Source organism: Bos mutus, chromosome 28, assembly GCF_027580195.1.
Source record: "Bos mutus isolate GX-2022 chromosome 28, NWIPB_WYAK_1.1, whole genome shotgun sequence".
In the NCBI taxonomy this organism is placed as follows: Eukaryota; Metazoa; Chordata; class Mammalia; order Artiodactyla; family Bovidae; genus Bos; species Bos mutus.
In genome coordinates, this window is record NC_091644.1 from 10,664,920 (window position 1) to 10,948,219 (window position 283,300).

Here is a 283,300-nt window from a genome sequence, read left to right on the forward strand (position 1 = left end):
GTGCCTGGCCTCAGGCTTTGTGAAATGATGGGCAGGGCAGGTGGGTGTCATTGCAGCCAAGCAGTGAGCAGAGAGGGGACCCAGTCCAGAAGAGTGGGCGAGGAAGAGAATAAACCCCCCAAAGAGGGCATCTCCCCCTGCAGCCCAGGGAGGGCTGCGCTCTCGGTACAGGTCTGAGGACTCGGAGTCCGTCCATCTCAGTGGCCCTGTGCCCTGTCGTGCTGGCTTCCAGATCAGTCCTGTCTCCCACAGCTGGGTGACCCTGAGCAGTTCCCCTGGCCTCTCTGAGCCGTGGCTTCCATGGGGATGTTGTGTGGATAAGTCAGCCCAGTGAACGCAAGGCCCTTTACACAGCTTGGCAGCTGGGCGGCGGGTAGGGGGCCAGCACTGTGGATCGCTTGCTCCCACTGTCTGTGGCTCAGGCCAGAGATCACACAGGGTGTCCACGGGGACACCAGGCCTCCAACCCAGGAACCTGGTTCTCTTGTTCACTCTCTGAGCGACCCCATCCTGGGCCTGAGGAGTCAGGGCTACCATTCGATTTTCTGCCCTTATGTGTCGTGTGCACGTGCCCATATATTTGTTTTGCTTTGTTTTCTGTGGAAAAAAAAACAAATCCAAGGCAAGCACAGCCTGCATTTCGACATCTCCTGGAGCTGTGGAAACCAGTAATTCCCCTGGACAGGAAGGATTTCCGGTTAGACTTAATATCCACGTCCAGAAGCAGCTGGCAGCCAAGAGTAGAGAGAGCGGAGTCCACAGTAGAAAGGGGCGTCAGTGGACCCAGATGGGAGGGCCCAGCTCTGACCCACCCCTGCCTCTCTCCCTGTGGCGTCCTCCACCACCCTCACACCCCTAGTTGAGGCCTTCAGAGAAAAGGGCTCACTTGAGGCCACTTGGGGGGCAGAGCAGGATTTGAACCTTGAGATCTCACCTCCTGGTGCAATGTTTCAGAGGCAGAGCCGGGGCTCTGCCTGGAGCAGCGTGCTGTGCTCACAGCTGCAGAGGTGGGCGAGGAGGGCTCCAGGGCAGAGGTGGTTTGGGGAGCGGGCAGCTCCAGCCCGTGAAGGCCTTGGTGTAAGACACCAGACACAGGGAAGGGAAACCAGCCAGTTCCCCAGCATTGAGTTGGTTGGGGAGAATATGAGCTCAACCACCCCCTCACCACCACCTCAGCACCAAAGGCCTTGGGGGCTCAGGGGACCCTCGTGGGGCCCAGATAAGGCTCCTAGCACCACCCTCTTCTTGAAACACACGCGTGGAGCCCCCGTGTCCTTATCTATGAGCTGGGGCACGCGGGACCGACCACAGGCTGCAGAGGGTGCTCTGTGCCGAGTATACCTCCTCTCACTGGCTCCCGCTGCCATGTGGCTTCTGCCCTGGGCTCTGGCCACAGGCACACATCTCTCCTGTCGCTCGGGGCTCATATGTGCTCCTAACAGTCAAGGCAGGAGCCAGGGCAGAGAACACTATGGCAGGTGGGGAAACTGAGGCCTAGGGATGGCCCCGATGCCCCATACTGGCAGACGGGTCCTTCCATCTCCACGCCGTGTGCTTTTTCTGATTCCAGCCAGAGACTCCAAGTGCCTTTCCACCAGCCTGCTCAGGCCTTCAGCAAATGACTAGGGGTGAGCCAGGGCTGGGCCCCGTGATGACCTGGGTGGGGAGTCAGGTCCTGCCTACTCCCAGACAGCTGGACCCCAGCTGCCCACAACCTAAGGTCGGGCATCCAAAGGCCACCTCAGCTGCTCCCTGGCCTGCCTCCCACATGGTGTTGGGAGGGGAGACAGGGCAAGAGAAGCTGACATGGAGGTGGTGATGACTGGGGAAGCGCTCCCGCAGCCGGAGGCAGGCTTTTGGGTGTTCTTGGAACTCTGGCTGGAGCCAGGAACAGCCTGTCCTTGGGCACAAAGGCCCCTCCTCACACCTCTCCACACTTCTGCAGAATGGTTAGAGGCTTGGGTTCGTGGTTCCCCATCTCTCTCACACACACACACATTTACATACCTCTTTGCACTTGCTTGCACTAACACATATCCACACACGGACACACGTGCACTCACACACTCTCAGACACATTTACACACACATACCACAAACATGCATGGCTGCAGCCCGTTGGGAGTACTGAGGGGGTAGGGAGCCCCGAGGGCAGCCCCTCTCCCTGACTCCTGTTAGCCAAGGGTCACTTTTAGAGAGAAAGAAACTCCCGCCCAGAGGGCCATGGACTTCATGTGACTCTGCCACCTTCCCCACAGGCTGTACCTCCCTGCCATGAGCCAGGGGTCTCTGGAACCATCCAGTGGGTGAGAGAAGTCAAGCCCCAAACAGGGGTCCAACACACTGACCACAGCCTGTCCTCGGATCGAGAACAGTGGGGCGAAGTCTCAGCTTGCCAGGCGTGATGAGGGCCCTGTGAAAAGTGGGTCGTGTGAAAAGTGGCCTGTGATGAGGGTTGTGCAAAAAGTGACCTCATCTGTTAGACACGCGTGTTGAAGGTGAAGCGAGGCGGTGCCCAGGCTTTGGCTTTGTTCTCAAACAATCTAGAATATAGACGGGGGTTGCTGAAGCGAGACTGACAAAATGGTGAGCCTGTCCTAGTGAGGGTCCGGGACCCTGGAGACCCACTGCCCTGCACTCTCTGTTTCATGTTCCACTCCTGGGCGGGAGATGAGCTCAGGGGAGCTGGACCAAGGAGGTGCGCGGGCATCGTGGGGGCAGGGCCTCCACACCTGTCCCTGGCCTCATTCAGCACCATCCCCCCCACAGCCTGTGTAGCCGCAGCGCTGGTGTGACCTGGCTCACCCCGGGGTTAAGTGTGGAATGAATGAGTGAGGTCTGCCCAACATCCAGTGCCAGCTGCTGGGCTGCGTGATCGGCACGTGCATCTCAGTCTCAGTCTTTGCGACAACTCTGTGAGCTGGGTGCTACAATGAGCCCCGTTCACAGAAGAAGAAGCCAAGGTCCAGAGAGGTTGACGACTTGTCCAAGATCATACGGCTGATGACAGCAGAACCTCTGCCTGTGCCCCTTCCCAGACCCCCTTCCCATCTCTCAGCACCAGGGGTATGTCAGGGCCAGGGTTTAGTCCCTGCCTCTGGCAGCTGTGCCACCACCCAAGACAGCCAGGCATGGGGCCGGCCTGCCTCAGCCCCCAGGTCTCTGGGCCCCTCACACCTGCCCGGCCGAGCCTGTCAGCCTTCCTGTGGTAGTCTGGAGCCAATAACCAGCTAGTGCAGCTGCTGCAGTGGTTACTGCAAACCTGGGCAGAAGCTAGAACTGAAGCCAAGCCACTCAACACAGAACACAAACCCCCAGGAGGTCTCCACTCCCTTCCAACCCTCTTGAAAACCTCCCTGGGGGCCTCTTTCCCAGTTGCAAGGGAGCCCTGCTGCTACCTCCACTACCTCCAGGAGAGCCAGGCCAGCACCTGTGCCTTCTCTCCTTGCACGATCACCCATTCTGGCCCTCCCCTACCCCCTCTCCTCAGCCCTCCCACCACTGGAACCCTGTCTTCATGCCCATTCCCCATCCACATGCTCCCTCTTGGTCCTGGAAGTGAAGGTCCACGCCAAGCCCTCCATGCTGGGAGCTGAGTAGCATCCTCCTCTCCTACCTACTCAACACCCACCCTCTCCTCTGGTCACCCCCAGAGGTCAGGGCCCAGCCCCCGCCGCCCCTCTGCACCCAGCTACTGCAGCCTGTGGGGCAATTTGGGATCCAATCCTGCCTTGTATGTCCGGGATTGTGGTACCTGCTGTGACCTCCATTTCAGCACCCCCTCAGTTCATCCTGGCAAGGACTCTGGGGTCAAACGGACTAGATGCAGAACTGCAGCTTCACTATTCATCAGCTGTCGTCGTGAGCCGAGCCTCCCCCACCCCAAACCCCAGGTTCCTCTCTTGTAAAATGGAAATGAGACTGCCTGTCCCCCAGCTGTCCCCCAGCTGAGGGTCATTGTCATGATTAAACACCTGGGACGTGCTTGAGCGTTTTTTAGCTACTGCGCCAGTCATGGAGGGGTGACAGACCCCTGGGCCTGTGCTGCCCTTGAAATGCCATCCTCCCCCCACTCCTCATAATTCCCTCTCTGTCTTTTGCCTCCTATTACACCTCTCAGCACCTTGAGCCAGGCCTTCTGAAAATTGTATACCAACCAGGCGGCAGATGAGGCTTTGCCCCAGGACAGGATGTGAGTCTGTCTGGTCCTTGGACTGTAGACCCTCCCCACACCCTCCCCAGACACCCACACCCTGTTCCCCTCTGACTGGGCTTCTGCCTGAGTTTCCCTCTTGCGCTGCAGCAAGTGACTTTGCCGAGCACATAACTAGTCTTCCTCTCTCTGGAAACCTGACCCATCCCGACCCCACAGTGGAGACTGCTTCAAACAGTTTGGCCCAGATCTCTCTCCCCCAATATCCCTGGCAGCTCAAAATTCGCCCTCTTTCCTCTTGCAGGAATCTGCTGGTCCCCTGGTGCCTCCTGGTGGTTAAGTCTGAGAACTGCGGCTCCCTGCAGGCTGCAAGCCTTCACAGGGGGACTAAAGGGGATTTATCTTTTTGCTCTCAAACCCAGATGAGTCCTGATCACTCCAGCACAGTACTACCCAGGCCTCATGCAACTTTGCTTGAGTAAAACTGTCAAGTGGTAATATATGAGTTTTCCTTCTTGATTATAAAAATAATACATACACAATGTGAAATGGAAAGAATACAAAAATAGGAAGATGTGAAAATTCTTAGCAGCCCAATTTCCTCCAGAGACACCACTGTCGAGTTTGGCCCTAACCTTCCCTAGACTTTTTGCTTGTAAAAATATTTGTATCTGTAATGTACACACACACACACACATACACACACACACACACACACACACACACACTGGGTTATACTCGACATGCTGTTCCATAACTTGCCTTGTTCTCATCATCACCATTCCCTGCTAGCACAGAAATCTGTTTCGTTTGACTAACAGCTGATTGCACTCTTTTATTAGGTAATGTATTTATCAACTCCCTATTGAACAACATGGGTGTTCTTGTTTTTAAAAGTCAATTTTTTTTTTCTTAATTACCTTTCTGTTTGGTACAGTAGGAGGATCTAGGGTCAGGACTTTTATCTAAAATAAATAAAGAGCTCTTACAACTCAATGATAAAAAGACAAATAATCCAACTTAAAAACCAACAAATATCTGAATAGACATTTCTTCAAAGAAGATGTCCAAAGGGTCCATAAACCCATGAGAAGATGCTCAACCTCATTCGTCATTGGGGTATGAAAATCAAAACCTAAGTGAAATACTACTTTGACATCAAGACTCAGAAAGATGAATAATAAGAAGCGCTGGTGAGGCCATGGAGAAATCAAAACGCTTATGCATTGCTTGTGAGAATATAAAATTTTCTAGCCACTCTAGAAAACAGTTTGATGTTCCTCAAAATCTTAAACATGAAGTTGCCATTAAGGCTAGCAATTCTTACACATATGTAAGAATTACATGTGTGTAATTCTTACACAATATTATTTACAGGTAATCTGTGATAAATCAAGCTACATACTCTAAATCCTAGAGAAACCACTGAAAATACGAAATGAAGAACTAAGTCTAATCCGTCAATAGTGGAGGTAGAATGAAATCATTTGGGAGGAAAAACTCAATGCAAAAGAAGGCAAGGAGGGGACAAAAACCAGATGGGACAAAGATAAAATAAATAGAAAGGAGGTCAATTTATATATTGATAAGTTGAATATAAGTGGCCTAAACTTTTAATTGAATGGCAGAGTTTGTCAGATTGGATAAGAAAGCAATGCCACCACTTACAAGTTCCTTGTCTTTTAACTCGAAATCTTCCTTTCAATACCCTGTTTGTGACACAGTGACCATTGTTTCTTGCCACCTGAAATTATATTAGCCTTTATTAGTAGAGGGGCTCCCCTGGTGGCTCAGACATTAAAGAATCTGCCTGCAATGCAAGAGACCCGGGTTCTATCCTGGGTCGGGAAGATATCCTAGAGAAGGAAATGGCAACTCATTCCAGTATTCTTGCCTGGAGAATCTCATGGGACTGAGGAGCCTGGAGGGCTACAGTCCATAGGGTGGGAAAGAGTAGAACATGACTGAGCAACACACACACACACACACACACACACACACACACACACACACACACACACACACTACCAGCAGAGGGCACTAGAGAGACACTTTGTTAGGTAAACCCATGTGTGGTTAACAATTTTTCATATTAAACTTTCCGTGTTAGAATCACTGTGTTGTTTCTATATTCTGTCTGGATCCTGACCAATGCATTGACACTGGCCGTGATCCTAGGAGATAACCCTACAAAGATGGTATTTAGACATTTGTTTCGCTGTGCCCTTGGGCTTGAAGGCATGGCTGAACAATAGGAAGTGGAATGATGGTGATGCATGGCATGCAGTGACACCACAGTGCTGTCACCTGCGGTTAAGTGACGAGAGAAGCACATGCCTCGGGAAGCCGGCTGCACACATGACGGTCATGGCAGTATCCATGACCATAAGGACGACACTGTGGGGAGAGTTATTTTGAGCACGCTTGATTGTTTACCAAAAGAAAATGACAAACATGTCCTTTAATTCTCGGCTTATGTTAATGTCTGAGAACCAGAAAGCTTCCATGACAACTCGAAAACATCTTTCATTTCTTATACAAATGGACTGACATCACTCAAACAAAAGTTTAACTGTGTAATCAGTTGAATTACAGTATCGTTTGAATTCACAGTCTCGCTAAGGCTTTCATGTGAAGGGCATCAGTGGAAAGGAACCGGATCCTGAAGTTTGTGATGGGGACATCTGTTTGGGCCCAAATGAAACTAACAACTTGAACCCTCCAGCCACTCCATTCCTCCCTTGCCTGTGCAAGTAGCCCACTCTTCTGAGTCTGAGAACAGACTTCACCATGGATGGGTGCTTTGAAAGGTAATACCCAAGACCAACCAAGACTTCCATCACCAGGTCAAATCTCAGCATTTTCCAGAGGGACAGGACTTCAGAGAAACAGCGTGCACACCCAAAGAATTCTGAGACTTTACATCACATATTTTTAAGCAGATTTATTGTGATATTGTTCACATGTCATACAATTCATCCACCTGAAGTGTATAATTCAATGTTTTTTCCAGTATATTCGCAGATATATGGAGCCATCAGAACACTCAGCATGGAACCAAGACTTTCTCTATTCAACCTATTCCAGTGGACCTCAGATACAGATCTGACTTGTGGCCTCCAGAAGCTGTTCACTGAGAAATTTTCTCCTCTCTGGGCCCACCCAAGCCACCAGTCCCCACAAAGCTTGGCTGAACAGGCTGACCTACCCATCACCCAAGAGTGTCCACCTGGAAACTCAAGCGAAGCATCTTTCACAGGCGGAGGGTCTTATCCCAGCTTCCCGGAACACGCAGTGAATAACGTATCACAAGTCAGCCGTGACTCTAGTGGTCTGGTGGCCTCCCTTTTCAGTCTTGCCCCCTCTCGCCTACACTCAAATTCTCAAACCTTAGTTGAATTGTTATCTGAAAATTCAGAGACCTAGATTCCACCCTCAGAGACTGGTATTCCACAGGTCTCAGCCATGGCCTGGGAATCTGCATGCGTTCCCAGCACCGCATGATTCCTAGGAGAAGCATCACTTTAGACCTTACCAGACCTTGGGAGCACTGACTGACATTCCTTTTCATGGAGCAACATTCTATAAAGCCCAGCAGTGTGTTAAATTCTCCCACATCCTTATACTTGCTACTCGAAAGAAGTCAGACACAAAAAGCAAATCTTGTAGGATTCCGTTTCCACCAAGTTCTAGAACAGGTAAAATGTATCCACAGAGACAGAATCACTGGGTTCCTGGGAGCAGGCACAGAGGTAGCTTTCTGGAGAGATGGAAGCTTTCCATCTCTTCATGGAGATATGTTCTTTAATTTAATTTGGTGGCGATTACTCAGTGTATGAATTTGTCAAGTCATTGATCTGTACATTTAAAATGTGTGAATTTTACTGCAGGTAAATTATACCTCAATGAAGTCATTTTTTTTTAGATTTTATAATTTTTTTTAGTTTTTAAATTATGAAAGCATTATAACATATTTACAGGACACTTGGAGACTACAAAGTTACATATAGTTCCACTATATATTACAATATTTTTAAGTAGATAAATTAAGACTTTTTTAGTTGGAGTTTCAATATAAAACTCTCAAAAATTAATAGAATAAATAGAAAGTAGGAGGAAATAGTAGACCTGAAAAGCACTATGAACCAATTCAACATAAGTAAGATTTATACAATTTTCACACAACAGCAGAATACTAATTCTATTCAAGTTCCCATAGACTATAAGCCAGGAGGCACTGGAACATATCCAGGGATGTAAAACAAGGTACAAAAATTTCATGGTTTGAAGGTTCAATGAAGTCAGTTTGAAAAGCTCTCCTGTGTTGTCTCAGAAAACTGCTATTTCAGGTATTTAAACACGTTGTGTTTACATGACATCTGCATATGAGTCCATCTGTGCGAGCACGTGTATGACTCACCGTTTCTTTCATGCATTCGGCGCTGTGCGTCAGCAACAAGTCAGTATCCTAATTTGTCTGTTGCGTAGGCTCTGCTTTGTATAGTAAGACCAATTCGGGCCCTCGTGCAAGAGTTCTAGGAAAAGAAATATAGGGAATAGTCCCACCTTTGGGAAATCTGTTTTTAGGAAATTCCTGAATACTTTGTTCCCCTCCACCACACCAGACTCCTCTGCATGGGAGGCACGCACACGCACACACACACACACACACACACACACACACACACGCTTCCTCCTCGTCAAAAGGGAAATGCTCTGTGAACTGAACACACGCCCCACAGGCTCTGTGACCCTGCGAGTCCTCAGAAGTCATCAGGGGTCCAGTGGTCACACCTCAAGGAGATGGCCCTCACACTTGTCAACAGCACCACTGCCTCCTCCCAGAATCCCCAGAGGTCAAGAGGAAACCACAGGGACCAAAATCATGGCTTTGACCTAAGAAATTCAAAGAGCTCTGAATGTGTGTGATCTGAAGACAAAGGAGTCTGTGGAAACGCCTCCCACGGAGAGCCCTCTGGTCTGTCAGGTCCAGGATTCTAGCCCCTGCTCTGCCAACTGACTCCGGAAGTCACCTTGGCAACCATGACCACTCTGGCAGCCTCAGTTTACCCAACTGTAAAACGCTGGATGGACTGACCAATAACCGTTATTGATACTTGGCTCAAGACCCCACACTTCAAATGAAATCCCTTTTAGAAAACATAAGAGGGTATCTATGGTTGAAAGACCACCTGATGTGAAGAGCCCCCTCATGGGATAAGACCCTGATGCTGGGAAAGATTGAGGGCAGGAGGAGAAGGGGTTGACAGAGGATGAAATGGTTGGATGGTATCACCAACTCAATGGATGTGAGTTTGAGTAAACTCCAGGAGATAGTGAAGGACAGGGAAGCTTGGCGTGCTGCAGTCCATGGGGTTGCAGAGTCGGACACAACTTAGCAACTGAACAATTGAAGGGAGGTTCAGGGGCCCGTGCTCATGTCAGAAGACGCTTCAAGGCTCTTTGAGAGCTGTTTGAGAACTACTAGGTGAGCCGAGTTCCCAACCCACGTAGCTGAACTGACTTCATAGAAACTCTCCATGACGCTAATGACCCAAATCCTCTACTTATTTTTTGCTTTTAGTTGCTAAGTCATGCCCACCAGGCTCCTCTGTCCATGCAATTATCCTAGCAAGAATACTGGAATGGGTTGCCATTTCCTTCTGCAGAGGATTTTCCCAGCCCAGGAATTGAACCCAAGTCTCCTGCATTGCCAGGAGGATTATTTGCCGCTGAGCCACTATAGAAAGTCCAGCCACAGTGAGCTGAGAATGACTACAAGGACCTGAGACCACACACCATCACACTCAGGGAACTCCAAGGTGAGGTAATGCCAATCATCTTGTGATTCTTCTATTATTCAGACTGTCCTCCCTTGGCTGTTTAAGGAAGTTCTTACTCTCCTCCCACCCCTCAATCTGCCCTCCATGTGAATTTAGAAATACCTGTCATTTAACTCCAAATTTAAATGGCACAGAGGGAAATAAAGTCCACATCTAGTCTGACATAATCAGAGCTCCTTCTTTTCTAAGACCCAGACACACCAGAAATGGCGCCCTTGCCCCTCCAGACCACATGCCAGGGCCCGTGCTGTGCACTTTCCACAGATCATGTTCAACCTTCACCACCTGTGTGCTGGGCACTGTTATCCCATTATTCTGCTGAGCAAAACTGAGGCTCAGTCAGCCAGAGGCACACCAGGGCTCTCAGGTGGGCTGTGGGTGCTGACAGTCTGAGCCTGTTTCCTCTCCTGTTGAACAGGATGACAAGAATGCCCTCAGAGGTTGCTGGTGGACGCAAGTTCACGTAAAGGCCCTGCTCAGAGCACGGAGTGACGGCAGTTAACAATAAACGCTGGCTCCAGACACTTGTGTTATAGACAGTGCTTGCTAAAGGCATGGACACCAGACAGTCTTTTATAGAAAATAGGATTTATTTTCACATTTAAGGTGAACATAAAGAAATTTTCCAAAAGTATATTGTGTACATAATCAATAGCTTTAATTTATTAAACACACAAGAAAAACAAATCAAAGCCCACCAGGAAAATACACTTTGACTTCCTTCCAGAGCACATAGCACTTACAGGTTATTGCTATTTTCAACCTGGGAATTCACATTGACAAGGCACAGCTTGCAGTGGGTCTGTCCCCCGGTTCAGCTGCTTCCACCCCCACGGGCTCTCCCCAAATACAAGAGCAGCAGACCAACGGGATTCACAGTGGCTGGGATTAAAGGCCTCGGCTGCGGGACCATCACAAAGGCCTGGAGTGTGCTCCAAAGGCCAAGCTCTGTAGGTCTGTGGCCTGTGCCACCAACTCAGGTCACACCACAGCCTGGAGTAGTTAGTGTCACAGCTTCAGCTCCAGGGAGTCTAGTGAAATTATTCCGATCAGAAAGACAATATTAAACAGATATGACAGCCCTTTACAGCAACTGGCTTTCCCCTGTGGTCAAAGAAAAGGCAGAAACCGCCTTCAAAGCTAACCCATCATCTGTGCCCGAGGCGCAGGTGAACTTGAGCCGGGTGGTCACAGGCGATGCCTACAAGGAGCGGTGATACTGTGTCCACGATGCGTGTCCAGGAACGGGGCGCTGGGGAAGGGAGGACACTGGGGAAGCTGCCCGGTGGGCCCTGTGGGGTCTGACATTCCTGAGAGGCCTCCTGGAAGCACACAGGGTCAGCTCAACTGGCCGCAGTCTGTGATGACGATCTTCTTGGACGTCTTCCCACTCTTGGAGCCGAAAGATTCTATTTTCTTCACGACGTCCATGCCCTCTTTCACATGGCCAAACACAACATGTTTGCCATCCAGCCTGGGAGGAGAGGTGAGCCAGGTAAGCAGAAATGAGAGTGCTGCAATGTCGCCCGGGGTCACAGCCCCTAGGCCATGGAACTATTTACTGCAAACAGCAGTTCTGAAAGGAGCTCAGACCGAAAAGCTGGCCCAGCCCCTCACAGGTCCCGTGTGGAGCCTTGCTGAGCCCCCAGCACGCACCAGAGCGTGGCTCCCTCCCAGGCTGTGTTCTGCCTCACCTGCTGTGTGACCTTAGGCCAGGCCACTCAACCTGAATCCTGGGAACCTCACCTACAAAGGGTGAATTGTTCTCATCCTGCACAGGGAGATGATGGGATATTGAACTATTCTGAAGAAATAAGTCTGTGTAAAATGGAATCATTTTAAGTTTTGTTTTTTTTTTGATGTGGACCATTTTTGAAGTCTTTATTGAATTTGTTACAATATTGTTTCTGGGGTTTATGTATGTTTTTTGTGGTTTTTTTTGGACACGAGGCATGTGGGATATGAACTCCCTGACCAGGGATCAAACCTGTACCCCCTGCATCAGAAGGTGGACTCTTAACCACTGGAGCACCAGGGAAGGCCCTTATAGAACTGCCTTAACAGTCAGGAATTCTGGGGTGAGAGCCAAGATGATATGTATGGTGAACCTACTCGAGTCCCAAGCAGCTCTCAGTCTGAGAGAGTCCCGAAAATCTAAAAGGCAGCTCAGTTCAGGGCCACCAACCAAGACTGGTTACCCTTTGGGATCCACTAAGGGTTTTCATGGAAGGAGGGGAGTCAGGGCCAGCAATAACCTGCCCACTCCAACATCCGTGTCCCTTCTGGCTCAGAGGCTACAGACCACTAGTATCCACCACCACCTGGGTCTCCCTAAAGTCCTGGGAAATGGGCTTTATTAAGTCTTAGCTCCAGGCCAGCTGTTGTCCCCTCACCCTGCTGAGACGCCTCAGGGTGAGGACACAGGGGACTCTGAGTAGAGAAAACTGATTAGGTAGTGGGAAACTGACCTGGGACGACATCCCTAAAATACAAGGGCAATGGGAAAGAGGGTCCGGGGGCGCTGGTGGCTGCCACAGGCTGGTGCTAACGCCTGATGAGAAATCCGGTGTGATATCCAAATGCTGTCTACTGCAGCATTTTCCAAGGTGCAGCCCAGGGTTAAATAAGCTGGGAAATGGCAGGTTAAACCAAGTGAGCAAGCTTCTGCCACAGGCCATCCTGAGGCCTGATAAGTTCTGCAGCATCTCCCCAATGCATTTGGTAAAAGAATTCTTTCCTGTGTGTACGTGTGTTGCGCATGTGCATGCTCAGAGCACTGAGAAATTCCAGCTACAGCAACAATGGGAAACCTGATAAAAGACAGAGTTGCAAAATAGCCCAAATTCTTCCTCAACCCTTTCGGGGACTTTCTCCTCTTACACACTCAGCCGGGTGAGGGCTACTGCCCCAGAGCAGAGAGTTTGGCCTCAGACTATCCTCCCCCTCCAGCTCAAGGCCACCCCTGCTACCAGAGGGCCTGGACCAGGAGCCAGCAACTCACCAGTCTGTCTTTATGGTGCAAATGAAGAACTGGGAGCCGTTGGTGTTGGGGCCCGCGTTGGCCATGGACAGGACGCCTGCAGAAACAAGTGGGGTGACCAGGCTGCCCAGGAGGCATCTCACCTGGGAGCTGTTCCAGCATGGATGACGCAAAGCACAGGAAGGATACTTGAGGCTGAAGATACTTGGGGCTCAGAAGAGAGAGCCAAGCCCAGAGCACACAGCCACCCAGGGCCTGTCCGCCTTGATGACACAGGAGGGAAGGGCCTCCTGGGAGCTCTCAGTGATAGAGCAGGGGCGGGACCTCCAGTCCTGAACTCTAGCTTTTTCCACATCGCACGTTGGGTCCTAAAGGTAACACAAAGCTAGGGCTTTGCTTAACAGCTCTCAAAGAACGGTGGTCAAAGAAAGGTTTGTTTTTGAAACTGAGCGCTCAGGATGAAAAAGCCTCTGAGACAATCCAACAAGCCCACCCTTCACACTGAAGGAAGGAACGTGTGCCCTGGATGTGGAGCCATCAGGTTGCAGCCTCCAGGCCTGCTGGGGTGGCAGCACCAGGCTCACAGCTCAGGGCACATACCCAGGTGGGGACTGACAGCCTTACTCACCTGGCCCCTCGTGCTTCAGTTTGAAGTTCTCGTCAGGGAATCGGCTTCCATAGATGGACTTTCCCCCTGTGCCGTTGTGGTTGGTGAAGTCACCGGCCTGCGAACACGGAGCGCTGGCTGAGTGTCGCCACTAGAGCTGGCAGAGGGGTGCCATTCCCATGCTGCGACACAGCCCCCAGCCCACACAGAGCCCACCCAGCGGGGAGCCCTCAGGCAAAGGGGTCAGAAAATACCCGATGATAGAAGGGTTAATATAATGCTAAGGAGCATAAGCAGCAACAAAATAAAGATTTCATACTTTCTGCCCCAATAACTACCCTGGTTTCCGAATGATTCATTTTTGTCTGAGTGAGATTTTAAATGATCCTTAAAAATTCTAGGTCATTTGGAGCTGCTTCTTAAGTGACCTAGAATTTTCTACCCACAACTCTTGGAGGGTAAACAAGGAGGAGGCCAGGAGTCCCTGCTCCCCAGTGTGGTCTGTGGGTAGCTGGCACAGAGCCAGGTCCCTCCACTGAGCCCCCGTTCCTGTCCCAGCATCTCCTTTTCACCCGGCCCAGGACAAAGTCCACCCAGGGCCAGTGGTCTTCCTCAAAGCTTGCCCGAGGCTGCCACAAGGAGCCACAAACAGAAGAGCCCAGGGTCTGCCAGCCCAGCCCCCAGCCACCATCATATTGCTGTTTTCCTGAGATGACCTCCTCGGGTGAGAGGGATGACCTGACCAGCTCTGCTTTTGAAGCATTCACAAATGCCAATAAGGTGTCCCCAGAGAGGACTGGGCCTCCCGGTGCCCGGTCCCACCATCCCGTGCTTCCAAGAGCCCGCCAGCTTTGGAGTCTCTGCCCTTGCCTGCTGTGGTGAGAGGAAGACCCTAGCCCAGCTTGGACATCCACTTCAGCTCCTGCTCAGTCTACAGCCTCAGGCAGAGCTGGGGGCCTCTGCAGCTGAGAGCCATGGGCTGTGGCCAGGCCTGTCCCACAACCACAACCCCCGCCAATCGCTGCATTCCTCATGTCCAACATGTCAGCAGGCCCAGCCCCAAGCCATGCCACTCACCATGATGTGACGACAGCCACCAGGTCAGGGCAGAGGGAACTGGGGGGCAGAAATCCCAGCTGACAGGACTTCAAAGAGGTCATGACAGCCATGCCCCTGCCTCTAGGCCTGCTGGCCTCAGACATAAGCCCCTGTCTTAGCAGGGTCTGACCTAACACAGGACAACCCTTAGCGTGGCTCAGGCCCTGGCACCAGCGGAAATTCTCACCTGCCACACCTACCCACAACACTTCTAACACAGCAAAGCTAATGCTTCTGAAAAGAGGCTGAACACATGACTAAAGAGCAAATGCATTTAACCGAGAAAGGCGCCCTAGGCTGGAGAGAGGCTCCAAGTCTGGACCTGTGTGTTCTTGTCTGTGCCTGGCCTCCCTCCTCCCCTTCCTCCTTATCTCCTATGCCGAGTGCTCGGTGGGACACACTGGGGGCTGTGGGCAGAGACCGAATACGCTATTACTCCAAAGCCCCCAGCACATCCACACCCCGATGCCATTCTCCCTCTGCCGCTCCACTCTCGCGGTGCTGCCAGGCAGGGCCGACCTGCTGCTTATCCTGTTGCTTAGCTCCTGGGGCAGGGAAGGCACTATGGCTGCCAGGACAAGCTCCAGACTCTCAGAAGGAGAGGACAGGCTGAGCGAATGGCCGCAGCTGCCCTCCTTCCAGTACTCTCCAGGCACAAGCACACTGGCTAATCCCCGTGACATTCTCCAAGGTCGCCCCATCAGTATGCTACTTACAGAAGAAGAAGTCGAGGCAGGAAGAGGCCCACCATACCTGGCACATGAAGGACGGAATCACTCTGTGGAAAGTGGATCCTTTGTACCCGAAGCCCTTCTCCCCGGTACACAGGGCTCTGAAGTTCTCTGGGTGGGGTTGGGTGGGTGGTGAAGGAAAAAAGCAGGTCAGCAGGGCCAGGCCTCAGTGCAGGGGCCACAGCTGGTTCTAGCCGGCACCCTCTCTACCCACCCACCCCCGGACATGGGAAGATCCCTACCCGGGGTCTCTGCTGACGGTGTGATCTGGGCCAAGTGGTCCTGTGCCCTGACCTCAGCATCTGAGCACTGCGGCAGGAGTAGCACCAGGCCAGTGGGGCAGGGAGTCCAGGTAAGTCCAGCCTCCACCAAGAGGCTCAGAGGCTGCACCAAGGTCCCCAGCAGCTGAGCACATGTGGTGGTGTACTCCAATCTGGCCACAGGTCTCCGCCCTGACTCCTCTCACCATCCCACCCACCTCACCATGCCCCTCTCTCTTCCACGTGGCCCAGACTCAGAAGACCCCGGTCCCCGTCTTACCTGCTGTCTTTGGGACGACATCTGCCTTCAGCTGCGGGGAAAGGAGAGGGAAGACAGGCTCAGTCCAGAGGCAGGTGAAGGAAGGACCCAACCCCCTACACGGTCCAGGAGCGAGGGAAAGCACCATTCCTGTCATTCTCAATCCTCCGTGGGAAGCCACCTAAGCAATCATTTCTGCCAGATGCTTCCTGAATTGCAGGTTGGGAGGGGCAGCCTCGATTTCCCAATCTGTCAGAAGAGATGACAACACCACCCTGGCCTTCTTCTGGGGGCAGAACTGACAGAGCTGCTTCAGCTGGGCCCAAAGCATCAGAGACGCAGAGAGGGTGGCCCCTGGGGGGAGCCAGTCCAAGCTTCCCAGTGGGCAGGTGGGAAACTGAGGCTCAGAGAGAGGCAGGAGGGTGGGGGAAAGGGAAGGCTGGAGCTCCATCCAAGCCTGCCTCTTGCCTCCCAGTTGCAAGAGCCACCCTAGTGTCTAACCTTTAAAATAAACGGGTGCTCTCCATTTTCCAGAACAGGAAACCGAAATTTAACTAAGACCCCTTTGTTCAAAATGGGCTTGAAGGCTACACCCAAGCTTCCCCTCTGTTATTTTCTGGACTATGTAGGTCTCTTTGTTCTTCAAAAAGGCCCAAAGAGCTGGGGCAGGCACTGTGTCACCTTGGGAGGGTGACTGGGGTTGGAGTTGGGGCAAAGAGCTCTGAGCACAATGCCCTGACCCCAAGAGGTCTATGCCACGTCTGTCTGGTGGCTGGAGCCTGCGGCCAGACCAGCGCGAACTGCTGGGAGAGGAGGCGGCCCAAAACCACCTTAGCTCTCGGGACAGCCGGATAGCAGGGGGCGGGGCTGAGGCCGGCTCCGCCTTCTGCAAGGGCCAACACGTGAGCTCCCCGCCGGCCCGCCGCCCCGACCCCCGAGCCCCTGACAGCCACCTCGAAGCTCGGGCCTAGGCGCCCACCCGGTGAAGTCTCGGAGCCCCTCCGCGGCCGGCCAGCGGGGCGGACCCTCCTAGCCTACGATCTGACCTTGAGCTTTCTCCTCCACACGCGCCTTCCCTCCCGCCTCCACTAGTTCAAAGATCCGAAGGGGAGGCCTGGAGAGACCAGTCCGATGCCCCTTCTTAAGAGATGGGGAAACTGAGGCCCAGAGCCCGGGGGCAGGAAGCAAGGTCACCCAGCGAGCCAGACACAGCGCCGGCCTGCGGTCCAAGGCTCTTCCGGGACCGTCCCCCACGCCCAGTCCAGAGCGGTCCGGTTCGGTGGTCTCACCTCCAGCACCACGCGGCCGAGTGGCTGCCCGTCAGCGCCCACGTCCAGGTACACTAGCGGGTTCCCGGAGGAAGAGGACGAGCCGTGGGAGCCGCTGCCGCTGCTGCAAGCGCGAACCGCGGGGAGGCGCAGGTGCGCTGAGCGCGGGCCGGAGAGCAGGCCGAGCAGGCGGGGTCCGCAGCGGAGCGCTAGCATCATGGGCGCGCGGGTCCGAGCTAGAGATCAACCGGCGAACGGAGAGGACGGAAGAGAGGGTCACTAGTGCCCAGTGGGCAGAGTCAGCAGCTGCCGCGCACCGCCGCCTTTATTGGCCCAGCCGGCCTCGCGGCCCCGCCTCCATCCCGCCTCCTCCAACCTGTTCGCGGGCTCCCCCTGCTGGTCCCAGATGGCAGCGCACCCCGGCTGGTGGGGCGGTGGGGCGTGAAGTCTGAACACACCCCAACCAGGGCTGGAAACCTGAGGGACAGACGCGACTTTGCCAAGGGAGGCCGGTTCTATTTTGTGAGGGTCCCAATAGATGAAAATAAGGGGTAAATGCTAAAACGTGGTTAACTCCAAAATAGGAGCCTCCATATGTTTTTCTTTGAATATAACAGAAGTCTGCCTTTGAGGCTTTTGTGTTCACTGTCCCTCGCCCTATCATAGGCCCTGCAAATGGACAGACAGACCAAGAGAGACTGTGGCAACTGAGAGTCAGACAAAGAAAGTTGGAATCGAGAGGTGGAATTAGAATGAGAGGTGACAGGAGGAGACAGGCAGACTCCTCCCATTGTGAACACAGGGCTCCTTGTCCAAGCCTGGGCTTGTCTCCAGATGCTTCCAGAAACCAGTCCCTCTTCCAGACTCAGCCTGGGCCTGTCATGCTCTTACCAGACCCCCAGCCCTCCGCCAGGACTGGGTCTGACTCCCCCTCCCTGACGCCCAGATAGTCCTGAATGCCAGCAACCAGAACAGATGGCTGCTAGCTCCCCTCCTGCCCCCAATCCTGCCCCCAAAACTGCATCTGCAGGTAACAGCACAGGGGCCAGTCCAAGGAAAAGCGAGAAGGCAGGATGGGAAGGGGAACTGAGAGCGAGGAACCACAGTGAGGGGGAATCTACCCCACATGCTGAGGTGGGCTTCACAGAAGCCTACGGGCATGAGAGGCCCACAGGAAATGAGTGACGGGCAGGGGACTTGAGAGAGCATCTGAGCCAACATCTGCAATTCCCAAGATGTATGACTGAGGTTGGGAGAGAGGAAGGCACTGCCCAGAGGTCAGCGAACCGGGAAGTCCCCTGCCGCCAGCCAGGGCCAGTCCTCCCAGACCTCTCTGCAGAATAGTGTGTGATTCTAATTTCTCCCCTTCTTGTTTTCCAGGTCTGTTCCAAGAATAAAAGGAACAAGAGTAAGGGGGTTGGTCAGCTATTAAGTGCTGTGCCATGAGCATCAGCGGTGGACAGAGCGTGGATGGTCTTTGCTCAGACAGTGGTGGGCCTCGGCTGCAGGGGCTCAGAGTTCTGAGTGGGCAGAGAAGAGGGTGGGATCTGTGCCTTGGAGTCAGATGAACTTAAACTCTAAATTGACCTGCCCCAGACCCTGAAATGACTCCTGGGAAGAGGTCAGTCAGCAAAATGCTGACCTAAGGCAATTCATGAGGGCAGAGCAGAGGGTCCTAGCCGCATGGGAGTGCTGGCTTGGCCTTTTTCTGGAAGTCCACAGTCCTCTTCTCTATTTCTGCCCCAGGAGGAGCCTGGTCACTCAGTGATATTCCGGCTACATCCTGGAGCCCAGATGCTCTCCAGGTCCCAGTCCAGGACAGGGCCTCACTCTATCCTGAGGAATAGCGTCTCCTCTTTTGTGATTGTGCCTTGAAGTAGAATAGGCTTGCTTAGGAAGCCAGCTTGCTCTCTGCCCTATGTGGGCCCTCAGCACGTCTCCCACATCCTCCCCTATATCAGTGCATTCTGCAGATTCCAAAGAGGAAGAGAAGAATCACCTTACATGTCAGTTCCAGGCCCTGGGCTCATATAGCTCGCAGCTAACCAAGTGTGTTCTCAGTCCCCCATTGTCTCTCAAGCTGGCTCCTGGAGGGACTCTGTCTCAGTGGAGCATGAGAGTCCAGTGCCAGGGGAGAGTTGCCCTCATTTGTGTAACGTCCCTAATTTCCAAAGCCCTTGCCTAGCCCTCACCGCAGCCTGAGAAGCAGTTCCATTGCCTAGATGGGGAAGCAAGGCCCAAAGTGTTAGGCGAGGAGTTGCCTAAGGACAGAGCTGGAAGGAGTCTGACCCCGAAATCAGGGTTTGCATTTGTCGTGATTATCAAGGAGCTGGTAGTTGGGACAGAGTGGGGAGGGAAACAGAGACCAACCTTGGACAGATGACACAGCAAGAGAGAAACTAAGGAGTTAGCCAGGGGGCCGTGGAACTCAGGGGACAAGGAAGATGGTTTCTGTCTGGGGGGTCAGCCTGGAGACAACTGCATTTGAGGGACAGAGACAAAAAGATGCAGAGAGGAGATTCCAGAGGGGGAATGAGCCAAGGCCAGCCCAGACCTGGGAGAGGTCAGGGCACCTTCAAGGAAAGGCTCCAGTATTAACCATGAGCTGAAAGCCTGGCAGGGGATGAGGCGTGGCGGTCACGGAGAATCCTGAAGGCCAGGCTGAGGTCTCACGTTGTTGAATAGCACTGGGAAACCACGGATGGTGCAATACTTCATTCCACTGTGTTATACCTTCTATCCTCTTTGGAAAATCAAACATCATCACTGCCTCTTGCCTGAGCCAGAGAAAATTGCACCTGCTCCACAGGCTCAGCTGTGAAATCATTTCTTCCTGTGCTGACCTCAGTCGGCATCAGGAGCAGGGACTGTCCCTGGCCTGAGCCATGGACTGAAACATGCCCAATCCCCACCCAGGTGAGACGGGGTAGGTGTCACACTCACCTGGCTCTGAGGTTATTTATAAACTCTGTGTCATCCTTAGAAACAGCAGTTGCTCTCTGCTCAGCCCAAGTGGCTTCTTATCCAGGGTGTTAATGGTTTTCATCACTCAGGGATCCTGTAAAGCCATCTGTAGGCCTCACAGAGCCAAAGAGCTGTCAGATTATGCTGACATCTGGGGTTGCAAGCTCAGATACCTGTGGGGGCCGGGCAGTGACACCTCAGGGTGAGGCATGCTGGGCAAGGCTATAGGGAGAAAGTGGAGGCAGCACTGTGTCCTGTGTCCAAACAGCACCGTTAAAGGGCAGCTCCTACCCCAGCCGGTCAATTATTGTATGTATACAATGGGTCCAGTGTAGTCAGGTCTCATTTTTCAATAAAAACTGAAAACTTTGGGTTTTATGGAAATCTCCCAACTCATATATTGGCAACTCATTTTAAAATAAAATTAAACCCTAAATAAGCCCTAAACAGCATATTCACACCCTGGCTGGGGCCTCTGGCCCTGTAGTTTGCAAGCTCTGATCTCTACTGTGTAGATGAGAGACCTGAAGTTCAGAGAGGGAAAGGAACTTGCCTCTGGTCACACAGCCTCGAAGTACTGGGACTGTGGTCAAACCCCTCTCTTCACACTTACCGGGGCTCTTTCTGCAAGATTCACTCAGCAGACATGTTTTCAGGGCTCCTACTAAATGCAGGGTCTGAGCTTTACCCTCAAGATACAGAATAGCTCCTGTTTCTTCTAGGTGGTCTGTGAGGTTACTAATGTCTGCGTCACAGAACTGTTCATATTAGGGAGCTGGTGAGGGGCATTGAGCATGAGGGCCTCTGTGAATGAATGAATGAATGAATGCACACCGCCTGACCTAGGCCAGCTGAGGACTCGGTCAAGGTGGGAAGGCTGGCTTTGAGTGAATGATGTGGTGCCCTATGGATGTGTACCCTAAGGTGCACTCCTGTGAGTGGATTTTTTTATGGGTGGATTTAAAAACATATATATTTATTATTTTTATTTGGATTTGCTGGGCCTTAGTCAGAGTATGTGGGATCTAGTTCTTCAACCAGGGATCAAACCTGGGCCCCTACATTGGGAGGGTGGAGTCTTAGCCACGGGACCACCAGCGAAGTCCCTGATAGATGGGTTTTTTTTATGGGTAGATTTTTACTACTGCTGACCCAAGACTCCCTTTAATAATGTAAGAACACCATCATCACACCAACTGATGTGTAATATTTGGAGGCTTGCTTAAGTATATTCATCAGACCGTGTGTCTTTTGATCCACAACATAACTTGTGAGGTCAGCTGGGCTGGAATGTTATCTCACCTAGTAGAGGAGGGAACTAGAGCTGTAAATAGCAAAGTGGCAGACAGCCTAAGGCTATACTGAGGAGCCAGCCCTTGAGCCAGGGTCACTGAGTTTGGGCTCTTTTCACTCTATAAAATGGTTATGTGGCTAAGACTCCATGCTTCCAATGCAGGGGGCCTGGGTTCAATCCCTGGTTAGGGAACTAGATCTCACATGCTGCAGGTAAGACCAGGGCGGCCAGGTAAATAAACCAATACAAAGTTATGATGGCATCTTTCCCTGATCCCACCCCCAGTGAGTCAGGCGGGCTCTAAGATGATCCCCAGTGATGCCCAGTAGTCACAGCCTGGCGTTGCCCCCATCTTGGATGTGGGCTGGACATAACAACTTCCTCCTAGTGAACAGAATAGGGCAAAAGTGGTGGGGTGCCTCTTCCAAGATTAGGCAACAAGGAGACTGTGCTTCCCGCCTTGGGCTCGCTCTCTCTGTCTCTCCTCAGCCGCTGCCCTTTAACACACTCAGGCAGCCCGTGGAGGCCCCGGTGGTGAGGAACCCAAACTGGCCAGCCACTGCAGGAGAGACTTAGACATGCATCTTCTGCAGGCAGCCAGCAGCCATGTGAGCCAGCTTGGAAGTGGATCCTGCAGGTCCCGTAGAGCCTTGGGGTGACTGCCGCCCAGCTGGCGCCTTGACCACCACCTCCTGAGAGACCTTGAGCCAGGAGACCCAGCTAAACCATGCCCGGACATCTGACCCACAGGAACCCTGAGACAATAAGATGCTTGTTCCTTTAAGCTCCTCAGTGTTGGGTCACGTGTTATGCAGCACAGATAACTAATAGATAGATGAAACCTGTAGCCAGGGCCCTTTAAAACCCAGCTCCTATCCCATTGCTCCACACACAGCTCCACTCTGACCTGCCATCTCAGCAGGCTTGTGTCTTCACCCACTCTTGGCAGAGACCTCAGGGCCGAGTTGGCGACAACTGGCCCTGAGAGATGGTCTGATGGGTCTTGGTGACCATGTGGGCTGGGCTGCTATTGTTGTCTCATTCCCCTGAAGGAGAGAATACGTGGAGCCTGAGAGAGAGGGGAAGGTGTGAGGAAGCCATTGGCAAGAGGGCCTGAGCTAGGGATTAGCCATGGCATTCCAGTGGCCTCAGAGAAAGGACAGTACTTCTTAATAACTTGGTGCAGGGCTTTGCACTAAGCACTTTCTAGACATCACCCCATCCTCAGGAGGAACCTGCTAACTGGGGGATTAACTCTGTTTACAGATGAAGGAATGGGTGTCCAGAGAGGGTAAGCAATTTCTCCAAGGTCCCTCAAGTGTCAAGTGGAGACTGGCATTCTTCCCCATTCTCCTTGGCTATGTGTCTTCCTTCAGGAACTGGTGGGTTCCAAGTGGCACCTCTTAGGTGGATCATACCAGATAGCATCCCTTTCTTACAGCCTTTCTTCCGGCTAGCCTGACACTGCTTGGCGGTTTTGATCTGCCATCCCATCTATCCTTGTGATAACTCCACAAGGGAGAGGCTCCTGTCTGCACACGGTGAGGACAGCTCCAAGCCAGTGACTTACCCAAGCCGCACAGATACCAGGTGGCTGAGCAGGACTTGCCCAGGCCTGGCTGGCTCCAAAGCTTGCATTGCCCCCGCTCTGGCTGGGTCTTCTTGCCCTAGAGAATCTACCATTGGTTTTCAGCCCTGCTGGAGATGGTGTCCACTTGCACAGGTGAGCGATGTATAAACACACATATACTGTTATTCACACAGAGTCAACAGGAAAAGGAGCCCGCAGCAGGACTCAAGAGCTTCCCAAGCCAGCTCAGGTCAGCCATCGTGCACACCCACTCCCACCTGTGTTGGCTAGCCCTGGTTGGTATTGTTATCCTAAGGATAACAATATCCTAAGGACAGGATTTGCCACATTCCCTAAAAGTGGGACTCGAGCCTCTGCCAAGACTAAGGGGCTGCTTGGGCCAACCTCATCTGAGCTCTGAGCTCTACTCTGCGGCTGCCAGGAGGCAAAGAGCCTGCACTTCCGCATCCTCATCCCTGCTTTTGGTTTGTTTGTTTCTCCTGTTGACCTGTGTGATTTTCTTGAATCTATTGGCTTTACCCTCAGTCTCTACTTATTAACATTTGTATCTCTTCATCTTCCAGTTGAAGAAATTCCCTTCGAATTAACATTACCTACCCTCTACATAATCAAGATTGCCTACCAATGATGGCAAGTTTTGTTTTTACTTCCAATTAAAATAAGCACTATAGTCTTAGATGCTTGATAACAGTAAGAATACTTATCATTTACTGCACACTCAATATAATTGCACATGGTAAGAATTTACATTCTTTCTTCCTATTTTGGCTGAGCCATGTGGCTTGTGGGATCTTAGTTCCTTGACCAGGGATTGAACCTGGGCCTTTGACAGGGAGAGCATGAAGTCCTAACCACTGGACTGCCAAGGAATGCCCTATATTACTTCTTAATCCTCCACGGCCCTTAGGAACAGGTACTAGTGTTAACTGATCTTTATAAAGCAGTTATAAAGAGCTCCTCTTTGGAGGTCTCCAAAACTAACAGAGGTTATATAAGCTGTCTGACGTTACAGTGTCTTCCTCACTTTAAGTGGCTAAGCCTGTATTTGACTTGACTTGGCCTAATCTCAGAATTAATCTCCATTGTCCTTGAATTTTAGTACAAAAGGTTAGCAGATAGTAGTTAGACTGGAAGAGGCCTCAACTTATATAACAAAGATTTCAGATGTTAGATGAGCTTGGAAAATTGATTGACTCTCAGGCTGTGTTCCTAAGACTGCATGTCAGTATCACAGGGCTGTCCCTGGCCTAGGTTCAATCCCTGGCTGGGGAACTAAGATCCCACAAGTCATGTGGCATGGCCAAAAAAGAAAGAAAGAAAGAAAGAAAGTACATGAGCAATTCAACAGTTCATTATAAAATAGGCTTAGTGTTAGATGATTTTCCTCAACTGTAGTCCAATGTAAGTGATCTACTTATGTTTAAAGTAGGCTAGGTTAAGCTATGATGCTTGGTAGGTTATGTGTATTAAATGCATTTTTGACTCAGGATTTTCAACTTGAGATGTGTTTATGGGGATGTAACCCTATTACAAGTTGAGTCTGACCCTCTGAAAGTTGTTGTGAGGTCTGTTGAGATGCTGCAAGTCAAGCCCTTGACACCATGCCTGGCACAAAGAAAGGGTGGAAATGACTTTCTTTTCAGCCTGGATCTGCCTCTCAATCATCCCAGCCATAGAGCCCACAAGGGGCTGACTTCAGGGGGTATCTGTCACCCCTAAGCTCTGAGCAAACAATGAACAGAAGGGCCACCCTTGGGCTCTCTTTGCCTATTGAGGGATCAGAGAGGCCAGTCCAGTCACCCCTGAGCCAGACCTGGCAGAGTCACCGTGAGGGCTGGGCTCAGCAAAGAGGTGGGGGAGGGAGAGAGAGGAGTCTGCGTGGGGGCAGGTGTGTGTCTGGGGAGGGTCCTATGGCCAAGGCTCGGGGGTTGCTCAGCCTCCTGTCCTCGATTCTTGTTTCAGTCTCATCAGGCACTGTGGTTGGACTTACTGTCTGATCCTTCTCCAGCCCCACAGGCCACTCTCTAGGACGCCTTGTTTGCTGAAGCCCCCCTGTCCCTTGTGGCACCGGCCTGGTCTGCTCAGCTGTTCCTCTCCCCAGGGCTGTCCCCACAAGCCATCTCCTTTGACAAAGGGCCAGTGTTGTTGGGAGGGCAGGTGCTATGCAGTCAGGATGGCAGCCAGGCCCGCATGGATTCTGGGCGGTCAGATCACAGAGGAGTGACCAAGGCCGGGCTGGTTGGGGCCAAGGCCAACAGGCTCTTCTTTGTTTTTATTGGTTTTGAGCCACTTCCCCAGAAAGAGGTCAGGGAGGGAGCCAGTCCGATGCTTGGCTTGGGGAGATGATATATATTTGCCAAGTCAGTGGCCAGAGGTTAGATGAAGGCCCCCAGGAAGGGTACAGTTTCTCCACCCTCCTCACTACTGGCCCAAGTCCCCAGTGCAACTTGAGACCAGCAGCAGAGAGCTGGAAGCCACTCCTTTCAGTCAGGAAGGAGACCACCCTTCTACATGACAGCTTGTACCCCCAGCCCCTGTCCCCATTTCCTTCTTGGTCAGCTCCATCAGATGGTTGAACTCCTGCTTGGGTCCACTGCCTACCTCTCTGCTGCCAGGTTAGGCCACCTGCTGGTCCCACAGGGCCAGCCTTCAAATACCCATGCTGGCTAGTCAGCCCTGGTGAAGGTGTCTCCTTCTGACCACCCCCACCCCCCAACAGGGGAACACTTCTCTGAGTACAAGCTGGTCACAAGCAGGATTTAAGCCAACGGTGGGCCAGGGCTGTTGACCATCTCACGCCTTATCAATAAAGACCAAGTACCTGAAATGTGAGAGGTGAGAATCACCTCTGCTATTTGTAGCTCGTATTTGTAGGAACAGGACTATCTACAGATATTAGAAGGGGTCACAGAACAAAGACAAATCAATGGGAGTTTCAGAGAGGAATGAATGAAAGCTACAGATTTTAGGACGGTAGGAGGATAAGCAGGAACCTGTCAAGGACTTCATGTGGGTTGTATTTTCCCACCAGATCATAAGCTCCTTGGGGGTCTTGTTCATCTCTAACTCCATCACCATCCCATCCTGTAACTACGTGTCATCACTCAGCTCATGGTGATGGCAAATGTGGGCAAGATAGATGGATGGATAGATGGATGGATAGGGGCGTGAGCAGGTGGGTGGATGGATAGGTGGGTGGACAAACTGATAAACAGCTGGCTTCAGAGACAGGGTTGGGTGAGTAATAACTGTCTGAATCCTGCCCTGGGAGGAGGCCAGAATGGAAGCTGCATGACCCTTGCCAGCACAAAACCCGGGCTTCTCAGCGATTTCTTAGAGGATGTAAAAAGCATCAAACACAAGAGAAGAGACGGATAGCTTAGACTTCACTAACAGTAGTAACTTCTGTTCAACAAAAGGCATCATTAAGAACATGCAGTAAAGAAGTGAAGCCATATCTATGTGAGATGATGGACATTCACTAAACTTACCGTGGTCATCATTTCATGATGTAGGCAAGTCACGTCATTATGCTGTACACCTTGAACTTACACAGTGCTCCTATGTCTCTTACACTGCAATAAAACAGGAAGGAAAAAAAAAACAGAATTCAAAAAGAAGTAAAGAAGTGAAGCCATGAACTGGGAGAAGATATTCACAATGCATACATCTGACAAAAGTTCATATCCAGTAACATTAAGAACTCCTATAAATCAATGCAAAAAGGCAAACAGGCCTAAAACAGTGGTCAAAAGACTTGACTAGGTATTTCACACACAAAAAAGCATATCCACATAACCCATAAGCATATGAAAAGCTTATCATAAGTTATTATCATAAGTCATTGCTACTGCTAAGTCACTTCAGTTGTGTCCGACTCTGCGCGACCCCATAGACGGCAGCCCACCAGGCTCCCCCATCCCTGGGATTCTCCAGGCAAGAACACTGGAGTGGGTTGCCATTTCCTTCTCCAATGCATGCAAGTGAAAAGTGAAAGTGAAGCGCTCCGTCGTGTCCAACTCTTAGCGACCCCATGGACTGCAGCCCACCAGGCTCCTCCATCCATGGGATTTTCCAGGCAAGAGTACTGGAGTGGGGTGCCATTGGAGAAAGCAAATGTTTTAACCATCCATCATAAAGGAAATCAGTCCTGAATATTCATTGGAAGGACTGATGCTGAAGCTGAAACTCCAATACTTTGGCCACCTGATGAGAAGAACTGGCTCATTTGAAAAGATTCTGATGCTGGGCAAGATTGAAGGCAGAAGGAGAAGGGGACGACAGAGGATGAGATGGTTGGATGGCGTCACCGACTCAATGGACATAAGTTTGAGTAAACTCTGGGAGTTGATGATGGACAGGGAAGCCTGGCGTGCTGCAGTCCACAGGGTTGCAGAGAGGCAGACATGACTGAGTGACTGAACTGAACTGAAATGTTTTAAAGCCCTAGTGAGATAGCAGTATATAGCCATTTGGATGGCTAGAATTAAAAGAGTGAGGATGTGGCATAGCTAGAACTTTCATGCATTGTTATTGGGAATGTAAATGGGTTCAATCATTTCAGGAAACTGTTTGGCAATTATCTACTAAAGTTAAAAATATGCTAACCTATGACTCAACATTCAGAAAACTAAGATCATGGCATCTGGTCCCATCACTTCATGGGAAATAGATGGGGAAACAATAGAAACAGTGTCAGACTTTATTTTTTTGAGCTCCAAAATCACTGCAGATGGTGACTGCAGCCACGAAATTAAAAGATGCTTATTCCTTGGAAGGAAAGTTATGACCAACCTAGATAGCATATTCAAAAGCAGAGACATTACTTTGCCAACAAAGGTCCGTCTAGTCAAGGCTATGGTTTTTCCAGTGGTCGTGTATGGATGTGAGAGTTGGACTGTGAAGAAAGCTGAGCACCAAAGAATGGATGCTTTTGAACTGTGGTATTGGAGAAGACTCTTGAGAGTCTCTTGGACTGCAAGGAGATCCAACCAGTCCATTCTGAAGGAGATCAGCCCTGGGATTTCTTTGGAAGGAATGATGCTAAAGCTGAAACTCCAGTACTTTGGCCACCTCATGCGAAGAGTTGACTTATTGGAAAAGACTCTGATGCTGGGAGGGATTGGGAGCAGGAGGAGAAGGGGACGACAGAGGATGAGATGGCTGGATGGCATCACTGACTCGATGGACATGAGTCTGAGTGAACTCCGGGAGTTGGTGATGGACAGGGAGGCCTGGTGTGCTACGATTCATGGGGTCACAAAGAGCCGGACACGACTGAGCGACTGAACTGAACTGAACTGAACCTATGACTCAAGAAAAATTCCACTTCTAGACATATATTCAAGAGAAATGAGAATGTCCATCTGTATTGAACATTCATAAGAGCTTCAAACTCGGAACAACCCCAATGCCCATTAACAGTGAAATAGATACCCACACTGTGGTACATCCATACAATGGAGTACCACCCAGCAATAAAAAAGAGCCAACTACTGATACATACTGCTTCATGGGTGAATCTCACAGACATATTGAGCAAAAAAGAGAAAAAAAGCCAGAGTGTGTACTGGATGATTCCATCTTTAAGAAGTACAAGAGAAGGTAAAACTCATCTAAAGTCAGAGAAATCAGCAGTTACTTTTGGGGTCAGGTGAGTGAGAAGGTGGTACAAGGAGCCTTCTGGAATTCTGGAAATGTTCTATATCTTGATCTGGGTGTGGTAGCTATGTGTGTACAATTCGTCGAACTCTACACTGATAACATGTGCAGTCACTATATTATTATGGTATACCTCAATAATGGGCTTCCCTGGTAACTCAGATGGTAAAGAACCTGCCTGCAATGCAGGAGATCTGGCTTCGATCCTCGGGTTGGGAAGATACCCTGGAGAAGGGAATGGCTATCTACTCCAGTATTCTTTCCTGGAGAATTCCATGGACAGAGGAGCCTGGCAGGCTACAGTCCATGGGGTTGCAAAGAGTTGGAAATGATTGAGCAACTAACACACTTTCTATATCTCAATAAAACATGTACCCAAGTTTAAAAAATGTATCGAAGTTTCCTTTGTTCAGGAATAATTCAGTGCACCAATAATTCAGTGGACGTGGGGAAAGGGAGAAACCAAGAGGAAACCCCATCATGGCCCTTCAGAGATGCTCAGTTCTTGGGACTCAGTGGAAAGCATCTCGAGGAACTTTTTGACCAGTGATTGAGTCCTTGCTGAGGCCGATGACAGGGAGAGAACACGCTTAAGGGAAGTTCAAGGGTGGGGTATATGATGACAGAGTGACGCATGACAGGGACTTTCCTGCCAGCTCCACCCCAGGCCCCGGTGTGCTTCATCTGCTGAGGCCTACAGAGGGAGCTGGCTGAGCTTTTATGCTTCCCTGCCCTTCTGTGCCATGTTCTGAGGGGAAGGGTAACCCCTCACCAGCTTCCCATCCACCTCTCTGGGAGGGAAGGGTCTGTGTTGGCCACTGTACCAGCAACTGCCCACCCAGCTGAGGTCAGAGTCGCGTGGGAGGAGGCGGGAGAAAAGCAGGCCTTGGGCTCCTCCTCTGCCCTCCCAGACCTTGGTTGTCTCCTTGGTTACACGGGGAGGGTGGGCTACCCCTCCCAGGTGGCTTTTACTGGAAGTTCTAGTGGTTCCCTGGGTGCCCCAAACCACCATGAGTCGAGCTGGCCCACCCAGCCTGTAGTCTCCTCCCTACAGCATAGCAAGCACGTCTGGAAAGCCCCAGGGCCCCACTCCGCTGATCTCAGGGCCCAAGTTATCTGGGCTTCTTCTGCCATAAGTCATGGAGCATCACAAGATGGTGACACAGGTGACAGCTGGAAGTCCCAGGGATGGAGTGGGGACAGGCTGGTGACTAAAGCACCAGAGGTGCAGAGAAAGGGGCCCACGAGTCACACCCGCCTCCTCCCCACTGCCCGCCTCCTGTCAATCAGGAATGCCTCTCCACCTCTTTAGCATCCCTTGTGCCCATTCTGCCACTCCTGCCCCAGCTTAGAGACTGGAGAATGCCTCTCCCTGTGCTCCAGCCTGAGCCCCTCTGTCAGACTTCCTCAATGCTTCCAGGAGGTGCTTCCCACCCCACCTCCAACTTTATTCGAGTGTAATTTACCTTCAATAAGATGCACCAATCTGAAGAGTAGAGTTTGAAGAGTTTTGACAAATGTTTATCTTTATGCAACCAACACCCCAATCAAGGTATAGAATGTTTCCATCATCCTGGGACATTCCCTTATATTCCCTTTCAATCAGCCACCCCGCACCCAAAACAATCTGTGTTCTGGTGAGTTTTGCAAGTTCTTGAAATTCACATACAATGGAATTTCATAGTAATTAATTATACACAACACATTCCTTTACATCTGGCTTCTTTTATACAGCATAACGCTTTACCAGCATCCATCTTATTCATTTATTTATTTGACTGCGTCGGGTCTTGGCTGCCGCACGTGGGGTCTTTGTTGTGGTGTGTGGATCCCACATTGCGCTGCACGGGGCCTAGTTGCCATGTGTCTTGGGGGATCTCCGTTCCCTGACCAGGGACTGACCTGCATCCCTGCGTTGGAAGGCGGATTCCTAACCACTGCACCACCAGCGTAGTCCCTACCCTCATCCATCTTTGGGACCCGCTGGAGATGTTTCCATTTTTGAACATAACTCAATTTGCTTATCCATTCTCCTGTTGATGAACAGCTAGGCTGTTTCCAGTTTTTGTCCACACCAAAACTTGTAGAATTCTTCATAATAGTAAAAAACAAACAAACAAACAAACAAAAAACAACTGGAAACAGCCTAGCCTACAAGTTGAATTGCTGGGATATACCGAGTATATATATATATATATATACACATATATACATATCTTTGTGCAAAATTGCTTTTCCAAAGTGGTTCTATCATTACAAGCTCCCACCAGTAATGTATGAGTATTTTGGTCAAGTCATAACCATTCCAGCATTTGATGTGGTTAATCTTGTTAATTTTAGCCATCAGAAAATCTTTTTAAAAGCCACATCTTAACAACCCAAATATACATCAACTAATGAATGGATAAAAAAAGTGGTAAATCCATACAGTGGAATATTACTTGTCAACAACAACAACAACAATCAAGCAGAAATACATGCTGCAACACAAATGAACCTTGAAAACATTATATTGACTGAAAGGAGCCAGTCACAAATGACCACAGATTGTATTCCAGTTATATGAAACGTCTAGAACTGGCAGATCTATGGAGACAGAAAGTGAATTAAAGCTTACCTAGGGCTGAGGGGCTGGGAGGGCTGAGGGATGATAACTAATGGGCATGGGTTATCTTTTGGGGGTAATGAAATGTTCTGAAATCGATTGTGGTGATTCACAACTCTGTGGATACATTAAAAGCCATTGAGTTGCACACTTTAAATGGGTGAATTGTGTGGTCTGTGAATTGTATCTCCATAAAGCTGTTTACAAAACCCACCACATTTGATTAGCTAGCTACCCCCTGCAGCGCCCCGGTGTCCTCAAGGTAAAGACCCAGATTCTCAGGCCCAGATTCACCCACATCCTCTGGCTCTTCCCCAGGCGCAGTGGACATTCTGCCGTTTCCAGATGCCCCGTCTCCTGTCATGCCTCTGAGCCTGTGGACATACTTGTCTTCCTAATCCTTGTTCCACCTCATTCTGACTCACTCTTTATGGTCCAGCTCACCTGACAGCCTTCTCTCACCTTTCTTCTGATTGCTCATTTGTTCGTTCATTCATTCGTTTATTCATCAAGTAATTATTAGGCTCCCACTGTATACCAGGCTATAGTCTAGGCACTGTGGATACGCCAGCAACAAAACAGACAACATCCCTCACAGAGATTGCGTGACTGTCTCGTGAACAGTATCAACTGAGCACTTAGTAAATGTGAAGCCTCATACCCCAGCCCCTGTCCTGCCAGCCTCTGCTGCTTTCTATTCGGACACTAACCCTTCTGGACTTTCACAAGTTGATGGTAGGACTTGTGGTCCTCCAAAATTGAAGGCTCTGTGGGGTCAAGACACAGGACTGGCTCTCCTGGGCATCAGAGCAAGGCTGCCGCTTTTTCCATGGGCACCTCCTTCCACATCTTATAGAACCCTGGCTTAGCCCTGCTCCCATCTACCTGGTCACTACCCTTCTTGAGCAAGACAGGAGTTGTGATGAGATGAGAAGGTAGGATGCCCACTGCCCAGATGGGTCACTGAGGTCCTGAGAGGAGAATGGGTGAACGTTTGAGGTCACACAGCTTGTGGGACTGACAGGAAGCCGGGTTCTCTCTCTCTCTCTGCTCTGGGCAGGTTCCTTGTGTCCTGGCCAGCTCTGAAGGCTGAGGATGGATGTCCCCCAAACCAGAAAGTGATTCCAGGCCCAGCCAGGACCATTGCTCCCAAGGCTGGTGTGGTGGGCATGTCTCAGGCTGGAGCAGCACGTGGCAGGACTACCATATGGCAGCCATGTGTCTCCCGAGCCTCCTTTGCCCTCGGCCTGGCTCAGGTGAGTCACACACCTGAGCATGCAGCTGTCCTCTGGGCAGCCTCTCCCCAGGGAGTACAGTTTACAAGGGCAGCCACAGGAGCAGGGCTGAGAGCACACGTCCTCAATGACTGGTTAATACTCAGGTGTCCTTCTCATGATGACATTGCTTCTGAGGCCTCGCAGACACGTGGTTCCTCCTTGCTTTTGTTCATTCAGGTCTGCTCTGGCGGCAGCAGGGCGGAGCTGGGTCTTCAGCAGGCAGTTCAGGGTACCTGAGGCCTCCCCAGAATCCTCATCCGTGGGTCTTTTTAGCTCATTTCTCCTTGCTTGCTGGGGTCAGGGCCCCTAGGGCAGGGGGATCACTGCCTGGGGTTGTGTCCCTGTTCCTCTTTCTCCTGCTGCACCACGAGGCAGGGGAACTCCCATTATGTCCATCACCCAGTGCTTCCTGGGACTCGTTCCTCTTTGGGCACCAAGCTGCGGGACTGGAGGTCTCTTTCCAGCCGCCTCTGGCACTTGGAGGAAGAGGCTCACAGGACATGCTCCTGCTTCTCCGCTGCACACCACCAGGGGGCAGCTCAGAGGCCGCAGTGGGGGCGAAGCTGCCTCCTCCGCACCCTTGGCCCCTAGCTGCAGCCCTCACCTTTCCCCGAGTGTGGAGCAGCTGTGAAGGTGCTAAAGGGGTTGAGTGATCATTTCAAAGTCTCAGGATGTTGAGGGTAGGGATCAGGCTCTGCGCCCTTCCTGGCGTTAGTGGTGTCCTCATGTACCAGAGCGGTAACCCCACAGGCCTCTGAAAAGCTGCCCACATACACCCTCTGCCTCTTTCTCCATATCCTCTCTCTCTCTCTCTTTCCCTTTCTCTTGCGACACCCCATCTTTCCCCAGAGCCATGACAACACCTGGGCCCTAGTCCTCGGGCTATGATGGAGCCCAGCGGTCCTGGGAGGACTGGCCCTGGGAGTGACAGGGGAGGATGGCGAGGGTTTCTCTCCATCCCTCCGTGCCTTGAGCTTGGGCTCTTCTCATATAAGCACCAATCCAGCGCATCCTGCATGGCATATGTGAATTTGCTTCACGCTGATGGTTTGGTGACCTATGGTTGCATGACAAACCAGCCTGAAGCAGCAGCTTCAGTCAGTAACAATCGCTGATTCGGCTTACGGACCTGGAAGCTGACTGGACCCAGCCGTTGCTGACAGTCCTCCCTTGGGTTGTTCTGGGCCAGATACTGGCTAGGCTGGGGTTATCTTGAAGTCTTCCTCACTCTCGTGTCTGGTGCTCAGGCTGAAACACTTAGGCAGGACTGGAGACAGCTAGGGCTCCGGGGGCATCCCTCACTTTCTCTGTGGTCCCTCCTTGTGGTCTTTCCAGACTGTGGCTTCAGAGAGATGGACTTCTTCATGGTGGCTGAGGACCCCCAGATCTCTAACAGATATCCATGTTTCTCCATCTTATATAACTTGACTTTTTTCCTGACAGTAACCTTAATGTTCTTGAATGTTTGGAGAGTTCCCACTCCATCCTGCTATGAACTGCATAGCAACACGTCTTCTGTTAACTTGACAATGACAATGAAGGGCACCTGGTCCAAATCACTTCACTTTAATTCCTGGGTTTCCTCCTGGATCACAGAACTGATGGGGAGACATCTCCATTTGAAGACAGACATACACACACACCTCTTTGTCATGTCAGGCCTCCCACAGTTTTTCCCCTTCTTAACAACACTCTCACGTCCCTTGGAGGGAATCTTTTTCCCTCTACATCTTCTGAGTTTATAAATCAATGTATCCAGGTGCCTGAGCCCTACAGTGTAAACCAGAAGTCCGCAAACTTTTTCCTAAAGGGACAGATAATATATTCTTTATGTTTTGTGGGCCAAGAGGCAAAATTGAGACTATGATATAGGTACTTATATATGACTTGAATTATGGTAAAGCATGAGGATGCAGAGAAGACATCAGATTAAATAGCTATTTAGGGGGCTTCCCTGGTGGTCCAGTGGTTGGGAATCTGCCTGCTGGGGCAGAGGACATGGCTTCGAGGCCTGGTCAGGGAACAGGGATCTCACTTGCCACGGTTACTTACACTCTGTGATTACCTGCATGCTGCTACTACTGAAGCCCGAGTGCCCTAGAGGCCATGCTTGGCAACAGGAGAAACTGTTGTGGTGAGAAGTCCTGCATGGCAACTGGAGAGCAGTCCCCACTTGTGCCGCTAGGGAAAGCCCACACGCAGCAACAAAGACAGAGCAGCCAAAATGTTAGAGACAGAGATTTAGGAAGTCAAGTCATCAAAACTTGGTTGTTAAGATCGTGAGAGGGATGGGGAAATTGCAGATGAGGCCAAAGGGCACAAGAGCAACATCCAGAGAACTGAGGCGTGCTGCGTTAGGTGGGGTTCTCCAGAAGCAGACCTGAGATTGAGATCCGTGTGACAGTGATTTGTTGAGGGACTGCTATTCAGAACAACCTGTACGACTGGGAGGGGTGGAGCAGGGAGAGGCTAGCGTTGGCCTGATCACAGAGCAAGGGCTTTGGAGCATAAACTATACTACATGACATCTTCCTTAAGGCAGAGGGCCAGAATTTTAGACTCTGTTCTAGCCATTGCTTGTGGGCTGCCCCTTTGGGGTATAAGTTCCCAGATAAGACAGTTCTTGACACCTCAGGGCCATTCTCTAGAGAAAAGGCAGCTGTGGGCTAAGAGCCCACACTCACGGTAGGTCTGGGCTTTGGCCCTGCAGAGGGATGTGGGCAGAAAAGAGCAGTGTTTCCTATAGTCCTTGCACTGCTCAGACCCACCTGCTTCTCACATTAAGCTGATCTTGTCTGCCTATTGACAGACCAGAGTCATTATTGGTTTGGGTTGTAACCAAAGGATAGTATCCACCCTCACAGGGTGTCATCTCCAATCTGATACCTCAGCTGCATCTTGACGAGGCCGTTCTACCATCTCTCAGGTCCGCAGCCTCTGTGTAGTGTAGAACCTAGGATCATGGAGTCATGGCCACACCATCTTTTCTGTAACTCAGACCTCTAGTCTGCAATGATCTTGTATGAGAACCCACATCAGTGAATTAGACACTCTGTGAGCCCTCAGATAGGGCTTCCCTGGTGGTTCAGACATTAAAGAATCCGCTTGCAGTGCAGGAGACCTGGGTTCGATCCCTGGATTGGGAAGATTCCCCTAGAGAGGGGAATAGCAACCCACTCCAGTATTCTGCCTGGAGAATCCAATGGACAGAGGAGCCTGGCGGGCTACAGTCCATGGGGTCACAAAGAGTCAGACACGGCTGAGCGACTAAGCACGAGTCCTCAGATAAGGGTGCTGGCCTCAGGCCCTATAGGACAGAGAGGCAACCCCTTACCCAGAAGATGTATCAATTTGAGTCAAGGTGAATCACCCCCCCACCTCTCTGATAGAAAGGGTCCTATGTAGTAAACTGGCACCAAGTGGCTTGTTGACCTCCTTGTGGAATGTTGTTGTATCAGGGGCTCAGCTTTGGTCTTCATGGCTAACAAGTTGGACTTTCAGCAGTGGCAGTAGCTAGATCAGCCCTGATGACAGGGAGCCTCTGCTGTTGGGCTCACACGTAACTTGATCTCTATCTCCCTGACACTCTGTTCTCCATGACACTTGCTGGAAGCCCATATTATGCAAAACACTAGATAGAGAGCAAGGGATGGGGACAGATTCTGGCTGATCAACTGGTGGAGTCACCCTGCCTCCTTGGTTGTTCGGTGCCTCTTCTGTACTGGACGCTCCCTGGCATCTGATAAAATGTGCTCTGTGGATCCTCATGTTTTCCCGTCTCATAGGTCTAACCACATACCTCTTTACCAGTCCTCCCATCTCAGGTAGGCCACTCTTGCTCTTTCCAGTCCATTATTACTCTTTCCAGTGCATGGTCAGGACACTTCAGGAGCACTGAAGACCCAGAAGAGGGGACTGTCATGGAATCCAAGACAAGGGAGTTTCAAAGCAGAAGCGGCAATTATCAAAGGTAGCCGTGAGGTCCAGTCTCCAAAAGGGGAGCAGACTTGAGAAAACAAGGGGTTGTAGGTGAGCTTGTGAGAGAAGTTTCAGAGAAGAATATCAGAGACTTTGGCTGCATGGTGTCAAGGATGATGAGCGATCAAGGGAAGATCGAGAAGTCTGCATGAGAAGGAGCAGAGAGGCTGGACAGTCAAGGGTAAGGGTGAGGCTGTTAGACCCAGAGCCTTAAGCTCCAGGCCTGTGGAAGGGAGTGGGGGAGGGTCGGGGAAGGGGCTGAAGTCCTTCCCAGAAGAGATGGAGGTGACAGTTTCAGAGGCTGAGGAGGGACTGGTCCTGACTGGGAAGGAACACCACATCCTCTGGGCCTGGGCGGAAAAAGATAACTCTGGGGGAGGATGAACACAGGTTAGTGGGTGGGGGAAAGTTAGTGGGGGTCTATATAAGAGTGGGGTAGCTTGCTAAGCAAGGTGGGCATGGTGTAGCAGGAGGCAGGAGCTGAAGAAGAGAGAAATTGGTGGGCAGGTAGGAGTTCCTGCCCTGAGGTCTCAGTGAAGCAGGAGATGCTAATTTGTCCTTGAAGCCACAAGCGGGGCTGAATAACTTGCCCTACCAGCACTCTATGGCCTTATGTGGAGGGACAGTCATTTAATAGAGGGTGGGGGCTCTGTAGGGTGGGTTGGGAAGAATGGAAACCCAAGAGGACCCATGGGCTGAAGGACATGCTGAAGATGTGTGAGGGGAGAGAGGAAGCAGAGGGGAGAGAGCGGTATGGCAGGAGGCTGAGTTCCAGGCTGCTCTGAGCGAGGCCCTTCCTGGGATTTTCCCATTGGCTTCTCTCACTCTAGGCCCACAGAAGGAAGTAGTCAGTCAGGAGGAGTTAGAGGGGTGGGGTGGGCGAGTCTCCATGCAGCCTTGCTAGGAGGTCACCTGACTCTATTAAGCTGTATCCCTGGCTTCAGGCTCTGAAGCTAGAACAGCAGGAAGGTTTGCTTTTTATCTTAAAGTTAGGGGAGCATACTGCCCTGCCTCTCCCTCCCCACCCCCTGCCCACTTCCTGCCTGTAAGGCAATGGCATTTAAACTTTTTGTTTTTAACCACAACCCACAAGTAAGAATTAATTTTACAACATGATTCAGCAGACACAGACACACAATTGCAACACAAGTTTCATGATACAATCGGCACCCTCACTTTGTAAGGGTGCTCTTTGTGTTTTCCATTTCATTCTCATCTATTTCTTTAAAAAGTGCTTGTCACAACCCACCAAAATGATTTCAAGAGCCACTGACAGGGCCATGGGAAAGCTCTGCTCCTGGGCAGTGGGGAACTGGGGGCCCCTTTGGGAAGCTGTTGTTGATGCTACTCATCCCTCTTCCAGGAGTGTCGGTTCTCAGAGAAAACGCCTCTTGCCAGCAGAAGGCAGTGGCCACAGGATTCCAGGTTTAATGTAAACTCTCCTTCTGCCCTTCCCTTCCATCTCCCTCCAAGAAGAGAAGCTGGCCACCCTGGAGAAGTCCTGGAGGCAGGGGACTTCCTGGCCCCCAGTTCTCCACGGGCAGTTCTGTGGCTGATGACACCCTGCACACATCCTCCTGGCTCACTCTGGCACACACACACCTGCTCACATGCAGATCTGTGCTCTCTCCTGACACACATCCCCCCCACACTCACCTGCTCATGTGCAGATATGTGCTCTCTCCTGACACACATCCCCCCCTCCCCCCACACACATAGGCTCCAGGGGATATACTTCGGGGTGCCTCCCAGATTTCACTTCCTTCTTTGGACCCGGTCTCACACTGTCTCTGTGGAGGGAAAGCCACAACAGTCAAATTCTAGTCTGTCCTATTCTCTGAGTCCAGAGCTGAGAGAAGAGGGGAGCTCTTCTGATGCTGGGCTGAGAATCAGATTCACTTCCCTGAAGTTCAGGAGGAGACACAGGAAGGGAAATCAGTTGTGTGTCTGAGGCTGTAAGGACAGTTAATAGAAACAGGACCTGGGCAGCGATTGTAGCAAAGAAGCCTATGTAAGTTGCAATCATGGGCAAGAGAAGACTCAAAGTCCCCCTTAAAGGGGAAGGGGCCGAGGGTGCTGAGAAGTGGGATGGCCAGAAAGAGGTGGTCAGAGGGATAGCAGCTGTGTTAATGTGATGAGATTCCTGTTTCTAAGCCCAGAGAATCCACCAGGGGCTTGCTATTAGAGCCCAGACAGCACTGCATAGCCTTTGAGTCACAAAGGGCCTGAGGCCCAGCACTCCATACAGGGCCTGGCACCATTCAGGGTCCTTTCCTGCCTGCCAGGCCATCCCTTCACCAGGACCAGGGATGCTGGAGACCTGGAGGTGAGACCACTGGGCGCTGCACATTCATATGGACTAGGTTCCAGGTTCTCTGCAGGGACCCTTGTATCAGGGGCTCCTCCGACTTAACACCTGTCTGCATAGTTTTGTTTGTTTTGTTTTGCAGGGTGATCGGGCAGGGGTGGCGGTTGATAAAGCAAAACCAGCAAACACCCAAACCACTCCCTACCATTCACAAAATCGCTAGTTCGCCAAACCTTCGTTTTTGTCCATTTATTTAGAAAAAAAATTAACATGGGCAAATGAGATACCTCAGTGTTACAACAGAGTATAGAAATGTCTAGCAATAGTCAAATAATTTGATCTTTAAATACAAAATAACCACATGAACACCTAATATACAGGTTTCATCTGAATACATATTTATTAGATAAATATTAGAGGCTGTCACATCATCTAACTACATACAGTTTTGCAAGACTAGAAATCACAATTAGTTTTCTGACCAGTTTAAAGTATGAAATGATTGCATTGTACAGAGATGTACAAAGACGATGACGTCGCTGTGGGGGTTACTTCAGGCTGCACGGTGGGTGTGTGTTCATGTGTGTGTGTCAATCACCTGCGATCATGATATCAAAAATTATACAAAGGATGAATTTGGTTACAATTTTCTTCTGAAATCCCCGTTTCTTTTCATTATTTCCATAGCACCCTAAAAACACACAGGTGGTGGGACTAGTACACTGAAGCTAAATAGTACATGTAGGTAAAATAAAAACAAAAACGGAACAAAAAAATTCCTTTCCACACAGAGTCAGAGTATATTACATGATGAGACAGATGCGGAGAGACCTCACAGACGCTAACAGACAGGATCTAGTTTTTTTTTCCCACATTAAGATGGAGTTCCAAGCCTTTTTGTTTTGTTCCGTAAAATAAGAACAATACACATTCCGAGGGAAATGAATGCATCTGTTAACATGTCTCTATTTCTCATTTACATATGTACACATGTCCCTTGAGTGGCTGCTGCCTGCGTCGCCCTGTCTGGTTGGGTGAGGCCGAGGGAGCAGGCGTGGAGCTCTCTGGGGGCTCAGGGCTTCCATTAGGGAGAAAGTATTAGTTCCTTAAAAAATAAAAATGGCTACAGGAATATGATCCGTGGGTAAAGCTTCAAACCAAGAAGACGGGGTGATTGCTTGTACTTGGGCCTTCCTGCCTGCCTGCTGGCGCCCTGTCCATTCCGTGGAGTGGAGGCAGCAGCGTGCCTGTGGCCTGGGTGGATGCTTGTCATGGAGACGTGGCTTGCTGAGGCATCGTTTTTGCTGAGGTTACGTATGGCTCCAAGTAGTCATCCAAAAGGGTCAGGGAAGCATCTCCCCGGAGTTCAGAACCGCTCTTGCTTGGGGAAGCCGTCGTCACCTGAATGTGTCACCAACTAGGGCTTGTTCCAGCCCCGGACACCTTGATGCCTACCCCCCTACCCCTACCCCACCAACCCGGCTCCAAAATCGCTCTGGAAGAGTGTGTGCCCAGAGTGCAGGATGCAGGCACCGCAGGTCTGGAAAGCTCTCTGCTGAACTTGCTGGTGGAGGCTTGCTTGAGAGGGGACCCAGGAAATCCACCTCAGGGTGCTGAGCCCACGGCTTACTCAGAGACGGATGAGGGAGGTGCCCAGAGCCTGGGTTGTGGGCAGTAGATAGACCCTCTGTGCTAGAAAGCTGTGGGTAAGTTGGTGAGCAGAGTGGGGACACCCTGATAACAAGAACACACCCAGGCCTTTTCGAGACAGTCTTGCAAGGCAGGAAGCGGGAAATTCTAAGGAAGGCATCTATAGGTCTGTCTGGGGTGGGGCATCCCCAGATGGCCTGACACAGCTGGGGCTAAGGGTCACTGGTCGGAGATGGCCGCACGTGTCCCCACCAGCCAACTGGGGATGGCTCCCAACAGCGGGTGGCCTGGTCTTCGTCTAACTCACGGTACAGCCACCCATGCTTTTCATCCCTTCATCTGTACAAATGGCCCTGGTTGCTTTTTTGTTTTTGTTTGTTGTTTTTTTTTTTTAAAAAAGGGACTCGGTCTTTGTCGTTGAGTCAAGGTATTTTAAAAACACCAGCAAAGGCTATAACCAGGTCATGAAAATGTTGAATATTATCAAAGACAATACTAAAATATTCACAAAGATATTTACAAAAGCAATTCTTAAAATAATTGATTTGCATACGGAACACCACGCTGTTTGAAAAAACCTCAACAACGGGACAAAGGAAAGGGGTGGGGGAGGGACGATGGCAGCTTTCCTACAGAAAACTTTGTGCCGGGCCACCTGGTTCAGTGACCGGAAGTCAACAGCTGGGGCCAACGTTCCGGTCAAATCCAGAGGAGTGCTGGGTGTCCCCCGGCCAACAGAGGGGGAGACAGAGACTGAAAACACAGACAGTGAACGGGGGAGCGAGTGAAGGTCCCGGGCAGCAGCAGGGGAGGGGCACGACAAATTTACAGAGGTGACCCAAGCGACCCAACCGCCCAACATCACAGCCCACGTGGCTCGGGGAGCACAGGGGAGCCTGGAACAAAACGGACGCACAGAAAGCTACCCGGGGCACTGTGAGAGCGAGCGGTTGGCGGGATGGAGCAAAGCACGGAGGGTAGACCAGAGGCTGCTTCTGCTGGAGCAGGAGTGTGGGGTGAGCTTGCAAGAGCAGAGGGACACGAAGCGAGGGAGAGGCTGGCGGCCAAGAGCTGGGGCTGAGACAGCCACAGAAACACCATGCGATGCTTGATCCCGGCACACACGGCGATGGGCTGGGCTGGAGCCCGGGGCAGCCTGGAGCACAGACCAGACAGGCAGAGGAGCCGGAGAGGGAGCGATGCCCGGGGTTCCTGCTGCTGAGCCCTTGCATGCCCTGCCTTTCCACCACCAACCCTGCCGTCCGGGCGGACACGGGCACTGGGACAGAGGGACATGGGCATCCCACGTAACAGTCTCAGAGGGGCTGGGGCGGGGGAGCAGAGGAAGGAAGCAGAACACATGGGGAGAAATGGTTCACTTGCTGTCCAAGTCCAATGTTCCTCTTCTCCAAGTGACTTCGTAGCTTTGTTGCGGTCGTTTAAAAAAAAGGAGAGGCTTGGAGCAAAACTGTAAGTTGCTGATTCTATTGGACTCCAACTTTGACTGGTGGCCCCCCCTCCCTCCAACTAAGGGCACAATAATTTCAGCTGGGTTCCTTCTCTGCACCCCCGTCCCCCCAAGGCTGGACCCTGGCCTGAGTCAGTGGTTCTAGGGCCATCCTGGCTTTGAGAGGCCCTGACTCCCTTTTTCCACCCATCCCCGAGCAAGAGGGTGAATGGCTCTCCCTCTCCCAAACACAGAATCTTGTCTTTTTTCTCTGCTTCTGAGACTGTTCATAGGGTATCCTGGCTTAAGAGGTCTGGGGTCAAAGCGATAACCTTGGCCCCTGAGAGTTCTCTTGCCCAGAGGTTTGTGCTTTTCTGTGGGTGGTGGTGGTGGTGGTGGTGGTGGGCAGGCCGTTCTCACTGCTGCCGACCGCCGCTGCTCCTCCAAGGCTTGGGGCCGCCAGGGTCTGGGGGGCTCTCTCTCAGGGTCACAGTCACTTGGAGATGGCTCTGGGCCAGGAAGCAGGGAAGCTGGGTTACAGTTTACAAACTGGAAGAATCTGGGGGGCACTGGAGGGTCGTCTGGAAGCCGCCATCAGCGTGTGCCCCCTCCCTGGGCTGTTGCCCCATCTCGAGGGTCATCCTCAGGGCCTGCTCTGGGCGTGGGCTCCAGACCCGCACCGCCTTCACAGCGCACCCTCCTGCCCCTTGGCTCTGAAGGCCGCAGAAGGGGCGGTCCGAGGGCTCGGGCTCCCAGCGGGGAAGTGTGTGGGGCAGACGGGGAAGGAGGCCGAGTGGGGAGGGGTGGCCCCGATGCAGGGGTGGGCTTCAGTTGTTCTCAAAGAGAGACAGGAGGTCATCGTTACTATTGCTCGGCAGGTCAGGGGGATCCAGATACGAGAGGAGCTCGTCAGGGTTTGTGAGTTCTGGAAGGAGCTGGAAGAGAAGTACAGAAGCCCAGTTGAGGTGTCGGCCGAGGGCTGGGCCAGCCCAAGGCGAGGAAGGCAGGGCACCCCCCGGCCTGTTCACTTGCCCTCGACCTGCCTCCTGGGGTCCTGGCCCAAACAGGGGAAACTCAGTGCTCATGGTCCCCAGATGCACCCAGGCCACCATGCTGGTCTGGGGCACACCGTGCTCACTTCAAGTCTGGACGGTGGGGCCCTCAGTCCACCAGCTGGGAGGCTCCTCAATGAACAGAGTAATCCTCATACTTGCCACAGCAACTGGGGGTCCCTTGGGCCTCCCAGGAAAACCAAGTGGCTTTGCACGTAAGGCTGGGTGATCTCTTTGGATCCCACCACCCCACACCTCACCCAAGAACTCCTGGCTCCTTGCTGAGCCCGTGGCTGGCTGGCAGACCAACACTACCCTCTCCTGCGAGGTCCTTGGAATCTTCTGATTTCACAGGGGAACCCTCATCAATCTACAAGCACCTTCCCTGGCCTGGTCTGGGGAGGAGAGTCAGACAAGAACTCAAGATGGCCAAAAAGCCGAGTGAGCCCCATCCACTACAGAGATCAAGGGTGACTCCTGCTGGGGCTGGGGCCTGAGGGAAAGGAGTGATGGAGGAGAGGGCGGGCCTCCTGTCTGTGATTCTAGAGTCTAGGGATGAGGGATGGGAGGGGCAAGTGCTGTGTCCCTCTCCCTGCAGCCCTGCCCAGCTACCCAGCACCCATCACCCAGTGTCCCCCCGCCCCACCTTCCAGATCATTCAGTTCTCAACGTGGGGGGGTGAGAGGGTGGTGATCCCTAAATCTCAGCTTCCCACTCCCACCTCAGTCACCACCACCCGCAGTGTGACCCGGGGCCTCTCACAGTGAGCGATGGAGCGAGCAGAAGCACAGGGCATGGGCGACACACAGACTAGAAACTGCAGACAGACATACACCAGCGACAGACGGACAGACCCTGTCCCTCCAGCCCCGCCCGTGCCGCGGGGCCAGAAAGTGTGGCAGACGCGGAGATGGCAAGCCGATGTGGGGGAAGGGGAAGGGGGGTACGGGTGGGGACCCTCTCGGGCTGCCTCCAGGACCAGCCCAGAGGGACTCTACAGGGGCCTGGGCGAGGCGGGGCAGGGCTGGCCTGTGGGACTGTGGCCAAGGGGACGGGGGGCGGGGCCAGCAGCGAGGGGGAGGGGGCTGGCCGCTGTGGGGTTCCCTGGTCCTGGAGCCAGGGGAGGCAGGTTGGCGGGGCCCACCCTCCGGCCGCCCACCCCTCCTCACAGCTAGGCCTCCTCCACCCCGGGCCTCGGGCCCTCAACACCCGCCCCTGCTCTCGGACAGGTCCCGGCGCCAGGCCTAGCCCCAGGCCAAGGCATGTGGCGACCCCAACTTACATCCAGCGAAGGCTCCGGCATGTCAGATGCTCCCTGCGCTCCGGCCTGACCCTCTAAGGCTGAGGAGGGGTTAAAGGTCAGGTCGCTGTGTGGATGGTTGCCGGGAGCGGCCTGTGGCGGTTGCCGGGGAGGCTGGGAAGGAGGAGGAGGAGCCCCACTGTGATGTAATGGAGGCCCTGACTGGCTGCTGGGGTGTGGGACGTGCAAACCTTGTTGTATGGAGGGATGGGGCTGGTCAGAACTGCCAGCGTGTGGCATCTGTGGAGGAGGAGAGAGCAGGAAAAAGAGAGGTGAGGTGACAAGATACAGCGACGAGACGCCTGGAGAAATGAAAACCAAACCAAACCAGGAAAATAACAAACCCCCAAAACAAAGCCACCCCTCTACAAAGCTGAATGCTTTTTTTTTTTTTTCCCCTCTGCAGAGAAACAAACAAACAAAAATCCTCCCCCCGAAACCGCCTGTCAGGGAGGCTGAGGCCACGTGGGGCCAGGAGAGAGGCGGCCAAGGGCTCTGAGATGAGCGGAGACACTGAGACCTCGGGGTCCAGGCAGGCCCCTGGGAGCCCCTCTGCCTCCCTGGCCCGGACACCAGCACAATGAACAACAGCAAGGGCAGGATGGAGAAGCGAAATGGGCACGTGTCCAGGGGGCAGGGAGGTGGGCAGGAGCGCTGCTGGCGGCGTGCTGCAGGCCCGCGCTGGGCTGGCGAAGAGCAGACATGGACGACAGCATGGGGCAGGCGTGCAGCTCGGGGTGGGGGTCTGCGCCCCGACGTGGGCCCTGGGCTGGGGGTGATGCTGGGCGCACAGGCTCCGGTGCGAGCTCTGCCTGCTGCCCCAGGTAGGGTGTAATTGAGCCCATGGAAAACGAGCAGACCCGGGGCTTCCGAATCCTGCCTGCTGGCCGCCCACCGGGGCATCCACAACATGCTTCTCTCATAGACAACCTAAGGACCCACCCCCCGCCCCACGTGCACAGGGGCTGTGGGCGGGCAGGGACACAGGCGTGAGTGAGTGAGAGTTACACTTCCCCTGTTGGTCTGTTTGCTGCCTCAAGCAGTCCTGCCTGCAGAGCTCAGATTCTCAGAGTGAAAGGCTGAGTCCAGGTCCTGGCCCCGTCTCCGGCATTCCCCAAGCGACGGCCCCAACGCCCGTCACACTCTGCTAGTGCAGGGAGCTCCCTGATGGGCCAGGCTGCTTGCTCACTTGGAATGGGCAGCCAGGTGGCCACTTGTCTCTGTGGTCTTTCATTACCCTCCTCCCCACCCCGTCTTCTGGGCCACACAGAAATATTGACACTTCCTTCGTGGGTTTGCAAACAGCAGCCACACCGTCCCGATCTCCAGAGAACCAAGTTCCTCTTCCTGTTTCTCCTAAAAGTTGTTTTCCGGGCCTTGCTGTGGGCCGGCCTCTGCCCACAGTTCAGGTGGCCCCCTGCAAGCACTGCCCCTACAGCCCGGAGCCCTGAGAACAGGCGATGTCCACATGACCTTAAGGCTGGTGACCCTGGGGGAACATGTGTGGGATGCAGACGAAGAAGGACCAGGAGGGGCTGGAGGGACGGCCACCACGGCTGTCAGTGTGAGGCCAGCCTGTGACTCCTCCCCACGCCTGCGGTGCTCCACAGTGACTGCTCTGGGAAGCGGGGGGCAGGAGGGGGCTCCACACACCTGGAGCAGCCCAGCCCTAGACAGACAGTCCCCTGGATCTGCTGACACAGCTGCCCTGTTTGGCCCTGACATCTTGCTGGAATTATCTCGGAGCCTGGAGGGGCGGGTGCTCTCTGGTGCTGCCGACACACCCATCAACCTCCCACTTGGCACAGGAGAGCCCTTGGGTGAACGAGCGCCTGCTTGGGGCCCTCCCACCGTGCACTGTGAATCCTTCTGGCCTCGCGCTCAGCCGGGCGAGGCTGCTCTGCTTGGGCAGGTGTGGGGGGTTGGTCGCCTTGTGATTGCACCCCATCACCTTGTGCATCTGTACTTCTGGGTCTAGTCACCATCTAACACAAGCCCAGAAACGGGCGACGATGGTGCATATTTGAGAAGCATCCTGGGGGGCTGTGGAGTCAACTCACAGGCTTAGGTCCCTCTGCAAAGACCCCAGGCAGCAGAACTGACAAGGTAGGAGAGAGTCTTGTTGGACAGAGGAAGGAAACACTGCCCCCGTTGCCATGTTCGAGTGTTGGGAATTGTGAGGACTCAGAAGGTGCCATGTGAATATGGGGTCAGGGGGTGATCTGGGTGACTCCTGGGCATGGAATGCTGAGATCCTGGGGAGCAGGGCTAGGGAAGGGGGCCAGGAGAAAGGCTCCCAGAAATCAGAAGCCCCACAGGGCAAAAAGTAACTTACAAAAACATGGCCAAAGGCCTGTGAAAGCAGCTGTTTCTGATGTGGCATTCTGGGTTCCTGTGGGCAAGCTGCTACAGCGCCCCTTACTCAGAGTCCTGGTTAATAGTCGGTCTGGCTGAGAATTAGTGTCTCTGGTGTACAGGACAATCTCCTGGCCCAGTGGCAGAGCCAATTCCATGTCAAGTGTGGGGAACACAGTACAATCCAGAAGCCCCTTCCTTCGAGGCCACACCGTGGAGCATGGAGAGCCTGGAGAGGTGCCTTTGGGTACAGGCCCAACCCCACCGCTGGGCGCTGACGAGACCCCCTGGCCCCTTCCCTCTGGCAACTGTGACCCAGGACCTACTGACAGGCCCTCCGTGACTGCCCCTTAGCTAAGATGAGAGACACAAAGAATAACGGAGGCCTCAGTCTTCAGTGCCTGGGCCTCAGCTCTCCCAAAACACCAACTGTGTTTCCTCCATCCAGGCACCACCAGAACTTCTGCTCCATGAGCACGGGGCCTGCGTCTGTCTTGCTTGCAACTGATACAAGGCACAGCTGGGAGGTCAGGCTCAGAGAATGCCCACTAGACCAAGTGGGATCATCTATCGCCGCCTAGATGAGGACCTGGGGGGTGGTCAGACCTCCCACCACTGCTGTTGGGGCCACAGGAAGAGAAGGGACAGCACAGGGCACCTCACCCAAAGGAGCTTTCTCAGCAATAGAGTGTGTGTTAATATGTGAAACAGGATGAGAAGTGAATCCTCTTGGGATAAGTAGATGTCCTCACTTTTCTTTTTGAAGAAGGAGGTAATCAGACTCTCAGGGAGTAAAGTGATTGGGTTTGGGACAAAATTCTAGATGGCTGGATGGAGCTATGATAAGTCAGTGTAAGTGTGTGTAAGAGGGGACGGCATGTCTGTGTGTGTGCGTGTGCATGTGTAAGATGTGTGCCATGTGTACGGCAGTGTGTGGGCCTGCGTGCGGGGTGTGTGTAGGCATCCGCACGTGTGCATGTATATGCAGTATGTATGTGCAGGTAAGAGCCTGAAGTTTCCCCCATCTGAGAACCTGATGTCCTGGGTGAAACAGCCAAATCCAGGGATGCTGTTGAGCCATGACCCAGCCTCAGTTAGGCCCCCCACTCCCTCCTGAGTCCCCAGACTCAACTCTCCACCCTCTCCTTTGCCTGGGAGGGAACCAGGCAAACATCAGAAAGGTCCAGGGGAGCCCTCTGTCCCAAACAGCCCCACACCGGGGCTGGGGGCACCGGGGAGGTGGAGGGTCAAGGGCGAGGAACAGGTACTCACAGTCTCCTGCATGGGGTGACTGAGGGGCTTCTCGAGGGTGGCCATGTTGTTGGGCATGTCCGGGGGGTGGGAGAGCTGGGGGGGCCCATGCATGAAGTCGTTCATGGACGTCCCGCCGGGGTTCCCGTGGGGGAAGTCAAAGTTGCCATGGCCTTGGTAGTTGTTTCCTGGAGATGGAACCAGATGGGGAGGGGTGTCATCCAGAGGGAAAATGCCCCCCCACCCCCTGCCCAGGGAATCAGAGTGTGGAAACGAAGAACCCAGGCCTAACCCCCTGCAGGGCTAGGGTCGGCTCTGGCAGCTCAGACCTCCAGGCTGTATGGTGGGGCCCAGGGTGCCCTTCTCCTGTGGTCCTTCGCACCCCCAGGTGTCTGCTGGTTTACAGCTACAAGCAGGGCCAGCGTAGGGGGACGGGGTGGGTGGGACTCCTGTTGGCAGAGGGTCCTAGAATGAGGCCCAAGTCTGAACTCTCTACAGGATCTGCTGAGCTAGCCCCCAGACCTGCTCCCCTGCAGCCACCACATGCCTTCCCTTCATCACTGGTACGACCCAGGCCCAGAGCAGGTGGCCAGAATCTGCCCAGTAAAAAAGGAAGCCATGTTAGATTTGAGAGTCCACCCTGAGAAGTCAGCTATCTGGCCCCCAAGCCGCTGCTCCCTTCACCGTGTGCTGGTGGCGAGAGCTCAGAGGATCAGCACGCTGGAAAGCTGGGCCCCTCAGTACGCTGCGGGACTCTGGCTAGGTAGGCTAACCTCTCTGGGAATCTGATCACTCTGGAGCCCCGGGGACCTGAGGGCAGGGATTCCGTGGGGTGCTGCCATCCCCAGCCTTCTGGGGGGCAGGGAGGGTGCTCTCTGGGAACCGAGGGCAGTGCAGTGCAGCTGGGTCTGGGTGGCAGAGACAGTGAGGGACAGTGACGGTGACCTCGGCGGCTGAAGGCTGGTGCTCCAGGCTCCTGGACTCTTGTCTCTCAGAGGGTGGCAGAGTCACAGGGACAGGGCCAATATGCAGACCATCGGAAGGAACACAGGGGGCCTGGGGAAGGGCCAGAACTCAAGGGGCAGGTGGTGGCAGCGTCTCAAGCAAAGGAGCTCGGAAGCCCCTGAGATCGGCAGCTGCCGGCCCGGGAGCTCCAGGAGTCAGGAGAGGAGGCTGAGCAGGGTGGGGTGCGAGGGGCAGGAGGCTGGCTCACGGGGCAGCATCTCATGCATGCCTTCCCAACTGGGTACCAACCCGCAGGGCTGGACGGAACCAAGCAGTGGGACGGAGAGGGAAGGATGGCACTGCACCCAAGGCCAGCGGTGCGGTGTTTCCGGGGGCAAGTTACCTCTGCCTCTTCACACTACAGCTTCCTTGCACCTGCCACCATCACCCCAGAAATCCTGGGCCCCTGCCGTGGCTTCTCCCTCCCTCCTCATCGGCCGTCACCCACCTTGGCTGCTGTAGTCGTTGGAGTTGGTGCTCCCAGGCGGAGGCGGGAGTGGATAGGGGGACGGGCCGGGGCCCAGGGCGGCGATCATCTCCATGACATTGGGCATGATCATCTGGCTGGGACTCATGGTCTTGAACCTCTTGGAGGGGATGCCATCAGGGTCATCTTTAATGTGTAGGTCCGACTTGATGGGCACTGGCCGCCAGCTGCACGTGGGGTCGATGGTGACCTCTTCAAACTCGGAGCTGGGGGAACAAAGGGGCAGAGCTGGGGTCCTGGGTACCAGGTTGTAGACACAAGAGCCTCCAGCTTGAACAGACTTTGTGATGCTCTCATCCAGGCTCCCTCTGCCCCCATGCCCATCACACTCTGCCTACAACAGAGGTATGGGAGACTTTTACATCGTTGGAGAGAAGGGGAGACTGAGGCTAGGAAAAGCAAGTGGCTGTGCAGCTGGCCCCAAAGCCTGTACTCCCGGCATGGCCACCACTGCAGGCATTGTCAGCTTCCTGCTCTGACTGAGCGTAGTCCTTTCTGGAAAGTTCATTTGCCCCTAGGTAAACAAGTCCTTAAATTTGCAGAGAGGTGAGGAATGTGGGAAAATGGTCTGCCGGCCCAGTGGGGGATAAATTATCAGGGGCAACCATGTATGCTCACCTCATACCATCAGGGCCCGCATTCTTGCTGCCCCCCCCACCCCTTCCCCACATGGAGAGGCCTACTTACTGTTGGATGGCATTCAGGATGCCCCACATGTACTGATCCACTTCCAGGCCCTCCAGCAGAGCGGTTTTACTGGAAAAGAAGAGAGGCAGGGCTTGGGTTTGGCTCCTGAATCCTAAGGCGTGGAGACATAGCCCGCTCCTCCCCACTGTGTCCAAGAGACTCGGCGCCTGCCTCTGGTTACTACTGGGGCACCAACAGGAGAGGGCAGCTTTGCAACAGCTTGGTACAAGGGGACTATGCACTGCCCCTGTAATCTGAGCCCCTCTGCTATGCATTTAGGGCAGGTGGGAGGTGGCTGGATCCCATAGAACAGGCCCAGAACTCCTCCCACAGCCAGGTGACTGTGCTTATGCTGAGGCAGGTGTCACTTACTTGCACACAGGACACCTCCAGGTCCCTCTCTCGCAGTTCAGCTGCAGGTATGACTCCAAATCAAAGCACTGCAGAGGCCGAGAGACAAAGACAGATGAGCCCAGGGCCCTCAGAAACCACTTACATGCAACCCGAACTGCCTCTGGGACCCTCATGAAGATGTCCCACCAGGGAGGGAGACAGGTGATGGAGAGACCCAGGGCTGGGGGGCTGGGTGGAGTGATAATCTTGCCTATTTTCTGCTGTGCATACAGCCTATGGGCCACACCAAGTCCCTGCAACGCTGTGCCCGGCCCTCCTCATACCAGCCCTGTGCACCAGATGACCCATAGCCTCCGAGCAGCTTTCCCCTGCAGCCGCCCCTCACCAATCCTGCCCCTCTCACTGGCCGAGCCCACGCAGGGAGGACACACCCCATCTGGTTCATCAGCATGTATGAAACAAATTAGACAACCAGACGTCCCCTGCCCCCGTTTTCCCAAGGAAAGAGCTTTTGATGGAGGGGGGCTCCTGACCCACTATGAAGCCCTTGGGGCCTGTTGTGAGAGGGTGAGGGCTGAGGGTGTGGCTGGCCTGGCCCCAGGGTAGCTCCCACCCAATGCGTCTCACCCTCTAGGGCTGCCTGTGTTTAGCCACCCAAACTGTGACCAGGCACTCAACCCACGGCCACTTCCTGAGCACGTGCTCAGGGCAAGGCCTCAAGACGAGCCGGGCAGAGATGCCCCTGCTCTCAGGCTCACATCAGCCATAGGCCAAAAGGGCAGTATTTCCAGCTGGCTTTTGACATCTGCCAGGGCTGGGACTGTCTAAATCCAGTTCTGGAGCCCTCTGGGGCTCCAGAAGAGGTCTCTTTAATTCTTTCTCGCTCCTTCTGAGAGAGGAAACAAAAAGAAGTGAGTGGCTACCTCTCCCATTTATAGACATCATGACGATTGTCATTATCTGTCAGATCCAAAGAGTTCTGTAAGTTGGACAAGGAAACTGTCCCCATGGCCCAGAGGAGGTACTGAGGCTTCGAGGGGAAGAATGAATTGCTATGATGGTGCATAACCAATGAAGCCTGAATTCCAAGTCCCCAGCACTTTCATTTTGGGGGTGGGGGCTCCATCCTCTTATTTCTAACCTTGTTACTACTTCATCTTCTGTACTGTTCACGTCTCTTGGTGCATAGGGAAGAAGCAGGTCCCACCAGTGAGGTTTACATCCATCCTAACTGCTCAATAGAACCTCCTGCTGCTGCTGCTGCTAAGTCACTTCAGTCGTGTCTGACTCTGTGTGACCCCATAGACGGCAGCCAACTAGGCTCCCCAGTTCCTGGGATTCTCCAGGCAAGAACACTGGAGTGGGTTGCCATTTCCTTCTCCAATGCATGAAAGTGAAAACTCAAAGTGAAGTCGCTCAGTCCTGTCTGACCCTCAGCGACCCCATGGACTGCAGCCTTCTAGGCTCCTCCGTCCATGGGATTTTCCAGGCAAGAGTACTGGAGTGGGGTGCCATTGCCTTCTCCGAAAACCTCATGAGACTTCCTCAAATCCAGAGAAGTTAAGTCCTGACACTTCAACAGCTCGTTGACGATTCACAAACCAGATGGACCTAGCTCTGAGTACACAGAGAAGTTGCTTGAAGGATAAATGATGTCAGGAATGAGTGAGTGAGATCAGCTGCTAATGGCCATGGCATCCTTCCAGGGTTGGAGACAGCCCTGCTGCCTGCGCCTGCCCCATCACCATCCCAGCCAGGTTGCAGGAGGCTCCTCCCAGGACCGCTCACCTGGACATGCTTGCAATCATGGCCTCGAGCAGGCAGCTGGATGCGCCGGAACGTGATGGGGCACTTCAGAGACACCTTGATGGCTGTCTGCTCCACGCCATCCTCCCCATTGAGGGTCGTGTTGCCTGATGAGGCCGCCACACTGCTGAAATTCCGCTTGACTGTAGGGTGGAGGCAGAAGTGGATAAGAAGGGCAAGGCTGTCCTGTACTTCCCCCACTCCCTCAAGTGGCTGATGCACACCCTGGTTCTCCCTAACACTGGGAGGTCTCAAAAACTGGTGCAGGGCACCTTGGCCTGGGTGAAAGCGAGATCGGCACGCTGGGGGCCCGGGGATGCCCAATACTCTGGAATGACACTCTTCGGGTGAAAAGTGTGAAGTGTCCCTGGAGGTGCCATGTCGTCAGCCCCCCAGTCTCTGCAGTTCATGCCCTGTGTCTTCAGTAGGAAGGCAGGACTTTCTGCAAAACCTGCAAAAACAGTCTGGCACTTCACTGATTTTCTGGGTCAGTGGGAGAGCCCCACAGGCACTTCTGCACTTAGTTCTCCGAGTGTGGAAATGGCCTGGCAGGATTCTAGGGCTCAGCATACGAAGAAGCACATTTGAAGAGGGTGTAGGAATACTTCCCACTGCCTGCATGGTGCCCCCGACCCCAAGTGTCTGCACCTGGGACTCGGAGCCAAGTCCCTCCCTCTCAAGTTAGGCCTGGGCTGTTGAGGTAAGAAGTCCAGTCTGCAACTGACCTCTGTGCTTCCCCCACAATGAAGAACCCTCTTCTCCAGTTCCTCCCATCCTTCCAGGTGATCACCTCCAGGGAGCCTGTCCGGACTACCTACACCACGGTATCTTGGTTTAATCTGCCTCATCTCCTGTGATAACAGCACCGTGTACTCATCTGATTGTCCCCACAGCCCGAGGAGGGGCACTGGAGGGGAAGGCGGAGGGGCTGGTGCTGGGGACCCTCAGGGCCCAGTGGTGTCAGGCTTGAGGGACAGTGCATGCGGAGAGACTGGGGTCTGGTTCCAGCCCTGAGCCCCCACTCACTTTTCGTGATACAGTGCTCCGCAGGCAGGAGTCGCTTCTTGAGCAGGCCTTGCAGCACGGAGCGCACAGAGGGCCGGTGGACCAGCTGCAGCACAAAGAGGTGGGACTGCCAAGAAAAAGCAGAGACTCGGACCCTGCCATGTGGCCCCCATGCCCACTCACTGTGTGCCAGAGGCTAAACACAGCAAAGGGCCCCACATCCACAGTGATGCCCTGCTAGGAGAGGGTCCCTGGGACCTGGGAGAGCCCTAAAGGACCAGGATGTGTCTTGGGACCTGTGATCTGGGGACCTAGAGAGGGGTCACTCCCCAGGGACAGTGGGTCTCCACCAAAGCTGACTCTGATGCTCAAATAGCAACCCCCAGCCCCCGCCCCCACCAAAGGAAGTCACAGGACACAAGGCATCAGGATTGGAGCCAAACACTTCCTACCCTTGCACCCTGCTGTTCGCCATCATGCCTACTCCACCCTTCCCACCAGAGGATGCTGTCTTCACTCCTCCAGGAAGCCTTCCAGGACTGTCCACTCCAACAAGCCCCCACAAGCTCCTCACTCTGACAGCATCCCTAGTCCTGTGACCCCTATCTCTGGGTGGTCTTGAAGCCCCAACCCTCATGAGGGCTGGATCAGAGCTCTTTCTCCTCCAGGGGAGGCCAGCAGGCACGGGCAGGTAAACTGCAATTCCCAAGCAAGCCCTGAGTACCAGACCCTGATCCTGGGGGAGAGAAGCATGGCTCAGACGTGGTCCCAGATCAGTGAGTCACAGGTCAGGAGACACACACACACACACACACACACACACAGAGTTCTGAGCTAGCACTGCTGGGTGATCAAGGGAGGGTAGTTAACTCCAGACTTGGTGGAGTTGGGTCTGAGGGAAAAAGATGATTAGAATATAAAAATTTCTTGCAAACGAGGCATGAATGCAGCCTAGCTTTGAGGGAGACACAGAACTTCCCCAGTGGAAGAAGGTGGTGGGCATGGGGGCAGGTGGTGTCCAAGAGCTCCGGGAGGAAGTGGTGCAAGGCTGTAGTGCAAGAGGGGAGAAGGCCAGAGCATGATGGCCTGAATTTCATCCCACAGTCCCGGGGGGTGGGGGGCAAGGACAATGGCACATTTCTGGGGTACTTCTAAAAGATCACTCCTGGAGCTGTGGGGAGGGGGACCCCAGGCCATGGCTGACCCCACGGGGCGCTGAGGGTCCCCCACCCCCCACCCCCGGCACACTCACGCAGCAGCAGGCGGTAACGGTGATCTGGATGGTGTTGCGGCCTGGCTGGCACACGTGCTTGAGGTGCAGCGGCTTGTGGGATGTCTTGTTGTCCCCGCGCTCGATGGTGAGGGGCGTGGCGTTCACGCTGACCTGCACTGAGGCCGGCCAGTTGGTGTTCATCTGCCGGTCCTCATGGTGGTAGCACTTGAACTGCAGCTCCAGGTCAGACCTGGGGGTGGGGCTGAGGCTCAGGGCGGCTCTGCTAGGGGGCTGCCCGGGGCTTCCAGGATGCCTGGCGGGGCCACACACCTCGGCCTCATCACAGCCCCCGTCAAGTCGCCCAGGACTCTGTCTTCAGCCATAAAGTCTCCTCTGACCGCCTCCTCTCTTCTCTCTCACCCTGGACATTCCCACTGCCCAGGCCCCCCAACCCCATCAAAACCCATTGCAACAACCCCAGTTCCCCCAGGACTCCCACACACTGTTTAACCATAGCCCCACGGCTCTGGCCACTGTCTCCCAGCCCCCTGCACGTAAGGACAGAGACAGAAAGGACACTAACTCAACGAGACCAGCTGGAAGACTGATTATGTTCTAGGCTCCTGTGGAAGAAGCATCCCAGGCCAGGGCCGTGTCTGGTTCAGTCCCCGCATTCCCCTCCATGGTGGGCCCCAAGGACACAGCCCTGAAAGAATCCCCACAAACCCAGCAGGGACCACACATGCGTGAAAGGCGAGCAGGGGCAGTAGCCAGGGCACAGGAGGTCTCGGGTGAGGGTATGCACGGGTAAGGAGGGGTGGGTGAGCAAGGCCCCTGCACGGGCGTCTCTCCTGCCTGAGTGTGCTCCCGAGCCCTTATGCTCACCCTGGCTGTCTCAGGCCTGCTCTGCAGCCCGATCAGCCTGATCAAGGCAATGGGCCAGCTGCGTGTGCACAGCTGTGTGTACACAGGTGTGTGTGTACAGGCAGCCGCTCAGCTCAGACACATCTCATGCCCTCAAGGTGCTCAGCGGGCAGCTGAGTCCTGGCAGAGAAGGGACCGAGGGTGGAGACACCAATGGGTTCTGGTGTCTAAGAGGTCTGAGCCCAACTCCCAGTTCTGCTTCTTGCTCCCTGTGCGGACTCACCCAAGCTAACCACTTCCCTGGCCTCAGTTTCCTCACTGTCAATGGGGCAAGCAATGCCCGCTCATAAGATCAAAGGAGATCAGGTATAGGAGGCTCAGAACACAGAGCCCGGGCTAGCAGGGGGCCTCTAGACCTGACGCTCCAGTGCTGGATGTTTGAGCAGCAGCCCCGTCCAGTGGCCAGCTGCTCGCCTGGTTCAGGAAGGACCCAGCCCTGCTCCGGCACCTGTCTATATTCCTGGCTCTGGCCCCATGAGCCACGGTCAGGGGCCAGCTTAGAGTCCCTGCTGGAATATCCTGCTTCTCAGCCTTTAGGTCTCAGCTAGCCACCGTTTCCACTGGGAACTTGCCCTTGAGCACTTGCTGAGGGCCGGGCTGAGTGACAGCTGACCCCCACGCTCGGGCCCCGAGGCCAGGGCAGCTCTGTCTGCCTCCAGGCACCTGCAGGTTTCCTGTGACAACCCCAAGGCCTTGCACGCAGCAGGGCCCAGTCAGCGATGCTGAACGGGTGACGGTGTCCAACAGATGCTGCTACCACCTCTCCCAGGCGAGGCCGCCTCCCCCTGGCGTGGGCCGTGCCGCACGCTTACACTCACCTCCACATCAGCGTCTGGTGGACCGTGGGCCGCAGGTGAAAGACGTGGTTGCTGACAGCCAGGTTGTGCTCCAGGCGGAAGGGCTCCAGCACCACGCCGTCCCGCACGGGGAACGTGAGCCGCAGCTCGTCATTGTGGTTGGCTGCACAGGGGAGGAGCCGGTGAGCCGCATCGCCCTGGCCGCCGTGGCACCTGACATGCGCCCTAGGCTGCATGCCCCGCGTGTGTGTGTGAACAGGGCCACAGCAGCCGGGCACACCAGACAGCTCCTGGCATCTTCCGGTTCACTGGACCCCATCCTGAGCATCCCTGCATCCCAAGTCCCACGTATCCTGTTCTTGTCCCACCTGCGGTCTGCCCTGGAAGCCCTGAAGACTTCTCCCAGTCCTTTTGCACAGCTGAGAGCCACTTTGCCTCCCAGCCTCCCACTGCTCAGGCAGGGGGAAGGAGGTCTGCTCTCACACCCTCCACTCTTCACACGCCCAGCCCACACAGGCCAGCAGCCAGACTTCCAAGTCCCCTGACTCCTGGTGTACTCTGAGGGAAGGGGAGTCGGGGCATGTGGAGGTGTCTGGACAGAGGAAGGGAGGACGTGAAGGAGAGGGCGGGCGCTCACCTGGGGGCGGCGGCAGAGCGCTCATATTTGGCTTTATGTCAGGCGGGAAGGGTGGCTTAACGTCTTGGCTGGGCGACAGGTATGGGGGGATGCTGCTTCCGGGGGTCATGGGGGGCGTGGGGTTCCCTGGAACAGGTGAGTGGGGGTAGTTTGCCACAGGAACTGGCCTGGGAGGCTGGAAGGAAAGAGAGACCATAGATAGGTTACGGGTTTAAGAAATAAGGAAGGAGGAGCCCTGCCTCTGGACACAGACCCCGCCCACCCTAGCATCCCAGGGCTGCGGCCCTGGCTCCCCCAAGGGGAGAGACACCCCCCCGCCCCGCAGGGAAACCCCTTCCTCCACTCTGGGCGCACTCAGGCCTCTGCTCCCATAGGAAGACAGGTGGGTCTGGAAGGGCATCACCACCCTTCACTTGGGTCACGACATCGAAAGACTGTAGGGTCCCCAGCCCATTTGACCAGCGAGGACACAGGCTCAGGGCGATGGAGGACTTGCCTAATATAGTCTGGGGAGAAGAAGAAAGCTAGAAACAGTTCCAGGTCTCCTGCTGCCCACAGCATTTTTGTAGGCCACGTCCTTCATCCCCCTCCCACCACACTGGGGTCCCTGGATGGAGTCAGGCGCGAAGCATCTCCAAGAGCCCCTTCCCTTAGTCTCTTAGTCCCCACATCACTTTTTTCCAGGGCTGGTCAGTTCCACACTCATTCCCATCCCACCCATCTGAACTGTGGATTCTCCAAGCATCTCTGTGGCTTGGAGCAGATGGGCCTACTAATGTCCAGAAAGACTGGGGCAGAAACAGTGAGGCCCCCTCTAACAGTGCATATGGGTTATAATTCCCGAGATGGAGACTGAAACATACCCTATTGACGTTCCCTTGGCTGTAGTTGCTGTAGCTGCTTCCAGAGAAGGTGTTATTTTGTCCATTAAACTGCTCTGGCTGGTAAAGCAAGATAAACAAAGCCATGAATGGAAGGCAGAAAATCTACCAGAAACCCTCTCTCCCTCCTGAAATGAAAATCTTCCAGAAGGACAGCGGATGGTGAAGAGGCCCACCCAGTGCTGGGGTGGGGGGCCGGGTGGGGGCAGAGCAGCTCACTGCCGTGGTCAATGTTTTGCCTCTCTCTACCCATCGCTACCAATTTAGCGAGTTTCTAGAAATAGCAACACCTAACGTGCTGAAGTTGGGGTAAAAATAGTAAGCCCGCGTAAGCCAAGTGGTGGGTGGTCATGTAAGTTGGCATGATTCATGAGCAAATAGGTGTAAATTATTTCCAGAGTCTTCCTCGCTCCTGAGAATGTACTTTACAGTAATCCCAAAGAAGGAAAGAGTTACGTGCATGAAAATATTATAGTACTATTTCAAAAGTGAAACCGCAGAAAAATCCCCACACGTCCAACAGAAAGGATAAAATGCCGTATGGTTCTCAGTAGAATGTTAGGTAGCCATTAAAAGTGACAACCACTGGGACTATAGCAATAAGTAACACACTGTGTCAAGTGAGAGAAACAGGTTCAAAATTACAACCGTAATAAGAACCATATAACATTGTTGGTGCCCATGTGCATAGAATAATCGAATGTAAATATATTTGAGCGGGTGCTTTTTCTTAAAAAAAAATATATTTCCTTCATTGTTATTATCTTACATGCACTATAAATAGTAAAAGGAGAAGGAAAACCATCGTCTGAGCCCCGTGAGAACAGGAACCAAGAAAAGCCAGTCTGTCATTTTGGTCACCACATGCATAGCTCGGAGCATACGAGGTCACATCCAGAAATCTCCGCCTGCCCCCTGGTGACCTCAGGGGGTGCCCGGGGCCAGGATGACGCAGGTGGGGGAAGGGAGCTGAGCTGGTGAGGAGGGAAGGGGCCCGTAGGGCAGTGGGACTCACCTTATAATACTGCCCCATGTTGACCGTGGGGGGCGGGTACTGCCCAGTGCTCGGCTGGCTGGGCATCCGCTGCCCGGGGTAGTTGGGAGACGTGAGCGGCCGCGGGGGGTTGGGGGTAGGGTACTGGCCTGGCTGGGTGGGGAACTGGCTGTTTGGTCCGTATTGCTGGTTTCCATAGTTAGGCTGTGGTGGCAGAGAAAGGAGCAGGGAAAGGTCATCAGTGTCTGGAAGCCAAGCTGCCCACCGATGCTGGGGCCGCCTCCTCTCCTCTCCTCTGCCCCTGATGGCTGCTACCCACAAAACATCCACCCCGCCTGCAAAGAGGAACAGCTCAACCAGATGATGCCTGGGACCCCTTTCTGCTCTGACATGCAGGGACGTAACAGCTGGCCTGTCTTCTCAAGGGCCTCCCCTAGAAGCTGTCTTTCGGGAAGCCCCACGGCCCCGGGTACTTCCAGAGCCTCTTGTTCACACCATCAGGAGGGCACTTGATTCCAAAGTCCCCTTTGGGTTTCTCCTGGTGCTTGGTTTGTGACAGACAACAGGAGGCAGATCTGTAAAGGTGAGCCCCTGAATCTGGGAGGCTCTGTCCCCCTACCCCACACTGAGTAGAACACACTTATGTTGAGTTCTGGGTCGTCCATGCAGAGGTTGGGAGAACCAGGCTGGTGAAGGGACAAGACAACCCCTCGTGGGGAAGGCAACCGTTCCTGGGAGGGGCAGGATCACTGTCCTGGGAGAGCCACTCCCCACCCTCCAGTTGCCTCCTCATTCGTAAGATCAGGTGACCCTGGGGCACCCCACGTCATTCCATCCTGCAGAGTTGGTGCTGCTTCCCTGTCTGTTGAAACTCCTTGTCTATTTGCTGTCTCTACTGCCCTCTCGGCTCAGAGGTGCAGGAGATGGCTATGTCCCAGTGTCTGGCAGCGAATAGGCCAGCAATTAATACTTGCTCAATACATGAAAGAAGGGCAGAGAGTAAGCAGCGGAGGAGAGCCAGCTTTGCATCAGCAGTAAAGAACTCGGTGCAGCTCTCATTACTGCCATGCGGCAGCTGCTCTGTGTTATGGTGGGATTTCTGTCACATCACTGCAGGACAGGAACTGGAAGCTGAGACTGTCCACCAGCAGAGTCCTGTGTGGGACCAGGGGACTGCCCCCAGCCCCTGCCCCAGGGTTCCAACAGCCTGAGAGGTTCTATGAGAGTGTATGTACTTAGAGATTCCAAGACAGGCTAAAGCTGTGTAGGCTGTGGCCCCTGGTGTCACAGCCCAGTATCAGGAACTGTGTAGCTGGGTAGCATCAGCAGTTCACAGGAGATGACTTAGTAAAGATAGAGAGCCTTTGGTGTGCCCTGCTGTGGCAGGCAAGAGGTGGGGAGCCAACAACCTACAGAAGCAGGGCTGACACCAGGCTGATGCTGGGTATTCTGCTGCCTCTTCTGGGGTCACCTCCTTGGGTGCCTGCAGTCCCGAGGCTGGACCTACAGATGCACTCCCAGCCCAGCCAGTGGGGACGCTGGGCTTCTGAGCACAGAGGGGGCTGAGAAGGCCCTGAACTCGTATGGGGACTGTATGGGAGTGAGATGCACAGGTCAAGGGCCCCTCCCATCCCCAAGGACAGCCAGGGCCTCAGGAGCTGCCATCCTTCTCCGGCTTCTCCCTGAGCTGGGGCCACCCTGGAGAAGGTCTGGGCTTGACCTTGTTTGACCCTGACCTCTCCTGTCTTGGACCCAGGGCACCTCCATCAGTGGCCAAGCCATCTTCTAGACCAAGGGAGCGGTGGATGCCGAGGGGAAGCACACAGACCTTCGATGAACTCGAGGTCTTTGGGCTCTAACCGCATGGTCAGCCCAAGCAGGAGGCACAGTTCTGAGAGGGGGAGGAGCCAATCTGAGGAGATGTGCAAGAAGACACTGGGAGATGCTTGGGATGGGCTCTATCCAGGTGAGGAATCAAGGTGGGCCTCCCGAGAAGCATCTGTGTCTTCTGCAGGTGAACTAAACCTTTACCTAGGTACCCACATAGGCCACTCACTGCCAACCTATTTTCTGAGTGCTCTCTGAAGGCCCTGTGATGCCTGCTCCAGGAAGTTCTTCTTCAGACCTCACACTGAGTTCCAAACACCCCATCGTGCATCATTCCTTTGTGGCTTCCGGCTTAGACCTCATCCTTCCGGCTGAAGTCCTGGCTCCTGGAGGACAGGAGGTGTGGGTTTGCTTCCCTTGGTCTTCCCCAATCCTGTGGCTGAGCGGGCCGGATAGCCTGATAGGCAGCCTCGCCCCTGGCAGAGCCCCAGGAACATGCTGCCTGCCTTTCAGTCACTTCTCTGAGATGCAGGGCCTTCAGATCACCACAGGGTTTTGTCTCCTCTCTCTCTCGGGTGAGATGCCCTCACGTGGGTGTGAGGAATGTGGACCCAAGATCTTAGTTCCTTAGCCTAAGTCGCCCAGCTACTGTCTGCGCTAAGACAGAAGAGAGTCCTAAGGGCGCTCACTGCTTGCTAAGTGCCTGCTCATGCCAGCCCCAGGGCGAGGAGCTCCAGGTACATCCCCTCATTCAAGACTTCCAGGCAGCCCCATGACACGGGCTGGATGGTCATGAAAGAAATAAATGGAGATTCCAGGAGAAGACATGGCTTGCTCAAGGTCTTCTCGATGGGACATGCCAGTGCTGACCTTGAACTCAGAAGCACCCGGCTCCTAAGACTCTGCCTTTTGGTTCAGGCTTCCTGAGGGTCAGTCCACGCCCTTTTCAAGGTACTGCCCACAGCACCCGTGTCTTCAAGTCCCAGGTCCTCCCCACTACCCACGCTGCCCGCCATCTGCCTGCTGCCAAACTCACCTCTCCAGGGTATGGCCTCTTTATGCTCTGAATGGGAAGGGACTGGGGCCGGGGGCCCGGGTACGTCTGCTGGGGCATCCGCTGCCCGTGTGTGCCAAAGGGGCTGATGCCGGGCGGCCGGGGCTGGTTCATGCCCATGGGAGGGCCGCTCATCCCCGAGGGTGTCATGCCAGCCGCCATGCTTGCGGGGTTCATGCTGCCCCCCATGGAGGCAGGCCCCCGAGGCCCGGGCTGGTTCATGAATTGGCTGTTATACGCCTGGGTGGGACCCATCTGGAAAGAGGAACAGACCTTCAACGGGAGAAGAAGAAAAAAAAAAAGAATAAAATGCCACATGCATTGAAAGTGCAGGGAAGGAGGGGTGGGGGAAGTGGGGGCTCAGGACTGGAGCTGGGGCTCTTTCCTGTGCGGCTGCAGCTGGAGACCAGGCTCCAAAGGACCACCGGCCGCCTGGGCTCACGGCTGCCCTCTGCAGGCCGCACAGGGAAGATGCAGCCCGAGGGGGGTTAAAGGGTGGGGCGCAGTCACTCCAATGCACAGGCGGCATTTCCAGGGAGGCAGGCAGGGAACAGGGAAGGGGGTGCAGGGGTGGGGAGGGGCATGGGAGGATGGAGGTGGATGAGGATGGAGGCAAGAGCCCCTTTCCTGGAAGCCCTGGCCCCGCACTTGTTTCTCAGCCAATAGATACACACCCTCTATCCATCAAGTCTGAGGTGGACTCAGCTCTGCCTATCTCTGCCCACCTGCCCTGCTGTCCCCAAACTTAAATCCCCAACCTCCACACCCATCCTGCATTTCTGTGAGGGCTCCCCGTCTCCTCACACCCCATCCCATCCTTCTGAAGGTCAGAGCTGGGACCTGGGCAAAATCCACAAACGAGACAACTAGCGGAGCCCCAGTCTTCAGAGGACATCAGGGCACAGACTGGCATCGAGGCTGCTTTAGACACAGCCTGCTCTTGGGTTAAGTGGGGGCCAGACTGCAATATGGAGCATCTTTCCCCATACAGAGACATACAGGTAACACGCAAAACCAACACAAGCTCCCAAACACCCCCACCACACTCATTCACACTGACACACCCACACCTCAACACATAACCCCTCCCTGTGCTTCTAGGAAAACCTAAATGCACCCTGACGCCATCCGCTCCTCCCAGCACACAGACACGGACGGCCCAACTCCGATCCCCGGGGCCGTCTGCTGAGTGGGCCAGGACTAGTGTGGCCCTTACCGGTCCATACTGGTTTATATCCTTATTCTGTGTTTCTTGCAAGGCTGCCACGGTGGCCGTAGCTGTGGCTGTGGCCGTGGCTGCTGCCGCCGCCACTGCAGCTGCTGCAGCGGCAGCTGCTGGCTGAGTGAAGTCAGCGGGTGGCCTGGTGTGTGGAGGGACACCCATGCCTGCAGGGGCATTTGGACCCCCAGGGTAACTGTGAGGGAGAAAAGAAGGGTGAGTTAGATGTTGCCTGAGCCTAAAGATGAACCCACGACCAGCCTTGGGTGGGGAGAGAGAGGTTGGGCCATTCCAGGCCCTCCTGCCCACAGCTCATGGAGCAGGGAGGTCTAGACTCACAGCCCAGCAGGGCCAGGGGCCTCCTGTGGGTTGTCAGTCCCTCAGCCATTTGGCAACCACCAAGTTGCTGTGTGCCTGGAGCCCCCTCTAGGTCCTAGTGGGTGCTGGCTCCTACACCCTAGGTCATGGCACTCTCGGCCACCGCAGTGAGCCCATTTCCTGGAGGAGGACATCGAGTCTCAGAGAACCTGAGCCACTGGCCCATGGCCCCCAGCAGGGGTGGCAGGATGGGGATGCAGCTATGTTTCACCAGGAAGCCCCACTGTACCTGGAAGGGCTGCAGTCAGCCCTGGGGACCTGGGGGGGTGAGTCCACAGGGCAATCCTGGACAGGGCAGGATGGACAGTGAGGGGAGGACTGGGGCCTCTGCCCCACCCCACGTCCCCGGAGTGCTTCCTGCGGTTCCTTGCTGTCTCCCTCCCTTACTCCTGAGCCGCGGGACTCCAGTCCCTGCACACTTCCGCCTCCACAAGCAGCACGGCAGAGCGGACCCTCCTGCACCCCAGCTCTCTCGGTGTCTCCCAACTTGTAAAGGTGCGACGCAGAGCAGCATCATTGGGGGAATGAGAAGGTTGTCCTTCAACCCCAAGGGCTGATGGCCCTCAGAACGCCACCCAGCTGCGCCGCATGGGACCTGCAGGCTGGCCCTGCTCACCTGGCCCCGAAGCCCCCGCTGCCGGGGTAGTTGGGCCGGCCGTACATGCTCTGCTGGATGTAGGGCTGAGTGGGGCCAGCCTTGGCTGAGAACTGCTGCTGCTGCCCAGCGAATTGTGGGGAGTTGAGGCCGGGGTTGCTGGTGGTCATGCCCGACGCCATGGGGTTGCCGCCTGGATTCATGGGGTTGTTGGCATTGGCCATAGGGTTCCCAAGGACCTGTGGGCAGAGAGAGCGGCTGTCACCCACGTGGGTACCCCAAATGGTGTAGGAAGGGAAAATGAGAAATGGCAGGGGGTGGGGGAAGCATCAAAACACAGGGAGGACAACAGAGAAAGAGGAGGGGGAGGAAAAGGGCAGGGGGCTTTTCAATTTCCTCTGGGCATGAACTGCTGGCGCAGTACACAGTATTAGAAGCGGGTAACCCAGCCCGGAAGCGGGCTTTGTAGATAAGAACGTCAGCCCAGGGTGGAACAAGGTGAGGCTGGCCTGCACATGCTCCAGGTGGGAAAGCCCTGGACTTCTCAGTCTTCCCGTCCTACAAAGCAGCCTGGATGCCCAAGGGTCAGGCCCCACGGAGGCCCTGCTCTGCTGCTCTGTGAGGGCCAAGGGAAGCCCAACCCTCTAGCTCTGGAGGGTAGCAGGGCCCTGGACAAGGGGCTCCCTGTGGCCCAAGACTGCAGATAAAGGGCGCTGGTTCTCTACAGGGTGGCAAGTGGCCCTGAGCCATTCATGTGGCCAGGCGGCGGGAAGGAAGGCGTGGAGCAAAGAGGAAGGAACAAGAGCGGGAGGCACGGCAGACGAGGGATGTGGGGTGCAGTCTGTCACGAGTTTTAGGCTCAATCTTTCGCTGAAATCTAACCCAGGCCATCCAGGGTCAAAGACTCCAGGTGTTGGGACCCTAAGGTCAATAACCTCCAGGAAGTTCTCCTGTTAATCCAATCTAAGTAAATGTGAGCCAGGAAAGAACCCTTTGCTCTCTGTCGGGTGAAAGCCATTGCCCCAGCAAGGCCCTAGAGCTGGGGCAGGGCATAGGGCCAGGTGCCATCCTCCTGGGGCAGGTGTGGGCCCATCCTGGGTAGAGCCGTGTCCACAGCTGGGTGTGCCCTGACAGCCGGTCTTTCCAGCAGGGGACGAGCCTGGGAGAGCCAGCAGGGCTAGCATGGCAAGGTGACCGTGATGGATGGTCCCACCTGGAAGGGGCTGTGGCTGGGGGGGATGACAGGCTCTTACCTGGCTCTGGGATGTGTTGGTCACTCCCCAAACCGTGGTGACCACGGAGAGGGAGCCGGGAGGCTGGTTGGTGTTCTGCTGCCAAGGGACAGAGTCATAGGGGAATGACCCATCACTGCAGAGAGAGACAGAGGAGGGGCCTCAGGGGTGTTGCAGACACAGGCTCAGAGGGAGGCAGGCCCCATCACCCCACCATGCTCTGTGGCTCCTGGCCACTCTCCATTCTGGACCCCCTGAGCCTGGCACGGTGGCCTGTTGTGTAACAGTGACCAGCTCTCCCGGCATCACTGCGGAGGTGCCACCCCCCTGGCTGTCTGTCTCCTGTGAGACCAAGTCCACAGGTCATGCTATGGAAGAAGGGACCTGCAGCTCAGTTTAAGCTTTGCCTTCGACCACAAGCAGCTCTAAGAAGTTCTCCAGAAAGAGCCCTGGTTCCTTGGCACCAACTTCCCCTCAAAACTACCCATCCCTTCTCAGAAAGGGCTTCCCTGGTAGCTCAGATGATAAAGAATCTGCCTGCAACGCAGGAGACCCAGGTTTGATCCCTGGGTCAGGAAGATTCTCTAGGGGAGGAAATGGCAACCCACTCCAGTATTTTTGCCTGGGAAATCCCATGGACAGAGGAGCCTGGCAGGCTACAATCCATGGGGTCACAAAGAGTCGGACACAACTGAGCAGCTAACTTGCACTTCTCAGAAAAGGTCAGCAGGGCCCCGGTCTGAGTCTTGGCTCTTCCCTCCTCCTAAGCCCTCATGGTGAGTTGGCCGCCCTGCTCAGCTGACTTGGCCTTTGGAAGGAGGGTCCTCAAGTTGCTTTTTCTTCCCAGATGACAGGTACTGGCCTCTCTGCTGTGCTTCCTCCCTTGCTCCCACCCAAACTCTCATGCACATCCCACCAAACTAATCTCCCTCGGACACCTGAGACACAATCAAAGACCTTCAGTGGTTCCAGTGTTCACAAAGTCCCCACTCACACTGCAGAACAGTTTACCCCACTGACTAATCCCACCGTACCCTGCTTGCCACCTTGGCTCTCACTTCTCCAGGAGCCGACCCCCACCCCAGCCACTCCCCCACCTCCCCAGTCTCCTCTCTAGTACCAGCAGTACCCACCTTGCTCAATGACATCTCCCCAGGAGGCCCCAGTCATCAGAAGCAAGACCCCATGCCCGGCCCGTCACATCAGAAGTGCTCAGTAATAGCTTTCTATTAGTTGCCATGGCACAGATGGAGAGTGAAGTCCAGCAGACCCCAGGGAGGGGAGCCGGGGCACAAGCTTGAGAAGGACCCGCCAGGGTCCCAGTCCCCGGGAGTGCTGGGCTGGGGCAGCCTATGCCCTGCAGCCCGTCCTTCGCTGACTTTTCTAGCACCTCTCACAGAGAGAAAATCTCAGAAGTGGCCCCAGAAAGAGAAGAAGCACCGAGCACCCATGTCTGTGCTACCACCTCTGCCCACGGCATTCCGACTGGGCTGAGGTCGGCAAGGCAGCAGGGGAAGCGGGTTCTGGAGGAGCGTGGCTTGCTAGGAAAGCACCTCATGCCTCTGACTTGCACCTTCATCACAGGAAGTCAGCAGAAGACCAACGCGCTCACTCACGCCTGGAGACACCTGAACCCTAGCAGAGCAGCCAGCTTAGGCCCTGGAGGTCAGACGTCCAGGAAAAGGCACAGGCCTGCAGGACAGACGGGCAGAGGGCCCCGGGTTTGAGGGAGTGGGGGGTCTGAGCCTCGTGTACTGCTCCTTGCCGGGCAGGGCTCTCGGTCACGTTGGTCAAGTCAGGTCAGACTGAAGGGAGGTGTCACTGACTGCCCATGCTTGCTCCTCCCTTGCCCCTGGCTTCCTTCCTGTCTCTGTTCAGAAGTCACCTCACTGGAGCTGCTGCCCTGACCTCCTGGGGAACAGCAACTCCGCCCCTGTTCCCTTTTCCTCTCACTCTCGTCTGTTTTATTTGGTACCCTGGGTACAAGTCCTGCCCCTCCCTGGTTCGGGGACCCAGTGCGAACTTCCAAGGCTATCTGTACTCAGTCTCCTCATCTGTTAAATGGGCGTAAGAACAACACCTACCCCCACTCCCATTCTATTCGGTCTTCAAACTGCAGGTCATGACACATGATGTGTGGTGTGACATTGAACCAGCATGAGGGGGAAAACGGAGGGAATAAAATAGGAAGCTATCCAGTGTGAGCACAGAGTAAGGAGGAATATCACCCTTCGAACTGACTTCCTGGTGTTACACATGAGCACACACGCACCCTGGATCATGGGGTAAATCTGCGCGTTGCTGAAATTCTCAGGTGTGTGTGTTAATTTGCTTCAGTCACGTCTGACTCTCTGCGACCCTGGGGGCCACAGCCCTCCAGGCTCCTCTGTCCATGGGATTCTCCAGACAAGATTACTAGAGTGGGTTGCCATGCCTTCCTCCAGGGAATCTTTCTGACCCAGGGATGGAATTCAGCCTCTTATGTCTCCTGCATTAGCAGGCGGGTTCTTTACCACTAGCACCACTTGGGAGCCCGCTGGTCTCAGGCAGGTAAGTCCGAACACAAGCCTCCGCGGCCTAAGTCTGATGATGTGGCTCTAAGAGGAGACTGCAAACAAAAAGTCTTTCTTAACTGGAAAGTGACACTAAGTGACTTCAGCATTACTCATGATTTCTGAGAGGAAAACAGTGGGCCTAGAACTGGGGGGTGAGGAGCTCTCCTCAGGGAACCAGTCCGTCTGCCTGCCTTCTCCCTCTGCAGCCCAGATGTGATGTGGGTCAGCGGAAAGGAAGTGAGGCCCAGATGCACAGGCCAAAGGTGACCGACAGCTCACACTCTCTACACCTGGGGGTGCTGCTGGGGGGCCTGAGAGCCTGGGCAGGATGGAGAAGCACAGGAGAATAAGCAGAGCCTGCTCCTCGGCACAGCTGGGCTGGAAGCAGCCCTGCCCTCCCAGGAGGTCGCTGGGGATCCCAGCGTAGCACCCAGTCCCAGGGCTGCCGTTCCAGTCTCACAGGGAGGCCGCACAGGCTACAGTTTTAAACAACAAAGAGGAGACCCCTGGATACCCTGCCTCCTGTGGAGCCCTTACCCTACATGCGCCTGGACTAAACTAAATGGAGCAGAGCCCAGGCCGAAGTCCGTCCTCTCTCCCCAGAATTCCTGCCCCACAAACTCCCACCAGCCCTCCAGGCTGAATCTGCTTGTGGCCGAGGTTCTTACCCAGCAGTCAGGAAGCAGGGCCCCTGGGAGCTCCGCACGAGCCACCAGCTGCTGCCTCACCACCTCAAGCGGGGAGGCCCCGGCTCAGCGGGATACAGGCCTGTGAACAAGCTCCCAACTGCCCTGCAGCTTGTGGGTGGGCCTTGTGGGCGGAGACCGGCTCCTTCCTGTTTTGTCCCCTCCACCCCAGGCTTAGTGAGAAGCAAACTTAACCCGGGTTCCCAAAGTGGGCATCCCACTGTCTGGCTGGAGGGTTCACCCCAGAGCCCAGATGCAGACCCAGTGTGTGTGGGGACATGTATGTGTGTGTGCACACAGAGGGGCCCCGCTGGCATGTGCGTGCGTGGAGGAGGAGACGGGCACCCGCATGTAGGGGTGGTCTCGGGGACTTGCTCGCCCCCACTCGCACCTGCTGCAGAAGCAGAAGTGGCAGGCGCACCGACACGGCTGTGACTCATCTCCTGGGGAGACGGCGCCCGCTGGCGCGGGGGAGCTGCTCGCCCCCACAGGCCCATGGTGGCAGTCAGCCCTGCCGACGACGCCTCTGCCCAGACTCAGACACTGCTGTCGGGGGAGGGGAGGAGGCCCGCTTGGCTCCCGGGGCCCCAGCATGAAGGTCAAGCCAGGCTCCTGGGTCCAACCAGGGTGGGAGGGGCTCAGGGCAATGAAGAGGAGGGTCTGGGGGTGCCCTGAGGCCGTGTCCCTCCTCCGCAAGCACTATTTCACCAGTATGTGTGCTCAGCCCGGGTTGGAGGTCCCTGGCATTTCAGAGCCGCTCTCCTCCTGTCCACAGCTGATCTCAGTTCAGAGGGAGGCCCCCCAGGATCTGAGAACCCACTCTAAGTAGTCCTGCCCAGCTCTGCACACCTCCAATCCGGCATGGCCTGGTCTCAGGCCATAAGCCACAGTCCTGACCAGCCAAACCTGCCCCACCTGCAGAGGCACCGACGCCAGAAGCCCTAGTAACCTCAGCAGCGTTCTACCTGCCGAGCAGCTCCCAACCTAGCGCAGCCACTCCCCTGCCCCTGGGCCTCCAGGTGTAGGCCTGGGGTGCTCCATCCTTGCCTTGAAACGTGTCACTCACCTTTAGTCTCTTCCTCCAAAGGCCGCCTCTAGCAGGAAGCCCTCACCACATCCACGGACCTGAGCTCCACTTGCTCCTCATATGCTTGGGGCCCGAGTACCTCCCTGCCCTTTTCCTTCTGCCCCAGGAGCCCTGAGTTCTCCGGCTACCTGCGCCTGGCATGGTGTCTTCACACACCTGCAGGGCTCAGGAAGCCTCTACTAACCAAAATGCCAAAGAGAAACACCACCCCTCTGTGCCAGCCCCCAGAGCGATGTCTGAGGATCAATGAATGCATTCTCTCATTCAGCCCAACTGCTGACCACCTACAGTGCGCTTGTGACCCCATGGGCACTGCCACTCAGGAAGGGAGAGGCCCTACCCTCCAGGGAGGGGGACAGAGGAAAGCTAATGAAGTGGCTACCCTCTCACGATGCCTCCGTGTCCACTGAGGCCACCCCTCACCACGCCCAGGGATAAGAATAGCCCCTCTCTCAGAGGCGGTCATGAGGATTTAGTGAGCTCACATGGGTAAGGCAAGGCCTAGCACACCTCCTGCAGCCTGAAATTACTGCCTGCTAGTATCGTTATTATGATTCACTGAAAGGCTTTTACATGCAAGGAACTGTGTGAAGGGACTTTCATCCAAGAACTCATGTGATCCCTTGAAGTGGGCTCAGCAGATGCCTCTCATAGGATCTGAGGCTCCCAGTCTCACAGGGCTAATTGAGGGCAAGGCGGACAGTGGGTCTGGCCAATGCTAAAGGAAATCAACCCTGAATATTCATCGGAAAGACTGATGCTGAAGCTTCAATACTTTGGCTACCTGATGCAAAGAACTGACTCACTGGAAAAGACCCTGATGCTGGGAAAGATTGAAGGCAGGAGGAGAAGGCGACGACAGAGGATGAGATGGTTGGATGGCATCACTGACTCGATAGATGTGAGATTGAGCAAACTCCAGGAGATGGTGAAGGACAGGTAAGCCTGGGGTGCTACCGTTCATCGGTGGCAAAGAGTTGGATCCGATTTAACTGAACACCAACATGGAGCTCAGAGTCCAGTAAGGTGGCACTTCCCTTTACAAAGATGGCAATGATGCAAGCAAGCACACATTACAAAGGCAATCCAGAAGTCCATGAGAACTCCAAGAAGGGGCAGAGCTTCCCAAAAATTCCTGGGGAAGTTGTCTTTCAGAAGCCACCCAGTGAGGGCATACAGGGGACATAAAGTTATGCTTCAAAGACTGGCTGCAGACGAAACCCAAACAGTGTCCCAGGAAAAAACACTTTAATACATCACATCACTAGCTTTGGCCTCGACTGAGTGTATTGGCAGATATTCAAGGGCTCTGACTAAACTTTTTTTAGCTAATGTTCAAATGGCAGAGGGAGGCCTCTCAGCCCAGTGGTTAACTAGGCTCTGAGCTTAAGATTCTTTGAGGTCAAACCTTGACTATGGTTGGCCACTGATGATTCCTGTGACCTGAGAAATGTTACTTAAGTCAGCCTCAATGTTCTCATCTGTAAAGTGGGACTAATACTCTCTTAGGATGAAACATGCAAATACAGGTAACGTTTAGCCCACTGCCTCGCAGTCAGTTGCTGCTCAGCGGTACCTAGACCTTTCTCTCCATTTCTCCAGCTCAAATGGGATCAAAGTACTCAGATGTATTTGATGATACAATGATGGCGCTTAGAAGTTTTGCAAATAGGCTATCAATGGGAGGGGGTGTTATTATCATTCCTGCCTGCTGAACCTGTGTTCCAAGCCTCCAAGGCCTTCCTCAGGGTGCCTCTGCCTTTCTCGAGCTAGCAAACTCCTATCCATACTTTGAAGCCCAGCCTGGATGTTCCCTTCTGTGACTCTCCAATGCAGAACACCAACGGCATTTTCCCCTATTCCTTCAGCACTTTTTTTTTTTTTTAAATATATTTTACAAAAAGCTCTTCACACTGCAGTTACAGCAGACAGTTTATCTGTCTGTTTGCCAGCCCCACGGGCACTGACCAATGTTTGCTAAATTTGAGAAAATGAGTAAAGAGGGAACTATGACCGTCAGTTCTTGGGCACCTCCTGTGAAAGTATCTACACAGACATTCAAGGAGGGAAGAAGAAGGGAGGGCTGAGTTATTTCTTCCCTTGCACTTCTAACAGCCACTTTATTTGGAGGAAATAACAAATTCCTATTAAGGGTATTGTCAGACCCTAATTCATTTCCCTGATCTGGCTATATCGGTCCCATTTCTGCGCAAGGCTGTAACATTACCACTAATGAAACACCAAGCCAGTGAGGAGCTGAAGCTCCCACCCTCTTTAATTTAGGGGAACCATTAACAGCGCTCTCCATCATCACAATTACTGGGGACCACTTCCTTCCCTCCCTGCGGTGAAACTCGGAGAGGAACTTGTGCAGCTAACTGCGTACTAGAGGGTTTTAAATTTTTTCCAGAGGAAGGAGGAAAGGAAAAGATCCTTGCATCTTGGCAGTCTGAAACTGATGAAGCAGGATTTATAGATCCTCCAACCTCCCTTTCATTGCTTCTTTTTTCCTGGGGGTAAGAGGGGGATCTATAACAAACTGAGCTTTTGGTGTGGCTGTGCAAAAAAAGAGCTAAAAATGAAAGCGGTGAAGGCGGTGTGATGGTACCAAGGAGAGACAAGCACCGGGGTCAGCTTTACTAGATCCCTTCTTTGTTAGCTGGCCGTGAATGAGGACATTTGAGTCTGGTGGCACCCGGCTGAGGGTTCAGAGAATAAAGACTAGTCCGTGGAGCGACCTGTGCCCAGGCATGGTGACAAGCGTGTTGTTAAGTCCTGTGCGGTGGTTGTTCCATTTTTACACATGAGGAAACTGAGGCAGAGAGAGAGGTTACAGAACAGCCCAAAGTGACCCACCTAGGAGACAGCAGGGCTGAAACTAGAGGCCCAGCAGCTTGGCTCCAGGGCGTGTATGCCACCTGCTGCACAGACAGCAGCCCTGGGCCTGCCCAGGGCCAAGGGGAGCCCCAAGGCCCCTCTCAGGAAACCCCTCCGGGAGCTGCAAACCCCTCACCTGGAAGAGGAAGGGTGGCACCCCTTGGTCTTGGAGGCTTCCCCAGCTCTGGTGGACTTTGATTGTAATCAAATTAAGAGTGTAAACAAGATTTATTAGGCTTTCAGTTACCTTCATGACACTGATTTGCATAAGGACAATGTGTTAATCACAATGGCTTTTTAAGTCACTCATTAAAAATCTAGAAGAAGGCAGAAATCTTTGCAGGCATCATGTCTGGGTCACCGCAGGGACTATTAAGGGATCCTGCTGCCTGGCCCCCCAGGCCTGAGGCCCCAGCTGCCCTGGACTGACCTTTCCAGGGTCCCTTCTATGCAGCAGTCTGTGGGCGTCTGGAAAGTGGAAGGACAGCCGGTCGACAGTTCAGTGGTCAGGACCAGACAGGGACGAACCCACAGTGCTCCACAAACCACTGAGCTCCAGCCAGACATGTGGGTACCCAGGATTCCTCCCAACTGCCGACATGCTCAGAAGCTGGTTCCAGAGGTTAGAGGCACAGGCTCCGACTCACAGAGTGATGCTGCAGTGCCGACCTCCATGGCCTGTAATGGATGTGACCGTGATGCCTGAACTACAGATATACAGCAGTCACAGCCTCCCCACCCAACAGCCTGGGACTTCGAGCATCTTGGCTCCCTCACCCTTCCCTGTTTGCTTGTCCTCAGAGAATTCAGACAAGGACCCTGAGTCTTGGAACAGCCACATACCTCCAAATACCGAATCATGAACATGCAGGGTCCCTAAGCTCACCCCCACCCAAAGTTTCCTTAATGAAAGGCAGAAAGGAGGTTCCTCCCTCTAAGTCACCTGACACAGCTGTGGAGGAGGGCAGGCATAGAGTTTCCTTCTGTAACAGTACCTGTCTTTCTCTTCCACTTCCTTTCCTTCTCGTTTGGGAAATTACAGGAGGGACTTAGAAGGTGAGGCACCCCAGTGGAGTTTCTCTAAAAATGAGAGACTCACCACCTGGAGGAAATTCACGAAGTTATAGGCAGAGAGCAGCCACTCTCCAGTCACAGGCCACAACGTGCCCTCGGAACAGCTCTGGCCTGAAGGGACATGGGTTGGACCTTGTTCAACAGATGACACTTCTTTCTGGTCTCAACTGCCCCACTATAAGTTGGGAAATGGGGCGAGGTGTGGATCAGGATTGGGTTAATGACTAGAAACCATGTCACTGGTCTTGAATGGCCAGCGGGGAGGAGGGTGAAGGGCAGAGCGCTGTGTGTGGTTCACTGCTCTGTCCCTTCCTGGCTGTGCATTCTTGGGGAAGTCGCTGTCCCACTCTGGGGTTTCCCTCCCAGTTCTGCCACAGGAGGGAAGGATATTGCCCAGAATGCCCATTGCCTTGCTGTGCTGCTATTCATCAACACTTAGCAAGTCTACCCGCAGGCAGAGCTCTCCCTTCTCTCAGAGGCCACTGCTTTGCCCTCTCTAGCACCCCATGGGCATGCACAGGAGGCTGAAGCGGGGGTGGTAGCAGAGCACTGGGTGCCAGACAGACAGTGGCTCTTCAGTCACAGCATTTCTTTAAAAAGCCAGTTCGAATTCTGGAATGCCATCCAAGTCCTTCAAGGTCAAGGTCCACCTCCTCTGGGCAGCCTCTTGACTGTGTCAGCCTGGCCACCTTCCTCCTGCTGCTGCTGCTGCTAAGTCACTTCAGTCGTGTCCGACTCTGTGCGACCCCAGAGAAGGCAGCCCACCAGGCTCCCCCGTCCCTGGGATTCTCCAGGCAAGAACACTGGAGTGGGTTGCCATTTCCTTCTCCAATGCATGAAAGTGATAAGTGCAAATGAAGTCGCTCAGTCGTGTACAACTCTTTTCGACCCCATGGACTGCAGCCTACCAGGCTCCTCCACCCATGGGATTTTCCAGGCAAGAATACTGGAGTGGGGTGCCATTGCCTTCTCCACCTTCCTCCTAGAGAACCCCAAAGCCAACCTGTCACCAAACCCTAGCTTTGCCTTGATCTGCCAGCTCGCAATTTTGCCTCACCAAGTCTTTCTTCCCCAACCAGCAAGAGTCAGCTCCTGGAGCAGAGACCCCCTTCATCTATGTGTTTAACCCCAGGACCAGGCAGTCTCATGCTTTCAGCTCAACTCAGCAAAGACCTGGCCAAAGGCTGGCTGTGGTCATGGCCAGGCAGGTCTGTGGCAGGTCTCCAGAGGAGCAGGCCTGCCATCAGCAGCAGCAGCTTTACTGAAATGGCTCAGAGGAGGGGTGGCTGAGAAGGATGTGAGATGTGGGATGACGAGACGCAGGACGATTCTGGCAGGACAGGGAGTTAAGGAGCCAGAAGGTAACAAGGGTAAATGCAAAGGGTGTGGCTTGGATTGCAGCGCCTGTGCTCAGTGGCTGGCAGCACTCAGCCGGAGAAGACCTGTGGCTTCTAGCCAGGCCGGGGTCAAGCAGGCGAAGGTGGATGAAGGAGGGTTTGGCCTCAAGAGTGGTGGGTCTCAACCACAGGTGGTATCTCTGTCCTTTAGACGTGTGAAAGTCCTTTAGCAATGCCTGGGGTGGGGTCACATAGGAACTGAGTGGGCAGGAGCCAAGACGTGACCTGCCCCACAAAGTCCTGCACCATTAAAAACTACCCTGGCCCAAAAGGCCAGTAGTTTCCCAGAAACACCCACAGAAGGGGGCTGCTCTAAGCGACTGGGCTGTCAGACTGACGGTGCGATGAGGCAGTGACCCTGAGAGGGGGTGAGGGGCTAGGTGGTGAAAAGCACTTCGCAGTGAGGCAGGGAACCAACCCCCATCCTGCCCGAGCAGGTGCTGGACCCGAGGAGCTCTAAGCGCCCCTTCTGGCTCCAAGAATCAATTGCCTCTAATTCGATTTATGAGCATGGCCAGTACCCGACTTCCCGGCAGAGCCTCTATGGTGTGACCCAGGTCTCCTGCAGCGCACTCTGGGCTGCAGGTGCCGCGGTCAGGCCTGGTAATGAGTGTGGAGTGCCGACTGCAAATGCCCCTCCCTGTGGTCAGCAGGGACTCACACTGGGAGAGCAGACCGCACAGCAGGCCCCGCTGTTCCAGGGTCAGCCTGCAGAGCGCTCTGAGAGAACAGCCCTGCTCAGCGAGGGACCTGCGAGATAATTAACTAGGACACGGGCCGGTCCTGACCATGTGCTCCCTCTGGGGTTGGTGGAGGGCAGACTGGCCGGTTCCTCAGTGCCTGCTGCCTCTGGCAGGCCCAGTATCACCTGTGACGCTGGGTTTCCATAGCCCTGCCCCTATGTTGAAGGTCCAGCCTCCCTTGACTCCTGCCTGGGTGGCCTTCAGCCCAGTGACCTTCCTGAATCCCTTCCAGACCTGCCTGTGATTCTGCTCAGGAAAGAGGGAAGGCTCTGGATTTAGGGATACTAATTTTCTACCGAAAGTCTAGAACCTAAAGAAGAGACAGCTCTCCACTGAAGGGATCAAGCAGTCAGGCTGGATAAGATGGCACTTTCAACTTCTGTTTTGATGGTGGACAAATAGCACTCACCCATGAGGATTTAAAATACGACACCCGGATTTTAGAAAATGTACTGCCCTCCTGACTATTCAGGGGCCCCACCCCGGTTCTCTGACCTGGGGACATGTCCAAGGAGACCTGGGGGCCCGAGGGGTGGCTGTCCAGCACCCACGCAAGCGGCGCCTGGCCCCAGCCCGGGTGGCGCACGCCCACTCACCTGTGCGACAGAGTGGGTTTCATGGAGCTCATGGAGTTGAGGGGGGGCTGCATGGGGAGTTTCCCGGGGGGGTCGCTCTGGCGGCTCTTCTGATGTCGGAGCAGCAGCAGGCGGCCGAGCTCCTCGCACCAGGAGGACAGCAGGGCTGCAAGGAAGGACAGGATGGTCAGCGAGCTCGTGACTGGCCACCGCGCCTTGCCGCGCCTGGCCCACCTCGCCCACCCAGGCTGGGCGCTCCCCACGCAGGGTTTGCCCCCAGCTTGACACAAGTATTCTAGCCCTCTCAGTATTCTTGCCTGTATAGTGGGATAAACATCGGAAGGAAAGAGGACCGAAAAGCTGCTATTGCTGAAGGAGAAGATCAGAGGAGGGCAGAGTGTAACGGCAAAGCGGGGAGAGTCAAGACGACGGAGAGGACTGCAGAGGCAGGGCCAAGGTGAGGCCGGAGGCCAGGCACAGATCGGCGTGTGCCCAAGTTAGGGACTGCTGGTTGCCCCCACGCATCTCAGTGAGGCCCACACCCTTGGACTCTGGATAGTCAGCTCAACATGGCTTCCTCTCCATGAGTGGGACCCCAAAATCACAAGGTTTAAACAAAATCTGGATCCTTCCTAGAACCTGTTGCTGTTTCCAGGAGTGTTTGCAGAGTTCTCCTTTCCCCCAAAGTGCCCGGAAGAACACAGGTACACCCACCTTCCAGGCAAACCCGTGATGGGTCCCTGTGCTACTGGGCACAGATGCTGGAAAGGACAAAGCATTTCCAGGGCACAGGGTGGCCCAGGGGTGGGGCAGGGGCCGAGCCAGAGTCTGCCGGGGGCACCAAAGGCAGGAGCACAGGAGAACGCTTCACATCCAGGCTTGGGGAGGCCTCAGAAACTAGGAAACGCTACCAGAATAAGCTAGGTGTTGGGGGATGAAAGAACAATTCTACTTCATCCTGAACTGTGCCAGTGAGGCCACCAGAGGCCAGAAGCACCCTCAAGGTCAGTGTTTCTGGCCAGTCCAAAAGCTGAGGTTTGGGGAAGGAGTCAGAAATCAGGAAGGCTGGGTTGTCAGCACCTCGCTGCATGATCCTAAGGAACACACAGACCCTCTCGGGCCTCGGTTTGCTGGCAGGGAAAAAGGAGTCATGACTGACGCCCTGTCTTTCCTCCAGGGCTGTGGTCAGGGGCAGAAGGGGACACTGTGGAGACTGTGGCCACAAAATGGGTTCATCACAGCCCAGCCAATGCTCTGCTCCTGCCGTCAGTAATCAGTCACACTAATTACTGTTCTGAGGAGTTCTAAGGAGTCGACCCCGTCAAGGAGTCAGGAGCCTTCTGAAGCAGGACAGGACGCACAGCCCCCTAGCCCATCTCCAGGGTCTGCCATCTGAGCACTGTGCAACATGCTTGTGTGTCCTTTTCTTGAACCCATCCCCTGTGATCCACGGTATCAGCTGTTCTCCCCATTCTACAGATCAGCAGACTGAGGCTCAGGCAGAGGAAGTCACCCGCTCACAGCAACCACTGAGGGAGGGGCAGACACTCAGATGGTGCCCCTCCTGTGTATCCTGGTGGGTGCAGCCCAAGGCTGAACCAGAGTGTGGGGGAGAAGATGAAACTCTTCAAAAGGCCCAAACTGGGGCTTCCCTGGTGGTCCAGTGGTTAAAAGCCCCACCTGCCACTGCAGAGGATGTGGGTCTGATCCCTGGTGGGGGAACTAAGATCCCACATGTCACAGGACAACTAAGACCCAACATAGCCAAATAAATTAAAGAAAAAAAAGGGGGGGGGCCCAAACCAGGCAGCCACGGTCTCCAGCGCCCTGACTCAATGAGAAACTCCTCCTGCTTCTTCTGAGTCACACCTTTTACCGTGTTCAGCGGGTGATGGGGGAAGAAGCATAGATACACACGGCCCTGGAGAGACGGCACAGGGCTGCCAGTTCAAACCACCCAGATCTTGGATAGGCTCCCCTAGTAGCCCAAGGCCCGGAGAGGCAGGCTGGGCCCCTGGCCCAGGGAGGCTGTATCAGGAGTGTAGAGAGTGGGGCCTGGCATCTTGAGGGGCAGCAGGCTCTTTCCTGCCCCTCACCGGGTGGGCAGGGGCCAGGAGGCAGCTTTTAGGACCAGCAGGAGAACACTGTCCATCCAGCCGTGCTGAGTGCTGGCTAGGAGGGAGGTGCTCACGCTCCCAGGGGCCCGCTGGGGACGGAAGGGCGAAGGAAGGGTGGTGGTTCTTGTGGGGATGGGGTGGGGTGGTGAGGGGTCCTGCCGGCATCACTGAGTATGTTTGCCTGGCCTGTGTGGTGGGCAAAGATGCTCAAAGAGGCAAGAGAGGCTGACATACAATCTGTGCCCTTCCCAACTGGGCACCTGTTTCCCCCCCTCCAGGAGAGGGGATCAGTGGCCGAGCTGTGTGTAAGAGCTGCATCCTGCCCCCTCTGGGGGCCTCACCATGCCACCACCTGCTCAGGGAGGAGGGTGCCAGAGAGGAGAGGCCCCCACCCTGGCTTTTGTCTGCCCAGAAACCACGGCAAAACGCCCCCGATGCGGGTGCCCAGCAAACATCTGCCACAGCTGGAGCGGGAAGCGGCCTATTCATCGAGGCTGGAACAAACAGAAATGAATTTCCAGATTGCTCCATTCTTCTCCCAGGCCCCTAGTTACCGCTTCTTGTGCGGGGGGGCACCGGGCATCTGGAACCTCATTTGCACGCCAAGCACGAGGCCCAGCGGATCACAGCGATGGAGGGGCCGCTCGGCTGCCAGCACAAAGGATGGCCGCAGATGGTGCCGCCTGCTGCCTGCCCTGCCCACGCTGCCCCTCCTGGCCCGTGCTCCTCCTGGGGGCCACCGAGCCATGGGAGGGGCTGGGGCACCTCGGGGGGCCTTCGGAGCTTTCCTCCAATGTCACAAGCCACTCCCCCATTTGGTCAAGGACGGCCCTTGTCTTCCTATTGCTAGCAGAGTGGTTTTCCGTAGAATAAAGGGAATGGTGTAGAGGGGCCTGGGATGCTGTGAGCAGATGTGATGTGGGTATTAGGCGGCCCCGACACAACACAGATGCCAGGACAGCCACATTCCTACAACCAAGAGGGAAAGGACCGGGAGCGAGGCAGGCACCACCCGTCACCCCCTCGGCCTGAGCGGCCAGCTGGCAGAGGCCACGCGGGCAGATGCAGACTGGAGAGACACAGGGTAGGCTCTCATCATGGTGCAAGCCAACACAAGCCGTTCCGAGGCAAATGCTGGTTAGTGATAACACGTGGGGATTTGCAGCCACAAAACCAGAGACTCAGGAGGACAGACAGACAGAGACAGGCAGGGGATTATACAAGGACAGACAGACAGCCTGGCAGGGTGAATGTCTGGGTGTGCGTCTGTGGGTAGGCCTGGATCTGGGCTGTCTGTACACGGCTGAGTTGAGCATGCCTCTCTGATGAGGTGATACCAATGTCTACAATACTCCCAGGACAGGGGAGGAGAGGGGACAATGGTGAGCAGGCTGTGGACGTGATGACTAAGTGTCCTGGCTCTGGGGTTCCACAGACCCGGCTTGAACTGTGCCCTGACGCTCTCTAGCTGGGAGATTTCACAGTGGCTGCTTTACTGCTTGGAGCTCAGTTTCCCCATCTGTGAAATGGATTTTTATAGGAGCCGCCCACCTCAGAGAGTGGATGTAAGCTGTAAATCAGTGCTGTTAGTCAACCAAAAGAGAGGGAGGGTCGGCGGAACATCCGAGCAGAAGCCAAAAGAGAAGCAGGGTTGGCGGAGGCCCAAATGACCCGTAACTCACAGCAGCCCCAGGAAAACCACCGCTCGATCGCGCGCCCACCTCTCCCTTCACATGGCACCTGGGTAGCTGGTGAGGTACGGACCCCACGATCATCCCAGCTCGCTCTCTACCGCCCATGTGAGACCTTGAGCAAGTCACCTACGTTCCCGTGCCTCAGCTCCCTCATTTCTAAACGGTGGTCGCGGTAATTCTACTCCCTGTCTCACAAACCAGCTGTCAGGATGCTGGTCAGGTGCTGAGTTACCACCATGCAGTGAAGGAACAGCATCGGGCACAGCGTAGGTGCTCTACGTATGTTTGCTACAAAGATGATCAGTATTATTGACCTTGGTAGGTAGATAAGCAACCAACAGGATAGGCTTTGGTGTCTCTGTCCACCTCTGACCATACAGCAGCAGCCCCAAGGGGTCAGTGGAAGAGAAAGGGGATTCCAGCCGGGGAGAACACAGACAGGTTGCCCTCTCAGAACTCCCACTGCCTGCATGTGCCTCTACCGCTTACCCGGCAAGCCACAAGGGGCACTAGGGTTCCATGGGCTTAAACAACCAAGTCATCTGCCAGCAGCACGTGTCTTACAGTCGAGGCCACAGCACGGCGTGACGGGTGCTGTGTTTTCCTTTCCCAGTGGTACATCAAACAGTGGTGTGTGTGACAAAGGGGGCTGGCTGTCTCCTATTCCTGGGACCCAGGAGATGTGTCTAGGGGCCCCTGCACCAGAGGGTGCTATGGTGAGGTGGCACAGACATCTACGGAAGAGAAGTGGAAATGAATGTGGGGTCTGAGAATCACACAGGACACAGGAAGCAGATCTGAGGAAGGGCACTGGGGGAGAGCCCAGTTCCTGATATTTGCTCCCCAAGAGCTCCCTGGCTCCTGCCCCTACAGCTGGCAGCCACCACAGTGTCCCTTAGAGACCAGTAAAAGGAAACCAGATGTAGAAATGAGGGGAGGTCTGGCGTGAAGCTCTGGGGCATCTTAGTCCAGGCCTGTCCGAGATGTGGCCCGCCTGGAATCAGTGACAGGCCCTGTGTTTGCCTCTGACTGCAGCTCCCGGCAGAAGAGATGCCCAGGCTGGGCTGGTCCAATGAACTAGTGTGGGGCTGCCAGTCTTGAGAGAGGCGGCAGAAGGAAGGGGCTGCGTGGCTGGATCTGAGAACCGTCGGGGCCCCAGGTAGGGAGGGTGGATCTGTAATCTCCAGACCAGCAGAGTAATCGGCAGACAATGAGTCACTCGCGGGTGGAGGGGAGGCAGAGGCTGGGGTCTGGGAGTCAGAGCATCAAAGGGGCAGATGAGCTTGCCTAGGCACATGCGAAAAAACTGCCCCTTGCCAGGCAGGGCTTGGGCTTAAAAAGGAGCCAGAAACCACAGGCACTCGTGTGGCCACACACACACACACACACACACACACAGACACATACACACACACAGACACACACACAAAAGGCGTTTGTTCCCTATGAAGGCAAGCAGAGGGATATTAAGACAGTGAGAGGCCAGGATATTCAGTCCTGGTGAGGTCTGGGAATGGGGAAGGGATGGGAGCAGCTGTGGGGGGATGCAGGGAGGATGAAAGGCCGTCTGGGGAGGAGGGTGCAGAGACCTGGATGTGCGGGCCAAGCAGGAGAATTATCAAATGTGCTGCAGCCTGGGGAAGCTACATGCAAAATGAAACAAAGGCGTATTAAGTATCAAAGAGCATCTTAGCGGCTAAAAGGCTGCTGGAGAACAGACGAGCTCTGAGTGTGTGAGTGTGTGAGAAGGAGGGCTTCTGAGACTCAAGGATGAGGCAGGGCTCAGGGTGCCCAGGAGGCATATCTGCCAGGCAGCAGCCCCTCAAATCGTGCTTTTGGAGGGGGCTGGAGAGGAAGAGTCAGAGTGTGGCAGAAAGGGCCCCTGGGAATATGCAAACGGAGTTCACTGTGCAATGAAATACACTAATGATACATTTTCAAAACGTTTCCATACATTAGCTTACTACATCCACACAAGACCCTCTGAAATGGCAGCAGGAGCTCAGTGGTCCCTCTCCCAGCAGGGAAGACTGGCCATGGGCCGTGCCTGGTGAGTCAGGGCAGAAGAACCAGTCCTCCATGCTGGGCTCCTCCCTACCTCTCCTCCTTTCCTCCCTGCCACAACTGAGATCCACTTGAATTCCCCAGGATCACCTCAAGCCACCTCGGGAAGATGGGCACGCCACCCCGCCCCACCCTTGGGTCACTGCAGCCTGATTATCTTTGCAGTCTGCCGCCTCTGCTTCTTGCCTGTTCCAATCACCTTCTGCAGCATCGTCCTTTCTCTCCCGAATGATGACAAGTGCGTTCTATCATTAATCTCAGTCTCCAGTCCCGCCTCCTGCCAACCCACACGCTACAAGGCGGCCGGAGGAATTTTTCCACAAATGTATGCTGTTCACCTCTTTCCAGTCTGTGTCCCCAGAGGCTGCATAGGGCCTGGGAGACAGCAGAGGCCCAGAAAACATGCTGATTTCACTGAGAGTCAGGCTACCTGGGGAAAGTTGGGGAGCAGGGTGTTCTACAGTGAGAGCGTGAACCCCAAGGGCCAGGATAGGATTCCAGGGGTTTGCTTCTGCAACCCTGGCCCCCAGCACAGGCTACGAAGCCAACACACCACTAACAGATTAAAATGTACTGCATCTACATTACCCAGTGTGCAGAAGACAGGCGAGACAGTCAGACACTGGACACACTGCATCTGAGACCCAGTCGATCAGGCTCATACACGTGACCTGGCATCCTATAGCTTTTCAGCCTGCCAGCAGCTCCCCATTCCTCAGGGTCAGGGACCCAGTTCCAGGAGCACCAGCCCTGAATGCAATCTGATTCACCATGTGTCCGGGTTGCTGCTGTCGTCAAACAAAACCTACCACCAAGTCAAGTGACACCTGATTGTGACATGCACACCCCATCAGCCGACCACGCCCAAATAGGGAACGAAAGGTAAGCAGATGACAGAAACAACACCCTTTCGTTAATGCAGAAGAGCCAGCTGTGGGCACTGTGTTCATGTTGATGTGTCCGTCACACCCAGGATGACAAAGGGACTTCCTAGAGCATCTCACCCCAGGCTCCCTGGAGATGCTGCTGCTGCTCCTCCTTCTGCCTCCTAGACGCAGGCCACACCCTCCTACCCTCTGACCTTCTTTTATCTCCCAAAACATGGGGTCCTGCCTGGGGCCACTGCCCAAGGAAGCTTGGGAGGGTGAAAACCAGCGAGGACTCCTGCCTGTGCCGGGGGACCAGGGTTCTTCTACTCTGCAGATCCGGGCAGGGAAAAGGAAGCACAGTGAGAGCCCAAGAGGGATGGGTGAAGGGGGCTGCTGAGATGATGATGACGGCCTGGCCTCTCCATCTCATCTGTAAACTGGGGAGTCAATAAGAGGAAGCTCTCCTCACAGGCCTGGTGTGAGGAGCCCTAAGATGAAGGAAGGGCCTGAGATTTAAACCACATGCGCAAGATGGCAAGTCTTCTGCTAGAGTCTCAGCTGCAAACTGGAAGCTGTGAAGTGCTCTCTCTTGCTTTTAGAAGGCAGAGTGGCTAAGAGCACAGACTCCAGCCAGCCTTCTGGGTTCAAATCCCAGCTCAGCCACTTAGCAGTTGCGCGACCGTGGGCAAGTTACTTAACCTCTCTGTGCTCTTGTTCCCCTTTTGGTAAAGTGGGGATAATAAATAACACCTATCTCCGAAGCCATCATGAGGATTAAACAAGCTGATACATATAAAATGCTAGCGTGATGCTGAGCGCGCTTCCCCAGTGGCTCAGTGGTAAAGAATCCACCTGCAACGCAGGAGCCACAGGAGACGAGGGTTCATCCCTGGGTTGGGAAGATCCCCTGGAGGAGGGTGTGGCAACCCATTCCAGTACTGTTGCCTGGAGAATCCCATGGACAGAGGAGCCTGGCGGGCTACAGTCTATAGGGTTGCAAAGATTTGGACACGGCTGAAGCAACTTATGACACATGCACGCACATGATGCTGAGCATATAGGAAGGACTGTAAGAATAAACTGTTACTGTTTCTGTTATTAAGAGGTTTCTCTGTTTCCCCATCTACATACTGTAGCTCAAATAAAATACAATTTCTTTCACCCATCTCCAGGAGGAGCACAGAGAAGGCTTATATGCCCTGGACCCAGTCTTACACCACTTTCCGCACACTGGGTGTGCTCTGGGTGGTGCTGTTCCTTGGCACCCAGTGGGAACCACGTCGTGTTTTTCCCTGCCAGACACTCTGAATTCGGCAGACCAGGGCCCCCATGGAATTACGTCCCAGCAGCCACACACTCTGACTCAGCTGAGGCCATGCAGTGCAGGGGGCTAATCTGGGTGGGCTCCTGCCTGCAAAGTGCCTGGGCGGCAGGCAGACCCTCGCCCCTCCTCAGTCCCTATGTCCCTGTGTGTCCAGCAAGAGGCGGGATGGGAGCCAAGTTCAGGATTCCTGCTCTGATCCGTGACCCCTGAGAAGAAAGCTGTCCCTGGAATTGTCCGCCTGTCCTCCTCTGTGGGCGCACCATCGCTGGATGCCCCAGAAATAGAGAAAGGGCCTCCTCCCTGCTGTCCCTGGAATTGTCTGCCTGTCCTCCTCTGTGGGCGCACCACCGCTGGGTGCCCCCTGCCTGTCCTCCTCTGTGGGCGCACCACCGCTGGGTGCCCCCTGCCTGTCCTCCTCTGTGGGCACACCACCGCTGGGTGCCCCCGCCTGTCCTCCTCTGTGGGCGCACCATCACTGGGTGCCCCCTGCCTGTCCTCCTCTGTGGGCGCACCACCGCTGGGTGCCCCAGAAATAGACAAAGGGCCTCCTCCCTGCCAGTTCTCTTGGATCATCTCCTCCCAGGAAGCGGCACCGGATACATGTGACCACAGAACGTCAGGGCGGAGGGCCGCGACTCAGGGCTGGGTGCTGTGGCTGTCTGATCCAGCGGGCAGCTGGGGCCACGTGTGTATCTGTGAAATGGGGCGAGAGCACCGCACTACGGATGGGGAGGACCTAATGGGATCACGGAGTGGCATACGAACAGGCCTCTTGCTTTCCCAGCCGACTGGTGCCCTCTGCCTCACTGCAGCCTCACGATGCCCAGCGAGCAGCTGGCCAAGGATGAGGCTGTCCGTGTTTTATGGGGCAGAAATTGAGGCCCAAGAGGTGATCCAAGCAGCGCCTCCACTGCTGGTCTTGGATGCTTTCCCTTTCACCCCCACAAGTCAGTGATGTCACCTATCTGAGAGAAGGTACATCCTCCGGAGATGCCTCCCACCCACCTCCCCCTCCCAAGATTCGGCACCACCCCAGTGCACTGTCCCTGGTCTGCTACCAGCGTCCTGTGTGACCTCGGGTAACTTCCTTCCCTCTCTGGGCCTTATGTAAAAGAAAGGTGAGAACCTGTGCTTTCTACAATCTGTTCCCCATGAAGCAGCCCTGTCCCCAGAGGACCCCTCCTAATCCCCTCCTCTTGGTCCTGCAAATGCCAGTGTACAACAGGATCCAGGTGTGACAGGGCCCAGGGACGTGGGTGGGCGGGCAGGACTCAACCTCAGCAACTGGGACTACTGACAGGTGAGAACCTCCCCGTGGTTACAGGAAATGTCATTCCCTGGGGGCTTGTAGGTTGAACTTGGGTGACCCTGACAGCTGACCCCTAGAACATAAAACCAGAGATGTTTTCCTTGAGGGAAAACCCTGCTCTCCTGCAAAATGGCTGCATCATCACGCTGGCACCAGCAGCACACTGTCCCGAGTTTCAACTGCTTCTGGCATTTCTAGATCATTCCCATACTTTGCGGCCAGCTCTGTCATCTCCCATCACTGTGGGAAAGAAAGTCAAAACAAGAAAGGATCGACGACTGGCCCTTTGGCTGTGAGTGACCCTGTTCCTCTCCAGCTCTTCCTGGCTGCCCCTCACCCACCCACACTCGGGCCCCACGTGCAGGGAGATCGACCAGGGGGGTGGTACCCGGTCCCAGGATTTGCAGAGAGGCCTGTGGCCCAGCCCACCCAGCCCTGCCTGCTTCCCCAGGCAGATCCTACCACCTGCAGTCCTGTGGTCCAGGCAGGCAGGAGAGGGCTTCTGGGCTGTCCCTCCCTCGGGAAGGCTCCACCAATGTTCCCACCCCCTCTCCCCATGGGCTGCCTGGGATGGCAGGAGCCAGAAGTCTCCAAGCCTGTGAACTCACCCTGGGAACTGAACTCTGGGGGATCTGGAGCTGGGGACAGCTGATTCCCAAACCAGTTCTGCTGTCTGTCAACCCCGTGGCGGAGGATGCTCTGGGACCCAAGAGAAGTCAGACAGGTTGAGCCTGTCCGTGAACTTTAGGAAAATCCCATCCCGGAAAATTCCTTGTCCACCTCACACTATCCTCTGGGCCTTGTGAATAACTCAGATTCAATTGGAAAGATGCCCGAAACAAGCTCAAGGTGGGGTTGGGGGTTTCATCAGAAAGACGATGAGCCTTTCTTCTCGGGGGTACCCTGCAGACCTACTGGCCTGAGGGATGGGCCTGGACAGGGCAACAGCCAAAGAAGCATTGCTATTTGCCGAGAACAGCTGGTAGGGCACTGCCACCAGGTACAGAACCCCGCAGGAGCACTGGCTCACACACTTTTGCCCCCGCCTTGGACTTTTATAAGCCACCTGATGGCCGGGAAGTCACAGCTCCCATCTTAGAGATAAGGGGTCACAGAGAAGCTAGCTAACCTGGCTTGGACACACCTGAGCTTGTGGCAGGCCAGGACCTGGGATATTTGCTGGTGGTGGGCTGAGTGTGGAGATCTAGACCATCTCAGTTGAAAATTATGCAGCGTTAGTAGCAAAGCAAGTGTTCTGAGGAGGGGAGGTGCCCTGAGCCACCTCCACAATGGACCGAGGCCAGGAGGCCTCTGTGCACTTGACCCCAGATTCCAGGAGAACCTAAGTTCCAAAAGGACAGACGTCTCTGGCTACCCAAGCATGGACCAGAATATCCATGGGGGCTGGGGAGTGGGGTGAGCTGGGAGCCAAGAGTCTCCCCACCTCCCTCTCATTCTGAAGTAGCCCTAGAGCAGGATGGAGGAGATCCAGAGGCCCAGGGTGGGGAGGACGGTCTGCCCAAGCCACCAGCCCCGGGGTGACACTCCCAGTGCATTTGCAAGGACAAGATGGGAGCCACACCCGCCTGCTTACTGGCAGAGACCACGCCCTTCATTCCTACTGGCCACCTGTCCTCTACTCCATGGACAGTTTCTCCGGGGGTTAAACACTGCTGCCTGCTGCTCCCCACTCAGGGAGCCCGAGGGTATGGAGAGGCCACAGGAATCAACTTCTTCCCTGGGCACTTCACTTTCCTGAGGCCTCCCAGCTGTGCACTCCATTTGGCTGCGTCCTCCTGCTCCCAGTTTAAGAAGGAGAGGCTGATGTGGGGCCAGGCCTTGGCCAATCAGACCCCCGAGACCAAACACACAGCCTTCCACCTTTGTAGAGGGCCAGAAGGCTGTGAGTCTGAGCGCTCTCTCCATCTGCTCCGGCCCGCTTGTCTAATTTCAGGCCCTCGGCTCTTCCCGTGGGAGCCAGGAGCCAGCCACAGACCCAAGGACCCTCAGATGGCAGTTTCCTTCCACCCAGTCTGGGCTCATAAAGCCAGGGTCGACCGCCTTGTTTCAGAGCCTCAGGGTTTCTATAAAGAAACCACCTGGAAAACCTCCCAGAGTGGCCACGGGGACCTCTGGTGTGGTGGCAGGGGCAGGACAGAGATGCGGGGGCAGGCGGCACTTTGCTGGTGATCTTTGATCACTGGGAGTCGGGTTCAGGTCACTCACTGCTCTTTCAGAAAGAGCAGATTCTGGAAAAAGCTCCTCACCAGACCTCCAGCTCTCCTGCCTCCAACTATGTGGACCCCACCCCACTCCCTGCTTCCCCTGAGTGAGTTACCTGGTTAACCTCAAAGGATCTCAAGTTCCTGGTGCAAGAAACGCGACAGCGGTCCCTACCTGCCACTCCCAGCTCCAGGCTGGTTAGGGGGAGGCCCAAGCACTGGGCAGATGGCTTAGAGGGGGGACAGGCTGCTCCAGCTGTAGTCACTCTGGACATCAGCTCAAGGGCACCTGACCTGGCCCCATAGGTGGCATTTGGTGGCACAGGCAGATGCTACTTCCTGACCCCGCACTATGGGAGATGACAACCCTCCAGTGGGTTCCCTATCCAGAACTGTGTGGCAGGGTTTTCTCTTATCCCCTTATCCAGCAAGGGAGCCAACTGCCTGCACATTTCAAAGTGTCTATGTCTTAGCTTCCTAATTGGCCACTCCACTATTTTGTGAGAACCCCCGAGTGTGGGTATTTGCTGGAACCCTGGCAACCACCCATGCCTGGCTATCACAACCCCTCCAGGTGCTTAGCAGGGGTTGGCAGTGGGTGACCCAACTGCCCCCACACGCCGAACTGGCTTCCATTTGTTCCACGGTGTTCTCCGTCTAAAAGGCAGGGGTTCCTGATGTACTTTGGAGACTATCTGCCATTCATATAGCAGGCTGTCTGCCTGTTTTGTTTATGTGTAGGTACACACCATTCAAAGAAAACCTGACATAGAGACAGAATTTATAGAACACTTTGGGGGAAGCGGGGCAGGAAACGAGAGAGGAGTTTTCTCCTTGCAGAAGCTCCTTTATGTGATGAAATGATTCTCTGTGAGGTTTCTTTAAATATCCAGCTGCCTCGTTGCAATGAAAATAAGATTCATTTATAAGAATTCCATTTACATCGAGCACTTCCTGGCTGCACCTGTCACTCGGAGTGTAGCACACCTGGTGATGTCTAGGTAAGTGTGGCCTGGATGGTGAAGTGCCATGGCAGGACTGAAGCACCGGGGTTTCCAGGCCAGCGGTCCCTGGTCCTGCCTGTGCATCAGAAGCATCTGGAAGGCTTGTTCAAACCCAGAATGTTGGGTCTCACTCTTAGTGGGGTTTCTCATTCAGTGGGTCTAGGGTAGAATTTAAGAATTTGCATTTCTAACCAGTTCTCAAGTGATGCTGAGGCTGCTGGGCTGGGGACCCCAGTTTGAGAACCACTGCTCTAGCCTGATGGTTAAGCTCAGTTGCCATTTTCTGCATGAGCAGGGGCTGGGTGGGGGGAGGGCATTCCTCCCGCTCCCCTTCATACAAGCTCTCCAGCCAGGAGGATTGAGTGACTGACAGATGGCCTCTGACTACGCTGCTGATTCCCCCTGATCGTTGTGTTCAAGGCTCTGGAGGTTTGACCCTGGACTCTCTTCCAGGCATCAGGCCAAGAGAAATAAAACTGGCCAGAGGTGGGTGGGCCTGGGTTTGACCTACTGTGTGAACTGGGTGCTCCTGGGCAACACCCTAGCAGATGTGCGCGTACCTCAGCTTCCTCACCTGCATGTCAACCTGTCTCACCCAGCTGTTCTGAGGTGTGACCGGCCAATCTAGGTCATATATACTTGGCCACATGGCATGCGGGATCTTAGTTCCCTGACAAGGGATTAAACGTGCACATCCTGCAGCCAGAGCTTGGAGTCTTAAACACTAGACTGCCAGGGAAGCCCAAAGGGCAACCTTGACAGTGGCTTCCGTGGACCGAGAACTTGATTCAGACCAGGCACTGTCCTGGCCACTTTGCACACACCATCTCACTCAGGGTGACACTTTAAGAGGTCACTACTGATACAGCTGCCTCCTCGTAAAGGTCTCCCCTCCACCACTCACAGGCGTGTTATCTGTGTGGCCCTGAGACCTCCCTGCCTGGGGGCTTGCTTCCTGGGGGCCATCAGGACTGAGCTGACTCCTGCAGGGCTCAGCATCTCTATGGCTCCCCGGAAACAGCCCTCAGGGCAGCTCCAAGTAGGCAGGCGGGGGCTGACAGCAGCCTGGGCCATCTGCAGTTCAGGCGGCTCCCTGCTTCTCTCCCAGAGCAGCTGGGGGAGGGAGTCGCCATTTGTTTAGGCCTCTGCAGTGTTTAATCACCACGCAGTGCTGCCTCCTTCCCTCCTCCCTGCTCCAGCGCCTGCTCTCTCCCTGCAGGAAACGGCACTCTGCCTTCTGCCTCTGAGGGAAGCCATGAAAAAATGAACACAGCACCCAGAGAGAAGGAGACAGGGAGCAGGGAGGGGTGTCGAAGCCAGATGACCAGCTGGAGAAGACAAGCTGGTCCCAGCAGAGCAGGCTCTTGTTGGGCGAGCTGAGGGGGCTCTGACGGGCCCTCCATGGGGTCTTGGATGGCCATTGGTCTCGGGGTTCAGAGCAAATTCATCTGCCTCTGAGTGAGCTGGAATGCAGAGCCTGGGCCTTCCTGCAGCTTTCGGAGAATCTGAGGACAGTAGTCTCTGCCTTTGCCCTGCAGAGGGCCAGCTCACGCAGGGACATGCCTTCGGGAAGGTCAAGTCCAGGCCAGGCAGAAACTGGACACACTCTTCTTCTCCATCCATTTTCCCAACAATCCCGTGATGGCACTATCACTACCCCTATTTTCCAGGAGGAAACTGGCACTCAGAGAGGTGGAACCTGCCCAACAACAACCAGCCAGAACAATCGAGTGAGATCTACTTATTTTTAATTAATAAAATGACTTTCATTTACTTAAATAACGCACACATAGTCTCCTTAGAAAGCTATCATTTCAGATAGAGGGATTAGGACCCACATCTGTCGGCCTTCGACTCCACAGTTTTGCTATGACATCTGATGGTTCCACCTCGCTGTTAGCACTTACCCACCCTCCCTTCTTTACTTCTCAATGGTAGTTTTTGAAGAAGTAGTGTGTGCATGTGATTAAAAATATACAGAAGCAGAAACAAGATATGTTCTAAAAAACGCAGTCCCAACTCCCCAGTCTTGTAGCTCAGTTCCTCCCACCAGGGAAATCGTGCTCGTGGCTTTGGTTTTCCTTCCAGAATTGTTCCGTCATTGACATGTATCGTGGTCTTTACACCATCTGCCTGGAAGTTTCCTGCCCTGGATATTCACATGGTTCAGCCCTTACCGGCTTATTCAGGGAGGGCTTCCCTGACCTCTCTAGCTTGTAGGTGGCAATATCTACACCACCACCTGACTCTATTAGCCTCCCCTGCTCAATCCTTCTCCACGGCACTTACTGCCTTCTACTTTATTTCATGTCTCATCTGATACCCCACTCCCTGCCCTGGAGCAAAAGGTCTTCCTTTTTTTCTGTTGCTGTATTCACTGCCACACCTCTGTGCCTGGAACAATACCTGACGCACAGGTGATGATCAGCTTCACCAGGAGCACCTTCACAGGTCCGGCCTGGGTCTGCAGGGGCGACCCCACCTCGACCCAGAGGGTGGCATGTCATACATGCTGAGCTCAGCCTCCTTTTTAAGAATACAAGTTTCAGCTCAAACTGATCGTTGTTCCTGGAAGACAGGAACATGCTTTTTCTACTCCTTGTTTCAACCGAGGACTCAGCCTGGTCTGGGCACATAGAGCCCAGAATGGCTGGACTGGAAACTTGACCCCTACCTCACACCACAGACCAAAAAAAAAATTAGTAAAATAATACATTGTCTGGAGATGGTATATGGAAGAAACCCCCTCCATGAAAATGAAATATCTCCATGACTCTGGGACTAAGGAAGACTCTCAAAGAGGACACAACAATCACTAACTACATGGGAAAGTTGAGAATTTTTCAACATTAAAGTGAAGAACTTCTGGTATACCCCTCGAGACGAGTGAAAAGGCTCTCACAGGGGAGGGGAGCGTCTGCACGAGACAGAAGGCAGAGTGCATGGTGAGTCCTAGATTAAAGGGCTCTGGGGGTTCAGGCTCCCCAAGACTGCCTGCAGCCACCCAGGAAGGGTTCTCAGAAGAGGCAGAAGGTGACTCCATCTCACTCATCACCCAGCTCCAGCCACTTCCTCCTCCTCCATGAAAAGCCAGAGCATTAAGACAGACGGAAGAGCCCTAGCCCCCTCCTCCTTACCCCACTCGGAGATAACCAAGCAAGAAAAAACAAACGAGAGAGCCTTGGAGCCTGGCAGGGCCTTGAGAAGCTGGGCTTGACAGGGCAACACCATTTAGCAAAGCTCACATCATCCATCACTGGGGCCCAGTCATTGAGATACTGGGCATTTGATTAAACTAATACGGGCGGCTGGGGCGAGGCATGGCTGGGCGCTTCCTACCCTCGCCTACAAATGAGACCGTCACACACAATCCGATTACCTTGACTGCCACATTTATCTCGGGAGAGGGGCCATCCATCACTCCTCAGCAGCTGGCTCTGCACGTCCTTCTGCAGGAGGGGAGTGAAGCATGCCCCAAGTTTCAGCAGGCAGTGCTCACTCGGTCATTCATTCCATCATGCTCTCGGCAAACACCGCCCCAGATGCCCAGTCTGGGCTAGGTCATGGGATGGGCACTAGGGTTCCGAGGAGACACAGTCTTTGGCCTGGAGGGGCCCACGGAGGGCGCGTGAGGAGGTATGTGAGCTGGCAACCGAGGAGAGCTCAGTGCGTCCCACACCTGGGGCCCAGGTTTGCAGCCCAGCTCCCACTCCACCAGCTGGAACCTGAGTATGACCCATCATTGATCTAGTCCTCAACTTCACACCCGAGAAAGGGAATGGCAACACAGGGCAGCCTGTCCAACAGAATTCCTGCAGTGATGGAAATGTTCCATCTCCGCGCTGCCCAGAAGAGGGGCCACAGGCCACGCATGGCTATTAAGCGTTTGGAACAAGGCTGCTGTCCTGAGGAGCGGAGTTTTACACTGTATTTAATGTTACTTCATTAAATTTGAGTGTGACCGGCCACATGGGGCTCTGGCTCCTGTGTAGGACACCGCAGATACAACAGTAGCTGCTTTTTCAGGGTTGTGGTGAAGGGTCAAACCAGGCAGCCTTCAAATGCCCAGCCCTAAGCTCTGCATGTGACACTTGCTCACTGAAGGCTGGACCCCTCCTTCTCTGAGGCCAAGGATAACAGCAGTGGTTATCTGATAACATGGTCACCACTACCGTTGAGTTGTCCAGCAGGGCGGACACTCTCGTTTTAAAGAAAAAGAAGCAAAATTCAGAGGTTAGGATGACACAAACCGTGATGTGGCAGACATAGCTTGAGTCCAGGCTGTTGTGGGTTTGAACTCCCTGGCTCCCCACTGAATACCTGGTTAACCAGCAGACGTGCAGCAGGAGCAAAGGCCCGGGGACAGGGCATGTGACGGCACATCAGCTGGGTAGGCAGAGACCACCACAGTGTGCAGACCAGCTTGCCCTCTGGACTGGACCCTTCAATGCCAGTGCCAAGGTGGGTGCCAGGTACACAGAGGCACCCCAGAGTCGCCCCAGCCCCTCCCAGTGCAGAGCAGCACTGGGACAGCCGCCAGAACTTTGGGTTCTAAATATACCAACCCTAGGGACTTCCCTGGAGGTCCAGTGGTTGAGACTCTGTGCCTAAAAGCAGGGGGCACAGGTTCGATCCCTGGTTGGGGAACTAAGATCCTGCATGTTGTGAGGCATGACCAAAAAAACAAAAGGTTTTTAAATATACCAACTGTAGATGGGGCCCCCTCCTGAGACTCTGAAAGAGGACAACCACAGAGGGGGTCTCCATGACACCGCAGGGGGAGCCTGGGGACCTTGGGCTGCCTTCTGCTTTATAGGATGTCAGTCTGCACAGACTGGAAGGCTGGCACACATGGGCTCAAGCCAGTTTCACCAGGAACCTGAGCGCTGAGAGTCACGTGTCCTCAGCGGGGGCCTGGCCATCCCTTGCAGGGCTGAAGTGGGGATGAGGGGCGCTCGTGAGTGTGCGAGCAGAACTCAGCACCTGCAAGCGTCGGCACTGGGACCTGTTCAACACCGGCATTGTCCCCAGCTCTCAGAGCGGGTCAGAGACGGGGTGAGTCGCCCCCTAGCCTGCATCCTGTACGTCTGGGAAGGCTGGAGAGACAGCTTTCAGAAACAAGCACTCCAGTACGGACCTGAAGACCTCGCCCTTCACTGGTAGTCTGTGTGACCTGGTGCCAGCCACATCACACCTCCATCAAAAACGAGAATAAAATCACCAGCACGCCCTAATCCTTCTGTAAGGATCAGATAGAACATGCAAAAACACTTCTAACCTGGATTTGGACAAATCTGATAGAATCTAAGCATGCCAGTGGACAAGCTTTCTCGGTAACTTCAGAGCAGCCTGACCCTGGAGAGAAATCACCTCCCTAAGGGAAGACAAGCCCCCCTGCCCGCCTCCGCCCCACAGAAACAGCTGGAGCTCAGGAGTCCAGTCTCCAGACATTCAAGAGATGGCCTGCCGGCAGAGGACTCGTCATAAAATCAGAGGCTGGAAAGGGGCAGGCCCGGGTCACTGGAGGCCTGCTTTGTGAGCTCCTCCCGGAACCTGCCACGGGGGTGGCTGGCAGGCTCCCAGGAGTGGGCTGCCCTGGCTCACTGGGCCAGGCACGGGGGCTCCCAGCTGGCCAGGGTGTCTGGGGAAGATACAGGGGACATGCTACAGCTGTAGGAGGGAGTAGGCTGCTCTGGATGGAAGGCAGGAGGCTCCTGGCAGGAGAGCACCACTGGGCTGGGAGATGGGGAGAGAAGCCCATCTGGCTCCAGGTGGGAGCCAGGCCAGGAGAAGAGCCTAGAGGGATGAAGTGACCTGGAAGAGGCAGAGATGAGATGGGGCTGGGGAGAGGGGAAATCAGGGGACTTGAGGAAGCCTCCCCTGAACACCCTCTCCCACCAGACTCACCCATCTCTGCTGGCCCAGTCGAAGGCATACTTAGCCACTCACACATTAGTATAAAGGGAGTTTGTAACAAACAGTACCAAGATGAGCAAGGAGCAATAATTAAAGGAAAAATAACGAGGTGGGGGAAGGTGGCCGGCAGCTCGCCCTACCAGGCAACCTCCACAAAGGCAAGGAAGACACCAGTGGAGACCTTCTGCTGCCAGGACCACTGGCATTTCCCCCCACCCACACCCCTCCCCAAAATGCCAAAATGCCAACACTCTTTTGTTGCCACTTAAACCAATTTGGGGGTAATTCTGCAGGCAATTGTCTTCCTATTTACAATGCGGCTCAGTGATTGCATGGAGGCTGCCGGTTCAGGCTGTAATTGTATGGTAATCACTTCTGTTTATGATCGATGCGGAAATCACTATTGTTTTCCAGCAGGCTTGTTAAATCAAAAAAGTGCAGGGGTTGAGAGGGAGGGTTTATTTCTGTGAGTTGGAGCCCCGGGAAAATGAAATTAAGCAGAGCAACTCATTGTCGGGGGGAGGCGTCTCTGACGGCAAAGATACCCTCACCAGCTCAGAACTAAGAGACACAGAGGGACACGGGGATGCAGGGACAGTGAGAGAGATGTGGACGGTGTGGATGGAGAGACAGGGAGGCAGGCAGGGACGCCGAGGGAACGGCCAAGCTCGAGACAGAGATGTCAGATATTCGGGTGCTCCAGAGGTGCCAGACAGGTCCTACTGCCCACGTATGCAGAGATGCCAAGAGAGAGGGCACCCCCTTCCACGCACCCACACTTCACCAGCCCTGCTCTCATCCATTCCTAGGGAGGTGGGGACAACCCAGGTGCCAAGTAGCAGGCCAGGCACCACCTGCCCCATCTGGGATCTGCCTGCGTTCTCCTTGCCCCTGCCCCAAGGCCGCCTACCTGCCACCTGGAAACAGGGTGGCAGATGGCACCTGGGGGGCTCAGGTGGCAGGACCAGGGCAGCGTTGTGAGTTGTGTGCTGTGAAGAATGGGGTGGGGGTGGGGGGAGCCACCCACCTGGTGGGCAGAAACCTGAACCTCCCAGAGGCTGCAGGGGCGAGCGGCAGTGCCTCCCAGGCGGCCGTGGGCACTCCATGGCACCACAGGACCCAGCCAGCCCAGGCTGGAGGCCAACGGCCCGCAGGGAGCGAGCAGGCACCAGCTGTGTGTGCAGCTCGACAAACCCCTAGGCTGCAGGCTGAGCTTGGCTGAGGGCATATGTTTATTTTCTACTACATGCTCCTCTTCCCCAGCAAAAGAGACCATCAGGCAATGTGTTGAAAATCACGACTCTGGCCAAAAGCATTAAGTGTTTGGTTTCTAAAGCCTCCAGGCCCGACGCCCCTTGCCTCTGCCAGCTCTCCTTGCGGTGCCTGGTTCTCTACACCTGTCTGAACCACTCTCTGTATTTCATGGTTCTGCCCCCGCCCCACTCCAGGAAAGCCTGTCTGGGGTTCACCTGGCTGGACCCTCCTCTCCTGGCCCCACGGTACTGAGTGTCACACTGCTGTGACACAGCACTGTGGTGGCCCACAGCTGGCTTGAACCAGCTCAGTGAATGAACAGTGAACGGGTGACAGGCAGGCTGGGCCCTATCACAGCTGACCTCGCAGTGCCCAGAGCAAGAATACCACTCTGACGGTGTGGGCAAGAAGGCCAGCCTGACCCGACGAGGTGGCTTTCTCCAACCCAGGGTGCCTCAACTCTGTTTTTGAGCCCTGCATGTTGTTCTCCAAGGCGGTGAGAGCCCTGGGATGGAGGGCAGTAAGCCTTCCCCGTCCTGAACGTACAAGACCCTTCCTGTCTCTTGTAAGACCTCCTGAGTCCAGGTTCAGGCCCTGAACTTGCCCTGGCCCGGCCTTCAAACAGGCCACCTCCCAGTCGGGCTGGGCCGTGAACTGGGGTGCCCTGGCTGCCTAATTAGGGGCTCGGCAGGGCATACCAGGCAGCCGCTGGAAAAACCTTAGAAGTGGAACAATCACTCCTAATTGGACTTCCAAGATTCAGCTTAAAAAAACAGACTGCTTCTCCCCTGGGACCTCACTTCTGAAATATATACAAACAAGAGACAGTTGTTCAACATTAAAAACAAAGTTGGCTTAAATGAGAATTTAAGCTACAATGAAGTTGTCTAAGTGGAGAGGGAGCCCCAAGGGCCATGAGTTAATGTGTATGCATGCGCGCATGTGCAGACCCGCACGTCCACACAGGGAAGGCTGGGTGATTAGCAGGTGGATTACCTTTTAGGGTCATGGTCTCCTCTCAGCCCCTAACCAAGCCTGGGATCCTATGGTCTGGACCCTCCGCCCTTCAGGCTCTGTCAGGGAAAGGGACAGGAAGGTCTCTGGCGGGCCAAAGACTTGCACTCTGAAGGTGGGAGGCCAGAGCTGGAGCCTCAATACCACGCAACAACCCCCGCCCACCCTCAGCCCCCGCGCCTGCCCAATGTTGGCAGCAACTGTATCCCCTGTCCCAGGGCAGAGATGGTGCCACAGAAGTGGAAGCATCCTTCTGGACCCTGAAGCACTCTAGAAACCAGGTGTTTTTACTCCCTGCTCCCACTTGTAATCTCAGAGCCAACGTCTGACCTCTGTTTATTTAGCACCCTGGAGTCAGGACTCTGGGTGGGAAGTGTAAGGTAAGACCTCCTGGCCGGAGTGTCCCCCCTCCCCACACGACCCCCCAGAGGGGCAGAGCGGTCCAGGTGAACCTGCAGAGCCGCTGACAGGAGGCCGAGGCTGGAGGGCAGAAGCCAGGGCTGCTTGAGAAGGAGCCAGGCCAACCGAGGGAGGCGCTGGCCCGAGAGATGGGGCAGTGAGGCTTGGAGACTCAGTCTGGACTCATCCCGGTGCTAAGCATGACAGGAGTCAACCACCCGGTTTTCAGAATGGGAAAGTAGAGCCCCCGAGAGGCGAGTGACTTCCCGATGGTCTCCAGACTCTACTGTGCTCGGAAACAATGACCATCTGAAAGTCTCTCTCTGCAGGCACCTCTGAGAACAGAGAATTCTCTGCCATCCCTGAGACAGGCAGAAGGAAGCTGTAGATAGCCAGGGCTGATTTCACCAGGAAACCATGAGACGCCTTTCCTGAAGGTCTGGGAGGGTCCAGTCAGCTACCGGAGGATGGGAAGTGACTTCTGGGGTAGGTTCCACGAGCCTTCCCAGGCCTCTCCTCCAGTCCCCAGGTTGTGCAGGGAGAGGGCTGCGGAGCCCGATGCCCTCAGCTGTGTCTGGGGAGGAAGAACATCCCTAGAGCCTTGGATTGGGCCCCCTCTCGGAACACTGTGTCTTCCCTCTGGTTTGAGTGGGCTAAGGGCGTGCCTGCATGGGAGAAGGGGCAGGAAAGGTCCAGATGCAGTGCCTGCCTTTGTCCTGGCCCTCAGGCCGATCGGGGGACCGTCCCCCCTACCCCAGCATAATGATAACAACTAACATTCATGAAACGCATCCCCTGTGCCAGGCACATGGATGTGGGGGGTGCTCACAGACACCTGGAGGTCACTGCTGTGACCACCCTGTTTCTGTGGAGGCTGAGGCATCTCAAAGCTTCAGTAACTCGCCTGAGTTCACACAACTGGTAACTGGAGGGGCTGGCCGCACAGCCTCTCCCTGCCACTGCCCACCATGGTGGGCACCTGCCTGCCCCAGAGGGAACAGGACTTGCTAATTCTTACACGCATATGCCATGCAGCTCCCAAGGTGCCCCTCCCACATCACAGACACTCTCAACATCCTCCAAGTTCACAAATCTACACAAACCCACAAGAACACCATCATATACACTCATCCAATAGTCTGGACACATGCCTGTCCAATCTCGTGGTACATGATGTATGTACGCAGATGCAAAACCCATGTAAGATTCTCCAGCATTCCATCTTATACTCTCCTACAACAGGCACACTCCCACTTCACAGACGGCCCTGCTCACCTGGTGCCTTCCAGAATTGCCATCATCATTTGAGGACTTTAAGCTCCCAGAGGGCAGGAAGCCCCTGTCTCTCTGCACATGCCCCACAGTGCCCAACCGAAAGCCAGCTCTTCAGTTGTTCGTTCATTCATTCAAAACATACTAATGTGTAGTTTTTGCCTACTTGGATGCAGAACATACAAACTTGAATGAGCTATAGCCATGAACTGGAGGGGCTTCCCCCGTGGCTCAGTGGCAAAGAATCTGCCTGCCAACGCAGGGGAGGCGGATTCGATCCTTGAGTTTAGGGAAGATCCCCTGGAGCAGGAAACTGCAACCCACTCTAGTATTCTTGCCTGGAGAATTGCATGGACAGAGAAGCCTGGCAGGTTACAGTCCATGGGGTCACACAGAGTCAGACATGATTGAGCGCACATGCGCTTCATGAACTTGAAGAAACAAAACATTCCCGTGCAAACCTCACAATGAACCCAGAGAGGGCACAGGCGTGCGCACACGTGTGGAGGGCATGAGTGCAGTGCCTTGGCAGGACGCCTGCTCCAGGACTCCTAGAAAGTAAGGGGGCCCACATTTTACAGAAGAGGCAACTCAGTGGCTAAGGGGAATCACAAGCTCCTGACCACCTGGGTAGGGTGCCAGCAAGGCTTCAGGTAACAGGTGTCTAAGGTCAGGGAGACATCTGGGGAACCCAGCCTGTGGGTGGCCAGATCCATCCCGGAAGCACCCCCACGTTCATCAGGAAGCCACAACCTGAGAGGAAACCTCCATGGCGGGGCTGTAACCCGAGGACAAAGATCTTATCCAGGTCATCAAATGTATTTCTCAGAGAAGGTATAACACCACACAAAGCTTTGAGAGGATTATCGGCCCCTGACAGGACTGATGCTGGGAGGCTTAATTCCAGGGAGGTGGGTGGGCTGTGGGGACTGCTCCCAGGGTGCAGGGTGGGGTCAGGAGGGTGGATGGGTGGTGATGATCCCTCTTCTGCTCAGTGGCGCCTTGGGGCAGGGGCATTCGGAGAGAGCGGAGGACCCATTTCTGTTTCAAGGATCAAAGTGGCCTGGACAGCAGGAGCCAGGGCCTGTGCTCAAAAAATGAAGCCACCGCTTGGTCCTTGCTCGCTTTCCTGTCCTGATGCTGACCTCTGAGCGCCCCGCTCCATGGGCCGGGCTGTCTCCCTGGGGCAGAAGTCATTAGAGACCCAGTGGTAAGGCTGCCCTGGGTCCAATAAGGTGGGGGGTGGGGGGTTTCCTCTGCTTTGGGTGCTACTGCCCTGAGACCCCTCAGGACAGTGGTGTCTGTCCTCCCCTGACCCAGGCCCTTCCAAAACTGCCCACGAACTTTGGGGACCTGATGTTGGCGAATGAAAAGCAGATACATGTGAGGGCTGAAGCCAGCAAACGGTGAGGGAGCCCTGTGCCGGGGACCAAGGAGAAGGTGGAGGGAAGGGTAGGGAAGCACGTGGGCAGACTTGGGCTCTGATGGAGGATTACGAGGAGGGGAAGCAGGAGGGTGTGTCCCCAGAGGAACGGGCCCAGCAAAGCACAAGGAAACCCATGACGGAGCAGCAGGACAGCTGATGCCTACTCAGGGCTGAGCAGGTCCCAGTGCTGTGTTCCAAGCTGCAGCTAGAATATACTCTTTAATCTTTCCACGACCTGATGAGATGGGTGCTATTCCCCCATTTTACAGATGAGGAAACTGAGGCTTAGAGGGGGTTAGAGGACCTTGTGTGGAACAAACAGGAGAGAAGGGGAGAGATGCTGGTGAACAAGGATGTCAGGGCCGGGGTGCGGGGGGTAGCCTCTGAGGCGTGAGGGCCTCCAGTCCCTAATAGCGGGGAGCCATGGGAGGACCATGCCCTCTCCACCTGGAACTCCTCTCCATACCCACTTCTCTGGGAATACCCAGCCCTCACCTCCTCCAAAAATTCTCCCCAAGGAGACACATCCCTCAGAAGCCACGTGACCTGGCCCTGCAGCCCCAGGTGCATGAGGTCTGATCCCCAAGACTGTGGCTGCCTCAGACTCCGAGGCTGGGCCTGATGCTGTCCAGCCTTCCGGAGTCCAGCACCCAGCTGTTGTCAAGCCCTAAGGTGTGAGACAAATCAGCTCACTGGCTCCTGGGACCTCCCCCATCTCTGAGGATTTCTTTTCACTGAGTGTCCTTCCAGGAGCCCTCCGGACAGCTGGAAGCTGGGCCTGGACCCGCGGGCCTTATCCTGCCAGTCTGCCTCCGCCGGGCTGCTGGCCCCCGAGGCCGCCTCCACACAATGCGGCTCAGAGACCCTCTGCCTGGCAAATGCACTCCACACAGGCTGGGGGCTCACGGACCCCAACAAACTATCCATGGACCTCAGAAGGGAGGCATTCTTGGACAAGCCGCCTAGAGGGCTTCCAGAGTCCAAAATGTAGCGTACAGCTCCTTTCCCAAGGGAGACATGAAAGTGCACACCTATGTTGGGCTCCCCCCGCCCACCCTGCCCTTGCTCCAGGGCTAGGACACAGACAGCTGCCTGCAGGGCAGCCCGGGACTTCTCAGGACAGAACGAGTGCAGGCACACTGGCACCCCTGGGGCTTCCCTGTTCTTCGCAGGTTCCCGTTATAGCGGCCGCACAGAAGAGGGGCAGGAGCCCTTGGACAGCCCGCCCTCTGCCCTGCACGGCTAGGTCTCGGGTCACAACACATAGTTTAAGGAGTGCCTTACAGACAAGGGAACTGAGGCCTGAGGTGTGGTGCGACCCAGGCTCTTGGGCTGGAGAACTCAAGAGAAACCCTAAGCCCAGTAGTCTGGAAGCTGATCACACGCCTCGAGGGTATTAAGTCAAAACCTGATGGTAATGAGAGTTGCCACTCACTGAGCAATTATTATGTGCCAGACACTAACCGCCCGAAGCCCCTTCTCATCTACTCCCTGCCGCAACCCTGCGGGCACGGGCAGCTCAGTTTTATTAATTTAGGAGACAGAGACTTGGAGAAGTTAAGTGACTTGCCCAAAGTCACCCAGTAAATGACAGATGTGGGTTTCATAATTACTCCCCTGACGCTGTCTTGGGAAGGACGCTGGGAGGCCTCGCTGAAGAGCCCGGGGTGGGGGTGTGGTGAAACAGGGAAGTCCTGCAGGGCCCGGTGATTCACAGAAAGAACAGTGGGGAAAGTCCAGGGCCCTGTGCATGGAGGGAGGGCTGGCAGCTCCTAGCAGGAGGCAGGCAGAGACTGTGGGACCCAGCCTCCCTATAGATCCGCAGTGACAGAGCTACGAGGCCCCTTAGACACCCTCCATCACTGTCCAACAGAATCTTCTGTGATGATGGAAATGTTCAGCCACTGCTGCCCAATGTGGTAGCCACCAGCCCCATGGGGCTACTGAGAACTTAAATATGACTTGTGTGATTGAGGGGTCTGAATGCTGAATTTCAGTTAATTGTATCCAACGTACACTTAAATAGCCACCTGTGGCTAGTGGCCTTTCTATCAGACAGCAGGGTAAACCCAGTGATTCTTCATACAGGCGGGATCCCAGAGAAGGATGAGGGCTTCCGCACATCACAGGGTCACCTTGGGAAGCCAGAGCTGGCCTGAGAGCTTGGAACTCTCCTTTTTTTTCCTGGGTGACTGCCTTCGCTGTGACCCACCTAAGGCTGGGCTGGTCATTTAAGAGACATATATATGAGTACCCAGCACTGATACATGCATGGATGGCCTGTCTACAATGTACAAGCTAGTGGGGATGACGGGGGCTCCCCTGGTGGCTCCATGGGTAAAGAATCTGCCTGCAGTGCAGGAGACCTGGGTTTGATCCCTGGGTTGGGAAGATCCCCTGGAGAAGGAAATGGCAACCCACTTCAGTGTTCCTGCCTGGAAAATTCTACGGACAGAGAAGCCTGGCAGGACACAGTCCGTGAGGTCACAAAGTCAGACGTGACCAAGCAACAAATACACTTTCCAGTGCGGATGATACCTGGTGGAGCAGGGTCCAAGATGAAGAAAGAAATGAAATAAAGCACAGCAGACAGGTCCTGTGTGCACTGGGGGCAGGGACCAGGGGAGGCTTGCTGGCTGGTGACACTCAGGGTGGGCCTGGAAGCGGCAGGGTGGAGAGGAGACGGTAGAAGGAAGGGCTCTCCCCTGGGCTTTTCTGCCCTCCCCTCTGAAACGTGGCCCCCCATTTTCCACAGCCTCCCTCCCACACATAGGGTCTGAACCAGATGCTGCTAAGGCTTCCGTGCACAGCTACGAATCTGCTAAACAGATCACACTCTTGGGAGGTGGACCGGGTGCCTATAAATCACCAGCTGCCTCAGGCTCTGCCCGGAGCGGGCACTGAGAGGGTGTGAGGCCAAAATCCAGTTTAGAGGTTGTCCCCTGTCACCTGTCCCCTCCAGTCCCAGCCCCAGGGAACCGCCCACAGAGATTTAAACCCTCCCAGGGCGTGGCTGCAACCCCCGAGGGACTAGGGGCAGATTCCACAAACAAGGTTCTCTTTTTTTTTCCACGAAAGAGCAGAGGGGAGGCCTGGACAAGTTCCACCAAGTTCCCAGAGCTCCTCAGAAGAGCTGGCTGCCCTGGCCCCCTACCATGGGCGACCGCAGAACAGGAACCCTGCAACACGACAGGCTTTCCATTGCGTCAGCAGAGGCAGGGACATTCCCGCAGCAGAGCTCCTACCTCGCAGGGCTCTCCCACTTCCCTGCACAGATTCCTGCCTCAAGCCAGCAACATCCCTGTTCCCGGAAGCCCTTGGGAGCCCCACAGGTCTCCCTGGCTCCTCCCTGGCTCTCCCCTCCCCTGGGGATCAGACCTGTGCTCCTGGGATAAGATCTGTTTCAGCAATGACTCCACTTCCTGTACTCGTCTCTGTTGCTTCACCTGGAGGAACCACCTCCCTAGGTGTCCCAGCTGATATTCATTCCCTTTCTCACCCAAGACACCAAATTCTACCCATTTCCAAATTCAAGGACCGCCTGGGAAGTTTCAGGCTATCCCAGTCCCGAAGCCACCACTTTCCCTTCCTCCTTCTCCAGCTCCTGGAGCGTGGAACACAAGACTCTATTCATTCAGTTTTCCTCATCCCGGCATCTCTTACTATCACCTGCTGTACCATCAGATGCTGGGGGTAGGTAGCACCCACAGGCAGGACCAAGCCTTCATCACCCTCCTGTCCATTCTAGCTCAAGACTCCAGTAGTTTAACTCTTGGATTGGAGTCTACCATTTAGAGCTGAGACACAGGGCAATATTCTCAGTACAGAGATGAGAACACAGGCCCCCAGAGGGGAAGTGACTTGCCAAAGGTCACACTAATTTGGCACCAGATCCTAGATGTTATCACTTGAACGCTAGGCCCTGGAGCCATGCTGCCACCAATGGTATGGGAATTATCTGAACCAAAGCCAAATCACAGAGGCTGGGATGTACCCCAGAGCTACCGAATCTTCAGGGCACCTGGGGAGTCGCAACTTCAGGGAATGTGGGTGTCCTGGCCAAAGTCCTGACCTTCATTCACCAAATATGCACGAAGAACTGACTTCAGCCCCAGTCCAGGAACTCGGAGGGCCTGCCTTTGCCCCAAGGGGTAGTCGGAGAACTAAAAATGATCTCGGGGCTCCAAGCAGGAATCTGTGCCATGTCTGGGGCTACTGGCTAGCCCAGCCTGATGCTCTGGGTGCCCGAGGCAGAGCCTGGCTGTCAGTCAGTTGTGAAGGGCACACAGCACATCAGATACGGGGGACCAAGAGCGTGTGAGCATCCCCAGGTGGCCCACCTCGGCTCCAGGGAAAGGTACAGCAAGCAGAGGCCCTGAACACCGCCCCCACCTCACTCAAGGGGACTGGGAACCTGGGGTTTTCCCCAGAGCTCCTCTCATCTCTCAAGCTCCCCTGGATGGGCCTTAAGGAGCCTCTTTTGGGTGTGCTGGGGTCCCTGGCAGAGGGCCAGCCCCTACTGAAACATCCTCCTTGAGTCAGCTCAGGCCCCAGGGGAGCCGGAGGCTACAGTGAGGCCTGCTGTTCACAGCAGGTGGACACCTCAGGATACCTCAGGACAAGGCCAGAGACAAAGTGATCTAACAGGGCTGGAGGAGGAAAGTGAAGCAAGGCACAGTGAAATCTCGTATAAACTCCAAGTTCAAAATGGCAGACAGGGATTTGCAGTGGGCACGAGTGGGCATTAGCTCCACCACTAGCCTGCCCTGCCATGTGACCTGGGGGCAGGAAGTCCCTTTACCTCTCTGGCCCAGGAGCTCCTGGAGAGGCTGCAAATGCTTGGAGGGTAGTGGCCTTGTTTTTCCCTGAGCAGGCTCCCTTGTGAGGCTGCTGCCTCTCTGCTGGGCCCGGGGAGAGTTTCCTCCTGCAGCTGAGGCTTCAGGGAAAGCGAAGGAAAGGGTGGCACCTCGAATGCCCCATGACATGAGAGGCAGCAGGCCCTGGCAGGATAGGAGCAAAGGGCATCCTGTGCCAGCCAGATGGCCCCCAATCCTTCTTCTTTGCAGCCCTGGCTGGGGCCTGCACATCTCCCTCTGGGGTGGAGCTAATGAACCTGGCCACAGGCCCGCTGATGGGGTCCTCCTCTGTGGAGAAGAGCCGCCTCTCCCTTGGGACCAAAGCCGCATCCATCAAGGTAAACACCTCCCTCGCCTGGAGAGCCTGTCTCCCTTTCCTTCCAGCTCTGCCAGCAGAGAACTCTCTGTTCCTGGGGACGCGAGGCTGAGCTGGCTCTCCCGCCCGATCGATGGATGACTTCACAAAGACTGACGCCTACCGGGCACCAAGACAGTCCTTGGGGAGGTCTGAGGCTGCTCCGGGGACTGTTGCCCACCCGTGACCCCTGGCTGACCTCTGCTGGGTGGGAGTGCTCTGGCTGAGGAGCTGGAGACCTGGGGCTCATGCCACTTACTAGGTGACCTTGGGCAGAACTGAATCTCGGCCTTCTCCCATGCTAAGTGGGAGCACCTGGCTTGTCTATACCCCCCCTTGCTGGGAGGCTGTCGGAAAATGGAAGGTCCCTGCATCCTATGGACTCCTCCTGCACTGTCACACTGTCTAACACCCTTACCTCACGTCTGTCCTAAATCTCCATCCTTCCAGGCCAGAGATATCCAGTGGAACTTTCGGCCCCAGTGGACATAGTCTATGATTTGACCTGCCCAGCCTGGTAGCCACTAGCCACATGTGGCTATTGACCATTTGAAACGTGGCTGGTGCAGATGAGAAACTAAGCTTGTAATTAAGTGTACAAACAGCCACATGTGGTTAGTAGCTACCATACTCCACAATGCGGTTCTAAACAGAGCTCTGCCATCCTTGTTCCCTGGGGTGTGACCCATAAAGCTCCCAGGTAGGGTTCTGGTTGAACAGCTGTGGGAGCTTTCAGTCTGATTGGCTAACAGCAGACCTGGAACTCATCTCAGAGTTCCCAGGGACTGAGCTTGGCCTGATGATTTAGTGCTCAGCCAACACTGACTTACAACCAGAAGCACGCTTTCAGGCTCTCCATCACCTCCCCACTCCAACAGAGGAAAGCAGCACACGACCAGCTCTCTGCTCATGCGCTCCCTCGGGAGTCAGAGCGCTCACCACCTGCCAGGCCCAGTGGCTGGCACCAGGCTATACTGTGATGAGTAACATACAGCTCCTTCCTGCCTTCAAGGAGCTCACAGTCAAGGCCACCCTCGGGTCACAGTTATGACTGGCTTCCTCTGTCCCCTACTGGGTGGTCTCAGGGACATCAGTTTTTCCATCTGAAATGGGGCTCCCGAGTCCCTGAGCACACAGGCTGCGGTGAGAACCAGTACGTGAGAGAGAGAGAGAGAACAAGAGGCAAAGGGGCTCTTGCTGAGAAGGTGGCTGTGCAGGGGAGCAGAGATGGCAGAGTGAAGCAAGTCTCAAACTCTGTGCAGGCTGCTGCTTCCGGTAAAGACCCAGATTCTCACCAAAGCATCACTGTTTGGTGGTTTCTCACTAAGGAAGTTCAGGGTAAAAATAGCTCAGGAGGGGACTTGAATCCTGCTAGCAGTGGGGGTAGTCACCGCCTGGTTCATACACACAAAAAAGGGGAACAAGCTTACTAGTAGCCACGTGGACTTCAAGGCTCACCTCCCTACACCCCCTGTCGTGGGATAGGGCTTTCTACTCTGCAGCAGATGGGAGATGACCTTCCAGCCCAGAGCCTCAGAACTGGAAGGGGCTGAGTCCCTATAAGCCATCTGGGGTCACCCTGATCTCAGGGAGCCATCACCCTGCCCACTCCAACTCCCTCCCCAATTGGATTTCTGGCCCACTCTCAAGGATGGGCCATTAAGAAGCTCTCTGGGGCCAACTCCTTGCCAGCTGCCTTACAAGACCTTCCTGTGGAAGGAGTTTCCAGCCATGCCTAGCAACCATCTGCCAGTCCAGCCTGATGGTCAAGGGTAGGGAACCTAGGTCTCCATCCTGAGAATGATGGTCTCCTGGAGCCCATAGGTGGTGCAAAGGGAGGGAAAGACAGGGAAAGACAGCCTGATCTCTCCTAGTACCACCCCAGCCAGCTTTCAGTTGGACTCAAGAACAGAGGCTTATCTAGTGCACCAGGCGCCAAGGTTTTTAAGATTTCCCCAACACCAAAACCACGTGCTCCCGACCACAGAGACAGACCTTCAGCCCAGGCAGTCCTCTGAGAAACCCTCTCTCCAAGGTCTTAAATGAGATCTTCACAGCCTGGTGTCAGGCACCACAGAAAGGCCCCTTCCTGCTCTCTGGTGCAGACCCATCTCTCTTCCTCCAGCCCGCCTCCCAGCAAACATTTGTCAGAAGTATGTTCTGCACCCACCACCTCTCGGAAGGGCACCCTGCAGCAATGGTGGCACCACCAGCGCCCATCGGGGTCTCTGGGCGCTGTCAGCATCAGGGCTGCATCCTGACAAAGGAGCAGCTTGAAGTTAAGGACCCTCGGCCACTGTCTCCGCGGAAGGCTTCCTGGCCCATTCAGATTTTTGCAATAGCAGCAGCCAATTGGGGACGCAGCCTTGTAAAATGTCTGCTGGAGAGCCAACACTTCACCTTCGAGAGTGGCGGGGGTGGTGGGAGGGGAAGCAACCTGGCCCCGGGCCCCAGAGAAAATGAGGGGCCCCTGTATGAGCGCACAAAACGGCCCGGTGCACGCCGGTGCCACTCTCGCCGCCAAGCCTCGGGCTGACACCATGCAGCACACGGCGCTACCCACAATGCACCGGCCCTTCTCTGTCACACACAGGCACGCACACTCACCCCCGCTCCCGGAGGGAGCCCGGCCCGACCCGCGGGCGCCCCGGCGCCGACCCTCCAGTCCCGCACTTACCTGGAAGTTGCACCGGCCGCGATCCCGCCCTGGCGCCCGCAGCGGGCTGGGCCCCGGCCGGGGGCGGCCGCAGCGAGCGACTCCGGGCAGGGTTCAGCCGGCGTGGAACAAAGGCTGCGTGCAGGCAGCGGGCGCCGCCTGCATCCCCGCTCCGCGCCGGGGCGGCGGCGGCGGCGCGGGGGCCCGGGCGGCTCCGGCGCCCGCTCGCTCCGAGCTGCCCGCTCCGAGGGCGCTCCGGCTCCCGCGCTCCCGCTCGCTGCTGCCCGCCACCGCCGCCGCCGTCCGGCTACCGCACCGCACACATCAATTATTCATCGCCCGTCTCCAGCTTCCCGGGCGAAGCCAATCACAGTCGGAGGCTCTGCTAATGGGGCCGCCGCCGCCGAGGAGGCAGCCAGCCGCGCGCCCGGGCGCAAGCGACAGCCCTCCGGGGACGGGGATGGGCCGGGGGCGCGCGGGGGCGGGGGCGCACAGGGCGCGCCGGCGAAACTTCCCACGGCCCGCGCCCTGCGCGGCGCTCCCGCACCCCGCCGGCGCGACCACCCACCCTGCTTGCGTCCGCGTGGGGCTGGGGGCTCCGGGGAGGCCGGGCGCGCCGCGGCTGGGGGAGGGGTGGGAGGAGGAGGAGCGCGGGAGAAAGATGAAAGGCTAGCAGACCTGCCTCGGCGTCTCCAGGGAGCCCTGGCTCGCGCGCGCCCTCCCCGCCCCGCTAGTCTCGCCGTCCGCACCCCCGCCCCGCAGCCCGCCGCCCGCACTCACTCGCGCGCGCAGACCGTCAGCCCAGCCACTTTGCTGCGAGGGAGCGCGAGCGAGTATGAATCTGAGGCAGCTCACATTTCAAACTTGCACGCAGGGGTGGTGCTGGTGCACGCCGCCGCTAAGCGAACGCACGACCCGACGAGCGGCGCTCCAGCCTCCGGGCGGGGGCGGCGACAGGCCCCCTTCCCTCCCCCGCCTAGGCAATTAATTGGAAGCAACACTTGTACGAGTGGGTCTCCCGGAACGCTGCCGCCCAAGGGGGCCGCCGGGAAGGCACAGCCGGTGGATGACTTCGGGTGTCTCCTGCCCCCCAGGAGAATCCTCCCAAGTGGTCTTGCTAATAAGGGTCCAAGGCCGGGTGGGGGCGGAGGAGGGAGCAGGCCTGGAGGCGGCCTCGGCCCCGCGGGAGGAGAGGGGGCGGGGCGGGACTGGGGCATCCGGATTGTGACCTGGTTTAAAGGATTTTCGGAACGGGCTAAGGGGCGGAGAAGGCAGGCGGTCTGGCATCTTCCCTGGCACAGAGGCCCCTGGCACCCCTGGGATTCCCCGAGGCAGGGTGAGCGGGCGCACGTACGCTCGAGCTCTCTGACTTCGGGGAGTCTCTGCGCCCTGGAACCAGCGGTAGGGAAGCCGGGGGTGGCGGCTGCGCGCGGCCCTGCCCCGCCCTGGGAGCTGCTGCCTTCTGACATTGCATCCTGTGGTGGCCGCGGCCTCTTCCTTCCAGCCTGTCTGTCGCAAGGGCTCCTGGCGCTGAGCTGAGCAGACACCCTTGGAAACCAAACCGCCGCCCTGCCACCCCAAAGGATTCTTCGCTCCTTCTTTCGTAGGCACTTCCCATCACCGCGATCCTCTTTGGGACAAACTTTATTTTAAGCCCCTTTCCCCCAGCCCCGCCCTCTCTCAGTGAAAGTTTCTTGAATGGCAACCTAACTGCCCAAACAATTAGGAAGGTAAGTGGGGCCCCATCTTTCACTCTAATGAAAGCCAGCCAGAATTGTCTTGAAAATCCCCTCTATATGAGACTTCCCTGTACTGCTCTCCTTGCGATCATGGGAAACTGACCAGGTCTGCTAGCCGTTGACTTAGCTTCTCCTGTTCTCCTTCCTTCATTCCCCATTACCAGCCCCCTATTTTCAGTCTGAGCTCTGGCTGGCCCGGAAACCTTCCTGTCTGTCCTACTGCCAGCCCTGGAAGTGCCTGAAACAAATCACTTATCTAGAAATTATGTTCTTGCTCCCTGTTTGACATAAATCGTTAGCAGGCTCTAATCCCACCCACTGCCACTTGAAATATCACTTTCAGAGATGGCATTTGGAAATGCAGTTGTCATGGGCTTTCCCTCTGAGGGGCTGGTTAAATGGATTAATTCATACTTCATAACTTGCTGCCTTTGGACAAGAGCTAGCTTCCTGCAAGAGAGATTAATTGGCATTACCTTCCTGCAGGGCCAACCCGGGGGCAGCCAGCATAAGGACTTTCCTGCTTTGTCCAAATTCCAGGCTTTGCTCAGTCTCCCATCCTCGGAGGAGCCTCCCCTCATCCTGAGTTACAATGGCTTCTTTAGGGACAGTCATTTATTCACTGAGACATCCATTGGAGGACCTGCCTTCCCAAGTAGCTACAGAGGGGTTTGAGAGCCCATGAGGGAAGAGCCTTGGGGCCAGTGAAGACCTTCCCATTCTTCTCTTTGGTTGGTCCAATTCGCTTTGCAGATCCCGTAGAACACAGACTCCTATCCAAATCCCAGTGCTCAGCAGTGACACCCAGAAGCAGAGGAGACACGACAGTTTGGTCCACTTTTCAGAAGAAAACATTGAAATGGATGTCTCTAAGACCCGTTTTTCTAACACAAATCTGGTTTTAATAGGATGTCAGGGCTCAAACCTCGATGATACAGAACCCAAGTCATCAAGACCTCAAATACCCGAAACACCCGTCTTCTGGATTCTTTCCCCCCAGAAGTTCTGTGCAATGATAGTTCACAATATTTGCCTGGTCCTTAGTGCCTTGGGAGCCACCAAGGACCCTAATGTTTGGAACTTCCGGATTCATTCTTGAAATACTCTGTATACATTGGTACCTGTGTGGCTCTAGGCACTGAATTCAGAAAAACCACTCCTGTAGGTTGAACCAGAATTTGGTCTGGAACGGAGCGGAGGAATACCTGAGAAATACAGACCTGGAGGCCCAGCCTGGGAATAGTAACAGTCCCACCCCTTCCCCTCCCCTATCTCTCCGCTCTCCCCAGAACCCATTCTTGAAGGAGCCCCAAGGTAGGGTGAGAGAAGAGTATTGATATGCTTATTTAAACTTCACAGGCCTGGGACCAACAGACTTTCCCCAGGTGAGAGGGAAAAAAAAAAAGGTAAATACTCTGCTAGCAGATTTATGTAATTAGGAAAACAAATTGTTTTCAACAATCCATTCACCAGCCCGCACAGAAGGCCTCCAGGCCAAAGCTAGGGTTTTCACATGCTAATTTCAAGACCTGCTTGGTCCCATTCCAGCCCCACTTGGTTAGCAAGCTCTTAATACTACAGCCCAGAGCCTAGAGAAACATGGATACTCCGACCAGTTCCTGCTTCAGAAAGGCATCCCCCTACTTATTCTACATTCCAACTCCACTTCTCTAACTTCCAAAGATTTTCTTAAAAGCCCAAGGTCCAAAGTGGCCCGCTCCACCCCCTGGGCGCCTGCCTTGATAAGGATCTACAGGAAAGAGGCAGCAGACAAAGGCGCTCTCCACCTCTGCACGCAGTCACTGGCGAGCTCTCCGAGTGACCTCGGCGAGGGGGGCACAGCCTGGGGGAATGACTTGGGAGGCAGAAGGAAGGAAGAAGAAAGGGAGAGCTGCGGCCCCAGCGCCAAGGCTCCTTGATGAATGCCCGGGAGCGCTTGGGAAGCCCGATTCGGGGATCAATAGCTGGTGGCTTTTCTTGTGGGTGTTTGAACTCCTCCTGCCGTGGGCCCTGGCGAGGAGGAGCCGCCAATAAATCACAGCACTGCAGCCGGGAAGGCAGCCGTGGCTTGCACTGGAGGGCGGGGGAGGGAGGGTGTTTCACCCATCTGGGGAGCCTGTCGTGTGGAGCTCACCTCCACAGGACCACCCAGGCCACGGAGGGTGACTCTATGGTGGAGTCTGGCGTGTGGGAGGAGCTTCTTCCAGGCCTCCTGAGCTCACCTCTAGAGGGATGGGCTCCTGGATCCTGTTCCAGCCCAGGCCAATGAGTATGAAAGAGCAAAGCCACTGGATGTAGGTCCCCCGTGAGTGGAGAAGTGGTTCCCAGGCCCAAGGCAGGGTGACCTCCTCTGCAAGGCTTTGCGGGGGGAGGTGGAGGTGGCTAGGGACATACAAAGCCCCAGTTCCCTCCAACTGAGACTGAGAAGCAGAACAATGAACCCCAGAGTCACCCCGAGCCAGGTCTTCCTCAGGCAGGGCTTGCTGATTCAGCAGGTTTCAACAAGGATCCCAGTGACTCAAGGATGTCATCCATGCAGGCTCTAGCACTCAGCTGCTGCTGCTGCTTCTGCTAAGTCACTTCAGTCGTGTCTGACTCTTCGCGACCCCATGGACTGCAGCCTTACAGGCTCCTCCGTCCGTGGGATTTTCCAGGCAAGAGTACTGGAGTGGGTTGCCATTGCCTTCTCTGCCAGCACTCAGCAAGGAGAGTGAAATAGACAAGGAGGCCCCGTGTGGTGTCCATGGGAGTGTGGTCGGCATGAGCTCAGGCCTTGGGAGCTGCTTGGCCATCTGTCTCCACACAACTGGGCCTTCTCGGGGTGCTTGGAGGGGCGTGTGGGGCATGGAGTGGGTTCAGAAAAGGCACACACACATATGGGGGATAACTGGCCATGGGGCATTTGTCTCACTGCCAGCTCAGTTGCCCCAGGAAGACTCAAGCAGCTGCACTGGGCGTGAGTTGATTCAGGCACTCTGCCTTCAGGGACCTTCTCCTGGGGCTTCTGCCCACCTCTGAGGGGTCAAGACACAAACTCCCGTGTCCTTCACTAAACCTGTTACCTCTGCCTCTTTCCCTCCCTCCTTCACCCTGGGCAGCCTCCCTGATTCTGCACATACAATCTCAAAGAAGGAAGGCCCAGCTGAGGTTCGGCTCCCAGCCAGCCAATGCAGGAATCTCAGCCAGCCCTGGGGCCCCTACCCACACACAGGGACAGTGGGAGGGCACAATCCCACTGGGGACACCCAGCTGAGAGTTCCAAGCTGGCTCCAGGCCTCTCCTCTGTCCACAGTCATACAGAGATCCTGATGTCAGAGTGTCTGCCAGTGCCAGGCACAGTTCTAGGCACTTTCCAAGTATCAACATGCCATCCTCACCCAAAGCCTCTCTGATGAAGTATGATTAATTCCGCACTGCAGAGGAGAACAGTGAGGCACAGAGAGGGTTAGACAACTGGCAGAAGGATTTAAACTAACCGGCCATCTGGCTATAAAGTCTGCACCAGTAACCTTCAGATTGTATTCCCAAGATGGGACTCCAGAGAGTGATCATCAAAGTCACACAGTGAGTTAGAACTGTGATAAGAGTCGTGTCTCCCTGACTCATATTCTTTCCAGCACACCATATTACATATAAGGAAATGTCTACTTTCTTTGTATTTCTTTTTTCCTGTTTAGCCTCTGTGCGATTTAACCATCCACCCTGCATTCTGGCTTGTCCAGGGCTCCACCTGAAGGGGGGATGGGGGTGACAGTGGAGAATGAGACTTCCCTGGCTCTGAACTTCCTGTCACTGCTCCCCACCCTTCCTGGAGGTATCCCACAGTGGGGCCCTCATCCCCCACTCAGGCTGCATTCCCAGCAGTCTGTATTTGGCATCAGCCCAAATCTTACAATCATTTCGTTAAGAAAACAAAACCAACCCCTGCCCCACACTCGATGGGCACCTCTGAGAAGCCCCACGGTCGTGAGGTTATCGGGGATCCAGGAAAGCCTCCTGCCAGACTGGAGAAGGAGAGAGGACGGGGGCGGGAACCCAGAAACCAGGCCTGAAATGGGCCCTCAGGTGGCTTCTGCCTTTAAGAGCTGCTGCCTGCCCCTCCACCCACGCAGCTGGGAAGGCAGCCACACCCAGGCTGTCTGCCCATGTCACGGGGATGTCCACAGCCTCTCAGCTACACAGAGAGGTCGGAGGGATTTCAGCAAAGACGGGAAGGCACTGACCATGTCTTTGCTAGCTGAGGAGTTGTGGAGGGAGGAGATGTGCCCGGATTTGGAGGCCAAGGCTTAGGAAACAAGCACTGACTAGCTGATGGCCTTGGACAAGTCACTTTGGCTTCCTTGAATCTCTACCTCCTCCTTTGTAAAATAGAAGCGAGGCCAGCAAATACCAGGTGCCGGGGAGGACCAAAGAGATACAGCGATCATTCTCAAGAGGCTGAGAGGCCACAGGGTTGTGGGTCCCCACATCTCCAAAAGATGCTGAAGTGCTAACCCCCAGTTCCTGTGAATATGACCTTTTCTGGAAACAGGACAACAGATGATCGAGTTAAAATGAGTTCATTAGGGTGGACCCTAACGTCATAGGGCTTCCCAGGTGGCTCAGTGGTAAAGAGTCCGTCTACCAATGAAGGAGATGTGGGTTCGATCCCTGGGTTGGGAAGATCCCCTAGAGAAGGAAATGGCAACCCATTCCAGTATTCTTGCCTGGAAAATTCCATAGACAGAGGAGTCTGGTGGGCTACAGTCCATGGGGTCGCAGAGTCAGACACGACTGAGTGACCAAACAGCAGCAGCAGCTAACCCCATATGGCTGGTGTTTTGATAAAAAGTAGAAATTTGGACACAAAGACAGACATGCACCCAGGGAAAGTGCTGTGTGAGGATTGGAGTTCTGCTCTCAGGAGCCGGGAAACTACCAGAGGCCCAGAGAGGAGCCTGGCAGAGGTCCTTCCCTCGTGCCTTCTGCGGGAACACAGCCCTGCCACCACGACACGTGGATCTCAGACTTCTGGCCTCCAGAGCCGCGAGACAACAACCCTTGTTGTTTAGGCTGCTCCTGGGCTACTTTGTTATGGCGTCTCCACAACCTGATACGCGTGGCGACGCTGCCGAAACCCAAGTTCACAGCTCATCATTCCTCTGCTTAAACCGCTCCGGCTCAGTCAGTGGCAAAATTCCACGTCTTTATGGGGCCCCACAGGACTCTGACTGACCGGGTCCCTGTCGCCTCCCGACCTCATTTCCTTCCAGTCTCCCGGACTTCAGGCTGCAGACACCCCCAGCACTCTTTTCCAGGTGGCCAGACTCACTTCCCGCCTCCCGCAGGCCTCCACCCAGGGGACACCCGAATCTCAGGAAGCCTTGCTCAGCCACTCTGCTCAAAGCTGCGGGCCCTCCTCAGTGGCTACCACTCCTCCCTGACTTAGGGTCTTCCTTGATTGATAATCAATTATTCCAATTATTTCTCTTGGTACCCCTGTCTCCCTTGGTAGAAGTCAAGCTCCCTGCCAAAGGCAACTTTTGTCTGTTTTGTACATGTTTTATTGATAGGATCTAAACTATGCCAAGCAGATGCTTGATATCTGCTGCGTGAATGAAGCACAGACCAGCAACCTGAATGAATAAAAGAATGAGGGAATGAACGAGTGAACAGTAGGGTCTGTGGTGCCCTGCTTCTGCCCTCTGATGCTGCTCAGAGACTGGGTCCCTGACGTACTGTCTGCCAGAACGTGGGATGTTCTCAGTGGAAGCTGCCTGTGCAGACAGGAAGCTCAGGTCAGCAAAGGGGCTGCCAGAGGTGGTGAGGAGCTCACCACCCAGGCCCCTAATGAATCTCTTCCCATTGATTTTTGGAGTCGCCTTTGAAGGGATGGGACGGCCAAGGCAGCTCGAATGTCCATGCCTCAGCACTCCTGGGGTTTTATTGCTTCTCCGGGGGGGCTTCCGGACAGCCCCCCAGTTGGACTGACATGAACTCTCTGCAGTTGGAAAGGCAATTTCCCTTCCTTCTGTAGCTGTTGGTCTCTCTGCATGCCTGGCTGGGCGACACACCTCCCTGTCTGGGCTGGGGCAGCCAACTTCACTCCTGATGCTCCCCAGACAAAGACTCGTGCAGGCACCAGGAGGGTGCTGTCCTCCACTCTGTGGAGGAAGAAATGGAGCTGGGATGGGGGAAGGATTTCAGTCCGGACACTCTGACTCAAGGCTGCGGCGGGTGGGGGCCGGCAAGGCTGAATCAGGCTGCCCCAACAACCACTTGACTCCAGGGTGCCCGGAAACCTGCACAGCCTGTTACATGCAGCACCCTTCCCTGCAGAGCCTCTGCTTGCGTGTTTGGAACCACCAACTCACTTAGCACTGGAGTAAAGAGAGCCTAGTCTTAATTTTCAGATGAGGAAACTGAGGCTCAGAGAGGGACCAGGGCTTCCTCCAGTCACACAGCCAGTTAGTGGTAGAGATAAGACTAAATCCAGGGCTTCTGGCTTATTCCAGAGCCCCAAGCCATCTTACCATGTTGTGTTTCCACCAACGGTAATGTCAAGGGTGTGTTCTGCAAATTGTAAAGTCCTAGACACATGAGGACTCACCATTCTAAAGGGCTCTTGGCCATGCACTGTCTCCTTCTATGAGCTGGGATTCAGATGGGGATGGCCTGCCCCACTCTGTTCTTCCCCCTCCTCACAGGGAGGTTGGGGACCAGACCCTGGACCTTTGTCCTTTCCTCATCCACAGTGGGGGTCACGTGCACCAGGAAGATAGATGTGGGCATCAAAAGAAGATAGGCTTGGGCTCAGAAGAAGGAAGGAGCTCCTGACAGAGTTACCCATGGTGGCAGTGAACACCTTGTCATCCAAGGTGTGAGGATGGAGAGGGGATTCCCGCAATGGTAGGCTTATGTTTCTGAGGCCCTCTTGGTTCTGTGGTGCTGTGATAGGTAAGAAGAGAGGAGGGTGCTTGAGAAGCATGCCCAAGCACCTCAGTGCATCTTGGGCAGCAGTACAGCAGTTTTATGAACTTCCTAAGCCCATTAAAGCTCACCAGGAACCCTGCGTCCTCTGGTGTTCTGCCCACCGCCTCTCCTGACAGTCCCGTGGGAGAGAACACCCTGCAGGCACCTGCTCCTTTCAGCCCCATGCCCCTGCTCACGGCAGCCCCGGGGATCCAGTGACTTCCCGCACTCATGCAGTGTGGTCCCCAGGTGTCCCCCACCCCCAGGGCCTCTGGACGTGAGCAGACAGGCCACACAGGAACATCTGGGGGAAATCCAAAGTGGCCGCCAGGGCAAGGCAAGGAGTGGGAGGCCTGATGTTGAAATCAGGATCCGCAGAGCTGAGCTCAGCAGGCGAGAACAGCACACCCCTCAGCCAGAAGCCAAGTCCCACACTGAGACAGATGCTGCCTGGGAGAGGGGCTTGGGGGTTTGCTGTGTGACCAAGGGCAGGTCAGTATGTCTCTCCGGGCCACAGCTTCTCCACCCAGTGAAGACATCTAGTGCAAATGCAGGACATTTCTGCTGGGGGCACTTGTCTCCCCAGTTCTGGCTGGGAAGGCCTCAAGAAGTGGCACTATTGATCTGACCCCCACTGATTTCCTGTAAAGGATGGAGCAGGCTAAGCAAGATGCTTACGATATAGTCTGCCCTCCATAACCATGGACGCTGCGTCTGTGGATTCAAGCAGTCGTGGATCAAGAATATTTTGAAAAAACTTTTTTTTCAAAAAGTTCCAAAAGGCAAAACTTGAACTCACTACATGTTGGCAACGATTAACATAGCATTTACATTGTATTTATAATGATTTACTTAGCTTTTGCATTGTACTAGGATTTATAAGTAATCTAGAGATGATTCCAAGTAAATATAAGCACATCAGTTTTGGTAGACTGTGAGTTCCATGAGGACAGAAATCTTGTGTTTTGATCACTGCTGAATCCCTAGTGGCTCATACTTGGAACACAGTAGGTGCTTAACACGCATTTGTTGAATAATGGTTATTCATCAAGTTATTATCCCATGGAAGTTAGATTTCAGCTATTCTTTAATTTCTTTTTAATTTTCTGCATGCCATAATTGTTCTGCAAGGAGTTTGCTAAGAGAAATAAACACCCCCATACAACCACTCTCATTTTAGAATTAAGTGAATTCAAAGTTAAGACTTTGCCCACCCTGAAAAGCATTGTGCGTCATCTTCAGAAGCAATAACTCGTGAGGCAATCATAGAACAACTGTGTGTGCACGCTCAGGCGTGGCTGACTCTTTTGCGACACCACAGACTGCAGCCCGCCGGGAATCTCTGTCCATGGGCTTCACCAGGCAAGAATACCAGAGTGGGTTGTCATTTTTTCCTCCAAAGGATCTTTCTGACCCAGGGATCCAACCGGTCTCTCCTGCATTGGCAGGCGGATTCTTTTACCACTGAGCCACCATATCACCAAATGAGCTTCCCAGGGCCAACCTGTAGGCAGCCAGGGTGGGCATATCTGGAAAGTCCCCATCCATCCCTTTCTTTCTGCATATATCACAATTTCACCTCCATAGTTTCTTGACTGGGAGAACAGCCTCCAACCTGGTTTCCTGCCTCTGGTCTAGGTCCCTTCTCTACCCTGGGCTTTCTCAAAAGCAAATATGATCACATCACTCTGTCTAAAACCTTCCCTGGCTCCCCAGGGCTGTCAGGATCAAGTTCAAATTCAAGCGCCTTAGATTGGCACTCAAGGCCCTTACGCATGGTCTCTGAGAGCACCTGTGTGCTAGCCTCAACCACGGTTGCCCCTGTCTGGATGCCTCCAGCAGGTGCCTCAAAGACATTTACAAACCCTGGTTCATCCAACTTTACTGGAGGTGTGTTCTCTCTCTGAATTCATATGCCAATCACAGTGTTGAATAGTGGCTGGTACCAGTATGTAGCTGGGAGGAGAAACTGCCACAAGTCCAAGGATGGCAGGGAATCTAAATCTTGACGTGGGGGGTCTTGTCCAGGGGGAGAGGAGCCAGGACCCCTGTGATGAATTTGAGGTGTGGGACAAGCCATGGGCCCTCAGCTTGGGTTGGGGCTGTCGAGGAGGAAAAAAATCAGCCCTGAGGTTTGGGGCTAAGCAGCTGAGCCTCTTCCCTGGCTCAGTTTCCACATCTGGGGTGCAGGCAGTAGTTTGGGATGCATGGTAGGAAAGCCCAACTCTGGGAGCAGGACTCCAGCTGTCCCTTCCCCCATCCCAGCAAAGGGAGCCCAAGCCCCCCTTGGGCCTCAGACAGACCTGGGAGCGTGGTGTGTAATTGAATTTGGCCTCATTACCTAATTGTGAGGAGGAACAATCAGTACCAACAGAAGCCTCAAGTGTCAGGGGTGGTTGGAAGCCAGGAGCCAAGAGGCAGCCTCCAGCTTCCCTAGGCATTTAGGGGGACAGTGCCAGCACCCGCACCTTCATATCCTTTAAGCTCTCAGTTGCCTGGAACCCTGGGAAGCTGGGGGCAACAGTTCTCATTCTACAGGTGAGGAAACTGAGGCTCAGAGAGAAGCATCTTGCACAAAGTCAGAAAAAACAGAAAGAACAGGTGAAGCCACATTCCTTCTGCACCCAGGGCCTTTGCACATGCTGTTTCCTCTACCTGAAATGCCTTTCTCTGTCCTTCTCTTTGGGCAGACTTTCTCCTGGGAGCCTTTCTGTGAGAATCATTTCCTTGAGAAAGCTTTCTCTAAGCTCCGAGGCTCAGTCCCCCTGCCCCCCTCGGCTCCTATAGAGCCGGTCATAACGATTATATCATCACTGGAGGGCGTTTATCCCAAGTTTGTCCTCTCTATCAAGCCCTGAGCTCCTAGAAGGTAAGGATTGCACTGGGCTCACTCACGTGATCCAGGCATTCAGCATAGGTCCAGGACGCAGGGGTGCTCCATGCTTGTTTGCTGAACGAATGGATGAACGGCCTCTGAATTCTGGGTTTTTTTTTTCTATATGCAGTCTATTGGTTTCTTGCCATCACTGGCCTGGGCCTTGGGAATGGGGGCCTCATCTGTAAGGAGTGCTGTGCCTGGGGGTATGACCAGGGCCCTGCGGAGTCACGGGGAAGCACAGAGGAGCCACTCTGTGGGGCCCTGGGCTGGGCGCTTCAGATGTGACGTCCCACCACTGGGAGATGGGCGATGAAGGGACCGGCCCAGGGTCGCCCAGCCTGCAAGCAGCTAGAACGGGAATCTAGGATTGCCTGAGTCTGGGACCTGGCCTTACCACCCCTCACCACGCTCTTATCAAATGACAGACTGAATGGACAAGGCTCAATGACAGAGGGACATGCAATTTAATCCAAAGAAAATCATGTGAAAAGCGGAATTTCAGGTCTTGTGAAACAAGGCAGGAGACAGACTATTAGATCCCTCCACAAAGGCAGCTGCCCAGTGAGCTAATCCCCGTGCAGCCCTACTCTCCAGGTGCATCCAGGCTTCCATTCATCCAGGCTCGGGGTTGTCAAGCCTCCTTCCTTTTTCTATAAGGCGGTCTGACCTGGTACCCAAGTGTGCAGGAGCGGGACTGCCTGGGTCTAATTCTAGCCCTGCCACTTGCTAATTGTGTGGCCTTGAGCAAGTAATTAACCTGAGTCTCCGTTTCTTCTCAATATTTTTATAAAGATGAAAGGAGAGGAAGTCTGTGCAGTATTTTGCCTAGCGTCTGGAACATGGTAAGAACTCAATAAAACTTCACTTAATTGATTCATAGTAGTAGTAAAATAATGGTAGCACTAGTAGCAATCGGCTAGTGTGAGTAATAGCAATAGCAGTAAGAGTAGCTGTCCTGGGAGTAACAGTGCTCCTGCTAGTAATGGGAAGAGTATCTATGTTAAGCACTGTATCAGGCTAGGGCTTCCCTGGTGGCTCACTGGTAAAGAATCCGCCTGACTATGCAGGAGACGTGGGTTCAGTTCCTACGTTGGGAAGATCTGTTGGAGAAGGGAATAGCAACCCACTCCAGTATTCTTGCCTGGGAAATCCCACAGACAGAGGAGCCTGGTGGGCTACAGTCCATGGGGTCACAAAAGAGTCAGACACGACTGACCAACTAAACAACAACAGCTGTTATCAGGCGGGTCGTGCCCCTGGCACCATGAGGGATGCTGGGGACATTGCCCCGTCTCTGTGCCAGTCTCCCCTCAGATAAAAATAGGCCAGGTGATTCGGGAAGGCCCTCTGCAGTCTGACAATCACATCCAACAGTATCAGTGGCAATTAAATCGATACTACTACAGATACTATTTATCCTTATTATACACCCACTGTCCTCCACAAGGGCACTGTCCTCCTGCTTCCCCCTTTCTCTCCAGGACACAGTATCCTCCTCCCCGACCCAGCCTTCTTCCTCCCACAGCTCATTTTTTGGGAGAGGGTACTCTCCACCCACCTGTCTTGCTGCGCTATGTATGGCAAATGGATACTGAGTCTTCACCACGCGCAAGGCACAGCTTCCGCCACATCATCTACTAATTCTCAACACCCCAGACACCACAGACAACTGGGAGGGAGGTATGGCTATCATCCCGTTTCCTGGTACTACTGCTAAGGCTCAGAGAGGTTATGTCAGGTACCCGAAGTCACACAGCTTGAAAGCAGGGAACAAGATGCAAACCCAGGGTGGCCTGCGTCCACGGCTAGACAAGCCACATGGGTGATTTCTACCCTTCAGAGGTCCTGTTGCCCCACTCCACCCCGTTCAGGTGCTCCTCACTGTCAGCCCTCCCCTGCGGACATAGCATGAGGTCTCTTTCTGTACTCAATGACGATGACATAGCACCATAGACTCCACAGACAGGCCCCTCCTCCTAGCAGCCATGAATCAATCTGTCCCCACTTGGTCCTGAATGATCTAAGTTCCAAGCCCCCATTGGCCACCTGAGAGCCAGCCCTCAGGCCCAGCTAGACTGGCCAGCGCTGGGTCTTAAATAGGAGATGCATGACAATGTTAAAGCCTCAGGAGATCTGTCATGGAATCGGAAGCCCTGGCAGTTGTGGGTATGTGTCTCACGCGGCCTCAGGTGGCCCCCCATGCCGTGGCTGCCCACTGGTGGTGCTGGGCTCTCTGATCCCCAAGTCATCCTGTATTTCCTGATGCCATCGCTCTTGACATCACCTCCTGCCCTGTGGACATGTGGATCTTCCAAGCTGAGGAAGCCCTTCTGTACCAGGAGGAGGCCTGGGACCTGAACTCAGACATCTAGCCTTGGCCAGACTGGGGCACCAGCAGCGCTTGGGAGGGAACAGACCCCATGGAAGGGGCCACCTCTCCGCTCTCTGTCCTCTCTCTCTAGAGGGGCGGTGCCCTTCTCCTCGGTTGTCTTTCCCCCTCACAGTTCTCTCTCTGTTTGGGGTGAGAGGAAAGAACCAGACGCAGAAGCCCTGTCCCAGGGGGTAGGCTAGTCTCTCCCCAGAGATGCTGAGGCGCGGCTCACAGTCACACACGGGGCGGGCGGCTCGCCACACTTGCCAGCACTCGGCTCCCCCATGGAGCTCGATGGCAAACAATTTCCCGCCGTCTGTGCCTGGGGAGGGCGAGCTCCCATTTTCTCTCTTCCTGGCCCCGTCTGCACAGACGTGGGCCCTTCACACGCACGCGGCCCCTTGCCTCCCGGCCTCCCGGCAGACGCTTAATTGGGCGGCAGTGATTCTAAACATCTGGGCGGCACATCTGAGAGTGGGCTCGGGACCACACGGAGCCTGGAGGAAATGGGAAAACATGCAATTATGTCACTTCCTCGGCTGAGGGTACTCAGGAGGGGGACAGCGCCAGACAGCAGCAGGCATTTATTTCTGGGGGTGCGTCCCAGGGCTGGGCAGTCTGGGGGTGGACTGGGCGGTGCCCCCAAGGACAGTGAACCTGAGGACGGAGCAAGAGGCTGCAGGTGACACCTCGGCAGAGCTGAACTGCAGCCAGCGGTAGCAATGGTGCATGGAGCTGTGGTCCCAAGGGGAAAGGAAAGACAAAGGAAATGAAGGCGAGAGGAAAGGAGAGGGGAGGACCTGCGGGGGAGAGAGAAGAAACGAGAGGGCAGGAAGGGGGAAGGAGAGAGGGAGGGGGCGTGAAGTGGGGGGCAACATGGGCAGAAGGAAAGAGAAAAAGAGAAGGAGCCAGAAGGACAGAGATGGAGGATTATTTTATTGTATTCATCACAGAGAGAGCGGTTGCATGCTTCCAGGCGATGGAGCTGCTCCTGACAGCCCACCAGGAGAGCGGGGGTCCCCCTTCACCGCCCCGAGAGGATGCATGGTGGATACAGGCCCAGTTCTGATCTCAGCTCGCCTACTCCCCAGCTCTGTGAATCTAGGCGTGGCCTTCACTCTTCTGAGCCTCAGTTTTCCCCATCTGTAAAAGGGGACAGAGCTCTCCCTCATGGGCTGTTGGAAAAGTCAAAGCTCTCACTTGTGTGAAGTGCTGGCAGAGCCCAGGGTGTCCCTGAACTGTTCCTGATTTTTCTAGCAGCTCTGGGTTGGGAGAGCTTGCTGCTGGAAGTGGCTGGCCCCAGGGGATTCTGCATACCACCCCTCCTCCCCTTCAGCTTCTCCCTTGGCTGAAGTGGGTCTGTTGACATTGTGTTTTTTCTTAAGCTGTCCGGGTCTGTGAGCTTCTCACGGATATAGACAATCTTGATCTTCCCTGGTGGCTCAGATGGTAAAGCGTCTGCCTACAATACAGGAGACCTGGGTTCAATCCCTGGGTTGGGAAGATCTCCTGGAGAAGGAAATGGCAACCCACTCCAGGATTCTTGCCTGGAAAATCCCATGGATGGAGGAACCTGGTTAGGCTACAGCCCATGGGGTCGCAGAGTCGGACACGACTGAGCGACTTCATTCACTCAAGGTTACCTGAGTGCCATTCATGAAGTCTGCATATAATAGTTGCCCATGCACGTCTGTGGAAGGGGTGAATTAGTTTATCCTTTGCACCCAAGTTTCTGCTGTTATTATAATTATGTGCCTGTTTCAAAGGCAGGCTCCAAATTTTTCCCCGCTAGTAATTCCTGTTTCCTGCCAGAGACAATAGTGGCTTTTCATCCCAAACAGGTGAGACTGGGTCTTTTGGAATTCCCTACAGGAGTCCAGCCCCAGGCAGCGTTTTCCACCTGGCCAGCCTCGACAAGCCAGAAAATGTGCGGAGGAATATAATGAAGCATCTGTTAATAGCTCCTCAAGGAAAGTCATTGGCTAGAGTTCCCAAGCTCTGGAGTCGGTTTCTCTGTGCACCAGGAATAGCAAGGGCAGGCAGTGACTGAGGCAGCGAGGATTCCTTCCAGCCACCTGCCTGGCCACCACCCTGTCCCCAGTGAGAGGAATTACCACCTTGCAGAGCTTCCACTGCAGAACACAAACACCTGGTTGCCTGGGCAGCACCTTGCCAGGACGACGTGATCCAGATGGTCCCTTGAGAGGCAGCTGGGTTGCCAAGGAAACAGAATTGCTGCCGCTCCAGCCAGGAGACCCGGATTCTAGATCTTTGGGACCCCAAGCTTAGAAAAGTGAAGTGATTTGCATAAACTCACGCAGCAAGTAGGTTTTAGAGACTGTACTGTAATGCAGGATGTAATAATCAAAATGGTTATGTACGAAGCCCTTCTGAGATGCCAGCTTGAGTTAAGTACTTTGTACTTATCGCTTTGTGAGAGACTGGGAGATACAGCTGGGGTCACATGTAGCACGGAAGTGATGGAGCTGAGCTGAGCCCAGGTCAGCTTGATGCTTAAACCTGAGCTTGGACCCCTGTCCCACACTGCCCTGCCTGTGGCTTCTAGATCTTTTTCTCTGCTTGTCCTGAGACCAGTGCTGTTCCAGCAGCTGGCTGGACCTGACTCAAGGGCCACTGAAAGTGTGGAGACCAGGCTGGGAACCTGCAGGCTAAGACTACAGTTTCCAGGGCCTGGTTCCTCCTAAGCCCTTGCTCTGCTGTGCACGTGACTTGGGTAGCTTATGAGGGGCAAGAGGATGGGGGTCTGTTGACCAGGGTCAGATTGCCCCGGGGACAGGCCGAGCATGACACTCACAATGAGCCTGATCCATGAGAGAGAAGGTACAGCAGCCATGGAGGAACAGAAGAAGGAGTGAGGCTTGGAGGTGGGGCAGGCTGGTCTACATCATCAACCTGATTCTCTTGCTTGTTTTCATCTTTTCTTTAGTCTCAACCGTCCAAATATCTATCTGGTGAGTGCCATCTATCCACTCATTCCTCACCTTGTTACACAAAAGGATTTGGGCAAGTGAATAAATTTCTTTGTCTATCAGTTTTCTGATCTGTAAAATGGGTTGGTTTGTCATGAGAATCAGTGCTGATGTTCATAAAATACCCAGCATAGAGCCTGGCATGAAACAAGAGCTCTATAAGTAGTAGTAGCGAAAATGTTAGTCCTTCAGTCATGTCTGACTCTTTGCGACTCCATGGACTGTAGCCTGTCAGGCTCCTCTGTCCATGGAATTCTCCAGGCAAGAATACTGGAGTGGGTAGACAGCCATTCCCTTGTCCAGGGTATCCTCCTGAGCCAGGGATCGAACCTAGGTCTCCCGTATTGCAGGTGGGTTTTTTACCATCTGAGCCACCAGGGAAACGGTATTTTATTTTTTAATTTGAATTTTATTTTTTTGTGGGGCCATGCCTCACAGCATATAGGATCTTAGTTCCCCGACCAGGGATCGAACCCTTATTCCCTGCAGTGGAAATGCCAGGTCCTAACCATTGGGCCATTATGGTCCTTTAAATGTCACTTTCTCTTGAAAGACTTTTGAGAAGGGTTGCTGGGAAACTTGGAGAGACAGAGGCCCTCAAACCTCCCAGGCCAAGGCACAGACAGGGTGCTGCTGGCCCTACCTAGGCCGCCTCAGCCAGCTCTCTACTCTCCACTCAGCAGGCTGTCTACCTCCCTGACTGGAGCCCAGCCTCCTCTTCTGGGGGAAAAGAAGATGCCGTCTTAACCCCATGTGATCCTCTGTTGTCTTGGAGACAGCTGTGGGCTTCTGGTCCTGGAGCCTCAGAAAGGGGCCATTTCCTGGACTGAGTTAATAGGATCCCATTCACCTACCTGGGTTTCCCGGTGGCTCAGTGATAAAGCATCTGCCTTCAGTGGAGGAGATACAGGTTCTACCCCTGGGTCAAGAAGATTCCCTGGAGAAGGATATGGCATCCTACTCCAAAGTGCTGGCCTGGGAAATCTCACGGACAGAGGAGCCTGGCGGGGTACAGGCTATAGGGTTGCAAAAGAGTCGGACATGACTTAGTGACTAAACAACACCCTCTATCTACCAACTTGGAGGTGGGTGCGGTTGGCATTGACTTTGGCCCTATCTAAGTAGATGTTTCATATTTTCCAGACCCGAAACTACAACACAGGGTCAGGCACAGGGTTTTAGGCTACTTCCAGCTATGTGAGGCATCCTAAGAAAGTCTGAATGCCAACGCATTGGAATAAGATTGCTAACATGTATACAGCATTTGGAACTTCCCCGATGGCTGAGCGGTAAAGAATCTACCTGCAATGCAGGAGATGTAGGTTCGATCCCTGGGTTGGGAAAGTCATCCTGGAGAAGGAAATGGCAACCCACTCCAGTATTCTTGCTTGAAAAATCCCATGGACAGGAGCCTGGCGAGCTACAGTCCATGGGGTCGCAGAGTCAGACATGACTGAGCATACTCAGTATATGCCAGGCCTCATTCTCAGCACTATACATGTACATATACTATACATGTACTCACTTAATACCTACGATGTAGGCATTATTAGTATCCCCTTTTATCGAATGAGGCAAGCTTGGCACAGAGAGCTTAAGTGACTTTTCCAAGGTCACACAGCTGGGGAGTGGAGGTCCGGGTGGTTTTCACAACCAGACATGCTATTGCAGAGTCCATGCTTTTAACGACTACTCCATTCATGAAATAGCTGAATAGTTTCTGGAGATAAAAACATTTGGAATTGGGGCCAACCAGGAAACCATGATAACAACACTTGACATGTACTGAATGTTTACTGAGTGCTAGGCTCTCTGCTCCTCACCAACCACGAGACCATGAGTATTGAATGAGCTCAAAGATATGAAGGTGTTTAACCCACCAACAAGGACAAATCATTGTCAAATACTTAATATTTCCACCTGCACTAGTTCAGGTGATCTTGACAAGCTCTCTTGAGTCATTACCCTGTCTTTCCCAGAATTTGATTTCAATCTGCACATAGAGGAAAGGGCAGCTGATGACTTCAGGACTAGGTATTCTTGTTTGAATTACAATTCAGACCTTGGTCAAATTGCTCAATCTTCCTAAACCCCAGTTTCCTCATCTATAAAATGGGGGCAGAGATGGGTCTGGGATCACTGAAGATGTTGCATTCAGTGCCTGGTACTGGGAAAACACTGAGAAGATATTTGCTATCATCATGATTGAAAGGGGCTATAAATCAGATTCTTTTCTTAAGCCAGCTGCCCTGCCCTGGGCTCTGTAAGTCTAAATAAGCAAGGCTGATGATACCTGCACTGCTGTTAATTCCTGTCCGTCTGTCTAACTCAGAAGGTATTTACAAGGCCGTGGCTTGCAATGCATGCCTTAAAAGTTCCATAACCACCTCGCCCACTTTCTGCCAAGTCCCTGCTCCATTTCATTCTCACACCCTTGAATCCCCTGAAATCCTTCCTCTGGGGGTGAGAAAGCTAAGCTCCATCTTAAAACCAAAGCTCTGGCTTCCTTAATCCTCTTACCTGGCTCTTTCCTCTGCAGAATTAATTGCTGCCCATGGCTTTATTAACTTCTAGGCCAGCCATGGCATCTTCAGGGCACCCTAGGGTGGGGTGGTGGAGACTGTTTTGGCAGGACCTCTGTCCCAGATGCACCTTTGGTCTGGGTGGTGGAAGGCTGGGTGGTGGCTGGAAGGTGGTGATACCTTGGTGCCTGAAGGGCTATAATCCTGTGGTCCTGCATCTCCCCAGAGACCATGTACCTCCTCGGGGACACCAGCAGAGAAGCAGAGATAGCCACAGCTCTGGCTCCACTTCTGCCTGCTCTGAGACCACCTCCCTACCCCTCAGAGCCTCAGACTCCTCCCCTTTAAATGGGAATAAGCCTGCCTTGGGCTTCTCTGGTGGCTCAGATGGTTAAGAATCTGTGCCTGCAATGCGGGAGACCTGGGTTCAAGCCCTGGGTCAGGGAGATCCCCTGGAGAAGGAAATGGCAACCCACTCCAGTATTCTTGCCTGGAGAATCCCATGGACAGAGGAGCCTGGCAGGCTATAGTCCATGGGGTCGCGAAGAGTTGGACGTGACTTAGCAATGAACACTTTCAGTTTTCACTTTCGAGCCTGTCTCGGGGACCTCATGGGGCTGGACAAGGAAGGCCGTGTAAAGGGCTGTGTCTGTGTGTAGGATAACTGTCATTTCTCACCCTCAGAAAGGGAGCATTGATTTCAAACCCCGAGAGCAGGGACTGTGTGGGGTGCATTTATATGTGTGTGTAGCCCCCGTGCTTGGCACGGAGTGGGCCTGGCACAGGACGGCTTATCGTTCCTTGCCCTGAACATTTCTGTTGAGTATTTTTTATTTTGAGAGGCATTCCCACGCCCTTGACCTCATCATTGTTCCTGTAGCCGTGAAGGTAGAGAAATGGTCTGGATGCATGAGACTGTGGAAGAAATGGATGCTGAAGGTGGGGGAGCATGGCCTGCCCAGGGGAGGTGGAGATGGAAGGTGGCCCCCAGACCCCCACGGCCTTGTTCAGGGGCTGTCTTCTTTGTCTGGAGCACCCTGAAGTGTGGACTGGGGAGGCAGCCCCCGAGATGGCTTAAGGTGGTCACGGGACCAGACGAGAAAACCACTGCTACATCAGCTCTCTTCCCATTTTGGGGATGTTGCTAGTTCAGGGAGGAGAGTATCAGTTTCCTGAATCCCAGGCTCCATTTTTAACTGGCAGAGAGCTGGCCCAGACTCTACCATGGGGCAGGCACCTGGAGCTATACCTGGATGCAGGGTCCACTCTCTACTGTCTTTACCTGGACAGTTAACATCTAAATATAGTCAGGGAGGCTGGTTTGCCAGATAAGATGGTAACAGAGAGAAGAAAGTTTTCTTTTCAAATTTCCCTCTTGAAGTCAAAATAAGTAAGCAACCACATGAAGCATACAATCAGAGTATGAGTGGGACTGGAATACGGCAGGGTGAGATGAGGATGAGACGCAGGTGATGGAAAGGGGGCCGTGACTTGTTGCTGGGGTTGTGGGTGCCTCACTGCGCACCCCCGGGTGACCATGGGCACTGTGGCTCTGCCGGGCATCTCCGCCAAGGCGTGTATTGGAGGGTACATCCACTCGCCCCGACCCCAAGGAGACCCCAGCCAATAACAGATGCCAGATGCTGGATAAAAACCTCCTCGTTCTGGCCTCTTAGGCTGACTGAGGGGTGCATTCTACTCCATCTCCAGGAGCTCCCCGCACCAGGTATGGCACTTCACATCACACTCTTTCAATCACATCATTCCCTTCCCCATCTCATTTCTCTGCTTCTCTACTGGTGTTTTCTGGGCTCTTCCAAATAAATCGCTTGCACTGGAAACGTCATGGTGGGGTCTGCACCTGGGGGAACCCAGACTCGGACACACATCATGTGACTGAGGCGCCTCCAGCAGCCTTTCCTTCCCCCATCGCGTCACAGACCCCCGTCCCCATCATGTGGTCCAATCCTGAGTGTGGAGTCCCGGCTGGGGTTCTGGACTGGAGCGGTGAGGATCCAGGTAAGACAAGTAGTCCCCTCTTGAGAGGGTTCTGTATGATCTGTTGGGGTCCCAGCCCCTAGGCAGCCCTGCTGTGAGCTGATGCCCTCATCCCCCGACCCTCTCTCCTCCGGACAGGCCTGGAAAGCAGATCTCCAGCAGCTGTATCCTAGCACACCCCGGCTCTGTGGGGAGCCAGCGATGAGCTAATCCTGAGAAGAGAGGGAGGCAGGAAGAGTAGCCTCCCCTACAAGTAGGGGCCTGCCCCTGGGGCCCTCAGGGAACCAGAGAAGGCCATGCTGGGGAAACTGCTGAGCCAGCCTAGAGACCAGGGTGCTCTCCCCTCCCCCAACCCCTGCAAACTCCAGCCAAACTCCAGAGAAACCCACAACCACCCTGGAGGCTTCTGCTAACAACAGAATCCATGCTCCCTGCAGAAAATATGGGAAACAAAGTTGACGATCTCCCCACATCCAGATAGATTCCTGATTTCTAAGTTGACATTTTGGTATATTCCCTTCTGTTTCCTGTTTCCTGTGCCTAACCAAATGTATATTTTGTTTCTGCACCTAGCTGAGGTCTTACTGAGCATGACATTTTGTTACCCTCTAAAAAAATTAATATTATGTCATAAGCATTTCCGTACGTACAATCATTCTTAAGGGACCTCACTTTTCAAGGCTGCAGAGTGGCCACTGAAATAGTTCCCGTTTCTCTCCGTGCCTTGAAGCTATTTCCAAATCTGCCCTCTCATTCTTCTGGGGCACTGCCCCCCTCCTCGTTCACTCTGGTCACCCCAGGGACCATCACACACCCCTCCCCCAATTCCTCAGCCTGGGAACGCTGCGTCCACAAACCCTCGGTCACATGGGCTCCTCCCGCGGCCCCCCCCCACACCCCCGCCGCCGTTCTTTTTCCCCAAGAGCAGAGTGAGGCCACTGGATCCCAGGCCTCAGCCCTCAGGGAGCCAGGGAACAGGAGGGAGCCCAGGGCCACCAGTCCAGGACGACCTATCCCACCTGCTCATTCAGGGTTACTCAGAAGGGGCACACCTCCCCTGGAGGTGTTACCCTCCCCTGGAGGGTTACTCAGAAGGGGGACACTGCTCCATCTGGAGGTCCTGCTTCCAGCCCTGGAATTCAGATAACTGCTCTGTCTCTTCCCTGTTAGAGCCTCAGTTTCCTCCTCTACAAAATGGGTGTGCTGATAAGAGGCCCCCGTGGCCTCTCCCACAGCAGTGACCCGATGGAAGATGACTGATAAACAGGTTCTGTCCTTTAAACAGAGCTGACTGCAAGTCGGTTCCCAGGGGCCGGGTGATGAAATCCAGAGCCCTTTCCTGAGCAGGACCTGACCTGGAGTGCAGAGGCGGCTGAGCAGGAGGAAGGAAGCCAAGTCCCTCCCCCACAGCCCAGCTCTGCTGAGCTCAGATGTGGGGGTGGGGGCTGGTGTCCAGGAGGAAGTCTGTCCCTGGCCTTGACGAGGTGCCCAGCCTGGCGGCCTGGCATTTCAAGGGCAAGGGCCCGCCTGCCCGCTGTCTCTGGGGGCAGCCAGCAAGCGTTCACAAATCCCCTGCAATTTGCACCCACCAATCCCTCCCGCTCGCTGGGCGGCTGCGAGCCGTTTTTCACGCAGAGCTGCGCACAGCTTTGTCTTAGACAGATCTGGCAGGGTGTCCCTGAATAGGACCATTTGTCCTCTCTGGTGCTGGTGACGGGAAGGCGGCTGCATGCTCTGGGGTGGGCAGAGGCAGAGGGGGTGCAGAGAGGCCAAGGGGGAGGCGTGAAGGTAGGATAGGAGCTGGGATGCCAAGAGAGGCCAGGACTGTGACCACCACTGCGGGGATCTGAGAATTCCACCCTCCCACCTCCACCCAATTCAGTCGGATGGGAGCAAGAAGGAATGTCTTTAACGACAGAGGAAAATGGTTTACGACCAGCTTTCTGCTCAAAGAGTCCTGGGTGGAAGTGGTGAAATGACCTGGCTGGCCTCTGAAGCCTGTGTCCCATCCCAGCTGTCCAGCGGGGGTGGGACACTTGCCATTGGCTGCCCCCAGGGCTGGGGTCTGTCTCTGAGCTGCAGAAATCCCCCTGGGACTGAGGGTTTCCAGGGAGGTCCAAGATTCTCCTGAGCCTCTCCTGAGTGGATCACAGGCTATAGATCGACAAGGGCAGGGCCGGGGCCCCATCGCATTCCTAATTCTTCCCCTCCCAGGCTGGCCAGGGGCCCAGGGCCGCCCTCAGCCCCCTCCCGCGGTCTGCTGGCCGCCTGGTCTAGGGGCTGTCAGCGCACTGGAGAAACCAGACCAGGCAGATGGTTGTCGACACAGAGCAAGTGATCCACTTTGCTTGGGTTACCACCCCTGGGCCCAGGGCTCAGGCTGCAGTGCTGGGATGTGAGGGTGTGTGTAGGACAGAGGTAAGAAACACACATGTCCACAGGGCCCAGCAGGCTTCCAAATTCAGGAACTGCTTGGGGTGTGAGACATGGAGGAAACTCAGCACCTTTTCCAGGGGTCAGCCTCCACCCAGTCCATGGCAGGCTGGGAGCCAAGGTTGCCATTCAAAGGAAGCCAGGCATTTGACTGGACAGTACAGTCTCGCAAAGAGTGAATGCTGGAAACTAATATGCATTTTTAAAAACCTCCAGTTAGATCTCAGCTGTCTGCAGGTCACATCCAGCCCACAGGCGGGTGACTGACAACTCCCTCCGCTTGTCCCTAAGAAGTCTGGCCTCCTCTTCCTGGGAGGTTTCGGGGGCTGCCTTCTCCAGCCCTGACCTCTCCCGAGTTCTCTGGTCCCTGCTCCAAATGCCTGTTGGTCGCCTCTCCCAGGATGCCCCCGGGATACCCTGGCACCCCCAGACCTGCTGCTCTCTTCACATCTTCCACTCTGCCAGCAACCTCATGCCTCTCACCTCTCACCTCTCAGGCAGGAGCCCAGGGAGGCAGGAGGGGTGTGAGGACAGGCAGTGGGCACCTGAGGCTTTTTTCTGGGCTCCACCCTGCCTTGCTGTGACCTGGGGCAGGTCCCCCTTTCTCTGGGCCTTGGGCTCCCCATCCTGTGGGTTCTGACATTCCCTATTCTATTATTTTAACACGCCACTGGGCTGCTCAAAGGGGTCAGCTCAGGGGACTGAGTCATTCAAGGACAATAGCAGAGGCACACGGAGGGCTCTTGGGGACCTTGGACATGGCGACTGCCTGGAGCCCGGTGCCCACATAGCCAGCAGACGTGGGCCTCTCGGAGCCAGGGAGGTTGACATTTCAGCACTGCCTGCCAAATTGCTGAGAGCTGGCATGCAGCAACCTGGGGAGCAGGGTGGGCCTGCTGTGGCCAAGGAGGGGGAACAAGGGGAGGTGCAAGGCAGGTGACTTTCTAGATTGAGGCAGGGGGGCCCTTGCCCCCCAAGGACCTTCCCAAGGAGGAGGACGCTGCCACGTGTGCGTGTGTGCGCGTGCTTCCGTGTGCGAGCACACAGGCTAAAGGCTGCACCAGAACAAAGAGCTGGGGGCTGGGTATCAGAGGGGCCCACGTGGAGACGCCTGACTTGGCGGTTTGCTGCAGTGTCTGCTCTGCGCTCACGCTCCATCTCTGTCTCTCTCTCTCTCTCACACACACACACAGACATGCACGCACCGCACAGCACTGCCCCCAGGCCTGAGCTCGTGTTCCAGAGCCCACACACCCAGCGCACCGCCATCTCTCCTGACAAAGCACCGCTCTGCTCCTTGCTGCATGAGCTCATCCCACCGGCCCTCTGGCCCCAGCCTGGCCTCCTGACAAGAGAGACAGACAGGGAGAGGGAGCTGGAGAGGGGTGGCGGAGGCACAGAGAGGGAGACGCACACACAGACACACACGTTCACCACCACACATGCACGCACACACACAGACACACACGTTCACCACCACACATGCACACACACACACAGACACACACGTTCACCACCACACATGCACACACACACACAGACACACACGTTCACCATCACACCTGCACGCGCACACACAGACACGTTCACCACCACCACCACACACACACACACGTGCACACACACACATATTACAACACAGGGAGAAAGTCAGAGGCAGTAGGGAATGGAAGGAAAGACAGGGACAGACACACGGCATTAGAGACCCTCAGAGAGAAAGGAGAGGGAGACACCGGGACTGAGTGAGGCAGAGCGGGAGCCAGGAAGATGGGCAGGCAGAGAGGCTGCAGGAGCTCCGGGGACAGAGCGTGTTCTAGAACTGCAGAGGCCTGGCTGGGAGACGCCCAGCTGTAGCCAATGTGTGCACTGCACACCCCGAGGACCTTCCCAGCTGTACCCAAAGTAGGGGCTAGACAGGTCATGCACCCACCCACAGAGCCCCAGACACAGAGAGCAGTGGGAAGCAGCTTCGCTGGTGCGGAAGGGGCCTTAGAGAGGTTGGGGACCACGCAGGGGACAGATGGCAGAGAAGGGCGGCCGGAAGCGACCTGCCGCGGCACCCACCGCACACCAGGGAAGCTCAGTTAGTCCCCTGGGCAGCCTGTGGGATGGGCATATAATCCCTCCTTGCAGATGAGGCCGCAGCTCTGGGAGGTGGGCAACGTGGTAAAGATGGGGGCCAGTGCTGGAGCCGCTTCTGAAATTTGGGGTCACTACCCTGTGCTCCACGGTCTCTACCCCTCTCCTGGTCTGGCTAGTCCCCCGCAGACCCTTTATCCCACCAAAGAAACTTTCAGCTGGCGCTTTCCCCATCAGACTGGCACCCTGCCTTCCCAGAAGATGGGCCAAGCAGAGGATGGCTGGGACCCTGAGAGCTATGAGGCCCATACTTCTCAAGGGGGTGTTGGCAGCCTGTGAAACGTGGTTAGTCATGGCTCTTGGTGCTGACCAGGCTTTGACTCTTGGTAAGTGAATTTATGTGACAGCTAAGGCACAGGTCCTGCTGGGCCTCGGCATTCTCAGCTATGGAATGGGTATACTGAGAACTCACCTTAGGGGCCCAGAGCCTGTCATGTGACTAGATAGACATATATATGGGAAAGGGCTTTATAGACTGTAAAGAGCTACCCACACCTTGGGGTTACAGATGGAAAAGGAACAGAACACTTATCTCAGGAGCAGAAGGGATGTTGGAAATACCATTGAGAGACAGGCAGGGCCATGTTAGAGAGACTTGAGGGAAGCGAAGGGCTATCCCAAATGGAGGAGCCTCTCAGATCCTGGTCCAGGGGGACAGAGGCCTCCTAAATTTACATCCCCAACCAGCTTCAGAGTCAGCTGCGATGCAGGGGGCACAGCTTTAGGCCTGAGTTAGGAGGCCACGACTTCAAGTCCCAGCCCTATAACTTACAAGCTGTGCAACAGCAGGCAAGTCACAAGACCTCTCTGAGCTCCAGAGTCCTCCTCTGTAAATGTAGACAATACCCAGTGTCTCATAGAGGTGGGCACTGAAGCAGAATAAGGGAAAGCCCCCAGAATGTCCTGGCAGGCTGATGAGACGCCCTTGAGGGCGGGGCAACACGGTGGCCGAGAGAGCAGCTGGGGTTCCTGGAGCAGCCCATCCGCCTGGTTTTCTTCCCAAACCCTGTCTCTGTTTTGATGCTGCACATCCCCTGGAGTCATCCCTTGGTCTCCACTCTACTCCACAGGAAGTGGAACCTTCCTGGCCCAGCCACCATCATCCGCACCCTGACACCCCAGCACTCTGCCATCTGGCTCCTTCCATCCACACCGGCCTCCCCTGTGCAATCTGTTCTTTGAAAAGCTGGAGCCATCTTTGCAAAATGAAAATGTAGCCATGTTCCCTTTAGTCTTAGGACAACCCTCAAGACGGGCCCTGTGTGTTTAACTGCCTCCGACTTCTGCCTCCGGGCTGTGGAACCACTGGCCTCCTTTCAGTTCTGCCAAAAAGCCACGCTGGCTTCTACTGCAGGGCCTTTGCATAAGCCTGGTTGCTCCCTTTGCCTGGGTAGCTTTTCCTCCTTTTCTTCACCTGCTCAACTCTGACTTGACCTTCAGGTCCCGGGAAGACTTCCCTACTTCCAAACTGTCTCAGAGCATCCCCGAGACTGTTCCTTCATGGCACGTATCATAGCTTGAATTTACACGCACGCACACACACACAGAGCTATGATTTTTCTGCATGTCTTTTTTTTTTTTTTTTAATTGAAGTTTTGGGCTTCCCTGGTAGCTCAGTTGGTAAAGAGGGGGTCAGAAAGATCCCCTTGAGAAGGGATAGGCTACCCACTTCAGTATTCTTGGGCTTCCCTGGTGGCTCAGACAGTAAAGAATACTCCTGCAATGCAGGAGACCCGGGTTCGATCCCTGGGTTGGGGAGATCCTCTGGAGGAGGGCATGACAACCCACTCCAGCATTCTTGCCTGGAGACTCCCCATGGACAGAGGAGCCTGGAGGGCTACAACCCATGGGGTCGCAAAGAGTAGGACATGACTGAGCGACTAAGCACAGCACAGAGCTGATTTACAATGAGGTGGTAGTTTCTAGTGTACAGCAAACAGCTGTGATTATCTGATCCCATGGTTTTCTCTCCCTCTAGACCAGGCATCAGGAAACCCTCCTGTCACCTACTTTTATAAATAAGGTTTTCTTGGAACTAGCCACACTTATTTGTTTACATATTGTCTACAGTTGCTTTTGTGCTCTGCCTGCAAGGCCTGAACTATTTACGATCTGGTCCTTTACAGAGAAAGTTTGCTGATCTCTGCTCTGGACAGTACGTTTCCCTAGCAGAGACCACATCTGTTTTACTCCTCGGCACAACCCAGCCCCAGTCAGGCACCTGCAAAGAGCCAGTGCTCAAGAGCAATACAGATGTATATGCTTCTGGGATAAGTAGCAATTTTTCCCGTCAAAATTGTATTGACTTAAGTTATTATTAAAATTGCAGATTTCAAGAGGAACAGACGTCACTTATGAGATTCCAAGACTGTTGTCTGGCAAACAGCTCAATACACGAGTGACATTCCCAACACAGGCTGGCGCGTCAGGGATCGCAGAGCAGCTACTGGCTAACGAGACCTTCACCACCTCTTGTAAGTGACCCGCCATCCACGTGCATGGGCCATCATAAACTTAACAGAGAAAAGCACAAACCCTTGTTCAAGTGATTGTGGGCTGTGCAGACCGATGAAAACCTATCATGAGAAGTCCTTTAAACATTTGCATTACGCTGTTTCTACAAATGCTCCAAAGAACTGATGGACGAATTCAGAGAAAACGTCTGTTTTATTGTTATACAGAGGAAATAACTGACTTTTGTTCTTTTTCAGTGAATTGTTCAGACTCGAGAAAGAGTGTTAACCACATATCGCGACACGGCTCGGCACTGACCCCAGCACGGTAGGGCTCGCTGTCACTCCTGCCCTCCCGAGGAGATAAACTGAGGCTCAGAGGTCACACACTGAGCAAGTGCCAAGGCTGGGTGGTCCAGGTCTGTTCGAATAAAAACTTACGCAGCATCCCCTGCTTTGAAGCAAGGTAATGAAGATGGAGGGGCAGGTAAAGCTGCATCCTTGGTGTGCTTAAAGCGCTTGCAGAGAGAACGCTGCCAGGCACCTGCTGTGGCCTCTGTTTACTAAGGGGTCAGAGGTCCAGCGTGATGATGGAGTTGTAATGGAGATTACGACACAGAACAAACTTTTAGGACCCTGAAAGTACTGATTCAACAAAAAAGTTTGAATGAATACAGCAAAGCCTCAGGGTCGAGGGTGCTGACTCTGGAGTATAGGCCTGGATTTAAATCTCAGCTCTGCCACTTCCTAGCTGTGTGACCTGGGAAATCTCTCCAGCTTCTCTGAGCCTCAGTTTCCTAGACTGTAAAATGGAGATGATCCTAGGACTAACACCAAAGGGTCACTGTGGTGATGGAATAAGATGATAAGCATCTCCCTTTAGCCCGTTGTAGAGGGGTGTGGTGTGCCCTGGACCCCTTGCTGGCCCTGAGATGAGGTGAGCTGCTGCTCCTTGGAGGCTCACACCACACCTGAACGAACCGAGGCACCAGCCGACAACGGTGGTGACAGCCCTGGGTTCGAGTCCACTGCCCAGCCTGCCTCCCGATGACACCGTGGAGCCCCCAGCCATCACCTACCGGCAGACTTCGGAGTGAACTTGTCTCGGTTCGCGGCACACACAGCCAGCAGTCGGTAGCCGAGGTCCAGGTCGAATCCTTGCTGAGCTGCCACCCGACTGACCACCTGCCAGCAAGATGGGGAAGAAGGGTGGGGTGAGTCACTGTGCATGCCAGGCCTTTGAACCCAGAGTGATGGATGCGCCCATTTCACAGGTGAGGCGGGAAGACTAAGGCAGGTCCTCAACATTAGGCAGAACTGGGACTCAAAGTGTCTTGTTCAGTCACTCAGCAAACACTGATAAGCACCTCTCCCATGTTAGGTCCTGGGATCCTGGGCTTTGCCCTCAAAGGTGGGCCTGAGCCCAAAGCCCAGGACCTGCTCTTTCAAGGGCCCAAATTTGGCCTCATTCTAGAGGTTGGCAGGCGAAGCTCTACCACCATGTTTAGCATGGCCCACGGCCAGGGTCTCTTCTCCCTTCAAACTCCATCACCCCAAATCTCCGACCCCCAGGAAGTCTCCTATGCCCACCACCTCTCCCCCATCCCTCACTAAGCCCCAGCACCAACCACCACAGGATACTCGCTACTCTCGATACTCCAAGAACAGTCCCCACCCAGCAGCAGCATCCTCTCCTGAGTCAGCCTACATCTGGAGAGAAGCACAGAAGTAGGACTCACCACCTCCCTGGAGCTCCAACTTGGAGCTGCCCAAATGGACTACTAAGAATACCCCAGAGTGCACGTCTGGTGATCGCCAGCTCCGTGCCAAGCGCCCTGCAGCGTCTCGGACCCTAGTCCCCAAACTGCAGGGCTGTCATGCTCAGCCTGGGGTCTGTCGCCAGCGCCAAGCACTGGCCCCCCGCCATGGGAGGCGCCTGTAAAAGCATGGGCTGTGCATTTGGACCGGAGGTCCCACCTGTCTCCCCATGAACCTCGGAAGCATGTGCTGGAATGGGGAGAGGCAAGGGGCTGGGAGGGCTGTCAGTCCCGGGGGGTCCATGCAGTGAGGGACAGGGTGCTTGGGATGGCTCACGAATGGCTCTGCAGGCTCACACCTGCCCACTCCCAGGTGTCCCACCAGCCAGATCAACTCCCTCCTGCCCGCCTTCCTCATTAACAGCAGCCGAATTAGGTTTCCTTATTAAGAAGGAAGGACCTTGGAAAATGGAGTCGTTTTAGGAAGCAGCTGGGGTGGCTATGGCTGACTGGGAAAGGAGGGCTCCCAGATGGGGGGCTCACTCTGCCGAGAAAGGGAAGGCTCCATCACTGAGCCCCTAGAGACCACCTGCTCCAGAGGCGTTTCGAGGCCCTCCGAGGGTCTAGGCTGCAGTGGAGTTTGGCCCAGCCCCTACAGCCATTAGAAGAGTGCCCCATTGTAGGCTTTAAGGGCTTCCCTGGTAGCTCAGCTGGTAAAGAATCCACCTACAATGAAGGAGATCCTGGTTCGATTCCTGGGTCAGGAAGTCCCCTGGAGAAGGGATAGGCTACCCACTCCAGTATTCTCGGGCTTCCCTGGTGGCTCAGATGGTTAAGAATCTGCCTATAATATGGGAGATCTGGGTTTGATTCCTGTGTTAGGAAGGTCCCCTGGAGAAGGGGATGGCTACTCACTCCAGTATTCTTGCCTGGAGAATTCCATGGACAGAGAAGCCTGGTGGGCTACAGTCCATGGGGTCACAAAGAGTCGGACACGACTGAGCAACTTTCACTTCATTTCATAGGCTTTCTATTTTAGGGGTTTATTGCAAGAACTCTAGAGCTACAGAGTGTGGGAAAACCAGTTGTCTTGGCCAACCCTCTCATTTAAAAACTATGGACACTTGAGGCCCAGAGAGAGAGCGTCCATGGTGTACCAGGAAGGAGCCAGTGGATCCCTCCTTCCAGGACCAGCATGATCTCCTGACCCTGCCTCCCCGCCTCCATCTCCAGGGAGCTCTCTGTGCAGGGAGGAAAAAGGACTTTCTCAGGTTCGAATGTTTGCTCAGCTTCTCTGCTGCACACAGAAGCCCCTGGCGCAGGAATCTTCTGTCTCCCCAGGCCTCTTTCCCACGGGATCTATCTGTCCCTGCACTGCGGCTCTTACGCAACTCCCACCCGGCTCCCCACCCCCATCTGCCACACGCACCACGTTCCGGAGTCCCCGAGCCGCCTCAGGGCCAGTTATTCCTTACTGTTAGTCTCACGGTCCAGGCAGAAAAAATAGGGCCCTAATCCTTTTTTTTTGTAAATATATATATGCTGCTAAGTCGCTTCAGTTATATCCGACTCTGTGTGACCCCATAGACAGCAGCCCACCAGGCTCCCCGGCCCCTGGGATTCTCCAGGCAAGAACACTGGAGTGGGTTGCCATTTCCTTCTCCAATGCATGAAAGTGAAAAGTGAAAGTGAAGTCGATCAGTCGTGCCGGACTCTAGCGACCCCACGGACTGCAGCCTACCAGGCTCCTCCATCCACAGGATTTTCCAGGCAAGAGTACTGGAGTGGAGTGCCATTGCCTTCTCCGAAATACATATATATATACATATATATGTATTTTTGATATGGACCATCCTGTAACCCCTGAACTGGAAGGTGAAGTCTTTTTTTTAAATAAAATAATCAATTAATAAATTAAATCTTTGTTGTGCTGGGTCTTCGATGCTACACGGGCTTTCTCTAGTTGTGGTGGGAGTGGGGGCTCCCCTCTGGTTCTGGTGCGCGGCTTCTCATTGCGGGCTTTCTCTTATTGCGGAGCACTGGCTCTAGGCTCACGGGGTTCAATAATTGCAGCACGGGGGTCCAGTAGTTGTGGCGGCCTGGCTTAGTTGCCCCCTGGCATGTGGGATCCTTCTGGACCAGGGATCGAACCTGTGTCCTCTGCAATTGGCAGACAGATTCTTAACCACTGGACCACAGGGAAGTCCCTGGAAGGTGAAGTCATTACCACTGGACTGCCAGGGAAGGCCCCAAGACCGCTAATTCCCTCTGGACTGTTGAGCATTCCAGTTCTGGAGACAGACACTGTAGAGTAGGGAGAAGGGTCACTGCAGCTCGATGTTGACTACAGAGCCCTCACTGGTGGGCCAGCCTTGGGGTGGGTGCGAGTGAGCCCGGGCAGTTTTTGGACTAGGGCATCAGAAGGCTGCTGCTTGTGGGCTATGCTGACACGCTGGTGCAATGAGAACGCTGGCTTCCATGAACGAAGGCTAAGTAAATGCTTTGTAAGCAGTGAGGTGCCAAATTGTCACAATAGTTCCATGGGGTGGTATGACCGTCTGTTTTACAGGTGAGGAGTCTGAGAGTGAGAGAGCTTAGATGCTATGCCAGGCAGTCAGGCTGCAAAGCCTGGGCTCTTTGCATGAGAGGACTTCTTTTTCAACCCACAAAGGGTTAAGGCCAGAACTCCCCATCTGCATGGAGAACCCTCAGGCTCTGGGTTGAGGGCAGAAAGGCAAAGGTCCCTCTGTTTGGCCAATACTGGCTGAACCTGTTGCTCTGGTTCCAAAAAAAGAAAGAAACTAGCTAGATTGAGCAAGAGGGGCCTGGTATTGGTTCTAAGGGCTCTCCTGCAGGCCTGGAAGGGCCTGTCACTAAGTTCCCCAAGCCCAGTATTCAGAAGGGTTATTGGCTCCAACAATTTCCTTTTATCAAGACATAGAGAGGGCAGGGCCTGGCTGAAGGTCACTCAGCGCAAGTGTGGCAGAGCAGGCTAAGCTGGACCCTGCGATCCTAGACTACTTCGTGTAGCCCATCTTCCCCTGGCCCAGCCTAAGGACCCCCTGCAAAGTCCCGTGAGGAAGGTCTGATTGTCAGTGGTAGGGAGAGTGGGCTCAGCTGAGTAGGCTCCTGTCGTGTTTCAGGGATGCCTGCTCCCACCCCACGGGTGTGAAGACCCCTCCGTGAAGAGCCTGCGGTGAGCGGCCGCAGCACCGCTGCCCTCTGCTGGCTGCCTCGGTCCGGTCAGCTTGGCCCAGCCTACAAGGTGCTTCTAAGGCTGACTGGTGTGACCTGGCTGTCTGAGACCCAGACCCTGGCGTGCTACAGGTCAGGGAGTCCAGTCCCTCAGGCCACAGAGCAGGAAAACTGGAGCCCAGAGGCTAGAGAACAGGCATGTTCAAGGTCATATGGCAGTTGCGTTAGTCCCATAAAGGCAGTGCGTTGCCTTTGAAGGCAGCAAGTCTCCTGGCTATAAAACAGGACAGATTGTCTAGGAGATGCTAAAGAAGGGGTTCCTGCTCCCAGCTGGTGGCTGGATTCTGTCATCCTATGAGGCAGTCACGGGAACCGGCCTGTGCTCCAATCCTGCTCCATCCTATACTGAGCAACCAAAGGCATGTGACTTAACCTCTCTGGGCCTCAGTTTCCTCATCTGTGGAATGGGTACACAATCTCCTCTTTGCAAGGATGACAGCCAGGACCAGGCACACGGCTCAGTGAATGCTGTCTGTGAACGTTCACCCGCGACTTCGGCAGTGAACGCTTTGAGGCTGTGGGGACTCCCTCCTTGGAGGGGTGGCAAGGGCCCTGCTGCTGTGCTCACTGGTTTTTGGTTTCTCTTTTCCGTCTCCTCTTATACCTGTCTCCCTTCTCCTGTGTCCTCGCTGCCTCAGCCTTCTGTCTGTTCCTCGAGCAGATCAAGCATGTTCCCCCTCAGGGGAGGAAGGAGGAGCAGGTCCAGAGAGGCCTGACTTTGAGGGGGACCCTCAGAGAGGACAGTCAGCCCTGATGCTAAGGGGAGGGCCCGGGAAGGAGCTGGTCCAGAAGAGGAAGTGGTACCTGGACTGACGTCCCTTGGGAGAGGTTGCAGGTCTTCATCCTGGGGTCAGAGGGCATGAAAGGGAGGGTGGGTAGGGGACTGCCAGCAGCCCAAGGTTCTTCAACCCAGGGCCGGGCCCTGGTATGGCAAAAATGTGTCCACTTATTTCCTGAGGCTAAGTGGTTTTTAATTTATATCCTCCATGTAAGTGGAATCCAGAGGAAGTTGTTTCCAGAGGTCACCGAAAGGGTGAGGGCAACCTGGAGGGCTCAGGTAGCCCTCGGGATGGGAAGGGGTGCGAGTGTGTCTGTGTGTTGGGGGGAACCCTGACTAGACCCCGTGGGATCACTCACCTGTCCCATCCCATCCCTTTCCCGGGGCACAGCTGGGTTGAGGACGCCCAGGGGATAGGAGGGCTGGTGGCAGGCCCCAGGGCTCTTGCGGGGGCAGCGGTCCCACCTGGGACTGTAGCAAGCTGCTGCTCCCCCCGACTCCGTTGCCTTGTTTGTAAAACAGGGTGATAAACCCTTCCCTGCCCCCTTGCAGGGTCCTCACAAGGCTGCAAGGAGACAGTAACAGGGAGACACGTGGGCACCGAGGGTGTCTTCTATAAACCACTCCCCGTGCCCCCTGCCAGCCTTTCCTGCTGCAGGTTTTATAGGGCCCTAAGCAACAATCACACTCAGGTCTCCACAGCTGTGGCCAGTGGCCTGAGTCCCCTTTCTGGCTAAGTGGCAGGTTGGGAATGGGGTGGGGTTCAGAGCTGGCCATTCAACCAAGTGAGTGGCTTAAGCTGGGGGCACAGCCGGCACTGGGCTTTTGTCTAAACAGTTTCCTGTGCCTGGGAAGCCATGGCCTCATCCCCCTTCAATCAGATCCTACAGTTTCCCCTGGGCTTCCTCCTCCACGAAGACCTCCATAATCCCTCCATCCTACCCTCCAGGGATGCTCCCCTTCAGAGCTCTTGTCCTCAGATAAATTATATCCCATCACTCACCTGCTGAAGACCCTGCAAGGGCTCCCCACTGCCCTTCCAATCACATCCAAACTCTTCTCGGTCTGCAGCCTCGGGGTCAGCTGGTTTCTGCCCCCCTCTTTGACCTCCTCTTGTACCCCTCGCCCACGCCTGTGATCCTGTCACCTGAGACCGGCATCAAGCCTCAGGGCCTTCGCACTCCCATTGCCTCTGCTTGGACAACCCTTCCCGCTCATCTTCCCTGGCAGACTCCTTTTTGCTCTTCAGGTCGCATCTCCTCCAGACACTTTCTGATCACCATCCTGCTCCCTCTTACAGGGTGCTGGGAAACATCCTTAACTTACTCCTTCATGGGCCTTAGTGTCAGCCTCTCAGACAGAAAGCTAAGCTGCTTGCGAGAGGACCACACTGCTCACTGCCCGCCCCTCCAGGGCTGAGTGTGGACTTGGTGAATATTTGCTGAATGAATAGATAAATGTCAGGGCCATGGTGGGGCCAGTTACTGGTCATCTCATGCCCACCTGTCCAGCCGCCTGACCGAGGCCATCACTGGCTTCAGCCTTAGGTCCCTGCAATCTCACAAGGTCAAGCTCGGGACAGGGAGCATGGCAGCGCTACCCCCTCCCTTCCTCACGACTACCAGCGGCGGGACAGGAGTAACATCTGGCCCTGCCCTTGGGGCTTAGCCTGAGCCAGGATCCCCACAAAGAGGATTAAGGGAGCTGGGTGAGGGAGGGGCAGCCCAGGGGCTGGAGGATGAGGAGGGCTGGGAAGTGCAGGCGGTCGCCTGGTTTGGCCCAGTGGCCCCGAGGGAGCCAGATGGTGTCAGCTTCGGACAAATGGAGAAACCTTGGGAAGGTCTGGGTTGCATCCCTGCCTGGCATCCCTAAAGGCCAGGAATAGAGGTGGACGGGTCCCGACCTGAATCCCAGGTCCACTTCTAACTGGCTGTGTGAACCTGGGAAGGTAGTCCCCACTTCTCAGCTTCCTTCTCTATACAGGAAGGATGAGGGCAGGACCAGTGTGCTCTGAGGAGTCAATGAGAAGGCACATCCTGGGGGCCACGCTCAGTGTCGGGCATGGAGGAGGTGCTCTGCAGGGATGGCCTGTCACCTCTCTCCTATCTGGAGGTCTTTTCAGAAAACATGGTGGCCTTGGGTTGTACCCACTGTTGCTGCCTGATGAGGAGTACATTTCGGCCCCTCCTCCCCAAGTGCTGGGGTAGCGGGCTCCCTGGAAATCTGTTTACCCACATTCCCTTCAAAGCTGACTCTGGATGGTCTGAGCAGCTGTCCCCACTGGCCGCAGAGGTGCCCTCACATTTATGGATACAGGCCACGTGGCTGGGGACAGTCATAAGCTTTGAGCTCCTTCCACGTGGCTGTCAGCCAGTGGGCTCCTAAGTTTGGCAAATCAAACCGCTAGCCCTGGGCCTGGCCTCTGCCCAGCTTGGATCCTAGACCCTTACCAGGATGAGTTAATTTCAGTTTCCTGGATTCTGCCGTACATCCGGGCACTGGCGTGCTCTGCTCCACGTGCTCAGGACATTCTTGCTATCCTCAGGTGCTGGTGTAGGTTATCAGACTCCTACAGACGGATCAGGGGCGCCTTTCCTGTTTTCTGCAACCTGCCCCACCACCAAGATGGGTACCACTTCCCTTCTCCGTGTTCCCTCCACCTTCTCATGATCTCCTCAGCTGTCTCTTCCCACAGCTATCTCCCCATTGAAGAGGGAATCTTTCCCATCTTCAATTTCCCAGGACTTAGCAGAGGGGATTGTGCATGATAACTGAGCGATCAATCAGTGTTTATTTGCATAGATGGATAGATGTAATAGAAGCTCGATAAATGCTTATATGAATGAATAGATGAATGGATGGCTGTAAAAAGAGCTCAACAGATGTTTACTGAAGTGAATGAATGAATGGATAAAAAGAGGGCTGAAAACCTTCAAGAGTCTCTCTGCTTTACTTATGATGGAACATTTACTCTCAAAAGTTTAGAACTCTTCAAAGTAGGATCATGTCTTTCTCATCAAGGGTAAATAATGCACGTAACCCCGAGAAATGTGTCTCCCCATCAGACTAGATTCCCTGCAGGTGTAAGCCTATCAGGGGTCCATGCAGACGGGTCCTCCCCTCCGGCCGCAGCCCAGCACGTGAGTCCCCAGCCATCCTCCCTGGGTGAGGGCACAGGCTGGGAGGAGGCAGACTCACCGTCAAACAGCCCATCAGGCTCTGCTCAAAGGGCCGCTGGAAGGCTCGCGGGTCTCCACACCAGTCCAGCAACTCCGTGGCGGCATTGTGGAAGTTGGCGGGGTTCTGTAAGTGCTGTGGGAGAGGGAGAGGAGGCAGCGTGAGGCTCCAGAAGTGAGGCCAGTGCAGTGTGAGGGAGTCCGGGGCAGCAAAGACCCCAGGTTTCCCTGGGGAGGAGACACACAGGATGGGGCAGGCCAGGATTAATGAGTTCTCTCAAACTCCTCATTCACTTTCCCCCTGAATCTCCACTCCAGCCTGCTTTCTGATGGGATGGGAACTGCGGCCCCATTGCAAAGATGGAAAAACTGAGGTCTAGAAAAAGGGCAATGACGTTAGATATTAAAGTGTTTTCTGGTGCTGGCAGTGGGGGGTTAGGAAGCCCTGTAGGGTTCAAGAGGGTGGTGTGTGTGGCTTCCATCCTTGGAGCTGGTTCTCCCTGTGTCAGGCAGATTCCTTATTGATGAGCACCCCCACCCCCACCCCCTGCCTCGCAAACCACCACCATCACCACAGCCAGGTCTGCATGCTACCTGCTCTGGCTCCAGCAAGCCCTGCTGGAGCCAAATAGCAGGAGCAGGGTCACAGAAAGAGGCCTCCAGGCCACACCCAGCTGGGAAGGTGCGCTCAAGCACAGGGCACCCAGGTGACTGTCACGTCGTGATGAGGTGCATGTGGCTCAGCCATTCCTGTTCCCCTCACCCAGGATTCCTGGGCTTAGGGATGCTGGCGTTGCTGGGAGGGGACCCTGCCCAAGCTCAGGCCCCACCCAGTTATGGGGTCTAAGTCAACAGAGGCTGAATTCTGGTGCCAAGGCTTCTAGATTCTGCTTCAGAGCCAGGCCATGGGGCTGACGGGTTGAGGGGGCAGAGGGGAGGGGGCTGCTGCAGCTATCCCTTCCTTCTTTAACACTGATCCGAGTCTTCCTAGGCCAGGCTGAGTCAGGCATCGAGTCCAGGGACACGGAGCATGTCGGGGCAGAGTTGGGACATCAGGGCTGAATGTGACTCCCTGTGAGGTCCCCAGCAGGACAGGCAGGTGTCCACACGGGCTGGAGTAGAAGCCAGCTGCAAAGGGGATCCCCATGTCCTTGGTACTGGGAGAGACTGCGAACAGCAGCTGCCCTCGGACCAGCGACTCACTCCCACCCTGCAGTGAAGGTCTGCCTTGGAGCCACGGCCAGGAGGGGTCTCAGGAGCTGCCAGGTCCCAGAACTGCACAGCGAGCAGGATGTGCTGGGGGAGCCCCTGTGGGGCTGGGGCCCTGGAATCACACTGCCTTCACCCACAACCATCTACTGACCTAGGGCATCCCCTCCCCTCTCTGCGCCTCAGTCACCCTACCTGTAAAATGGGGATGGCAGATCACGGCTTAGTGGTGGGGATTTTTGTTTCCTTTAGAGTTCCATGATTACTATTACAATGTGGTTTATGAAAGGCCAGATTTAAAAATGGATGGAGGAAAGAGAAACGCATCCGAGTATTCTCCCTCCGTGGGAGCAAAGGGACAGGGAGAGGTGAAGGGGGGAAAGAGGGCAGGTGTGCAAGCCCTCTGTCATGGGGCCGTGGTGAAGATTAAACAAGAGGAGGCTTACACGGCCCCTGGCAGAGCGCCTGGCACGTGGGGCTGCCCTTGGCCCTGACTCTGTCTTCCAAAGGCTCCTCTGGAGGCGCAGCTGCACTCAGCACCTCCTGCCCTGGCTACACATACACACACACACACACACACACATACACACACACATACACACACGGCTCTTTCTGCAGACAAAGCTCATTGCATATGAAGATAGGAGGATGTCTGTGGCTGGAAGCAGATCCTCTGAGCAGGCAGCAGTGGGCCCTCTGACTCCTGTGTCCTCTCTAAAACCTGCCCCCTCCAAGGCCATGGGCAGCATCTGGTCTCCGCGTGGAAAGCCATGCAAATCGGTTAATCCCCTGCCCAGCAGCCTCCCTCTGCTAACCAAGTTATTCCGTTTATTTACGTGATGTCACACCCAATTAACAGGGTCAGCAACCACCGCGTGGTGCTCTCAGAGTTGCCCACCCACAGCATCCCATCTTTGACATCCCTTTTTGGGGTTTTAGGCTTGCAAGGGGTCTCCGAGGCCAGTCTCATGGGTCCAGTTTTGTTTTGGCCCCAGGCAACCAGCCTTCCATATCTGGCCAGCCCACCTCTGAGCTTCTCCACTCTCGCCCCAGCCAGCTCATGAGGTCTTGGTTTGGGCTATGGGAGGTGACTCGTGGGTGCAACTCATTGGTACAAAAGACCTCAGGCATCCCATTTGGTAGCTACTGCTCAGTGGCTGTGCGGCCTTGGCCAAACCTCCACCCCCTCTGTGCTTCTGTCGTCCATTTAGAGACTCTGAGGTGGCTGAGGGATGCAGTGAAATGAAGAGGACCCCATCTCAGCCACTGAGTCTCATGGCCCTGAGATTCAGATCTCTCTTCTGCAAAATGGGATGCGGACAGCGTGCAGGGCTGCCGCAAAGTGTAGAAGCAACATCCGTAGTGGCATCCCCATTACAGAGCAGGTGTCAGGCAAGACTGCCATTGCTTGGTACACTAGGACCTCTCGATGGCTTCTTGTTTCTCCTCCAAGCTCCCCCAGAATAGAATTAGTGCCCCCTTCATCTCCAGAACCCCCCAAACTGGCATGAGGCCAGGTCCATGCAGAAATGGTTTGTGAGCAGTTAGCTGCCCAAGGCATGCTGTGTACAGAGCAGGCCAGCAATCTCGTAGCTTCAGACTAGGTCCCCAGTGGTACTTGGAGGGCCAGGACTGGGTGGGGTGAGCTTGGCAACCCTTTGATGATCTGGGGATGGGAGTACAGATGTGAATCACAGGCAGAGTTCTCCCTGGCTGCGGCTGTTACTGGATACTAACAGCCCACCCCCTCACCAGGAAGCCTGCTCATCTCTGTAATTCCTCAGAAGACCTTCCTGGGCTATATCCACTGGCCACTGAGTCTGCTAGAGCAGGAACTGGGGACACCAGTGCCCAGATGAAGTGATGAATGCATCTTATCAATCCATCTGTGAATCAAATGACCCATCCATCCATCTACCCATCCATCTATCCAAAAATGAATCAGTTCACCCATGCATCCATCCACTTGTCCACCTACCCATTCATCCATTCTCTACTTTATCCATCACTCATCCATCCATTCATTTACCTACTTATCTTTCATTCCATCCAGAGTTTATCCAACCACCCACGTATCCATTCGTTCATCATTTCTTTATCCATCCATCATTTATATCCACCCACCATCCACTCACCTAACTGCCTATCCATGTGTCCATCCATCTATCCATCCATCCATTCCCTTAGCTACTGATCTGTGATCACCTACCCCACCCCCATTCTTCCCCAACATATTTAGGCCCCACCCTGGCCTGGACTCTGCTGACGTACGATGAATACAGCTCATCTTCTGCCCCTGAGGAACTCAGCCTGGAGGGAGACCTGATGCACACCCTGTGGGGCTTATAGCTTAAGGGAGAAAGAGCAGGATGGGAGCGGTAACTGGGTGCTCAGGGAGCACCAGGGCTCAGGAAGGGGAAGTGCAGAGACTCAAAAGAGCACCTGAGGTTTGGGGAGGCTGCTGTGCAGGAATTAGTCGATTGGCATGGCTTTGCACGTGGAGCCCAGATGTGCCTGTGGGGACAATTTAAGGCATGTCCTAGAGAGGGCACCGGTTCTCCCAGCACCTGAAGCTCAGAAAGCACAAAGGCAGCTGAGCCAGAGGTCTGGAGAGAAGATGGACAGACAGCTGGGTGCTCGGGGGCTGGCAAGTGCCAGCAGTGGGGAGAACTAGGGCGGGTGGACAGGGAGGGCTGCGCTGTAAGTCAGGCAGGGTGGAGAGTCGGAGGCTGAGGCTCCGATGGGAGCCACAGCTCCACCAGCCAGAGGGAGGCGCAGCCAACGCATGCATCATCCTCAGAACATGCAGACCTTTCTCTTCTGATCAGTCTACGGGATGTCTGAGAATCAACAGTCTTCAGTCACCACGGCTGCCCTCTGGGGCAGCTGAAGAGCAGACAGACATCAGCGCTGAGCTGTGTCTGACTGGAGATGCGGGAGCAGCGTGGAGGACGCAGGGAGCTCTGGACAGCCCAGGGGCATCTGGACAGCCTGCTTACCCTCACAGATGAGCCACAGTCTGGCCCAAGCACAGAGCTATGTAGTGTGTTTGTGTGTGTGTGCATGCATGCAGACGTGTGTGTGGGGTAGGTCAGGCGAGGACAGTGGAGATGATCCCTGGCTTTTAAGCAGCTCCAGGACCCAATGACTGGCTTGCATCACGATGCCCATTTACAGACGATGGGACATGAAGTGGCAACTTAATCAAGGTCAGGAAACCAGCGAGTGTGGAAGGGAGACTCAGGCTTACTGACTGGTGAATCTGAGTCCATGTGCCACGCTTGGAGAGGCTGCTCCTGGGTGGGCTCTGGACCCTGCTGGACCCCTGGGTAGCCCAGGGGGTAAAGGGCTCCTTGATTCTTGCAGAGAATCAGATGCAGGGAGAAAAGTCAAGTTGTGAGTAGGTTGTAGGGGGAGCCGTTTGCCCAGCAGCACACAGAGGGCTCGGGCACAGGGGCTTGACTGTATTACTGGGGGTGGAGCCACTGACAGCTGATCCCTCCTGGGCGGGAGAAACTGGGTCAAAGGCAGAGCTGGGAGAGAGCCCCACGGAGCCTAGAGGAGGAGAAGAAGGAGGAGGAGGGACGGGCAGGGGAGGAGGAGCCCATCGTCTGGTTTCTATTCTGTGACCGTGAACAGAGGCGTAATTGGCGTTTGGGAGAGCTGTTCGGCTGAGTTCAATCTGTAACAAGTCGTCTTCAATTTCCTCTCCGCAGACCCAAGGCCCCGGCTTCCGAGATTGCTCTGCTTGATGCTAATGAGAGGACGCACATCCCTCATTCCTGCCGACTAGCCTCAGTTCCCCTGGGCCCTGGGGATCGGGGAGGGCAGGCAGGGCGGGGGTGGGGCTGTGCGCTCTGCCCCCGCCTCCCCCGGGGGGTCCTGAGGCTGGAGGCCTACACTGGCTCCCCAAACTGCCAGCTAAGCCCACCTAAGCCAGGGGCGTCGCCCCAGCACTCCCCTCCCCTAAGACATCCCCTGTCACTGAGCCACCAACGACAGCGCCCCCCACCACAATTAGCAGATCATCTGCCACCGGGCCAGGCTCTGCGCTCCACTCATAACGTCCTCAGAGCATCCCACGATGATGGCCTTACTGGACCCGCTTGACAGGGAAAACTGAGGCTCGGAGAAACAGGGCCAGGCCTGATCTCAGAGATCACACTGTGGGTACACGGAGGAGTGAGGATTTGGGCTCGGGTCTGTGATGTCAAAGCCTCTACTCCTTCGCTCTATCTCCTCTTTCCTGGAGTAAAATATCACCAGAGTCTGTGCACGGACATGCTGCCTTTGGCTTCAGGGAGCCTGAGCCCAGAGGGAGGGAGCATCACTCCTGATCACCACTAGGGGGCGCCTGCCTGCCCAGGCTCAACCAGGCTTCTTAAAGTGGGGACTTCTGAGCCCACTGTGAAGGGTTCCCTATGTCTGAATAATCCAGAAGCGTGTGTGTGTGCCAAGTCGCTTCAGTCGTGTCCGACTCTCTGAGACCCCATGGATTGTATCCCTCCACGCTCCTCTGTCCATGGGACTCTCCAGGCAAGAATATTGGAGTGGGCTGCCATGCCTTCTTCCAGGGGATCTTCCCGACCCAGGGATCAAACTCCTGTCTCTTTTGTCTCCTGCGTCGGGAGGTGGGTTCTTCACCACTAGCATCACCTGGGAAGCCCTGGCAGGCAAATCACCTCTTACGCTTGGTGTGAGCATAGGCAGGAGGGGGAACTCGCACCCTCTGGGACGAGGCCCTCCCTGCACCAGTGGGGCTACACTCTGTGACTTCAGGCGACAACTCTCTTCCCCATTCTGTGCCTCGGTTTCTTTTTCTGTAAGATTATTGATTTTCCAAGACCGTTCCTTTTCTATTTCTTTACAAAGAACCACTAGAGCAAAGAGGCGGGGAGCTTGGGTCTGGGAGGGACATTAGGCACTTCACTGCATCCTCAAAGCAACCCAGAGAGCAGAGCCCAGAGAGGGCATGACACTGCTTCAAAGTCACACAGCTGGGAAGGGCAGGGAAGGGGTGAGGCAGAGCTGGCATTTGAACCTAGCGGAGTGATTCTAATGTGAGACTGGTCCATGCCAGTTCTCACGAGGTGGGTGGTCGGGGAGCCTCAAGCAGTCGGCCCTTGCTGACTGTCACCTCCACCCAGCATCTCAGGTGCTTACTACACAGTACATATCAGTCCCCACTCTGCTCTGCCCACCTCGCCTGCCCTGCCCTTGCCAGCGGCCAGGCTGGCAGAGGAGGTGGCGGGAGCCCGGCTGCACACTCACCTGCTTGATGCACTGCAGTCGGTCGTTGGTCTGTTGGATGTGCCTGTCCATAGAATTCATTCTGGCCGTTTCGCTGGGCTCTACCCGAGAGCCATGAACGTTGTCCAGCCTGTGAAGACAGAGGACAGTGGGTGTCACTGGGGCTGTGCCAGGCCCGCCGGCCTCTGCCCCGGGGCAGCCTTGGGGTGGGAGGAGGAGCTATGCCCATGGCTGCCCAGCCCTTCTCTAGGCTCAGGGCAGGAGGTGTTCCTGGGTGTTCTTTGCGGGTGGCTCATGTGAGCACTGGGCAGGCAAGGCCAAAGCGCATGTCTACACGCACGTGTGTGTTGGGTGGTGGCGGCGGCAATGGCAGCCCCATCTTCAGGTTCTTGCTGCAGGACTTAGCCCACTTGCTGTGGCTGTGTGTGCACGTGTGCGCAGAGATCTCCCCATGTGACAGCCCTGACTGCAGCATGTATCGTTTAAGGCAGCAATCCTGCCGTGGATGCCCTCCCCGCATCTCCCATGCCTTGGAGTTTACAAACCACAATTTCATGTTTCCCCTTTGCTCTCCCAGGAAAGAAAGAGGGTAGCCATCAGCACCACTTCCCTTTTCCAAACAAGAAGACTGAGGTTCAGAGAGAGGAAGGGAGTTACCCGGGGTGGCACAGGGAGCCCGAATTGGGCCCCGGGACTCTGACTGCAAGTTCCTGGCCGAGTGGTTGGGGCACAGGGCTGTCCCACTCAGCAGGCTCACTCTTCCTGAATGATGCTGGGCCTGGGGCAGGTGAGCATGTGTGTAACGAGGTCCCCTCGATTCCGCAAAGCTCACGGAGCCCCCAGGCTTCTCCAGGGAGGCCACGAGCGCAAAGGCAGAGATGGAGGAGAGGCAGACAGATGGAGAGACGTTCAACTCTGGCCCTCCCACTGCTCAGGAGTCCGGGTTTCCAGGCCTAAGCAGAAGTCTGCTCCTCACTGGCTGTTTGTCTTCCCATAACCCCAGGGCATTTCTGGCTGCAGACACCTGGGTCAGACACAAGGGACTCAGCAGAGGTTCCCCACCCCTGGCCTTCTCTGCTATCCCAAAACCTGCCCCCCTGAAGGCCTTTCCTCTCTGGCCATGTCACCAAACGTCCCATCCACCAAGCACTTGCTGTGTACCGGGCCCTTGCATTCTCTCCTCAACTCCTCACACCCGCTCTGTGAGATTAGAATCACCTCCATTTTCCAGATGAGGAAACTGAGGTCTGGGATCTCCCATGGCAAGTGGCGGTTTGGACTGTGTCTGCCTGTCTGCTCCCATGTCCTGTCTCTCTGCCCCCACCCTGGTTCAGAAAGCCGACAGTCTGCCTGACCACAGCCTTGGGAAGAAGGCCCTGTTCCTCTCCCAAGGAGCTCTTCACCGCACAGCTCTTCTCAAGCACTTCTTATTGTTCCGTTTGTGCTAGAAAAGGCGACTCACTGGCGTGGTTCAAAAATCCCAGGTGTCCAGGGTCATGCTGGCCTTGTCCCCTGCCCCCAGGGACCCTTCCAGAGAGAACCAGTGTCATCTGCCTCCTTCTGAAGGACTCAGAGAAGCAAATATCTATGTGTACTATCCTCTGCCACCCCTTAAAAAGCATAAAATGATAGCATTCTTCACACACTCTCCGGACCTCGCTATTTTCCTCTTAACGATATCTCAACGTGTATTCCACATCAAGACATAAAGAGCCTTTTCAGTTTTTAATGGCTGCACAGCATCCCAGGCACTGGTGAGTCATTTATCCAACTGCCATCTGAACATCCACCCCGGCCAGGTGCTGTTCTAAGGCCTGAGGCCCTAGACAAGGCCCTTCTGCTCCAGGGGCTCACACTCTGGCCCGAGATGAGGCCTGCGCTAGCCCCAGATTTCTTCATTGCAAACAGTGCCAGAGGATCGCCTTTTATATCAGCCACATCATCATGTGTGAATTAATCTAGAGAGCACACCCCTGGAGGTGGAGTTTCTGGGTCATTCGGGCATCTGCACTTTGATCAGTGCTTGCTGGGTTCATCTTATCTTGTAGCTCTCCAGAAAAAGTAAAAATGGGGGTAGCATCCCCACATTGATCTCTTCTACCCTCACCTTCCAGCGTCCTTCCTATCACACCACCTATCACACATTTACACACCCAGATGTACAACTTCTCCATCACTTATCCATCTAGATGCTTGTCTGTCCATCCATCCACCCACCCATCCATCCACCCATCCGTCTTTATTCTCCACTTGTCCACCCTTGCATGCTTCCAACTCACCCAGTAAATACTTGTCAACATCGTATACTGTGCTAACTCTATGGAACATGGGGAGGTGAAAATGGAATCATTTTCTCGAGCTCATGGAACCCTTGGTCCAAGCCTCTATCTAGTCCACGTCACCTTTTATATGACTATTTGTTGAACTCTTCTCATGTCAAGTGCTGGTCCAGGCACTAGGCAAAGACACGGTTCCTATATCCCCACTTTACAGATGAGGAAACAGAGGCCCGAAGGTGGCCTCTCAAGCACCACAGGGTGCACACCGAGCTGGGCCTCTCCAGCCCCCACCCAGGGCATGAGCGAACACTGGTTACCAGGGTGCCAGTTACAGACTGCTATTTCCGCAGCTAGCAAGGCAGGGGCACTGAGCCAAAGGGCCTCATTAAAAAGGAGGAGCCTGAAGGGAAGTCAAAGGGAACCCCAGGCCTGTGCAGACCTCAATCCCGTGCCCACAGGCAGTAGCCAACCAGGACAAAAGGCCTGCGCTGGCCCATGTGGCCAGCAGGGGGTGCTGTTGATGAAGATAACTGCCCAGGGGGTTAGAAATCTGAACTCTGGAAATTTGGTGAGGGATCTCAGAGGGTAAAGCGTCTGCCTACAATGCGGGAGACCCGGGTTCAATCCCTGGGTTGGGAAGATCTCCTGGAGAAGGAAATGGCAACACACTCCAGAACTCTTGCCTGGAAAATCCCATGGACGGAGGAGCATGGTAGGCTGCGGTCCATGGGGTCGCTAAGAGTTGGACACGACTAAGCGACTTCACTTTCACTTTCATGCATTGGAGAAGGAAATGAAACCCATTCCAGTGTTCTTGCGTGGAAAATCCCAGGGACGGGGGAGCCTGGTGGGCTGCCGCCTATGGGGTCGCACAGAGTCGGACACGACTGAAGCGACTTAGCAGCAGCAGCAGCAGCAGCTACACTGACTCATGCGCTGTCCTATCTGGAGGCCTATGTGATCTGAGATAGCTCCTGGATTCAAAGATGCTCAGAATATCATTGACCAAAGGTTCCTTGAGTTCTTCCACCACCTCGAGTTCAGCTGGCTTTATTCTTGGGGGGCCTGAGGACCACAGGTGGAGTGTCTAAGGCCACACAGCACCTCTGAGCTAGATCTAGATCGCAGGGGGCTTTACTCCCAGACCCAGGCTCCATGTTGTAGGAACCAAGACATGAACGGTGGGCGTGGGACACCTGTGAGACCCAGAGGGTTGACAGGAGAGACATCACATATCACAGGGACAACTGTAAGTTGTGTGTGTCTCAATCTATAAAAGAAAAAACGTCTAAGTGATTAAGGGGACACTCACAGGTGAGGTGACACTTCTACACCACCAAGATCAGTGGAGAATTGGGGCTAGTAACACCCGGAATGGATGGGCTAGTGCTTCCGGCCCATGAAGGAAGAGGGTCAAGGCCTAGAAGGCTAAAGATCACAGACATGAAGAGAAGAGAAGGTGCTGAAGGAGGCATGAAAATGGTGGCTCCCTGAGGGGCAGTGTGAGATTTTCCATTAGCTCTGCACCTACTGCGTTCAGGCACTAGGCCAGGCCCTGTGCATTGCTAATTCACTTAATCCTAAAAGGTTCAGAGAGATGAAGTGACTTTCCCAGGGTCACACAGCTGGGACGGTGTTGGGCTGATTCAAACCCTCCACTTTTTTAACCAGAGGCATGTTCTTTCCAATGCTCCAAGACTGGAGGTCAGAGCCTCCTGGAAGTCCCCACCCAAGACTGTGCCTGAGCCCAAAAAGATGTGCCCCTGGCACCTGTCCACACCCACCCACTTGCTTCCAAGGCCATCCAGTGCCGCTGGGCTCCCTGCATGCTGGCTGGTGTGGGAAAGTGGGAGCGTCAGCGGCCAGCAGAGGTCGCCCTCCACCACAGGAGCGCTGCTGGGCTTGGCTGCTGCTTCCCTCCTTCCAGCTTGGACACCTCTAAGCCTTTACAGGTCGCTTCAAATCCTCAGTGGTGGCTGTAACTCCAGCGCCCACTGCGGCCAGGCTCGCTCCCAAATGGAGATCACTGGTGGCCAGGCCCTGGGTGTACCCATGCCTCGGCCCTTCCTGCCGTGTTTGCCTCCAAATGGAGAGTGGGCTCAGGCGGTCCACCTCTGTGGTGCCTGGCCCTCTGTCCTGGTCTGAGCAGCCAGCAGCCTGCAGGAGATGCAAGGCTAGTCAGTGTGGGGACCCGGAGGCAGCCCAGCTCTGCCACCCTCCTTGGTTTTTCCGTCTGTAAAACGAAGCCTAGCCGCCTGCTGGCAGCTCTTCAAACTCAACATCTTAGGATTTTGGTGTCAGGAGCTCCAGCTCTTTGGAAAACGCCATCTCAACAAGTGTAAGATGGTTTGACTCTAGAATTGCAAAGCCTGTCTCAAGACAGGCCTGCGGGGAGCCTGCTGGCCCAGGAAACTCTGGAGGTGGTCACTCTTCCAGGGTCACCTCAGACCTCAGATGCTTCCCCTTTCTCTGTGACATGCTTTTCCTTGAAGCTAATGCTCGATTTGACTTAAATGTGTGTAGGTAAGTTTTCCAATGGTGACATCTGGGTTAGCTTCCCAACTCACAGGGGAGTGCTTGAAAGGGCCAAGCTCTCATTTCGCATGACTCACCACTAGTAGGGGAGTTCGGGTGAGTCCAGCCTCAGGGGAGCTCAGCACAGAAGATGCGCTCAAGGAAAGCTTGCTGCCCTCAGGCAAGTAGGGCGGCTCGGAGAGTAGACTGTGGAGAGTGGAAAGGGCGCCTGGGGACCACATGGTCCCGGCGGGATGGTAGGCAGGGGCGGAGAGAGGGGATGGACACAGGGGAAAAAGGATGAGTGGGACTGGAACCCACCTTGCTGGGCCCAAGGAGAGACCTGGGCCACCTCCTGGCTCCCTGGCAGATTCTCACCTGGTCTAAAATGTTGGAGGAGGCACATGGCCCTCACAGGCTCCTCCTTAGAAATAGAGAGTGAGTTGCTCTAATCTGCTCCACGGAAAGTGGGGCCCTGGAACCTTGGCGGCAGCTCCCTAGGGCTGGTATCAGGGGTACTAACATCAGGGTGTCTTATTTTCCCCCTTTGAGGCCAACAAGTTAACTGGTACACTTAACAAACGTGAACTCAGCCAAGAGGCTTGTGCATCTGTGTGTGCACACCCACATGCTTATGTACCCCCTTTGCACACTTATGTATAGGCACATGCACACACCTGAGTGCTGACCCAGACGCATGGAGCACACACATCTCCTGACAGCTTGCACAGGCAAGTGGCGGGTCCCCAGGGGAGCCGTGTGAGCAGCGGTGTGCAGAAACGATTCAATCACCATGCACATCTGCAGCTCGGGTCCCCCGGGACGAGCGGTGCTGGCAGCAGGGGTGGGGGGGGCTGTACCTACAGTCTGCAGAGCAGAGGCTGCATTCCAAGGCATCGTCATGGCCAGGGAGCTTGGGATGCGCCTGCTGCTCAGCGTGGTGGGAGACCTGGGGTTCCAGGGGATGGATCCTGGTCGGCCGGTTTACCAGCTCTTGGACTCTAAGAGGGGTGGATGTTGTGGGCCCTGGGTTCAGCAGTGACCTCTGTGTAACAGTGTCAGCCCCTGTCTGGCCCCCACCTCCCACTACTCCCCGCTGATCCCATACCCTCCGCGTGGGGCTGCTGCCCGCCTCTGGGACCGTGTTCTGAAGATCACACCTCTAGGTCTTTACCTCTGTGCCTCAGCCCACAATGCCTGGCCCCCTTCATCCATCAGGGCCTGGTTCGGTGGTCACCCTCTTGGCTGGTTTCCCCCAGCGGAGCCACTCACTTCTGCGTCCTCAGTGCCCCGTCACGAACCCCCAATTTGGTGGTACTAGATAAGGGCGATGTCTTTGCATCTGGCTCCCTCATCAGTTGAGATGTCTTGCAGTTATGGGTTCCCAGAGTCTAGCCTAGCCTAGGGCCTGGTACTCAGTGGGTGCTCAGCAATGCTCATTAGAGGGATGGATGGATGGGTTTTCAGCAAGGAGTCAGTCCTAATCAGAGGATCTTATCAGGGAGACTCTGATAAGCCAGGCTGCGGCTCCCAGAGAGTGATACATGTACCACTAGAGGAGGAGGAGGATTTCAGGTGGTCCGTGGGCAGAGGTTTTACATCTTCATAGTGAAGTATTTGGACTAGAACAGCCATCACTGGCGAGTCTGTGGATATTATTATTGGGGATGGGTTAAATAAGGGAGGGGCGGCAAACCTGGAAGGATTAAAGAACCATTTTAAACATAATATAAATGGTATGAAAGAGACGGAGGTTAAGAAAGCACTGATACAGTTGATGCCTTCCTCATTTTAAAGGTAAAGGCGCTCAGAGAGGTGTAGCAGGTCTCCAGGCACGCTGCTTGGAGGCGGAGGAAGAGGGTGATGGTAAAGCAAACACAGTCGGGATGACTTTGTGCCCTGGCCCAGGGAAGTCAGGGAGGAGGGCAGAGGGACAGACACGAGTTGGGAGAGGGAAGAGGCAGCTCCAGGCAGCTGCCCTGGACCAGCTGCGTCCCATTCTTGGCCAGGCAGCTGGAGCAGATCCTGGGGTCAGCCTGTGGCCTTGCTCTTGGTGGGGTCCCTGGGTAGGGGTGGGCCCTGAGAGCCAGACCTTCTTGGCAGGGAGGCTGTGGGAGGGCCCTTTATCTCCCCAAGCCTTCATCTCTCAAACAGGAAGGTGTATCCCCTCCCTTCCCACTGAGCGGAGGCGCTGAGTAAGTGAAGTCACGCAGGGCACATTGTTCTGAAAAGGGAAATCCTGATTTGGACAACAGTCTCTTCCAAACGCAGGACCCCTCCTTAATTTGGGGAGTGCCCCTTATGCCAGGACTGGACGAAGCTACATACCTCCTGACCACAGAGTTCAGATGCTCTGACTTGGCACGGTTGCTGGAAGGGTGGACCCGCTTCTCTTGATGACCCAGTGTCCCAGCACCCGCCTTCCCTACAGGAACCCCCGTTGTCAATGGTGGTTAGTGGGACACCACCATGTACACCTGGGTGTCTCAGAGGGGCCGCTCCTGAGGGCGGGTAGGTACACCTGACAACCTGTTCCGGGACACACGAGCTGATCCAGAGGAGAGGATGGCTGATTGGGAGGACACGTGTCAGTGTCGCTCTGACAAAGGTGCCAGCCCACTGTCCCAACCCACACGGTCCTGGGAGTCCCAGCTGCACCCGGGTGTGCTCATCTCCCTGGGGCCCGTGATGCCTTAGCAGGCCCAGGTCGTACTCTCGGGGTCAAAACCTCCCACCACCCTCTGGCCACACTGCAGGTCCGTGACCTTGCAGTGAACTTTCACTGACAGCTTCTCTCCCAAAAGGTGGAAGAGGGCCAGCTTCAGTCCTGGGTAAGGTTGCTGGGTTTCCTCTCCTCCCCAAGGCTATGCCGCCTCTGCTTTTTGTTTCCTCCAAATGGAAAGAGAAGCAGAGCAAGGGCTACATAGCCCATGGGGTGGCAAGAGACTGACGCCACTTGGCAACTGAACAACAACAAATGAACTTATATGTCCAGACACTAGGTTCTCTACGTGTATTAGCTCACTTTAAGCCCCAGAATTCCACTGTGATGTTCCAGTTATTATTACCATACTATCGATGAAGAAACTGAGGCTCAGAGAGGTAACACGACTTGCCCAAGGTCACACTACTGAGAAGTGGCAGTGCCCGGACTTGAACCCCAGGCTGGTTACACAGCCCACGAGGTTTCACTGCATCATGCTCTCCGTGGGAACGTAGGCTTCCTCAACATCTCTGCGAGGGACAAAGGTGACTGTCACTGCAGAGCCAGGGAGTCACGGTCCTGCCTGATGCTGTCTGGGCCGCAAGCCTGCCCTAGGACAGCAGTGCTCAAGCAGCGGCCCTGACCTGGCTTTGTTTTAAGGTTCTTGCCTGCGATTCCAAAGGCTCAGATGCCATGAAGTGGGGAAGAGGGAAGGCAGAAACAATTTCCTGGGGGAACTCAGAAGACACAGTGTGGGATGAAGTTGGAGGTGGAGCCAGGGTCCCCTGACCACCAGCTGGTGTCCTATAGACGGCTGTAAATGCCCTGAAGATGCCTGCAGCTCCAGTTCTGGGGACAAAAAGGTGTTCTCCACCATCTCTTCCTTACCCTAGCTCCTCGAGCCTCCAAATCCACCCACCTGGCATTCTCCAGGAGCTCCAGACAGGGGTGGGGCAATGGCAGGTCCAAGGGAGAGTCAGTGTAACTAGATTAGCCCTTAAGAAGCGCCCAGCACACAGAAGGTGTGTGGTGTAAGGATGCCGCCCCTACCTCCTGCACCCCTGACAGGCATGGCTAACCAGTCACTGCATTCTTCCACTGGGCCCACACACGACCCAGCCAGTCATCCACACACCCTTCTGCCCAGTCATTCTTAACCACTTGGTGCCAACACATGAGAAAACACCTGGGCAGCTCCATTTTTAAAAGGAGGGTGAATAGAGGCTCAGAGTGGGGAAAGCTTAGCCAAGGGGCACCAGCCAGTCAAGACACGAGCAGAGATCTGCATGCAGATTTCCCAGTTCCCTATTTAGTCCTCTTTATTGGGAGTCAGAGCCAGGCTCTTCTCGAGCTGAGAGCCCACGTTCGGACCACACAGGCAAACCAGCCACATGTCAAGCAACCTTTCATCAATCACAGCCTCACAGCAGCTGGTGGGCAGTATTAGCCTATTTTGCAGAGGAGAAAAATGAAGGCTCAGAGTGGGTGGGTCGTTACTCCCCTATCATGCAGGACTGATATGGCTGGTCTAGGACAGCAGCTGTTTCTCCTCAGCCTGGGCTCTTATTTTCACTAACTGGGTATGCCTTCTCTTTTAGTGAGTTGCTATGAACTGAAAGATTTGTTTAAAAATTTCTCAAGAAAAGGGAGGTGGGGAACAGAGGAATCAAAAAGCAGGAATTTATTTGACTTAAAAGTGGTAGATGGCAAAAAACCAACCACCCAACACAAAACCAGTCCTCATGGCTTAGATCTAGAACGGATCTGGGGATCTGTTCGGACACATTGTTCACAGATGAGGAAACTGAGGCCCAGGGCAGGAGTGTGGGTGGAGGTACAGCAGAGCCTTGAGCCTCTGCGACAGGTCAGAAGTGGGGCCAGGGCGACATTCAGGCCTCGGGAGCTCGGGGCTGCCCTGAAGGTCTCGGCTCTCCCTGCTCCATCCACATCCAGGCCCCTCCTGCAGGTGTCTGCTGAGTGCACACCTGTGGCCCCAGACAGACAGCTCAGACAGGGACCTTACCAGGGAGCTCCCGGGGGTCTCCAGGTGGGGGTGAGGAAGGACAGGATGACCGTGGCCAGCCATGCCAAACCGGATGGCGGCAAGGGCTCTGCTCCTAGTGGGAAGCATCTGTGATTTCATCTCTGCAGAAACCCCGTGACGTCCCCACAGCTCCTTGGGGACTTTGGCACCCCAGCTGGGCTGATGCTGGCACACTGACCCCGTACGTCCGAGCCTCTTTCTAGAAGGCCTGTGTTGCAAGGGGCTGAGTCAGCTGGGTCTGGTGTCCATCACCCTGCTGTCATCAGATCTGCACTCAGGGAATCTCTGGGTGTGAGGGACTCAGGGACTAAGCCACCCCGACCCATGCTGGGAGTGGGGGCCTCATCTCTGGGGCCCTTTGGGGACAAGCTGGGTACCCCACAAGCAACCTGAAAACATGCCTCCTGAGTGTCTATTGAGAGATAAGGATTCACACCAGGTGCTCCAAAACCGAGTGCTGACTTGACGCTCTGACTGTGCAAAGCACTCTACAGTTTACAAAGCCCTGGTGTCATAACCTCATTTGACCCTTGTTGTTGTTCAGTCGCTCAGGCCTGTCCGACTCTTTGTGACCCCGTGGACTGCAGCACGCCAGCCTTCCCTGTCCATCACCAACTCCTGGAGTCTGCTCAAACTCATGTCCATTGAGTCGGTGATGCCATCCAAACCACCTTATCCTCCGTCACCCCCTTCTCTTCCCGCCTTCAATCTTTCCAGCATTTGGTCTTTTCCAATGAGTCAGTTCTTCACATCAGGTGGCCAAAGTATTGGAGCTTCAGTTTCAACATCAGTCCTTCCAATGAATATTCAGGGTTGATTTCCTTTAGGATTGACTTGTTTGATCTCCTTGCTGTCCAAGGGACTCTCAAGAGTCTTCTCCAGCACCACAATTTGGAAGCATCAATTCTCAGGTGCTCAGCCTTCTTTATGATCCAACTCTCACATCCGTACATAACCCTCATTACCACCTCATTTATGTGGGTCATATAGCTTAGTGGATCAGCTCACCAGGCTGCTTGGGTTCAAATCCTGGCTCTTGCATGTGCTAGCTGCTGTGACCTGGGGCAAAATGCTCTCTTCTACGTGCCTCAGGCATCTGTAAAATGGATGCAATAACAATGGTGCCAACTTCATAGGCTGCTGAGTTCGTTAAATGAGTCAGTGAATAGGAAGCACTCTGCACAGCCCCAAGCACGTGGGCCCCAGCTCTGCTCAGGACCAGGTGGGTCTTATCATCTCCATCATAGGCAGGAGGAAAGCAGGGCCAGAGAGAGGAGCCGGTATCCGCTAGGGGGGTGGTGGGGGGAATTAAAAGCCACCACTCTAGACGTTAAAGACCTTCAACTTTTCTCCCTCCATGCACCCTCACACAGGCGCCTCTGGGAACCACCCTGCGTCTCAGAGCCAGGTGCCTTTGAGGACGTGGGTGGTTGAGGCAGGGGCCTGTGCCCACCGGCCAGAGTGCTGGGTGGGGGGATTTGTCCTTGAGGCAAAGGCCAGTCCTGAAAAGCTCAGGAGGACACAGGGATAGGGTCACTGCTTTGGGGCAGATGGACAGAGTGCTGCCGCTCCAGAGCGGCACCGGACACCCACACAGTGTCTGTCCAGGTGGGCAGTGTCACAGGAGGAGGCAGGGGGACCAGAGGAGAAACACTGCCTATTCTGGGGAAAAGGAGGGTAGCGGCCAGGACGCTGCAGGTCAGGCTGCCTGCAGTGAGTTTCGCGGAAAAGGGTCCTTCCTGCCGAAGGATCCTCTGGTAAGACTGGCTGGGGAGAAGCTGCATATTCCAACCACTCTTGGTGAGGAGGAAGCACATAAAGGGCCTTAGAGCATCTGGCTTTTCCCAAAGTGAATGGAGTGCAAAAAACTTTTTTCACTAAACACATTTTAAAATCCCATAGACTAGTTTTCCCTGGAACTGGCTTTGACAGATTCCGAACTAAGAGGAGTGGCTGCGGGGTGAAGAGGCTAGACAGCAGGCAGAGAGAGAGGGCAGAGAGGATGGGCAGGCTGGGGCAGCGGTGCCTGGCAGGGTAGGGGACCAGAAACTGAAGTGTCTGCGGGAAGAGAGGCCACAGAGCATCCACACCAAGATCTGGAACCCACCGCCCAGGAGGACTGGGGCCTCAGACGCTGAATCCAGGATTACGGCCAGCGTCATGAGGCCACCATCACTTCAGTCGCTCAGTCACGTCTGACTCTTTGCTACCCCATGGACTGCGGCACACCAGGCTTCCCTGTCCTTCACCATCTCCCAGAGTTTGCTCAAACTCATGTCCATTGAGTCGGTGATGCCATCCAACCATTTCATCCTCTGTTGCCCCCTTCTCCTCTTGTCCTCAATTTTTCCCAGCATTAGGGTCTTTTCCAATGAGTTGGCTCTTCACACCAGGTGGCCAAAATATTGGAGTTTCAGTTTCAGCATCAGTCCTTCCAATGAATATTCAGGGTTGATTTTCTTTAGGATTGACTGGTTTGATCTCCTTGCTGTCCAAGGGACCCTCGAGTCTTCTCCAGTACCACATTTTGAAAGCATCAATTCTTTGGTGCTCAGCCTTCTTTATGGGCCAACTCTCATATTTGTACATGATTACTGGAAACACCATAGCTTTGACACTATGGACCTTTGTTGGCAAAGTGGTATCTCTGCTTTTTAATAGCTTAGATGTACCCAACCGGCCAGGACCTGCCCATGGGCCCGGCAACTCCCTACGCTCAGCAATGCTGGCCTAGGTCAGGAGGAGAGAGGCCCAGGTCACTTTCTAGAAGGGCAAAGGCCAGAGTTGGAAGGTCAACTGAGCTGCCTGAGGCAGAGGCTGGGTTGTCTGGGGAGGCTGGCACCTTCTCTGCCCCCTCTAAGCCAAGAAATCTAAAGGGACAGCACAGGCCAAGGTAGCCCCGGCCGCCAGAGTCCCCTGCCCCAGGCTGCCGGCCTGTATGGCCCTTCAGCAGCCACTCAGAAATCTCTGTGATTGTGATTAAGAAGAAGAGCAATATCATTAAGTACCTACTGTGTGTTGGGTGGCACATTTGCTGTCTCACGTGACTTTTCTTTATGACAAATGATAAAGATATAGTTAGAATGATTAGCGCCATCTATAGATGGGGAGAAATAAGACTGAAAATGATTAAGTGACTTGCCCAATATCTGAAAATGGCACAGCTGGGATTCGAACCTGTCTGTCAGACTTGAAAGTCCAGCATCCCTCCCCTAAGCCAAGCCACCTCCACACCATCCAGGGGCTTGGGGCTGAGAAAGCTTCTTTGCAGACGACCCAGCTCAAGGCTGTTCTGGAAGAGGACTTTCAGTTCAGCCACCCACTGGGTACCACCCTTTGCTAGCTCTGCATTGCTGTGCCCAGGCTAGAGTTGGAGAACATGGATAAGAGTCATCTGTGCTCAGGGGGCTCCTGGTCTTGGGAGGGTTCCAATCATGCCAGTTACATGCACGGTATGTGGATCACAGTTGGCCTCTCTGGGCCTGTTTTCTCAGCCTGTAAAGGATGGGGCTGATTGAGATGTCACACACTTCTCCCTGTACCCCCTAAACCTCTGAGGACAGCAGGGGACACTCAGGATCCAGTGAGCACTCCCTCTGCACCAGGCCCTTCCACACACAGATTACTCCCCTAACTCTCACACCAACCCAGCGAGGTGGGCATCCTTGCTCAGACTTTACAGATGAGGAAACTGAAGTCCAGAGAGGTTACGCAACTTGCCTAAGGTCACACAGCGGACCAGTAGGGTGGCTGGGATCGGAACCTGGGTTTACTCATTGCAAAGGCCCACCCAGCCTGATGTAAGACTAGGAGAGATGCAGAGAGAGATTCCTCCTAGGCCTGAGCCCACTCCACCAGGTGAGTGTAGAACTCAGCCCCTCAGTTCTTAGCCTTGGTGAAATTCGGCCTAGGTGAGACCATCCCTAAGGCATTTTCTAGCTTCAGCGCTCTGGCAGGAGGCTGGGGGAAGGAAAGATCAAATCACAGTAAAAAAGTAAGATGAATCCCGGATTTCCAGAAGCCTGGAATCCAGGTGAAGGCAGCCAGGCTGAACTAACCGACCAGATGGCCATGCCCACCATGGAGGCCAGACTGTGGAAGGCCCGGAGTTGGTCTGGCGACAACCCCATAAGCTTCCTGGAGGTGGAGGGGCAGAGCCAGGCCCGCAGGAGGGGCAGTGTGGCTGGGGACAGGACCAAGACATGGGGGTGGGCTGGGCTGGGGCAACGAAGACCTGACTTATTTTGGAAATAAAACCATCCACGCCCAGTGTCCTTTCGTCCAGGCCTGGCCAGTCAGCTTGGCAGGATGGCATCAGGGTCTTTCTTAACGAAGGTATTGAAATGAAGCAGGACGCATACAATTCATCTGCTTTTTAATTAACTTGCCCCGCTGCCTTAAGTGATTCCCTGCTTACGTTCATTCTTTTGAAAATTCCAAAGTGCTATTTCTGACCTGTGATTTACTATTGCCGCATGTCTCTATAAGCAGTGTTTTAGCTTAAGTGGCAGTTGCATATTAATTACAAAGTTAATTATGTGCTGTGTAATCATGCTGTAATTCATTAGTTTACTCTACACTCTGAGAGCCTCACGCTAATAGCAAGATCTGACAGAGGGGTTTAGGAATCACCAGGAAAGATCTGTTGAAGACCTAGAATGGGGCTGAAAAGGACTTGAGCCCTCTCAGGATGGTTCCTTGAGACACATCTGGCTGCCTGGAGGCTGGGTCTCTGGGCCCCTCGAGGTTGTCCTCCTGAACACAGTACAGGACCCTCGCTGCCCGGGCTCTGAGGGATCGCAGCCTGGAGTACATACTGCGTGCAAACCCTTGTCTGCTGAGGATGGTGGAAAACCCAGCTGGGTTTTGTTTTTTTCCCCCACGGAAGTGCAGGGACTGGAACAGAATTTGTTTAAAATTACTTACGGAACAGAGAGTTACTTCTAGGTGAAAAATTAACTGCTCAGATTACCAAGACAAAATGGTCCTGGGAACGCTGACCGTGGGGCAGACCTGGGAGGGGCTCTAGAGGCTTCAGGTCCAAGACGGCCATTTAGATGGGGAGACCCCAGCCTGAGAGCCGGCGGGGCACGCTGGGCTTGGGACCAAGGTCTCTTCACAGCCGTTTCCTTCCCTACCATCTCCCCTGAAGTGTCAGGGATCTTGATATGAACACTGGCCACCTTTCTCTTTCCTTTCTTTCCTGTTTTGTTTTGTTTCCTCATGAATTGGGCTTCTAAGATGGCTCAGTGCATAAAGAATCCACCTGCAATGCAAAAGACCCAGGTTTGATCCCTGGGTCAGGAAGACCCCCTGGAGAAGGGCATGGCAACCTACTCCAGTATTCTTGCCTGGAGAATCCCCATGGACAGAGAAGCCTGGCAGGCTACAGTTCATGGGGTCACAAAGAGTCAGACACGACTGAATGACTTTCACTTTACTAATGAACTGACCCACAGGGTGGCCTTGGCTGTGAAACCCAACTCCACTCTTTAGCCGATCTGAAAACCCTGCTGAGGCCCAGGTACCTTGTTTCTGAAATGGGGTGAAAGTTCCCTTCAACCTGGCATAGAGATCTGCCCCTGTCAGACCACTTGAGCAATGTTCCAGAGGATTCTTTTCTAGAACCACCCTTTCCCAGCCAGTGGAGAATTCCCCATGATGTTCCAATGGCATTTAAAAGTCGATATGAATAAACACAGGCCTGCTGCAAAAGCCCCACTCTCTGCAAATCTGTGGGTCAAATTTCAAGCCTTTGTCACATGAGAGGATACAAGGCTGTGACCTACCCTGGACATAGTGATCTGGTGGCTGAGACCCTCTGCTTTCCAAATATAAACCTACTTGTTTTATTTTTGCTGACAGCTGAACGAAAAAAAAAAAAAAAAAAAAAAGATGTGGAAGTCCTTCCCTTTCTGGCTCCAGTCAACAGAGGAGAGAAGGGCTTGGAGCCCCAGCTGGCATGGGAGGAAGATAAATAAGAAAAAACAAAACATGTCCTCATGCTACAGTGGAATGTTTAAAAAACAGGTGAAAAGCACAAGGTCGGGGCAGATTTCATTTTCTATAATTTTAGCAGGATCAGGGAGGAGGCAAGATGCTGCCGACTCAACAGTTTTGGGGGAATCAGTTTTGGAGGGAACTCATTTTTTTTGGTGGGGGAGGGAGGGGGGGTGTCTTAACAGCCAAAGGCGCTGTGGTTTCCTTTCCAGGGAACACACTGGTTTCCCTGGCAACAAGAAGTCCAGCCTCCAAAGTTCTGCCGCGAGACCAAGGCTTGGCCTGGGATGCTCCCGACTATTACCCACGGCCAAGGTCTCACCATCCTACTCTCCCAGGCAGTGAGCTGGGTGGGAGAGGGGCAAAAATGTCAGCTCTGCAAAAATGTGGGCACCAGTCCCCATCTCTCCCCCCTGCACTCATGCAAGCAGCTACTCATCCCTGGATCACTGCTTTCCAGGGCTTTATGGCTGAGCAGGTGAAAAAAAAATGCTAGCAACAGCTTGGAAACAAGCCTGCATTTGACAGCACCTGGGGACCTTGTGGGAACAGTAAAGTCTCTGGGGCGGGCGGCCAGTGGCCCAGCAAGGCTGGGTCTCGTGTCTAGCATGCTTTAGCCTCGTGTGGCTGGCACAGGGGGACAGCATGGGAAGACAGAAGGTCTGAATTTCTGAAGTCACCTCCCTCTATCCAGGCTCGCTCATGTGGCTCCAGAGGCGTCTTGTGGATTTTTAGAGCCCAGTTTCCCAGAGAGAAATATTTAAATGTCTGGCCTGGGAAGATGCGATTCCTGCAGCAGGTGTGGGAGGGGTGGGGTGTGAGTGGGAGGAGGAGAGGAGAGGAGGCAGAAAGGGGCCAGTGATGGAATCTGCAGAGCGCTGATCCCCGGGCGCGCTGTGCTAAGTGCTCCACATGCTCTGTGTCTAACTCTCTCTCCAGTTGCCAGGGGAAGCAGGCACAATTATTCCCGGCTGGAGGGAATGAAGGGGTCAAGTGACCTGCACAAGGCCACCCAGTAAGTGAGTGGCAGAGCCATGAGTCACACCTGTCAGTCTTGACCCTCTTCTCAGGAGAGGGGTGGATGGAATGACAAGGGCAGGGAGGGGAGAGTCGCTCTGGCTAGTGCTTTACTCCCCTGGTGGTGAAAGGGAGACAGAGGTTCCTAAAATTCTCCCTTGTGCTCCCCTGCTAGTCCCCGCTGTTATCTAAACATTCCCCAGGAAGACAGGCCCCAGAGCAGAGTTATCCGGAGGCTCTGACCCAGAGGGCCCAGTCCCCACACTCCACCTCGAGGCAGATGTAGCACTGGCTGATGTTTCCCGAGGGCCTGACATTGCATCCTTTACAAGCTCTATCTCCTTTAAGGCCAGAATGGTCCTATGAAGTAGGTAGTAAGAGTCAATTTCACAGATGAGAAATGGGAGCTCGGTAGCATGTCCAAGTTAGTCAGCAAGAGGCAGCGCTGGAATTCAAGCCCTGGTCAGATGCCAAAATTTAGGTATATCCTTAACTAATGACGATGATAATGATAGCCAAACTTCCCTGAGCTCTCATTATGTGTCTGTCCTGTTTTAAGCACTCTGTGAAGACTCTTGAGGGTCCCTCGGATAGTAAAGAGATTAAACCAGTCAATCCTAAAGGAAAACAACCCCGAATATTCGTTGGAAGGTCTGATGCTGAAGCTCCAATACGTTGGCCACCTGATGCAGAGCCGACTCACTGGAAGAGACCCTGATGCTGGGAAAGATTGAAGGCAGGAGGAGAAGGGGACAACAGAGGACAAGATGGTTGGATGGCATCTAGATTCAATGGACGTGAGTTTGAGCAAATTCTGGGAGACGGTGAAGGACAGGGAAGCCTGCCATGCTGCAGTCCATGGGGTCGTAAAGAGTCGGACACGACTTAGTGACTGAACAACAATAAGCATTCTACAGATATTTACTCATTTTATTCTCTCAACCATCCTATGAAGTACATGTTACAATTAGCTCCATTTTATAGACCTGAAAACCGAGGCACAGAGCTCTGTAAGCAACATGGCCAGGGGCACACAGTAATCTATAAGGCCAGGCAGACTCCTGAAATTCATACTAGTGATTCATGCTAATGACTCATACTACGACCTGTTTCTCCAACCACTGGGACATCCTGCCTCCCAGCCTTGAGCTCTTGATTCTGGATGGTTCTGGGACCCTGGAAGGCCAGGCAGCCACTGGGAGCCGGGGCTTTTCCAACAGAGTGCCTTCTCCCACCCCAGGGATATGGCAGGCAGGACCTGGACTGTGCTTCCGAGTGTGGATGTGAGTGTGCACGTGTGTGCACCTCAGGCTGGGCAGCATCAGGGCGTGCATGCAGCTGATTTATGACCCTCAGAGAAACAGAATTGCAAAGCTCACTCACAAATCTTCCCTATCGAGGGACTTGTGGCGGGCAGACATGCAGTGAATTCCCAAGAACAGGCAGGCCTCCCTGCAGCCTCTGCTCCTGAGACGAGTCCAGGTGACCTGGCCACCTGTGGGTCAGCTACACAGAGGTCCAGGCCAGTGGTGGCCAGCCAGTGGACAGCCGGCTCAGCCCTGGGAGTGGTCACCGACCTGGGGTGGGGGACCCGTTTCTGTGTATCAGAAATGCTGGCTCCAGAGTGACCTGGCCCCTGAGGAAGCACCCCCAGACACAGGTTACCCATCCTCTACCCTCTGGCAGGTCCACCCCACAGCCAGCCCTTATACTCTGGTCCTCATTGCTCAGAAGTTTGGGATCAGGACCCTTAGCACCTACTGAACTGAAGACACTAGCGAATGTCTCTTGACTCATACTACATGCTTTTGTACTGTACTAAGTTTTCAAGGTTTGTCTCATTTGAGCACATGTCACATGCAGAGGCTGGAGAAGTCTCCTGAAAGTCCCTTGGACAGCAAGGAGATCAAACCAGTCAATCCTAAAGGAAATCAACCCTGAACACTCATTGGAAGGACGGATGCTGAAGCTGAAGCTCCAATACTTTGGCCACCTGATGCAAAGAGCTGACTACATCAGAAAAGACCCTGATGCTGGGAAAGATTGAGGGCAAGAGGAGAAGGGGATGACAGAGGATGAGATGGTTGGATGGCATCACTGACTCAATGGACATGAGTCCAAGCTCCTGGAGATAGTGTGCTGTGATTCATGGAGTCACAAAATGTTGGCACGGCTTAGCAACTGAATAACAACACACGCAGAGGCAAGGTTCAGAAAAGTGACGTGACTTGAGATGGGATCCTAACGGGAGTAGTCTGATTCCAGAGCCTGTTCAGAGAACCACTCCACCGTGTTGACTTAAATCCTCAAACTCCTTTGCGGTCCCCAGGCTGTGTCCCTGGCACACAAATGCTCAATGCGCTTTCCCCAGAGGGGACAATGGAAGGGGGGCTCCAGGGTCCAGGCTTGGGTCTGGCTGGGATCACTCTACTGGTATTAAACCCCATCCCAGTTCCCACAGCTGTAAACTATGAGATGTTTCCAGCTTCTTCATGCCCAGAACTAGCGGTGCCACACTCTTGAGTCTGGCTCACAGTGACCCTTCTAAACCAGGCCCTGGGGGCTGCCGTGAGGACAGAGCAGTAAAGGGATGCATGCCTTTTTCCCAAACCTGGCTTGGCAACACCCTCCCCAGCAGCAGGCACAGTGGGCGACCGTAGCACACCCCATAGGGTACCCAGCCCTTGGGCCCTCTGTGATCTCCCAGCCAATTCTCTTGATGCCCCACCCCCACAGGTGGGAGGATGGGCAAGGGCAGGGCAAAGAGGCTGCCAAGCAGGTGGCAGTTGAGGGCCAGGGATAGGCCAAATCTTGGTTCTGCCCTAACCTGCTGTGTGACCTAGGCCAGCGTGTAGCTCTTTCTGAGTTTTGTCTTTTCTAGCTGGGAAATGAGTCAGGCATGCCTGTGTGATGGTTGGGGGGATTACATTAAATGAGCATGAGTGAGGGCCTGACCCTTCTGAGAGGTGTCATCCACGCACACACGTGCACACGCAGAGCTGGGAGGACGTCGGGTTACAGGAATCCCCATCCCGGCCTGCAGAGCACGCCAGGCTGCCCTACCCAAGAGGTGTCTCTGGGGCCTGGCACCAGGGTGAGAGTCTCCGCTCCTCCTCCTCCAGCTCAGACTCCTTCAGCCCCAAACCTATAATCCCCAGCTGGGAAAATGACAGCCTTGCCCAGCAGCCGCCCTCGGCCGCCGGGCGGGGAGCCGGGTGGTGGCCATGGTGGTGGCCGGGAGGCGGGTCCGGGACACACAGCCGCCGAGTCAGGGGAGGTCAACGGCGGGGGACAAATGCCGTGGGGACTGTGGGCTCTGGGGTGGCTGGACAATGGATGAGAGGGGAGAAGGGGAAGGGAGGGCACAGGACTGCAGGGCCGGTCTGAGGCTGGCCCTGGGCAGGACAAGGCCCAGGCAGATCAGCAAGGGGTCATGACCCTGGAGCCAGGAGCACAAGGAGGGGGCCTCTGTATAAACTCGAAGGCTGGGGCCCAAGACCCTGAGGCTGGGCCGGCCCCTGGAGGCCGCAAGGCAAGCCCTGCCCACAGGTTGGGGAGCAGCAAACACACTGATTCCTGGCTCTGCCCCAGCCTCCCCTGGAGGGTGGGGGATTCTGCGTTCTGGAATGAGCTCTGGGATCTGGTTTCAGCAGAGTGGCAGGTGGCTGCGTGGGGACCTCTGGATGTCCCCTGTCACAGGGAGGTGCTGGGGTTTCTCCTGCCTGTGCCGCCTTCCCTGCCACTTGGCAGGAGGCAAAACCACAGCAGTGCCATGGACACCATGTCTGCTGAGCTTTGCTGCTCACCACCTGTCTGCTTAGAAGCACATGACCCATTTGTGGGCGGGGCTGCAGGATGGTCAGACCGATCAGCAAGGCTGGGGCCAGCCCCTGAGCACCCGTCCCGGGCTCCTCCCCACTGAGAACAGCTGTCAGGGAGCTGAAACCCTGGCGCTCTCTGCCTCCCCTCCAAACCTGCCTGGACAGGGAACTGTCACCAGCCCTGAGCTGCTGGGCTCTCGTCCAGTGTCACGTGGACCCTTGCCCCATCACAGCGGGGAATGAATGGCCTGGCCTCCTGGGACATCCTGCCCCAGGCCATGCTGCCCTGATTCTCCAATCGCCTTGGACAAGTCACATATCTCTCTGGGCCTGGGTTTCCTCATCTGAAATAGGAAGTGGGAGGAGGCTGGACTTGGCAGCAGGCAGGCTGTGAGGGGAGGGCATTCCAGGTGGACGGAATGTCTTGAACAGCAGCTCAGGGGTGGGAGCACATGGGAAACACACCCATGTGGGCTGGGCCAGGAGACTGGGGTTGAGGCTGGATGTAGCCTTAGGGTTAGGGTCAAGGTTGAAACTGGAGTTGGGGTTGGCACTGTCTGAAGGGGAAGTCTCCTGAGGGCACTCAGTGTCCCCCGAGCAGGGGCCCTTGGTGGCTGTCCTGATGGCTCTGGATCATGGGATGGGACTAGCTGTGCTGCATGCTCAAGAGGGGAACGGCAGACTTTACTCGAGGCCACCCCAGGGGGCCACCAGGGAGCCCGGAAGAGAAATGAGGGTGCAGCCAGCCTCCCTTGGATCAGCCTGAGCACAGCGATGGCAGGGCCAGGGCCTACCCTATGGTGCTGTGCTTAGAAATCAAGCCCTGGGGTGACAGGCCACGGGGCAAGGGGATGTCCAGGCCTTGAGGAGACAAGGGCCCATCTGGGCATAAGGGTCCCTGGGTCAGGGCCATGGGGAAGGTGCAGCTCAGGCCCGGAGGTCAGGACACGTGCCCGGGGCCTCCCGGGGCACAGGCTGTTCTGGGTCCGGATTCCCCACTGGTATCCCCACAGCCCCCATCACACCTGTTGTCCTGTGGGGTACCTAGAGACCCTGCCTCCAGTAAGAGGGTTATGCCTAAGGACCGGGGTGATGCCTCAGGGCACACAGGAGTGCTGGGGTGTGCACTGCCTGGAACACTCAGCCATTTCCTTGGGCCATGCCACTGTGGAGGCCAGCAGAGCACCACAGCTGACCTCCTCAGGGGACAGGCCCCTGCCCTCTCCTGGCCCCCAGCTCCTATGTCTGCCCTCCATCTTGACCTCCAGGATGGTGTGAGGCACCTTTAACCCTCCCCTGAAAGGAAGAGATGGACAGGCGGCAGGACAGGTGAATGAGGGGCCAGTCATTGGAGGATGGGGCCTGCCGGCTTCTCCCTGACCAAACACTGGGATCTGAAGCCAGGGGCCCAACAGGAGGGCAGGGAGCATGAGGGCCGGATGCTCCTGGGGCCTGCCCACCCGGAGCGCCTGCTCACCCGCTGCCCGGTCCCACTTGCCACGGCCTCGCCAGCCCCTTCCCTGCCCCCTCGCGGGCCTGAGATGGCTGTCACCATGGCAACCCTGCTCATTCAGCCCGGGATAATGAAGCCAATGTGTTTTTCATTTCCATGAGCTGGAGTGTGGAGCAGAGCGGGGGAGGGGGCTTCCCCCTCCAGCCCCTCCTCTTGGGCGGAGGAAGGCAGGCTGGAGAGTGTGTGGGGGCCTGAGCAGCAGAGGAACAGACACCAGCGGGAGGGGTGGGTGAGACCTGGAGCCACCAAGCTCTCGACCCGCTGCAGCAGCCTTGCAACTGGATAATGCCAGCCAGAACGGCAGACCTCCCTGTCAACACCCAGGCCAGGAGCGGTGGCTTGGAGCCAGGCAAAGGGGGGCTCCATTTCTAGCTGTGTGACCTTGGGCTGGTGATATCACCTCTCTGGTCTTACTTCAGTAGAACCAGCAGCATTTGCTGGGTCCCTTCTGAGTGACTGGTCTGCTGCTGCCCCCAGAGAGTTAGAGAGGACCAGACAGTGCCTCATCCCTCAAGAACCCAAGGTTCCTGGGAGAAGGAGTGTGTAGTGGGCACATTTCTAAGCTGTAAAAATAAGGCCAGTAATTCTTACTCGTTGTTATCTTTGAGTTACGACTGGGAGCGGGCAGGAAGGGGAGGAAATGTGAAGTCGAGCACGGGAACATGCCTGCTGTACATCGTAGGTGTCTTACCAGTGCTGACCTCCCTTCTTTTCTCCATCCTGAGTCCCTGGCCCACAACACACAGATAGCAGATGTTTAAGAATTTCTCATATGTGAGTCAGCAGTCACAGCTGCCTGGACGCCTTTTCTTCCCCTTGGCGTCAGGACAGAGACCTGCCCGTTTGGCGGGAGGGGAAATCGAGGCCTGAGCAGGGCTGGGGTTGGGGGAGAGCAGGGTGGCAGAGCAGTGGCCCTGGGCCAGCACTGTCGGTGGCAGGGCTCATCTGTGGTCCAGACAGGGGAGAGTGGGCGGGGGCAGAGCGTCTGGGAAACCCATGGCCCACAGTCTCTGCCATCACACCCCTCCCCCTCCCCAGCCCCTTTCCAAGGGCAGGAAGCCAAAAGCACTCACGCAGAAAACCCTGGCCTATCTCCTCCATCCCCCCACCCCCACCCTGCGCAATAATTCAATCACCTGGAGGCCAGTGGCCCTCTCTCCTGGCTGGGCTGACAGATTAGAGGGGGAGGGGAGGGAAGCCTGCCTAGGGAGGGGGCAGGGAGACGGAAAAATCAGAGCAGGGCTTGAAAAATGAAGAAATAAACCTGCCAGGAGGAAGACAGCCTCGACCCGTCCTCCATAAAGCTGTCTTAGGGCCACCAAGGATGCTGGCGGGTGGAGGGGGTCGGAGCTGGCTCCTTCCGGGACCCCTGCCACCCCTGCCCAGCTGGGTTCCAGCCCCCCGCTGGTGAGGGGTCAGGGAGGAGGGGGCTGGATGGGCAGGCATGGGGGAGGTGCAGGTGTCGGGAGAACATGGCGGGAACAGGGGCCTTTTGTCGCCCAGGCTGACTGACACCTGAGCGCAGTAGGCACTTGACGTCCAGCCGGCCCTGGGAGGAACGCAGCCCCATGTGCCCGTGGGGAGCTGGCGTCGAGCCGGCCCTCGGAGAAACGCAGCCCCGTGCCTGTGGGCAGCTGGCGTGGAGCCGGCCCTCTGAGGAACGCAGCCCCGTGCCCGTGGGCAGCTGGCGTGGAGCCGGCCCTCGGAGGAACGCAGCACCGTGCCCGTGGGCAGCTGGCATGGAGCCGGCCCTCGGAGGAACACAGCCCCGTGCCTGTGGGCAGCTGGCGTCGAGCCGGCCCTCGGAGGAACGCAGTCCCGTGCCCGTGGGCAGCTGGCATGGAGCCGGCCCTCGGAGGAACACAGCCCCGTGCCTGTGGGCAGCTGGCGTGGAGCCGGCCCTCGGAGGAACGCAGCACCGTGCCCGTGGGCAGCTGGCATCGAGCCGGCCCTCGGAGGAACGCAGCACCGTGCCTGTGGGCAGCTGGCGAGCAGGCCTCAGAGCAGGCTGACTGGCTCGAGGGCGAGATGGAGCCTAGTCCTCCCTTCTGAGCGATGGGAGACAGGCCAGAGTCACACACAGCCCGGGGTGTCCAGGCCAGGCCCCCTTTCACCATGAACTGCAGCGTGGGGGGACCTCTCCTCCCCACCGAGGGGGGAGACCCCCACAGAGTCCCCATGATGTGAGTATGCCAGGCTGGGGCTGAGCAGACCTGTGAAGGGGTTGCAGCCCCGGCCCTCATCTGGGCCCCTCCTCAGGGCCATCAAGAATCATGTTTTTAGGAACACCGAATGACCCTGAAAACTGTTCATGATGTAAGTCCAAAGGAGAAGGACAGAAAATTATAAAGTGACCTGAAAGTAATATACCAGGATGTTGACCAGGATAACTCCTGGTTGGAAGGATGATGGGCAGTTTTTGTTTTTCTTCTTCTAACTTTTCTGTGACTTCCAGACTTTCTACAACAAGCATGCATTACTTTTACAGTAAGGAAAAAAAGGACACTATTATAGAGTTTAAAATCAATAAGCCACTTCCACTAAATGCTACTTGTGCTACATTCTCTATGTGAAGGACATCAAAGAAACTCTTGCTGGATTTAGGTGGGTTTGATCCCTGGGTCGGGAAGATTCCCTGGAGAAGGGCATGGCAACCCACTCCAGTATTCTGGAGAATCCCACGGACAGAGGAGCCTGGCAAGCGACCCATCCCTGGGGTTGTACAGAGTCGGACAGCTGAGAACTGACGCTGACACTCGGTTCGGGCACGCGCCCTCCCCCACGCGAGCCTCCACGTGAAGTCACTTCAGGCAAGAGGGAGGGACCAGGGCTGCTCTTTATGTGTTGGGTGGCTTTGGGTGAGTCCTGCGCCTCTCCGTGCACCGCTGTTTTGCTTTTACTCTGCTGGCCTCACTGGATGGATGCTGAGGATTGCTAGGTCCTGGTGTGCTTGAACTAAACTCAGAAGGCTTCGTGAATTCCGGGCACGGGGCTTCTCTGATCAAAGGGGCACTGCTGGGGGCAGAGGGGCAGCTGAGGCGCCTCCAAAGACTGGGCAGGCCAGCGCCGGGTGGAGGAGGCGGGCCCAGCAGCGCCAGGAGGCAAGGGGCCAGCTTTCTCCCCCTGTTTACAGTGGAAACACAGACTTGAAAAGGCTTCACTTTTCCACTGTTTTTGTGGCGGTGCTGTGGGGAGCAGGGCTTCCTGAGAGCGAGGCCAGCTTTCCAAGGCCACACCGAGTCCAGCCCTGCACTGGCCTCCGACAGGAAACATCATGTTTTCAATTTACCGGTCCCTGCCAGGCGCTGTGAGCAGGCCCACGCTCCACCAATCAGCTGTACGGAGAGAGCGATTGCAGACCCTGCCGCAGCTGGGAGCCCTCAGCCGGTCAGCGGAGCTCCAGGCCCACAGAGGGACCTCGCTGGATCCCTGAGGGCCCTGCTCCGAGACAGCTCTGGCTGCAGGTCCCCGGCAGTTTGTATGGCTTTAGCAGCAGATGCACCCAATGATCCCACTCCATAAACACCAATCCCTGGCCTTCTGGCTCCCACATCAGTTAGTCCTACCGTCTTGCTGACAGATGGGGAAACTGAGGTCCACAGAGAGAAGAGGTTTCCCAGTGCCATCAGATTATCAGTGAAGAAAGAACACCTCAGATCGGATTGGCAGATTCCCAACTGAGTCCCCTGGCAAAATGGGACTGCCCTGCAGCTGCCCCCCTATCCCACATCCCTCCATGATGGTGACGACAGCTGAGCCCCACCGCACACCTATGAGCCAGGCATCGTGACCACTTTTCAGCCGCAGAACCAGCTCGTGAGCTGTCTGACCTTCCTATCTTACAGATAAGGAAACTGAGTCCTAGAGAAGTTTAGAAACCTCTCTATGGTCATGGGGCTATGACATGGAGCTGGGGGTCTCAGAGTGCACTGCGAAGCTGGCCTTCTCTACCCCTTCCCAAGCACCCCTGGTTCTGTGCCCCCAAGGCCTAGGGAGGTGCCCCAGGTGAGACACACTGATCCTCCCTCTCCACCCGGCTCATCCCTCACCTCCTGCTCATGCTTAGGGAGAGCCAATGGGAGGAACGTTAGACAGAGAGGGAGGTGGGGACCACCCCAGGGAGGGCGGGCCAGAGCAGGAGTTGCCACACCCAGCTCTGCGGGGACAAGCCTCTTCCTGTCTCTGGGCCTCAGTTTCCCCGTCTGGGGCAGGTGGGATCTGCCTGGCTCCTCCAGCCTGTGCATCTGGGGTCTCCAGAACACCACATTTTGGTATCTTTGTGCTGCCTGGTTTCTGTGTAGTCCTCGCCCTCTGCCCCTATTTCTGGATGAACTCTGAACTCTCCAACCTCAGTGCCCAGTGCATTCGGATTTTAAAGCCCAGACGTGCTGTGGGACATCTGAGCTACAAAGGGGCTGTCGACGTGACCCCCTTTCCTGCCAGAACCCGGGGGAGCAGGGCTCCCTGACACAATGGATTTGAGGAAAGCTTGGTGAGAAACGACACAGTTGTATTCATCTATAGATCCGTAGCTTCACTAGCTCCTTGACACCCATCAGACGGAGGTGGGATTCAGCCTGGGGGCCTCATCACGCTGCTCCTCCTACACCCCTCTCTGGAGCCAATGCCTGGGTGGCCAGGACTGGCTGCGCACACGGTCTTCCCCAGGGCCACTTCTGTCCACTCTGTCTCAGCCTTCTCCTGCCCTCTCCATGTGTCTGGGCATGGCCTGCAGCTCAGCCCATCCTGGCTGTGAGAACTACCTGAGTAGATGCTGGGAAGGGATCTGGGCCCCGATACACATAGGCCTGACGATGGCTGTGCTGGCAGCTTCAGAAGCCCGGCTAAATCTGGAGAATGCATCTACAATGTGACCCATCCTCCAGGCCCTGGTGAGGAGGCCCCATTCTCCTCATTTTATGATGAAGAGGAAGAGCTTTTGGGGGTCAGGTGCCCTGACCTTACACAGCTCAGGACCTGAAGATTGAAAGATACTTGACTGTCAGAGATGGAACTGACATACCTCCATGAAGCCCCCTCCGATCTTCTTGGTTGGTGGGGGGCTCTTCCCCAGCAAGACCCAGAGTGAGTGCTCTGTGTCTTGTGTCTGGCTGAGGACTCAGGCTTGAAAGTCAGGTGGAGCCGGGTTCAAATTCTGACCCTAGCTCCCAGGGACTGCACGAGCTATTTAACTTCTTTATCCCACAGTTCACTCATTCGCAAAGCAGGCTCTATAAGTATTAAATTAGATAATGCATATAAAGTTCACACAGCTGTCATTAAGACTCCCCCAATACGCACACACACACACAGAGAACAATATACCATCATGATTAACAGCAAGGACAAGGACTTAAGTCCTGTTTGGGTGACCCTGGGCAAGTCACTAGCTCTTTTTGCTGATCAAAGTCTATTCTTAAAATTTCTCCTTATTACTCTCCAAGAGATCCCCTTCTCAGCCCCTAAAAAAAGCAGTGGCTTGGGGCTTCAGTGGTAAAGAATCTGCCTGCCAATATAGGAGACGTGGGTTCTATCCCTGGTCCAGGCGGATCCCACATGCCACAGAGCAAGTAAGCTGGTTCGCCACAACTACTGAGCCTGTGCTCTCAAGCCCAGGAGCAGCAAGTACTGAAGCCCGTATGCCCTGGAGCCCGTGCTCAGCAGCAAGAGAGGACACCCCAATGAGAAGCCCGTGCCCCACACCTAGAGGGTGGCCCCCCTCACCAGAACTAGAGACAAGCCTGTGCAGCAATGAAAACCAACACAGCCAAAAAAATAAATAAATAAAATTATGCATATTAATATTTTTAAAAAAACCAGCAGAGTTGTCCTTGGGGCCTGAGGGATTTTCTGACTACTCCCTGATTCTTTGTGTCCTTTTCCACACTCACAGCCCACCGAGCTCCAGCCACTTCTCAGAAGCTCCATGGCCCAGGCCCTCTCTGGGGGAGCCAGGCAGGCCTGGTGCCACTGGCTTTTCAGAAAGCCCAGCATCAGCCCCCGCTGGAGACATCGTGGTGTTTCCAGTTAGCTCATTCTTGGTGCAGAGGCGGCATGTTTGAGAAAATCATATTGCATTGAGATTAAATGCCTTTAATTCCTATTGAATCTCCCGTCTGACTCACTAGCCTCTTCCCCAGGCTGGCCCCGTGGTCATTACCATTTCAACACCTGAATTATCAAACTGCTGGGCACCAAAGGCTGGCAGATAAATTATTTCCGTTACAAAAGACTGATTCAGGGGAAGGGCCCATTCTCTAACCGCTGGGCGTTCATCTTCCCACGGAGCTGGGAAGGTGCCGGAACGACCTGTGCAAAGATCGATAATGAAAGACTTCAAACGATCTCTCGAAGAGTTTGCACCCTCCTTCTTCTTTGTGTCCAAAAAGATGCTCCAGAGGCTTTGGGAACCACAGGGACAGTAAGGGCTGATAGGGGTGAGCCCGGGGAGGCAGGACAGGGTGGAGTCCAGGAGGGTCAGACAACACGAGCCCCACCCTGGCTCTGCCACTTGGAGACTGACTGTTTTCCTGGCCTCCCCCTGCCTCAGTTTCCCCATCCCCAACATGGAGACGACACTTCACAAGACGGTGTTGGGATCAACGGAGATGCTGCCTCGCCTGTGACACTGTCCTTATTATTGCTGTCACAGGGCCCCATGGCTTGGTTGTTCTTTGCTTTTTAGCAACAGAGGTGTGGCATGCAGTCATTGTCCTCTGCTCTGGGGCGTGCACTGAACACCATGTACAGGGGCGCCCCAGGGAGGCTCCCCCTGCCCTGCAGCTAGGCCCCGAGGGTCTTCACCCACCACATCTCCACTTGGGCAGGTCCCAGAGCGAGCCCTTGGTGGGCACCAGCTATCCAGGATGCTAAGGAATTCTGCTGGGCTGCTCCAGGCTCTGCTCCCTGTCCCCCGGCTGTGCCCCCACCTCTCTGTCCCTGCTGCCTCCTGACCTGGGTTCTCAGTCACTAGGCTGATGCTCGAGTGTGCATCATGTAGCCTTCATTCAATCTGCATCTACTGAGCACCTACTACGTGTTCCTTTCCACAACCCTCAAAGGACAGCTACTCTGTGCTGCTCACCCACTTAATGGGTGCACAGTCCTGAGCACACAGTGCCAGGCCTGAGCACACAGCAGAGCCACAGCCCTACTCCATCCAACGGGCCTCCCTGCTGCCTCCCGAGGCAGGAGAGGGCCTGGGTGTGGTAGACTGTCTGTGGGCCTGTATGCTGGGCACTGGTACAAATGTCACCTCCCCCAACTCCAGGCACAAGCACACTCACACACAGGCATCTATCTATCTAGGGTCCTGCTTTGGACCACACACAACCTAAGGGTATGGCTTTTCCTGCCTCACCCCAGCCCTACCTGAAATCCTTGAAAGCCTTTGACCATCTATTGACTCCATTCAGCCTCCTCCAGGAAGTCTTCCAGAACCCTTACTCAGCAATAAGCCCTCCTGGTGCCAGAGGCACTGGGTAGCATTCATTTGTCCTCTGCATGTGTGTCTTGGCCTAGACCGTGGGCCACCTGAGGGCTGCCACGGGGTCTTCTGCTTCCTTATCACCCCAGCAGCTAGGCACAGACCCACACAAGGAGTAGGTGCTTGCTAAATACTAACACCTTACTGACTGCAGATGGAGAGCTGCGGGGAGGATCAGCCTGTGCAAGGGCCCTCTGCCAGGTGCTGGCGTGAACCAAGGACCCGGCCGGGCTCTGGGCCCAGGGAGGGACAGAGCCACCGGCCCCAGCCCACACCAGGACTGGCGATGCGAGCAGGCTGCCAGCGGTCAAAGGATCATAGCCCAGACCCTGAGCCCCAGTTCTGACATCATCCCAGACAGGGGGTGAAGGCCTTGGGGGGGAATAATTCCTCCTCTGCCACCTGCCAGGGCCCAGCCAACTCAAACGAGGTCTTATTAGAGCAAGGGCTGGTTTTTCACCTCTCCTTATTAATTCTCCAGAGCGCCAGTGAGTGGAAAATGGGAGGGAATCTGGGATGGAGAGCCTTGTCGTTTCTGGAGCACAATGCCCTCTGCGTGGATATTCCTGGAAACCTTCCACAGGGCGTCCTTGGCTGGGGCAGGAAGACTTGGGGCAGAGCGGGGGTGGTTGTTTCAGTATAGCAGTGTGGTTCCAAAAGGGCCCAATGTTTGGAGCAGCTAGCTCCCTGGTCCCTGTCCTAAGACAGCCCTCATCTCTTCCCAGGAGCTGATTTAGGGCTCAAGCCTGGCAGGCCTACCCATCTCAGATGGACTTTTTAAGGAGAGGGGTGGTGGGTGGCTTGGTGTGGCCCAGAGACCAGACCACAAGCCAAGAGGCTTGGTTCTGCACCTGCTTCCCTCTTCTCCCTGGCCAGGCATGTTCCACCCAGGGCCTCAGTTTCCCCAGCTATAAAAAAGAAAGGGTTCCACAGGGCCCTTCTTCTAGTACTGACATTCCATGTATCCATGTGGGTTAACTAATAAAGCGCCAAGGTCCCTCAGAGGAGCCAGACAACCCCATTCCCCTGCCTCGCTCAGCCAGGACCAGGCTAAGGGGCTAGTTCAGCTCAGGGAAGAGAGTTCAGATCTGCAGATGCCTCTTGATCTAAGGCCTCCTGCAAGGCCCAGGGGAATCGCCACTAAATGGCCCATCGCACCCAGGGAACAGCTTTTCTGTCCCTAGGGCTCTGGGGCTGGTGGGTGGCTGCTGCCCTGAACGCTCTGTGGCCAGAAGGAATGGGGCTGAAACTCACAGATGTGACTTGGGAGCCTGGCAGACGGGACACCAGGAAATGTCCTTCTGATTATCACAGGGTTTTTAAGAGCAGGAAGAGCCTTTACAGATCATCTAAACCCCGGGTTTATTCATGAGAAAACAGCCACACACAGGGACAGGGCTTGTCTAAGTCCACCCAGTGAGGCTGTGATACTGTCCACGGCCTTACCTCTTGGCCAGCTTCCTGTGACCAGCATCCGTGTGTTCCAGACTGTCCTGACTGCAGGTGTTGTATGGGTTATTGGTTAGAAATTCAGAGTCCAAAACCCAACTCTAACTCACAGAATCAGACTCCAAGAGAGAGGCCTAAGAACAGGCATTTAAACAAGTGCCCCCTGGTCTGTGTGTGTTGGCGCTTTGGAGAAGAGCCATATTGAAGTGTCATCCTGACAGTTCCCACCCCAGAGCTCCAGAGAGGACTCAGAAGGCCAGCATCGCTGGAGAAGGGAAGTATCTAGGTCCTGCATCTAACAGGCGCCAACCTCAAGCAGATGGTCCAGTGCTGAGGGGTGGGGGCGTCTCTCTCAGGGCATCTATTTACAGTCAACAGGGAAGCCTACCATTGCTGCATTCCAGCCCCGCAGCATCCCTGCAGGCGAGTGGGTTTCTCCCCACTTATAGATGAGGAAACAGAGGGAACCAGTGACAAAGTAACTTGTCTAGACTCACCCACTTGATCAGGTAGAGCAGGGATTTGAGCCCCAAAGTGTCTGTCCCAGGTGGTGCTAGTGGTAAAGAACCTGCCTGCCAGGGCAGGAGACATAAGAGACTCAGGTTTCACCCCTGGGTTGGGAAGATCCCCTGGAGAAGGAAATGGCAACCCACTCCAGTATTCAGCCTGGAGAATCCCATGGACAGAGAAGCCTGGCGGGCTACAGTCCATAGGGTTGCAAAGAGTCGGACACGGCTGAGCGACTTTCCACGTGTCTGTCCTGCTTAAGTGCACGTCCTACTGTGTGCTGTACGCACAGACACCAGTCGGCCCACGGGTGGTGAGCTCTCCAGCAGCAGAGGTGGGCAAGCAGCCGCTGGAGGATCTTGGCAGGCAGGGATGACCTTGAACAACCTTCCTGGAGCTGTGACTGGGGAGAAAATAAGCTGGATAAAGGGTGCAAGAGTGTTCCTTGTGTTTCTTCCACACATAAGGAAAATGGTCCAGATTATTTCCAGGTTCTAGTTCACTACAGTCCTCTTGGCTCAGTCATCAGAGCTGCCAGGCAGGGGACAACTAGGGGCCTCAGCTGAGGGCATTTGTTGGGGGTGGGAACAGGGGGGTGAAGGGGGTTGGCTCAGCCAGACAGTGACAAGGGTGGGGGATGACTCGGGTGGGGAAGGGAGCGCAGCAGGGACCACCTGGAGAGAGCTGTCCCATGCTAGACCGTCCACCGACCGAAGCGTGGGCCAGACGGAGAGGCACCGGGGAGCATTCCACGGAGGCTACGAAGCAGAGATGCCCCCACACGTACTGAAACAGGCCCCCAAGGACGCCTCAGGATGGCAACGAAGGGTCCCAAACAGCGTAAGGCAACACGCACCACTTCCCGAACTGGAACTGAAGAAGGGCGACAAGCACTTGACAGGGGAGACAGGGAGGGGCTCCCGCACGCCCCCTGCTCTCCAGTAACCAGAGGAGTATGGCAGACAGGGGCTGGTGCTCCCCAGTCAGCTCTCTAGGGGCGTTCTGTGGTCCTCATAACCTGGGGACTCTAGAAGTTTCCCTGAGCTCCGTCCACACAGCAGCCACGGCAGACCGACAGCTGTGGGACCACACTGAGGTGACCGCCTCCTCCCCACACCCCCACTGGCCATGGCTCAGAGTGGACACATCTGACAAATAGACGCGATGGTCAGGGAGCCGGGGCTGAAAGGGCGCATATGCACCAAGCAGCGCACGATACTATTCCTCACAACCTGGGCACAGCCTCAGAGTCCTTCTTGACACAGCCTGCCCAACACATTCAAAACCGGCACGCCGGACAAAACCTCCTTGCCATCTCCCGAGGAAGCTGAGGGCACACAGCCCTGGTGCCTGCTGGCTTCCTGCTGCCGTTTAGCACTGGCATACCAGGACCTTGGGCTTCCCAGGTGGCGCTAGTGGTAAAGAACCTGCCTGCTAATATGGGAGACAAAAGGACTCGGATTCGATCCCTGGGTGGGGAAGATCCCCTGGAGGAGAGCATGGCAACCCACTCCAGTAATTTTGCCTGGGAAATCCCATGGACAGAGGAGCTTGGCGGGCTACAATCCATGGGGTTGCACAGAGTCGGACTCGACTGAAGCAACTTAGCATGCATCCCAGGACCTTGTGGACGTGGTTCAGAGCTTCCCTGAGTCTTCAAGGGGCATTCACTCCAGCAGGGAGGGGGGCCAGCACCTGAAACTCCTGACTTTCTGCCACAGCGCCAGAGTGGAGGCAAACAAGAGTGCGACTGTCAACTGAGCAGGCAGCAAAGTGCAGCTGCCAGGGCCGTGGGTGACAAAGAGGAAAGTCAGCTCCAGACGGTGGGGCTGGAGCCCCTCCGGGTGGGCAGGGGCAGGGCCAGGCTCCAGGGAGACAACTCCCTTCTCCCAGCTCCTGTGCCTGGAGCTGGCCCTGCTCCACCGTCTCCTGACCCTGTGGGGAACCTCTGGGTTCACAGGTACACCCGCCGCGCGCCTCTGCAATTCAGACTGCATCCTGGATGATGTGGGAGGGGGTGGACGACAGGGGCGTCCTCCCTTCCTGGGCTCCAACCCCCAACCCTGTTTTCTAGAGAGGTTGGAAAGAAGCTGGGGGTGACGGGGGCAGGGACTGGCCCCTATCGTGGCATAGCCTGTGAGAGGCACCTCAGTCTGGGGCTGTTTGGGGATGAGGTGGGGAAGCTCACAATTGCTGAACCCCTTTTGGGGGGAATGGAACCCTCATAATTTCTCCCCTAGCCTTACTGAGGTTCAGTCACTTGGGTATGGGCTACAGTCTTGCCTGATTCGCTTTACCTTTCTGACCAGTGCGACGTGCCCAGTTCTTTATTCTGAACAGCAGGACGGCAGCAGCCTTGTCTTACAGAGAGCACACTGGCTTTGCAAACTCTCATCTGCAAAACTTCCTTCCCCTGCTTCAGTTTCCCCCCGTGTGAACCAGAAAACCGGGGTCACCAAGGCTGCACGTGGTCAACTACGGCAGCTAAGAACCACACGTGGCCACTGACCACCGAAGTCTGAAACGTCTTCTCCGCATTAGATACACAACAGCCTTCGAAGACTGAGCATGAGAAAAGAGTATAAAACATCCAATATGCTATTATCCCAACATGTAATGAATACAAAATAAAAGATGATGTGCCCAGCGGTCTGCTGAGCACCCTGCAGGGCATCAGAGCAGAAGGAGATGGTGGAGAGCTTAGGGTGGAAACAACCAGGGCCTCTGAGGACTGGGGGCCTTGAAGTCCCCGGGGGACCAGGCCATGTCCATCCCTGGGGGGAGGGGGGAAGCGCAGCTTGAGGAAGGCTCCGAAAAGGTCCAGCTCTACAGCAACAGGGCCAAGGGCTCTGGAGGCAGGAGCAAGCGCAGAAGAAAGGTGCAGCCTGGTGACAGGTGATAACGATGGGGAGGGGGCAGCACAGTGGAGCTGCAGCTCAGGACGCTGGCCGGCAGCTAGTGTGTGGTGTGGCCGTGAAAGAGGCTGGGGCCAGACGGTGGCAGCCTTGATGCCAGGCTGAGTCGGCCTGGCACACAGATGGCACTTACAGGAAGACTGGCTGGCCAGGGATGGGGACTCAGAAAGACGCTAAGGGCATCCAGATGAGTGGAAACCACTAGCGCCCATCGCCCACCTCACAGGTCACAGATACCCTCCAGGCCTGCAGTTCTCCAGGAGCCCACCCTCTGGCTCCTTCTCTCCTCGGAAAAGGACAATTTATTTATTCATGAGCATACACCCGCTCCCGCCAGGCAGCCAGCTCCTGGACACCTCACTTCTAATTATAGCAAGAATTTCATTAGTGCTGGAGGGAAATGCTGGGTTTCCAGCTGCCTCTGCTAGTGGACGCAGGCCTCCCCCCTCTCCCCTGCCCTAGCTTGTGGCCAGGACGTATGCCCAGGACGGCACAGAGGGGCAGCCATGGGGGCAGATCTCAGCCAGGAGATCAGGCTCCATCCTGAGTGGCTGGCACAGTGAGGGTCCATGGGGATGGGATGGTGGTCATCCCCAGCGGGTAGGAGAGGGGGGACTCATCACACATGGCTCAAAGCCTCCAAGCAGCAGGACTGTGGGCTGCTGCCTTGGATACCCTGAAGAGAAAGGTGGGAGGGAGCTGTGTGTTGCCAAAGTTGGGCAAACAGGGGGAAAGGTAGGCACTTCGGAGCCTGGGAGGTCTCGGTTCTGCGGAGCCCTGGGATGACGGAAGCGATGACGCAGAGCTGGGAGGGAGGCAATGGGGCTGTGGGACTGCCACTGTGAGAAGAGAGGGGAGCTGGGCAGGTGAGAGGAGCCCGCACAGAGAGAATCAGACAGAAAGAGACAAAGACACGGAGGGCGGGCAAACAGAGAGACAGACACACACACACACACACACGAGCTGGATTTGCAGGCCAAGGAGAGAAGTGAAAACACTGGGCCAAGTTGGTCAGGCTGTTCAGAGGACTACCCAAGCAGACCCCTGCCTCCCCCCGGGGGCCTGGCTGCACCCACCCACTCTTAGGCCTAGACTCAGGCATTGGCATGGTCAGCAGGGCCCATCTGGCCAGTCTGAATGTGCGGCTGAAGCCAGGCCTCATGTATGGGGATGGCCTGAGGTGCCAAGGTCTTGCTGGGAGCCGCACGCGTGGGTGGGGGCACCCACACACAGGGGGCACTCTCCTTTTCTTGCACACTCACACATATTCACACACTTCACACCCTCATACGTAGCCTAGCTAATCACACACACATCGCCTCACACCGGTTCAGGGGCACACACTGGCACACACACCTCAGCACACCTTCCTTCCCTCCAGGGAACAGGCTCCAAAGCTTCAGAATCCTGCGCGGACAAGCCCCTTTCTCAGTCTCCGCTGGGGGCCCTGGGAAGGAGCTCCAGGGGGAGAGGCTTTCCTCTCTGCCAGTCCAGCTTCCTCGGTGTCCATCCTGGGGAGCCTCATGCTCTCCCCCAAACTCAGGAAAGCTCTGAGCCCCTCAGTCTGCTACCTGAGTGCCACAGCTTGCATAGTTTCTAGTGACGAGGAACTCACTACCTCCTCAGAAAGCAGCTTAAAAAAAAGTCTCCAGACAGCTCAGACTCTTGGAAAGTTGAACTTGAGGACACCTCAGTGAGGTTGCCGCCGAGGGGCCTGAGCTCTGCTGGCCAGAGTCTGTCAGTCAAGACTGTCCTTTCATCATTGGCTTGGAAAGTAACACAGCCAGCCAATCACCCCGGCTTTCACTCTACATTAGAACAGAACCAGAGAATCAGTGTCCTACAGGATCCCCTCCTTGACTGATGACTACTAATAAAGACCCAAGAAAATCATTCATTCATTTATGCACTCAATTGATAAACCATCAACCAGGCAATGACCATGTGCTGGGGAACTCGGATATGCCCCGGATCGTTTAAAATTCCTTCCTAGTCTGACAACTTGACTTTCGCCCATTTTATAGGTCAAAGGTGAGACTAGGGGGAAGCAGAGACTTGCTTAGAGTCACACTGGGGGCTGATGGTCAAAGGCAGAGCCTCACTGGTGACGCTGCAGGCACTGACCATCTGCCAGCCCCGGGAAGGACGGGAGAAGGCCGCACGTCTGCCACCCCCATCCCCAGCCGTTTCTAGGACACCGAGGTATTGATTACCACCCTCGCCTTGGAACGGTTTTCTTTCCTTTTCTTTTTTCCACCAAGGCTTTCTATCCTCCTCCTTTTTTTTTTTTTAAAGAATAAACTCCAAGCCGCTCCTATGATTAATTACCAGCTGCCTAATGCTCCTCCACCAGCAATTTCTGGAAAGGGAATGAATTACCTTGAAAAACATCCGAAAAGAGAACCCACCGTGAAGGAGAATTTCAAAGGTTACCTCACAATTAGCAATGGGCTCCCCTAGCCTGATCGAGTTGCCGGTAGGTCCTGTGGGGAGGGACAGGCCACCAGCCCTCAGGGGCCACCCACTGGCTCCTGAGAGGGCCACCAGGCGTGGAGGGCTGGACAAAGGCTGCCCGGCAGAAATGGGGTTGTTTCCTGGGCACCCACCTTGGGCCTGCCCTGTGGCTCTGCCCCTGATCTCTAAGGCATCGTGGGCTGCTTAATTCTAAGGTATCTCTCCTGGTTCAAATCCCCACTCCACCACTTACAGCTCGGTAGGTTTCTTAACCGCTCTGAGCCTCCAGAGAATGAGGCATTAAACACACCTCCACATGGGATTACTGAGTGGGGAAATATGCATTTACGGAGCACAGTGCCTGGTCCACAGCCGACTCTCACCCAGCTGTAACACTTGGAATATTCCAGGTTTTTAAGCATCCTCCTGACAGCCCTCTCAGCAATGTTGGTATAATTATCCTCGTTCAGATGAGAATTCTCACGGAAGTGAAAGGACTCGCCCAAGGTCACGAGGAGGATAGGAGGAAGCCAGGATTTCCTATGGCAGGAAGGGAGATCAGAGTCTGCTCCCTGGTTCCAGCGCCTGAGTGAAGCACAGAGGATCCCCAGGGCTCGTCTGAGTGTGGGTACCTGGGAGCACTGGGGTCTCAGGAGAGATGCTGAGAGCAGCGGGGAGACCATCGGGCGGGGCCTCCCACCAGGACGAAGACTCGAGCTCGCCTGGCTGGGCCCCAGAGCCTTGGGACAAAGGGTCCTGGCCCAAGTCAGCATTTCTGAGACAGCCTCTCATCTCTGGGTTGGGAGCCACCGAATAAAGAGGGATTACATGGGTGGCCCTCTGGCACAGGGCCAAGTGTCATCAACCCTGAAAAGCCACTCTGTGATGAGACACGCTGGTGTCGGGGCCGAGGCAGGCCTGGGAGGCTCAGCTTGGGACCCTCGGGCTCCAGCTGCTTCTGGGAGCTCCCTGGGGGCCCAAACCGCCTCATCAGGCTGAATGACCACTTGGTGTCCATCCTGGCATGGTTGGTGGGAATGGAGGTGTTCGAGAAGCAAGGGAAATGCCAGATCCTGAGCGTTGGCTGTGTCCAGCTGCGCCAGTGCACATGTGGGGTCAGGGGCATGGTGCCCAGCCCTCTTTCATAGGCAGGTAAACTGAGGCACAAAGGAACCACACAGGGTCATGGTGGATGAGAGGCAGGGCCAGGATTTGCATGCAGGCACTTTGACCCCAGAATTGTGGGTGCTCAGGGGACTGTGGGAGAGAGAGGGTGGGGCAGCCATGGCCCCCATCTCAGTGAACAGGCTTCTCTGCCCATCCCGCCTCTTGCTGTGTGGCTGCCATGTTGCTTGGCACATGAGGCCCCTGTGCCACGGGGCTGAGTGGTACAGACAGGGCTGCTGAGCTAAGGTTGGGGACGTCAGACCGTCCCTCTTCCTGCGTGCATCTCCCACCCCTGCCGGGCAGCCACTGTAGACACAGGCTAGGCCTAAGAGGCCCCAAGAAGTCCTTTTGAGGACCAATGAGATCTCAGTGGGGGTGGGGTGGGGGCTGCATCCAGTCCCACCCAGGCTGTGCAGCAGTCAAAGGCCAGGGCACTGGGGCCAGCACCTCCCCCACTCAGGACACGCCTCCTGCCCCTTCCTCGAGCATCCAGGCCAAGCCGCCCCCACCAGCCCGGCTGCACACCTACCTCAGTGACCCGTGAATCACCAGCGTCCCACGTGCCGGTCAGCAGCTGGCGGTTCCTCCGCCTCACTCCAGCTCCATTCTCCTGCAATGAGAAGGGTGGTCAGGGACCACTCCCAGGAGGGACCCCAGAACTGACCTGTGGCCACAGACCCCCACCCACCTGCTGGAAAGTTCACTGTCGGCTAAATCAAATCATCTCCACTGGACAGATGGGGAATCTGAAGGATGGAGAGGAAAAGGGGCCTAATGCCAAGGGGCCCTAAGAGGCCCCCGACACCCCACAGCTGCCAGTTACTGGCTGTGTGACTGTGGGTAAGCTCCTGGCCGCTCCGGGTTTCAGTTTCCTCACCCGGCAAATGGAATCACAGGGATCTCTCCGAGGGTTTCTGGGAGGATCTAAGGGCCTATGGTGACAAACGCACTTGATATCCATTCATTCACTCAAGAAACATTTAGCGAACACCCTGAGCTGTAAACAGGATCATAGAGCAGCCCTTGTGGGGACTCATAATAGGCAAAGAATCAAACAACACATAATTAAAAGTGGCATCTGCCAGGGTGACACAGCATAGACTCAAGGTTCAGGGCTGTCTCTTTGGGGAAGTAAAGTTGAAGGATGAGCCAGAGAGAGGCAGGCCAAGATGCATGGAACAGTGTTCCAGGCATGGGGAACAGTATATGTGAAGGCTCCAAATAGGGAAAACACCCTGGCTCAGCAGAGTACTTGAGAGAAGGTGGTGTGGTGGAGGAGGGAGGTGGGGAGGTGAGAGGGCCAGAAGGCAGGGCTGACCATCGCAAGGGTGGATGGGAGGGTCTCAGCAGCTGAGCCGCGTGAGCCTGGGTCTAGTTTGAGAAGATCCCCCAAGGATGCCAGGAAGAAGGGCTTAGAAGGGACAGGAAGAGGCAGGGAAACCAGTGGGGAGGCTGCCCCTAGAGTCTGGGCAAGAGACAATGGTGTTCAGAGTGGAGGGAGCAGAAGGCAGAAGTGGAAGGATCCCCTGGGGCACTGGGCGGATGAGGACCCCAGACTCTGTCCCCCCAATGCAGTGGGTTCACCTGCCCCATTTCCACAATGGGCCAGCCATATTGCCCTCTCCTCCCCACCCACAGGGCCCCTCAAGAATCCAGAAGGGCCAGATCCAGACCCCAGACCCAGACCCTGGCAGGCTAGCTTCTCTGGAGTCCTGGCTGTGGGGTGGGAGCCACAGAGCCCTGAGTTGGAGTCCCAGCTACAAAAGCATCTCGCTGGGTGGCTCCGGGTGGTTGCCATGCTCGCGGCACCTGCGTGCCCTCCTCTAAGAAACGGGAAACCTGCCAGCAGGGCTGAGTGCCTCTTGGGATGAGGCCCGTGGCTACCACGGGAGTGGGTGTGCACAGGCCACATGAAGGCTGGGTTCCCACATGTGTTGGTGACTGGCGGAGGGGTCAGACCTGCTGTGCAGTGGGCAGGGTTCCCAGGGAGCCAAGTGTGTGCCTATGGCCTCAGTAAGGGGCACCAGGGCCTGATATTTAAGAAGTGGGCTCAGTACTGTAATAAAAATGATCTGGTTCAAGTCCTGGGTTCATCCCCTTACCATGTGGCTTTAGGCAATTTCTTAAACTGCTCTGGCCCCCAGTTTCCTCATCTGTGGGAGGTGATAAAGCGATAAGGAGGGGTCCACTCTCAAGGAGTGGTACAGACAGCATAAGGTAATGCATTTGAGTGCCGGACACACAGGTCGCTTTCCAGCCGTGTTAGGTGAGGTGAAATTACTTCCAGGAGCTGGTGCTGGGCTCCACGGAGCACTGGCCCCTAAACCTCGGGCTCCCACAGCCCGGCTCAGCACCCCTACTCCACATGGGGGACAGAATGTCTCTGGGGCCTGACTCTGACTCTGACAGGCCCCAAACTCTGCTCACCGTGGGGACACAAATGGCCCTTGACTCCAACTCTCCCATTTCACAGAGGAGGACAGTGAGGCCTGGAGAGGGCAGCACCTGCCCCCGTCCCAGAGTCACACAGCAAGTCAGAGGCTGGGGCAGAACAGGAATCAGCCTCCTGCTTCCCCACCGGCCACAGCTCAGTCCTTTCCCAAAGGCTAGCTGGCCGCAGACCCGCTGACAAAGAGAAAATAATTATTTTGGCAGCTGAGACAGAAGCCAGAGCCGGAAAGTCCTCGCTCACTCGGTGAGCAATGTCCCGGCCCCGAGGAATGACGCCCGCCCATCCTGCCTCGAAGAGGTGCTCCAGCTCACGGCGACACATACGTGTCTCTCCACCCCAGCCATCCTTGGTTCTTTGCTGTTGGACTTGTGCAAAGAGGCAAATAGACCAAGGTCACACAGAAAGGGTATCACACAGAGGGTCACCAGGATATGAACTCAGGCCCTGATTAGGGACTATGAGCCTTAGGACTATGAGCTCATAGGACCCTTCCCTGTGAGCCTGCATTGGACCCTCATCTGGGAAGGAGAAAAGGACCAGGAGCTTACCTGAACTGGGTCCACACTGGGGACTATTCCTGTGATACTTCTTTAGCCCTCAGCAAAATGCTATGAAGTGGAAACTAAATAGCACCCCCAATTTACACATGAGGTCTAGAGAGATTCTGTAGCTTCCTAAGGTCACACAGGTAATGCAGAGTGAAAAGTAATAAGAACAGAGGCGGGCATGAGTGGGTGATCTGTCCACACAGACTCAGCTTGTTCAAGATGACCAACTGGACACCCGGGCTCCCTGGTCTGTGCCCTGGGCCCCACTCTCGCTGGCTGCACAGACAGGTTGGGGTGGAGGTGAGGAACTCAGGTCCAGGCGGGGCTGTGAACACTCAGGTGAAGTCATCCGCCCTCATCCCTGGCCCCCTGGGTGCCCGTAGGTGAGCCTCACCGCCTGTGGGGCTCTGGCCACCTGGGGAGACTGGGAGAGGCATCCCACGTCTGCGCCCAGCCTGGCCAGACCACAACTGTGAAGGACATAGATTCACATAGGCGAGTGTGCTCTGCTTAAAAGGCCCTCCATGCCATGGAGCGGAGGGCAGCCTGAGACTCAGGGCTTGAGAGGGGTGGTGGGGCCCACCCAGGCTCCCCAAGGGATGGGGTCCCCACTGCCCAGAGACAGGGCTCTGCTGAGCTCAGGACTCTCCCTCTGGGTTGGATGAGGGGGACACCCGACTACAAGGCCGCGTCTGGCTGCGAGGGCAGGAGGGGTAGAAGGGGAGGTGTGCAGACCACAGGTTGAAATGTACTTCCACTCTCATCTCATGTCTGGCGCTCCCAAGGGCAGGGCAGGGTGGGAACGAGCTCCCTCTTTGCAGAGCAGGACAGTGAGCTCCGAGGGAGGGTAGAGTTGCCAGGGGTGAAATGGCTAGAAAGTGTCGAGGTTGGGTCCGGGACTTGGCAGAGGTCACTTGGGGTGGGGACTGTCCCAGGACCCAGATGGATTCTCCCAGCCCCACCCCCTTCCCATCCCTTCCTCCTCTAGGGATCCCCTGGGAGGAAGGACCCACCTGGGTGTGGGCTTGAGTGCAGGCTCCAGACCAAGTGGACTGGGGCTGGGGCTGGCCCAGAGACACGCAGGGCCGACTGGGGATTCCGGGAGGACAGAGGTGCCCATGCCACGGTGCATCCGGGATGTGGGGCTCTGTGACAGCTCTGTGACAGTGGCCAGAGGCCCATGGCTAAGTGACCAGTGTGCTCTAAGCCACCAAGGGTTGGGAGCCCAGATTCTGGACTGGAGCCTGGCCCTGTCCTCAGAGGTAAGGTCCAGGGCACGGATGGGTAGAGCTGAGTTTGAATCCCTATTCTGCCCTTTAATGCTGGGTGACCTTGAGCAAGTCACTTGGCATCTCTGAGCCCCCATCTCCTCTCTAAAAAGGGACTAATCACTCCTTCAGCTACTCACCCGCCAAGAGAGGCTTCACATTGACCTTGTAGAGCCTGACATTGGCCAGAGCACTGACTTATCCACAGGCTTCTGGGAGAGGGGCTCGGGCTGCCCCAGTGTGGTCTCTAGGGCATGGGACCACATCAGTGCTGAGCTGAAGTTCTGGACTCTTGTCAACTGCTGCTAATCACGCACACATGCCCTCATGTTCTGGTGGCTGTGAGAGCTTCACAAGACACGGGATCATAGACGCCAGTGCACCGACATACAGGTCAGTGAATGGTGACTGTCAAGGTCATAGGTGGCCAAGTGCAGGCCAGAACATGGTCATGTGGGCACCCACCCAAACTGAGTCCAACCTGCTGTTCCACGGGCTGAACTGACCAGCACTGGCTCCCACGTGGGTCTGAACCTCCTCATCTCAGTCGGGCCAGGCAGCTCTTCCCACCCTCACTTTACAGGTGGGCCGAGCAGCTTCTGGTACTGTGGGCCAGGGGCCCTGTTTGGGAAGGTGGCCTCAGACCCAACTCCCAGGGTCGCCGGGGAGACACGGGTTCCTTCACCTCAAAGACCCACCCAGGGACGCATCCCCTTACATGACCCTGGGAGCAGGCCCCCTCGTCCTCCCCTGGCGGCCAGTGCTGGCTCCGGGAGCAAGGCAAATATTTACCCCGATGGTTATCCAAACCGGGCCAGCTGCCCCGCCTCCCGCATTCCTGGAATACATGTTCCCTGACCTCACCAAGCTGGGGGAGGGGGAGGAATCCAGACGTGGATGAGACAGACCGAGGGTCCGGGGCCTCGTGGAAGCCAAGGCCTGCTGGCCAGGAGGAAAAAGGCAGCTTCGGGTTGTCTCTCCAGCTACTCACCCACTAGGGGAGGCCCCTGCTGACCTTGTAGAGCGGGGCATTGGCCAGAGCACAGAGCTACCCGTAAGGCCCTGGGGGAGGGGGCTGGACCACCCCGTTTGGCACGGTGGGCGGGGGGCTGCACCAATGCCCGTCTCGGCCTGCAGTTCAGGGCTGTCACTAGGCCTCAGGGCCTCACACCTGCTGCCAATAACACACGTGCCTGTGCACACCCATCGTGCTCAAGATGTGAGGGACTCAGGCTGCCAGAAACCTGGCGCGTTTGCTGCCTGCCAGAGCCCTTCCTCGATAACCCAGAAGCTGTCAGTGCCTCAGCACAATCCTGTCACCAGGGAACCGTAAGCCCATTTTACAGATGAAGAAACTTCGCAGCAGACACCAGTGGTCATGCAGCTGAAAAGTGGAAGGGGGTGCCCTGTCTTACCTCAAACCACACTTTCAACAGTTCTGCAGTCCCAGCCCTGCCCATCGGAACCCTGTCCACCCTCTGACGCCCCAAGGACCGCCTCCACCATGCTGCCTTCCCTAACAGTCCCCTCAAGTGAGCTTTCCCTGCCCTGAACTCCCAGATATGTGGACAGTATTTCTTTCTCCTGGCATGATTAAAATTGGGTGTCTGGTTATCTCCTGTTGTGAGACCCTTGCACTCACTCCACGCACAGCGGGGTTGAGCTCAGAGGCTCAGCGAGCCCTGAGTGTTCAGGAGAGGCCTGAAATCCTGAGTCTTTTCCCCAAAGGACAGTAGCTGCATTTGGTCTCAAGGAAAAGATAAGTAAACAGACCTAGGAAGCTGGTTGGTTGGGGTCTGGGCAAACTCCTGGCCCAGTCTGCCTGAGAATCACAAACTTGGCTCAATGATCCCATCTGTCTTCACTTTCCCTGAGAATAGCTGGAGCTGTCCTCACAGCCTGCCCACACCCAGCACGTCTGGTCTGGCCCTGCCCTGCAGGTCCTCACTGCGCGCCCCTCGCTTTCCTGCCTCCCTTTCCTGCAGGGAAACTTCGCAAGTGACTGGGGCAGGGCAGACCGGCAGGTTCTGCTGCATGAAGTGCAGGCCTGGCACGTCTGTTGCTGGGCCCTCAGGGATGCCTCTAAGTGGGAGGAGCTGGAGATGCCCAGTGCCAACCTGGGTCCACACCTTGGCACCATGGGGACCCAAACAGGGGGTGCTGGGGAAAGGAAGAGGCTCCCAGAACCTCCCGACCCACTGAACACCTCTGAGACGTTTCCCAACATTTGGAAAATGGGGGCTGTAAACGGACTTGTAGGGGATGTTCCTTCATGTTTGTTTATTCCATCTATTCACGTCCTTCTCCTGACAATAATGACACTGCCTACCATGTGCTGGAGGAGGAAGAGGAGAAGAGGAAAGAGTAGGGGTGGACGGTGGGCAGAGGAGGACAGGGTCAACATCGCCAGCCTGGATACTTCCCAAGGGTGTTTGCACACTGTCCAATCGAGGTGGGCAAGACACAGAATAACTCTAGGACAGAGTGCTGGGGGGCAGCAATGGGGGGTTGGGGGCATCGAGGTCGTGGGCAGAGTCTCTCAGGCAGGAGGGCACCCCTTCCAGGCAAAGGCCCATAGTCTTGTCAGGAGAAAAGCCTCAGACTGAAGAGACAATGATAGAGGAAATCAGGAGCAGGGACAGCTGCATTCAAGGGCACTTGCAGACACATCTGTGAGGGCTCCACCAAAGCTTCACCCAGAGCCTAAGCCTGATTTGCTGCGTTTTCAAGGCCAGGATAGACAGGCACCCCTCGGGAGAGCCCTATCAGAGGGAAAGCCCTCACGGTCTCCACTGAGCATCACCCAGGCCCTAAGGAGCAGCATTCATCCATCCTGACTCTCAGAGGCACTCTAGCTCACGGTGTGCATGTGTGCCGAACCACCTAGCCTTCTGGCGTCAGGCTTGCGCGAAGGGGCAAACTGAGACCAGACAGAGCTTGACTGCGATGCGTGGCTGCTCCCAGTAGAGGAAGAGGGGAGTGGCTCCCTTTCCCCCAAGCCATCAAATGAACAATTTCTCCTCTAATCGAGGGGTGAGGTACAACATGGACTAAGAGTGCATAATGTGGCTCTAGGTTTGACACAGCAGAATGCATGTGTAGAATAGCTCTGCTCTTCACTGACCTGTGAAGCTGGGCAAGGAACTTAGCTTCTCTGGGCCTCAGTTTCCTCATCTGTAAAATGGGGATACTGAGTCGCTCCTCTCACAGGGCTGCAAGGATGTAACTAGATTACACCCACACTGCACTTGCGCAGGAAGGGCTCGGTAAATAGGGCCGGTCCTTGTTCTCACTGGCTCAGGTTTGCTGTCAAGTATAGACTTGGGGTCTTGCTGGGGATGGAGGCACTGGGTCTCTTACCAAAAAGATGGAGAAAGATCCTGAGAAGATGAATCCTGGCTTCAGACCCTCTCTGAGGCGAATTCAAGAGTCAGTCCAGTGGATCTGCTCCCCAGAGACGGCCTGCACCCAGGAGGAGAGGCCTCCTGTCACTCCCCACAGAATGGCCAAAGGTGCCGAGCATCCTCTAGATACAAATGCCATGCCAGAGGCTCTCTTCCACACTCACCACATCATCAGACGCCATGGGTGGGTATAACCTTATGCTTCCCAGGGATGAGGGTCTTGTCCAGAGAGGTGTCTGACGGGGGCTAGCCAAAGTAGGGCCCCTGCCATACACCTGGGTACTTGCCACTCCCAATGTTGATGATTGAAACTGAATTTTCAGCCAGTGGCCCCTCTTAGGGGCTTTGTCTCTTGCACCTGCTCACTCTGCTTGGGGTGGTCTGGCTCTGCACTGCCCATCTGAGCTCAGCCCTGGAGGAACCTCAAACCCACCCCAGTGATACCCCTGATCCCCAATCCCCTGCAGCATTCATGGGGCCTGGCAGAGGCTCTCAAAAGAGGCTGTGGAGGCCCTTGGTCTCTGCCTGCCACCTTGCAGAGTAGGGGACTGAAGTCCGGAGAGGGGCAGGATGAGAAGCCAGGCCAGCTGTAGTTGGAGGTTAGATGGAGGAGCTGAGGACTCATATGGGAGGCCCCTGTCCCTCCAGGTCTCTGTTTCCTGGTTCGGGCTAAGCCTGGCTAGAGGATTAGCCGAGCTGACACGACACCCATGGTTGGTGCAGGACTGGCAGCCTGGACTCCAGGCCCAGGGCAGGCGGGAAGGTCAAGAGGCTGAAGGGCACTCTAGACAGCACACATGAGACACCCAGGACTAAGTGTCCCCAGCGATCCCCTTCCCGGGCCGGGGGCCAGTCCCCTGCAGCCACACTCTCCAAACAGCCGTCCCTCTGGGATTCTGGTCACACGTGGGCCAGGCCAGTCTGAAGCGATGGCTGAGACCCAGGTTTACAGATGCCAGACAAAGGAGAGCAGTGTTCTTGCTTGCGGGAGGTGGCGGGTCAGAGCACGGGCACGGACGTCACCTGGGCCTGGATGAAATCCTGGTTCTACTGCTTGCAAGCCACGTGGCCTCAGCCAGGTCCCTGCACCTCTGCCCACATCAGTTTACTCGACGGTGCAATGGGGAGGGAGAAGGCTGAACCGGGGTAAGTGTGTGGCCCGGCCCCTGGCCCTCAGAGGAGGCTGGCCATGGGAACTCTGCCTACTTGTAGGGACGACAGCCTTCCCTGTCAGGGCAACCCAGTGGCGGTCTGCAGGCTTGCTGCTGGGAAGGCTGGGGAAGCAAAGGACTGCAGGATGTGTTAGTCATCCAGCCTGTCCTGAGATGCTCCACCAGTGCAGCAGCCCAGAGAAGCCTCCCATCAGAAATTGTTTACACACAGGTGGGCTCCAGCCCTGACAATCCAAGTGCCTTCCAATCTCGTAGGTCTCCACCTGCCATCTGAAAGTGGAAGAAATGAGGCTTGCCTAACATCCTTGGTTGCTGAGAAGACTCTAGGAGATGGAGGATGGGGTCAGGTTTTGTTTCATACCCTGCCCACCTTGGCTGCTCCTGCCTTGCTGGGCAGCCCCAGGGCCCAGGCCTGTCTGCACCATCACACACCCAGAGCTTGTGCCAGGAGGCACTGAGGACCCCTTGGGTGCTTCCTAGCTGAGGACTAGCCTATGATGCCCCTCCTCTTTTGAGTCCGGAGTCTCTCTGCGCTCTCTTTTTGGCCGTGCCACGTGGCATGTGGGATCCTACTTAGTCCCTGACCAGGTATCAAACCTGCATGCACTCAGCGGAAGCACAGGGTCTTAACCACTGGGCCGCCAGGAAAGTCTGTTTTTTGTTCTTTAAGAAAGAAGGGCCCCTTCAGCTCAGCACCTCGGTGGGATTCTTAGGGGAGACATCCCCCACCTGCCCATCAATCCTTTGGACTGACAGAACCTACCCTCTGGGACTGGACCCCTGGATGGGCCAAGGCCATCCCCACAGTGGGTGTCTTCTTCCTTCACTCACAGCGCCCAGCTCAGGGCTTGCCCCCAGAATGTTTGCTGGATGGATGAATGAGCAGTGATGGAGGGGTGGTGTGAAAACAGATTTAGATCAGAGAACACAGAAGCTGACACTTTCGTGGTGCTCACCACATCCATCCTAAGTCTGGCTCCAACAGACACTGGCTATGCTGGTTAATCCATTAGTCCCCACAGCGATTCTATAAAGTGGTAGGATCCTCCCCATTTCACAGACGAGGAAACTGAGGCTCAGGGAATGAAGTCACTTGCCCACAGTGTTAGAAAGTGGCAGAACTGCAATTGGTGTAGGCCCCGGGCTCCAGGATCCATGTGCTGGTCCACAATGTTGCCTGGGGGCTGTGGGGAAGGTGGAGAGAGCAGCTCATCAGAGGCCGTCCAGACCAAAGGTTCCTGCCCAGGATCCAGGCCCTGCCCCAGGGATTTAAGTGGTCTAGGGTGGGCTGTCTTGCAAAGCTGCCTGGGATCTTATGGACAGCAAGGGCTGAGAACCCCTGCCCAGCTCCATCCTCACTCTCCAACCAGAGAAACTGTGGCTCAGGGAGGGAGGGGACGTGTCCAAGGTCACCCTGGGCGTTGGGAGAGCCTGGGACCCGGAGTCCAGCTCCTCTGACTTCTCCGTCGTGGGCTTGGAGCTCTTGGAAACAGCACTGTGGCCCCAGCAGAGCCGTCCACAGGCGCAGACGCGGGCGGGAGAGATGAGGCAGACGGACGCAGGGAGGCCAGCACAGCAGGCAGCCGGATGACACACAGGCCCAGCAATTCCTGACTCACGGCCACCCATCCCGTGACTCCACCCACCGCCGGTGTCCCCACCCTGGCTCACACTCCACAGCCTGCTGCAGCCTCTGGAGTCCCCTCCCATCTAGGACCAGAAAGCCACAGAGGGAGGAAGCAGCGGCGGGGGCCCCACCCATGGTTGGGTGGGAAACCCAGACAACCCGAGTCAGGGGGACTTCGGGACACACAGAGGAAGAGGCCTGAGACTGCCCTGTCCTGCCCTGCAGCACCCACACTCCCACCCCGGGCAGGCCAGCGCCCGGTGGACCATGGACCAGGAGGAGCGCTGGCACGGACACCCACCGGGGCCAGCTTTCGTAGCCACGTGACTCCCTAGCATCAGGGCCGCACACCTGGACGAGCATGTTAGGTTTTCCAGCTGCCAGGACCTCTCCCAGAGGAGGCATTACTCCTCCGGCCAAGAACCCTCAATGGCTCCCCATTGTCCACGAGGCCCCAGACGGACTCTGACCTGGAGTGTCTGGGCTCTCACCTCTGTACCCTGCCCACATTAATCCCGCTGCCAGGAATGTCCCTGTCCCTGTGGCCTGACGCCCCGGAAAGGAAATTCACAACCTTCCCTCTACTCCCAAGGAGCCATGAAGGTCAGAAGCTACATTCCAGAACCTCAAAGACTTCTCACAGCTTCCTATATCTCTGGTTCTCAAAGGCCCATTTGACAGATGTAGAGGCTGAGGCTCAGAGTGGCCATGTGTCCAAGAAGGCTGGAGGCTGAGATGTCACCACACAGGGCAGGGGCTCGGGCTGCTTGGACCTAAGGTCTTTCCTGTTGCTAACAAGCTCTCAGCTGATCCACAAGCTCAGGTGGCCTCGAGTCTATTAGCTCACCCAATGCCATGGCGACTTGGGTCTGCTCACCTTGGCATCCTGACCCTTCCTCCACCCACTATGGGAAACAGGCTGCACCCTCGGATACTGAGCTGGGCTTAGACTGGGGCAGCTGGCTGGGGGAAGTAGGTCTGAGAAGCTGTGTGGCAGAGTGGCCAAGAGCACAGACTCTGGGACCAGCTGCCCAGTTCAACCCCAGAGTAACCACCTGAGCAGGTCAATTCACCTGGCTGGGCCTCAGTTTCTTTCTCTGGAAATGGGGACGATAGGATTAGTGAGCTCACAGAGATGCTAAACATGAATTCCTGTAGATAAAAGATCAGAGTAGCAGCTCTGAAGACTGCTCTAGAAAGGTCTGGAGTTCTAAGCATTGTCGCCCTGTTCCTCCCTGCACCTTAAGCTCAACATCACAACCAAAGAAAAACCGAAGGCCTCAGAGCACCAACCAGGAGGGAGGAGGAGGACCGGGGAGGGGCAGGAGAATCTGCTCTCAGCACTGCCCCCTCCCAGGCTTCTGGTCCATAGGCTGCTACCCCGGCCCATCTGCCTGAGCAGGGCTGAGCAGAGCAGAGAGAGCTTGGCATGTTCCACCTCAGCTTCTGGGAGGAGGGAGGATGGGGAAGAGGGGAGGAGGTAATGGGGAGGAGGAGGGGGGAGGGGAGAGGTAGCAGGGAGGAGGGGGTGCTCCTGTCCAGGCAGAGGTGCCCAGCTGGCCCCTGTGTGGTCAGTGGGATGACCCAGAGAGGGGTAATGCCAGCATCACTACTTCCACTCCCCATGAGGACACTGGCAGCACCCACATCTCTCTCCCCGCTTAGGGGCCATCACAGACACTGTGCCCCACTGAGCTGGATACAAAGATATCTGAGAGGCAGTGGCGTGTGGGCAGGGAGGTCTGGGCCAGTTAACCGCAAACATGGCTGTCCTTACAGGGTAGAGATTCATCCTACCTCCAAACCCTTTATCTCATGGGATGCTCATAGCTGGCAAAGCTTCTTCCTCTCCTCTTTCTACAGAGTGGTCGAGTGACTAGCCCACATGCACCAGCAAGCTAGTGATGGATCCCAAACAAAAAAAAAACCCTGTCTCTGGGCTCCCAGGCCTGGCCCTACTGTGAGGTTTCTCTTGCCAGGCTCCTAGAGGTGACTGATCGTCTAGGAGAAGATAAGTCACCAGCATGTGTGGCTGAGGGACGGGTGTGGACCCAGAACTTCCACCCACGGGAGGCCCTGGGAGGGGGCTGGAATAGGTCAGAGGGAGGGCAGCCTGCGAGCCTGAGGTCCAGCTTCCTTTCTCAAGAGGGCATGATTCCTGGCAGCAGCTCCCACGGGAAACAGTAAAAGCGCCACCCGCGGGAAACACGGGGTGGGACAAAGGGGGTGCCGGGCAGGGTTTCCTGTTGGGTGGGTGACCTGTGCGCCTGTGGTCCTAGGGCCAGGCCAGGGCTGGGTCTCCCCTCATCCCTGGCTCCGGCCCAGGCCACCCTGAGTCCCATCCTCCAGGCCTGGCCTGGCTTCCTGTCCCACTGGCCCCTCCCAGCCCAGGAGAGAGCAGGGCCCCGTGGAGGCTTCCTGAGAAGCATCAACTTTTGTAGGGCAGGAAGGGGCAGCTGCACTGGCCTCCTCGGTGGCCTTTGGCCTCTGACCCCCAGACCTCCAGCTCTCTGTTTTCCAGCAAGAGGCTTCGACAAAAGCTCCACTGGGTTTTATTCCTGGGACTTCGGGCACAGCTGAGTAGGGGCTGCAGGAACCGGCTTCTCCCTGCGATCAGTCACTGTCTGCCCCGCTCTGGGCAGCGTCACTTCCAAGGAGCCGTGCTGAAGGGACCGGGACAAGGAGAGATGCTAAAGAAGGATGGATCTCAGGCCTCAAGGACAGATTCTCAGGGGGGCAAAGATGAGAGACACTTCTGAAGAAGGTGGGTGTGGCATCCCCACTGGGCAGGGAAGCCCCACACCAAGGACAATGTGATGTCAATCCATGGGAACAGCACCCAGAGAGAGATGCCTTCATCCCCACCGCCCCTTCCCCCCAAGTTTGGGGGGGAGGTGTCAGGTGTCTGGGTGGGATGGGAACTCGGCCTAGGGGCTAGACCCATTGTCTCCAGTGAACCAAACCCATTCCATGTGCCTCAGGAGCTGGGGATTCACCTGTCCACAGGTGGAGATGTAGTGGGAGTGGAGAAGTTAGTGGACTGGCCCAGTGAGGGGGAAGAGGTTTGAACAAAGGCCCTCAGGCTAGGGCACAGGCTATGGCAGAAGCACCCCAGGTCTGTCTCAGGGCTGCTGGGCAAACAGGCGACTCAGAAAGCAAACAGCCCAAAGAGGGCAGAGGACTCTTCTAGCGGCCGCCACGGGGCCCACCACGGACAAAGGCCTCTTGTAGCTCAGAGCTGGGGAGGAGCGCTAACGGGAGGGGGCCTGGGCTGAAGGGGGCTGGTCCTTGCCTGGGATCACCCTGGGGACAAGGATGACGGGGATGGAGCTAGGATCAAGGGGCTATGCTGGGAAGACGGGCCTGCTGACTGGGCCAGGGGCTCATGTGGGCTTCACCTCGGCTGCCCAGGGTGGGACACGGATGACACGGCCACACTAGTCCACAGAAACAGGCCCCGATGGGGCTGTCTGGGGGCCCAGCCTGATGATCTTCCTGGAATCACTTAAGTTTGGGGAAGACTAGGTTAGGGGGGCTAAAACCTCAAGTCTGTGGGCCTGAGGTGGGCAGGGTGGAAGACAGAACCAGACTTCAGCCTGGTGGCAGCCAGGCCTAAGTTACCATGGAGAGTTACTAAGATAGCCATGGGGCAGTAGTGAGCCTCCTGACCCTGGGGCATGCAAGTCAAGGCTAGAGATACACAGACTTTAGAATTACTCTGGCCAGAATCCATATTCAATCATGGGTGGAAGGATGACTGGCCCGTGTCACCAACTCAATTACTGGCCACCCCACCTCCATTCCTTTTCTGGACTGATGTTTTCCAGCTGTATCAGAACAGCCTTGAGCTCATAAGCTTGTGGGACCCTTAAGGCTGAACACCCCCAAATCGTATCACAACAGAGATGAGATCTAGGTATGCTCTGTGTGGCCCTGAGGCCAGCTCTCTGCGCCCCTCAACCTGAGAGCCTGATAGAGTCCGGCTGAGCCCATCCAGAAAGCATGCCTAAGTCTCCCCTGAACCCAGCGCAGCCTGGGGGGTCAGCCGCAGCCTGATGCCCACCAGTGACTGCTTCTCCCTGGGCCTCAGCCCTCCTTGAGATGTTGCTGATGCCAGCTTGGCAGTGAGCATCTCCAGGGCTAGGGTTGAGCACAGACCTGGCACAGACTTGGTCGCCAGGAAATGTTTGTCAGAGGAAGGATAGAAAGAAGAGCAGGGGAGATGGGGGATAAACAGATGCTGGAACCCGGGCAGGCACTCAGAAGTGAAGCTCCCCAGGCCACCACACGCTTCTCCTCCTCCTCCAGGACCTGGGGGGACTGTGCCCTCTACCGCTAAGACATAGTATGCAGGTCAGGTAAACACAGAAGACCAAGGAAGGCCCTACTCAGAGGATTCCCCTGAACTCTGCTGTCCGGGTGGGCTCGGAGAAGGACCCCAGATGTCTGAGCTCAGCCTCTGTACTCTACCCACTTCTGCTCTGGAAGTCTGGCTCTGATGTCAACCTCTCTGGAGGACGGGGACCCTAGCCCCCGCTGCTTGGTCCACGAGGGATTCAGTGATGTCTCTTAACCCCTCCTGGAGTCCCTTGCCCAATGCTGAAGTTTCATCCTTCTGGAGTGGCAGTGGGGTGGGACACGGCTGACTCATGATGGAAGCACAGGGTCTTTGCAGCGAAAGGTGATCCTACCCATGCCACAGGAAGAAAATACGTCACAGGTGTGGGGGTCCACAGAGCTTCTGGAAGTCCTGTGTGCTGACAACCCTACCCTTGGCTCAGTTCAGGTCCTGGCACACAGTAGCTGGATTAATCAATGGCATGCTGGATGCATGACCACGTGCTGACCTGGGCTCTGCTGCTGAGGGTCCAGGATTCGGCAGCATGCTCCAGGGACACCACGGGGGTGGCTGCGTCCACGTGCCCTTTCTGGCCTTTCTGAGCTGCTCCTGGAAAGAGGGTGCCCTCCCTCTCTGGCTCAGGGTTGGGTGTGTTTTCTAGCGAGCAAGCCCAATATCTTTTCTTAACAGATGGAGCGGGGGGAGGTCCAGGAAGGGTTGGGGATCAGAAGCAGGGCCATTCCCCAGGCCAGGCCTCCCCACACCAAATCGAGAGCCCGAGGAAATCCAGGACCTGGCTCAGAGCTGCCCTGTATCCACCACCACCTCCCCCACTCTCCCCAGTGTGGCCCCCTGCCCCTAGCTGCCTGTCTCAGCCTCCTGGCTGCAGCCGGCCTGAACTGCTTACTTAGACAAACAGGGAAGGCAGCCACGTGACCAGCTAAGGTTTCCTGGACCAGGGACACACACAGATACGCACACACACACAGCCACTTGCAGCGGGTCAGGTGGTCATGGAGCCCAGCAGGCAGGGAAGGGCCAACTCGGGTTTCTGTGTCTGAAGGACAAGGGACCAAGCCTGCCTTTCTTCACCCAGAAGAATGCCTTCTCCAAACACTTGTTTTCTGCTTCCTGGACGCGCCAGGGACGTGCTGGATGGGAAGAGAGCGGAGGGGGAGGAGGGAGAGGAGAGGGGAGGAGCAGCGCCCGCAAGGCTGTGTCTGGTGTTTTCCTTCCGCCCTCCCCACCCAGAGGGCAGATGCCTGCTGGGAAACTGTGGCCACCTAGCCGCGGATGGTGGGGAGAACCCCAAAGCCCAGCGCTGGATGTGGGGCAGCAGGGAAGCTGGGGCTCAAGGGGGAGTCTCCAAGTGAGTCAGTGACAGGCCTGTCGGGGCCTAGTACCCACCGCAGTGATTCTGCAGCCTCGAGGCCATGGCGCAGCCCAAGGGGCATCCGGGGTCACACACAGACATGAAAGAGTGGGGAAAGGGGGCATCTATCCAACCTGGTGGGAGCAGCTCTGCATCTGGTCTGTTGTTGGGGAAAGGTCTGGGACCCAGGGTCTTCAGGCTCTCTGGCTTTGGGAGTGTGTGCTTCTCAGAGGCTCTCCCAGAGCAGCAAGCCCGCCCCTGTTCACAGCCCCAAGACCAGCCGTCTAAGGGAGAAGGAAGTCACATCTCTTGACAGGCAGGGTTGAGACCTGGCTCCTGGAGGATGGCCACCAGCTCTGTGGGGGCCTGTGGCTGGCTGCCAGCCTGCCCTGACCTCAAGGCTGACCTCCACCACCCCAGCAGCACCGACACCCACTGGCGAGGCACCTCAGGAAGGCCACAGAGAAATGAGGGGTGTGGCTGAGAGTTCTCAAATGAAAGCCAGTACGGGTCAGTCTCCCTGGCTAAGCTAAGCCCTTCTTCATACATGATCTTACTGAATACTCATGACCTTACAAGATAGGTAACGTTGTCACCCCGCTTTACAGACAGCAATCTGAAGGTCACACTGTTAATAAGGGGCAGATCAGAACCTGTACCCAGAGAGTCCACATTTAGCATCCACACTCTTAGCCAGCTCCCACCGTACCAGGGCTGGGCCCCCAGCACCGGGTGAGGTCCTTCCTCTCCAGTGATCCTCACAAGGCCTCTGAGTCCAAGCCCTGGGCTCACCAGGGATGCACAGCCAGCCAGCCCCCCTCTCATCCTCCGTCCGTCCCAGGCACACACGGAAGCCACCCCTACACACAGCTTCTGTGAGCGTTTACAGGGTAGAAGAAGAAGAGGATGGAGGGGTGAGGGAGGAGAAAAGTTGGGGAAGGGGAGACAGGGGGTGCAGAGCAGGAGGGGGGTGGCTAGAGTTGGGGGTGGGAAAGGGTGGAGGAAGACACAGAAGAAATGCAGAGGGAGGAAGAGCCAGCAAGTGAGCGAGAAAGAATGACAGAGAAATGGAAAGAGAAGGAAGACACCGGAGGTGGCAAGGACAGGAGGGAGGAGGGGACGTGGAGGGAGGGAGACACAGCCAGAAAGAGCAGAGAGGAACAGGGAAGGAAGGAGGAGCAGTTACAAGAGGAAGAAGGGAAGGAGGAGAAGTGGTGGAGTGAGTCACAGGGAAAGGGCAGGGGATGAAGGGAGAGGGAACAAAGGAGGAAAGACAGACGGGGGTCAGGGAGGGAGCGGGCCTTGGAAAACCGAGAGACAGAGGGAAAGCGAACCCGCCCACCCGAACATTAAATACCTAACAGGAGATGACAAATCAAATGGGAATTACTGTGGTAAAAACATAATTAGAAACTTGATTGAAGTTAAACAGAATTTACATAACACTGCAAATTAACTTTACATGGAAACTATTCACTGGGAAGGCAATGAAAAGGCATTTCATTAGTAATCTATATTTAAACAATAGGCACAATGGAGCCTTCTGATGAGGAACTTGGTGCCTTCAACCCGAGGGAATGCCAGAGGCTGCTGGAGAACAGGAAGGCAGTGGATGCTCCAAGAGGAAGCGGGCAGGGTCCGGGGTGGGGTCCCCCGGCCTGCGGATGGCGGGGTGGAGCCGGGTGGACACAGTGGGCCAGATCAGATTCTGGTACCGGTTCTGCCCTGGGCTTGCTGTGGAGTCCTAGGTGAGTGTCTCACCTCCTCTGGCCTTTGTTTCCTCACTGACAAAATGAGAATGTTGGAAAGGTGGTTTACCTGGAGGTGCTTACAAGTCTGGATATTCTAGGAGAGCCTGGGGGATGGTAGAAGGCAGGGCTGAGCATGGACTTGGGGTTCAGGTGGACGGGTTGGTTCAAAGCTCCATCCTGCCAGCTGCAAGCTGTGGCATCATGCAAGCCTCTTCCTCTCGGGCCCTGGTTTACCCATGTGTTCAATGGAGATAAGTGCACTGCCACTCGATGTCACCCAGGCAGTGGAAGGATTTATCGAGAGATTGGGTGGGGGCAGGCTTAAAGAGAAGTGAGTCTAAAGGCACAGGATTACTTGGCCCGTCCGCCTGGCACACTAATTAGATTACCCACAGCCTCCTGCCACCGGCCTGCCACTGAGCCACGCAGCATCAAAGCGGCTTCCCACGGATCCCTGGTCCCCATTCCGGAGTCAGAGGCACACCTCCCTAGGGAACTGGTGGGTCACCAAGTCCCCACCTGGCTCCATCGTGTACTCTGTATGGAGAAGTCTCCTGGGCCTTTGCACATCAGTCGTGTCCAACTCTTTGCGACCCCAGGGACTATAAAGTCCATGGAATTCTGCAGGCCAGAATACTGGAGTGAGTTGCCATTCTCTTCTCCAGGGGATCTTCCCAAGCCAGGGACTGAACCCAGGTCTCCCACATTGCAGGCAGATTCTTTACCAGCTGAGCCACCAGGGAAGCCCAAGAATGCTAGACTGGGTAGCCTATCCCTTCTCCAGCGGGTCTTCCCAGGCACAGCAGGCTGTGTTTGCTGAGCCAGAGGAGCTGGCCTGCTCTGCTGCCCCACCACTTGCCCTCCCTGCACCTCCCATCCCACCTCACACCCTGTGGAACCCTTGCCTAGCCTTCCTCTCTGCAACCTTCCCTGAATGAGCCTGGTCCCTCTCTCTACCATGAGTTGAGTGCTGGGTATGAAATACTGCAGGTGCACCAAGGCTGACCCTTACCCACCCAAACACTCATGCACTGGCCCACCAGAGGCAGTGAGCGCCCCTGCCAGCGGAGCATGAGTGGGCAGCTCATAGTCCAGGAAGTTTCTCCAGTTTCTTTTCAGATATAGGATCAGGCAGTGCTTAGAGATTCAGTAGGAAGCTATTGGGTGTCCTTGCCCTGCAGACAGTTCCTGAGCTGCTGCCTTGAGCCCTGTGTTTTCACACAAGTGCTCTGGCCAAGGGGGAGGTCTCAGGGGCCCAAGAGACCCAGAGGGGTGGTGGGAGGTTGGGAGAGGTTGGCAAAGGTTCTTAAAAGAAAGTGCAAAGTAGAAGACATCATCAGCTGAGATCAGGGAGTGCCAACCAGGGTGACAGGGAGGGTCCTTGGAACACGAACTTGTTCACAGCTCAGCCAGACACCCCGTGGGCCCTGGTCTCTGTGTGGCCAGGTGTGCAATGGGGAGCTGCTTTGGTCCCCTGCCCCTCTCCGCCGCTCCTCTCCAGATATGGCTCTGTTACTGAGGTCTCTGAGCCTTTGTAATGCTGTTCTCTCTACCTGGAGAGTCCTTTCCCTGATTTGCCAGCAAAACCTTCCTGATCCATGAGGAGCCTGCCCCCTCAGTTCTCCTCCTCCCTCCCCAGCTGCACCTTCTCCATCTCCTTCACGGCCTCCACCCCACCTTCCCTCCCTCTAAGGACTGGATGCCCCATGACTCAGACACAGGCGTCTGATGCGCTCTATCTGCACTCACTCCCAAGATGACCTCATCAGCTTGCAACACCATCTATACATGACAGCTCCCACACTCATATCTCTAGTCGGGACTCTCTCTGCCTCCCAGACTCATATATCCAACTGCCTTCTCAACCTTTCCCCTTGGATGTCTCAAAGGCGTCTCAAACCTAATGGGTCTAAAACACAGCTTCTTGGCCGCTCTCGGCCCTCCCTCCCGTCATCCCCTGCTGAGGGAAACAGCCACCTCTGTTCTTCCAGTGGCTTCCTTCCCAAACCCAAGAGCCTTCCTGGACTGCCCCCTCTTGCCCCGTCTTCCACTTCTAAGCCACCCACAAGCCACCCTGCAAGATCTTTGAAATACAGACTTTGACAGTTCCCACTGTTTCCCCTGCAACCCTAGCCCAAGCTACCACCACCTTCCACCTGGATGTGGGCAACAGCTTCTCAGCCATCTCGCTGCCCCACTTTTGTGTGCCGAGGTGAGTGGGCCCCCCAGGACTTCTCTGGTTGCCCCTCCTACCTCTCACTTCCCTTCTTCCACGTGCATCCCTGCCACTTCCTTGAACACGCCAAGCGCGCCCCGGCTCACTCCCTCCTTCCACTCATGTCAATGTTCAAATGTCACCTTGTCAGAGGCCTTCCTTGATCATCCTTTGTCTAAGAACACTTTATCCATCCTGTAGGCTGTTTCTTCACTCAGCTAATTTCTCTTCCTAAAACTGAGCATCATCTGACATGACATAATCTTGTTTTAAGTATTTACTGTCCATGTCTCCTCATGAGAACGTACACGCCATGAGGAAAGGGAGTTTTGTCAGTCTTATTCCCTGCCAGGTCTCCAAAACATCAAGCAGTTCTCAGCACAGAGACTTTCTCAATAAACAACTGGAGCATTGATAAATGAGCAACGCCACCTCCCCTGGAAAGCACTCCCTGAATGCCTGCCTGCAGAGCCGCTCCTCCCTTCCTCATATAGTCTCAGACACCACAGGGGCCTCGAACACTGAACTTATGGAACTGAGCCTGGCTCTGAGATCATGGATCAGCCTCTATCACAGAGCGAACCATCTCCAGGGCAGGGCTGGAGCTGATCTATCTTCAAAACCCAGCCCTTAGTGCAGGGCTGGCCTGATATGAGTCAGTGTGTGTTCGATGTGTGAATTCATGAGTAAATACATGGTCGGAAGAATGGGTGGATAAAGAGATGAGTGAATGGATGAGTGAATGGAAGGATGACTGGGGTGGGAGGACGATGGGTGGACAGACGGATGGGTGGATGGGTGGGAGGGAGGTTGAGGCGGAGGATGTACAAATGGATGGGTGAGTGGATGGACGATGGGTGGATGAATGGATGGGTCCCACCACGGGCACACAGTGAAGACTGGTGGTTTATTGGGCTCAACAGCCAGACTTCTCTGGCCAGACCTGCAGTTCAGCAGGCGTACAGAGACTGATCTAGCAAGCAGGATAAAGCAGAGTTGCTACAGTGTGGCCAGAGCTTGCTGTGTGACCACAGCAGGCACACCAACTTGCCTGTGCCTTGGTCCCACAGTCTAAAAATGCCGATGGTAATTCTTGCCCAGAGCTGCCAGGGAGATCACTTTGGAGTTTCAAATTCTGCCAAAAAGGAGACCACAGCCACACCTCCAGTGAGACACATCTCCAGTCAGGGCTGCTCTAGAAAATCCTTTCTTCTCAAGCCCTGTCTGGCCCTGCAGACCCTGTGATTTTAATACTACACCCCCAAGGGCTGGGACCCTTGGCTCTGCTCCCAGGTTCAAACTGAGCTAGGCTGAGAAGATGGCTTAGCTCCAAATAACAAGGAGGCGCAAGTGATTCACGGAACCCTCAAGAACTGGAATCAGTAGGGGACCCATTTTAGAGATGGACAAACTGAAGCCCAGAAGCATTTTGTACTGAACACACACAAGGCATTAATAGAGAAGCTCTGAAGTCTGGGCAAGAAGGGCTGGGTGAAAAGGCTGATAACTCCTGCCTCATCACCACCCACTGCCCGACCTCACCCCAGGCCAGGTTTTAGGTGAAAGCCGCAGTGCAGCCTGGGCATCAGGGCGTCGGGGGTCTGGTGTTACCTTTCTCGCTCTGGCAGGGGAATGATGGACGGCAGCTCTAATCCTCACACCCCTCACAGCATTGGTCCAACGGGCCTCCTCCTCCTCGTCCTGGGTACGCGGGGAGAGAGGACGCATGTGAGCAACAGGGACGCAGGTGGCAGGTCACTCTCCCCAGCTCTGTCCCCATCAGTGGTCTAATCTTGGTGGCCTCTTGGGCCCTGTAAGCATGCCCCGGGATGCCTGGTTTATCAGAGCTGGCTATCTTCCCCACCCTGTGGTGCTCCAGCCAGCAAGCCAACTCCTCCTGGTGGGAGTCTTAACAAAATGTGAAATCTATGTAAGTTTTGTTTTTTCTGGGCTCGGTGGCTTTATGTTGTTGTCTTTTTCTTCCTGGTAAGAAAGGCAGAGCCAGGGCCTTCCTGTGCGGCCCCAGGCAGGGTGACAGGGAGAAGTTGTCGGGGGGTATTTTTAGCTGGGCCTCTAAGCCCGTGGCGTACTCTGCGCTGTGCCTGGCTTCGGGGAATTATCTCATACGGCTGGCCAGCCGGCAGCCACTTCCAAAGCCACTCTTTGACCCCTGCCTGAATTCTTTCCTCATTATGAATTGTTCACCAGATCCCAACACTTGGGAGTCACTCTGTGTGTGCACCTCCTTGGAAAACCAGCCTACTCCCGCCTCGTCCCCTCCTGCCTGTGGGGGTCCAGTTCTGGAGGAGGTCAAGAACCAGAGTTTAAAGCAGAGAAGAGCCCTGGTGTTCCCCAAACTTCAGTCCTTCTATGTATTTCACGACTCTCTCAGTCCAAGCTGAGTGCTATCTGTATGACAACTTAATTAATACTCACTCATTATTATTATTATTATTATTTTTAGCTCTAATGAATCTGGCCTTATCCAAAAGGATCATATCTGTGAAATCATTGGTTTGCTAAGTTAGTTATACATTTCTAATATACCTGAATAAGGATATAAGTAATGAACAAAAACACATGTTCTTTCAAGTACTCATTCTAGAATTGTGTCCCAGGTTGCCAGAGTTACGTAGGCCAAGCTTTGGTAAACTCTATTATTTATCATCCCTCTTCTTGTAAGGGAGGAGAAAGAGGTCAGGGGGAGGGGTGGTTGGTCAAGCAAGCCCAAGAACTGGCTAGCAAACAGGGCCAAGGGAGGTAAAGGGGTCGAAATCACAGTATGCTGGAAGCTCTTGGTACTGTTCTTCCCAGAACCAGGCATGACCATTCCCTCCAGTGAATTTTGCTGTGAGAATTTAGCTGGGTGGACACAAGGCCTGATGAGGAACTTGGTCTCAGGATGGGATGTTCCCACTGGGGGCTGCAGGCTGTGCAGAGCCCCAGGGTCCGAGCATCCTCTGTGCCTTTACCCAGGATCCTCTGAGGCTCTGGTTTACCTCTGCCCTCTTCCACTGGGCTCCCTCAGAGCTGGGGTTGGTCAGTAGGGGCTAGATGCTTAATCTCCTCTCCAGTTAGATATGGAAGCACAGAGCGTACCCCCAAGCCCCGCTGCCTGATCTCTTGCTCCTTGGCTCCTGTGTGCTCTTGGGTGGCCCCTGACACTCTCTGGGCCTGGGTTTCCCCGTGTGCGTCCTGAGGGGTAGATCCTGGTGACCCCAGAGGCCCTGCCGTGCAGCTCTGGGGTTTCACTGAACTTCTCCATCCCCTCCAGCTCTGCCCACAGGTTACAGACCCCTGGCTGCCCCCCATCCACCCCCCGGTGCCCCAGCTGTCCGCCCCTCCCACCCAGAACAGGATGTGGGTGTCAGGAGGTGAAGGAGAGTGTGGGGTCGGGGTGGGGAGTGGCCTCAGGACTCGACTTCCTGAAGCCTGATCGGTTTACCACAGTCAGTTGGGCCCAGGACCGCACAGCTGTGAGTTATAAATGTCCCTGTCAGAGCCTGGGCTGAGAGGCCCCGCTGCTGGCAGAGGCGCCAAGGCCCAAGGCACCCACTGCTCTGGGGGCCTCCCCAGGCAAGGGTCCATCCTCCAGGAGGCGCCCCCACTCCCCACAAGTGTCCAGCACTCCTGACCTCTGGGCTCTCTCAACTCCCCCCTGAGACGCCTCACGCAACAGGGTCTAATCGTGCCCACTCTCTACCCCTCCAGGTGCAAAGCTTGTGGTTCCAGCTACCTCGAGAGCTCTCAAAGGGCAGGGGCCATCCTGAGTCCCCACCTACCTGACATGAAACCCAGGGATTGGCGCACAGCCAGCCCCACCGGTGACAGCCTCTGGGGCAACTGTTCCTGCTCAGCAACCTGCTTCCCACGGCCCCAGCCACCCCCTGTGCCTGCCCACCCAGCCCACCCAGGGTGGAGGGGGCGGAGGTGGGGGGCAGGGCTTCAGCCTGCAGTGCAGGGCACTCAGACCCACTTGGCCCCTGGACTCTGCACATCCAGGGTCTCCGTCAAGAGAGGGTCCCATTCTCCCTGCCTGCCCTCTCTGGGGCTCCCTTGACCTGGAGTGCAGGGTAGAGACTGCAGTCTGGGGTGCATACACAGCTGTACAGGGTACAAAGTTAGGTTCCTCCAGCCCCAAAGCTTCAGCCCTCCTCCTGAGGTGGCCAGGTCCCAGAAATACAATCAAGGGAACAGGAATCAGCAGGGGACCGTCCAGGTTTGCAGGACCTGAAGCTTACACTATTTTGGAGGTCCTCTTTAGAAATACATGTCCAGTTACATTTTTTTCTTTTCTCCTTTTTTATTTTGCCAAGGGATGTTAGTTCCTCGACCAGGAACTGAACCTGGGCCCCTGGGGAAGTAAAAGCACAGAGTCCCACCACTGGACTGCCAGGGAATTCCTGACACATACACATTTGGAATGAGAAAAGAAGTAACAAATTCCTAGAACCTTAGAAGTCAGGCCCCTTTAAACAATTCACCAGAAATGCTTACACAGAAATGCTGTGATGGCAACCTCCTGCCCCTCCCCAGCCGCCAGCAAAACCCCACCTTCATCCAGGCGGTACAGGGGTGGGGTCAGGAGGCTGAAGGGCATGAGCTTTCCTCTAAAGAACAGTGCTAGAACTGGTGATAATAATAACACCCAGCATTAATGGATCTTATTCGGTGGGTATTCTTCTAAGTCCTTTACGTGAGTTAAGTCCTGTAAGTTCAACACGGCTTATGAGGTAGGTACTATACCTATTTTAACACATGAGGACACAGTCACAGAAAGTTTAAGGAAGCAGCCCAAGGGCACACAGCTAGGATATGAATCCAGACAGCCTGGTGTTGGGGCTCTTATGAGCCCTCAACCATTCCTCTTTGCAACTGCTCTGGAGGGTCCAGGGGTTTCCCCTTCCCTTGGTGGCTCCAACAGCAGCAGTGACCACAGGGCTGACAGTTAAGCCTCCATCTGATTAAGCCATTCATTCATTCCAGGCAAATGCTTACACCCAGCACCAAAAGGCTGTGAACACAGGCTTCCTGTTTGCCTCGCTTGGCCCCGGGGAACTCTGGGGTCCTCTCTATGGGTAGAAGTGGGCACTCAACTTGACCCTCTGCAACCCGAGGGTAGGAAGAAATGCGTTGGCCTCAAAGAGACTCCAGCAGAGGTGAGAGGGGTGGGGTCTGCTGGAGAGCACTCTGCAAGCTGTCCCACTTCCTCATTTACAGATAAGAAAAAGGTGGCTTGGAGTGGAATGACTTTCCGAGGGTCACCCAGCAAGTGGGGAACCCCCTGTGAGGCTAGGGCTAGTCTGGAGGGGCAGGCCAGGTGGCCTGAAGCCTGGGGTGGCACAGGCGCTGGTGGGGACAGGCTGGCCAGGGCCGGAGGGGGAGGAGGCCCCTGCCTTTTGGCCTCTTGGAAGCAGTGCCTTTGTTCTCTCTTTGTTTTCCATCTGCCTGCGCCCCCACCGCCTTCCAGGCTTCCCCTGATTGTGCGCAGGGCGATAAAAGGGCAGATGAGCGGGAGATCTCTGGCAGCAGCGGGTCACCTCGCACAGACATGGTGGCGGCGGGTAGGAGGCAGAGGGGCCCCCCACCCCTGGCCCCCAGGCCAGGGCTTGGGCTCACCACCAGCTGCACAGAGCGCTCCTCTGAGGAGTTTTGCACATGGCTCTCAGAATCCCTTTGGCAACCCTGGGAGGAAGGCACGGTGACCTCACGATCTACAGAGGAGGAGCATGAGGCTGCAGAAAGCTGCGGTCAGGACCGGAACCCTCACCTCGGGGATTTCCAACGGGCCACGCTGACCCTGGCCCTGACCTGGTCAAAGCTGTTCTCCCTTGCCATCTAGAACCAGCCATTTTCAGACTTTCGGGATCGAGGAAGACAGAGTAGAGGGTCAGGCAGGCTCTCGCCCACGAATGCAGGGAAGCCGGGCTGGCCAGGGAGCCCAAGAAGTCACACGCTCTACTTCCTGGCCGCTCTGAGGCAGAAACAGAGTCCCGGATAAAGTGTCTCTGAGGGCAGAGCTTTCCTCTGCTGGGGGCTAACTCCACTAGCCTCCGGGCTGGGAGAAGGGCATGACGCAGGGGCACTGTCGGCCCAGCCATGGGATGAGGCAGCGGTGGCCTGCAGGCCAGGGACTGGCCAACCCTGCCCTCGAGTCCTCGCTGCTGACCCGGGACTCGCCACCCGGCCCCTGATCTGTGTTCTCAGACCCTCTGCCAGTGTGTTCCCAACTTTAGTTTCTAGAAATTTTAAACCAGGTCAGGTTTCACCTAAATCATTTACATATTGTTCTCTAAATCACTTTGAACCAATCGCATTCTTTTTATTTAAACTCACCTAAAGCAATATTGTCTGTGAAATCACAAGTTTGATGTATTAATTCTATTTGTTCCTAATTCACACTGAGATAAACGCGTAATGTTGAGATGTGAGATTCAGACCCTCACACAGGTCCTAGCAGCCCACGGTGTGTAAGGCCCAGACTGGGAGACGAGACGAGCCTCAGGAAGTGATGTCAGGAGGATCCGAGCCCTGGCTGGGTGCGAAAGTGCGAGCAGGCAGAGGTTTACAGAAGGGCAATTGAGGGTCTGGCTTGGGTCACGGGCTCAGACCAGACTATGTCTTTCCTCCATCTGGGCTGGAGTTTGGTCCAGATGTTGTTCCAGTTGCAAACAGAGGCTGCAAATTCCCCCAGACAATACCTCTACACAGAGGGAGCACTGGAGGGGGTGCCCAAATGCCTGGTTTCATCTCTGTTACTGGACCCAGTAACAGAGTCCTGGGTTAGGGAGTCACTTAGGGATGCTGGACCTGTCCGAGCCTCAGTGTCTCCATCTGTGCAGAAACAGTGGATGAGTCAATGGTTCCTCCCAGCTCCATGGGTCAGACTGCAGCCCCCTTGAGCCCTGGTGACATGTGGTGATCCAGAGGATCCCTGGGCCTCAGATCGACCCTCTAAACATGCATTCAGACCTCCCTGGGCCTTTTCCTCCCACACCTGATCAGGGGCCTCGAGTGGCATCTGGGGTTCAAAGGGGAGACAGGGCAAGCCTGTGTGACAGCTATAAAATTAGATAATCAGCTAATCACCAGCGAATTAGCATCCCATCTTTACATAGAACAAATATAGTATTTACGTAAAAGTTGTTAGGAGTTTCTCTCTTTTTAATTAGCAGAAATAAATGCAAAATGAATGGTAATTAGGCAGCTGATGGATTCGGTAGTACAATTATGCTTGCAGCAGTGCCCTAGTCCTTAAACGCTGCCTGCTCTGAGGAATCAGAGGAGCCTATTTATATAGTTTATTTATAAAACAAAGTTAGCAGGAACAGAGGGGCAAGGCCTGGGTACTGCTGGGGGAGGGGTCTTGGCTGCAGGGACGGGGCCCTGGGAGGAGAGGGGAGCTTCTGTGCCCAAGGAATGGGTGGTGGTGGTTCTTAGGACTGGCCTGTCCAAGTGCACCACCAAGGCCCCCACATGTCTATTTCAGGCCCCACATGTGTCACCGGGAATGGCCTCCCTGGCAGGAAGCAAGCTAGAGTGTTGTGGAGGGGCTGGGAGCAGCTGTTCTGTGCACTCCTGTCTGTCTCTTTCTTCGGCCCCCACTTCTCTCTTTTTTGCTGGCCCAATTCCTTCATTGCTGCACCTTGAGGCATATTCTTCTACAATGTTCTCCCTTTCCCCCAGAAACTCAAGGGGAAGCGGGTCTCAGAATAACGCAACCAAACACAGTAGCACTGAGTTCCGGATCAATGGAGCATCTGGTGGGAGACAGAGGCAGCAGAATCTTGAGAGGAGGCAGCCCAGAGGAAGAGACCAGCATTGGGTTTTGAAGGATGCGTAGGAGTTTCCAGAGAAGTTGGGAAGTAGCAAAAGGACCTGCATGTGCAAAGGCAGGGAGGTAAGAAATAGCCTCCTGTGGGCGTAGTAAAGGGGTTTCCCTGGTGGCTTGCCAAGCTGGAGACGTGGGTTCGATCTCGGGGTCAGGAAGATTCCCCCTGGAGAAGAAAATGGCAACTCACTCCAGTACTCTTGCCTGGGAAATCCCATGGCCAGAGAAACCTGGCAGGCTACAGTCCACGGGGTTAACAAAGAGTCAGACACAACTGAGCGCCTGCGTACGCACACGCCGTAGTGAAGAGTCCACCAGGGCTGTGGAGGCTGGGGAAGGAAGTGGGGCCTCATTTTGATGAGTCTTGGATGCCAGGCTAAGGGTTTGGACTTAATCCTAGAAGCCGTGGGAAGGTCTGAATCCAGGGAGTTGGGCAGCCCCTTCCCACTCACAGTTCTTTTCTGAGCTTCCCCTCCCCCACCCGGGAGCCAGGGGGAGGGCCAGGTCGACAGGCCATTAGAGGCAGCTGGCCCAGCTCAGCAGAGTGAGCACGGAGCAGGAGGCTAACCTGATTAGGAGGGACAGGAGGTTTGTCTGCAGGGAGGGAGGAGGGGAGGGTGACTGGGTCTGAGGGCCAAGGAAGGCGGGGGTCTCCTGAGTGAGGGGTCTGTCTTCCCTGCAACGGAGCCTCTGCCCTGCCCCCAACCCTGGCGGCTGGGGGGAGGTGCACCAGCACTGCAAGAGGGGCCTTGCCCCCATCCCCAGCTCAAACCCCAGCCCCTCCACCGCCTTGTGCTGTGACCTTGACACAGCCCTCCCAACTCCAGGCCACATTCTTGTCTAAAACAAAGGCTTGAATTAGACTCCGGGAGAAGCAGTAGGCAATCCAGCTCACAGCCCCATCCAGGATAGTTTTAGGGGTAACTTTGAGGGTTTTCTGCCTGCAATGTAGGAGACCTGGGTTTGATCCCTAGGTTGAGAAGATCCCCTGGAGAAGGAAAAGGCTACCCACTCCAGTAGTCTGGTCGCAAAGAGTCAGTCACGACTCCTAGGGGTCGGTGAGGGGTTTCAGGGAGGCATGCACTCCAGTGTACCCCAGTTCCTCTGCGCCCAACTCAGGCTCCTGTGGCGGCTGAACCTCCCTCTCCAGGGACTGCCCGTCAAGCAGGATGCCCAGCTCAGAGGTGGGAAGAATCATTCGTGTCCACCCAAGCCCTGGCAGCCCTCCTAAACTCAAACAAAGTCAGTGATCTGAAGGGGCAGTCTGACCCTGACACTGGAGGTTGGGGAGGATTTCACAAAGGGAAGTTTCTAGCTCCCTGGTGGGGACAGCTCCCTCACCTCCGAGTGAGTGAGTGAGTGAGTGCTCAGTCACTCAGTCATGTCGGACTCATTGCAACGCCATGGACTGTAGCCCGCCAGGCTCCTCTGTCCATGGGATTTTCCAGGCAAGAATGCTGGAGTAGGTTGCCATTTCCTTCTCCCCCTCACCTCTGAACCACCCCTTTAAAACACAGCAGTTCCATGGAGGTCTGGAAACCTGAGCTCCGCCTGAGCCGGTATCTGCTGCCACTCAGGACTGTGCTCTGAACTTGTAAGCGAAGACAGAGATCACACCGCACGGCCTCTCTGCTCTGTAAGTTGTGCTCCTGCCTTCGGCCAAAATCAATACAGTTCTCCACTATGATTGCTTCACCATCATGAGGGGCCAGGCCCCTTGTGATGACATCCCCACCCCCGCACTGGCAGAGGATACTGAGGGTCCCGCTTTATCACCCAGCCTCAGCCCCACGTGAAGAAGTGTGGGGTGGGGGTGGGGTGGCGATGGGGGGCAGTGCGGGCGAGGAGTAGGGGGGCTGCCCAGAGCTGCTCTAAGTGCCTCTCCAAAGACAAGCCCGGTGCTATTCATCAACTGGTTTTCAGGGCTGTGAGAAATCAATGGCATTTGTGCTGCAAACTCATCATTAGGACAGGAAAAACTCTGCAATGGAATTGATTTGTTTAAATATAATAACACGATTTAACAGAGAACCAAGGGGGTGGGGAAAGGACCCAGGCAAACAAAACACAGGGATGGCACAGAGGACCACAGAGGAACCAGCTCTGAAAACCTTCCAATGCAGTGGCCCAAACCCACCACCCTGTCTCCCTCAAGCCCTGCGCGGGGGAGCCCAGAATGGGCACAAGCAGGGACCTGGTGGGAGGTGGCTCAGACTTGGTCTCAGACAGGCCCTTCATCAGCATAAGGATGCGCCCAGGGACCTGACTGGTCACTGCTGTGTTGTTCCTGGAGGTGACTTAGGCTCCATGAATGTCTGTTTAACTGAACAAACTTTTTTATCAGGCACCTACTGTGTTTGAGGACCCTGTAAGGGTTGTGGGGTAAACAGAGATTAAATCCTGGGCCCAGCTCTGAAGGACAAGGTCCACAGGGCAGCTATGCAGGTGACAACTGGAGACCAGGGAGGGCTGGGCTTCCTGGGATTTTAGGAAATGTGGGAAAGGAGTGCTGGGGACAAAGGTCAAAGGGAGCACAGTGAGGAGCAGAAGTGGACGGTGCACTCAAATAACCAGGAGGAGAGGGCCCTCATCTCATGGATATGGTACCCCGCTGGCCTGATGATGATGGAGTTGGTGATGATAAAAGGTGACTTTATTGATCCTTAAAACGTTCCAGGGTCCCACAAACATGTGTCATTTCAATGAATCTCACCATCCTGTGGAGAAGCAACTATTATTACCCACATTTCACAAATGACACCACTGAGGCTCTGAGGGAAATAACTGCCTGAGGTCATACAGCTAGTAAGTGATGGAGCTGGGGTCAGACCCCAGAGCTTGTGCCCTAACCACTGTACCTCCTGCCCTCACAGGGGCTTGTCCTTCACATGAGCTGGGGAGCAGATGGCCCCTGGCCTCCAAGATCTGGGACAAGCGATGCACGGAGCAGTTTAAGGTGGGAGTCTGAGGCATGGTGTGGGGGGTCCCTGCACTGGGCTGGGGCCCTAGTCACAAACCTGCTGAGGCTCAACCCTAAAGGAAGGGAGAGGCTGGAGCACTGGGTGCAGAGCTGGCCTGGCACTCAGGGTGCCCTGATCCCTTGCACACCTCTTCCAACCTCTCCCAGAGGGTGTGAGTCCTGGGGGAGGGAAAGTCATGGACTGAGCTCCCGAAAGGCATGTCTGGGAGGAAGATGGCCCCCTCCACCCCACCCGGGGCTGGGAGATGCTCATCTGAGGGTGGGGATGGCAATCTCAAGTCCTCAGGGAAGGACCGGCAGCACTGGGCAGCCTCACTGAGCTCAAAAAGAACCTTTATGTCAGTCTCGGAATTCAGACTTTATTCCTGGTGACAGTGGGCAGCCAGGGCGGGCAGGGGCGAACTGGGAAGAGCTCAGTAACTGAGACCAAGGAAGACAGTAAGATCTGAGAGCTAGCAGAGGGTTAGGGGTGCTGAGGGGGGACCCGAATCCAGAGGTGGCTCAGAGAATTTAATCGACCACAGGGGTGAAGAAGAGGGAGGTACCAAGGATGACCCAGGCATCTCCCCCAGCCCTCTGGGGGCTTCGATGCCCAGCTTTGCTGAAGCAGCGGCTGCCTGAGTCAATATGAATTGACCAGGACCCCAAGGAGCCCTGGGCCCCTCCCCCCAGGAAGCCCTGACTTGGGGGAGGGTGCTGCTAGCCGGCAGGCCGACACCAGCCCCACTCTGTCCCACTGCTGACCTTTCTCCTTTGTCAGCAGTGCTCTCCATCAATGCACCGGAAGGGCCAGTGCAATCTCTCCCGACTGCCTGGGGCCAGGGCTGGGGGCGGGGGCCCACTGCGTCTTCCCTCTTTTAAGGAAGAGGTTTCTGAAGCCTCTCTGGAAGGCCGGGTGCAGAGGAGCCAAAGCCCTCAGTGCAGATGGGGAGCCTGAGGCCTGAGAGAGGTGGCTCAGGACCCAGCAACCAGCTGCAGGCACAGCCCTGGGCACAGAGAGCCCCTCGGGGGTGACCCACAGCCCCCGAGCTGGCAGAGGGGAGGGTGAAGAGGAGGGGAAGCTGGATGGGGAGGCTGGGTCAGGCCATGGAGGGATGGGCAAGGATATCTGGTGAGAAGAGGGACCAATGAGGTGTGGGAAGGGGGCAGGGGCAGAGCAGGGCTGTGCCCCAAAGTCAGGAAGGGGTCCGGAGGCGGTGATGGGAACAGTTGTGGAGTGGAGAATCAGCGGGACTAGCTCATCAACTGTCCCTGTGGGTGAAAATTAAGAGGTTTCCGGGATGTGAAACTTTGAGTGCTGAGACCTGGCAGTCCCAGGCAAAGCGAAAGGGCTGATCACCCAGCAGGGCTGAACCTGAATTCTGGTTTTCAGCGCTACCACTTCCAGACTGCGAGTGACCTCTCTGGGCCTCAGATTTCTTCCTTTGGAATGTAGAGATTATAGGAGTACCTTGTGTAGGGCTGTCACGGAGATTAAGTTAAATAATGACTGTTAAGTGCTTAGCCTCTGACATAGCCTCTGATACTAATCATTCAACCAAGGGTGGGGGCTGCTCTTATTACCGTGGATGGTTACGACTAACGTGAACACGCGCCCAGGGCTCCCCCCGTGCCAGGCCCTGTCCTAAGCACCACACCAACACTCCTGGTTTAATCTCACAGTGTTGATGGCAGAGGAGCCATTATTATCCCATTTTCAGAGGACACTGAGGCGTGGAGGGGCTAAGCCACCAGCCCAGGTTCTCATAGCGGGTGAGAAGAGAGCCCAGAAAACCACTTCCATTTCCATGGGGCTCACCCCACAGCCAGGGACACGTAGGCCAATGTCAACACATCTGATCATACTGACCAAGGGCAAGAACTGGACAAAATACACAGGTGGGATGGCTGTGGCAGGGCACTCAGAATGTGCACAGGAATGGGCAGGAGAGCCCTGTTTTTGAGGGGTACCAGTCCCTAGTTCTCAGCCTGGGTCTTTTAAGACCTTCCTCTTCCAGTCTACATACATCAACCAAATGTATGAGGCTTCCAGGGCTGACTTACAGAGCAAGAGAAAGGAAACCTCCCAGAAGTGCTCAGGCCTCCTCCTGGCCTGGGGCAGGCAGGGCGGGGTGGGGCCGGGGGTCAGAAGGGAGCAGCTCTCTTGACCTGACACCTTCTCTGTGTTACCTCATTTCATTCCTGCAACGACACTATAAAGTCAGTCACGATGCCCACTTCAGAGATGAGAGCACAGAGGCTCAGAAATGCGCTAAGGTTTCACAGCTGGATTTAAACATGTCCAGCCCTCCAGTCTGGGCTCCTCTTGCCTGCAGGATGGACATGGAGCATGAAGGTAAGAAGCCGCACCTTGGACCACTGTGTTGGACATGGCACAGGTCTCAAGGTGAGCACTGGATAATCCGGAGGAGGAGGGGCACCGGCATAAACTCCAGCAGCTCAAGGAAGGGGCTTAAGCATCCAGGGCTGGAGTGGCCAGCCTGGCAGGATACTGCACCCAGGGAGAAAACGGGGTGGGTGATAGGGTCTGGGCAAGGGCCCATCACCCCAATACTGGGGGGTAGGGAGGCCCTGCAGAGAGCTCTCTTCAGTTTCAGGAGCAATGCCATCCCTGCTCAGACCCCTAGGAAGTCCTCAGCACGAGAAACTGTACTCTCGCGAAGCAATTAGCTTCCAGCACCCAGGAGAAAGGTCGCCGAGGCAGGCAGGCAGGCGATAGCTGGGCAGGGGCCCTGGGAAGCTGGACCCGGTTATTTTTAGCATCTTGATTCGAGAGGGATGAGGCCTGCCTCCCTACCAGGTAAATGTCAGCACCACTGGCGGATCCGCCAATTAGAGTAACTGGAACCAAGGAGGAGAGACTGACTCGGGGCCTCTCCCTTGAGCTCCTCGCCCCCCAGAAGCTCTCCTCCTCCACTCCCTCTTCCTGACCCTGGCCCATCTGCATGTAAGCCTGAGCAGAAAACCCTGGCTCCATCCCAAAAGGAGTTTGACTACCACCTGGAATTCAAGGTGAGTCCTGCCTTGGCCCCATGACCCTGGCCAAGTCTCATGCCTTCTCTTCTCTGATTCTAATTCCCCCCTGGAAAATGGGCCCCTGAGAAGCCCACCTACTATTTTGAGGGTACAGGAGCCAGGGGTCATGGAGAAGCTTTGCTATGAGGCCAGCTCGCCCTTCCTGGTGTGGATGGGCTGTTGTATTATTCCGGGAAATGAATTCAAGGCTTCCTGAGTGGGACCCCGGACCAGCCCCAAGCTGATGAAGCTTGAGCAGCTGCTGTGCAAAGTACTGGGGGGATGTGTGAAATCTTGGGTACCAATAGGCCAAGGGCCCCTAGGTGCTGCTCTGCTGATAGGCAGGGTGAGAGGGAGGATGCTGTGGGTCGTGAACACAACCTGGGCTGAGCCCTTGGCTATGGGGAGGGGCTGCACCCAAGGGGGCATCCTGCACCCACAGCTCCTGCAGCAGCCCACAGGCACATATAGCTCAGAGGGCAGCCCCTTCTCCGTCAGGCTCCGAGCCAGCCCAACGTCTAGGGCAGGGTCATCTACTCCCACCTTGCCCCACACACCTTCCCTAGAAGGAAAGAGGAAACTGGTCACAGGAAGGAGAGGAAGCCCATTGCTCAGCCCACCTCCCCCTCAGACTCTCAGCTTCATAGTCTACTCTGGGAGTTGGATTTTTAGCAAGCAGGAGAGTTCCCCAAGGGCTGAGTCCCCTATCCTCCCTGGCTGCGGAAAACTTCTGGCAAAGCCTGGGTCCCCTGGAATCCTTGGCCAGTTGCCCAGCTCCCGGGGGAAGCCTAGGACCCTGGCACTTGCTCACACCCTCCCCAAAGGTAGGCTCTTCCACTGCGGCCCTGGCCTGCTGTGGCCTGCCTGGAACTCCGAGGAGATCCGAGGCAAACAGGCACAGAAACGGAGAAGGGAATCTCTCAGGGATGTTTAGCAAGTTAGAAACAAGTACAAACTTCCTCCTTCTTCTGCCATCTGGCCTGTAGGGGGCATCTCCAACCTTATTTCCTTCACTGCCCACTCTTGGCACGACTGATCTGTCCCCAGAGTGCCTGCCTCAAAGCCTTGACCCAGCTGATCCCTGTGTTTGGAATGCTTTCAGATCACAATAATGTCCATTCTTCAGGAACCAGCTAGAACTCCACCTCCTCCAAGAAGCCCTCCCTGACTTGGAACCCTTCTTGGGGACCCTGAGAACTCATCCTAGCAACTACAGATCCAAAAGCCTCCTGCAGACTGGTCTCTGGGCACCCTGCTGTGGCTCGGCGAAGGGGGCTGACAGGGGACACGGGGGGCCTCAGGTTTCCAGAGTCCACTTTCCTTCCGCACCCCTTGCATCCTGTCAGCTTTCTGATCAGAGCCTGACTCTGGAGCATTCTCTCTGCCCTGGCCTCCGGGCCTACAACCTCCAGACCCCACTGGGCTCTCAGCGTAAACAGAAGCGAGGAGAATAATAAGGGTCGCAAACCTTAGCAGGAGCTGGTGATTACAGGAGGCGGACTACAAACAAAGCCTTCACAGAGCCAGGTCTGAGGGCGCCCTGCTCTGCTCTCCACATCCCCAGAACTTCCCAGGGCCCCCACTCTGCACCCCCAGCCCCTCAGGGGTGGGTCCTGCCTTTCTGCAAGCACCACGCCCCACAGATGGGTCACATCAGCTGTAGGACTTGGGCCCTGCTGGCATCCACATCCGCCACACAGTTTAGGGTGGCAGCGAGCTCAGCTGAAAGCCTGCAGTGCCATGTTGGGCTCCTTTGGGGTGCACCCTCCATTCTCTGAGCCTCAGTTTCCCCATCGGTCATGAGGGGGTGGGCCAGGTGATTTCCTAAGGCCATTCCTCCCCCACGCGACGGAGATGCTATGATTCAAGTAAAGAGGCCACCTTCACAGCTCCACCCAGTGTCTGCTCCCTGCCCGCAAGGTCACGGAGCCTTTGGACCTGGGACATGGGGCATGGGTGTGGCTGCCCTCACCCTGAGTATGTGGCTCCCAGACCAGAGGAAAACAAACTCTAGGGCTCAGAGAGGGGTGGTGAGCAAACACCACAGGGAGGGAAAAGCACCCGCTGTGAGTAACACCCAAGGAATCCTTCCTGGTGTAGTTCACCAAATCCCTGCTTGTCCTCAGAGAGCCCTGCTGGTGGCCGAGGCCAGTGGTCCCTGGGGTACAAGGGCAGCCCCACACACCACAGACAACAGAAGGCTCCCACCAGACTCTGGGAGGACCAGGGAACCATCCTTTCACCCCCTGAAAGGATGCCTCCTGTCTAGGCCGGCAGCCTCCTGCAACTGCTGTGATGATGCTGTGTGACTCTGGGTTGGGCTCTGGGTCTCTCTGTGTCTACCATGTCATTGGACAGGTTTGTTCATGGCTCCCTTCCAGCCCCACCTCTGGGCTAACGTCAGGCCTGTATCGGGAAGGGGTGCAGACTGTGGCCATAGAAGGCGGCACCTGGGCTCTGCTCCGGGGCAGCTTCCCACTTCAGCATTTGGGCAGACTGGCATCCCTCTGGGAAAGAGGCCCAGCTGCTAGCCCAGGAGAGGTCCCAAGGTGCCTGGGTTGCTGAAGAGGACTCGGTGTGCTGGAGGTTCAGCCAGCGGGGGTACACAAGCCCCCAGCGCTGCCCCTCCCCTCTGCCACTGTCTCTGGGTGAGCTGTGAGCCTCTGCTTCCAGGCCGAGGCCAGTCCCAGCTCCTGGCCTTCACAGAGGAGCTGCCACTGCCCCACAGCCCCCTTTGGCTCCCTGCAATCTGCAGGATCAAGGTCAAACTCTATGGCCCCTGGGAGCTGCCTCAGTACCTGCTCCCAGGTGTGGCTGAATGAAGTGTCCTCTCCCAGGAGACTCCTGATCGATCCCACCAAGTTGTGCAGAGACCCCAGGAAGACCCTGTTTCCTCACTCCTCTGTGTAGGGATCTAGACCCCTCCTCCAGGCAGTCTCCCCTGCCTGCCTCCTCCAGCACAAGGGAAGAGCTGTCCCTCCCATTTCCTACTGCCTTCACCTGCTGAGAGCCTCCACCTAGCACACACTGCTCTGTAGACTCCGTTGACCTCCGTTCAAGTCCAGGGCTGTGCTCACCCAGCACTCAAAGAGGCACTTGTGAATGCCAGCTCCTAGCCCAGTGCCGGAGCCCAGTAAGTGTTCAACCCACTATGACTGATGGAATGAATGGTTCACCAGCAAACATACCTGTGGCTACCAGAGACAGAAGCAGTGGGGAAAACACATATTATGGTGTCAGGTAAAACTGGGCTGAATTTCAGCTCCACGGATAGCACTGTGACCCTGTGTATATTTCTAAACCTCTCCGAGCTTTGGGGCTTCTGTCATAGCTCGGTTGGTAAAGTATCCGCCTGCAACGTAGGAGATCCCGGTTTGATTTCTGGATCGGGAAGATCCACTGGAGAAGGGATAGGCTACCCACTCCAGTATTCTGGCCTGGAGAATTCCAGGCACTATACAGTCACAGGGTCGCAAAGAGTCAAACACGACTGAGCTTTGAGCTTCTTCATCTACAGGTGGGATAATCCAAGTGTCCCTGGGTTGTTGAGATGTTTGAGAATATTGCAGGTTGTGAACCCTGACCTGTCTCAGCAGAGCCTCTGGTTTTACAGACCAATGAACCGCTGCTCAGAGAGGGACGGTGACTTGTCCAAGGTCACACAACAGGTCTGCAGCAGGACTGAGGCTTGAACTAAAACTTTGCTCGACGGGCTTGGGGGGGGACAATGGCCCACCTTGCTGACCCAGAGGGTCCCCCACCTCGGGGAGGAACGACTAGTGGGCTGTGGACTGTATTTCCAGCTTCAGGTTGGGTGAGGGGTCAGTGCTGGCTGCAGAGGCTGGGGGTGGACAGGCCTGGACTGCTGGCAGTGAATTCCAAGGAGGGAAAGGAGTCTGTGCATTCCCAGCTGGCGCTGGAGACTGACATGCACGCCACATGGGGACCCTGGAATTCAAGCTCTGTGTGGCCATGGCCAGGCCCACCATGAGCTGGGCTTGGCACTCAACGTCGTCGAAACCAGCCCCAAACTTGCCTTGTGCCATGTAGCCCTGGAAACGTGTTGACTGACAGCTGATGGTGTTCATGCTGTCAGTGTGAAGCCACAAACTCAGGGCTAGAGGGGCTGTCAACCCAGGTCCCTGCCTACAGAGCTCTCATCCACAGCTGTTTGGAACTGCCTCATGTGACACCCCAACCCCCGCTGTCCCCCTACAGCCTCTCTGAAATGACAATCCAACCACGTCTCTCCCTGTGTGCCCACAGCCCTGGGGATCAGCCCCATCACTCAGCCCCACCTGCTTGCGTACCGTCAATGCCGTGGAGCGCTAACCTCATCCCAGGCACTGCAGCAAGGGTTTATGTGGATGACTTTATTGAATTCCTCACAACTCAGTGGGGTTAGTTCTATTATTATCCCTATTTTACAGATGAAGAAATGAGGCACAGAGAGATTAAGCCACGCTTCTAAAGTTACAAAGAGAGGAGTGTGAAGAGTCTGGAAAACCCCAATGCCGAGGCTCGGAGTCCATACCTTTCACCACATCTATGCCCTCTGCACTCATCCACCAAAGGTGTGCTGAGTACCTTTAATGAAGTGCCAGCCGGGGGGGCAGCTGTCACGGCCCTGACTAGACATTCTTCTGTGTCCAGCTGGGTTGGCTGTCATGACCCAGACCTGGCTCCACTTTGCCAGGCTGAGGGAAGCGGGCCAAGCCACTCCCAGGGGTGGGTAGGGCTGGGGGCTTGTGTACTCAGCTGAAGAGACCTTCAGCCCGCTGGGTCCTCTTCAACAGCCGTAGCACCTGCGGGGCCTCTCCTGGGTAAGGGGCTGGGAGAGCCCGTCTTCCAAAATGCTGAAATGGGAAGCTGCCTCGGAGCACAGCCTAGGTGCCACCCTCTGTGGCCACTGTCTATATCCCTTCCCGAGGTAGGCCTGACCTCAGCCCGGGAGCTAGGCTAGGGATTGCAACTCTGGGCCTCTGTTTTCCAGTCTGGCAAAGGGCATAGGACCTCTCAAGGGCTTTCTCAATGGCCTGATGGGGTGTGAAAGAGCTTACACACTGTAAAGAACTCTACAGTAACAGGTCATTGTAGCTACAGGAGCGGGTCACAGGGCGGAGGTCAGGAGGGCAGGCCTGGGGTCAGAGAAGGCTCCATAGCATCTGGCCCACAGAAGTGAGTTTGCCAAACAGAGAAGGGCAGGCAAGGGGCAACAAGGCAGAAGGCTCTGCAAATAAAACACAGAGCAGCCCCCAACCCCCTCTGCCCTTGTGGATTAGGCAAAGCACACAAACACCAGGTTTCCAAAGTGTGTAGGGACAGGGCTCAAAGGCAGACAGTGCACACCGGGACACCCCTGGACACCACTGCTTGCTGGGGGTGGGGCTGGCATCCCACCCTCACCGAAGCCACCGTCCCCAGATGCTTGAGATGAGCTGGATGCTGGCTCCACTGGGGCTTCTGCAGCTGGTGGAGAGGGCAACATCTCTGCCTTGGACAGATGAGTCTCACAGGGCGATGCGGGACCTGCCCAAGGTCACTGGGTCTGTCAGTGACTGGCGGAGCCTGCATGTGAAGTCCGTTCTTCACTTATTCTAGGCAGTGCTGGCTTCATGGGCAGTTGCCTGGGGCCCCAGGCTCAAAAGGACCCACTCTTGGTTTAATGTTCTATGGCCACCATCGTGAAATCCTTAATAATTTTTGAGTGACAGGCTCCACAATTTTGTTCTGAACCAGGCCCTGCAAATTATTTAGCCAGACCTGATTCTAGGAGATTCTGGTGGACATGTTGGGAGAGGAAGTAGAGGGCCAATAAATGAACTTTTTTTCTTTAACTAGAGGATAATTACAAAATAGTGATGGTTTCTGCCATACGTCAACATAAATCAGCCACAAACTTTCATTTCTCTGGGACTTTGCAAGAGCCAGACCTTCTGCTTGGGCTTCTCTTTTCTCCTTTATATCAACCTAGCAAATTTTTCCCTGCCTTCCAATGCTCAGCTCACTTGTCACCTCCTGGGGATTCTTCCCAGATCTCTTCCCTCACCAGAGAACATACCAGTCAGAACTCATGCCCCCTGTGCCATGGTCCCTTCTCCTTGGAACACATCCCTCCCTGTGTATGCATGTGAGTGCATCCCTGTGTGTATGTGGAGATACCATGTGTCCTGAGAACCTGTGTCTGTGTATCTGTGTAAAGAGTCAACACAGAAGTTTGTGAACGTGCCTCTATAAGCGTACGTGTGCAGCAAGTCTGTTTGTGCACATGTGTGTCTATAGTGTGCACGAGTGAGGTCTGTGTGTATACGCATGAGAGGGAGTGTGCCTCTGCAGGTTTCTGTATGTATCTGTGCACACACAACCACTCATGGCTGTGTGTGCACGCACATCTATAGCCCCTTAGCATGTAGGGACAGGTTTACAAGCACACGTTGCCTGTGTAGAGTACATATGTACACGTGTTCATGGACACAGGTATGACTATGGGGTAGAAGACCCCTCTGGGACTTGTATGTGTATCTGTACTTTCAGATGAAAAACCTCATGTTCACGTGCAACTATAAATGGTCTTCTTTCTCAGGAAAATCTTAGTCCTCTCAGAGACATTCTGGATCATAACTTGGGCTACCTTCTCCAAGATTTCCTAGATTCCAGCCTCCCCATACTCACATGAAACTCCAGTGTTAATCTCATCCCACATCATGGCAGCCTTCCTAACCTCATGCTTCCCACCAGCCAACTGAGGACACCCATGATCTCTTGATGCCCACCCACAAGAAAAGACCAGCAGAGAGGGGGCAAGGCCAGGGGCAGAATGAACCAGAGGTCAGGACGTGGCGCACTGGAGCCACACAGACCTGGAAGTGAACCCCATGGGGGCTCAGCCAGGAGTGCGGCCTTGGGCATGCTCCTTTCAGACCACAAACCTCAGTTTTCTCGCCTGTACAATGGGAAGGATAACAGCACCCACCTCACAGGGCTGTGATGAAGATGAAAAGAGTGAATAACTACACAGTACTTAGCACAGTGCCTGGCATACAGTTAAGTGCTCAGAATGTTAGAGGATATTATTATTATTTTCATGAGCTAAATGAGAAAACGGAGGCTTTCAAAAGCGAAGGGACAGGGCTACCCAACACTACACTGGGAGTTGGCAACTGGATAAAACCTGAAGTTCAAGTGCCAGACTAGGGTATATCCCTTCCCACAACCCTCCATTCTCTGGCTCCCTCTGAAAGGAGGATGCCAAGGAAAAGTGAAAATTAAGAAATAAACCCCTTCCCCTAATTCCTCAGTGATGACAGCCCAGCTCCCGCTTCTCTAGGCCCTGAAACAGCACCAGCCGCTTGGACTGAGTCCCACACCTGCAGACACCCAGGGTCAGGGCCCAGCTCATTCTGCTTACCTGCCAAGGTCTCTGCTGACCACGGGGACTGGAGGCTGCTAAGGGTGTCAGGAAAAGGCAGTCACAGGGGAAGGAAGCTGTAGCCCCAGCAGTCCAACCTGGCTGAGCAGAGCTGCTGCAGGTCCTGTGGAAGAGAGGAGAGGGTGCAGTGAGCTCCAAGCCTGAGCCTGAGGGCCCCGACCCTCTTCACCCACCTCTAGGTCCTGCCTGCCCAGGCCCCTCTGGCCATCTCCTGGAGAGTTGAGCAGGCCCACAGAAGTGGAGCCACCCTAGAAACTGGATAACTGGATGCTGTCCCCCTCCTCCACTCCAAGTAAAGGTCAGAGGTCCAGAACTGGCCCCAGCACCAAGGTCAGCTTCTCTGTACCCTGTCCTGCAGCTTCGGCCATGCTGGGACACCCACCACTGTGTTGCAGTCAGCCTAGCCCCCTGGAACCCCATCCTTTGGATAAACCGGGTACTCTGTCTGGGTCAGCCTAGCCCCCCTGGAACCCCATCCTTTGGATAAGCCGGGTACCCTGTCTGGGTCAGCCTAGCCCCCCTGGAACCCCATCCTTTGGATAAGCCAGGTACTCTGTCTGGGTCAGCCTAGCCCCCTGGAACCCCATCCTTTGGATAAGCCGGGTACTCTGTCTGGAGCCCTTTCCCACATGTCTCTGTCTTTCAAAGCCCCACTCTGCTCAGAAGTTCCCATGGAGCCCTCACTGACCTGCTGCTCCTTTCTTTGTTCATCCTGCAGTGGCTTGGGTCCAGCTGACCATGTTCCCTGCCCTCCCCCCAGCCCCAGCTTTCTATTGGCCGGGTTCCCCTGTGAGCAGAGCTCCTGGTCATCAGGAATGAGGTCTAGTTTATGTCTGTCCTCTGAGGCTCACAAGGCCACAGCGACTGCTGGATGGATAAATGGAGGGATGGATGGATGGATGAGTGGGGCAGTGAAGACAGTCAGTAAATAAGTTGAACAAAATGGGCCATTTGACATATGCCCTAAAGTCCAGAAGCCTGCTGAGCTTTCCACGGGCCTCCTCATACCCTTGCCCCTGTTAGATTCCAGAACCCAGAGTTCAGGGTGGTGAGACCAAAGAGGCTTGGGGAGGTGGACTCCCTTCTCTGCCAATTCACATATGAGGAAACTGAGGTCCCGATAAGGGAAGGGTTCCCATTGCAGGGTTCCCAAGGTCCCATTGCAAGAAAGAGCCAGGCCAGAAATTAAGCCCAAATCTCCTTGTCTTGTCCACTGCCTGGAGGCAGCCACGGCAGTCCCTTCCACCTCCTGCATCCTCATGTGTCAGTTCATGCAGGCACCTAGCTTCCCTGATTGTTGGGGGATGAGGCTAGCTGTAGAAGGCGGACTCTGGGTAAAAGAGGGAGGGCAGTAGAAGGGCTGTGGGATAGGAAAAAGTGCAGTAATGAAGATCAAACTCAGAAAAGAGCCATCTGGTCTGATGGTCCTCCTTTCCCAGCCAGGAGGCCTGAGGCTAGAGGCAGGCCAGAGAGGGGACATTACAGGGAACCCTGGGGTCAGAGACACCTCTCCAGCCCACATTCAGCTGGGGGGCCTCTCCAAAACCCCCATTAACCACTTCACTGTCCTCCACAGAGGTCTTCTGGGCCTCCCAAACACGGGTTGGTGGGGCATGTCATGGGCACCACCTTGAACAGTTCGCATGCATCCCCTAGCCTGTGGTCTATCCTCAACCCAGCATTTTCAGCTCCACAGAAATGTGTGCATGTGGTCACCCAATGATGCATACTAGAATGTTCACAGCAGTGCTAGTCAAAACGGCCCAAGAATGAAAACTTCACAAATGGTCATCAACTGTAGAACGGATAAATCAGTGTATCCACACAATGAAATACAACACAGCAACAAAAACAAATAATCTGCAACTATATCCAACAATACAGGTAAGTATTATGAACATAATGTTGACCAAAAAAGCCAGATACAATGGATAATATACTTGTGTATTCAGTCACTTCAGTCCTGTCTGACTCTTTGCAACCCTGTGGACTATATAGTCCTCCAGGCTCCTCTGTCCATGGGATTTTCCTGGCAAGAACACTGGAATGGGTTGCCATGACCTCCTCCAGGAGATCTTCCTGACCCAGGGATCGAACCTATGTCTCCCGCTTTCTTTCCCACTACACTAATAGGGAAGTACCGAGAATATACTTAAGGAGTCCACTTATTTAAAGATCACCTGATGAAGAGCCGACTCATTGGAAAAGACGCTGATGTTGGGAAAAATTGAAGGCAAAAGGAGAAGGGGATGACAGAGGATGAGATAGTTAGATAACATCACCGATGCAATGGACAAGAATCTGAGCAAATTCTGGGACATTGTGTAGGACAGAGGAGCCTGGCATGCTGCAGTCCATGGGGTAGCAGAGTGAGACATGACTTAGTGACTGAACAACAGCAACAAGAATAGGCAAAACTACTCTAGCCTGGGGTAGACTAAATACATATGGCCAGATTCTCTGCAGCTGCTCCTATCAAAAGGCGAAGTCCAGGGACTTCCCTGGTGGTCTGGTGGCTAAGATTCTGCAACCCCAATGCAGGGAGCCTGGGTTCAATCCTGGGTCAGGAAACTAGACCCCACGTGCTGCAACCAAGGGATCCCATATACCCCAATGAAAATCGAAGATCCTGTGTACTGCAACTAAGACCTCGTGCAGCCAAATAAATAAATAAAATAAATATTTTTTAAAAAGGGTGGAGCCTATCCTCTATCCCTGAATCCAGGCTGACCACGAGACTTGTTTTGACCAAGAGGACTTGGTGAAAGTAGTATTTTGTGACTTACAGAAACTAGGTCTCAAGAAATCCTGCTATTTCTGGTTTGGGCCCTCTTGGAATGTGGCCTGGCCAGGGAAGGAAGCCAGTCTACCCTACTGGGGGATGGAGGAGAACTGAGGCTGCCCAGCCAATAGCCAGCACAACCTGCCAGATGTGACTGAGGCCATCTTTGACCATCCTGTCCAGCCGGCCTTTCGGGTGACTGGAGTCACATAAGCCCAAGGGAAACTGGCAAAGGGACTGCTCAGGCAAACCACAGAATTACGAGACATAATAAATGGCAGTTGTTTAAGCCACTAAGTTTCGGGGTGGTTTTGGGGGCAGTAATAGATAACTTATAGTATACTGTTGATATTGTAAGGATAATGTAGTCATTATCCTTGCAGGGCAGCAATGACTGGAAGGGGGTATGTTGGGGGGCTTCTAGGGGATCTGGAATGTTCTGTTTCTTGATCTATATGTTGGTCACATGAGGGTATTCATTTTGTGAGAATTTGTTGAGCTATGCTTAGCATATACACACTGTTTCAGCATGGATGTAATACTTCAGCTGAAGCTAAAAACAAACAAACCTTCCATGGCTTTCTGCCCAGGCAGCCAAGATCCAGCCCCGCCCTGGCCTGCTGGCCTCACCTCACTCTCCTCTGCACATTCACAGTGCCACCTTACACCTCTGTGCTGGGGAGGCCCCTCCCTTCCTGCCCAGCTTCAAGCTTGAGGGCAGGAAGCACCTCCTCCTGGAAGCCTTCCCTGACTGCCCTTGGCCTTGCCCGAGTATCCATATTCATACAACTATCTCTCTGGAGCTGGAATTTCCTGAGCACAGATTTAAGTCTGTCCCTTCAGTCTCCCCAGCTCTTGGAACTCTCCAAGTGGGAGCCCTGTAGGGTTAGGGGGCACCCCTTTTCCTATTTATTCCCCTAGGGTCACAACCTCCACAGTGGAGCTGTGATGATCAGCCAGGCTTTGGGGATGAAGGGGAACAGGGAGAACTGGTGATCACAAGAAGGGTCATATGTCACCATCTCCTGGGAACCCAGTTTCTCCCAGGTAGACCAAGGGCAAGGCTAAATTTGGGGGTACAAAGAGGGTTTACAAAGAGGGGGAGGACTTAAGGAGCCACCCATTTGTAGCCAGATGGTGACACCTGTGAAAGGGTACTACTCCTTCCCTCTTAATTATCTAGTGAAATAAAGTGCACAGCAGGGCCGACGGGCAGTCAGCACTGCATCTCTGCCAAAACAGTGGAGAGTGGTAATGTCAGACACATGGGCATCAGCTCTGCTAAAATCCTTCCATACACTGACTCCGTGACTGTGACTCAGGTGGGCACCAGGGCCTCGGTCCTAGATGCCCCTCTCTGGGCCTCCTATTCCATCTCTGCAGTTCCAGCTTTGTCCTCAATGGATGTGTGGCCCTGGGGTAGCCCCCTCCAACCTCAGCCCCCTCCACTCTTATCCCAGAGATCGGCTTAGTCAACAGTCTCTGATGAGTCACATTTTTCTTTCCTGTGGGAGGGCTGGCCCCTGAAAGGCCAGGGAATCTTTCTGCCTCCTCAGAGTCCCTGCCACAAGCAGGCGGGTGTGGCCACTGCAGGCCATCGATGGCAGGCCACTGCACCCTATCACCCACCTGCCCCTGGGAAGGGGGTGCTCAGGCCTGGAGGGGAGAGTCCATCTCCACCCTCATGCTTTCCCTGGTACCCAGATTCTTTCACTAAGAAAGGAAGCTCCTTGCCCAACAAGGAGGCTCAGAGAAGCCAGAGCGTTCACGATGGGAGATGGAGACCCGGCTATTTGCCGGTCAGCTTCGGTCTGTCCTGTGGCAGAGGTAACTTGGTGTGAGGAGCCTGTGAGGGCAGCTGGCTGGGTCCAGACTAATGACAGAAGGAGCTCTGGACTGGGGTACACCTTCCCCAAGCAGGTGTGCCGTCTCAGAGTGGTGAGGGCCCTGTCCACAGAGGCGTGCAAGCCGATGCAGTGGCCAAGTGGTGCTGTGAGCGCACAGGAAGCGTCGGAACTGGAGCTGAACTCTGTATTTCCCAAACTCCTCTGATGATAAGAATCACCGGGGCTGCTCGTGAAACCCACAGCCTCCCAGGCCTCTCCCCTGAGAATGGAAGTCTGTGGGTCTGGAACGCAGCCCAGAAATTTAAATTTTTAACAAGCCCTCCCAGGTGATCCTGCGCATCTGTAAAGCTTGAGGGGAACACCGGCAGATGACCTTCCAGGTCCCTTTGGGCCTTGAGATGAGTGATTCTGAGCCCCACACTCCACACCTCCCGTACCCTATCTGGAAGATGCGGCTGGCAGGAGACTAACTGCATCATTAAAATAAAAATGATTTAACAGCTTTAGGAGGGGCAGAGATGTCAGGGGGAGGGCGGTTCTAGCCCCTGGTGGTACCGGCAGCCGCTCCCTCCTTGTGCCCCTCGGCCCCCCAGAGTTATCCAGAAAAGCTCAGCATTGGGGAGGGGGTGAGTTGACAGCTGTTCAGCTGCTGCTCAGCGAGACCCGGAAAAGCAATTATCTTGCTCTTAGCAGAAAGGCACTGGCTTTACCCGCCCCCTCCCTCCCACCTTCACACACACACACACACACACACACACACACACACACACACACACACACACACACACACACACACACCCCAGGCCGAGACGCTGCTGGCTGGCTCTGAACCCACCTCCCCCTAACCCCACCAGCCCCCAGATTCCTCTGACTCTCAAACCTCCATCCTCAGAGCACATTTCCAACACTTAAATCATTTAGCCCGCTAAACCGGAGACGGCGAAATGGGTGCTATTTCTTAAAAACATACAGAGAGCGTATTAAATTATTGATAGCCATTAAACAGGGGGAAAAATTAAACAGCTCTCAGCTCTTATCAATCATTCATGCAGTTTCCACTGGGGTGTTTTCTGGAGAGTGATCACACGGGCAGCCCAGGGAGCCGACTCCTGCTGGCAAGGAAGGCTCTGGCTGCGTGGAAGCGGGGAGGGGGCCGCTGCAGCCCCCAGCTACTACTCAGGCAGGCAGAGGCTGAGAAGGGGGTCTGGTGGGGGGTGGGGAGCAGTCAGCCTCTCACTTGACTGCCCCCCACCATTTTCACCACGTTATTAACAAAAGGACACTCTGATACCGCTCTCAGGAACCCCCTTCATTAAATCCAGCCTGCTCTTATTGAGCATCTAGTATGTATCAGGCATGCAAGGTGCACAGATAAATCAGCCTCAAAGCACTCACGCAAAGGTGGGAGGGAGCCCTTTGAAGGAAAACGTGGTTACGCTACGTTGTGATAGGAGCTGCTGTGGAGGTCAACTCCGAGGGTGGCTCCAAGGAAAAGGGAACCACTTTGGCTGCAGTGGGGTTGTTAAGGAAGGCTTTGCCACCGAAGTCATTCCTGGGTAAATTCTCACCCAGAGCACAAACCTGGGAAGGGCATCCCAGGAAAGCTGGACAGCCCTGGCAGAGGTCCGCAGCCTCGCTGAGCCTAAGTTGAGCATTCCATCCTGTCAACAGCCCCGCAGGTACTGGCCATGTGGGCTCAGGGGCTTGGCCACAGTGTGTGGAGCAGGGAGCCGGCCGTCACCTCAGCCTCTCTTCCAGGCCCTGGTCAAATCCAGGCCAGGCCAGGGGAGTGATGCATGAGGCCAGGCCCCCACTGAGCGCTGACGCTGACGGGCAGGAGGTTGGGGTTCACCCCAGCTGCCCGGGGCAGCGGCACCTCCACCCTCGCACAGCAGATCCATTTCCTGGCTCTGACTCAGGACACCTAAGCCAGCGCGTGACGCAGGCCACGGAGGCTGCAGGGCCGGGGCAGCGCTGCTCTCCCAGCCTCAGACAGGCCTGGCAGAGCTGTCCTCGGGCTCCCTCCTGTCGCTGAGCTGTGCCAAGGACCAGGGCACCAGGGCTGTGGGAGCCAGCGGACACTCGATACCGCCCCACCTCTCCGCTCAGGGACCGTCCACAACCAGGGGCCATCTGAGGCTCTGAGGCCAGGCCAGGCTGCCGGCTGCTGCAGGGAACAAAGAGGCCAGGCCCACGCCCGCCAGGACCCTGCAGTCCCAGCCCCCCCGGAGAGCACGGCATTCTTGAACGCCTTTCAGGAGCTCTCCTTGCTCAGGAGCCCAAGCCGGGAGCTGGGAGGAGGCCCTGCCAAGTGTTGATAGCACCCTCTCCAGAGAAAGCTGCTGTCGCGGGGAAACATTCTGGGGAGAGTAGCTGTTTACCACCAACGCCTGGGACTGTCAAGAAATAATCAGAAGAAACTGAATGTGCAAAGTTGAAAAGACATGTAACGGAAGCCCCCTCCCCAAGCCTGGGACTTTTCAACCTGGAGGACCAGGCTGCTGTATATTTTGCCTGGTTTGGGGAAATATTCTTAAATTTGCATCAGGGTGGAGGAGGATGTGGGAGGTGATATACATACAGTCAGCTAAGGACTGGGAGACCACGGCCCCGAGCACCATCATCAGCCTTGGCCTCTCTGGGCCTCAGTTTGTGCACGTGCAGAGTGACAGATACCCATTCGACCTTCAGGAAGACCATGCGGTCTGAGGGGACAGGGTTAGCCTCCAGGCTATCTCTCCAGTCTGTCAGGAACATGCAGTTCCTTAAGATGACCTGAACATGCCACATGCTCACCTGAAGACTCGGAACAACGGGGCTCAGCGAGTCTGAAAATGTCAGCACAGACCCGTACATCTGTCAGCAGCACACGGCTCTGCCGGGTCCCTGCCACCCCACCTGGAGTGCTGCACGTGATCTGTTCCCTCTCATCCACCACCACACCTGTGTAGGGCTTGGGCCTGAGTGGGCACAGAGCAGGCTGTCAAGGGAGGTTTGCTGACCGGCAGAATCAAGACTCATATGGGCAAGTGACCCCCCCCAAATTCCAATCATAACATCTATCCCTATTCAGGCAGCAGCCCTGACTCCCCACTGCCAGCACCTCCCACTGCCAAACCCCCAAGTCTAAGTCCTTCACCTGGGAGTTGTGTCTGAACTTCCAGATGTTTCTTACAGCCTCTTTGCTCCAGCCAGAGAAGAACGACTCAATCTCCCCTGTCCATTCATGCTCTGGGGCCTTTGCACATATTATTGTTTTCTTTCCTACAGCCTAGTCCTACTCCAGGTCAAGCTCTATGTCCCCCTTTGTAACTGTTGTCACACTTTTCACATTACACCAGACTGGTTTCTGTTTGCATCGGCTCTGCACTCAGCGTGGAGCACCATGAATGCAAACAGGGCTCCTTCCATCAGCACCTCGCCCAGGGGGTCAGAGAGGGGCCTCTAACTTCACTACAGTTCAACAAGCACCCCAGCCCCCAGCCTGTAGGTCAGAATCAGTTCCTCCTAAGGGCTAACCAGCATCACTACAGCTGTAATTGTAAAAGCCATTCCCTGGATAGTGGGGGAGATGTCCTCCGCCAAGTGTAAATGAGACTGTACTCTTGGAGCTCCCGGAGCCAAGGGAAGGGGCAGGCTTGGGAATTTCCAGGCAAAGGCCAGCAGAAATTGGCCACAAATGAATCATTAACTCTCGAGTCGAGAGCTCCGAGTGGCCGGTGCCAAGGTCTCGGGCTCTGGCCTGTGTGGGCCACTTGGCCTCTCTTGGCTCAGGCCTGAGGGTGGCCCCCCCTCCCTGGCCATCTGCTTCACCCCATGGCCACTGGTCACTGACAGGCGAGGCCATCTGGACCAGAGCGGCCCAGATGTCTTATGGGAGAGGGCACGCCTTTCCCCAGGAATGACTCCAAAGCTTTGCCACACACGTCTGTCCTTCTGAAGTGCTGTCCCTTCAGTGAGCTAAGTCCCCTCCTCCTTTAAGGTCTGGCTCCAGTCTGGCCTGCCTCCTCTCTGCCCTGCCTATCTGGGCCCACCCTGGCCCACCACCTCTGAGCGCCTGTTGCCTTGGCTGTGCCTGCCCACCCTGCCCTGGGTGCAGGGGCTCATTCCTTCTGCACGATGGGGACTTGGCCCCTCTCCTGGACCCCGTCAGCCAGTCTGAGGCAGAACACAGGTCAGGAAGCCCACGTGTGATGGGGTTGCCCATGGGCTCAGTCTGCAGCTAGCAGGGTGAGCGCCTGGCTGGCCGTGGGGTCTTCGGTCCTCACCTGACTCAGGGACAACGTCAAGTCCTGCTCCAGGCCTCTTTTCAGGGCTTCTGGCAGTGAGGGTGCAGTTCAGGCAGGTCTAGACATGTCTGCCGCACTCCCACTGGAGAGCCAGGGAGTTGTGGGGGGCCTGGCACCCTGATTCCCAGGAGGCAGCAGAGGTCAGCACTGACCACCTTCCACCTTAGGGCACCATCCTGCAGGCTAAGGTGCAGTTTCATCACAGCCCCTGCAAACTGCCCTAAAGAGGCACCCTAACTCTTCTTGGGTAGGGACTGATGGAGACAAAGTCTCAAAACACAGATTCTATTGTAATATGATGCCAATACATCATTCACCTGTGTTTCTGAACTTAGTGTCCACCTGCCTGGCAATAAAGCTGGCAAAAATAAGAACAAATACTGCTGACTCGAGCGTTTACTTTGTGTTAAGCTCTGTGCTGAGCTCGACACACATTTTTCATGAGTCCTTCCATCCCACCACAAGGTACCTACTATTAATATTAATATGACTGCTTGAAAGAGGAGCAGTCCACGGTTCCTAGAGATGTGGATGAAGATGGGGTAATGTGCCCATGTCCCAAGGCTGGAGTGTGGTAGCTGGGGATTTAGATGGAGCATCTGACCTGGATCCCCACACAGCACCTAACCCCAAGGACCCTGAGCCCCTTGTCTTGCGCTCAGAGATGGAAGACGCCATGGTGCCCTGTGATCACCACCCCACTCTCTTCACAAAGTCCTTTTCTCATCTGATCCTAAAAGTAGCCCTATGAGATGGCCAGTGAGGGTTATTATTACCATTATGTGTGTGTGTGTGTGTGTGTGTGTGTGATAGTCGCTCAGTCATGTCCAACTCTGTGTGACTCCATGGACTATAGCCTGCCAGGCTCCTCTGTCCTTGGGAGTGAGTAGCCATTCCCTTCTCCAGGGGATCTTCCCGACCCAGGGACTGAACCCAGGCTTCCTGCACTGTAGGCAGATTCTTTACCATCTGAGCCACCAGAGATGGGGAAACTGAGGCTTCACGGGGCAAGGCCTTGACTTATTATCAGCTTTTACAGCCCTTTAATCCTCACAGCAACCCCACTAGGTGGCTGCTGTTAAAGCCACTTTGCAAATGGGAAAATGCTGAGGATGAGAGAGGCAGAGGGAGCGTGTCCCACATGCTGGGGACGGAGCCTGGGCTTATGCCCTGATCTGCTTGACCCATGACATAGGGCTGTCCCCAAGGCTTGGGCCAGAGTAAGTGTAGGCTTGTGAGCATGGTGGAGAGAGGTGACTGAGGAGCAGGACGTGGGGGCCTGGGGATGCGGGCTGTGTCCCTCCCTCCCAGCCTCACACTGCAGGGATGGCAGAAAGACGAGTTGCTCTGAGAAAGATCCCACCTCCATTTCCCCACAGGAGTCCTGGGCGGAGGCACTCTGGACTTGTTTACCATGGTGGAGTCTTACTGATGAGTCCAGTGATCAGGCTGAGACATCTCCACCAGCCACACGGGTCACCGTCTGCAGGTGTTAAGGGTGGATGGCATCCATCCGAGGAAAACAGGATGAGGTAGTAGCTGCAAGTCCATAGGCATGCCCAATCACACCCTGACACAAGCCACACACGTGCATGTACACTTCCCTTACTAGTGTCTGCAGGCTCCTGGGCACACGTGCTCACCGGTGTACACACTCATACCCAGGACAGCACACAGCTGCATTCGGGGCAACTGGGGGGCCCGAGCAGGGGCATGGACAGCTCTGACGCACGGGCAGGGCCCCTGCAGCTCTGGGGCCCAGGAGAGCGGGTGCGGGGAGCAGGTGGGCAGGTGGCCATCTGCAGAACCATGCAGGAACTCGTGGCAGCCGCTGCGCTCATGGGGTTGGGCCTGTCCAGAGCAGGCCCATAAATCAGGAAGCAGCCTGCCGCCAGCACTAAATCACTACCTCTAGGACATGGTGCTTAGAACAGAGAAGCAGCTGGCATCAGGCCCAGGCCCACCGTTGGGGTGGGGGCTGGAGGGGACATGGTATGTGGCACCCCCTCCACCCTGTGCCGCTGCCCCCTCCTGCCCTGTGTCTGCCCGCCTTGTCCTAAGGGCAGGGGCTAATTCCTCCCGCAGTCAGACCTTCTCTCCCACTCGATTCCTGCCTCCCCCTGGCCTTTCCTCCCATTCTACCTTTCTTCCTCTGCTCCTGGCCCCAGACTCCTGAGTTCACCCCCTACGTTGAGTGCTGCCCTCCCACTCCGAGGGCAGCACTGAAGGCTTCTCCCAGTGTCTAATGCCTTAGGACCTCAGAGGGCTGGGGTTGGGGGCTGTGGAGAGTCCACTTCTGGGCAGGAACACGGGGGTGCCATCACCAGACCTGGGCTGTGAGCCCAGGGGCACTCCCAGCTGTACTCCCCAGAGTTACCTCCTTCTTCCTGGCCTCGAGTGCTCCACTTTCCAATCTGTAAAGTGAGGACTGACTGGGGAGAGACCTCCTGGGGCTGCCTGCCCTGAGGATCTGAAGCCCAGGGAAAAGAGCCTCCGTGGATGCTGATTAATTATGATTATTAATAACACAACCATCTGTATCTAGTGGTGGAGTGAGGATGATTAAAACTGGGCTCCAGGCTCCAGCCGCAGAATACATGGGTTTCCAGGTGGGCTAGGGTGTCACCCCCTAGGCCTGCAAGCAGATCCCTAGTGGCTATATGTCGGGGAGGGGCTGTTTATACTGCACTGCACGGACGGATACAAAGAGGAACGACATACAGGAAGGCAGACAGACAGACGGTGGGGAGCTGGCTCATCAGCTGATGAACAGTAGACAATTACCTTGTGCCAAGGCTCTGGGCAGGACTCTCTCTGCCTACCACTAGGACAGACCACTTGGTCTTCCCATCTCTCCTCAACCTTCGCCTTAGCCTGCAGCAGAGCCAAGAGGACTCGACGATTCCTCAGTGCTCAGCACAGCGGGGGAGCCCGTGCACTGCCCAAAGGGGTGAGCATGGCCAGCTCACCCTCGAGAAACTCACCCTGAGCCAGGCACTGCTAACCCATTAATTGTCACAACAGCCCCATGTGATATTTACGCCCATTTCCTAGATGAGAAAACTGAGGCACAAAGAAAATGAGTGTTAGTCACTCAGTTGTGTCTGACTCTGTGACCCATGAACTGGAGCCCGCCAGGCTACTCTGTCTATGGAATTCTCCAGGCAAGAATACTGAAGTGAGTTGCCATTTCCTTCTCCAGGATATCTTTCTGACCCAGGGATCAAACCCAGGTCTCCCACATTGCAGGCAGATTCTTTACCACCTGAGCCACTGTGGAAGCCAAAGAGATAGAGGAATTTGCCAAAGGGCATATGGCCAGGAAGCGGCTGAAATGCAAAGCAGACCATTTGGCTTCAGAGGTCTCATCTACCCGGGTACAAAGATTCCAAATGAATGAATGAATGGATAACATTTAAACAGCAGGATACATAAAGATTTTTTTTGCTAGTTCATCTGATAGTTCATCTGCTTTAAACTATCTCTGTGAGTGGAAGGCAAAATGGCCAGAAAATACATGTCATGGGTTCAGGCTAGGTCTCCAAATTATAGGCTGTGTGACTGCAAACAAGTCACTTGCTAACTCTGGGCCTCAATTTCCTCACCTGTAAAGTGGTGGTAAGTGGGGCTGCCTCATCTACTGGCCAGCTATGAAGGCAACGGTAGAGAGTTCTGAGGGTGATGATGGGACATGATCGTAATGTTTGAATACACAGCAGCCAGGATTCCAAACCAGAAACCTGTACACATGTTCTGTTAGGAACCCCAAGAACAATGGACAAGGGATCCGAAACCTTGGCAGCACATGATCTCTGGGTCTGGTCAAGGCCCTCCTGGGCACGTACCCTGTGCGCAGCCCTGGGCTGGCCATGATGGGGTGGGGGTGTGGGAGGCACACAGGCACACATCACGGTCGTGTCTGGTCATCACCCTCAGAACTCTCTACCGTTGCCTTCATAGCTGGCCAGTAGATGAGGCAGCCCCACTTACCACCACTTTACAGGTGAGGAAATCGAGGCCCAGAGTTAGCAAGTGACTTGCTTGCAGGTACACAGCCTATATATAATTCAGAGACCTAGCCTGAACCCATGACACATATTTTCTGGCCATTGTGGCTTCCACTCACAGAGGTAGTTTAAAGCAGATGGACTGTCAGATGAACTATCACACAAGACCTAGAGTAACTGAGATCTCTGTGAGGGGAGGGGCCGCAATACCTGCTGGGGCTTGTCTACACCTGGCGGAGGTAAGGCCTGGATCCCAGGAGAGGAGGACTGTGTTGTGGAGTTAGTGGTCACCTCCAAACACTGTGCCGTCGCAAGAGATCTCATCCAAAGTTCTCCAGCACCCTGCCACTCCTCTATGAGGAGACAGAAGGGTAACGGAGATAAAAAGTTCACACAGGTGAACAGGAAGGAAAAGGGACCCCCTGGGTGCAGACCCGCCCCCGGCCCCACGTTTCCTAATGTCTTTCTGGCTTCTGTCATGTCCTTCTGCCGTCTAGCCTTCCATTCGCTTAATATTTGTCTTGAAATCTACTCACAGATTTTGCAAAAATACATTTCTAAAAAAAAAAAAAAACTTTGTAAGATTACTGTAAGTATGAAATTAGCCTCACTCACCACAAACAGAAGTTAAACAGAAAAACAAACGCAGAGAGAGGAAACACTGGCATTACTTTGCTGCCTGCCTGCTAGAGTCTGCGAGCCTCACCAGCTCTCTCTGTGGGGGAGAGAGAGAGAGAGCAGCAAGGGGCCTGGGACTTGGCGGCTGCCCTCCACACGGCCAGGGGGCTGGACAGGGCCGGGGGCTGAGGGGTTTTCTCTAGCTGTGATGAATGCCGCAGCTGAATCCTGACGGTCACCAGTGGGTACATCTGAGGAGCAGCAGCACCAGCTCTCAGAGGTGGTGGGTGATATGTCTCTGTGACACAGATAAGGACACAAGAGGCTCCGAGAGGTGAGCCCACCAGCCTGAGGTCACACAGCAGTGAGTGGCCGAGCCAGGCCTCCCGGCTGAGCACAAGGGTCTTCCCCTTCTGCCGCCACCGCGGCCTCAGTGCACGCGTGGAGTCACTTAGGCGGAGCGGAGTCGGCCTGGCCCGCGGCTGGCTCAGTAACGGCTTTTACACCTGAGGTTAACAACAGTGATTTAAGAGGTGATTTGTCTTAATTTTCGGGGAATCAGTTTTTCGGGGAGGAGATAACTAACACGTCGGGCTCGGGAAGCTAGTCTTTTTAGAAAATATTTATAGCATTTCAAGACAGTTTGGTGGCAAACGGATACAGCATCTGCTATTTTCCTCACTTTCTACCACAGCTCTAAAACCCGGAGCAGTTACAACACACACACACAACACAACAACAGCAACCACATCAATGCTGATAGGAAATCAAAACCCATCTCTTCTTTGAGAAATAAACACAAAACCGGAGTGATTTCAGAACTGCTCCCCACCTTGGGTTAAAGCCCCAGCGTGCCTCCACTGACACTGAGAAAGCCATGGCCAGTGGGTTGGCCCCCAAGGCCACGGCGGGGTTCACTGCTTCCACACTTAGGTTTGGCAGGGCTCCCAGGCCCGGGATTGTGGCTCTCACAGGAAGCCCCAACAGCAGAAGTGCCCGCCCCTGAAATGTGGATTCTGGTTGCAAACTGGAGAGGGCCAGGGAGAGGGCAGCCACCAGAAACTGAAGATCTTCCATGAGCAAGGGCTGAGCTGAGGCCTCCGCATGGTCCCGCAGCAGTTATTCATCCCTCTGAGGTCAGTGATGTTTATCACTCCCATTTGGCAGACGGCAAAACCGAGGCTTTAAAAAGTCTAGAGAGCTTCCTGCAGGCACAACCGCTGGTGTGGTTAGCTGGGCCCTTCGACCCTCCACAGGCGCCCGGGCGTTCCGGCTCCTGGTAGCCTCTATCCCACACTCATCTGCTCCCCATGTCCCTGTAAAGTGTTTCCACAGTGCAGCCGCCAGACTTTGCTCACACCACGACCCTAATACCAAACCTCTGCAATCAAAGCTGGAGGCATTGTTGCTATAGGAGCCCGAGGACCTCCTGCTCCATCCTGGTGTCTCAGATGGGAATTCCGAGGCCCAGAGATGGGAGGGAAGGGGGCATGTTTGGGGTCACACAGCTGACCGATGACAAAACGAAGGGGAACCAAGTTTGCTGTTAGAAATCCTAAGCATGTTGCTACTTCCACTGTCCTGGACATCCTGATCCAGATACATGGGGGGCCGCTGCTACTTCACAATAAGAAGTCAATCCAGTTGGGCACGAGGCATGGTAGTGACACCCAGGGCTCAGTCAAAGGCAAAGGTATGCCAATATGCCCCAGAAGGGTGCCTTCTGGCCCGTCCAGCCCAGGCTTTGGGGCTGAGCCTTCAGGCCTCTCTGCACCAAGTGCAGGAGCTGCCCACCCCCACCCAAACCAGTCAGCCGGAAGGGCTTTGTCCATGAGGCACTGAGATGAAACCCCAGGCCAGGCCTCAAGGGAGCACCCGCCCACACAGCCTGGCTCAAGACTGGCAGAGAGCTCCTGAGGAGGAGAGCTGTGCCAGCCTGGGGCCTGGGGTGCCCCCTCGCCCAAGTGACCCTCTCCACTTGAGCTTGGATAGTCGCCTGTGCATTGTCTAGAAGAGCTTTCCCCCTGCCCCAGGTCCTCCTCTCCCTCCACTCTCCGGGCACCAGCCCCTTCTGACCAACTGCCCTCACCTCCCCACAGTCCAGCCATCAAATCCCAAAGTCAAGGAGCCATCCCTGATTCTGAGGCTCCTTCTCAGAACCATCTGCCACCTCCATGGGTTCACCTTTCCTGCGCTCTAATCTGCCCACCACTCGCCAGCTCCTTTGCCTGGGTGAGGGCAACAGCCCCTCGCTGACTTCCCATTCTCACTTCCTTCCTGCTTTTCCCTATAGCTGTCAAGCAAATCTTTTCCTGTTTTTAGTACTCTCCAAGGCTTTCCCATGGACCGCATACCCTGCTCATCTGGCCCCTGCCCATTTTACCAAGTATACTGCTTACCCTCCAGCCACTTTTCCCTGCCCCAGGGCCTGTGCACCTGTTTTCCCCTCTAACCACCTCCTCTCTCCACTGTGACTGGCTCTGTTTTCTTTGTTTCTCAGGGGTTCCTTTCTAATTGCTCTTGTTTAAATATGTGCCCTGTTCCCTCACCCCATGTGTGCGTACATGCTAAATCACTTCAGTCATGTCCGACTCTTTGTGACCCCATGGCCTGCCAGGCTCCTCTGTCCATGGGATTCTCCAGGAAAGAATATTGGATTGGGTTGCCATGCCCTCCCCCAGGGGATCTTCCTGACCCAGGGATTGAACCTGCACTGGTAGGCAGGCTCTTTACCACTAGCGCCACCCGGGAAGCCCACCTCCCTCACCTCAATCACTCCTTAACACATCACTCTGTATTACTCCTCTACTGCACATTGTAAGCAGATTATTGTTTATGCAAGTGCTTGTTTATTATCTGTCTCTGGCCCCGACCCTGATGATGTTAGCTCCAGGAGAGTCAGTACCATATCAGCTTGGCTCCTTGTTCTATATCCAGTGGCCAGAAGAATGTCTGGCACAAAATCAATGCTGAGTGTTTGCTGAGTGAATGAATGACCAGCCACGACCTTGTTAAGCTCACGCTCAACTCCCACCAGCCAGGTGGGGAACGATCCCACTTCAAAGATGAGGGCGTGGATGAGATGCTGAGAGCTGTCACACCCATCAGAGCACACCAAGGCGACAGTGGCAGCACGTTCCTTTGGGGCCAGGCCTCCTGACGCCCAGACTGGGGAAGGGACAAGGATTAGGGACTAAGAACCCACAGAACAAAGCATGAAACTGTGTGGCTCCAGTATCTCTCTTGTAACATGAAATGTCGCCTCTCTGCAAACCACATCCTGCCCCCTTGTGAGCTGGTCTTGGCCTCAGCTCCTGGCTGTGGGCAGCCTCCCTGAGACTCCCCCACTCGGCTCAGTCTCTTGGTGGACCCTAGAATTCACTGGCCCAGCCCTGAGGCTGGTGGGAGGGAGGGCAGAGGGGCAAAGAAGGCCCCTTCTGCTGGGTGGGGCAGGAGGAGGGGGCTGAGCCAAATGCAGGTCACGCTGCTGCACCCACAGCCCTCCCAAGGCTAAAAATAACCCTGTTTACACGCTTCCAGAACTGGGATTTCTGCCTCCCTGTCAGGAGCGGTTCAGGACTCTACTAGGTCCACGCTTCCCAACGTACGTCTTACACTCGGGCTGGGTAATGCTGGCCCAGCACACGCAAGGAGCGGAGCTTTTCTGGGTTTAATTCCCTGGGTTGTTTTAGGTTGGGGGGAATAAAGAAGCTGCACAAGCTGATTCCATCAGGAGAGTGCTTACTGTTGGCAGACAATCCCTCTTCCCGGGGCTTGGAGACACAGCTAACACAGGAGCCAAAGAGAAGGTGGCCAGATCCTGAGCCATGTGGGGGTCCAGTCAGTTCCTCCCAAAGCTTTGGGGCCATGGTGCCATGGGGGAGCCTGGGAGCTGACTGGTGGTGGTCTAACTTGCTGTGTGACCTGGAGCGGGTCACCTCCCCTCTCTGGTCCTCAGTGACCTCTGTATGTTGTGGCAACTGGGGGTCAGTACTTGACACCTTCCTGGTTCCTCATGTCATGTCCTCAGAGTGGGGAGGGCTGATGGTACATCTTCAGAGTGTGTGTGTATGTGTGTGTGTGTCTTTGGGAGGAGGGGACGGTGCTGGCCCCTGGGGCCCCCTGGTTTGTCTTCACGCAGGATGACAGGGCACACCTGCCAAGAAGGCTATCACCTGGCCACCCTCCCTCCCTGCCCTGGTGTACTCAGATGGACTTTGGCACTGGTGGGGCAGGTGCCAGTCACCTGCCTAGAGGCAGCCTCTCCCTCTGGACAAACAGGCCCTTCTCTGACTCCCCAGCTCCCATGAATGTGGTCATGCCAGAAAGAAACACACAGGCTGTCAGAGGGCTGGCACACTGCGCTGTCACCTTTCTCGGGCAGGGAGAGCCCAGCAAGCACCGATGACTCCCCCTCACCCTCAAACACCCACCAGGATAAGGACCTCAGGCCTTCCAAGATCTCACAGGCTCAGGCCTTTCTTCTCTGACTTAGGGAGTCTGGCTGACTTGCTGTCCCTAGATGGAAACTTAGTCCAGGCCCACTAGCCTGAAATTCAGGGCTGCGTTCCTCTGACAACATTGCTCTGGTACTCTGAGTCTTTGCAAGTTCTGTTCCCTATGCCTCAGATGCTTTTCCCTCACTTCCTGACCTGGGAATTTTCCACTCATCTCGGACGACTGAGTCAGTTGCCGCCTTCTCCGGTAGTGTGAGCTCAGTATGTAGCCAGTGCTGTGTGCCTGCCTTGGTTGGACAGTCAGGAGGGCTGCCCACCCCTGTCACCTACAGGGCTGGCACAGGAAGGGCACTCTGTGCCTGTTTGCTGATTAACTCTTCTTCTCTCCTCTGCCCAGCCCACTCCACCCCGTGCAGCTCCTCCCTGTATCCTTTCAAGAGTTTGCAATCAGCTCCACTCTTTCCCTTCAGAGGCTCCTGTCCTATTGGGACCCCCTCAGACACCCTGCCTCTGTGCTCCTCATCAGACCTGCAGTTCTCAACCCGGTTTCCACATGCTGGGGTGAGGCCCAGCACCTGCGCAGTTAAGCAGTGCCTGAGGGTTGTGGTGCAGAAGCCCAAGGACCAAGGGCACCCCTCCCCCACCCCTTGGTGCTTGAATTCACTCCCCTTGAAAACCACCACCAACCACCATCCAGCCTTCATACAGCACTGCTGTAGCCAGGCCCAGCCAGCACTAGGCAACCCCTTCGCTAGGCAGCCAGGCCGCCTTAGGGCCCCTGTGAGGACACCCTCCAGCCAGCCCCCATGGTGATCATTCTATCAGTCAGGTCTGGCTCCCTCACTCTTCACCCCAAATCTTTTCTCACTGGCCCTGCACCAAGGGTAAACTTTAAGGCACGGAGGGCATTTAAAGCCCTCCAGGGTGTGATGAGATCCCCGCTGAGCAACCTAGCCTTGCTTCCCACCCGCCAAGGCCCCATGTCTCCGCTGCTCCTTTTCTGCTGAACATTCCCTGGCTCATTCTTTGGGGTGCAGCTTAAAGGTCACCTCCTATGGGAAGCCTTACTGAATGCCCTTCCCCTGCAGTCTGACCTGAGCCACTCCCCAAGGCAGGCCCCTCATGGTGGCCACGGGGTCTTCCTGCTGTAGGAACACAGGCCTGTCTTGTTCTCTAGTGAGGCTCTGAGCTTCTGGGGTCAGGCCAGGACAGGTCAACCAGAGTCTGGGACAAGGTTGGCACTCAGGAACGAAGAGGTTCTGAGCATCACATGTATGCCCACCACACCTCCAATCAGGTGGGCATGAGGACCCCCATTTTGGTGATAAGGAAATTGATGCTCAGAGGAGCTGAGCGGTGCTCAGAGGGGCTGTAAAGGCCATAGAAGCAGTAGTGGTGGGACTCGATCAGGGTGGCACCAGCTCGCACCCGTGCTCTGCTGGGACTAGGCCCTCCAGGTAGTGAAGAGGGCCCCTTCTCCTTCTAAAGCGCTTATGCTACTGCACCTTACAGCTTCCCCTCAGCCTTCCCCAACCACCCCACCCCCAGCTCCCACTCCCACAAAGGGACACTTCCTCTAAACCCAAGCCACAGGCAGGGGGCGGGGAGGGTTATGGAGAGGGATTTTTCTGGGCAAGTCACCTGCTAAATGCAGAGCCAGCCTTCTTCCCCAACCAGGCAAGCGCCAGTACCCCAGGCTCAGCAACAGGAGGACCCACAGGGGTCACGGAGGCTCCGACAGGGGCAGGGGCCTGGGGCAGACCTGGGCCCAGTTGCCACCTCTCCTCGCCCGTAGTGTGGTACAGGCCCCTGGGTCATCTGCACACTCCCATCTAACAAGACTGCTTCCTCTTTCCTGAGGCCCCAGGAGAACTCACCACCTTGCCTTCCTCTCAAAGCAAACAATGCAGAACCAGTGAGTAAGTCCTGGGGTGCCCGTGAAGTCACGGGAGGGAGGAACATGGTAAAGGCAGACTGTGGGGGCCCCAGTTCAGTGGAGTGAGGGGTCCTGAACCCAGGGGGCCTCGGGGAGCACCAGCCTCTGGGGAGCACAGGCACACCCAACTCCCAGGCCTCCAGTGTGGGTCCCTAACAGGTCTGTGGCAGCATCAGAACACCCCCCGAATCTTTCCCACCGCTCAGGGATCCTCTCGCTCTGGTTTCCAAGGCCGTGGCTCTGGGGTGGGTGTCAAGGAGGCCGTTGGCTCTCAGGGCCTGACCCCTGGCAGGGGGCACCCAGAAGCATCTGGATCCCAACCCACTGCTGGGATGTGCAAATAGAATGGCTCATCTGACAGAAGCGGCAGCCCTTGCGCAGCCAGACTCCAAAGCTCCACCCTCAGGTCCCAGAGGCCACTCAGAATCTCCCCAGGCCACCGAGGCCACTAGCAAGCAAGACCTGAGCCCACCCACCGCCCACCTGCGAGCTAACCCCCAGATGGTTACCTAGCAACCTCCCAGGCCCCGTCCTCATGCCACCACCTCCCAGCTTCAGCAGCAGCTCTGCTCCCGCCAGCTCTGTGAGCTGGGATGCCCTGCTCTGCCTCTCTGAATCTCAGTTGTCAGGCTCTCAGTTACCCAAGGGTTAACTGATAACTGAGCAGAAGTAATGCCAGTGCTGGTCAGGTGCAAACAAGGTACCAGCCCTGTTTGAGGCTCTGTACTGGGATTAACTCATTATGCTCCCAAGATCCCTCCAGGAGGGTGGTTCTGCTACTATATCCCCCACTGCACCTCCCTGATGGAGTCTCTTCTCTGAGTTGCCCCGTGGTAAGGGGAGCTAAGATACAACCCCAGAAGGCTGGCTCTGGAGAACACGCACTAATCGCCATGCGACGCTGCCCCCAGGAAGGTTCCAACCTTCTCTCCCTTGCTGCTGGGGCTTAGCCTCATCAAACTCCTCACTCCCTGATCAACCCCAGGGTCCTGAGCATGCCCCCTCCCCACTTGTCTACCAGCAGACACTGCCACTGACCTAGGCCTTCTCTCCACTTGCCTTCTGCCCCACAATCTCAGGAAGAAATGACCACTTGACTGTTCCTGCTCCCCAAGCCGTAGACTTCCACAGCAGCTCCTGCAGCCCCCAGGGCAGGGCCCAGTGGTCTCATGGACCCAACAGGACGCAATAAATGCTTGTGGACTGGCTGAGTGACCCATGGGGTCAGGCCCAAAGGCCTCTGGCTTTGCCCATCCAGCCTGTGCTCGTCACCTGAGCAGCTCTCAGTAATTTCCAGGCCTGGATGTCAAGGCCCCTCCAGCAGCTGTTCCTCCTCACCCTGGTCGGGGGGCAGTTAGCATCCAGGCAGCTCACACGGAGGTGCCATGAAGACCACATATGTAGTGAGCACAAAGGCCCAAAGTGACAGAAATTGATAAAAACTTCACCACACGGCTGACACCCCATATATCAAAGGCCCCAAATCTCATTCTCTGCTTGCCTCCAATTTCTATCAGAGCTTGCCAGCTGCACATTTATTGAGAAGTTTGTGATCTGACAGGCACTGTATTACCAACATTAATGATGCATCAGCCTCTAGAATTACTGGGGAAACAGTCCAATTGATTTTATTATTATCTCAAGTTCTTCACATTTCATTCCAGGCAGCTTGCTACCAGAGTTCTGGAGCAAAGACCAAAGTAAATAAAGAAAGGTTTGTGGGCCAAAGTTGACCTCAGGTGGGAAAACTCGGCTTACCTTGGGACCCTTGGTGATGGACCTCCCACCCCTCTGCCGTCTTCCTCTGTGAGAGCAGGGGGTCACTCAAATGACAGGTGACAGAGAGGGCCAAGTGTGGATCCTCATGGAGAGGAGAGCTGGGGGACAAGATCAGGAACTGAAGTCAGGTCTCCCATTCAAAGATGGAGGCAACCGGCAGAAGGCAGAAGTAGTCACTGATGTTACTGGTCATCTGCCCCTTGGCTGGAGTAGAGAGCTGCCCTGAATGGAACCCACACACAGATATGGGCTCAGGTCCACATCTGGCCTGGCTGCTCTGCTGGCTTTCTGGGGGCAGGAGGGAGACCCAAGATAGGATGGAAGGTAGTAGGTGGTCCCTGCCTCAAAACCCGAAAGATTCCTCCAGCCACACAAGGTTCCTCTCTGTTCTAGAACATGCCATTTCTGGAGTCAGGGTCTGCTTTAGCACAAGCTGCTCCTCTGCCCTCAGGTGCCCTCCAGCCCACCCCCACCATTGCAGGGCCCTCCCCAGAAAGGTCCTCCCATCTTGAGGCCTCTTACCCCACCCTCTGTGTCTTCATCCAGCACTTTACTTGTTTCCTTCTTAGCACCTATCATCGTGTATAAAAGGGACATCTATCAGCCTCTTGACCTGTTTCCCCTCTGGCTCCCCACAGACAGGGATCTTATCTGTTCTGGTCACCACCCCAGGGCCAGTAGGAAGCTGAGGGCTGGAGGTCCGGCCGGGAGCCAGGTTCAAATCAGAGCACGTAACTGACAGCATCAAGTTCTGCCCAATCACCTCCCCGGGACCTTAGGAGACAACAGGGGTTCCAAGCAACTATGAGGACTGAGGTGCAAGGACCCCAGGTGGCCGTGAGATGTGGATCCCCCTCATGTGGAACAGTGAGGACCGGACTCTGAGGGAGAGACACCCATTGTACCCTGTAGAAGACGGGGGTGCTTCACGGGGTGCAGGGGTCCTGGGCAGTATCTCTTGGAGAATAGGTCCCAAGGGCCCTTGTTCACATGGCAGGATTATTAGGTGCAGTCCAGCCCCGAGGCGACAGACAGGTGAAATACAAAGACAGGGTAAGCAGCCCGGCGGCCCTCAGAGCAGTCAGCCAAGAAGGACACAGAGATCCTTATCTGAGCAGAGAGGCAAGCTGGACGTCCGAAGGCTGAAAGGCCAGATGAGAACTGGTGTATGTTCAGCCACGAACGGGGCTTACCCTGAAGGCTCCAAATGCTCACGGGGCCAACGGGTGGGCCTTGCAGGGGTGGCCTTCTAACTACCGGTATTATGGTTATTGGCGTTGTTTAGTGTTTCCTGAGATTAAATCACAATGTGACTCGATAGGTAGTGTTCTGTTTTGAAAATAGATTTTCTACTGAGATGAATATTTCAGTATAATTTATTTATGAGCACTTCCCATGTGCCCAGCTCCACACTAAGCACTAACCAGACATTGTGTTTCATCCTAATAAGTCCCAGTCTCCCCACCTCATACCCTGGAAAACTGAGGTGCTCAGATCGGACATGGAAACACCTGAGGTGCCACCGGTGGAAGGACGTGGGTATGAATCCTTGTATATCACAGAGTCAAGCTCCTGGGCCCCATGTGGAGGGAGCAGCCTCTCTGGACCAAAGGTCCACCCCCCGAGCAGCCTCCAAGCCCCATCCAAAGGCCTTGGATGTGCCCCAGATCACGTAGTTATCCCATGTAGGGCAGGGACAAGAGATAAATCCACTGTGAACCTCGCCTCACTTAATTCTCAAAGCAACCTGGGAGGAGAGTACTACCAATTTCACGGCCAAAGAATTAAGTCTCCAGAAAGAGAAAAGACTGCTGGGCAGAGCAAGGGTCTGGACCCAGGCGGGAGGCCGTCTGGTAACCCTGTGCCACTCAGCCAAACGCCTGGAACCTGGCCCTCGCGCCTCTCTCTAGGCGGCCCGGCCCCACGCTCGCAGCCTTCTGGGCCGCCCGGTGTCACTGCCGGCGGGCTCTGCACCCGGCAGGTGATGCCAGCGGCCTCGGTAAACAGGCCCGGCTGCAGCCGACCTCCTCCGGCTGGCCTGTGCCTGAGGAAGCCAGGTTGGGGACGGATTCCGTGGCGTTTCCAACAGTGAGCTCTTACTCAATTAGGCCCTTTCTGTCCAAAGGACAGCTGTGACGTGTGGAATGGCCTGTGGTGTCAACGTGAGCCCAGCATTGTGCGACTGGGGACACACCATGCTCTCGGCCGACTGTTTATTTATAAATCCACCCGGCGCTCACCGCGGCCTTTACACTCAGCTCTTTCCCAAAATGCAAATTGGCTTCTTCCTGTAAGTCAAACCGGCTTGCTCAAGCTGATAAAAATCATCCCAAACGGGCTCTTTTATCTGCTCAATACAGAAAGTCCCACACCTCCTAGAAAGAGGAAGATGTCTTCTCTTAGCTTCACGGGGACTGGCCCGGGGACAGGCCGTGCAGAGGCGTTCAGGGTGGGCGAAGGGGGGTCAATGAGAGCAGTGGGAGAGAAAGTTCCAGGCTCTGAGACTTGTGTTCAAACTCTGCCCCTGACACGTTCCCAGCTCTGTGGCCTTAATCCCTCTGAGCATCACTGTGTGTGCTCACGTGTGTGTTGTTGTTCAGTCGTGTCTGACTCTTTTGTGACCCCATGGACTGTAGCCCAGCAGGCTCCTCTGTCCACAGGATTTCCCAGGCCAAGAACACTGGAGTGGGTTGCCATTTTCTTCTCCAGGGGAATCTTCCTGACCCAGGGATTGAACCCACATCTCCTGCATTGGCAGGCAGATTCTTTACCACTGATCTACCAGGGAAGTCCATGTGTATGTTAAGGGGGATAAAAAATAGTCTCTCCCTTATAGGGTTCTTTGGAGAATTAAATGAGATAATGTATATAAGCTGCTTGGCACAGTGCTGAACACTGGTAAATCTTCTGAATGAGGTGGTGGTGGTGGTGAAGAGGAATACAATCATTACTATCTGAAGCTTGCAAGTGCCACCTAGTCACACTTGCTAGGTGACTTCAGGATGGCCCCTTTTGCCCTCTCATCCTCGGTTTAAAGTGTAAAGTGAGCCCCCAGGAGCCTTTCTCCTGTGGGGTGGCCACTCAGCCCTTCGAATGCCTGCATCACAAACAGCTTTGGGGGTGCTCTTTCCAGTACCCTATCTCTTCACTCTCTCAAGGGCTCTTTTATCAGAAACACACAATCTGTTCTTTAAAAAAAACCTCTCCGTGTTTCATAGAAAAGCGAACTATGTGACCAGCTTGTGTCGGGATGGCCACAGAGCCGTGAGCATCACTTAGAGGCACACGCCTTGCACAAGGCTTGCTGAGGGATAACAGGGGACTGATAGGAACTCGTTACCTGCTAGACTATCAAAGGGCCTCCAGGGGGTGGACAGGAAGTGCAAGTGAACTCGATACGGACCTGCTGCTGCTAAGTCGCTTCAGTCGTGTCCGACTCTGTGCGACCCCATAGACAGCAGCCCACCAGGCTCCCCCGTCCCTGGGATTCTCCAGGCAAGAACACTGGAGTGGGTTGCCATTTCCTTCTCCAATGCATGAAAGTGAAAAGTGAAGATGCTCAGTCATGTCCAACTCTTAGCAACCCCAAGGACTGCAGCCTACCAGGCTTCTCCGTCCATGGGATCTGCCAGGCAAGAGTACTGGAGTGGGGTGCCATTGCCTTCTCCGCAATATGGACCTAGAAGTCACCAGAGATCAAGATGTGAACTGGAAGCTCTTGGTGGAGGTTACAAGGAGGCGGCGTGAAGCTGTCGTGACAACTGGGTTTGGCAGGCAATGTGGGCCCTGCCCACAGAGGGACACCCAAGCCTCAGTCTCCTAGCAGAGAACACCAGCAACCGTGCATGTGGCATGCATTCAATGCAACGTTTAGCACCTGGTGAGACAGGGGTTACCAGGATGGACCCTTTTATGGAGGAGAAAGCTGAGGCCTGGAGAAGGGCCGTATCCAGCCCAAGGTCACACAGCTTGTTGGTAATGAAACCAGCAGCCTTGAAATAGCCATGCCACTGCAGCCACCGATTTTCCCGAATGGGATGAAACCTGATGGATGATGTCAGCTCCCAAAGACCTTCCCCTCCGTGCACCTCATTTACTCCTCATAGCAGCTGGGCAGACAGGCTGTGGTTGTTAAATCTCCCCACTCTGCCGGTTGAGGGCAGAGACTCGGGGCCATGACACCCCATGAGGGGACGGCTGGGCCAGCCTGGACTTAGACCTTCAGAAACACCGGCTGCTTTCACCTCCTCTCCCGCTCAGTGTGGAGGGCCCAGCTGAAGGAGGAGCCAGTCCCCTGGGCCCCATCCCCACCAGCCCTCCCACCCAGCACAGGTGGGATGGCCCTGAGATGCAGCTGAGGGACTCCACCTGTGTTAACAAACAGATTCCAGTCTCTCCCTCCAATCCAAGCAGTTCTCTGCCTCCTGATTACTCTCCTCAAATGCTACCGCTCCCTGACCTCCCTTGCCTCCTTGGGAGGAGACAGTAAGGGTCTCCTCCCAACACTGCCTTCTCGCTGAGGTTCCAGACATCGCTGGAGACCTGGCCTCAGTAACTCCCCTGAAGACACAGGCACTGGCTGCGCTTCCCCGGAATCCCGGGCCCCTGGGGCGTGCACACCTGTCTTCCTCTCTTCACACCTTTCTGCCTCCCAGAAGTGCCCTTTCTCCCCCTTTCCTCCTCGCCTTGTTCTAGCTAAAGTCTCTGCATTTTCAACACTGCCTTTAAATGTCCCCTCCCCCAGGAGCCCCTCCCTGACTGCTTTAGCCCGTTCTCATTGCTCATTTGTTCCAAGGTCTCTTTGGAACTTCTTGGATTTCCCTGGTACTTTGAGTAGGTATCATTCCTGTTCTGTCAAATAGCCAAGGCTTAGTTTACAATTAGACCTTGAAACTCACTGAAGTCAGAGTCTCAGGAATTTTGTTTGGCCATCCTTCCATTCAAGAAATATTGCCTTAGCCTGTGCTCTTCTGCCCATGCCATCTCCTTGATAACTGTGCTAGGGGATACAGGAAATGGGGTTCTGGCTTTCTAGAAGGAGTTCATGTCTAGAAATGGGAACATAATCAAGCAGTTGGCACCTAGCATGGGTGGGGCGGGGGGCGCTGTGACAGGGAAGCAGGAAGCGATGGGCCCACTGCCTGGTTTAGGCTCTTGTTCCCCATCAGGAGCCCTCACTATGCCAAGCATGGGGCCCTACCGTAAGGAGATGCTCCAGCAGGCCTCCTGCTGGGACGAAATTACAGGTGAGTGACTCACCTGTCAGATTACAAGTAAGACAAAGGAGGTCTGGGTTGGGGTGTGAGGGGAGCAGTGTGGGTGAATGCTGCCCCACAAGGCCGGGGCCTCTACCAGCACAAAGGCAGGAAGAAGAGCCGAACGCAAGCGATAAGAAGGAAGCCCCGTGGCCTGGGTCTGGGGGGTGGTGGTGGGGAGGCCAGTCCACCCTGATGGAAAAGGCAGGGAGAGAGAGGGCTGAGCCTGACCTGGCAGGGCTCTCTGGGGCATGCACATCCCCCACCCCTCAAAGCCAGTGCCCCTGAAACCTCAGCTCCTGAAATGCATGTCAGCCTTGTGGGTGGGGCCTTTTTGTTTTCTGTTTTTCTGAGCAGGCCTCTCCAGATGGGCCGGCGATGGGAAGTGCACCACCACACACCGCTGGCTCTTGGCCCAGTGGGCCTGGCCACTGTCTGCAGCTCTGAGCCTCTCAACGAATGGTTTCATTGTTCTTCCACCCTGAAGCCTTCTCTGGAGAAGTGCATGGGTTTCTAGAGAACTAAATGGAGTGCTACATGCCAGTGTGGGGGCCTCAGACCATACCCCATGTCCAGCTCCTTGTCACCCAAGCTTGTGTCCCTGCACCCCAGAAGTGGGTAGAAGCTTCTTCTTTGGCTCCAAGCAGAACCTCCTTCCTTTAAAAACCTCTTCCGTGCTTGCGCTCTCTGTGGGTCTCATGGCCAGGGTGGGGTGAGGGGGCTCCAAACCCCTGGGGTGATGAGGAAAACCCTCCATTTGCAGTGTCCCAGGTTCCCCAAGCAGCCTCCCTCTCCACTGCTTCAGGGGCAGCAGAAACACTTGAGTACCCTGGACACTGGGCCTGGGAGTCCCTGCTCTTCTCCCTGAGCTTGTTTTCCGGTCAGTGAAATGGGACTGCTAAAGTCAGCAATGGGCCAGCTGTCTCCCAGCTTCCACTGTCGTTGGAACCAACCCCGCCTGAAGAAACAGCGGAGGGACCAGTGCCCAGCGCAGCCAGGGGTGTTCAGAAGGCTGGATGGGGAAGGCGGGGGCTGTCGATGGCTGCAGAAGCCCTAAAAGCTGGTAAAAGGCTTAATCCTGCATAATGATTTACAAAGTGACAAGTAAAATAGATTTACCGTGACAGCTTGAAAGGCGAACCACAGAAATAAAATTACACTCGGGCTCATCCTGTCTCTCTGCCACCTGTCCCCCTTCCCTTCCGAAAACCAGGAAGTCCTGTGTGCGCACACACAGACACAAGCTTGGGAGAGGGATGAAGAAGGTGGCTGCTCCGGGCCCTGTGCTGGGAAAGGGTGGAGGGTGCCCTGTGCCAAGGACAGTCCATAGAGGTGATGTGCATGGCAGGTCTCCAAAGGCAGAGGGTTGTCCCCACTGACAGGTGAAGGCACACCCAACTGACATGCCCTGAGTCAGGTTCCACCTTCAGGAGCATGCAGAAAGCACCCCAAGTGCCCACGGGGCCCAGCACTGCCAATTTCCATCTAACCCCCGTCTGATCCAATATCGCAGTCCTCTAGGTTTTCAGGGCTCAGGGAGAACAGTTCACTGCTTCCCCTGGCATGAAGAGGGACTCCAACAGCACTGGGCTGAAACCAGCCAAGAGGAAATCAATAAACACCTTAAACAAGTTCAAGAATGAAAGTTGAGTGGACGCTCCCGCCTGCAGTGCTGGGTTCACGGGCGGCATCTGGGTTTCTCTGACAATGCTATGGCCCTCAGTCTGTGCTTACAGGAGTACCACAGGGTACATTTTCCTTCACTGCAGCGGGTTCATTTGGCATCCAGCTGTGTGGGGGAGAAGGATCCAGCATGCCAGTGTTCTACCCATGGGCCACAGAGATTCTCTCCTTGGTGGCAATGAACTCTACCAGAGGCTCCAGGCTCTCTGGCCATCTGTCCACTTTCCCTAGAGACGTGCCCACCTAGGAAACTTCCCAGGCTCCCCAGTTAGAGGCTGGTAACCATGCCCATCGGGTTATTCAGCAGGGTTACTCACCCCAGCAGGGAAGGATTTGATAAGAAAATTCTAGAAGTGGCCATCTGTAGGGAGAAAGAGACCAACATCCCCTTGGTATTAATAGATTCAGATGGTAAAGAATCTGCCTGTAATGCAGGAGACTCCGGTTCGATTCCTGGCTCAGGAAGATCCACTGGAGAAGGGATAAGCTACCCACTCCAGTATTCTTGGGCTTCCCTTGTGGCTCAGCTGGTAAAGAATCCACCTGCAATGCATGAGACATGGGTTTGATCCCTGGGTCAGGAAGATCCCCTGGAGAAGGAAATGGCAATCCACTCCAGTATTCTTGTCTGGATAATTCCATGGACAGAAGAGCCTTGTGGGCTAAAGTCCACAGGGTCACAAAGAGTTGGACACTACTGAGAGACTAACACTTTCACTTTCACATGGAGGGAGAAAGAGACCAGCATTGCCTTGGTATTAAGAGCTGTGGGGCCTGAAGCAACTTCACCTCTTTGAGCTCCAGCTTCTGCCTGGTTAAAATGGGGATAACACTACCCACTCCAGAGGGTTGTTGTAACAACTGTGAGGTCCCAAATAACCATGCCTGGTGCGCAGTGGGTATTTCCAAGGATGTGAGCTTTGCCTCAACTGAGTATGGATTAAAACGTATTGGGTTTGCCAAAAAGTTTGTTCGGGTTTTTCTGTAATATCTTCTCCCGAATGATTTTTTTGGCCAACTCAGTATTTGCAATGGGGATAGCTAAAAAGAAATTTTGCTCTCAGTCTTGGCTTAGAGAAATCACCTGCCCGTGGCCCACCCAGCCTCCCCGGGACCCCAGGAGCTGCCGGAGTTGAGGTAGTGAAAAGATCATCAGGGAAGGGACAGACAGCAGTCAGACAGGTCTGGGGATCCCAAACCTCCTGCAGCCTCCGCTCTGCTGCAGGGGCCGAGTCCCAGGAAAGTCTCCCTCCCTGTCACTCTCTGGCTGACACCTGGCAACTCCCAGCTCAGTGCCTCTAACCAATAGAGCACTGGGATGTGCCTCGGCAGGCCCGGACACCCATGTTCACCCGACAGAGGATGTCCCTCCCTCCTGCCCGCCCCCAGCTCCGTGGCAAGCTGGAGCTCATTCGGCCGCAGACTGGCCTGGTGCGTAGGCTGCATGGATGAGGCTCCAGCCCCTGGCCCTGCCCAGGGAGTCTTGCCCAAGAGGCCCTGAGGCCCGGCCAGGCTGATGCTGAGCCAATTCTCCCAGGAAGCCAAGCCGAGGAGGGCGGCAACCCTGGGCAAAACCACTCAGGCCAGCTACCCCTCTGGCTCTAAGTGGAGTGTTGAGGGAGTGAAGAAGGAAAAAGTGAAGTCGCTCAGTCATGTCCGACTCTTTGCGACCCCATGGACTGTAGCCTGCCAGGCTCCTCCATCCATGGGATTTTCCAGGCAAGAGTACTGGAGTGGGTTGCTGAGTGGGGGACCCAAAAGAAGTGACTGAGGGGTCAGACCATGTACACGGGGCAGCTGGGACTCTGGGACTGAAGTTACTCAATTCCTTCTCAAGCAAAGCATGCAAGTCTCTTCTAAGACACCCACCTAAAATGCAAATATATATATGTATATATGTTTGTATATTTATGCATTTATATTTGGACTTCCCTGGTGGCTCAGGGGTAAAGAATCTGCTTGCCAATGCAGGAGACACAGGTTCAATCCCCAGGTCAGGAAGATCCTTTAGAGAAGGAAATGGCAACCCATTCCAGTATTCTTGCCTGGAGAATTCCATGGACAGAGAAGCCTGGTGGGTTACAGTCCACAGGGTCGCAAAAGAGTTGGACACGACTGAGAGATGAAAACAGCAACAACAATTTATATTTATCTCCAAACCACAAAACCTACCAACTCTGTGTAAAGTATAGCCATCATTTATTTATTTGCCTCTTTAACAAGCATTTTGGAATGTCTGCTACATGCCAAGCTTGGTGCTGGGTATCAGGGAGTCAGAGCCTGTATGTGGATAGGGCACCTTGAAGGTAGCTGGGATCCTGCCAGATGAGGGCTGCAACAGTGCTGGGGAAACTGGGGCAAAGGCAGAGGACCCACCTCCTTGACCTAGCTGGTGCATGAGGGCAAGCTCCACCTTGAGCAGAGCTTTGCAGGATGCCTAGGAGTTCACCAAGCAGACAGAGCAGAGAACAGAATATGTAAAGCACACACAAGGGGAAGTTCAGCTGGGGCCAAAGGGCCCTGAGTAGGTGCTGTAGCACCTCCTACATCTAGCATCTAGAGATGTGGCATCTCTAGCCGGGCTGTAGGTGCTAGAGGGCTACAAAGGAGTTTTAAGTAGAGTCGCGGAGGTGACAGCATCAGAGGTGCCTTATATTAAGGTCATGCTGGTGGCCAAGTAGAGAGAGGACAGAAGGGAAGCTGGAGGCAGACACTGGAGGGAAAGGCTGCTTCATAAGAGTGGAAAGGAGAGGTGACTTTGGAAACATTTGGAAGGTGGAGTCTGAGGTGTCAGTTCCCTGACTACATACTCCCACAGGCCAAGTTCTGGGCAGCGCAGCAGGGACATGGAAACCCAGTGTCATAGGTAGCAGTCCTAGGGAGGAGCCAGCGATGACTCCCGAGTTTCAGCTGGGGCAATGGGCCAATGACAGTCCCTAGTCCTGAGAGTCCCTAGCTCCTAGTCCTGACAGTGGCTTTACAAGAACTAGAACAAGGTTCCCCTTTCGCAAAACACTTCCCCACTATCCACCAGAACTTAATAAATGTGTAATCTGTGGGGACTACACTGTGAGCGCTCCTAAGCTGTGTAGTGCACAACATGTATGATCAAACACGACGGTCCCAACAGACACAATGCACTGAGCAAGCGCATGGTGTATCGGAGACCTGGAGTTCGGAAGGGAGGAACAGACAGATAAAACCTAGTCCCTGAAGGTAGAAACATAACAAAGAACAACCAAAGCAGAATGTTTACTAACCTTCCTTGCTTTCTTGGCATGAGAAATGAGAAATGGGATTATTTACTCTATGTAACTCAAAAAAGAGATAGTAGCTGCTCAAACAATGTGAATACATGCAACTATACAAGTCAGAGGGAGAAGGCGATGGCACCCCACTCCAGTCCTCTCTCCTGGAAAATCCCATGGACGGAAGAGCCTGGTGGGCTGCAGTCCATGGGGTCGTGAAGAGTTGGACATGACTGAGCGACTTCACTTTCACTTTTCACTTTCCTGCATTGGAGAAGGAAATGGCAACCCACTCCAGTGTTCTTGCCTGGAGAATCCCAGGGATGGGGAGCCTGGTGGGCTACCGTCTATGGGGTCACACAGAGTCAGACACGACTGAAGCAACTTAGCAGCAGCAGCAGCATACAAGTCAGAAAGCACCAGTTTTGAAAGACAAGGATTCGCCAAAACCCAGCCCAGGGATTGAACCCAGGTTTCCTGCATGGCAGGCAGCTTCTTTACTGTCTGAGCCACCAGGAAAGCCCAATTCTGGCCTTGGAGCTTATTAAAAATTAGATTTTTTTTTTAAAGGATCCTATATCCTGAGCAAAACATCAGCAATTGAACATAGCTGAGTGAAACCCATATGCTGAGAAAACTGGTACTTTCTGGATAACTGAGGGTTTCTATTTCCTTATCCTTCTATCTGAGCTTTACTGAACACCTTGGCTGCTCCAGGCTGTCTGGGATGCAGGAATGAGACCAAGCTGGTACCCTCACGAAGGTGGCAGTCCAGTCAGGGAGAATGCAGAGGGCTAGGGGAGTAAAGGGGAGCACCTGAGAGACCCCCGGGAGGAGGCAATGATAAAACTGAGATGTGCTAGAAGGAGAAGCTGAGAGACTTTATGCCAGTCTCCACAACAATGTCCAAAGCCCTGTGGACAGATCCCTGTTCTACAAATGGGAGAACTCTGTGAGTAGAGGGGAGATGATCATAGTCAGTGTTGGTGGGGGGTGAGGGGGCTTGTACAGACAGCCTTGCCTACCCAGGAGGTACAAATACTCAAACAGACTTCTTCAAGAGTCCTAGCTAGAAAAGGCCTCAATGCACACACAGGGAAACCGAGGGCAGACTCAGGGCCACCAAGTGGCTCCCTGGTGGAGATGGGAATTGGGTCTCCTGACTCTGATCACAGCCATTTTCCGGGGCCCCTTACTGCCCTGAGGATGCTAGTCAGCCCAACATCAGAGCAGTGCTGGGCAGGGAATGCACGTCTGGTTGGCTACATGAGTTCCCAACCACTGGAAACCACATAGACACAGAGGGGGAGGTATTTCCACACGGCACCAGATTCTCAACCTTAAAAAATTTCCGGCTTTCATTTCCTGAAAAAGATGTTTACAGGGGCATCCCTCCGGCTGAAGTCTGCTGGCAATCCAGTAAGAGTTTTTATTGAGTACAAACTACCTTCCTCGGCCTCCCCTCCTGGCGCCCTGGGAGGCGGTGCTCTCCACCCATTTTACAGATGAGCAAGCAGACCTGGAGAGCCCCAGAGGCCCTCTCATCCCAGGTTCCTCCTTACGGGCCTGATGGGAAAGACCAACCCCCTGCTAAGTGTCAGGCGGGAGTTGAGGTGGACTGGTCCAGGCTGAGTCCTCTGCCTGCAGGCAAGCCCAGTTGCTCATTCATGTCTGACTCTTCGAGACCTTCTAGACTGTAGCCCACCAGGCTCCTCTGTCCATGGGATTTTCCTGCAAGAATACTGGAGTGGGTTGCCATTTCCTCCTCCAGGGGCTCTTCCCAACCCAGAGACTGAACCCACATCTCCTGCAATGGCAGGCAGATTCTTTTACCACTAAGCCACCTGGGAAGCCTGAGCCCTCTGCCCACTGAGACTAGTGGCAGGTGGAGACCTGGCTCTGGGTCAGGCCCTTACTGGGCATCTCAGATCCTTGGTCTCACTGGTCTGGGCCCTGCCTGATTGTCACCAAGCCCTGGAACCACCCCACTCAGACGCTGCAAGGCCATGAAGGGTGCCAGCAGCCAGGCTGCGGTTTTGTGTTTGGCTAACTCTTGGCTTCTAAGTAATGAAGTGGAGAGAAGAGAGTCATAGTGAGAAGGCACTGTCCACCCACTCACCCTGCTGCGGGCAGTCTCTGGGGCCGCCCAGGACCAGCCCTGCTCAACACCAGTATGCTGGGTGGCAGCCAGTGGAGACAAGGCCCATCTGACAAACACCAGCTGTGGTCACCTTCAAGGCAAGGGAAGGAGGCCCAGGGGCCTGCACAGGCTCAGACCAGAGTGAAACCCACCCCTCGCTGCCCCTGTTGCCATCTGGGAGGCAGGACTTCCCTCCTGCTGTCTCTGTAAGTCACACGAATCCCAGTTTAGTTATCAAGGGCTTCCTGGCCATGTACACCCTGGGATTCTGGAGTGGCCTGACTCAGACAGGTTATCCTCTTGGAGGAGAGACAGGAACAGAATAGGGAACTGGAGGCCTAAAGAGGGCGAAGGGCCTGCCTGTGGTTACAAGGCAGAATCGGAGGTCCAGGGTGGAAACGACCTCAGCGAGCCAAGAAGTCCCAGTGCCCCCATGTCACTGACCGGTAAACTGAGACCCCGGGATGGGAAAGGACCTGCTGAAGATGACGTTGAATCAGTAAGAATCCCAGGATGGTCATCATGGGTTGACCCTTGGGGCCAGGACAGAGCTACCTGCTGTGACCCCAACCTCCACAGTCAGGGAAGTTGCAACACTTCCTTGTTTCCATGGTGACCAGCTATTGCTCCAGGAATACACTGCGATGTTTGTGTTCCCTCCTCTGTGCCAGTCCTGGGCCAGGCTGTGAGGACCTAGAGTGGAAAGAGGGGGCTTAAAGGGGGAGGCACAGACCCAGTACCCATTCTGGTGGATCACAGGCAACAGAGGGCAGAAGAGAGAGGAACAGGAGAATTTTCAGTGGAGGAAGAAACCCTAGGGTCGGAAAGCATCCAGGGGAGGGAGGTCAGAGGTGGCAGCTCTGGAGCTGGGCTCTTAGGGACGCAGAGGAGTTCACCAGGTAGGACTGGGTAAGGACTGATATAGGCAAGGGTGCCAGGGCTTGCGGGTGATGGCGTGTTAGAAAGTGACGGTGCAGAGCAGAGGGTATGAAAGCAGAAGGCGAATGCAAGACAACCAGGATGGGAGCCAGGTGCTAAGTGACAAGTGCAGACTAGGGTGTGAGAAACACCTCCCCATGCCTCTATTTTCCCAACTGCTCATTGGGCACTTTATGACAAACAGTTTATAGTTTCATGGGAGGTGACAAGCACGAAAGAAAAAGTGCACGTACCCACAGGACTCGGAGATCTGGGCCAGCTTGCCAGTCCCGAGCCCTCAGCCTGCTTGGCAGAGATCGGCAGGCATTCCCAGTGGGCTTCTAGGCACTCAAATACATCCACTAACATCCGCTTACTAACATCCATCTCACTAACGCCACTGACTACTCTGGTCAAAGTCACCAGCATCCTCATGTGGGTTCCTGTAAAAGCTGCCCAGTTGCTCTCCTTGTTTCCACCCTTGGCTCCTAGAATCTATACTCAGCTCACTAGGCAGAGGGATCTTTTTAGAAGATATGCCAGATAGTCTCAGTCCTTTAATTAAAATCCTCCAATGACTTCCAAATTACTGAGTGTGAGGTCAGAAGCCCTTCCTGGGCTCCATAAGGCCCTCTGTGACCTGGTCCCTGACCACCTTGCTCACTTCCTCTCCTATCTTCCTCCTGATCCTACTCCATCCAGTTACACTGGCCTCCCTGCCTGTCTTAGAGTATGCCAGAGGGTCTTTGCACACTCTGTTCCTGCTGTCTAGAGTGCTTTTCTCCCAAATGCTTATGGGATTCACTCCCTTATCTCCCTGAGATATCTATTCAAAGGTAGGCCTCTTCAGAGAAGCCTTTCCTGATCACTCTATCTAAAGAAGCCCAATTCTCTCATCTCCTTGTATCACCTTATCCTCTGTTTTCCTCAAAACACTTACCCTAACTCGGCATGACATTGTACATTAAGCTGTAGACTTGCTGACTGTCTCACCTACGAGAATGCAGTGGGCCTCTGTCAAGTTCACCACTAGATCTCCAAGGTCTGGAATAGTTCCTGGCAAATAGTAGGTGCTCAACAAACTTGACGAATGCATAAGTAATCCATCTTTCTTTTTTTTTTTTTGCTTTTCTTTTTTTAAAAAATTAATTTATTTTAATTGGAGGCTAATTACAATACTTCAGTGGTTTTGCGATACATTGACATGAATCAGCTTTCGTGGGTGTACACGTGTCCCCCATCCTGAAGCTCCTTCCCAACGGCCTCCGCACCCCATTCTTCAGGGTCATCCCAGTGCACCAGCCCCGAGCACCCTGTCTCATGCATCAAACCTGGGCTGGCGATCTATTTCACATATGGTAATATACATGTTTCAATGCTATTCTCAACTCATCCCACCCTCGCCTTCTCCCACAGAGTCCACAAGTCTGTTCTTTATATCTGTGTCTCTTTTGCTGTCTCGCATACAGGGTCATCGAGTAATCCATCTTTCTTAAAGAGCAGGGCAAGGGGAGGCACAGAAAGATCCCAGGCCTTGTACCCTCAGGGACAGAACACTGGAGGCTCCAGACCGGCCAGGAAACCTGGTTCTCAGGCTGGCAGCAGGCAGCAGGTGCTGCCCTCCCAGCGCACGGGCTCCCAGGTTTGGAAGGGAAGCAGGGCCTGGCCTCAGGGTCTGGACAAGCCCTGAAGGGAAAGCAGCAGCTGCTATTCATTGCGTGTCCCTGTTCCACACACACTCGCTCGACCTGGGCAATCCAAGGAATTAGCCTCGGGGAGCGGGCGATGGAAGGAGGCCAGGCTGGCTCACATGGAGGATTTAGTACCTTGCTGGCTTTGCAGCCAGCTTCCTTCCCTCTCTGGGCCTCAGTCTCCTAATCTGGGAAATGGGGATGAGACAGGGATAAGATAGGCTGGTTGCCCAGGTCCCAGCTGTCCCAACAGTCTGGGCATCTTTGCATCTTCAGAGACCTGGAAGGGACTGCACCAGGTTGAAACGAGGGTCACAAATTCAACCCATGGTCCCAGGCCAGGGTAACATTCTGCAGCCAGTTAGGCTAGACACCTGTGCAAGGGGTCTCGGGTGGGCTCCTGTTCTAGCCAGTGGGACACTGTTTCTAGCCAAGGTGACAGCTAGCAGAGTGCAGGGCAGCCCTGTCTGAGTCAGGAAGTGAAGGGGAGAGCCTTGTATTAGGGCAGCAGCCCCGGTGTAGGCGGGGGGGCGGGGAGGGAATGGGGGGCTGCTCGGCTCGGGGAGCCAGCTGGGTCTCTGGGGCATGGAGACCCAGAGGTTCTGGTGAGTACAGCCAGAGAGCCAAGGCCCAGGAGCTCTGTGAGATGAGGATGGTAGGTCCCAGGTGAACCAGGTGTCACTACCACAGCCACAGTGGGGCTTCCCTCTGAGTCTCAGTCAGCAAAAGGTTTCTGCCCAATGACAAGGCGGAGGATGGGCACACGCTGATGGTCAGGATGCCTGGGTTTTAGCTCCAGTTCTCCAAGCCAAGGACTTGCTCTGTGACCTTGGGGAGGCCTCTGTCTCTTCTGAGGTCAGACCCAGCAGCTAAATGAGAGGGTTGGCCTGGATAATCTCCAAGGCCTTTCTGTGCTGACACTGTCATCACGGCACATGGTAATAAGTGCTGTGACACTGGGCAGCATGCAGGGCACTGGCTCGCCCCTCTGACAGCCTAGGCGGGCACTGTCGGCACGCAATGCCAGAAGTTCTGACTAAATCCAGCACTCTCTGTAGACACGCCGGGTCTCTGGGGCCTCAGGATGCTTAGGCAGGAGGTTCCGACAGTGAGACAGGGGACAGAGCAGGGCAGAGAGGGGCTTGGGAAGAGGCAGATGGAGACAGACAGGGAGGGAGCAGTACTCACAGCCCCCTGGCTGTGCTCCTAGAAAGGGACCCCAGTTCCAGCGGCAGGTAAGCAAGCTGGGAGAAGCTAGAAAGATTTCCTTCTCAAAACAACGGGCATGTCTGACACTTAAAGAGCAGGTGCCAGGCCACTTTCTCTCCCTTGGACCCTAATGAGCCACTGTTGGGACATCCCCAGCCTGCTTCCATGTCTTAGACCATTTTCAGGTCAGGCTTGAGTTCTCCAAGCTGCCCAGGCTCTTACCAGAAGGCAGAGATAATAAGAAGGCCTGGAGAATTGAGGGGAGAGAAGGCGATGGCACCCCACTCCAGGACTCTCGCCTGGGAAATCCCATGGACGGAGGAGCCTGGGAGGCTGCAGTCCATGGCGTCGCTGGGAGTCGGACACGACTGAGCGACTTCACTTTAACTTTTCACTTTCATGCATTGGAGAAGGAAATGGCAACCCACTCCAGTGTTCTTGCCTGGAGAATCCCAGGGATGGGGGAGCCTGGTGGGCTGCCGTCTATGGGGTCGCACAGAGTCAGACACGACTGAAGCAACTTAGCAGCAGCAGCAGGAGAACTGAGAAAGGCTACCTCATCCAGGAAGCCCATTCTGCCCACTCCAGCCTGAACTCAGCTAGAGAGGAGAAGTCTCTGGGGAAACACCCATGATGCGAAAGGGAGTTCCCAAGAACTGACTTTACCCTATCGGCACAGTTCTGAGAGATAGTGAGAGGCATTCTTCCAGGCGCCACACAAAGTGGAACTTCCCAGGAGGAAGCAGATAGGAGGCAGGGAGCTGTCCCTGGAGGCATGCAAGCCTATAACATGCTCTGTGGGGATGTGGCAGAAGGACCGGAAGTCATCTGTGTAACAAGACATCAGATGAGGTGGCTGCCAAGCTCCCTTGCAGTCTTGAGAATCAAAGGTCCCATGAACACCCAGAATAGTAGTGTTTGGAGCCCCCAGAGCGGCAGGTCTGGAGGACCATCTCCCCTGGCTGGACAACCACACCTCTAGGGAGCTAGCTAGGAGGGCAGCCATCCACAAGGCAGAAAACTCTGAGAATCCTGGGCCCCATGTGGATTCCAAGCCCCAAAGCAGCTCCACTCCTGTGCCTATAGAAATCAGCCCTGTACACAAAGCACACACAGAAATGAAAGTGTCAACCTGGACTGGGGTGGGAGGAATCACAAAGCGATCCTTTTGCAGGAAATAAATCAATGCTGAGCTCACAGCTTCAGGGAAGTTCCTTTCACAGCCAGGCCCCATCACCAAACACCAGGCAAGAAATCACACTTGAGGTTTCCTCTCTTTTTCAAGGATTGGAAGCAAAAGGGGGTCCAAGAGCTTGGGGTGGAGTTGCGGGGGTGCTAAGCAAACCAGGCAGAGGGGCTGAGTGCCCAGGAGCCCCCTGACTTGCCCCCTGCCAGCCACAATGCCCACTCCCCAGAGTCCCACAAAATTAAGGGCAGGAGGGGTGTGAGCCAGGGAGGGAAAGTGACACATCCGCCGTCCCAGAGCGGGCCTGCCGGCGGGGGGAAAGCCAGCTGGGGCCCACGGCTCTCCCCAAGGCCCCAGGCTGCCCCCGCTCCCATCCCCGACAGCAGCATGACACCCCAGCTAACAGCTCACAACTGACTGATCCCGGCCCAGCATTCAGAAGACACCGCGCACTCCTCTCTAGGTAATGTTGTCAGGCCTCTCAGCCCAGGAAGAGGAGACATTAACCGGGGCAGGATAAACAGGCAGTGCAGCCAGCAGGGCTGAAACTGGCCTCCTGACCCACAGCAGGTAAGCCCTAAACCAGTCCTGCTCAGCCTCCCTAGAAAAGGGAGTGGGCGGGAACTTCCACCCTTCACCCTAATCCTAGCTCTTTCTGTCAACGTTGAATCCTGGTGTTCACGGAGGATGAGACAAAATGGTTTCAGCGGCAAGGGCAGCTGGCACAAGAGGCCACCCCCTGGGGCCACCCCAGCCGCCCCACTCCGAGCCAGGCCTGGTGTCCCAGGGGACCTACTGTTCTTAGTAATCTTGGTCAGGTCCGTTCTCCCTAGGCCTTGCCTTCCTCACCAGTCAAGCTGGTTTGAGAGCGGGGGTTTAAACACAGTGCCTCCGTGACTAGAGAGGTGAGACACAAATGAGTGGGAATCAGAGGGTCTGGACGAGAGGAGAGGAAAGACAAACCGCCAGTCACACTAACTCCAGTGTGGGTTCATCCCTCAGTCGTGTCCACCTCTCTTGCAGTGACTGCAGGGACTATACCCCACCAGGCTCCTCTGTCCATGGGATTCTCCAGGCAAGGATACTGGAGCGGGTTGTCATTTCCTTCTCCAGGGGATCTTCCCAACCCAGAGATCAAACCTGCATCTCCTGCATTGGCAAGTGGATGGATTCTTTCCCACTGCCACCATCTGGGAAGTCCAGTTCATTTCAGTCGCTCAGTCATGTCCAACTCTTTGTGACCCCATGGACTGCAGCACAGCAGGCTTCCCTGTCCATCACCAACTCCTGGAGCTCACTCAAACTCATGTCCATCGAGTTGGTGATGCTGTCCAACCATCTCATCCTCTGTTGTCCCCTTCTCCTCCCGCCTTCAATCTTTCCCAACATCAGAGTCTTTTCAAATGAGTCAGCTCTTTGCATCCGGTAGCCAAAGTATTCAGATTCAGCATCAGTCCTTCCAAGGAATATTCAAGACCGATTTCCTTTAGGATTGACTGGTTGGATCTCCTTGCTGTCCAAGGGACTCTCAAGAGTCCAGAGCCAGTGTAATTTTAGACCCTCAGATGAAGGCTGTGGTTCTTACACTGCTTTCAGCTGTTCAAACTCATTCAAGGATTGGAACAAAGCTGGGGACCACCTCTGCAGAAAACTACATTAATTGCCAAGGAGTGCAGGCAGGCTCACCACCCCTGCAGGTTGGGTGCAAGGGCCTCTCCTCTCACAAAGCCAGCAGATCTTCAAGGCCTATCTCTAGGGACAAGGAAGGGTCCCACCCCTCTGCCAAGCTGGCCTTGCTTTGGGGCCTGCCCAACCACAAACGGATTTGTGGTCTGGTAACAATAAAAGAAAAGGAGGCCAGCGAAAGTGACGGACCTGCAGGTTTGAGGGGGTGGAGATCAGGTAGAACTGCTGAGAGACAGGCTGGCGGGCTTCTGTCCTCACACTCCCCATCACGGACACCCCCTGGGGAAGGCCGCTCTTCACTAGGAAAACCAGCCACTGGCTGAGCTGTAAGATGGCAGAGCTGGGGCCACCTAGGCTCACCAGGAGGTTCCACTGGGGTCTTCATGAGTTATTGTGCATTAAAAAGGGAAGTGAGAGGTGTGTCCTATGGCTTAGTAAAGCCTGGGTGAGCCAAAGGGGCTGGTGGTTTCCCGGGAGAGGCTGTGCTCTGCCATCTGTCCTTCCTTTTGTGTACTGGTGTCCGTGAGGACCCATTTTGAGAACCTGGATGTGGTCTCAGCTCGCGATTTTCAGGTGAGGAAACTGAGGCTCAGCAGAGCCTGTGACTGGCCTAGGGTCCCAGAGTCAGTGACCATCCCGCACAAGTCTGCACAGAAGTTGACGGCCGACGAGACTCAGCCCCTCCTGCCTCTCCTTTGCTCCACACCTCTGCCCCAGGAAGAGTCTGCGGGGGCAATACGATCATTGCTCACCTCAATTTATAGGGGACGAAGATGAAGTTCCGAGGCAGGAACCCAGATACAAATCTCTGCCTTCAGAACACCTCTCCCAGGGGAACAGGCTTCCCTGCTAGGGTGAATGAGGCCCCATGGATCGGGGCCTCCCTGAGATGCCCCAGCAGTCCTGCCTGCTCCAGAGGGGAGACTGCAGACCACGGCAGGGGCCTGGTGTCAGGAAACCTGGGTCCCAAGCCTGCCTTGGTTGGCCCTGAGGTACCAGGTGGCCTTGGGCAACACCTCTGAGTCTCTTCGTAGTTCACTCTGAGGTGAGGCACTGCTAACAGCTGGCCAGGGGTCATGGGAGCAACGGCCGTGACAGCGACCGAGGCGACCATGTCTTGGGCACATACTATGCGCCAGACCCTGCCTGTGCTCCATCTTCTCAACCCAAGGGGAAGGCCACATGCTCTTTTTTATACTATTAGTGAACCTGTTCTGCAGACATGGAGCTGCCCAAAGTCATAGATGTCACAGAGGCTGGAGTTGAGAGTTGATCCCGGGCAGTGTAAGAACCTAAAGCCAAGGAGCTGCCCAGGAAATGCTGGGTATTAGGATGTTTATGCAAGTCTTGGGTTAGTTGCTTTAAAGATGTAAACAGCAGAAGCCCCAAAACAATGACATCAATAAGGAAATTCCACCCCTCCGCACTCAGAACACTCAGTCCCCCTCAGTGAGACACCCTGGTGCAGGGGATCCACCTCAGTGTGTGACATGCGGCCAGCCCCTTCACCTCTCTGGACTTTGGGTTTCCCCACTGCAAAACGCGAAGGTGGGACAGGGACCCTGGGAGGGCCCTCCCCACCAGCAAATGCCGAAAGGTTTCGGGACCCTTCCCCCAGAGGCTGCCATGCCCTAACTGTCCCTCAGTCGGAGTGCTGCCTGGGCCGAGCCAGGTGCCCCGCTTCCCAGCGTTGGCCGCGGTCTACCAGGGGGCAGGACGGGAGTTTGGACAGGAGCCTGTGCACAGGGTGAGGTCCAGGCACCTGGGTCTGCTTCCTCGTCCCGAGATGACACAGGTGACTCCCAGGGCGGAGTGAGCAGGCTCCCTCCCTGCTTCTCCATCCACAGAGGAAGTGTTAGCAGGAACAGGAGAGCAGACCACTAGTCCTTCCGGGTGGGGCTGGGGGACTGGAGGCAGCAGTCACCCATCTCCTTGGACTAAACAGGCCTGGGCAGATGAGAAATCTTGTACTCTCCCTAAAGAGTTTCTGTTTTCCTCCCCTCAAACATCCAGTGCAACCAACCTATTATTACCTTTCAAGAAATATGCTGCTGGGTTGGGGCTCACTGCCATATCCTTCCTAGCTGCATAGGATCTGAGGGTCAAGACAGAAAGTGTCCTCCTTAGATTCATTTGGCCCTTCCCAACTCAAAGATGGAACATCACTCATTTCTGAGCACCAAAGGGTGGCTAGCCGGACCGCACCAGGCCAACAATAGGTGCTCAATAAATGTTTAATGAACTAATGAGCTGGAGAGACAGGGTTCCAGGCTCGGGTCTGCCATTAATTCGCTGTTGTCTTTGGATACAGACAATTGTTTCTTTCCATAGTTGGGTTTCCTGGGCCAGAAAAAAAGGACAGACCAAGTAATCCTTACAGCCCCTCAATTCTATAACACATACTTAGGGGTGCAACACATAGGCAGGGAGATGGCAGAGTAGGAAGAGGTTTCAAACACCTCTCCCCACTGCTCCAGAGAGAAGAGAACAGGATGTAACTGCTGGGTGGGACCCTCCTGGGCAGGGGTTCTGAAAGCATCGCTGCCACCCACCGCCCCCTCTTCTGCAAGTGCCAACCTCTGTGGGTGAATGACTAGAGCTGTCAGGCAAGGAAAATGGGGGCAGGGTAGGAGAAAGGACAGAAAGTAGGTGCAGTGTCCGTTTAAGCCAGATATCAAAATAATTCCAAAATAATTTTAGAAGAGCCATTGAAAGTACAAAGAGACTATATTTTAAATAACCCCCATCCCTGACATTCAGATTAACTCTGCCACTCTCTGGCAAAGCTATAATCTGCACTGAGGTGGACCCTCCAAGAGATCAAGAATCTGGAACAGACTGATGGGAGAAGAAGGAGAAAGGCCCTGTGGTCTGGGAGCCTGGGAAAGACAGGCCTGAGTCCTCAGCAGAAACCCTGGCCAGCGGAGGCAATGACCCTGAGTCTGTGTCTAGAGAATGCCAACTAGGGAGTCAGCTTTGAGACAAAAAAGTGCCGAATAAAGTAGCCTTCTCCAGAGGGTTTACTGGCCCTTGGACAATTCCAGACCTGTCCTGATGTCTACAGGTACAAAGATTACACAGAACAAAAGTCCCTGCCACCCTGACACTACCAGCCATCCAGGCACTGGGCCAGTCCCTACCCCTCTGAAGGCCTCAGTTTCCCTACTTGGCATAGTGAAGACTTTTAGCGAGATGGTATCTCAGGCCACAGCTGCTCTGACAGTCCACGATGCTAAGATTCTATGGAAAAGCACATCACCTACACCATTCAGACCCCCACCCCGGAGACCTGGGAGGGGAGTCCCCAGTCCCCAGCCGGCTGGCTGAGGCTGGGGCTAAGTGGAGTCCCCACACCGTCTGTCCTCAACAGCCTGCCACGGCTGAAATCTTCGAGTGGTTACAATTACAGCCGGGCTAACAGGATTAGGGGAGCATTGAAATCTAAGAAATCTAATTAGCTCAGACACCCCGGCCTCCCCCAGCACGATCCACAGTAACCCCAGCAGCTGGGCCTGATAGGCGGGGCCTGGGGCCCTCCTGGGCCACAGTCATTACCTGTGCAGGTGTGCCAGGCTGGGCCAGGCTTCCTGGGGAGCCGCCAGCTCAGCTGCCCGACTGCTCCCTGCTCTGGACCCCCGCCACCTGCAGCCTGGTCCTGGGATGCCACTGAGATGGGCTCCAGAAAACTCAGTGCAGGGGCCTGGTCAGCAGAGGGGGCAGTGCTAAGGGGCAGAAGGAATCCAAGGGCCCCCACAGGGCGGCTACCCCACACGGCTTGGGGACTGACTCAGCCAGAGGAGGGGCAGGCTGAGTCAACGTCTGTATCTATAGAAACCATCACAGCCCAGGGAAGAGCCTTGGTCTGCATGGGGATCTGGGGCCTAGAAACATCTCTGCTTCCTGCTCCAGGGCCAGGGATGGGGGTAAAGCCCCATGCACAGACATGTGTGCCCTGGGCAGTCATGGCAGGATCTGGGGTTCAGAGCAAGCTCTGGCTGTAAGACACTGTGCCCTAAGAAAAGGGCGCAGTTGCTCAGGGCGTGAGCCATGTGCTGCCAAAGTGGGGGGCAAGTGAGCCTCCCCAACCCCTCCTGGGCACACCTCCTGCTACTTAACCTCAGTCCCCAGTTCCCCATTCTGGGGGTCCACATGGATTTCTGCACCCTTGTCCCTGCCTGGCTGGTACACTGGGAAGGCACCAACACACTCGCCATCTATAAGGCCTGACATTGAGAACGGCTGCAGCAGGGGATATTTCACCTCCCTAAACCTCAGTTTTCTTCTCTGCTAAATGGGGCTGATTCTAAACAGCAGCTAGCTTCCGCCACTGCTCTTGGAGTTAGGCAAAGTTGGACAGCACTTCTTAATCCACCAAGTGCTGTACAAAGGCGAGGGGCTGTGGTTATTACTGTCATCATGCGCCCATGGCAGGCAGCCAGCCGGTGGTGGTTAATTATTTATTTGGACTGATCTTCCTGCCCTTGCTGGACTGGAAGCTCCTAAGGAACAGGAACTGTCTTACACATTTCAGGGTCTCTCACAGGCCACGGTCCTCACACTGGGGACTCTCAGGAAGTATCTTCAGCAGCAGTGCTAGGGCCCTGACCCAACCCCACTCCCTGCTACATATCTCCTTTCTTCTTCTAACTGATCCAAGGCAAGTGCCAGGAAGCAGAGCTGGCACGCAGACACAGACAAGTGACAGTGAGCCCCTAAGACAGACCCCGCTCTGCTCCCCACAGGTCACTCCCAATAAGGGCTGAGGCAGCCAATTGAAAGGTGTCCTCTCGCCCCAGGGAAGTGTGGCCTGCCTGGGCACTGGTATTGAATCTGGGATCATTCATCAAAGTGCTAGTCTGTGGTCTGGAGAACCCCTAGTTCCTTAAGCCCAGCGAAGGTCAGCAGGGGTTGATTTCCAGAAGGTATGCAGCCGAGCATGCCAACAGTCAGAGCTATCCACTAAAGGCAGAAGCTGCCCAGAGGTGGTGAACACCCTGTCATGGGGAGCATGCAAGCCAAAGCTGGACAATAAGCTTCCAGGAGGTGTGTGGATGGGAGAGCAGTATCTGGCAAATGCTTCTAACACCTCCAATTTAACCCCTTGGTGCTCCATTCATTCTGCACCCACAGCCTGCCAGGCCTTCAGGGGACACACGTCCAGGGATTTCACACCCATATCTGCCTCATCCTCACAGCAACCATGTGGCATCAGAGTTGGGGGTGGGGTGGTCCTGCCTTTGGACCCATTTTACAGATGCGGAAACTGAGGCCCAGCTGAGTAAAGCTATGAGCCGGAGGCAGCCAGCCAACTACAGCCTCCTGACACCTTTCCCCTATCTCCTCAGGTGATAGGAAATGTTTGCATAATCCTGACAGGTTTCTGGACTCTTTCCTCAGAGCCTGTGCTTAGCACTGGTTTTCTCAGCCTCTCATCTTCCCTGAGGGCCACAGGGTCCAACCTCAGGATCACCCCTGGAGCTTCTAGCCTAGGCAGGCTTTGCCTCCCCTTGTCATCAGGGTAGAGCTCTAGGGATAAAGAGCCACCCCCCACCTCCGCCCAGAGGGCGTGGACAGAGGCCACTGTGTCCTGCTGAGAGGTCAAAGCAGTCACCAGGCAAGGCTGCAGCAGGGTTCAGAGTAATTACAGCAGCCCAGCCTTTGTTGTCCACACAAAACCTAAGGAGCCTCATAAAGATGAGGTGGTGATAGGAGCCAGGCTAGGGCCCTGGGGAGCAAAGTTATGAATGAAAACGTATGGGACTCAGTCAGAACCTGGCAGGCCCTGCTTCCTGGTTCTGTGACAGAGTGCCCAGAGAAGCTTCCGGAAATTAACTTGTTGGTGCCTGAATCTCTTATAGCAACATCTCACGTGAGACGAGAGTCATGGCTGCCTGTTGGATGCTGGCCCATGCCAGAGAACTCAGAACTTCACACACACGGGGACTCTTGTGACAAAACTCTCAGGACACAGCAGGCTGCCAAGTGTCTACCTTCTTTACCCACCCCCATCTCTGTCAATCAGGAAAAAAGTGAAGTCTGCTGCTTAGGGGGTCCTTGTCTCTGCAATTTTCCATCGATGGCGGACACCTGTCCTAGGCTGGGGCACGTGTCTGGAGACCAGGGATGGAGATAATGCTGTCACTGGGGGAGTGTGTTTGTGGGGGGGGGTGCGGGGGGTGGGGAACAAAGACAGAGACAGAGGAAAAGCCCAAGTCTCTGGACCTTTTTTTGCTCCTGGCTGAGAAAGGAATGAGGCTCCTCCTCTTCTCCCTTTCCTTAGGAGGAAAAAGGGACGTTTTGTCCCCATAAAGAAGCCAGCAATCCTTTTATGCAGAGAGAGGACTAGTTATCAAAGTTTCCCGTAAGTCCAGCCATTACTTATTCCCAACTCTTCTCTGTGAGCCATACCCCGAATGACTGAAATCCCAACTCCAAAACCATTTAAAACTCTTGAGAAAACTCCCTACTGTTCCCCGCCCCCTGCACCATCCCACCCAGGTCACCAGCTCCGAAGTCTACGGTTCTAAGATTTACACCTGAAAACAGCATTTCCTAACCTCGTGACTTGGGACCAGGAGATGCTTCTGTCCTGTTGGGTAAAGCAAAACCCAACTGAAAACATAAAACTCAGAAGAAAACACCCTCAGTCACACGTGCTCTGCGGCTTTCAATGTGTCTTTTGTTTGATGCCGGTGCTTCAGTATCTTCAACCTGAAGACAGAAAGGTCAACACAAGTCTCGGGGCATTCTCAAACCGGGCCACAAGGGCTAGGCAGCGGGCAAGTGAGAAACCAGGAATGTCCCCCAGTCTGGATTCCCTCAGAAAGCAGCCAGGACAGAGAAAGTTACTGGCTTACTCGCTCATCTAAACTTCCCTGAGAGCAACTTTTAAACTCCCGGGACCATACTACAAACGGCAGCACAGGTCAGTCAGAATTCTTCACCAGCCAGGCTGCCCATTCTCCAGCGACAGCGCCTGCCTCTTTATCTCTACCTTCAAGAAACAATAATAAGCAAACCCAGGCACCTCTGGGAACAGCCTCTGGCCTCCTGCCCTGCCCTGTGTAACCAGCCTGTCCTCACACCCACCAGGGAGGAGACGGCACTGGTTAACCCTCTGGTCTACCAGGCCCTGTTCCCGGGGTTGCGGCAAGGAGACAAACTGTTGCTCAAGAAAATCCTCCAGAAAACCCTTGGCACCAGGAAGCAGCTCCAGGCAGCTCCTGCCCAACGCTAAGCCAGGGGCTTCCAGAAGCAGCTTTCCCCTGCCCTTCTAAATCAGTAAGGGTTGGGCCCTACTCTCCCATGCCCTAGGCTGTCCACCCAGGGGGCTCCAAATGGCCATGGCAGAGCAAGAAGGAAGAAAAAGCCTGGCCGAGCAGTGCCCTCACCCTGCCAGCCCAGCCGCCAGCTTCTTGGAGGACCTCTGAGAGAACATTTGTTTGGGCTGCCAAGTTAAATCTTCCTCCCTCATGTCAGGGCACTGGAAAAGCAGTCAGGGGGGAGGAGAAGGGGGAGAGCGGGGGAAGCAGCGGGAGGGAGCCAGGCGGGCAGGCTTTCAGAGCCCCAGTTACTCCGGCACTGCCTGCCCAGGAAGCTTGCGGCTCCCAGGCAGCCAGCCGGGGCTCTGGACACCCAAGCAGGGGCCCGGCCGCCAGCCCTCCGGGGTCAGGCGCCGGGTGCCAGGCGCCCTGGGTCCTCGCCCGCGGAGAGGCCCTCCCTCAGTGCCCTGCCGGAGGAGCGAGGTGGGAAGGAAGGCAAGGGAGGAAAAAGTTTGTGGGAGGTAGAGGGGTCGGGCTGGGCCGCCCTGCCGTCCGGTTGTCCCCCGGGGAGGGGTGGGGGGCCCCGGCCGGCAGCCCTGGCGCGCCCCCGCCCGCCCGCCCTCCGGCTCGGGTTGTTTACATTCCTGGAGTGTCTTTTAAACCCGGGGCTGAGGCCGGCTCCCGGCCTTCTCCGGCGGCTCCGGGGCAGTCTCCCGTGAAAATCTGCTGGCGCACAATGGCCGGGAAGACGGCTGCCCCTAGCCCGCGCCCCCGCTGCTCCGGGGCGGGGAGCCTGCCCTCCGCACCGCGCCCTCTCCTCGCCCGGCTGGCTTCCTGGACAGATGTCCCTGGCGAGGGGGCGACGCGCGCCCGCTGCCCGCGCTCTAGACGCCGAGGCCGCGCTCCCCACTGTTTTCCCCCCAGCCTAGACGCCAGGAATGTGAATCAAGCTTCCAGAGCCCGCCCCCCACCCCAGCTCCAGCCCCAGCCCCGGCCCGGCCCCCCAACCTCCGCCCCGGCCGGCCTCCCACTCCCCCGGGGCCGCCGTCGCCGGAGACGGAGAGGAAGAAAGAACACGGGGAAATTACTTTCGTATTTGCAACGCGCGCGCGCACACACACGTTCATCTCCCCCCTGGGCTCCCCTCCTGGTCGGGGCAGCCCCATCCAGGCTTTGGCCTGAAGGCTCCCCGGGTTTCTAAAGATCTACCGGAAGACCCTTCACACACCCCTTGGCGTTCCCCGCTAGTACGGTGCACCGCGTCTCCCCGGGCAATTTGCACACAAACAACTTAACCGCGCCCCCCACTCCCATTTACCAAAGTGTGTGTTTCCCCTGGAAATTCAGATGCACAACTTAACACCACCACCCCCTTGCCGCCCCGAAATCCGGCGCCTTCCCGGGCGGCTCTCCTACACACAGGCGCACAACTTCGCGTCTTTCCAAAGGAAAGGAGGGAGACAGAGGTGATCCTACCCCGGTCCTTCTCTCCCTCCTTGCCCGAATCCTGGTCCTGCCCGGCCCCCGGGTGTACGGAACCAGGGTTGCAGGCGCGCCGGCAGGAGGCGGGCACCAGGTCCGCGCGCGCACAACTGCACTCACGCCCCGCACACCCGAAGAGCCCCGAACCCCGCGCGCAGACCAAGCCGGCTCCGCGCAGCCGGGCATTCCTCGGTCGCCTGGGCCTCGGCCCCGGGTCGCCAAGAAGAGCGCAGCGGAGCTCTGCCGCCGGGCACTCGCCCGGCTCGCCAGGTCCCAGCGGACCCTAAAAGGGAAAAAGCTCCAGCACCCGGCGCTCCACTATCGCACCCCAGGAGTACAAGGAGAGCGGGAGGAAGGCCTGGGGCCAGCGGACGCCCGGGTCTGGCCCCAAACTTACCCGGTGCTGCGAGCGCCGCTGCTGCCGCTGGAGGACGCGCCGCTGCCACAGCCACCGCTGCCCGGCAGGGCCGGCTCCGGCCGGGAGGAGCTGCGAGGGCGCCGAGACGGGCTCCGCGCCGGCTTCTGCTCCGCGCCGACCGGGGCTGGGGTCACCGCGCTGCGCCGGCGCTGCTCGCTTGCTCGGCCGCCCGGTCGCTGCTCGCCGCCCGCCGCCTGGCCGATCGCTCTCCCGGGCGCCCGCCGCCGCTCGCTTTTTTAATGTCCACAGACAGTGAAAAGGAACTCGGCGTTAGGGGGTGAGTAAGTGAATCAACTCGCCCGGAGCCGAGCAAGTTGAAGTGTCAGATTACATTGGCTATTCTATTTCCAAAGGGCCCCGCGCCGCCGGCCGGCCGCAAAAGCCGGTGCGGAACTAGGGATGGAGGGAGGAGCGGAGCGCAGCGCCAGCGCCGCCGCCGCCGCCGCCGCCACCGCCGCCGCCAGCGCTCAGCTCGGCTTGCCTAGCGCTCTCTGCGGTCTCGCCTTTCTCTCGGTCTCTTTCCGCCTCTCTTTCTCTCCCTTTCCTTTCCCTCTTTTTCTCCCTTTCTTCCGAGATTCTCGGTCTGGGCGCTCTCCAAGCTTTTTCCCCTCTAGGGCTCTGATAGGCTTCGTGCGTCACCCACTCCCCCACTCCCACTCATCTCCTTCTCTCTCTTCCCTCCACTGCTCCCTGGACGCTCCCACCCACCCCCTCCCTAAATGCGACCTCACCCCCAGCTGCCCCAGCAAGTTTGGAGCAGGAGAGAAATACTGAGCCTAAGATGTGTTCACACTGGGAAGGAGGCTGAAATCACCAGTCTCATCGGAGTGTCCCCCGCTCTGCTCTCACGCCCCCGACAGGAGTGCGCTCGGGGCTGCGAAAGCTGTCAGGTACCAGTACTAGGGCTGAGCGAGTTGCTAACGAGATTGCCAAAGCCTTCCGCTGGAGAAGGCTTTGGGGTTGCTCCTAAAGCCCGTGGGCTGGCGGGTCGGGGGAGCAGAGGACGCCAGCCCCCTCCCACCAAAGGCCATGTTGGAGAAGGCTGGAGCGCTGGGTAGAAGCGGTGCGCAGGGTCTGTCCCCCGCACTCCGTGCGGTCCAAAAGCGCTTGGATTCCCCAAGGCCCCGCGGGAAACATCCCAGGCCCAAAGTGCGCGGGCGGTGGGCGGCAGGGGCTGGGGGTGGGCGGGAGAGAAGGGAGAGGTGGCGCAGGATTCCGGCTTAGGGCTGTGCACTGTCCCAGGAGTCGGGGAGAAGGATGGCACTCACAAGGTGTAGTTGGATACAGCCGCTCGCGGGGTTCCCCGGGCAGACCCACCCTTGAGAGCACCTAAGTGTGCACCCACTTCAGCTCACGTCCGCTGCCCCTCACACGGAAACTCCTACCCAAACGGCACACGTTTGCACCCACACTCAGTATTACTAACACGCTTCCACACGCACACGCACCCACACACACGTACACTTGCGCTCTCAAATATGCCAGTGTACATGGCAAGCGCGCACACACCACTGTACAAACCCACATACACTCAAAACACAAAACATCTCCCTGTGCACGAACTCCTCACATTCAGGTACACATACAAACACATCCTTCCACGTCCTCTTCCATACCCCTTCCCCTCAGCCCCGGTACTCATGATCTGCGGTACCCTCAGTCCCAAATCATAATCAGCGCCCGCGCAGCCCGGGTTGGACACAAACACGCGCGCACGCGCGCACTCCCCTCCCCGCGCCAGCTGGGGAGGCTTCGGCCGGGCGCCGGCTTCGGATTCCAGGTGTAGTGGCGGTTCCGCGCTCCGCGTTTTCCAATCCGCCGCGGTGTTGGAGGCGAGGCGAGGAAGGGAGCTGGAATAACAAAGGCAAGTTGGGGAGAGCGCAAGGGGGCGCAGCCCCGGCCGGGCCGCGGGGGGAGCCTTGCTCGGCCGGGGCTTTAGAGGCTGCTGGGTCTCGGGCGCCAGGAGCCGGAGCCCGGGAGCCGGGATGGGGGTCGAGGGGCGGGGCCTCTGCGTGACGTCAGAGAACAATGACACCGCCGCTGGGGGCGGGGTGGGGGGAGGCGGGCACCGGGAGAGAGCAGAGGCGGGGGTCTCCCCGGGGGCTTGAGACTAGCGGAAGACGTACTGGCCCGGCTAGGGCCGCTGCCTGATTGACGAGGCCCGCTTGGGAGAGCGGACGTGCCACGCAGATTCGAGGATGGCCCCAGGCCTCCTGAGCAGGGATCAGCGCGGACCCTGGGCCAAAGAGGGAGCAGGCCGGAGTACCATCCCCCTCAACCCTCTTTTTAGAACATCCTTCAGAGGGCTTCTCTGACCCCGGCTTGAACTCCTTCAGGGCCGGCGAGATCATTCCTTCCACCACCGGAGGGAGAAGAGGCAAAATGAATTTGCCAGCCCTGAATTCATTCTCAAGGCTACGCTATTCTGACAGCCAGCAAACTCAGCCTGGATTCCTGAGAGCT

General features: G+C 55.3%; 2 protein-coding genes and 1 long non-coding RNA gene across 11 annotated transcripts; all 3 read right to left on the minus strand.

Moving 5' to 3' along the window:
• Window positions 1–10,573: 10,573 nt before the first annotated feature.
• PPIF (peptidylprolyl isomerase F) lies at window positions 10,574–17,507 on the minus strand. Its single transcript, XM_070364623.1, has 6 exons — window positions 17,221–17,507; window positions 15,953–15,983; window positions 15,435–15,523; window positions 13,605–13,701; window positions 12,998–13,073; window positions 10,574–11,470 (listed from the first exon to the last, which is right to left on the minus strand). The coding sequence occupies exons 1-6, from the start codon at window positions 17,416–17,418 to the stop codon at window positions 11,335–11,337; spliced, it is 627 nt and encodes a 208-aa protein (XP_070220724.1). The 5' UTR covers window positions 17,419–17,507; the 3' UTR covers window positions 10,574–11,334.
• A 21,745-nt stretch (window positions 17,508–39,252) lies between these two features.
• Window positions 39,253–190,157, minus strand: ZMIZ1 (zinc finger MIZ-type containing 1). Of its 7 annotated transcripts, none has more exons than XM_070364788.1 (23): window positions 190,071–190,157; window positions 151,693–151,801; window positions 145,235–145,348; window positions 137,326–137,431; window positions 76,043–76,187; window positions 65,049–65,163; window positions 63,817–64,034; window positions 62,820–63,018; window positions 61,586–61,858; window positions 58,744–58,926; window positions 57,711–57,788; window positions 56,848–57,022; window positions 56,232–56,373; window positions 54,529–54,739; window positions 53,298–53,403; window positions 52,254–52,414; window positions 50,484–50,551; window positions 50,112–50,180; window positions 49,386–49,630; window positions 48,262–48,381; window positions 47,954–48,120; window positions 44,309–44,566; window positions 39,253–42,909 (listed from the first exon to the last, which is right to left on the minus strand). In XM_070364788.1, the coding sequence occupies exons 2-23, from the start codon at window positions 151,750–151,752 to the stop codon at window positions 42,802–42,804; spliced, it is 3,321 nt and encodes a 1,106-aa protein (XP_070220889.1). In that variant the 5' UTR covers window positions 151,753–151,801; window positions 190,071–190,157; the 3' UTR covers window positions 39,253–42,801. The 7 variants fall into 7 exon arrangements, with proteins under 7 accessions (XP_070220889.1, XP_070220888.1, XP_070220891.1 ...); XM_070364787.1 differs by having other exon boundaries at window positions 61,586–61,876; XM_070364790.1 differs by lacking the exon at window positions 48,262–48,381.
• A 21,219-nt stretch (window positions 190,158–211,376) lies between these two features.
• On the minus strand, window positions 211,377–281,248 carry LOC138986119 (uncharacterized). Of its 3 annotated transcripts, none has more exons than XR_011463015.1 (4): window positions 280,817–281,248; window positions 252,639–252,757; window positions 230,924–231,047; window positions 211,377–211,390 (listed from the first exon to the last, which is right to left on the minus strand). It is a non-coding gene; the product is annotated as an uncharacterized lncRNA (long non-coding RNA). The 3 variants fall into 3 exon arrangements; XR_011463014.1 differs by lacking the exon at window positions 211,377–211,390 and adding an exon at window positions 213,068–217,567; XR_011463013.1 differs by lacking the exon at window positions 211,377–211,390 and adding an exon at window positions 213,068–217,686.
• Between the last annotated feature and the right edge of the window lie 2,052 nt (window positions 281,249–283,300).

What these genes read in the sequence shown, in the direction of transcription:
- PPIF (XM_070364623.1), bottom strand. Translation starts at nt 17,418, where the DNA reads ATGATGCTAGCGCTCCGCTGCGGACCCCGCCTGCTCGGCCTGCTCTCC. An exon ending in TCGGCCGCGTGGTGCTGGAG is followed by an intron (nt 15,984 to 17,220) that starts GTGAGACCACCG and finishes CTTTCCCCGCAG; the next exon opens with CTGAAGGCAGATGTCGTCCC. An exon ending in TGCACCATAAAGACAGACTG is followed by an intron (nt 11,471 to 12,997) that starts GTGAGTTGCTGG and finishes CTCTCCTCCCAG; the next exon opens with GCTGGATGGCAAACATGTTG.
- ZMIZ1 (XM_070364787.1), bottom strand. Translation starts at nt 151,752, where the DNA reads ATGAATTCTATGGACAGGCACATCCAACAGACCAACGACCGACTGCAG. An exon ending in AGCGGGGGCTTCGGGGCCAG is followed by an intron (nt 63,019 to 63,816) that starts GTGAGCAGGGCC and finishes TCTCCCTCACAG; the next exon opens with TTACCCTGGGGGTCCAAATG. An exon ending in GCCAAGGGAACGTCAATAGG is followed by an intron (nt 57,023 to 57,710) that starts GTATGTTTCAGT and finishes CTTTCCTTCCAG; the next exon opens with CCTCCCAGGCCAGTTCCTGT.